Source organism: Oreochromis niloticus, linkage group LG13 (assembly GCF_001858045.2).
Source record: "Oreochromis niloticus isolate F11D_XX linkage group LG13, O_niloticus_UMD_NMBU, whole genome shotgun sequence".
Classification (NCBI taxonomy): domain Eukaryota; kingdom Metazoa; phylum Chordata; class Actinopteri; order Cichliformes; family Cichlidae; genus Oreochromis; species Oreochromis niloticus.
Window position 1 is genome coordinate 18,953,421 of NC_031978.2, and position 271,350 is coordinate 19,224,770.

At 40.7% G+C, this 271,350-nt stretch overlaps 14 protein-coding genes and 2 long non-coding RNA genes across 51 annotated transcripts; 5 read left to right on the plus strand and 11 right to left on the minus strand.

Moving 5' to 3' along the window:
* Positions 1-376: 376 nt before the first annotated feature.
* On the minus strand, positions 377-25,727 carry antxr1d (ANTXR cell adhesion molecule 1d). Of its 4 annotated transcripts, none has more exons than XM_005474144.4 (18): positions 25,593-25,727; positions 17,273-17,344; positions 17,111-17,182; positions 16,690-16,771; positions 16,186-16,216; positions 16,038-16,111; positions 15,494-15,562; positions 15,325-15,405; positions 15,121-15,181; positions 11,603-11,701; positions 10,469-10,538; positions 7,399-7,477; positions 7,024-7,119; positions 6,885-6,923; positions 6,601-6,699; positions 6,355-6,519; positions 5,566-5,646; positions 377-1,581 (listed from the first exon to the last, which is right to left on the minus strand). In XM_005474144.4, exons 1-18 carry the CDS (start codon positions 25,601-25,603, stop codon positions 1,270-1,272), a joined length of 1,593 nt encoding a protein of 530 aa, XP_005474201.1. In that variant the 5' UTR covers positions 25,604-25,727; the 3' UTR covers positions 377-1,269. The 4 variants fall into 4 exon arrangements, with proteins under 4 accessions (XP_005474201.1, XP_025753304.1, XP_005474202.1 ...); XM_025897519.1 differs by having other exon boundaries at positions 17,273-17,402; positions 25,593-25,726; XM_005474145.4 differs by having other exon boundaries at positions 25,531-25,667.
* Positions 22,895-26,361, plus strand: znf488 (zinc finger protein 488). Its single transcript, XM_013269090.3, has 4 exons — positions 22,895-23,165; positions 23,913-24,132; positions 24,506-24,734; positions 24,840-26,361. Exons 1-4 carry the CDS (start codon positions 23,155-23,157, stop codon positions 25,934-25,936), a joined length of 1,557 nt encoding a protein of 518 aa, XP_013124544.1. The 5' UTR covers positions 22,895-23,154; the 3' UTR covers positions 25,937-26,361.
* A 2,794-nt stretch (positions 26,362-29,155) lies between these two features.
* gdf10a (growth differentiation factor 10a) lies at positions 29,156-34,008 on the minus strand. Its single transcript, XM_005474143.4, has 3 exons — positions 33,050-34,008; positions 30,376-31,529; positions 29,156-30,236 (listed from the first exon to the last, which is right to left on the minus strand). Exons 1-3 carry the CDS (start codon positions 33,291-33,293, stop codon positions 30,045-30,047), a joined length of 1,590 nt encoding a protein of 529 aa, XP_005474200.1. The 5' UTR covers positions 33,294-34,008; the 3' UTR covers positions 29,156-30,044.
* A 28,870-nt stretch (positions 34,009-62,878) lies between these two features.
* On the minus strand, positions 62,879-89,220 carry ptpn20 (protein tyrosine phosphatase non-receptor type 20). Of its 8 annotated transcripts, XM_019366549.2 has the most exons (47): positions 89,083-89,220; positions 86,810-86,957; positions 86,434-86,597; positions 85,630-85,695; positions 85,359-85,538; positions 85,124-85,199; positions 84,647-84,727; positions 84,347-84,422; positions 83,957-84,110; positions 83,625-83,696; positions 83,263-83,437; positions 82,917-83,052; positions 82,663-82,801; positions 82,413-82,565; positions 81,965-82,150; positions 81,695-81,857; positions 81,069-81,336; positions 80,899-80,978; positions 80,383-80,460; positions 80,167-80,274; positions 79,911-80,027; positions 79,571-79,779; positions 78,908-79,009; positions 78,558-78,651; positions 77,905-77,990; positions 77,246-77,417; positions 76,624-76,835; positions 76,012-76,110; positions 75,442-75,923; positions 74,695-75,271; positions 73,528-73,698; positions 73,259-73,433; positions 72,960-73,170; positions 72,843-72,880; positions 72,502-72,588; positions 71,744-71,805; positions 71,283-71,444; positions 70,945-71,194; positions 69,124-69,230; positions 67,743-67,825; positions 67,197-67,333; positions 66,934-67,082; positions 66,635-66,725; positions 65,654-65,988; positions 65,349-65,564; positions 64,993-65,055; positions 62,879-64,906 (listed from the first exon to the last, which is right to left on the minus strand). In XM_019366549.2, exons 2-47 carry the CDS (start codon positions 86,931-86,933, stop codon positions 64,796-64,798), a joined length of 7,077 nt encoding a protein of 2,358 aa, XP_019222094.1. In that variant the 5' UTR covers positions 86,934-86,957; positions 89,083-89,220; the 3' UTR covers positions 62,879-64,795. The 8 variants fall into 8 exon arrangements, 6 of the variants coding, with proteins under 6 accessions (XP_019222094.1, XP_025753477.1, XP_013124595.2 ...); XM_019366551.2 differs by lacking the exons at positions 62,879-64,906; positions 64,993-65,055; positions 65,349-65,564; ... (1 more) ...; positions 66,635-66,725; positions 66,934-67,082 and having other exon boundaries at positions 67,260-67,443; XR_002064282.2 differs by lacking the exons at positions 62,879-64,906; positions 64,993-65,055; positions 65,349-65,564; ... (1 more) ...; positions 66,635-66,725; positions 66,934-67,082 and having other exon boundaries at positions 67,269-67,333; positions 69,132-69,230.
* A 245-nt stretch (positions 89,221-89,465) lies between these two features.
* On the plus strand, positions 89,466-99,937 carry mapk8a (mitogen-activated protein kinase 8a). 6 transcript variants are annotated; one of them, XM_003441067.5, is made up of 12 exons: positions 89,466-89,597; positions 93,206-93,372; positions 93,625-93,754; positions 93,906-93,964; positions 94,076-94,214; positions 94,878-95,043; positions 95,277-95,348; positions 96,141-96,323; positions 96,438-96,562; positions 96,694-96,757; positions 97,411-97,488; positions 98,064-99,937. In XM_003441067.5, the coding sequence occupies exons 1-12, from the start codon at positions 89,562-89,564 to the stop codon at positions 98,240-98,242; spliced, it is 1,398 nt and encodes a 465-aa protein (XP_003441115.2). In that variant the 5' UTR covers positions 89,466-89,561; the 3' UTR covers positions 98,243-99,937. The 6 variants fall into 6 exon arrangements, with proteins under 6 accessions (XP_003441115.2, XP_003441114.2, XP_013124508.1 ...); XM_003441066.5 differs by lacking the exon at positions 95,277-95,348 and adding an exon at positions 95,676-95,747; XM_013269054.3 differs by having other exon boundaries at positions 98,059-98,091.
* Positions 99,425-112,686, minus strand: arhgap22a (Rho GTPase activating protein 22a). 9 transcript variants are annotated; one of them, XM_025897697.1, is made up of 12 exons: positions 112,557-112,686; positions 112,212-112,313; positions 106,882-107,078; positions 106,120-106,207; positions 104,595-104,669; positions 102,977-103,105; positions 102,627-102,837; positions 102,396-102,528; positions 102,243-102,316; positions 101,781-101,902; positions 100,662-101,649; positions 99,425-100,538 (listed from the first exon to the last, which is right to left on the minus strand). In XM_025897697.1, exons 2-12 carry the CDS (start codon positions 112,309-112,311, stop codon positions 100,319-100,321), a joined length of 2,337 nt encoding a protein of 778 aa, XP_025753482.1. In that variant the 5' UTR covers positions 112,312-112,313; positions 112,557-112,686; the 3' UTR covers positions 99,425-100,318. The 9 variants fall into 9 exon arrangements, with proteins under 9 accessions (XP_025753482.1, XP_025753481.1, XP_025753483.1 ...); XM_025897696.1 differs by having other exon boundaries at positions 112,553-112,608; XM_025897698.1 differs by lacking the exon at positions 112,557-112,686 and adding an exon at positions 112,437-112,517.
* LOC102081932 (uncharacterized) lies at positions 110,612-113,055 on the plus strand. Its single transcript, XR_003213559.1, has 3 exons — positions 110,612-111,073; positions 112,490-112,665; positions 112,755-113,055. It is a non-coding gene; the product is annotated as an uncharacterized LOC102081932 (long non-coding RNA).
* Positions 113,056-113,059: 4 nt separating this feature from the next.
* Positions 113,060-122,891, minus strand: si:ch211-223a10.1 (putative ZDHHC-type palmitoyltransferase 6). 3 transcript variants are annotated; one of them, XM_005474128.3, is made up of 11 exons: positions 122,470-122,891; positions 120,701-120,869; positions 120,014-120,149; positions 119,817-119,927; positions 118,628-118,760; positions 117,861-118,039; positions 117,605-117,678; positions 117,266-117,428; positions 117,105-117,187; positions 115,606-115,796; positions 113,060-114,424 (listed from the first exon to the last, which is right to left on the minus strand). In XM_005474128.3, the coding sequence occupies exons 1-11, from the start codon at positions 122,488-122,490 to the stop codon at positions 113,936-113,938; spliced, it is 1,749 nt and encodes a 582-aa protein (XP_005474185.1). In that variant the 5' UTR covers positions 122,491-122,891; the 3' UTR covers positions 113,060-113,935. The 3 variants fall into 3 exon arrangements, with proteins under 3 accessions (XP_005474185.1, XP_005474186.1, XP_005474187.1); XM_005474129.4 differs by lacking the exon at positions 122,470-122,891 and adding an exon at positions 121,513-121,706; XM_005474130.3 differs by lacking the exon at positions 122,470-122,891 and adding an exon at positions 120,973-121,101.
* Positions 121,806-162,331, plus strand: wdfy4 (WDFY family member 4). 2 transcript variants are annotated; one of them, XM_025897691.1, is made up of 65 exons: positions 121,806-122,070; positions 123,169-123,262; positions 124,101-124,352; positions 127,204-127,315; positions 128,006-128,130; positions 128,229-128,357; positions 128,498-128,687; positions 129,237-129,426; positions 129,780-129,940; positions 131,084-131,316; positions 131,426-131,565; positions 131,796-131,926; positions 132,216-132,317; positions 132,441-132,631; positions 133,555-134,285; positions 134,447-134,540; positions 134,642-134,856; positions 134,950-135,053; positions 135,176-135,368; positions 135,610-135,686; positions 135,766-135,984; positions 136,109-136,293; positions 136,376-136,607; positions 136,950-137,101; positions 137,177-137,288; positions 137,379-137,569; positions 137,673-137,825; positions 137,916-137,989; positions 138,338-138,496; positions 138,619-138,707; positions 138,805-138,901; positions 139,007-139,209; positions 139,386-139,552; positions 139,637-139,756; positions 139,835-140,014; positions 140,100-140,258; positions 140,652-140,778; positions 140,863-141,014; positions 141,259-141,497; positions 141,585-141,700; positions 141,808-141,999; positions 142,073-142,179; positions 144,628-144,705; positions 144,829-145,020; positions 145,103-145,172; positions 145,261-145,475; positions 147,213-147,361; positions 147,447-147,561; positions 147,739-147,824; positions 147,909-147,971; positions 151,877-151,919; positions 152,086-152,205; positions 152,657-152,780; positions 152,866-152,972; positions 154,109-154,259; positions 155,624-155,715; positions 156,931-157,140; positions 157,226-157,346; positions 158,477-158,634; positions 159,454-159,612; positions 159,735-159,914; positions 160,166-160,348; positions 160,843-160,930; positions 161,632-161,761; positions 161,985-162,331. In XM_025897691.1, the coding sequence occupies exons 2-65, from the start codon at positions 123,242-123,244 to the stop codon at positions 162,046-162,048; spliced, it is 9,714 nt and encodes a 3,237-aa protein (XP_025753476.1). In that variant the 5' UTR covers positions 121,806-122,070; positions 123,169-123,241; the 3' UTR covers positions 162,049-162,331. The 2 variants fall into 2 exon arrangements, with proteins under 2 accessions (XP_025753476.1, XP_013124499.1); XM_013269045.3 differs by lacking the exon at positions 121,806-122,070 and having other exon boundaries at positions 123,092-123,262.
* Positions 148,012-151,845, minus strand: lrrc18a (leucine rich repeat containing 18a). 4 transcript variants are annotated; one of them, XM_025897705.1, is made up of 4 exons: positions 151,722-151,845; positions 150,798-150,893; positions 150,553-150,642; positions 148,012-149,056 (listed from the first exon to the last, which is right to left on the minus strand). In XM_025897705.1, exon 4 carries the CDS (start codon positions 149,050-149,052, stop codon positions 148,198-148,200), a length of 855 nt encoding a protein of 284 aa, XP_025753490.1. In that variant the 5' UTR covers positions 149,053-149,056; positions 150,553-150,642; positions 150,798-150,893; positions 151,722-151,845; the 3' UTR covers positions 148,012-148,197. The 4 variants fall into 4 exon arrangements, with proteins under 4 accessions (XP_025753490.1, XP_025753491.1, XP_025753489.1 ...); XM_025897706.1 differs by lacking the exon at positions 151,722-151,845 and adding an exon at positions 151,394-151,713; XM_025897704.1 differs by lacking the exon at positions 151,722-151,845 and adding an exon at positions 151,353-151,713.
* Positions 162,332-162,434: 103 nt separating the features above from the next.
* On the minus strand, positions 162,435-172,495 carry vstm4a (V-set and transmembrane domain containing 4a). Of its 2 annotated transcripts, XM_005474135.4 has the most exons (9): positions 171,693-172,495; positions 171,535-171,567; positions 169,889-170,341; positions 167,360-167,413; positions 167,163-167,270; positions 167,013-167,046; positions 166,773-166,921; positions 166,274-166,341; positions 162,435-165,515 (listed from the first exon to the last, which is right to left on the minus strand). In XM_005474135.4, exons 1-9 carry the CDS (start codon positions 171,982-171,984, stop codon positions 165,363-165,365), a joined length of 1,344 nt encoding a protein of 447 aa, XP_005474192.1. In that variant the 5' UTR covers positions 171,985-172,495; the 3' UTR covers positions 162,435-165,362. The 2 variants fall into 2 exon arrangements, with proteins under 2 accessions (XP_005474192.1, XP_005474193.1); XM_005474136.4 differs by having other exon boundaries at positions 171,535-171,802.
* A 365-nt stretch (positions 172,496-172,860) lies between these two features.
* lg13h10orf71 (linkage group 13 C10orf71 homolog) lies at positions 172,861-187,821 on the minus strand. 2 transcript variants are annotated; one of them, XM_019366548.2, is made up of 3 exons: positions 187,354-187,821; positions 174,766-185,269; positions 174,334-174,479 (listed from the first exon to the last, which is right to left on the minus strand). In XM_019366548.2, exons 2-3 carry the CDS (start codon positions 185,056-185,058, stop codon positions 174,459-174,461), a joined length of 10,314 nt encoding a protein of 3,437 aa, XP_019222093.2. In that variant the 5' UTR covers positions 185,059-185,269; positions 187,354-187,821; the 3' UTR covers positions 174,334-174,458. The 2 variants fall into 2 exon arrangements, with proteins under 2 accessions (XP_025753475.1, XP_019222093.2); XM_025897690.1 differs by having other exon boundaries at positions 172,861-185,269.
* A 2,411-nt stretch (positions 187,822-190,232) lies between these two features.
* Positions 190,233-196,564, minus strand: drgx (dorsal root ganglia homeobox). The gene is made up of 7 exons (XM_003441101.5): positions 196,230-196,564; positions 195,984-196,073; positions 195,081-195,181; positions 194,454-194,555; positions 192,599-192,771; positions 192,171-192,283; positions 190,233-192,060 (listed from the first exon to the last, which is right to left on the minus strand). Exons 2-7 carry the CDS (start codon positions 196,039-196,041, stop codon positions 191,681-191,683), a joined length of 927 nt encoding a protein of 308 aa, XP_003441149.1. The 5' UTR covers positions 196,042-196,073; positions 196,230-196,564; the 3' UTR covers positions 190,233-191,680.
* Positions 196,565-197,847: 1,283 nt separating this feature from the next.
* On the minus strand, positions 197,848-212,057 carry ercc6 (excision repair cross-complementation group 6). Of its 5 annotated transcripts, none has more exons than XM_005474121.3 (22): positions 211,954-212,057; positions 211,163-211,371; positions 210,845-211,073; positions 210,557-210,677; positions 210,325-210,439; positions 209,023-209,728; positions 207,585-207,716; positions 206,765-206,923; positions 205,749-205,884; positions 205,327-205,497; positions 205,058-205,234; positions 203,687-203,803; positions 203,146-203,241; positions 202,250-202,468; positions 201,703-201,813; positions 201,105-201,224; positions 200,753-200,847; positions 200,124-200,269; positions 199,449-200,024; positions 199,144-199,309; positions 198,930-199,008; positions 197,848-198,838 (listed from the first exon to the last, which is right to left on the minus strand). In XM_005474121.3, exons 2-22 carry the CDS (start codon positions 211,356-211,358, stop codon positions 198,392-198,394), a joined length of 4,314 nt encoding a protein of 1,437 aa, XP_005474178.1. In that variant the 5' UTR covers positions 211,359-211,371; positions 211,954-212,057; the 3' UTR covers positions 197,848-198,391. The 5 variants fall into 5 exon arrangements, with proteins under 5 accessions (XP_005474178.1, XP_005474179.1, XP_005474181.1 ...); XM_005474122.4 differs by having other exon boundaries at positions 211,163-211,368; positions 211,954-212,035; XM_005474124.4 differs by having other exon boundaries at positions 212,006-212,028.
* A 27,729-nt stretch (positions 212,058-239,786) lies between these two features.
* On the minus strand, positions 239,787-245,819 carry cxcl12a (chemokine (C-X-C motif) ligand 12a (stromal cell-derived factor 1)). Its single transcript, XM_003441120.5, has 4 exons — positions 245,662-245,819; positions 243,914-244,031; positions 242,904-242,987; positions 239,787-241,241 (listed from the first exon to the last, which is right to left on the minus strand). The coding sequence occupies exons 1-4, from the start codon at positions 245,726-245,728 to the stop codon at positions 241,214-241,216; spliced, it is 297 nt and encodes a 98-aa protein (XP_003441168.1). The 5' UTR covers positions 245,729-245,819; the 3' UTR covers positions 239,787-241,213.
* A 10,373-nt stretch (positions 245,820-256,192) lies between these two features.
* LOC112841958 (uncharacterized) lies at positions 256,193-260,637 on the plus strand. The gene is made up of 3 exons (XR_003213465.1): positions 256,193-256,382; positions 259,910-260,050; positions 260,456-260,637. It is a non-coding gene; the product is annotated as an uncharacterized LOC112841958 (long non-coding RNA).
* The last annotated feature ends 10,713 nt before the right edge of the window (positions 260,638-271,350 follow it).

Below are 271,350 nucleotides of genomic sequence, written 5' to 3' on the forward strand. Positions count from 1 at the left end.
AAATCTCAGGATTGTTTCCAGCACCTTGTTAAATATATGCCAAGAAGAATTAAGGCAGTTCTGAAGGCAAAAGGGGATCCAACTCAGTACTAGTAAAGCATATCTAAAAAAGTGGGCAGTGGGTGTATGTCACAGACAGCTTATTAATGTCTGGAGAGCAGCACAAGTGCAATTAGTTTAAGAGCTGCTTTAAGAGAAATGCATTACATCACCAAATGTTGCACCGGGCAATAGCCAATTAACTAATAACTGTGTCATAAGGTCCGTGTTGCACTGATCCCAGCGAGGCTGGAAGCTGATTTACAATACGAGTGCAGAAACATTCTTCAAATATACCATACTTTTAATTATTATGAAAGAATTTGCTGGCAGGAAGGAGATTTAAAAAAAACTCATTTTTATTAAAGACAGACATTCAAGTTGTTAATAATGAAATAATACAAATGATCATTTCAGTCCATAAATGCAGTATACAAGAGAACCCTGAAGATACAAATGTTCAGTGGTGTTGATAAGAAGACAAATACATCAGATGCCATGCCACAGTACTTCCTAAAAGCCACCCAGATGCCCCTTGCCCTTTAAAGAAAAAACCCATGAAAGTATCTGATACTAAAGAGAGAGCATATGCAGACAGGGCCTGTATTCTAATAAATAAAATGCGGTGTAACTGCCCTGCAGTTTCAATAAGATCACTGAACTTTAAACTTTAAGAAAGAGCTTCTTTGTTTGAAAAGTTAAATGATGAATCGGGGTGATTTTTGTAGACACCCAGAAAATAAAAAATACAAAATGCTAAATTTCAGACCACTTCCTCGCTCAGCATTCTTTCCCTTTGTATTTACCAGCACCAACTGTCATGAGCTAACTTTCAGCCACACACAAGAAACCCCTTTTTTATTGGATTGCACTTACTCTAAACCATTTAGTTCAACATTGCATCTAACACTGGACATACAGACTTAATCTTTAACTACATGCTTGTTTAGTGTTTTGTTTTTTTTCTAAAATGTTTACGCCCTTTTTTGTATAAAAAAAGAAACTTGAAAGTCAGTAGCTGATTTTAAAATCAGATAAATACATTTTGCTGTCCAGCAACAAAGCACAGAGCTTCAAGTTTGAGCTCCTGGCTTGTAAGATTTGAAGCCTTTCTGCTGCCTATGAGTCATCAGGGTGAAGAGAGGACATGTTTTTTTTTTATTGTTTTTTTATTTTTTTAATGGAATCGGCCGACCTATCAGCTTTTTATCGTGGGCTCTCTAATTATCATTAGAGCCTGGGTGGGGGTCGAGAAGGTGGGGGTCCTGGTGGACCCGGGGGTGTGCGAGTTGGGGGTGGACACGGAGGTGGTCGTACCATGGATGGGGGTGCCCTTGCAGGTGGTGTGGTGCTCGAGGGTGGTGTGGTACGGGGCCCTCTCGACGGGGGCTTCGTGCGGGGAACGGAGTAGGAAACCAGAGGTTGCTGTTCAAAAAGCGGAGGAGCGGGCGGAGCCGAGGGAGAGCAATGTGCACGAGGAGGGGCCTGGTTGTTTGGGGTGGACTCTCCATCTTTGACGCGCTGAAAGCGAATACAGCGGCCCTGCATGACAAACGGAGAGAGATGGTGGTTTAAAAAAAAACAACAACTGCTACACATTATCATTTAAAAGCAGAACGCAGATTAAAATACAGTGCATCTCTGTGCACTGGCACTAAGCTTTTAAGAGCCACCAGCCAAGATGGGTTGCGTGAGACTTCTCCCAGCTTTACTAACACAAGGATGTGTGTTTTAGGGCCTGGAGGGCACACAGAGCTGCTTGTGTCTGCTGTCCACACCTGCACTACAATAGCTGTGATTTTAGCAAAGACGCTGCGTTATCACACAGGCAAGTACACACACACAAACACACACACAGGACAGCTTTTTCTGTTTCCCCTCCTCTTCTCTTGCAGCTCAGCAGTGACTAGTCCTTTCTTGGCGTAGAACAGAAAGTGGTTTATGTCTCTTATGTGCTTGACTTGAAGGAATGTAAAGGAGGGATTTCAATATCACCACAATAGTTAACAGAAGCCATTTAGCATTTTAACATAATTTACAAGTCAGGGAGAATGGAACGCTTCTCTTATTGTCCTCTCTGTTCCCCTGCATAGCATCCCTCTGCAGACACACACATGCATGCTCACTTGTCCTGCTCAGTCAGTGTGTGAAGGATGGAGAGTAGGTCTCTGTGTCACAGACCCTTGGTGGTCTGATTATAACACCTTATTAAACAGAGAGGCCCTAAAGTCACACAGGGGCCATTAAGAGGGCCTCAGCAGCAGTAGCTTTGTAACTGCGGGGTCATTGTGTTGTATGTGTGTGTATGAAGGGTGTGTAATTGATTGGGGGCAGGCCGGGCGGGAGGGGGTGCTGACTGCTTTGGTGTTGTTGCCGGGCCGCTGTGAAAAGGCCAGTTTGTGAGCAGCAGAGCAGCAGCACAACACCAGAGAGAGCATATGGACACAATGAGAGCACAAGCTCATGAATATGAGTATGTTTATGTGTGTGTCTGTGTGCGAGAGAGAGAGACTGTAAACATGCATCCAGCAACATATGGCCTCGAATGGAGCCTCTGAATCTCATGAATAACAGAAAGAGAGGTGGAGAAACCTTCATTAAGGTGATATGGACATATAAGAGCTATGTGAGAGGTCAACAATGAGTCACTTGTGATGGTCACTCTCCCTGTTTGCCCCTGTGACTGTGTAATATCTGTCCCTACTTTATCACCCCTCTTGGCATTTGTTTACTTCTGAGCCTCAACTCCTTTTCAGGAGAAAAACAAAGCCCTGAAACACCTATAGCATCCCTGCTTGCACCACTCTTCTGACAGACACACACACAAAGCAGATTGTTTTGTACGCTCAAGGGGAACTCTCCCTCTCTCACACACGCACACACACACACACACACACACACACACACACACACACACCACCATTATAGTAAAGAAAACAGGAAAAAGAAGAGCGGAGACACATCTGACCTGACAGCTCTGCCTGTCACCTCGCATGACATTACAGCAATTCACTCACATAAGGAAAATGCTCCGTGCGAACTCACGAGAGTTAACGCACTTCATTGGGAGTTTAGGGTCGATACAACACAGCTCTGTAATGTCACATTTTGAAATCCCCCCCCACATAAATGATTATAAAAGGGCGATACTCAGTGCATTTAAATGATACCTACCAAACATTTTTGGTTACTGTGGATCAGTGTTTCCCAACAGCCCTATCATTTTATCTTAACTACCCTTCCCAGAAACAACTTACACTGGCACTAAGAAGTAGTTCCCATGAAAACAGCTGACAACCTTTTCTGTTGATTATTCATAATACCACTGAAACAGATGCTGCTGATTAAACTATTTATTTACATTTCAACTTCCAGTGTGCAAAATGAACTCTGTGATACTGAAACACTGTGTTTTCTGTTGTGGTGGAAGAAACTTAAGACATACACAGATGTGTGAGAAATTATTGAAGAACTTCAAACCCTAGAATTTACACTGAGGAGTTCGAGTGGCCCTATTATGCTTTGGGAGGGTATCTGTGCACTTTCCCTTTAGAGGAAAGAGTGACTGTAAAGTGTATCCTGAGTGGGAGTGTTCTCCTACTGGATTGTTTGATTTGGATGAAAATGGTGTGACCCATGAATCAGCCTAGTAGAATGCCTGTGGGAGATTTGCTGTGATGTGAAGAGACTTTATTTTTCATGTAACATATTTAAATTTGTGTAAACTAATACTTCCAATAAAGTGGTGGGAAGAAAAAGAGAAAGGGGAGGGGGTTAGAAGAGGAAGTGCTCATTTGTGCAGTCTGTTCATGAGAACAGAGAGTTGGTGACTGCCCTCTGGCCTGTACTGTGTGACAAGAGCCATCAGCGCCATCAGCTCCGGGGACAAAAGAAGGGAATCTCGTCTGTCACAATATGGCTCGTGGCCTTTCAACTCCCCATCTGTTTGCGTGATGCTTGCTTAGGAGAAGTGACATGCACGTTACAGTAGCGCGCGCACACAAATACACGGAAATGCACGCACACATGGCAGAAAAAGAGATAAAATGCAAACTTGGAGCGTGGCAGAAACTGGCAGGCCGCTGATGGCTGTTTGCAGAGGCAGCGAAGTAGGAGTAATGTGGGGAGAAAGCAGGACAAGACCTCTTGAGCTGCTGGTTAACAAGCTGGACTGGGAGGTGTGATAGTTAATGCTCTCTACTGCTGTACTTTTTGCCACCACACTGGGGCTTCTTAATAACCAGCTGTGCTGAGGTTTCTGGGTTTTTAAGAGCTGTTTGTTGTTTTTACTGTGTGGAAGATCCAAGCCTGAGTTTATCAGCGATGAGCAATCACTGTCGTCTTTCATGTCTGATATGGCTATCAGCACCCGTTCTAAACATTCTCTCTTCCTCTGTAGCAAAAGTGAATCCCCCCCACCCATTTTTTTCCATGTGAGAAGTAGCGTTTTTGATTTTTCTCAGTTAATGGCGTGTGAAAGGAGCTGGGTGGGGGTCATTGTTGAGTGTCTGTGAACCGCAGCCCCACAGAAAGTGTCTGACAAAGACTCGAGAAACATGACAGAGATGAACTGTTCTGCGCAGTGAAAAAAGAAAAGATGTGTAGGATGGAAAGACAAGATAAAACCAGCGGTGGCGACCACTTTTACAGACTTCAGATGGGAGCAGACACACACTCACACTGTTGCACAGTAAAGATGAATCATGTCATTGAAGAGCACAAATCGATAAATTTTACAGCGATGAGACCACAGCTATGAGAAGCGACAATGACACCATTTACAACGGAACAGATGTTTCACCATGACAACCAGTGTGATGATGAAAACATGTCTTTGGGGGGTTACGAGATGCCAGACGCGGGGGTCAAGGTTAGATAAGAGGGACCGCTCTGCTCTCCATCTCGTTCTGTCACACTCAGTTGCAGGAAACGTAGTGATGTCATGATTCAGGACTTTTCAGCAGTGGCAGTAATGTCCAGTAATAGCACATTCAATAGTTTCTTTTTTTTTCTCTAAAACATAAACAAAGTATGACACAATTTGTATATATTTGTTTACTATAATCATGACTTAACAGTAAACAGTGATGGTGAAACATGCTATTTGAAACCTCAACAGGAACCATGTCATTTTCTGCGAGTCAGAGGGAAAAGTACATAACAGCACAGTACGCCTTGTGTGTGAACAATTGCAGCTTTGACAAAGAGAGTCCGGTCTGTACCTCACTATTTCCCCTGTGAATGTTTTTCCACATGTGTGTGTGTGGGTGTGCGTGTTGAGAACTGGGGTGCTGTGTTAAAGATTTTCCTATGTCTTGATGGTGTCGTTATGCAGCGTGGCAGACAAAAGAAGGATGCAGATGCTCTACGGAAAGACAGAAAACCTGCTATTTAAAAGGCAAGCCCCCTAAATTACTCGTAATTAGCAAATTATAGCTTTGTGTCAGCCGTTGTGCATCTTTGTGGTTTCTTAAATTGCAGAAACGGATGAAAATGTAACTTGACTGTAGGCAGAAGCAGGCTCACCTCGTCTCCAGGCTGCGGTCTCATCAGAGATACCTGGTCATAGCCTCTCCTGAACAGAGCCCAGATAGCGTCTAGTTTCCCCTGGAGAGTCAGGAAAGTGAATTAAAAATGGAGGATTTATAATGAAACAAATATGATATATAAATAAGAACGATTTAAAACAAAAAAGTTAATCTAAATGAATTATTTTTAGTGTGGTCTGCCAAGGTCCACAGACAGAGAATGAGACTAATTATAATGTCAAATAATGTATGAGTTTTTGAAAAGGACCTTAATACCTTAATATCTAGTGTGTCATATTTAATACATGAGTTTTTGTGAGTTTTTGAGAACATCATCAGTGTGATTTTTTTCCTCCTGAAAACTTACATAAGTTGCAATAAATTGCAAAAGAAATGGATAATGTAGCAAATGTGATAAAGAAATTAAAACTACAAATTAATATTTAATTAAGCTTTAAAATGTGTCAGATGGTTCAATAAATACTCTATTTAAAAAAAAACTATTTTAATTTTCTGGCAATTATTTGCTTGTCCAGCTCTTAAAAGGGTTAATGTACCTGTTTATCTGTATATCATTTTTTTTTACTAGATCCTGAAATATACAATCAATTATCCATATGTTTTGATTTTTGTTTGTCATAAGATTTTTATTTAGGTTAGGTGCTGTATATTTTGTAGCTTTATATAAAGATAATTAGAGATGACTTCCTCTCCTGCATTGAGGTTGAATAAAGTAAGCTACAAACATAAACGGAACATTTAAAGAGTGTTCCTATGGTAAACTTACCTGAATGGGGGTGTACCACCTCCTCTGTTGTGGGGGTCGACGGGGAGGCTTTCGAGGCTTGGGCTCATAGGGTTCAAATTCCTGCTCTGGCATCTTCACAACAGCATTCTTAGGTTTGTCCAGCTTCGCACCTTCCTCTGTGGATCCTTTCTCCCCCCATCGCACCTTAAGTAGGCAAGAAAAATATAATATTTTTTTTCCGTTTGCCTTTTGCAAATTCTGAAAGTTGAGAGTGAGTGAGCGTACCTCCATCCGCTTGATGCCACCTACTCCTCTTCCTCCATAATATGAAGCATCCACTGTGGGCCACTTTTTCTTGGGCAAACCATCATCGTCATCTGACTCCTGTTAGCGAGGCCTCAATGAGGATACGGCTCATATGCTTAAACACTCTGTTATTACTATTACTTTACTATATTAACTGAAAAAATAAGAAACATTGCAATAGTCCTGAATTCTTATGCAAATCTCTGAATAGAATGAAAGAAAGGGAAAAGAATTGCGACAGGTTCATGTGACAGGTGACTTACAGGCTCTGGAGGAGGAGGTGGTGGAGGTTCTTTGATCACCTGAAGAAGAGAAAAATAAATTAATAATATAGTGTAAACAAAAAAACTTCAGTGTAGTCGCTTTCCTGAAAAAAGAGGTCATTTGGTCTGTCAAACTTACCACAGTGCAGCAGAGAGGCCAGAACCACCACATCAGCAGCAGAGCCAACAGCAGGAACACCACGAGCAAGGATATCAACACGATGGTGCCGTCAAACTGCGCAAATGCAGATAGATGGTTAAACAGGAATAAAACACAAGTGACGTGAAAACAAAGGGAAAGTGAAAAGCAAAAGTACTCACAGCCTCCTCTGATGACAGACACAACAGAGGAGAATTCAGAGGGAAAGGAGAGATGAAGATAAAAGAGCCAAAAGAGAAATAAGACAGCTGAAAGAAAGTTTTTTTCCAAAGAAAAAAAAAGGCAGCATGCCAGAGAGAAATATTACATCTAATGTTGTGAAGCTGTAGTGTAAGCTATACTGGATCTACTTACACATTCAGTAGTAGTGATGTGAACAGAGCTGGTGATATAGGAGAGGCCTTCATTCATGCTCACCTGCAGGTAGATCACCCTAAAGAAATACAAAAAACAACACAAGCCGGCTGCTGACAGAAGTGCTGACATATCACATCTGCTTGTATGAACACATTCACGGTGTAGCTTCAAGCTACTGTAAAAGTTTAACCAGGTGCCAAATACTTTCTTGCTTTGTCCATACTTGCTCCATTATAAGCAAAAACACAGAGCTAAAAGCATTCGAAGAGGTCAGCGAGGTCTCCACCCACGGGAGGAATCTCTTCTACGTGGACTGGACGCAGACCTCTGATGTGGAAACCACAGACAGCTAAAATGACTTCTAATTGTACAGCATTCAGCACTGATATGTGTAGCTGTTACTACTCAAGTACAGGAAGGTCGGACACAAGGGTGGGAAAAAGCAAATCATTTTAGATGGGAAGATGATAGGATAGAAATGTTGATGGAAATGAAACTGTAAATAAAATAAAACAAAGGCCAAGACATTTGAGCCACATATGCTGGCAGGGGGTTAAAGAGCAGGCTGCTGGAGTGTAGAAGAAGAATGGAGAAAGACTTCTTGCGCTTGTTCTAATGGTTTAGGGCGACAGAGACAAGGGGGGTATTGAGCTTTGGGTTAAGTTTGAGGAGGGGGCGGGAAGGCGGAGGTCATTGCAGGGTGGTGGGATGGCTGGGAAGACGAAACAGAGGCGGGGGATGGGAGAAGGAAAGCCTTTCCTCATCCACATCCCCTCAGCGCTCCACGCCACTGTAGCTCGTCTCATAACTCATGCTGACACTGACTTGGGAATAGGAAATTGGCGGTGCAGGTGCCACTAATCTTTTCTTCTGCGTCTTCCCTCCTTTTTCTGTCTCTCCTTCCCCATCCTGTGGTCAGCCCTCCTTTCAGGCAGGGGACAGGGGGCTATCAGCTCCACGCTGACAGAGAGATCTCAGCCCCTATCAATCATCAATCTGCCCACTATATATGTCTTTGCCCCACATATGTGTGTGTCTTTGTGTGTGCGCTCAGGAGGGGGAGCTGCATCCGGAAGGTTCCCAGTCAACACAGATTTGTGTGACAGGACCACCAGTGCCTTCATTCTAACCGACAGTGCGACTTGGGTGAGACAGGAGGAGAGTGAGGGTCTTTGGGTGAAGGGGTGATGCTGGAAGCCGGAGTCCCTAAGATCTCATGTAAAGCTGAAGACCTAAGAATTCCTCAACAGGAAGCTGTTCACATATCTAAAGTGTAATAACTTTAGATATGTGAACGAATAATTAATTTCATCACTGGTTTATAAAATTGCATAAAATGGTCTTTATAGTTTTAGTATAATCCATTAACATGAAAAAGTGTGCACCAATTAAGCTTTTTTTTTAAGCTTGTTGCATGTTATTATTTTATAATAACATGCTTATAACATAATAATCACATATCTACTGATGTTTAAGAAGCTGAATTTATTTTCCTTAATAAGTGATTTAAAAGAAATCCATCTATTCCAGGGTTGTGGGGGGGCTGGGGTAGCCTGGCTGGTAGACTATCCCAGCTACCATAGGGCAAGAGGCAGGGTACACCCCGGACAGGTTGCCAATCTGACACAGGACAAACACAGAGAGACAGACAGCCAGTCACACTCATTCACACCTATGGGCCATTTAGAATCACCCATTAACCTAACGTAACCTTTGGATGGTGGGAGGAAGCTGGAGTACCCGGAGAGAACACGGGGAGAACATGCAAACTCCTCACAGAAAGGCCTCGGCCAGGACTCAACTCAGGACCTTCTTGCTGAGGCAACAGTGCTAACAGTGCATCACCATGCTGCCCGATTTCAGTTCAATGTTTTTTTTTTCCCTTTTATTTTTTTTTTAAATGAAATGTTTGAAAAAATGTTCTGTGAAACTGAAAACTGAAAGCCTCACTCTACATTTCCACTTCTGTTGCACTGAACTCATCAGCCAGCTGTTGGCCTTCTCTCTGGACCCTTCAGCCACCCGCAGCTGACTTGCTCTTTAGTAGCACTCAGGGTTTTAGGCAGTATCGACTCGGCTCTAATGGGCCTCCGTTACATGGAAGGACGCCTCCTTCAGGCATCACTGCAGAGTGTAATGATGCTGCCTGTTTTGCTCTGCTCTCAGGAGGAGCAGCTCCACCTGCTACAACAGCACACCAGCAACAAAGAACAGACAATAAAGCAGAGATACGTACAGGGTATTTGCTGGACTTTACATTCTGTCATTATGTCAAACCCTAAACAGTTATATGCCAGTAATGCACTACTTTTGTTGTTCGGTGTAAAATATTGTTTGTTGTGTCAGTTTCTTGAGTTCTTTGGAGAAAAAATATTTCCTCCTTATCTCTGAGCAGTGGTTCCCCATCAAAGCAGTACTTTTCACTGGCGGATAAGAGAAGCTCAAATCATGCTAAAAAATCTGAGTGACAGAAACAAGACAGATGATGACTGGGAGGTGTCTGAGGCCACAGGCCTGAGTGTATAATTATGCACAAGACTGCAGGCAGAGGGGATGGAAGGGCTGCTGGGCCTTTATCCTCTCCAAACTCAACCCACAGCATCTCTCTGTCTGCCCCGCAAGGAAACTCTGCTCTGAATTACCAAAGGCAAAGCTGGAATCCCTCAGAGGAAACTTTACACTGCCCCGCTGACTCCACTCACACTTTCTCTCTGCCAAAGTGCCAGACAGAGATTAGGAGCATCACACACAAACACGCAGGAGTTGTGAGGTCCTCTCGAGCAGGCTCTCATTAAGTCATGTTCCTGGGCTCTACTCCTGTTGTCCCCTTGTGATTGGTGTCTGGCTTCGTTAGCTGTGACAAACATTGATTGATCACAGACACACAATGACTTTGGCCCTAATTTGTTCAAGGACGGCAGTCTTCTGTGTCCACACCAAACTTGAGAGCAGCTGGCAAATGTCCGCATTACAGCTGTACGGGGATAGTTCAGAGACTGGAGCCACAGCTGAGAAACAATCTGAGGTAAATAAGGGTGGAAAACAAGATGTGAGATGTGCTACTTACTTCCCCACTTCCTTTACCACAGGAGCAGGGCACAGCAGAAAGGTGTCCTCTATTCCAGCTGGTCTCTCATCTACATGGGGAAAAGCAAAAATCACACTTCGTAAAGAACTTTTTTTTTTTTTTTTTTGCTTCTGATACTTATAAGTTTTTCTTTCAATCATGCCAAAATCATGCCCAACATACAATATTTGGCATTTAAGCATTTTTTGCCCCATCCTTAAAATAGAACCACAAGAATGTTATAAAATGGCAATTCCACAGCTCACTGGATGGATTACAGCTGAAACTATTAGGGTGGAAAATTAGTTCTCAGTAGAACTTGATTTTTATCTTAGAAAGTGAAAAGCTTCTGGCAACAATCCTCAGAGAGGATTCTGGGTGGAACCATTATATCATGGATGGGTTCATCCGACTGCAGGGGTTCATGCCCTTTGTGTTTGGTTTGAGATAAAGTCCACTTAAAGGGTTTCTGGTTATCAGATAATTATCTGTAAAAATCTAAATAAATAAGTAAATAAATCACACCATATTTACCAGAAATTGCTACCTTTAGTTCTGACCGCTCGCTTTCACCATGGACCTTAACCTTACAGCCACCAAACCTCCATTTCTCTGTCCAACTGACCCAACTACCTTTGTGGTAATGACTGTTGACTGTTAACCCCACAGAGTCCAACTTTCTGTTAAAATGTCCTGAGAACTCTAAGGGAGGACGTTCAGTGGAAACAAACTTGACCTGCCATTGTGTGGCAGTGTGTGACAAACTGAAATGCAGGAATTTTTTTTTGAGAAGTGCAATCTTGAAATGCAAAATACCTACCCTTCTTTCCAGATATGTCTTCTTGTGACTTTTCCCCAGAAATAAAATTATGAAGAAATAACCATTGTGCAAGCATCGCCAGTGCACAAGTCCAAGCGGTGTAAATAGGGCTTTTTAGTGATAAAAAAATAGCAACAGCACTGGGAGCAGCTCAGAGTGATCCAAGAAGGAAGACAGAAGATGGGAGATCTGCCAAATCTGAACTATTCTAATATAAGATTCAATCTGGGAACAGGGTCCTGCTTAATGGCAAGCAGGAGAAAACGATGCATACTATTTATTATAGTGTTCTTGTGTACATCTGCAGAACTTACCCACAGTATGTGTATCATTTAATTTGAAGCTGCAGAGGACCTGGTTGATGTTTCTTGCATGGAGAAAGCCATTACCCCTAACAACCACCTGGAAACTCTCTGAGAGAAAAAATGGGTTCAGACATCAGGAACGATTAGTTATACAACCACTTATGAGAAACAATGGTAATGCATATATTTTTTAGCTGCACAAGAGTCATGAAAGATCAAATTATTGTTGATGGACTGCAGAAGAAGTATGCAGTCATTGTGGGCCAGACAGCCAGTCCCTTGCTCTGCTGGGCTCAACTTGAGCAGTGAGAACTTGTGCATGCCTCATTACTGCTTGTTTATATCTGTGTGCTTGTGCGTGTATGTGTGGAAAGGCCATAATATGCTCCAGTGGTGCTAATGCTAAAAGTGTTGCTATTCAGAAATATCTCAGACTGTGCAATAGCCAGGAGGTGTGTGCGTATGTGTGTGTGTGTGTCTTTTGACCTTTAATTTCCCCTAGGCACTGTTAAAGTGCACTGACAGAGGCTTGCCAGCATATGCTGGAGTGTCTATGTGGCTGCTTCCCAGCATATGTTAAAGAGCGGGAAAAAAAACACTTGCTTAAAAACATGCCTGCTGGGCTGACAACAGCACAGTACTGTCAAAGTAGGTCTGACCTTACCTATGGCACTACCACACGGCGTTAGCTCTTGTGTGTGCCTGTGTGCAGATGTGTGTGTGCGCTGTAATTCTGCTTCTCCGTGGAATGTGCAGGCATTTGCATGTGTTCAGTGTATGCATGAATGAAAGTGTGCACACATGTGAACTGAGGTTTCCTCTAGCATTATCCTGGCTAATCGAAGGGAACATTTGCCAGCAACATCTTTAACATTTAAAGCTCCAGCGTGAAGATCACTGGATAAAAACATCACAGGTTGCGGGGTGTATATGTGACAGTATTTCTTTAAAGGTCAGACAAGCTGCCATGAAAGCCATGAATACAGATACAAAGACAGAGAAAGAGCTGAGAAGACAATTGAAAAGCAAAGAAACACCAGTTTAGACAGATGTTTATGTGTTTACAGATGCTGCAAAAATGCTGAGTGCAGAATGAAGTCTGCAGACAATCCACGATTTACATCAGCAATGGAAATTAGAATTATACTCGCAAAATCATATTATAATGCCATGATTTAAAAACGCTACAAAAACTGCACCAAACTCCTTACTGTTCATTTTCATTCAGATAAAACTTTCAATGAATTTGATTTCTGCCAGTTTTACAAACAGCTGACCTCATACAGCTGTGTCTGTGCTTATTGACAGATTCAGTTTATCTTCACTTCGGTTTTATTTAAGAAACTTTATACAGTAAATCAATGACCCTGCGACATTACAGTAGGCAAAACCCAGTTCACTGACCAAAACCTGACCCAATCATATATAGGAAAGTAGTGGTGACAGTGGTGACATGATATAATATAATATAATATAATATAATATAATATAATATAATATAATATAAGTTGTGGTCTATGTGGTTTGCAGTCACAGCAAGCAAGCTACACCATGGCATAGCTCCCCCCCCCAAAAAAACAACATAGGAACAAATCAGGACCTCATTTATCCAAAAAAGTAAATATGAGAAGTCTATAATATTTCCTAACCTTATTTAAAAACAGATATTTTCAAATGTCATTGTCTGACTGATTGAAAACAGCAGTGTTTTCTCAACTAGAATTGTCTCAGTCACACAATCTATTATACACACACACCAGGCTTGATGTGTTAAAAGGTCACTCCTGTCAGACACATGGTGGATGAGGACTGGTGCTGCCCCACCATCACGTCCGACACATATGCTGCTGCCCTCTCCTGTCTGCTCTCTGCCTTTCCTGCATGGCAACGTGTCCATTTACATCCACACCTGAATGGCTGACAGGGATTTCGTTTTGTACGAATATGTGATTATACATACGAACACGCGTGAGCACTGTGCGTGTGGAGAAAAGGGGGTACAGCTTGTCCCAACAGTGGCTCTTCAATCACGTTAGTGCAAAAGGACAGTGAAGGACAGGGAGGGGCAAAGGAGGAAGGGACGGCGGGGAGAAAAGGGTCAGACGTTAATGAAAGCAGCAATCTCTCCTGTCATGTTAGATCTAAGGCCGTACTCTCACTGTCCGCAACGTGTGCTTGTGTGTGCGCGCTGGGAATCAGTGCTGTCATGTCTTATAGTGTGGCCCAACGTTCACTGTCCGGTCTGATGGCCTGTTTGCAGGCAGCTCGATCTGGTCACTTCACATCAATGTGAGGGACGTGTCTACACGCGTGCCAGGAGATGCGTGTGCGCTAGCAGACTAAAGACCATTTAAATGTGTGTGTTGGGGTAAAGCGTGTACGATATGCTATGTGACTACACGCGGGCCAAGAAAAATAACAATGAAAGAGACTGTCACAATATAAATGCGGGGTGTCAGTATGCATTCACGCTTCAATGCATGGCCTTGCTGTTCAAATTAAATTACATAGCTAAATGATAAAAACTGCTTTACTTTATAAGCTTTGAGTTTGGGGCAGGAGGGCTGGTGATTTCTCCACAATCTAAAGCCTTTTCTGGCATAATGTGAAAGCACTGGATGTCTGATTTCCATTGTATATGTGCACAAATCACAACAAAGGCAGACAAAGTGCACTATAAGCATGTGAGCATATTACAACTTAATTAATTAGGCCAGAGTAAGGCCTTGGTTAAAGCGGGTCCCTGCTTTCTTAGTTCACTGACCATTAGGCTGCTCATCAATCGAATAATAAATGAGGCTGCTGAAGGATATTTGGGCACACGTCGAGTGACACAAAGTCTCTTGCGCACTAACAGAAACTGTAATTATCATGTGAGAACAGCTTCTCCTTTTGTCCTTTTACGGCAACATTATGAATCTTCTCTCATCTCCTCTCTCCACATCCTCTCCCGTCCTTCATGTCTCATAATGGATGTTAATCTCCATCGGCTGTCCTGGTAGCAGGGCTGCAAATGCACTCCCTTAAGTGAGTCCTAATAAGGTCATGTCAAAGCTCATCCATCCTGCTGGCTACCCATAAAGGCTCTCTCTTAATGCCTCATGTCTTGCCTCCTACTTCCTTAAACTGCTGTCTAGGAGCAGAAGTGCTGGGCAGAGGAAGTGAGGGAGAGGACACGGTTTAAACCAACCCAAATGGCTATTTAGCATATACGATGTGGCAAACTAGGCCAGAGATGCAGCCATGCTTGAAGATTCACGGCTAATTCCTCTGACCAACACCCGCAGACCCCTCCTCCTCTTTTTTTTTTTGCACACATGCTGTGCTGAAGCGGCCATGCTAATTTCCCCCGGCCGTGAATGACAATACGCTCTCTGTCACTCTGCGGTCATAAGCATCCATGCGATTACTCAACCTCATGTTTCATTCCAGAGGCTTTGGATGACTGTCATCTGAAACAATCGCACACCGTGACTGCCCACTCTGTGAACTAGAAAGGGAAAACCCTGGCTCCTCACACCGCTTACCTCCTGCACACACGCTGGACGGCTCTGCAGCCAGAATCTCAATGCAGGACTTCTTAATTATCTGAGAGAGAGGGAATGGAAACAAAAAAAAAATAGTTACGTGATAACTCAGTAATTTAATATGATGTAATATGATTTTTATGGCTCTCTTTTGTATGTGTGTGACTGTTTATATGGTATACATGTGTTATGTGTGTGCCATACTGAGTCAATGATTCCTCTGAGGGCTTGGAAGCCTCCCCATACAGGAAACACATGTTCCACTGTGTCTGCAATAGTTGCAAGCTAGAAAAACATCCAGACATCCAGACAAAATAAGATATTTGCATTTTTATGTATTTGGAATATTTCTGATATCTGTCAGTGATCCTACCTGGGTCTGGTTGAATTCTTTGACTCCTACACAATAAACAATGGCTCCCATAGATCTGGCCCTCTGTGCCTGCAAATAAAAGAAAGAACAATTGCAAAGAGATTCTTGTGGTCTCGTGGAGCCACTAAAATCTCCCCAAAACCACTTTCTCAGATTTTCTCAGTTCACACAGCAAAGATTTAAAAACTGGTGTTGCACAACATGATGCATTCTCCAAAAAAGGGCATTAACTTTTACACATCAAGATTATTAATCATGTCTAAATAACTTTAGTGGTATTTATCATCTGTATTTGGGATAAATGTAACAATGACCATGGAGCACCCAAGAGAGCAGGTCTTTTGCATCCAAATGGCAGATGCACCAATCAAAGCTGGCGAAATATTAAAGTGGTTTAAAATATGAAAACCATAATAAGGGCCACCAAAGAAGAACAGCACTAATAACATAAAGTTAACAAACAGCTAACAGTAACAGTCCTCAGCCCTGCCGCAATATTTTCTCGACTTCCTCCAAAACGATTCTACTTTACAGCACATCTCACCTCTCTCTGTGCTGTGTCAAACTGCCACTCATTCAGCTCTCCGTCAGTTAAGGCGATGATGACGCTAGCAGTCCCTGCAGAACGCACAACTTTCACGTTCTCTGAAACTTTGCACTGCAATGTATGAAGCTTTCGGGTTGAAGCTTACCTTGTTTCTCTTTATAGATCTGTGCATTCGCCTACATTTAAAAAGAAAGGAATTCAACAGTAAGTTCAACAACAACCGAAACTCTCAGTTACAGATCATAGAAGACTTACAGCAGGTGATCATACAGTCTAACACCTTGATACTGAGGTAGAGTCAAGCCACAGATCTCACTTTGCACACTGTGGTCTGGCAAAGATGGGTGAATGTCTTTAAATGTTTTGCTTAAAAAACACATTCCTGTTTTCATAAAAGCAAAAAAAAAAAAATTAATAAAAGAGTAATTTCTTTTAGAATGCCTCTCTTAAATACTTAGCTCGGCACTTTCAGGAAGGAGCAAGTAATTCATGGTTTGAGACACACCTCATACTTATCTAATTGCTCTTGGTTCCAGCTGCCAGACACAATTAATGCTCAGTGGGTATTTTCTGGAAGGTTTATGAAGACTCAGATAGCGTAATTTAGACTGACTTCACCAGCGTACTGTGCTCTTAAACCCAGCCTTACCATCTCCAGGCCTAAGTTCATATACGTGTCTCCACCAGGGATAACCTTCCTCAGAGCCATTAAGCCTCCAGTGATGTCCTCCCTGAAGAATAAACAAACAGCCTTATAAAACATCCAGAAAGGAAGTCGCTTTTAAGAAAAGACATGGAGTAAATGGAATAAAAAGATTCAACTGAGTTGGAAAGTAACGTTTTGGCTCAAGTTTTACCCAAAGATAGTCCCACTTTTTGTATTCGTAAGGTTGCATGAAGCTGCATAAAATCTGTTAGCAATTATGCAATATCTTTTCTGATGATCTTGAAGGGTTACAAAACCAGTTTAACAGACAAAGATGAGTAAAGACAGCATTTGCGTACAGTACTTGTACGCAGATACAGACATAACATAAGGGATTAGTCAGTTACTGATGTGTAGAGTTTACCTGTTCTCGGTCAGTTTCATGATGATTTTTCCTTGTGTTGAGAAGACAATGAAGGACATTCTCAACATAGGGCTGGGAACACAAAGTGCTTTTGCGTTAATATGGACGAAAGGAGAAAACAAAATACTAAAAAACACATCAGTGACTAAATCCTGCTGGTACCTAATAAACTTTTCTGCCAGCTGCTCCACAAAGGAATAGATCTCTATCCAATGATGCTTCACGCTCCCAGACCTGGAAAATACCACAAACACAGACTTGTGTGATGTGATGCTGTAGCAGATTATTCCACCTAGATAGAAAAAAATGAAAAGAGAAAAGCTAAATTTGAGGTTAATAAACTGAGATTTATTTTCATGCAGTGATTTAGAGGTAGTGTGCATACGATTACTAAGGGTTTAATGATTTTTTAAAGAACAGCCGTTTATCTCTTACACAGAGAAGACCTTCTTCTGGTCACTTAATCACATTCCCTTGCTTTGGACTGTAACCTGTCGGCTGTGTGCTGCTGATTAGCCTGTTACATGCTGCTGCATACATGACAGTGTCCTTAATGAAATCGAGTCCCATGGGGCTGCTAATGGAGGCTAATTGCTGCTGGGCCAGAGGGTTGAGGTTAGACAGGGACAGATGTAGCAGTCTGCCTCTAGCAGGGACCACGAAGCAGGCAGCTGGCCTGTGTGTGTGTGTGTGTGTGTATAGTGGACATGCATGTGTATGTGGAAGAGTGCAAGTGTGGGTGTTTGACTGTGAGGGGGAACAGATGGTTCCACTGAGTGCAGCCAGCCCAACAACAGGTTGGGGATGCATGGAGTAAAAAGGCTGCGACATGAACAACAGAGGGACCCAGAAGTGACACTCAGCAGGGGGTAAAAGTGTGAGTGTGTGTGTGAAGGATGCAACATCAAACAGCTTGTAAACCAAAACTCTGCAAAGGTCAGGCCTCCGTGTGTACACACAACAGGGTCATGAGCAAAGTGAAAGTCTGAGCTGGTCAAATTTACGACAGCTATTTTACCCAGAACTGCCTCCTCCACTTTTCCCTTTCCCAAGAAGTGAAGGCATAAAAAAGTCCCCGATACAAAGGTTTACTAGTAAAAAAACCCCCATCTTAATCTTTTCTTAGAGCAGAGCTCCTATTTGGGAGCTATCTGGGTTTACTTGACCTTACCTGATTAAGTATAAAACCTAAACTTAATCTTTGAATAGGAAGTCATTATTTCATTATATTAAGAAAAAGTGTGTCCTCACATGGTACCAGTGGGTTTATTTTACAGGCTAAAGATATGAAGATATGCTTCATGAGGAAGCAGGGTGCTCTTTGTTACAAATACACAAAAGAGGTTTTAGTCCAGTGTGCAGAACAGGAGGTTATGTAACACACTGCCAAAAGTAAAAACTGTGTTTCATGTGTACTACTCATTAAACTGAGACTAAATCAAAGGCTTCTCTTGTTAGTTAACATTAACATTGCAAACTACAACCAATGAGAGGATGATTGGGCCTCATTTTTGTTACCAGTCCTTTTCCATATACAGAACTTCTGGTTTGTAAGTTGTCATTTTTTCTTTGTCATAATGAAAATATCTGCCAGGTCTCCCCAAATCCTTTTAGACCATTTAAATATAGTAGATTTTTAAAAAAGCAGTTTCTGACATTTTATTTGAAAACATATTGTTGATCCAACAATGTGCTTTTAAACTCCACAATTCCCCATCCACAGAAAAAGCACAACACATTCAAAGTCGTCTCCTGTGCTGAAAATTAAAGCAATCTTTCTACAATTTTAGCAATTACCCTTGAGTCTTCTACCTGCATTCCTAAGCCGTGAGATGCACAGTCTCCTTTTCCAAAACCAATCCAAAGCACTTGGATCGGTCAGCACAAAACTCTGTTCAGAGCCCAGCCATAAAACACAACACCTATTATTCCATTTGTGGGCAACCAGATAGTCAGAAAAAAATGCAGCCTGGTATTCGGTGCGGCTCAGACACGGAGTGCAGGAATGTAGGAAGCTGATGGTCGTTTTTCTAATGTTTATTTTGTGTATACTGAGATGCTACAGTGGAGCGTGCACACAGTCTCCCCTCAGCATGTCTCATAACCTACTGGAGAGTGTAGCAAAACCAAAACATGCAAACGTGATAAGCACTGATAAGTTGAAGTCCAGTTTAGAGATGATTTTGCCCTATTCTTTCTTAAATATTAGTCACTGTGTCGCATTTGATATCAGCCAAGAAATCAGTGCTATCTCAGGAGAAAGATCAACAGCTTCCTGAAGGCCTGCTGGAGCTTGCTAGACAGTCAAAAAAAGAAAAGGGGCGTATCAGAGGTTTGGCCATGCGTGACATGCCGTGCTCCCCAGGCTGCTCCTAAACTTTTTGAAGCAAAGGGTAAAGAGAGAAGAGAGGGGCTGACAGATGTTGCCGTGAACATTAAAAAGATCATCAAAAGTGTCGAGACCAAAGTAAAATGTCACTCAGCTCGTCCACCTCGCAGCTCATAGGTGGCGGTGGTGCACACGGGTCAGCCGAGGACATGCAGATTTTTTTTTTTTTAACCATTACCTCAGCATATTTTCAAATGTTATATACCACATTGTTTAGCTGCTTCACCACAAAATCACATCACTCCGTCTGTCGAGAACATAATTATTCCACTGAAATTATAACCTGCTAGTCTTTTACACAGCGAGGTCACAAATCCAACCATACCTTATGGCTTTGTTGTCATTCTCTCTCCTTATATCTGTCTACGTTGCATGTTTAGACTTGCTTACGGATCTGTGACCATGTGCATAAATCTCACCTTGCCGCTCACGCCAAAATAACAGAAACATGCCAATTACAATGTCTGAAATGACATGAGCTGGAGCGCAGGGTAAAATCATCAGGCCAGAACAGTGGCAGAAGCATCCACAGTGACCATGTGGCCTGAAAAAATGCTTTGAGTCACTAAGAGTCTGTAGAATTTCAGAAGATAAAGATATTTAAAGAGCGCCCTGATGTTCTTCTAACAGATAGTACTGATGTCAGTAATAGGGTAATGGATTAAATTCAGACTGGGGACCTTTGTTTGACATTCCCACTGTCTCAAACTTCATTTCCTGTCCACCCACCAGACAACTATGAGTTGAAAAAAAAAAGGAGGAAATACTTGGAAAGAGAAACAGGGACATTTTAGGATTTCTCTAAGACCTCTCTAAAGATGCAGGAGTACCACTTTACTTTAAACAGCAAAGTTTTTGCAGCAAACTTTCAAAGTGGAATTCTAACAAAACAGAGAAAAAAATGACTGAATTATCATCCTGGTGGATGATAAGAGCCAGGTAATGACAAAGAAGTTCAGCTGGAGGATGCGCCTTATGCAAGGTGTTTCATAACTTACACCAAAGCTGTGCATTTAACTAAAATGCATTAAGAAATCGTTTATCAAGCAGTAATATAACGATCAGCTGAGCCAACATCCAGTGTAAAAGGTGTATTAGAAACAATGTTTTTCTTGCGTTTGTTTTCAGTGCAAAACCCCACTCTTAGTCGTGACAGAAAGCCATTAGTTGATGCTTCTTCTCTTTATTGTGATGGAGCCAATGCTTAAAGTGATAACCGGCCCATATAGCACCGCTATGGGACAGCTGCAGCTGTGTCCGCAGGCGTCATCAGCCTGAAACTCTATCCATCCTGCTCGCCCTGCCCACATCCCCTCGGTAAAGCTTGGTCTTTTTGTCTCACCACTTTAAACCGAACTAAAAAGAAAAAGCATGCCCCGATGTCAAGAATATACTTCCAACTTAAATTTCAATCTGATTACTTGTATGTCCCGAAGAGACAAAACAGCGAGTTAAAATGATTTTAGGTATGTTTCTTTAAGTGAAGACATTGCGTTGCACAGATTTAAGATTCAATCTTGTGATTTGGTGCAAAAGCCAGTTTGATTAAAATGAAGACTCTAGGTATTTTTTCGACTTTACACGCTCACTCGCTTTTCTCAGACTCCGTTACATCAGGACGTCCGACTGATGCGCTCCGCGTTTCCAAACAACTACAAGGTTGCATGGCAATGCGCAGCGACCAGAAACTAACAAAGCAATAAATAATATCCGAGACTCACTTGTCCAGAACAAAATAGAGGTCGAAGGCGCCCTGGCAGGACCTCTCCTCCTCCTCCTGTTGCTCTCCCTGCAGCTCTCCTCTGACCGAGACATCGAGACAGAAAATTCCAACTACAGCCAAGACGAGGAACATGCGAGCCCGTGTTCTCGCCATCTTTCCCGGTTACTGTTGACTACTCCGGCACTACAACAACTAAAGAGCTTCACATCTCCCTATCATCCGTTTCCAGATGGACTCTGTGCACACACAGCCCCGTTTCCTGGTTACGTTTTCTTTCACGTTATTTTGAGTGCATTCAGTCTGGAAGAATCTTGTTAAGACCGAGCCGGCCTCTCCAAGTCTTCTCCTTCGATTGAGAGAGGAAGGGGGAAAAAAAGAGAAGCACAAAAGCTGGGCAGGATGAAGGAGAGGAGCGACACCCGAGGAGACACACAAAACTCCACTTTATTTTCCTCAAAAACTGTTACGGGGGCAGAGTGACCGTGTACATCCTCGTTTTGGGGATATTCTCTTTGGCTTTATCAGTTTGTCAAAAATAAAGTTTCTGAGGAGGGGAAAAAGTGTCATGTCCTACTAGTGTGGTTTGTTTTTTTGCGTTTCATAGTTGGAAACATCAGACGACCACAAATCAGATGTATTACACATAAATAATTAAATTTGTGTCCATGTCTTTTCTAACCAAAGGCCTAAAATCGAATATGGAGTCCTAGTCTATCAACACAGTCAGTGAATTGTATGGTGTTAATCAAAGAGTTCATAGCTTGTTTTAATTTGTGCCTTAAAGAAAATGAATCCAAAGAGCTGCTCAATACGTCATATCCACAGGACATGGTGCTGCTGAAAGGACGTCCAAGTGTTCCTGTGATTGTGATACGTTGCCACAAACGGAAGAAATTGGAATTCTAATCCAAAGTAAAACACTATTTTTAGTCTATAGTGTAAAAGTACTTTAACCAGACAGTTGGAGCGCGACCAAAGAGTCCCCCCTTCGAGGCTTCTGCGTCCCCACTTTCTCGTTACACAAAGTTGGCTCAGGAACTACCAGGACATTTACTCAAAAACCAAAGCTTTGATGCAGAATAATCATTAAATGCTCATTAGACAGAAACATTTAGTTTATGAATAATGCATTTGCCTGGTGGCAAACCCAGACCACCCTGCATCATGTCATGTAACAGCGGCCAATTTTACAATTTCCCACTGCCCACATTAGACAGTTTCCACCCATTTCTCGTAGCTAGACACAATGTCTCCAGAAACGTGACCAAGACCTCTCTGCTCAATCCCACATAGCGTGCATGTGCTGAAGTGCAGTCTCGAAGTATTACTCGCGTCTTTCGTTTAAAACCATGACATGACAGATTACCACAATGCACACATTATGATTTATATATGATTAATTGCATGCTGGCAAAAGAGCGGTCTGTCCCAGCGTGCTGCTTCCCCAGTTTGTGGTTTTAGTAACACTATCAAATTAACAAATAATCTGTAGAGACTTGATATGAAACATAAGAAAATTTGACTTTTGTCCATCAGCGGTGTATAGTGTTCACGTCAACTGTACAAGAGGGCATAAATGTGCGTTATTAACCAGCAATCACTGGTCTGTCCAAACAAACACCCACGTCTCCCCTTTCCCACTGAAGGGAACTGTAAACCAGACAAAGGAAAATTTACTAATAAAAGACTAATTTGAAGGCGCGTGTGAGTGAGCGTGTGCGCGAGCGCGCACGCGTTTGCATCAATGCGCCACGCTTCAGTGCGCTCTCTGAAGGGGATAAGTGGGAATGAGAGAGGGGAGAGACGACAGTGCGGAGGAAGATTCAGCCGGATAAGTAACTCGTCAGCAAGAAACGGGAAGGCTTCGTCACCGAGGTCCGCTGCACCTGCTGCAACTTCCTTGGCTCCCAAACGGCTTAAACATCCTCTTTCATGTCCGGCGGGTGAGTTCGCATGCCAACACAGGCATGTGCGTTTTTACTCTTAAATGTCAACATTAAAGGAAAAACCAAAAACCAAAAACTAAATCGGGGATTTTTAGATAGGTACCACATTCTGTCATGATGCTGCGCGGTTCAGCTGTCAACATTTTAAACCATAAAACCTAAAAGATCGCGTACTTTTAATTGCTCGGAGAGAGGGACAACAATAGTCACGCAATCTAAGAGCGTTTATGGTGTTTATAGGCTACATTATGGAAAACATACTGAACTTATCCTGCGCGTTGAGAAGGCAGCTGGACTCCACGGCAGATGTGGAGACAAAAGGAGTAACCGAGTGAAAAACTGAGACAAAGGACGTTGGAAATCATTTTGCCTCGACACCGGCTGCTCTTGCTACGCAGTGTTACCCTCGGTTTTACTAGCAAATAAAAAATAAAATACATTTGGGCTAATTTTTTTATTATTATTTTTTCATTACGATTTTGGAATTCTGTGTGGGCTTGGACCAGATCCAAACCGTCTAACTGCACATCGCACAAATCCAACCTTTTTTGTGTTTTATATAAAACACTTGTACTTTTTTGAGAAAAGATATAAATTATAATTACTATTTTAGGCCGATTTTAACAGGAAATATAATGAGATTGCTCTCCCCAGGTTATCTTGCCATTCTGTTAAACAACATGAATTTTTAACTATTTAGTAGTAACTTTTTCACCTTTACTAACAATAACTATTCCATTACAGTTTAACGATGGATCATACTTTCCTGCCTCGGTCCATCTGGACCGGCGACAGTAAATTCCTCCAGCATTCTTCGGATCTCTACACCAGCGTGGTCGTTACGCGCAGCATCCCTGCAGGCACGTGCTTCGGTCCGTGCGTGCTCCAGAACACTTTCTACGACTCTATCGCCTTCATAGCGCAGAAATCCTGTGACAAGGGAGCGAAATCCTGTGTATTCAGGGTGCGTATGACAAATTTGTGATAAACTGTCTTGCAGCTATACTTTGTAGCATCTTTACTGAGTTACTATATAACTCAACGGTGACATGATTCCAAAAGTAAAGGGTTTTTCAGATGTATATAGTTTTAAATGTTATACTTTACATCCAAGTTTTTGTGTTATTATTGGATTGTTTTTGACCAGCTGTATTTTGAGTGTTATTGTACTGACCAGTTAAAGAAAAGAAATGTGTATAAAATCCCCTCAGCATTAAAAGATGCAATCTGCCACCAATTAACTATTTAAATAAATTACAAGAAGGCTCTTAGAAAGACAGAATAAAAATCCTCTAAATCGGGAGACTGAGTAAAACATCAGGGGTTGCTATCAACAGGTCGATCCAGAGGCCATGCGTAATTCTGCCCTGGTGCTGTCTTGGTTGCGGCTCGTGCAAGCTGCGCGCAACGGCGAGGAGCAGAACACAGAGGCCTTTTTGAAAGGGGGTCAGCTGTACGTGCGGACTACCCGGGACATCCGGCAGGAAGAAGAGCTGCTGATCTGGTACGACCACGAGCTGTCTCATCTGCTGGGCTTCAGTGACATAGCAAAAGGGTCAAAAGAAGGTGAGACGGATGCCTGTGCACGATTAAATCAAATTTTATGTCACTCCAAAATTATTGAAATGATTAAAAACAGTCACATCATATTGTCTTTCGTTTCTCTTTCAGAATTAAAATGTGGGCGATGTAACCAGGTCTTCAAAAACGAGTATCCCTTCCTGGCTCACTGCCGATTCTTGTGTGCTCACGTAAAGACTGACACCTGGAGCCGCGAGCTTTATGAGCACAAACACGTGGACATTAAGAGGCAACGCCGAGTGACAGATTTCCACAACATTGCCAGAGATTTGGAACACAAAAGAACTGGAAACAACGACGACGCGGAGACTTCCCCGAAGAAGAGAAAGTATGAGGAAACTCTTTATCCAAAATGGAGAAAAACGGTTCTGTTAGAGAAGACTAATATTTCAAATGATGATAATATTACACCACCGACTAAGAGTTACGACCAGCCAGCAGGAGACAGCCCTTCAGCTGAGGGGAAACTGAAAGCTGACACCTTTAAACTGGATCTTTTGGAACGTAAAAGTGAGGAGCTTGTTCAAGGTGATGAATCCAAGGGGACTTTTACGCACGACAGAGAGCTGGACGCGCGGATGGAGACAGGAGGGGAGGGCTCTAGCATGCATTTAAGCAGCAACAGTGCATTTTCTCTGGTGATATCGAACAGCCAGGGCGAACAGAAAAGCGCATTTTGTAAACCGAGTAAAAGAAGTTCTCCTGTTGACCCCCAGGCTCACCCCAGCAGAGGTTCAACAGCCCCCTCTAGCCGCCTGGAGGAGATGACGAACACATTTACCTCTAGGACGTCTGTGGGATACAATAATCTGATGCCATCCAACATCCTGAGCAGTGACTTACAGACTGTACATTCTCCGGTAGCATTAAACACTGCTTTCCATTACGCGCCGGAGCACTGGTCTAGAAACATAGGCGCTCAGCTGCAAACCACATCTTCCCTCACGATCCTTCCTCCGACTTTTACCACATTCGGCGTGTCGGTGCAGAACTGGTGCGCCAAATGCAACCTGTCCTTCCGCATGACCTCTGACCTCGTTTTTCACATGCGCTCTCACCACAAAAAGGAGTTCGCCGCAGAGTCTCAGGTGCGGAGAAGAAGGGAGGAGAAACTTACCTGTCCAATCTGCCACGAATACTTCCGAGAGCGGCACCACCTGTCAAGACACATGACATCCCATAACTGAGACAAGAGAAGGGAAAGAAACTCTTTATTTATTACCTAAATGCTTCTCATATTTAACAAGCTTAGACTCCAACCCAAGGCAAGACTTTAGTGTATATCTTTGAATGTAGGTAGCTGTATAATAACAAAACCGATACACATGCCCATCACAGCTTGTCCACTAGATGACGATAGAGGTGCGTGTAAACTGATCTCAGTGCAGTTTGTCCACTAGTTCAGTATGTTAAGTTATTTTGTGCCTTATGGAACTCAGGAGGGACAGAGAGGTTTCAAGGACAGCTCATGATTGTCACAAATATCTCAAAGCAATCCTCTTATTTAGGCCATTTGCTTTTTCCTCGATCTAAATTGTACAGGAGGTATGGGTTGAGTGTGTATGCACATTCGTTTTAAAATCTAAAATTATATAAAGTGGAAATAAAAGTGTGTGGTGTATTTTGTTCCATCATCATATTGGTTAAAATCAGAGTGTCAGTTTTTCCAGTTCCAACAGGAGGCGACTGAGACCACCATTTGCCCCGTATTGATCATTCAGTGTGTTTAAATATATATTAGACACATTTGTTGTTTAATGTATGCACCCGTATAACATTCCTGTGGCATTTGAGATCTGTATCCAGCATTTTAGTGTGCTATTTGAACAAATGAGCTGAAAAATGCCATACTAAGCAGCTCATTTAAACCGGATGCCCGCTCAAAAAAAGAAAAAAAAATCAATTATTAGTTTTATAAACTTCTGAGTTATCATTCATCTACAGACTTGGATGTAATCCAGGTAGACTGCACCACTTTGAACTTGTGATTTTATGTTTATCCACCAATCCTGTGCCGCTTACTTTCCACTAGGGACAGGCTGTGGACAGATGGACATAAATAGTTCTCTGTTGCAGGTAAATGAGGCGAGAAGAAGGCATGAAGTTCATGGAAAAGTCAAGTGTAGACCTTGTCCTGTCAGTCTATAACAAAAGCAGGGATGTAGTTCCACATGCATTGTTTTCTACCTTATTTGATCAAGCCACTTTAACTCCCCAGGAAAAAGATTTCCTTCATTTTTTTTTTTACAATCAGTGGAAGAACATCGTCCACCTTTTATAACAGGGACTTAAACCTGTAGATGACACAAAAATTGCTCAATATCCTCTGACAATTTTATTTCTTTGAATATGTATTGAGTTTTAAACCAGCACTTACATTTAAGTAGCCCAAATACTTGTTTCCCTACTAAAATAATGGTTGATAAAAGGTCCCAAAACTTATTTCAATCTGGTAAAAAATGGAGGTTTTAGAGTTTCTAAAGGAAAATAAGATTTCACAATAAAAAGAAACCTAGTCTATATGATTAAATAGGCAATTAAGAGACACAGTATCACTCTATTAAAGCCATGTTCTAATAAACAGCACTATTGCTTCTCTGAACTCAGTAACCATGTGAGGAAAGAGCTATTTCAGCCCAGACACAGAAAATCCTCTGTTGTCTAATAATGGCCGTATTGGTCTCCTTTAATTGAACAGTCATCATATGGAAAAACAAATATTGTTCTTGGTCCCCTGCTTTCCTCGTTTCATTTAGGCTTTTAGGCATTTTGCGCTCTGAACGTGAGCCTAGACTACTGTGGTTTTCTTGGTTGGAATTGACCATTGTAAGTACTCTCCTGTGACCATGATTGCGGTTGACATGGGGTTCACTTTCTAATAGCAGACTGTAGGTCCAGACCGTAAATGGGATCAGTTAAGAAATTTGGTGGGGAGGAACAAAAAAAAAAAAAAGATTTGAATTTGTTCATTATATTTAAGCCAGCCTACATTAAAGCTACAACTTCTATTAATGTAAACATGATTTATATAAGCCCTAATTACAGTCATCATCCTAATTTAAAAGGAGGTTAGGCGCTGTAAATCGTAACATGGTTTTGCAGTTACTGAACATTTCCACTTGTGTGGAATGGAGAAAACTGAATCACGCTTTTGTACGTCAGGCATCTCTCCCTCCCCTCCTGTGTCACACGCCGCCATCTTCAAACGTGGATTTAAAGATCTCCTCTTTTCAAATTTCAGTAAAACAGAGCTACACTTTTTATTTTCAAGTTTCATTGTACCACTGACCTCCACCTTTTTTATTGGCTAAAAGGAAATGTTCAGCTGCTTCTACAGGGTGCTCTAAAAAGAGCGGACACAAACATAAAATGCATGTGACTAAAAATATTCACAATCTTTTATAAAAGACGCATCACTGTCTAGAGTATCTGTTGGTACAGATTTTAATAAGTCTGTCATATTTGGGAATATCTGGTTTTACTTTGACATTAAAGGATCTTCTCCTGCTGATCACTGTAAAAGCCACATGAACTTGTTCTGATTCATTGCTTTAAGACAATAAAACCTTCCCAAAATGGGTGAATACTCTTGGATGGAAAAGGGAAAAGCTTACAATGGAAAAAGCCATGCTGGAAGGAGGGGTGGCACACTTATTATAGCTCCACTTACATGCAGCACAAGGGTTCGGACTCGCGTCCCCTTTCCCCAAAATTTCTCTGCCTCTGAGACAAAATTGCTGTCCAGTTGCAGAAAACTTCAAAGCTGCTTGTGGTTGCGAGCAGATGTGGAAGCTGCCAACTTTTGAGACTCAAGGCAATGTAGCCTAACGAGTTAATAATTAAATGGTTCCCTCTGTCATTTCAGTGTCAGTTTGACACACTGTTTTGGCACCACATGGGTCAGCTTCCTCCTCCGGTGAATAAAAGCGACAAGCAATTTAACTGAAGTGGTTGAGATCATCTATCTGTGACCATCTGTTTAAAAAGAACAAAAATAAAGCTGCAGAAAAGAAAACCATTTACTTGGAAACATTCTGCTTCTGAACATGGATAGAAGAGAGGAAGTGCATCGGGTTTTGAATTTCAAGTGTCTGACGTCCTAATATGCGCTCGCCTGCTTCCTCCATCAACCATTAACCCGCGGCGGCCGCATCAGTCACATTATTTGAAGAACAACAGACGTATGAGCCTTTGGTGAGGTGTAATAATGGGTTCAAGGAGGCTCTCGGGGAATGCTGGCTATCTTTGAGTGGAACCTTCCTGCTTTTGTGCTCGGCTATTTTGAAACAGCGGTGCCCTTTTAGGATTGTTTTGACAGAAAAGTTCACCCTGACGAATCAAGCATTACGCACGGTAATGTCCAAGAATAACAAACTGTGTGGAACAATAATGTTCCAGCAAGAGCATTTGGATTAAATTATGTCTTTATTCTAACTTATAGAATGCTACCTTTTCATAATTTAAACAATACACATGTACAAAACACAGTCTCATCTAATCATACATATAATCTAACCATGACAAATTATCTTTTTTTTAAACCAAGTTTCACATTTAAAATAGAAAAATATTTCTGGTTTCATTATAACATTCTTGAAGTGTTATGAGGGGGCGGGTGGGTGTAAATGAATTCCAGATGCTCTCCACAGTTCATTGGATACTTCCTTTTTAAGATATAAAGAGCAATAAAGTACAATATCTTGCAATGTCGCATGTATGTACAATGTGGCGTGTGATTAGTTTAAAAGTAGGAACAGCTATACAGAGTATGTAAAAATGCATACATTTTTCATCATCTCTACTGTTTGTATGTTTTCGCATAAGCTGCCTGATGACACAGTAACAGTCTCTTACTTAAAGTCTTTGCATCCAAAGAAAACGTGAACACAAACTCACTGTGAGCTGTTTGAAAAATAAGTACATTCTGCCATTAAAAACAACAAAAAAAATCCCTTAAATAGTTCTGTCCATGAAACATCAATATTATTTCAAACAGAATGAAAACTACTGGGCTTTTCATGTATTTCTTTTCTGTTACACATGTGGAGCATCGACTTTACATGTGTGACTCTGTTCCTCTTGCTTGCGCAGATGCCAGACAATGTGTCTCTTTAACTCTGCTGCCCCGGGACAGAAGAGATGGAAGTAATTTCACTATAGCCTATGTTCCTCGAGGAATAACGACAGCCAAAGTGACTCTGTTTTTCAATATCAGGAAACCGCTTAACAGAGGTATGGTTGTGTCCATATTAGTCCAGTTTTTCTGTTTCTCTTCAATCTGTTTCCAGCTCTTTTCTATCTGCAGGAGCAGGACTGGACAGTCATGTTAGGATAAACCTTGAGCACTGGGTTCCTGGATTCATCCTGGTAGAGCACAGCCAGGGGACTCATATTTTCTGGTACGCAGCAGGGCTCAGGAATCCCAGGGATAATTCCAACAGCCCGGACTATGCTCTGAATGGTGGCGTGGTTAGTTGGCCTCACCACCTGGAAAAGTTTGAGTGAAGGGAAAACATGCAAATGAGAAAATAAATATGAGATTAGAAAGTGCACATTAAGGTTATCAGTGTAGCTCACGTGAACCAAAAGAACCTGCATAACACAGCTTGGATGATTGTGCTCCTACCTTGGGCATGGGAAAGCCACATGTGCCAGCACAATAGTAAGCATCAAAGGCTTTGGGTGCTATGACCCACTCATTCCAGCCAATATCTGCGAAATCCACTCTGAGGTTCCTCCTCGAACAGCCCTTGTGCTGGGTTTTACTCCACTGCCGCCTCCTGGCTTTGCGCATTGTTTGTTCATCAAATCTCAGAACAGGTGACTGTGTATTTGTGCTTCCCTTGTGCTTCTTTCCGTCCTTTCCCTCATTTCTTCTCTCATGCATTTGCCCATCACTGACAGTCAGTTTGTGGCTATCTTTGAGATTTTCCACAGTTGAATCATTGGTTTTGATGGCCTGTGATGTTCTTTCTCCATCTTTCAAAACCTGAGATTCATGCGCTTTTCTAACTTGCTCCACATCTTTTTCCTCCTGGCTCTTCCTCTTCTTTTCCTTCCTTCCTGGTTTAGTCTTGTGTTTGAGTGTCAGGTACCATGTGCTCTTCCAAAGGTCATCTTTCCTGTATGAATCAGGTCTGTAGTCAACCTCGGGCAGCTCATTGTTCTGGATGGGGTCAGAGAGCAGATTTGCTTCCCTTCTCACGCGTCCTTTCACCTCTGGTGAGGAGTTAGGTCTGTGCAGGAGCTGAGAGGAATATGAGGGCTCTCCTCCCTCGTTAAACGGGTCATATCTCTGTAGGCTTGCAGCCACGCTATTGGGCTCGTCTAAGGCTTGGTCATTTGCATACAGTAACAGGTAAGGCATACTGCCAGCAGAGAGGATCTCCTCTGGTTTCGTCCCGTACTGTTGCCTTAACTCCAGTTCAATTGACACCAACAGATGACCCCTGTCCCGCGCCTCCTTAATGACCTGGGTCACATCTTTCATCTGCCACACCCCTCTCCTGTGGGGGTGGAAGGTCACATTGCCTAGAAATGACCCCATTGACCCAGATCTGACCTCTGACCCAGAGGAGAAGGAATAAAGGAGCAAGCTGATAGACAGAGAAGGGTGCACGGCTGAGGAGCGGCAGGTTGGGCTCTTGAAGCGTTTACAGAACCAGGGTTTTTGATGCGAGTGTCTGTTCAGCAGGAAGTGGAATGTGGCAGAGAGGATGACCTCTGAGTCCTGGAGGGTTGTAAGGTTTAGTCGGTACATCATCCTGTGGTCAGCAGAACCTGCAAAAATAATCAATCAGCCAGTCAGTGTGAGGCAGGCAGGTGAACAGCACTCTGCAAACTTTTGTTTTATTCCATTTCACTGTCTTAAAATCCAGAAATGCTTTTTGCAGATTTACTCAGAAACAGTTTTGCAGTTTTATTTTTTTTAATCACTCTTCTGCTTTTGTGTGCTGTTTTTTGGAGTGGATAATTTAGCCTAAATTAGTCTGACTTTCTGGATGTTTGACTTTTGGGACAATACAGATACTGTGATTAGAAAATAGAAACATCTGCCAGCGCAGGCAATGGCAACAGGAACTGAACCTTATTTGAACTCAGGCATTTGAGCTTTCAGTGATAATCTAGATAAAGTTTGATTGACTCAGATGGAAACGAACATTAATGAATTCCCACATGAAAAGGAAAGGCATTTGGAAAATGGTTAACATATTACAGCAAAAGCACGTATCTGTGGTAAAATCTAAAAGAAACGTGGGACAATTAAACACCTCTCTTTAAACTGTTGTGTTACATGACTGAGCTCAGTGTCTGGTGCACAACTTCATTGCTTGGTAGGATTTCAGAAGGTGCCCTTAAGAGGAACCAGACTCCGCGGATCTGGCTGGCCGAGGTGGAGGGGTGGAGGGGGCGGCGGCGAACAGAGAGCTACATATTCATGATGAACATTTACTTCAACAGCAGAGTTATTGTTCATTGTGTAAGAGTTCAGCGGAAGTATAGACTGACTGAAAAGATATACATTACCCTGGAATCGCCTGCATATGGAAATGCTTACCTCAGTTTCTCTTAAAGCTTCCCCTTAAGCTTAATACAGCCTGCAGTGTCTACCCAGACATAATCAGCTGTTTTAACAGATATTACATTGTTGCAAAAAAAAAAAAAAAAAAAAAATCTCCTACATCTCTGCTTGGGTTACACCAAGCCTTTGCAGTAAAAATACATTAGTGTTATGATATGTTATCTGAGAACTATGTAGGATATAGTGCCTGTGAATTGTGTTGATAAAAACAGCAGACAGAGAGGGACGACTGTGCTTTAATCCTCTTGACTCCAGGACGTCACTCTTGTCCTGTATTAACCGCAGAGGCCGACTGTCCCTTAGGTTTCACTGTGATATGTTTTACCGGACACTCACAGGGAATCACGTGCATTCTTGCGCGTCTGTCTGGGGTAATTGATCAGACTGTGCGCACAAGGGGCACAGCTGCTACCACAAACACAGCGTGCCCGCAGTGTCCCAAAATCATTTAAATGCATTCTCAGACTGTTCCAAAACAATCGCACCTATTTAAAGCATCTGGACGAGACACGCAACCCCAGAGTGTTTGCACTTCTAATGGTGAGGAGCAGACACTTCTCCCAACACATTTATATGTTTGTGTTGGATTACAGTTCCAAGAATAACCCACACCTTTATTTTATTTTTTAAATTTTTGATTCCGTTATGAAATATAAATTAAAGCTTTTGGAGCTCTTCTGATTAAGGCTATAGATTGAACGCTGTTATTTTCACACACCTTGGCTAGCTCTGAAACTCCTAACGGTGTTTCCCTCTTTCAGGCGGTTTTCCTTGTTGTATTTCTCGTACAACCTGTACATGTGCTGAGAGACCACTTCCTCCCCCAGGTCATCCGAGAACTGATTCGACGAGGGCTGGAGGAAATTGCCATCTTCGGTTTCTGTCCTAAACGATGCTGCGCCCAGGAAACAGTTAAACATCACCAGGAACAGGTGCGAGGAACTCATGCCGAGAGCTGCCATTTCAGTGTTGAAATGAAGACAAAATTTAAAAAAAAAAAAAAGTCCAAGAGGCAAACTGCGCAGTCCAAAACTATCCAAAGTCGCGCCAAAGCAATCCAGACTAGAAAAGCAGTGCGCAAATGCTGCACCTCTCCTCTCACTTTCACCAGCGCGTCTCTCTCTTCTCTGTCAGCTGTGCAGGACCTGGATGCTGAATGTTTTAGTCCGTGGCAACAGTTAGAGCTGCTACTTTTACACTTGAGTCTGTGTGAGCGCCAGAGGCTTGAGGGGGTTATACCGGAGCGGTGAGAGGCGCTGACGTATACTCATGTCAGCCAACGAGTACTCGGCAGAGCGCGGAGCCAGAAGTGGAGGTCATGATGTTCACCCCCCCACACACCCACGCGCACACACGCACTCTCTCAGAGGCTGATGGTGTTGTTGTTGATGATGTCTTCCTTATGCTCTTTTGCATTAGTGGAACACAAACACAGATCAAGTTTCAGGAGAAAACTTGAACCCAGTTGTTTAGCAAACTCAACAAACTGTGCTTTTTCTATTTGTGGGCGAAGTAATTCCACCTCACAATTTCCAGCTCACCACATTATTTCCAGTAACTGCTTTTGACACGCTCTCAGTCACACATAATTAGCATAGAAATACCTACAATAATAGTCTGACCAACCACCCAAGGGCTATTGTTAGGACAGGGATCCACATTTTATGCTGTGTGCTGTTTTTCTCCATGTGCGAGAGAGAGAGAGAGAGAGTTGGTAGTGAAAGGCTGTGAGATGAGACTCTTTTGAAGGACTTACTGTGATTTTATTCATGGCAAACAGAACATGGCCTCTGCTGGGGTTGGTGGATCTAAACTCAGCAAAGTCCTCCTCTGCTGTGTATGTATTTTTTTTATTTTATGTGTGTGTGCATGTGTGCATACAAGCTATTTCCAGTGTGTGTCTCCGCTGTCTGGAGTTCTGTACCAACAATGCTTGTTTTGTGGAAGTGGTGGTCTCCAGCAGAGAGGCTGTAACTAGCTGGGCCTCTCGGGTTATTCTCCACACACACAAAAACACACACACACGCACACAAGCGTGCACGATAACACGTAGAGAGAGCTACTTAGTACCTTTCTGGCCCCCAAGGGCCCCACAGGATACTCTTTTTCAATATGTTACACAGGAGCAATAAGTCCTAAAGTTGGACCCTTCTCATGATTTTCTTGAAGTGTGTGTGTGTGCGTTCATACATATTAGTGTGATAGCAGAGGAGCATTCTGTTGGATGTGGCATGCTTTAGACTTTTGTCATAGCACACAGATACATGAATGCTTTGCCTCTCTTCATACCATGTTGAGTTAAAAAAACAAAACATGATAAATGGCTGTGGTCATTTATCTGATTGCATGCAATCCCATTTTAAAGTGTCATCTTTAAAAAAAAGAACTGTGAGAAATCCAGTGAGGATTTAAAAGAGACGTTTTATGAATGACCACTCTATAAATCAAAACTCATGGCTATGCAAACAAAGTGAACAATATGCTTTTGCTTCTTTGGAAGTTATATCATTAAAAAAAGTTGCCTAACTGTAAACTGTCTTTCCCTGTTATTAACAAGCCATTAAACACTTCTTTCATTATGACAAAATGGGAGTGTCTTGTTGCTATAATTTAAACCACCACATGGTTATAAACAAAGAGATCTTTTGCATTTAAGACAAAATGAGTGGCTTGAGACAAAATACAGTTATTCCTACTGAAACACCTTAACATCTTGAAAATAACACAGAGAGAGACGGAAAGTGATATGTGCAAAAAGGGCGTTAGGTTCAAAATAAATGATCCTGTGGAGAAAAAAAACAGCCCAATCCAAGTTTAAGCGTGAGGAAGACAACATGAAATGGCTGTGAACTCTAACGCTGAATATGTAGGGCAGTGTGAGATTAATGTTGGGCATTACATTAATGCTGCTCTCTCCATCATGACTATGAGGACAACAGCCTTGCTATGTGAGAAAAACCCCACAGAGAAACCCCCATAATGTAAAACTATAGTTACACATAATTTCCATATAACTTTAGTGTTTGAAGCACATCTGTGTAAAGTAATAGGTTATAAATCTTGCTTATGATACTGTTCAAAGCCACATACGCGAGTAGTCAGACTCACACCGAGATCAGAATTCACACATTCACACATTTTGATTTTAATCAATATAACCAACTTACATGCATAACAGCCTTTATCAGGATAAATGTGCTGCAGTGATATGCAGTGAAGTGACCTTAAAACCAGAAGTAGCGTTAAAAACACAAGTAAAACTGCAGAAACCATAACACACAGCATGCATCACTGCACTGTCATGGCAGAGTGAAGACATCCCTGCATCTCCTATTATTGATCATTTCATTGTATTTTATCAGAGGGATTCCAAACTCCAAAATATGCAAACATTATTAGAAATTGCCAAATACTTTATGTATAACCTGGATTTCTGTAAAAACTTAATTCGTAGATGCAGTGATTCAAAGCTACTAGACTAGACTAGTTTTATAACCCAGGTCTGGAGAGAAAGTTGTTACTGTCTACTGATCTCTGCAGCAGCACTGAACTGTGAAGCCCCGCTCAGGCTGTGTTACAGGGCCACGGTGTGTTATAGTTTGTTCAACATGGAGGTCCACTCGTAGGGCCGTCCAAACCAAACAGAACTTGTGCTCTACTCTCAGTGGGGGTATGGAAGAGTGTGAGGAATTAACATGCCTGTGTGTGTCTGAGTCTGTGTGTGGTGCAAGGACTGATGGTGTATCTGGAAGTGCTCCTAGTTTAGCACCTTTGCATGTTGGGTGAGAGTTTCTGGTTCCAGAGAATAGCACTGGGGGTCTAATGGATGTTTGTGCATCAGCATGGGGAATTTGTTAGGGATCAACTATATGCTAGTCATCCTCTAGTACTGATGTTATGGTTTCTCAAAAAAACCCACAAAGTGATGTTTATATATTTTCGATGGGCGGGTTAAATGTCATGTCTTCCACTAAAATTAATAAAGAATGGTTAGTTTATGGCTAATATTTCTGTGTTGCATGTTTTGAGGCTTGACATGGTATTGATATCCCCATCCGAATGCTTTAAAGAAAATATTTCAGAAAAATATTCAACAATTTTGTTTAAATCCTTCAGTATCTATCCATATAAGTAGCTTTTTTTTCTTTTAAATTTCGTGCCAGTGTTATTATATTTTTAGGTTGTATGTTAGTCCATATCTCCTATTCTAATGAACACAATATCCCATGAACCTCTGGTGAATTTCTTCACACTTGGACCAAATGTTCTCTTTGACTTGAGGATGAACTGATCATAATTCATTCTTTTGTCATATCTTGACATTAATTCATTAATGATTCAGTCTAAAGGGATTAAATGACAAGTTACTACAGCCACAAACTTCAATAAAGGAAACAAACTAGTCTTATTTTTTTTTCTTTAATTCAATCTGTTTTGACATATTAGTGTATGTCCTTCACTGACATTCTCAGTCACCTGAGGAGTTGCTCTGTTGTTGTGCCTTATACATTGCACTAATACAGAAGCCACTGACATCAAATCATCAAATGTGAAATGTCCACCATGCTAACCTTGTTATTCATCCGTCCATCTGTGACCAAAAAAGACCCATTGGAGCACAAAGTGATCACAACAAGTGTGGCTAAACACAACTCACTTACTGCCGTGGCCTGCCACCAAACAAACTAAAGTGCAACAAATAACAGCAAAGCAAAATAACAAAGAGCTTCGATGGAAGGGCAGCACAACAACCCAGCTAAAACGCACTAAAGAGAATTTGCTCAGTCACAGTGAATACTTTAACAAAAAAACAAAAGAAGAAAAACCAAAAACGAACCAAACCAAAAAAATCCTCTGATGTTTAGGCTTGACAAAAGAGTCCAAAATATCCCGGACGAGCCCCCATTTATGTTTCGGCCAGCTCAAAAGCCACAGTGTAAAGTGGAGACAAACACCAGACTTTCTAAAAACATTGGTTCTATTTTAAATTACTTAATGATCTCATCTAAAAGTGACAGCCAAGAGAGCATGGCAAGATCTGGTGAGAAGAGGCGCCTCCCCTCCAAGCTGATCTTTGGCCTTTATCCACCTCTCATCAGGTGCAATTAAGCCCAGGCAAAACCCCAAACTCTTAAACTGCCCCTGCAAGGAAAGCAAGGGTTGTAATGGGGCATATAACTATATTTAACATCTAGTTGTGTACTGAATTTAGACTAATCAGTGCCTACTTTTATACATTTGCAATTGCATAGCTTTTCTGTGCTACTGGAATGAATATATTTATGAATTTCAGTATCAGCTTTATTGGCCAGCCATATATCTGCATTAATACATACAGAAACATTTACAGATTATCCAGGGTGATCATTTCTGGAAATATACTGTATTGTGGTCACTGTAAACAAAACCTTCTTCCAATGATGTGAACGAAAGGCGAGTAATGTCATCTACTTTGCTTAGTACATGTAAATGAGAGTGAGAGTCAGCATGAGTGTGTAATGTATGTGTGTGACTATGGAGACTGTAGTTATGCTACAGGGTGTACCTCTGTGACCCATTCACATGGTTAATAAAACATTCATAGAAGCAGAGGAATGTTATGGTTTGTGCATGTGTGTCTGTGTGTGTCTGTGTGCATGTATGTGTAGGCAATCGTTTGTATGTCCTTGTGTCTGTGATGTTGGGCCTCCTGCAGTGACCCCACGGAGTGCACCATTCTGTCTACAAACAAAGAGCCGGCTGTTTCCCCCCGACTTCAACTGCGGACTGCCACAGCACTGCTGACCGTTTACCGCCGAGCTAACCAAATATTTCCCTTTCTGCTCTGAATTTGTCTCAATAAATAGATTTGCGCTTTGGGGTTTTCTTTCTCCTCTGGCTCTTTGCTTTTGATACAAGACTCTTGAACTCACAGGTGGCCACATACATACAGAGACCAAAGTGGGACATCTTGTTTTACCCGAGGATAAAAAGTGGAGGACAGGACTTCACTTCTCATAATTTCACCTCTTTTGAGATATTGACAGTGTATGGGGAAAATGAGCCTAGAGTACACCAGACCTCTGTGGGAATATTGATTCATGTTTAATTGACATGTTTCAGATTCACTTTGGTTCACTTCTGTCTTCACAGCCTGTGGCTTAGAAAGACGTATTGTGCTTAAGATCGCACTGACTGACTATTTTCTCAGAACCTGACTCTGACCACTTGACAGGAGGGCTGATCGGTGATTAAGGAAAATAAATGGAAATGTGTGTGGTGCGTTTTAAACACTTGCAGGATTAATGTTCTTTCCCAGGTCTGACATGCAGCCGTGGTTCTGTCTTTTTCCACCTCTGAATGGCCACATTATTCACTGTTAGAAAGATCTATGCCTACAGTGTATCTCAACTAATATCTAATAGCTTAGATATAATAATGATAATAATGTTGTTAGTGTGTGTTTGTAAGCAAATATCAATTACCCAGTCACCAGTAATTGCCTCCATTCTTTTTTTTCCCCCCTGAGGCTGTCATTGTGTATTCACACAGTCTAAACTCCAGTTATTTTCCACATAGTGCAAAGCAAACAGCTCTGCATTCAGACACCAAGAGTGCAAAATATTCTAGAAAGAGTGTGATTTAAGCTGCGACTGGTGGTGTTGTGTTTACTCTGACGCCCATGATATTCATTACAGGCTGCGCTGTGTGCTGCTACTTCCTGAACACGTCCCATAGGTCCATGACCTTGACCTATACAGGCTGCCTTGAAACCCCATTGGGCTGTAGCCAGGATGGAGGAAATTGCACTGTGAGATTGATTAGCTAAATCCTTTAACTATTCGGATTTCACAATGGGGCCCGAGTGACTGCACCTTTGGTAGGTGACTGCATCAAACAAAGAAGGGAATGTCCGGCACCCACTGTGTTTTTGTTGCTTTATTCCAAAGTTCAAGTGATATTTAGGGTTTAATTCGATGTGTGTGAGTTGTAGCATACTTCTTAATGTTACAGCGATCTTAAACTTATGTGTAAAGCAAATCAAAAAGCACTTAGTTTTTTATGTAGTTCTTGGATTGTATTTTAAGTTTGTTCAGTCATGATCTATAAGTGCAAAAAAGAAAAGGTTAAGTACCTCCGGTTTATCCTGATTTTGTATCAAGATAAAAAAGGACCTTCCATCATAAAGACTGTTCAAATGTTTAGTGTTTCAAATGTAACAGAAATGGGATCTGCACTTAGATCTAATTGATCTGAATCCAATGAAAGTCAGTAGAAGCAAGACAGAACACATCTGTGTAAAGGACAAGGAGGCAGGTGGTGATGAAGGTGAAGGTGCAAGGAGTAGGTGTAGTGAAGGTGGATAAGTTTAAATATCTGGGGTCAACAGGGTAGAGGGTGGGCAGCAGCAAGAAGGTTTACAAGAGAATATTGAGACCTGCTATTATGTATGATTTGGAGACGGTGGCACTAACAAAAAGACAGGAGGCCAAGCTGGAGGTGGAAGCTCATGGGAGTGACCTGGTAGGACAGGGATAGAAATGAGCTTATCTAAATTGCCCCTTGGGGATAAATAAAGTTTTTTTTTAACTTTTGACTTTGACTTTGATCAGAGGGACACCTCAGGGTGAGATGGTTTGGACATATAGAGCAGAGAGATAATGGACACGGGATGCTGAAGCTGCCAGGCAGGGAGAAAAGAGGAAGACCACTGAGTATTATGGAGGTAGTGAAGGAGGACATGCAGAGGGCTGGTGTGACAGAAGAGGATGCGAGAGACAGGATGACATGGAGGGACCATTGTGGTGAGCCCTATTGTAAGGAACCTGTGGCTCTTTCATCCTTTGATGGTCTCCAACTGAACAGTTATGAGAAGGTTTGGATCATTTCCATCAAAACAGTAAATGAAGGAATATCTCTCGGAAGAATCTTCCATCTCCCCATAGACTTGAACAATTAATCTCAAGTTGCATGGATGCTATTCTGGTAGCATATAGTGGTCAAAAACCCTACTAAGACACTTTCTGTTGGAAAGTACATTTAATTTCTCTCCAGTATACAATGCTTTCCTTTACTTCTGCAACAAGAAGAATGTATTTCTTCAGAACGATGAGATGGAGCTGTACACGGAATGTGATATTTCTTGTAAATCTAAGTAGGACGTTATAATGAATGCATGCTCTTGGGATGCCTTCTGCACGGAGTTCCTAAAAAAGCATGTTTTCCTAAAGCTCCGTCCCACTAAAGGAAGCAGATACATAATATATGCTGGAAATACGATGGCAGGGCCTTTCTGTGGCTTGATGGATCTGTCAGATTGATCCATGCTCTAATTTGCTTCTGTCTCCATCATTTAGCAAGACGACGTGTGACACGTCCCAATAAAATTCTTGTAGAGCAATTACTGCGGTATCTATTTTCCATTAGCAGGGTTTAGGCCTCCTGTTGTGCTTCAGGCTCTTACTGCACATGACCGTTGCTCTGGTGATGTCAGGTCGGTGGGTTTAAAAAGTGAAAAAGCTCCTAGTGGCAAGTGACTGACTGGAGAAAGTGAATAGAGTTGAGATTTTAAAGAAATATGTTTTTCTATTTCTGAGTCATGTTGAATCAGTTTGAGATTTCATGATTCTGGCGTTCGCTGACATGAGACCAAACATTTCATCCACTGGGATCTTTTGTCTCCAGTGGTGCTACAGGTAGGGAGGCCAACAGACTAAACATACGCTGTGAGAAAGCAAGTCTCATGCACACTGACACTCGCTGAAAGCCTGCTGTAAAGTCAAGGCCAGAGCAGTGGTGGCCAGTCTCAAAGAAGAGAGAAGACCTTTTGTTGTACTTCGAGATTTTAAACAACCTTCAAGTTTCACCATATTATTGCTTACATTCAGGCATCAGATTACGGGGAAACATTTTAATTGAAACGTATAACTACCAGCACAGTGTGTAAGATGTTTTAGGAAGAGTGCTGCACAGATGCTGTTAAATAAACCGAACATCCCTTTTGCAAAGCGTTGTGTGACGTGACACTTTTACTGTCCTGTTTAAAGCCTAAAAGTCACTTTCCTGATTCTTTTCTTCAGAATATTATTATTGTGAAATCCTTTGTAGTTGTACTGAGTTATTCAAACATCATATCATAAAATCATCCAAAGGAAACAGGATATCTATGTATTATTCAGCTATGAGCAAATTATTAATAATACTTCCCCTTCACTTCTTTTCCTTCCATACTCTCTGTATATTTTTATTTTATTTTTTTTGCTCCAATTTTCTGTGTTTTTCTCTGTTTATACACAGTTTTTTAAAGAAAAAAAATATTACATCCCACTTAGAAAAACGAATCCCACAGTAATTGCCCCCATTTTGACTTTACTATGTGCCTCTGTGTGAGTTTTGTTTGGATGTGTGTGTGTGTGTGTTCATATACAACATAAATCTTAGTGATAGATTGTTTCTGGATGAAGCTCAAATGTGGCTTCTGAACAGGAAATGCTAAAATGGTGGTGGTAACTGATATGTCTGCTAGTTATGTGATTGCATCTGAGTGGTAGAGAGCCAAAAGATGAAATGCTTCACGTTGTTTTGGATGAAACACTGGCAGCTTCAGTTCCAGATGTTTAAAACCTGCATGCTTAAAATTTTACATTTCATGTCACCTTACGTTTATGGTTTGGTGCAGCCTACATCTCTTCATGATTAATGGTACACATCCATCTTATCTTAGACTTAAATATTATTATATAAATATTATTTATGAATGGTTTCGGATGTGGTGGACATAAGCCGTTAACAGCGAGTCTGCCTGTAAACTGAAACCTCAGTCTTGGTTCAGTCTTTCTGATTCACACGGCATTTTTCTGAAATGAATAGACTTCCCCTACTGACATGGTGGGAGCAGCAGGGTAGCGGTGTCAGATGTTACACTGCATGTGTGTATTCTGATTGTGTGCATGTACTCATGTGAGTGTGTGTGTGTGTTTATGTGTATTTACATTGCACTCGTTACTGCTTTCAATCCCTTGGCATTAGACCATGAGGTCTTCACATTATGTCTCTTGCTTAACCTCTCATATCATCACAGACTGGCTCCACAACCCTGCCATTCAGACTGAAAGCATCCAAACCATGGGATTTTAAAGGAAAACCTCCTATCAGGCCTCATGAGCCTCAGAAAAATAAAGATTTCACAGGACTCTCTGAAGTCATGGGGAAAAAAACTAAGTGCACCCTTCCTGCTTCCATAGGAATAAGGAGGGTAGGTAGCATCCAGGTGCTGATAATAATATGAATTTGATTAATAGATCATTAGTAGAAAGCAGACGTTTTGTCAGTTTGCTGATCTGAAGCATTCAGGTGTGTGTTAACACAATGTCAAGGTAGACAGACACCAGCAAAGATCTCACAGAAGCAGTTGTTGCTGCCCACCAGTCTCAGAATGATTATAAGGTCATTTCCAAACAATATGATATAAATCCAGCATTTCACACTGAGAAAGATTATTCACAAGCAGAAAACATTCACAGCAGTTGTCACTGTGTCCTGGAAAATTCACCCCAAGACCATCAGATTGTGCAATGCTCAGAGAAACTGCAGAAAACGAAGAGCTACATGGTATGTTAAATATTAATATTCATGACAACACAATTAGGAAAGACTGAATAGGTGTGGCTTATTTGGAAGGGTTGCTAGGTGGATGCTTCTTCTCTATAAAAAAAAAAAAAGGATACATTTGCAAAATTGCACCTGAAAAAAAACGACAAGACTTCTGGAACAATGTCGTTTGAAGACAACATGTCTGGCCATAAGGGGTGCAGCAGTGATGGGCTTGTTTTGCAGCCACAGGACCATTAATTTGACCATAAACTCCTCGGTATGTCAAAGCATTCTAGATTTAATTGTGAGGAAATTTGTCCCACAGCTAAAGCTCGCTCTAAACTAGGTTATGCAACAGGACAATGATCTCAAGCACAGCAGCAAATCTGCAACAGAATGACTAAAAAGAGTAAAGTTTGTTGCAATGCCCCAATCAAAGCACAGACCTTAATCTGATTGAAATGCTGGGGTGGGCTCTTAAGAGAACTGTGCATAAACAAATGCACTGCAATGAACTGAAGCGCTGTTGTAAAGAAAAGTGGGCCAAAATTGCTTTAGAATGATGTGAGAGTCAGATAAAGTTATGCAGGAATTAATTACTTCGAGTTATTACTGCTGAAGACGGTTCTACAAGCTACTGCGTCATAGGATGCACTTAATTTACATAGTGTTGCATAGAGCTTTCCTTTTTTAACACGACTGTAAATGCCCACTCCTCCTCCTGTACTCTCCTCTACCTCTTGTACCTCAGACATGAAGCAAAGACATGAGAGATTTGAACAGGAGATGTCTGATGTCATGGTTGGCAGCAAATAAACTTCGAGCAGGAACAACATTCTGTCAGTACAGTGATCCTAATGGAATGGGAAATAAGCTAATTTTTCTGGAAGTGGAAACACTGTGGATCTGTATGTTTTACCTTCTGGATGCATTGCGTATAAATGCATGGCCTCACTATTCGCAAGAGTTTTGTCCTGGAAAACTCATAAAATATCAATTAAATCATAGTTAAGTGGCCATGTGTAAGTGTCAGCAGTAGCTATGATCTCACCAGCACATCCATTTTACAAGCATAATAGAGGTGTGGGGCCAGATTTGGGAGATAAAGCTGTAAGGAGAGTGCAGATTGGTTCATGACAGTGTCAGTGGTGAGACATGTGGCACGCACCAGAGTACGTCTCCTAACACCCAGACGTCTGCTGTACCACATAGAGCCGATTGTTCTGCAGCCATGGGCTCTTCCATTCAGCGCTTCTCCAGTCCGTCCCAGGCCCAGAGAGGACTCCCCTATCCAGGGGTGACTAATGCTGAATGACAGGCAGACAGTGTTCAAAGCTGCTCCTGGAAGCCCTCCTGTCACAGTTCAGAGGGGGCAGAGAGGAGACGATAAGTGAAGAGACAGGAGCAGTATGCCCGATCTGGAGCTGGGCCAAGAATCAAGGATCAGACAGCATGGTTGGACTTTATTAGCTTCATCAGAGACAATACACTCTCCACAGTGGACCTCCACCATGGCCAGATTATCTCATCTCTTTTTATAGCTCAGTGGCTCGGAGCCACACCACACTGGAGTCCTGTAGCCATGAGGTGAAGAGATGCCTGGTTAATAGATGTAGAGTCTGGTCTTTGCACTTTTGTCTGCTATCATCTTCTTACACTGTTAGTAATACAGAAAGTCACACCAGGGGTAGAGTCAAAATAAGATTTCAGTTTAATTCATTGTTCTATATACATTGTAAAGTGTATAAAACAACAAGGTCTTCAGGGGAGAAGCAAATAACTATGTTCTCCTACATTTGTGTCAATATATGTCTATGCACTGCAGTCCCCAAAACACCCCCCCTGCATGTATTTTAATGTTAAAACTAACCACTGAGCAATGGATGAAGTAGACTCTGTCTTCCATCTCCCTTAAAAATGTTTATATTTTTATTATAAAGTACATGTCATGGTATATCCTGGGTCCTTTCATCCATGGTACCCGTTCTGACTGGAGCCAACAAAAACACTTTGCTTGGCTCTGACCTGCTCTTTACTGTTTCCCTGTTAGTACACTTGGTGAAAAGCTGGGGTATAAAGTCTTGTTTTCCAGACAGGAAGCACAATGCCAGCCTTTCGTTAATCTGTTTTGCAAAATGTTTGCTCAAAAACCTTTGTGTCTGCTTAAAAGAATAAAAACAGGATTTGTCACAAACCCAGAACATTGTTTTTGGGTGAACTTCTTCCCACCTCTGCTGACGACACTAGAAATTCTCTGTTGTATGAAGGAAATTAAAGCTATTGTGCAATCATGGCCTGAACGATATATTCCATCAGGAGAAAACTGCTCAAGGAGTTTCTCAAGTTTCATATTGCTTTGACACCACCTGATGGCTGTTGTTTCCACTACAAGGGTATGGTTAAGATTTAGGAAGTGCTTCGTGACCTCTATGGTCTGTGCCTCAAGGCAGCTTTTACACTGAGCAGCACCCAGTGCTATAGCTCAGTGGCATTAATTGCTTGTAGGAGCTCTGCGTTCAGAAAGCCCTTGATGTGATGGATGAATGAAGGGAGCAGAGAAGCACTCTGGGGCCGATTGTGTTTCTCTTCAGTCACCACATTGCCAATACAAACCTGGACAAGCAAAGACAAACAGGAGAAAAGCCAATAACACTCTCCAACCGTCAAAAGAAGGAACTGTCGGTACTAGAAATTGCATGTAGCTTGTTAGACCTTGGAGGGAGACAAATTACATTCAATAAACTACTAATAAAATTATTTAAAGTTGTCACTGGCAAAGCAGATCCACTTGGCACATCCTTTGTGTGCATGTGTGAAGTTGTGATTGACCTTCTTGCTTGCCGCTTTGTGCGCCGAAGGTAAAAGAATATCATTCTGTTTTGCGTCTCTCATCATATCTCAGTATGTCATTAGGATTGTTTATGTTTATGTAATTATTTCCTTTTTGTGGAGCCAGAGGGATAGTTCAGTGTTTTAATATTGCATTTGATCTGGGGATCTTCAAACATGTTCCCATAAATCCTGAAATGCAAATCATAGACCCGGAGGATTGCTGTGGTGCCTTGAGGTCTGAGTGCAGTTTTGATGGGGTGAAATTCAAAAGAATAATCATGGTTTTGGGGAATGAAAACTGAAACTGTAGCCAAGCAGGATCCTCTCTGAAGTGCTTCCGTATGCCTCCTGAGTCAAAAGGCCTATTTCATTGTTGAGCCACTCACGTTCTGAGTTCATATCATTCCTATTATTATCCATCCAAATCCACCTCATTAACTCAGCCTCTCCTTGTTTCGCTGAAATTGTTTCAGTGAAGCTCAAAAGTGGCTTGTTTAATTTAAAGCTCCATCCACAACAATAAAACACTGTTGCTGTGGCCTCCAGGGCTGCTTCTAAAATAGTACTCTAAGTGTCTGCTTTAATAGCAGAGATCAGCGGAAGAGTCTTTGAAAATAGATCTATCTCTGCTGTTTGGCCGACCACAACAACCAGCTTGAACAGAATGTGGTGGCTGATCCAAATGGAACCAAAATGTGTTTTAGAACATTTACCCTGCTGATGTCTGGTTATGATGTACAAAGATAGGGGACATTTTCTCTGTTTTTGCTCATTTTCTTCCAATTTTAGACAGTTTGGCCACCTAAATCACAATACAGAAAAAAAACATGAGAAACAACAAGGTTCCCACTTAATCTATTTGTAATCTAGGTGCGCTAATAGTTTGCCCATTTTTAAAAGAGATCTATTCTTTGAATTGTCCGGAGTAAGGAACTGGCTCTGGCGGATTTTGTACCCTTAAATCTAATTTCTTTATTGCCTTGTGCACTGCAACATACTGGTTATGAAAGTGGCCACAAACTACAGACTATGCAAACCCCAAAATATCTGTTTGGAAAATGTGGTTAGACTCTTTATTAGTCAAAACAATGAAGAAGCAATATTATCCTCACCCAAGAATGGTGATGATATAGTTCTGTGGCTCTTACTTCCCAGAATGAAAAAAGAAAAAATCATTTAAACTCACCCAATGTCACCCTTGAGGTCACCTTTCTGTGCCCCTCTGAACATTGATATTTCTACAGTGTCTACTTTATCCCAGGATCCAAAACTCATGGGAAGAGAATTCAGCACCTTCTGTGGTTCACTTTCTTGCTGATGAGTCTCTCACTACTACCTAAAGACCAAAATGGCCATTTTTCAGTGGAATATCCCAAAGTGTCCAAGCCTGAAGGCAATAAAGCTCATGAGGAGCATGACCAGGAGCCATATCCAAATCTGAAGGAAAACATTTTGCCAGCGCATAGTGTATATAAAGTAGAGCAGTGAGTCTGTGGTCACACCAATACAATTTTAGCTTATCACCTGGCTTTCTTATCAGATATGGCTCTGTGTGACTCCACCAAACCTCCTTTTTGAAGGGTGGCTGTTTTGACACAGTGGCTCCAGTCCAGTACAAATGGTCAAAAGTGGACTTTCAGGAAACATCTAAAAATGACAGCTGGAAGCAAAGACAGGAAAACAACTTTAAATGGTAGTTATGCCCCATTTAACTCGTATATTGTGTAATCAGTGGCATCTGGGTGGTTTTCTGACTCCACACAGATTATCAGAGGAGTTATAAAGGTGTGTGGTGAGATGCCAGTTTTGTCATGCAGGACGTTTGCAGCTTGGTTAAGGAATATTGGTCCTAAAGCACAACACACAAGTCTAGAATAAATAAAAGACCAGACACTTGGCATATACAATCTTAAATTAGTTGTAAAATTGTTTCATGGGATTTCTGAAATCTGTGGATGACACCATCGTAGCTATGTCCATTTTTATACCGTCTGTTGTCATTGTTTGGTCAGCTTTTACCTTTGTGTGTAAGCAAGCAAAGACATAGAAATGAACGAAAACAGCTTTTCATATTTTAGACTTTTAAAAATAAAAAGCATTTAAATTCTTCTGAGAGACTGCAAAAGCTGTAGTTTAGTCGTGCTGGTCAGTAGTGTGTGCGATCATTATGGTTAATGCAATATGTGGAGAAGCAGGAATAACATGTGTAACATGTGTACCTTATATACTGTAGGGTTTGATTGCTGGATGGCCATTGGGTATGCATGTAGATTTCAGTTCAGGAGACAACTGGAAGGCCAAGGCCATACTTGCAATAAACACAAGGAACAAAGGACCTTGCTATAACAGAGTGGTGTACCAAATGGCACTATAGGATCAAAGTTAAGTAGCAATACTCTTATCTAACTAGCAACACGGTATAACGCTAGTTTCAGGGTGTTATTTGTGCAAACTTGATAAAAAACAAAATAAATATTTGACAGAAAGCAAAGTATTTAGACACCAGGCAGCTATCAGTGTAGGCTGTTTAGCAGCAGAGTTGGTGAAAGGTCAGAGGAGTTTATTAACTCATATGGCACATGACCAGTGGTTTTTGACAGCTGTGACAAGAGTCAGTTGATCGTTTTTTGGACACTGTCGCTCCAAAATATTTGTCTCTTGCTGTCACTCTGGCCAAAGCCACATCTCAAGCAGCTCTCAGCAGCATTGCAGTACTATTATAAATAATCAGAGGGGTGTATGATGAGCACCAAAATGTCTTTCTTCTAAAACCTGGCTGCTGCACGATGCCCGGGAGGAAGGAAGTAGATTTTAAGGGAGATGACAGCTGACAGATGCATCGCTCTTGGTGGCCACTAGTGCTTTTTGGGGACTTGGATTGGATCAGTGGTTGATACTGAGCAACCACTTGTCAATGTCTCCTTCACGAAATACAGCTGAACAAGGTCCAGAGGGTGTGTAGTGCCCAGCCATGTGGCCTGAAGAAGATGAGAAACTTTGTCCTTCGTTTTCAAACTCCCACGTCCTTTATCTTAATTCTGCTCTTCTGCTTGAGAACTTGCAACTTTCTGTAAAGGCTTTCATGGTGGGTGGGTCATCGGGATCATATGCGTTCCCATGAGAATGGCTGATCGGCCCATTGCTCCAGAAAGGTGATGTAGTTCAGCCGTTTTGTTTTCTTGCTTTACTGCAGCAAGCCTCTCACATGACATGACCCACAGTTAATTTGGATTCCTGAAACCCCAAAGCCAGCACTTTATTCTTTCTTTGTGTTTTATGTCCTTTTTTTTCTTCTGTGAAGCTGCTTCGGATTGGAGGAGCTTTATCAGCCTTACTTGCCTGCTGGGATGATAAAACCCCGTGGTGCCGAGTCTAATGAGTCCAGCTTGTTGATTTATTCCTGCATTTAGACCTGCATGTCTCTCTCCAAATCAGTGTTTTCATTCTTTTCCTCTTTGGTTAGGTCAGCGACACAGGGAGGAGTGGATAAAGTTGTTTTTCTTTTACAGACATTCTGTGTTTCACTCAAAACACTCATACAACCTTAGTTTGCCCACTCTCACCAGCTGGCAGGCTCAGACTGTGGAAGAAGAGGGCTTTGTGATTGAGGGCGGCCTGCTGAGCATGCTCTAAACACACCCACGGTGCTTCAGGGGAGAGGAGCTGGGAAAGGAGAGGCCTAAGAGAACACAGAGGCCTCAAAGCAGCAACTAGTGACCCGGCCTGCTGCTAACACTTTACATTAGTGGCCCAAAACCATTACAACAGACTTGTAGAAACTACTGTAAAAAAAAAAAGTTATAAGTACTAAAGTACGTGGTGAACTGGCTGCCTCCAAGTCAGCTGAAGAAGCAGAGACAGAAAGAAAGCAGAAGGTTGAGGCTCAGCAGACTTCTATAATGTGCAGGGCACCTCTGCGTTTAAAAGCATAGCCAAATAAACTGAGTGCCAGAGCCAAACGTATAACTGGACCTCAAAAAGTCTGCATGCATAATTCAAAGATAAAAGCGCACCAAACATGTGAGAGGAGAAAGAATAATAAACTCCTGGCAGGAGGAGGCCCGAGCTGAGCTGAGAAAGGCCTGTCAATCGCTTTGTGTATGTGTTGGTGTGCGTATTTGTTCAGAGACAGAATAAGATTGATGAGGCTGTCGTCTTTGGTGGTATCATGGCATCATGGTAGCATGGTAACAGTGTAATAGCGTAATGGGGTGGAGATTTGAACTGGGGCGTAATGGCTCTCAGATGTGTGTGTGTGTGTGGCAGCACTCAACAGGTGTGCCCTGGCTTGTCATCACATCATAGTCTTTCTTTTCACATTCATTAGTGCTCTATTTAAAACTATTAGAAACCATATTGACCATGTAATGTGGGAACTGAGAAATTGATTCTGATTTGAAACCCAGAATTCTGTCTGCGAGTGAACATTATTAGATTTCTGTGAAACGTTGATGTGCAGCTGCCTCGGATGAAGTCAGTACAAACACATCTCATCAGCTGTACTCATCAGTTGACAGAGAGCGGGGGTTTCATGTTTCATGGCCAGGCAATATAGTGAGATTTTCATACACAGAAAACATCTGCCATTTATAGCTGGAATCGAGTTTAATGACAGCAGTGAAAGTGAGCAAAAACAATGAAGAAACAATGAGAAAGAAAGATGCAAAAATATAAAACTGAAGGGAGTTCCATTTTGAGTTTGGTGGTGGCCTCGTTCTAAAAGTCATCCAATACAAAGGTGATAAAAATCTTGCCTTTTAACCATGACATCAGCTGCCAAATGATCCGTGATATTCCATGACACAGTTCATTCTGCCAGTCTGCATCAGCCAGTCTGCATGTGTGACAGTATGGAAAGAATTAGTGTTGAGATGTTCGGCTTCAGCTTTAATATATTCCAGTCCAAAACTTTGTCCTTCATGAGAAGCTAGTGCCATTTTTTGTTTATCTAAAACCGAATGCTAGGAGTCACCAAATCAATGAAAATGTCATCCTTTTTCATTTGTCACCCTCCCACAACTTCACCAGTGCTAATGTATCTATTAGTTTCCATGCACTTTTTAAAGCTGTATTTCTGCCTTGATATGCATTCACACTGAAATGGTCCCTCTTCCCCACTTCTCTTGTTAAACGTTATGTTTCCAGCCTGTGTTCTCTCCTCAGGCTTTACCTGGTAAACAGCAGAAACACCTAAAATCATTGGAAAATGTGCGTCATGGAGTTGGGGAGCACCCCTTCCCTTTGCCCAGCCATTTTGCTAAACACTACAGCCAGATGGAAACCATAAACCAAATAAAACAATTCAAATAAAGTCAAATAAAGTAAAATATGGATCTAATGAGAAGCAAGAAGGAATATTAATAGTACGAACTTTTCATCACACCCTGGGCTGTCAACAAAACTCTAAAAACTGTAGGAGGTCCTCAAATACACTTCTGGGATTGTATGTGTCTGTTTTTGTTTATTGTAAATTATTGTATTTTGAAATTTAATGAATAAATTCAAAGGTAAGGAGGATTTACTTTTCTTGCTTCCACCCGGACATATCTGGCCAATAAGTGGACTGAGCATTGTCATGTGGTTTGTAGTGACCAGTTGTGGTCCAATGAGAGTTTTCTCTGTGCAAATTAAAATCAAACCACAGGAAAAAGCTACAAATTTATAAACTCATCACCTGATTCAGACCAGAGTAAAGAAACTATGGGTGTGAAACAGCCCCTGAGCTCTTTGAGTGGTCGGGAAAACGAGCACTTGACTTAGAGACTTGAGAGGGTTCAAAAGTATTATGGAGTTTATATTATTTCTACTGTAATCAGTAAGTTACTAATTCTGTGTACTTACAAGCCCAATACAAAATACTCATTAAAGTGATACTCATAAATGAGGTATATTCATAGATGGTACTATAGGCCACCCCCTGTGTTATTTTAGCCTCAGTTTAATATGCAAATAAGGACCCGGATTTATGAGTATTTAACATGCTTGCAATGCACTCTGAAAAGCTGTAGGTGTCTGGTGCTGCAGTCACTTGACGTTCTCAGACAATAAAGAAGAATGAATTAGAGTTGCATTGAAGTTCAGTGCTGCTGCACTTCTATGCTCCAGCTATTTGATGTCTTAATAGCATCAGTGAATGCAAACAACCTGCCGACTTCCTGCACGGTTTTATCTTTGTCCAAGAGAAGCAGAAATTAGCATAACTCACTCTCTCTGCATGTATGCATGTCACTGTCTATTAGTGCGTATGAGTGTTGGTGACTGCACGGGTGGAGGAAAAAGCTGTCGGGGAAAGCCCTGGTGAGGTGTCCCCCTCTAACTGTGGCAAGCTAGTTAGAATTTCCAGGCACTTATAAGAAACACTGTTATTTTAACACGCACATGCACACACGCACACACACGTGACCTTTTTTGTTGAAAACAAGGCATCAATGTTCTCAATTTTGTCTTGGCCTGTCATAGGTCTGTGACTCAATATAGATCACAAGACTGTCTACGTAGATGAGAGGGTTGAATAGTTTTTTTTCTCTAAAGGAGTGCGATAGGTGATTCCCGAGAAACTGAAAGAAGTGAATAAAAGCCTCTTTATGTGTTTTACAGCCCCTGTTATAAGGTCACAGGCTCAGAGTAGTCACAGCTCAGTAACAGTTAGACACGGTTGATTTCAGGGGTCTGATTGATGCTCTGCAGTAATGATCCCCATATCCCACACTGTGAGGTGCGAGCTTCACTAATTATTAAACAGAATGAAATATGGGTTTGTACTTTAGCAGTAGCATTAGAGGCTTTTGACCTGGGCCCACATGTTTGTTGTTTTATTAAATTTTCTGCTTTTGCAGAGGCTCCGCCTCATTGCATAAAGGTGTAAAAATGGGATTTTTATTGGTGTTACTCCCTTCTCACATAATAATGTATTTCACAAATATAGGAAGCATTTTTATTAGGGGATGCTCCCCTTACTTACTCGTCAGCAAACATAATGCTTTGCCTTAACTGGGTGTAGAAGAAATTTGATTGATCGTGTGTGTGGGTGGAAAGAGGAAGATAATGAATTCATCAAAGCATTTTTGGCTGTCAGCTCCGAGCTTTCTTGACATCTGTGAGAAAATGTCATGAAGTCTGGGTAAGGTCACGCACACGCTCACTCACACACAGAACACACTTACGAATAAAATAACATAAAATACACACTTTTGTATAAAAGTTTTTTACTTAAGCTACATGATTGATGACCGTTCATGCATTGTTTTCTTAATTGTGACAAATGCTTCTTTAAATGGGAATTAATGAGCTCCACCTTTCTTGCATACATGAACCTAAATGGCAATTTGCACCCATAATGCCTTGTTTGAAAATGAAGATATTTAATGGCAGCTGTCAAAAAATCCCAGAAGAAGCATGTGTCTGCCCCTGCTTGTGGTTTCCCTTTGCAGCATTAGAAATAAACAGTAAAATGCAATGTTTTTATCATTCTATGAATTAGCAGCACTGTTCCATTTTAGATGCGAAGAAAGTCCAAATGAAACACACCCAGCAGATACAGATATACACATCTCTATCTTCTCCTGTCTCTGGCATGGTCGTGCTTGCCTTTGCTTTGTGCTCTAAACATCTTCCCATCCTCAAAGAAAGCCTCTGATGGGCCTCTTTGACATGCATTGTTTGTCCAAGAAAATTTAGACCCCTAGCTCCTGGCCTTGGCCCTCATCTGCGATCCAGTCATAGGCGGGGCCGCCACTGTGACTAATGCCTAATAGATCAGCCTCTTTGAGTGTGTGCGTGCATACATGTTCGTGTGTGTGCCAGAGAAAGAGAAAAAGTGTGACTAATGTCTACAGAATGGTATTTATACATTAGGGGGCCATTAGTGGCTTAGACTCCTGGGTGGAACAGCAAGGGGTGAGACAGGCATTGTCGTGGCCCCCGTCACCCCTATCACACCCACTGCTATCCTTGCAGCACACACAGCCATTTTTAGGATGTTGGAGAAACAAACAACAGCTGCCTAAGCACTGGCACATACTAAATGAACATCCAGATAAGCACTTAGATGTTTAATCCGATTTTAGGTCAGAGTCTTCAACTGAAGACTCTTTTACATGGATTACATGTTCCAATACTACGCTTACGTCACACTTTTATTCATGTCAAGCTCTTTTTTTCTCAGAAACATCCATAGAAGATGAAAACTTCATTCATTCATTGCAAAGAGTCTTCTTTCCCTTCAATTCTGGGGGAAAATAACACTATCAAAAAGACCAAAATAGAAATATTACTAAAACAAATAACACAAGTTAAACAAACATTTTAAATCATATCAAGCGAGCAACATAACATTTCAAATGTGAGCAACCAAACCTGTGTTTTCAGGTCTTTTTGAGGCTACAAAACCAACCCCATGATATAGCGCGAGTAACACCACAGAAAGTAGCTAAAGTAGCTAAAGTTAGCTAGATAGCTAGGGCTAGCAAGCTGACCCTGTAGTTGCTGCTGTAAAAATAACATGCAGAGACGAGAAGATTAGTTTGTGCACTTAAATAACTTTTTTCTATGACTAAAGTAAACACCCGTCTGAGTTTTATGATGTTGATTTTATAAAGTATAGTCCCCATTAAGCCCAAAAAGGAGGACAATGCAGGGTATGCTTTATAGTTAGCCAACCCTAGCTTGTGGCAGCTAATTCGAAAATGCCAAGATGGCAAAAGGGACGATGCTCAGCTTGATGCTTCAAGGTTCTGCAGCAGGCACACAGCATGCTGCCTTAGTTTTTTATGTTTATTTTGTGCCTTCATTTAATGCTTTTGGTCACAATTACAGATAGAAAGAGTTAGAAAGAGGTCACTGGACTGGGTAGCTCTGCATGTTTTTGATTTGACAGTTTTACACTGGATGTCCTTCCTGACACAAACCTAATGGGGATTTGTGTCTCCAGCTAGAATCAAACCAGCAAACTTTTCCTTGCAAAGCAAATGTCTTACACAAATTCACGCAATTGGAAACATGTTACAGAACTATTTTTTTTAACTTCCTGTAAAAGAGAGTAAATTGCAATAACTAAGACTGTCTACTTTTCAGTAACACACAAAGCTGCATGCTAATATAAGAGTGCTTCAAGTTACACGTCTTCACAAGTCCTCTATATAGCATTCATGCATTAAAAAGATCTTAGTTTCTTACTGTATGACCTGAGAAGAAAAAGTTTTATGTATTGTTGTCTCTTTTCATGGTGTTTTTGCAGTCCATACTAGTTGTCACAAAAAAATATTATCATTCAGAGGAAGGAAAGGCCAGCAGTTCAAAATACTCTTCCAATGGATGCATCCAGATAAGGAGTCAGTAATTCCCCAGTGGAGCTTGGTTATGGTGGTGAAAAGCTGTGTACACTGATAACAGAAAAGAACACATAAATGTTGAATAACAGTATGAATGAAAAAACACAGGGAGGCAAAGAAACACAATATAAAAAAAAATAATTTGTGCATAAAATGAACATAGTTTCTTGTTTTAATTCTAAAATAAATAAGCTAATAGTTGCTGGCCTGACTCACAATAGACATCAGTTTGATCAGTTAACAGAACTCTGTTCTCAAATCTCAGTATTATATTTGATTGTTTGCTGCCATAGACTGGCTGCTGGACTGGTGATGGATCATGAGGTTGTTGCTCAAAAAAGTAATGTATTACAGATTACATGGTATTTTTTTCAAACTTTAAAAGCCGCTAAAAGACACCTCAAAGTGATTCTATTGTAGAAATATATATATAGGTATAAATGGAGGCTACACGCTAGTTACAACCATGAATGCTCAAAACTGCCTTTGTTACCTGCTGACAATCCAACGGTTGCTGCTTGGAGCCAGCATATACTCACTCTGACTTTTTCACTGGCTTTGTGGCAGTATCTTGGAAACATCTGCACAGACAGCATGATGTGTTGATGTTGTGCTAACATGATAAAGCAGTTGCTTCTGCTCTGAATGTTAGTAAATTTCATATCTCTGGTCCTCTGAAGTTATAAACCCTCCACCATGTTCCTTCCCCCTGCATACAAACTGAAATCAGCTGATTGTTGTCCAAGTGTACGAAAAGAAAAATCAGTTTGATGTTTTTTTTTCTTTCTATCTACTCATCATGCAGCTTATTGAAGAACTTTTGTAGCTCAAATAAATACATATATAACTTTAACATTATTGCTTTACCGAGTCATGTGATTACTATGAGTCACTCTGTAGCATTATGCCTGGTAATAATGGTGAAATGTGGTCTTTTTTATGGTGCCTTTCATCCAAGGGAGGGTCTGGACTGAATTGAGTGAGTGTGGCTTGTCCTTATCCTATCAGCATTAATGGCAGCGTTTACACATATATACTGGATGAGTTGAATTTAAAGTTGACCATCCAAATGTAGAGTAGACTCATAAGATTTCTAAATTAGGACTTTTGTTTACCTTAAAAAGCTCGTTGTGGTGCTGGACCCTGTCATTGGTCTTTATGTTTGATTGCAAAGACATGTGAGGATGTCTTAGAGTAGTATTATGCATTATGCACAGTGAGTTGAACTGGGTGGGCAGTGTTGGAAAACCCAAGTGTGTGTGTAAGAGTGAGGCAGTAATGAAAGGTGTAAAAATACCATGCCACTCCAAGATAAACCCTCTCTCCCACGGGCTGACATTTACAGAGCTCTGGATGGAGCGTGGGAGTACGTGAGGGGTTTGCCCTATGAGGGTGTGCCTGTGCTTGCTGTGCGTATACGTGTGTGTATGAGGTTTCCCTCCATCAGAGAGAAAAGGACCATTGATGCTGCTGATCCTATGTCAAGTGCAGCCCAAGGTCAGATGGAAACTCTGGAATTTTCCACCGGCATATAGCTGTTTGTGTTTGCGTGTTTTCAGTGTTTGCATAGAAATGTATGACGTTTTAGAGTGTGTTTCATTCATAACTGAGAAGGGAAATCTGTTTTCATACTGCAGAGTTTTAGAAGAGGGGATGACGCTGCCTGTTAGAGGAATGTGTCACAGCGATGCATACATAGTGAGATGTACTGTATAACCCCTCTTACACAGATCTTAATGAATTTTAGAAAAATGCATTGCAGCTTCTCACTGGTGTTTTGATGAAACCTCCACCAGTGTCTTTCTTAGGGAGTCAGAAAATGGGGTTTTCTAATGACAGGAATTCCTGTGTAAAGACAGGAAAGTTGCAGCCAGCTGTTTAAGTAAACAGTGAAATGTGGACTTTGATTGTAATCACCTTCACATCTGCTCATGTGATAAAAGTGTCTATAACAAGCAAATATGCATATGTGTACATATTATATATTTGAATTGCTTCTTGGAAGTCTCTTTCCAGCCACTTGCACTTGACCACTATGGACCTCGAAATTCTGTAAGTACCAAGAATCACTAAATGAGTTAAATGGACCCAACCTTCATGTAGTGGTTCATTTAGGGCCCCCTGTTACATCCCAGAGACCAAACAGCAGTCCACAATTTCAGAGCTAATGACAGAACATCAGCTGTTTGCTAAGCATGCCTGTCCATTTTTTTTTTTAATTCCCTGGGATTTTGTACTGTGAATTCATCCCAAATTTTTATTGCAATTTGGGGAAACAACCCTAGCTGTGGATGTGCCACTGCCCACAGCAAATTGAAAAGGCTGGAATTTTCCCTCTTGCACTGTTGTTTCCCGCCGAAAGTGAAATTCAAGTTAAAGGGCTGCCTATTCTGCAAAGTGTCAGGAATCCAGTGCACATCGTGTATGCTAAAGTGCAAGTAGTCAGTGCAAAAATAGCAGTGATCCCAACGGCTTAGGTGCAAAAGGAGATGGACCAACATTAAATAAGTTGAGGCTTTCTCTTTGTATGGGAGGAGTAGTAGAACATTGTTTAAAAATAATAGCTCATATATGTTCAGTAGTTCACCTTATAATGATTGTCAACAAAAAATACCTCTGGCCCCATGTCAGATTTTTTTTTCTTTGAAATGCATTCATTTTTAAGAAACACTCTAATGTAATGTCTTGTTGGTTTCCTTCTCTCAAACGGCCATGTTTGACATTTTCATGTCAAGCACAAACAGCCTTTAACCATCAACCTTTACTCCAACACTGCAACCCACACAGAAGACCCACAAACGCAAACTCACCAGAGACCTGTCAGGTCACTAAAATATGACCTTTGGCATGATACATCTGATAAAGTTCCCTGCTTTACATGCTGACAGCCTTTGCTGAAGTAATTTACCGGGCTTCAATAAAGGAGCACTCAGCTCTTTTGCCTCCTCTGGCTCAGTGGTTTGTGACAGGCGGGCAAGTGGAGGAGCAGCCCATTCAGTGACCCGCCATGGTTGATGTTCATCACAGTGACACTGACCTACTTAACTGCCATCTCCTCTTGAATGTCAAAGAAATCACTGCTTGACATTTGGAGGAAAGCTTGGTCAGTATTAGCCAGGAAGGACAAATAATAACCTGCGCACCCTCTGATAACGACTACTGGCAGAAAGGAGAAAAGAATGACTTTTTAGTGGGTAGCTGCATTGTCTGTGCGTGATTGGTGTTATATTTCAGAAGCTAGGTTAATTTGCCTGGAAAGTGCGCTCAGAGCATAAACACAGGCTTAGGCAGAGGCCATCACCGCTAACGTCTCAACTCGAATCAGACACAGATTGATGGTGGTGAGGCAAAAAAGGCACCTCTGCTGCGTATTTAGCAAGCGGCGAATGTGGGAAGCAGTGACCCGAAGCAGAGGTCTCATCAGTGCCTGTCCCTGTCTGAGCCCCCTCTGCCTGTCAAAGTCACATTTTAATCGCAAACATAATTTGAATTTACACTAATGAATACAAATGACTCCCAGGACTCCACAAGCTGAAAGTAATAAATTATTATCGATGCTAACAATCGCATTTCTGAAGCCCTTTTTCAATTAGCCGCCCCTGTGGAGACGATCGTGGAGGGCCCACTCAAATGAAGATAAACGATGCCCCTCGAATCGCCGTGCGCCTGCTCCCCTGATTTAATAGCTTTCTAATTCAGTAACATCTTCGACGTGACGAGGCATGAGGCTCTTTTCCCAACCAAAGCTTGATGAGAAAGTCACTTAATTGAAAGCAGGTGTTAATCAACCTTGCTCTGATGTGGCGTGTGATTTAGGAGGGAGTTTGACAAAGAGAACATCGTCCTTGCCACTCAGTGACACAGACCATCCAGTTCACAAAGGGCCCTTTTTGCTAGACTTAACAGCTTTTGGAGTATATCCTGCACCATTTAACCAAATATCCCATTATCACTGACTAAGACGTTTAAATGTGACCATTCAAATATTTTCAAACTTTATTTAGTAGATTATAAATTCATTTATTTTTGGCTACACAAGTAGCCCCCTAAAATTGCACTAAATTGTAATGTAATTTTAATTTCTTGTGGCACATATGTACCGTTGTTCCTTCTGGTAAAGCTCATCAACAAAACCAAAGTTTATGTCCACTGACAGGTGCTCGTTTACTCTGGCTGCTTGGAGAGGGCGCATGATAATTACGGCAAATTATGGTTGTGGAAAAAGGTCTTTGCCGAGCTCTGTTGATGGACTCGGGACTTGCTGCTCCAGAGCATACAAACCAACATCAAGAATGCAAAATTATTCACCTCCTTTAGCCTATAAGGACTGCTATGGCTATGTTGTGGTTTGCTTCTCATGTAGCTGTGTGGCTAAAAAAAGACACTGGCAGGCGTTCATGCTTTATTTTAGACAAAATACTCCACAATGCTCTTTGCCCATTTCCTAAAATTCAAATCACCTGGACCTTATTCCAGAATTATCCAGCAATTTTACATATGAATCAGTGGCCCTTGTGATATTGGAGACTAACTTTCCTTTCTTCACTACATAAAAGAACTGTACATTGTACAATAAGTCTTATAACAGCATCTTACAACTTCAGGCCTTTTATAACTACGCTTTTGTGTTGTCTTCTTGACTAGATGTGTCATTTTTCTCAAAAGAAATACATTCTGTAAAGCTGTTAGGACATTCCCTGCTCATTTTATTAGCTGGGCACATGAACCACAAGAAACGGAGACCAAGCTGTATTTGTACTTAGTTTGTCTTTTGTTGTATGTTTGTTGTTTTCACATTTAACAGGCACAATAGAACGGAGCAGGAAATGAAACAAATTTACTGGATTCCTCAGTGAATTAGATCATTTGCACAAAGCACCATAGGGTGTAATTATAGACCCCACTTGCATGTCAAAACAGAAAACCTAATGGCGAGCCCAGCTTACCCATTACCTAACCAACTTAAAAGGGGTCCCTTAATCATAATCATCTTCCTTTGACAAGTCTGTGGTTTTTGAAAATCTTGAAAGCCACAAAAGTGACAATCCGCTCCGAGAGCGGATGAATGGCTCTGTGTCTCTGTCACTGGGCCGTCATCACAGTGGAGCCTACGGGGTCGACTCGCAGAGGTCATGGTCAACAACAAATCAGAAAATCACATTTGTGCTCATTTATTTAGCCTGAAAATCAATTAAATGCCAGGTTTTGAAATCCAGAAAGACTCAGATTTCTTCTGTGATTGTAGCGTATGACAACTGATATCTGTTATGTGGGAAAGCACATTAGGTTGTTTCACTGCATTGATGACAATGCATCTGCTGTAGCACACACATGGATAAACATGAGTTTTCTTTTCAATGCTCTCACTCAGCATGTGGCTATTCAACAGAAACAAGTAAAAGTGACAGTCAGAGAGGAAGTGTCAGGGATGGCTGCAGATGTAACCTGAATTTTTTATATCATTATAGTAACGACTGCCCGGTCCTTTATGCTCCGCAACTCTTTTTGGCATCTTTTTGATGACAAGTGCCGGTGTTAGGTCACTTATCACTTGCATAGCATTCTTCTCGGGTACAAAGGGCAGCTGTTTTCAACCAGTTAGATCCAGTATGCTTTCATTATTCAGCGCAGAGGCAGTACAATGAAATTTGCTGCATCAATCAGGGCAGCACAGCACAACAACTAGCATTCAGAAGACAGAAGGCTAACTACACTACAGTACAATACCATACAACATGAACAATTTAAAGATAATGTGTCAAATAAGTTTATTATTCGTCTGTTATCATCATTGATAAATTGGTGGTGCATGTCAGTCATCATGTTACTCCATAACATCAAAGAGAATACAATATTTTTTTCCTCTCATTTTCGCTCAGTGCTTGTTGTTTATCAGTGCAGTTATTCTTCCTTCCAGCATACACAAGGATGTCATTAAGTCTTCCAGAACCACATTCAACCGTTGCGTCTTGACTATAGCTACTCAGGAAAAGAGATAAGGTGAATATGCAAAACCATGCCAAATATTTTTTTTCCATATCTTGCAAAAATATCCATCCAGTGTTCTTGAATTTCAGGACAGAATACGGTGAGTGTTATTCCTGTTTTAGGCACAGGGTGAAAGCTGAAACTTTCATATCATTTGTTCTGGTCTAGCAGTCAGGCATAGTTACACTCTGATGATTTTCTTCTGTGATACTGTAACACACCTCATTTCTTTCTCATTGGTGTTTACAACAAGTTCCCTGATTTGCAGCTGCTCAGGTGGTGGAGTGGGCAGAGGGTCAGTGGACTGATCCCCTGGCTCCTTCCATCCTTGTGTCAAAGTATCCCTGGTCAAGATAAGAACCCCAGTTATTTCCCTGACACAGCTATCAGAGTGTGATAAATTAGGAAAATGCACGTGGGCAGAGATAAAAGCACTGTAGGAATGACACCTGCATGAGAGGTGCTTTGAGTGTTCAACTTGAGTCGGAAGGTGCTGTATAAGTAATACTGCATTTTCCAAGTAAGATTTTTTGTTTTTGTAAAAATGCATTAATTCTTTCAAGGGACCACATGTGGTGTATTTAAATGCTTCTGTGCAAAACAGTTTGAATTCTTTGTGAGCTGAGCTCTGAATCTAAACTCTTAAAATATCCAGTGGATATCCTACATTATTTACAGTAAAAGTTATGACTTTACACTTCTACTTAATCTATGTTTGTGTGTAAAATGTTTACTAGATTTTAAAAAATCGTATTACTTAATGTGATGCATCATCCATTAAATGCCTTGATTTAAAGTTTTCACCCCATGTAATGTGTGAAGAGATACACAGAGGTGAAATATGAGGGGACAGCAAAGCTTTAAAGGAGGATGGGACTAACATGCCATGGTTAAGTGTGTCTGTGTGTGTATGTGCTGCAGTACATAACTTGAGTCCATTTTTTTTTTAAATCGCTACACAGATGGAAAGTGAACCGGCTTGTGTCCGTGTTACACTGTGAGAACACAAGATTTACTCATTTCTTCACATTTTTTATGACTTTCAAACACATTTTCTGACTCATTGCCTCTGTTAAGAATTTACTATCATTTTTGTTCCCAGTTTGAAATGTCTGTATTGTCAAACTCTTAAGAAGTGTTCCATAAAAGATATTCCACTTTGATCCTTGGCCCTTTTTCTTGCACTCATCTGTTTTCAGAATGACAATAGGACCCAGCAGCTTTATTTTAATGGCAGTGTTGAGTCCTTGAGCCTGTCAGTAATTCCTGCCTTGTGTTGTGGTTTGAATTTGAAACGCTGACTATTTAATAAAATGACATACACTGAATTGAGTTGCTGGTGGTTTTGCTATAACTCATAGCAATAAGAAGGTCTGAGCTGGGGAGTGAAAAGAAATAGGAGGAATGGGGGTGGGTAACTGGGGGATTGTATGTGTGTGTGAGTGGATCTGGTATAGATATAGTACACAAGAGCAGTGGCTGAGAAAGTGGAGAGAGGGCGAGCGAGTAAATCTGCTCTGTGGCTTCCCCAGCATCAGGTTTAAATGTGCGCAGAGTGTGCAACGTTTTCCGAGGGATTTCCATGCTGTCACAAAAGACCCCTGTGAGACCAGCTTATTTACCCTGCAGTAAAACCCGAGAGGGAGTAAACCGTGCAGTAAAAGTAGAAAAAGGGACACAGTGGAATTAGATTTAGGGTCGCCTCCGGCTCGCTGTTCTGTGTGTGCCATCAGGGAAAACCCAATCTGCTGCTCTCGTTCCGTTATTCGAGTTGAATTATGTTGTGTTCGGAGTCAAGGGGTAAAATGTGTTGTATAACACACAAACAAGTTTCAGAATAGCTTTTAATTAAAGAGAGAGGTATTACATTGTTCTCAGTTATTGGTTACATAGTGGCTGGTACAGTGACAAGATATTAATTTGGCATAAATAAGCAGTTGTGCAATTAGAGGTTATTATATTTCACAATGCTACGCATAAGCACTTGCTTGACTGTACAAGATGCATTTTCACAGATGAATGCAAAATGTGCTTTTCTTTTGTTCTTTGAAGAATAACTGTTTTCAAACATATCAGAGTTTCAAGTAGAACACGAACTTGCACATAACAGAGGGTTAGCTATCGTTGGAAACCAACCAACCAATCAACTAACCAACCAACCAACCAACCAACCAACCAGCGCGGAGTGAAAAGATGTTTCATACACAGTACAGAGGCTGATGGCTCTGCATGGCCATCCACATGGCAAAAGTACAGTACTGCATATGTCTAACCAACATGCTCCAAACAGTTTGGAAAATTGGGTAAGAGATTCAGACATTCAGTTTCCCTCCTCCTCAGGAGTATTGCTTTGTTACATTCAACATTTTGATCATGTTCAAGTCATTTTGTCAAACTCCAGGCTGTACTGTAAGAGTCTGCATGCAATAAGAGAGCTGGTGTGTGTTTGTTAGCAGCTACAGGAACAAAGCTCACAAGCAGTGACATCCAAAGGTTGAGGTTCAAACCAGCAGCTAGAAATCATTTTAGATTTGACTTTGACCGTTGCTTTGTACAATATCTAAAGTGGCAAAATGGAAAGTTTGTAAACCTCTGAATATTTTTTGCATTTTTGGCTGAGTTTGTATTAAAATAGCTACAGAATACAGAGAAAGGATGCTATCACGTAACAAATTACATGTAATAGCCCAGCAACTAATAATTTAAATTACATCTAAATCATTTTTGTACATTTTACAAAAAAAAGGGAATATTTAGTGTCCAAATTTTAGCAAAATAGTGAATTGAAAATTTATGAATTTTCAAAAATTTGTTATGTGGGGTCATTCTTTATCTGTATTTGGGATCACCAAGTTATGATAATGTTTAATAAAATGTTGTCTTTGTGATAGATATTGTATAAAATGAGCACACAAATTAAAAAAAAAAAAGACCGGAAGGCAGTGTGTGAACACCACACTGTTTCAGAAGTACAACTTAACGAAAAGGTGAGATGTGATGTTCCTCTGGTTTGAATTAACCAAAGTCCACCTTACAAACAGACCAAAAGCTGCTCGTTCACTCCAACCACTATCAGGTGCTCTCAAATCTGTTTCTTGTCCTCCGTCCCTGACCGCTTCAGACAAGTGGGCTGGGGTCAGTATGGAGCAAGTGATGTGTATCTTTCCAAGGCACTTGATGCTTTTCATTCCCTTAGATGATTAATTAAAGAAAATCAACATTGTTCTTTTACTAATACCCTTTTTTGCAGGGTACAAATGCACTTAAATGAAATCATAACACAATCTTGAATCAAATGCTACTCATCGAGGTTTGAAACAGACATTAACTTTGGTATGATGATCTTACACTTGTGCACTTTGATGACATTACTGCCAAGATGTAAATATTACCAGATTTAAAATAACATGCAACGTAAAAATGTAAAGAACATGGAGAAAAATATTATATTAAAAAAAACCCACAATGTTTGAGACAGAAGGCAAATCACTAAACCTGAAAAGGCAAAACAACCTCAGTGATCTAAAATAACGTGAGATAATCACAGCACCAAGAACACATACACAGACAAAGTCAGTTGAAATCATTGTAGCAAAGCTGAGAAGTACAGATTGCATATTATAGCCGGCTAAACTAAAGGAAGCCAAAGTAAAACTGTATCATCGACGTATCGCTCTGCTGGGCGCGACTGCACGTGGTCGAACATTCACAGCTTGTTTCTTACAGGTACGGTGGAAACATTCTCAAACTACTTTGTGGTTTCTTGGGTCTTCTGGTTGCCACTGGCTGCTGTGAAGCTCTAAAATCCCCTGTAAAACCTCCAACCAGACTTTGTAGCAGAAGAGGTACTGCTCCTGAAATGAGGGGGACAAAGGACACGTCTAATTTTGGTTACCATCTATTCCAACGCTTGAATTTTAACCCTTCTGCTGGCACTGACCTTGGTTTGAATCATCCCGTGTCGCTGAAGTCTCATCTCTTTCACAATGTTGCTTACATTAATCTAAAGGTAAAAAAAGAAAGCTGTTAAGCACAGATGAAAATGCATGCATGTTTTATTTCAAATAACAGTGATTAATGAAGCTGCTGGGTCGCACTTTGGCACAGCGGTGGTTTAAGAATAGCCAGTGATAATAGGATCTGCCCCTGCTGACCTATGTGAAAAATTTCACATCTGATAATTGTTTTTTATTTTTCCGGAATGTGATAGATAAGTGCCATCTTTAGAACTGTGCCAGTCGCATAACTAAAACCACTAAATGCCAATGAAAACCCATCAAAGTGGATTCCACTCACAGGCAAATCATTCTCGATGAGGCTAAGGATGATGTCAGTACAAATAAGAACTCCTGTGCGTCCGATGCCAGCGCTGCAGTGCACAGTGACGGGCCCTTTATGGTGCACCGCCCTTAGGTAGCGGATGAAGCGAACCAGCTGCTCGGAGGAGTGCGGCACACCGTGGTCAGGCCAGTGTGTGAACTTCAGGTGTCGAACAAAATGTGTTTCGCCAGTCTGGAATGGCAATTCATCAAATTTTTGCACAAAACTTGTATTTATTCATTTTTTTCAGGAAGTCAGAAAAGAAAGTGCCTATTTCTCACCTCACTCTCCACCATACGGATGATCTTGATGTGGAAGTATTCCAGGTACTGTTGGTTCTCGAGGTGAAGCTGGTACCTGCCTACATCCAAAGGCACACCCAGCTTCTCTGGCCAGTATTTGTGACATTTAATCCTTCCCCGCTCTACTTCCTGGGTCATCATGGAAACGACGTCAGATTTATTTTCCCAGATCATCTGCCAGAAGGTTTGCACAGTGGAAGGTAAAGGGCCCTGACAGGAGATGTAGAAGAACTCTTCATCGCCAACTTGCATGCGGATGTAGCTGGCATTGATATAGTCCTGGTTCTCTCCAACCACAACACGAGTTTTGTCATCTAAAGGAAGAAAGAGCAAAAACAACACAAAAAAATAGTCTCTGTGTGTTTTTGAGTTTGAGCCACAGACTTTACATGTCACTCAGTGGTTAATGAAGCCTTGATTTGAGCATTTTTATCACCAGCATCTCGATGTTTTGAAACCAGACGTGATGAGCGAGCGGTGCATCTGACTAAGAAGTCAAGGACGCTGCGAGTTTATGAGGTAGTGATTAATTCTATTGTTTATTTAACCACAAATCAGACAGCAAACCTCTGGAATTCGTGGTGATAACACAGCTTGTAATATTATTTGTTCCTGATGCTCCTTCGTTTATTAAAAATATAAATCCTAGATAATTACAACATCACATACTTGGCAGACTCAGAGACAATTATAAGTGTGGTACCAGTGAGTTATTGAGAAATAATTTGTTCTGTGTAAATTAAATTGCTTAATTGCTGTAAACAAACATCTTCACCCCCTTCTTTGTTAGAGTCAGCTTAAAGTGAGGCAATGAAACAATGAAATGCCAAGTCCCTGAGAATTCGTTTTTACGAGCTTTAAACCACCAATGAGAAAGACGGAACCCCCAAAAACGGGAACATAAAATGAATTGCAAGGTTTGAATAAATAAAAAAAATTAAACGTTTACACTCGACTTACAGGGTAGGATGTCTCTGTAGCGGTTCTTGTCTCTGTTCTCAGGAGCTTTTCCCACTAGACAGTTGTCAGAAGGCTTCAGATGCTCCAGAGCCTTTAGTATAAACATGGACATAATAACCATAATAACTTAAGATAATGCACCATTTTAATAAATGCTGATTTTCTACAGCATGGATGTTTGTCTGCAGCTCCACAGTGGAACCCATATTGTAGTAAGTTACATAATAACTTCCTTTTTATAAATCCAGTGTCATTGTGGAAGACGTAATTGGCACATTTTACAAGTAGTGCATACAAACCATGAACTCTTTGACCAGTTCATACTGGTCCAGTTGATGCTGGAGAATCTGGATGAGAGCTTTGACTCTGGAGCCTGAGTACTGGCTGGTCTTTGCAGGGGTAATAAGAGCTAGACTGGCCAGTTCCTCCTCTGATACTATGGGTGGGCCTGAGAAAAATATAGATTGAAAGAAGTGGAGACAAGGGTCACTTTAACCCTTTAATGCAAACATCTATGTATTTTAACTCAGACTTGTCATTACAGTACTAGAGAAACAAGCACCTGTTTGGGATGAGGCCATTTCCTGACCTTTGGTGCTGAATACATCGTCATCATCATCTTCACTGCTCCAGCCGTCTGACTGGGGTTTCCGGATGTCTTTGCAGGAGTGGTCCAAAAGTTTGCTCATAATTTGTTTCCTGGGGGAGTCAGGGGGCAGGGCAGGGGTGAGACCAGACCATTTTTAGTCTTCGGTAGGAAGGGATGAAATCATGCAAGGCTGAGCTTCCTTTCCCTGCGACTTTTCCACCTAAAATACAGTATAAACAAAAGGCTAAAATATATTTTTACTACTGCTGTACCTTTCTTTTTTTAAGCCTGCATGGAATAGTACTATACACTTCCTAGCTGTTACACTAACTGACATTTTCTTCTAATGGGGATCACAGTTCACAAGCATCAACGTTTATCCCACAGTCATCTTTTATGTATTGCTCTTTGCTGCCTCCTTATGGATAATGCTGGTACTCCAGCATACAAAGATGCAGGAGGAGGGGGGTTGAAGAAGAGGACACGAAATATGTAGACAATACAAGAGAGTAGTACTACCTGTCAGAAGCTCCATGCAACATGTCAGTGACACTGAGGGATGGGCAGCAAGCTTGATGAGAAGGGGTGCTGTTACAGCTCTCCTGTTCCACAGACAAAAAGCCAGAGGAGGCAACAGAGGGGAGGAGCAAGATGTTAGCAGCAGATGTTAGTAAAGATGTAAAGAAGGGTACGATTTAATTTTAACAGTTAATAATGTTGCAGTTAGTTTATATACAGTACTGTACAAAAGTCTTGGGCTGTCTTTTCTTTTTATTTTACTAGGAAAATGAGAAATAGGTGCAGTCAGGTATTGAAACATGAGCAACCACACATGGAAAATGCTGCATACAAGACAAAAACAGAGTTTGTACAATTGTAATGAGCTTGAAAGTCAATATTTGGTATCACCACTTTTATTCTTTAACACAGCCTGAACTGTCTTAGGCAAGCTTCTTGTATCTTTGGGAATAGTTCTCCAAGCTTCTTGAAGGACATTCGATGCTCTTCTTTGGATGTTGGCTGCTTTTGTTCTGTTCCCTACACTGCTTCAATACTGTTGAGGGTCTGGGCTCATCTGGGCCCATCTATGAATGACAGTGTTTCAATGTATGTTTTTTCTATCCAGGTATGTTTTTTCTGCACTGCTAGTGTTTTGGGGATGATGGTCATGCTGAAAAAGAAAGCCTTTCCCAATCAGATGCTTTCCAGGTAGTATTAAATGGTAATGAATTGTACTTTTCTGGAATTATAAGTCCATCAATTTTGAGAAGACCCCCCCCCAACACCCCCAAAGCTGAAATGCAGCCACAATGACAGGAGCTTTACCACGTTTTACAGTTGGCTGTAAACCTCTGCTGTGCTTCTTTCCTGACCTCCTTTGTACACACTGATAAAACTTTGAATCAAAACTTTCAAATTTGCGCTCATCATGTCATAAGACCAGTTGGCACTGATTTTCAGTCCACTTCTTGTGTAATTTTCCATAGCTCTGGCTCTTCTCCCTGTTCCCTTTCCTCAAGAATGGGTAAGTGACACTTATTCTTCCTTGGAGACGATTTCTAGGCAAGTTTCAGCAAACAGTAGACAGATCAACTGAGATGTATCTCTCATGTTAACCTTGATTAGGCACCTTTTTAAGGTTCACAGGTCAGGGTTAAATGACTTAACATGCAAAAAACATCCCGCTGAACATGATCAGGTACAGGGACTGGAGCGAAAATGAGTAAAAAAACAGCCAATGTCCAAAGAAATCTCTGATAGACCTTCAGAAAGCTGGAGAACGATTGCTCAAGACCACTTTAAAAATTACAAGAAAGTCTGGCTACTTTGAAGTTTAAAGAAATGAGAAGTTGCTCAAGACTTTTGCACACTTCTGTATGCTTGTTAGTGTCCACATTACCTGTTTACCTGTAGTCTCATCTGTTACAACTGTCAGTAGGTGAGGTGAGGGAGGGGGCGATGTTAGAACAACATCTGCTTCATTAACCACAGGGTCTGACGTTGCCTCTAAAACAGCAAACGTAGACAAAATGTCAACAAATAACAAGATTCTACACTGTAAAAAAAATTGTAATATAAAAGTATTGTACTGTGTATTTTACAGTTCTGTACTGTTTTTCTAGAATATCATTAAATTTACATAAATAGACTGTGATTTCACATTTCAAATGTAAAATAACATAAAATCACTGTAAATGTAATAAAACATAATTTTCTTGTTTTTTAAATATATTTGTCTGAACATATGCATATTTAGATTGTTAAAATACATTCACAAATGTATCATAATTTTATAAATATTTGTCCATTATTTGAAAGATTGAACTGTTAAATTCAAATGTAATACTATAGAAAAATATATAAAATGATTCTTATGAACTTTTTTTTACATCAAATATTTAGGGCGATGGTGGCTCAAGAGTTGGCAGTTCGTCTTGTAATCAGAAGGTTGCCGGTTTGAGCCCCGGCTCGGACACTCTCGGTCGTTGTGTCCTTGGGCAAGACGCTTCACCTACTGGTGATGGCCAGAGGGGCCGATGGCGCGATATGGCAGCCTCGCTTCTGTCAGTCTGCCCCAGCTGTGGCTACAACTGTAGCTTGCCTCCACCAGTGAGTGAATGAATAGTGGAATTGTAATGTAAAGCGCTTTGAGGGTCTCGAAAAGCTCTATATAAATGCAATCCATTATTATTATTTAAACCAACTGTTAACTGTATATTTCTGTACATTTAAGTATTATTATTCATATTGCCACATTCATTGACCTTGTTTATAGGTAATTTCATTGTTTAATCACATTAAAATGTTCCTAATTTAACGTTTAGAAGCACTTGAAAAAGGCAAAATCCCATGTAAAATTAGGGCAACAAACTGTATTGTCATTACTGAAAATAACCGTATTTTTATGAGAAAGTTATTTTCTGGTATTATTTTGGCGCCCCAGCTGCCAGAATATTACTGTTTTTTTAGGATTTTTTTTTAAACAGCGTACAGCTTGTTTTAAACATCTGCTTTCTACAAATCCTTAATAATAAGAAGGGGCCACACTTTATTTTAGAGTACCCTAATAAGACATAAGAAGCTGTATTTGTATCAAATTACACAGAGCTAGAAATAATGTTTTTATTAGGCAAATTTTACAAGCCATACCTTCATTAGGCATTATTCAAGACTTTGCATGAGCTTATTTGACACTACTGTTGTGCTGTAATGTGTTGCAAATTACCCTCTAAGAAAGTGTGAGCCTCTAATAATAGGAGATAAAGAGGGATTTGACTTTATGTCTCAATAAAGAGTTGTAATGACAGTAAATAAAGAGCCTAGTAGGTATCATAGCCTGATATTAGGGGATTGGAAAGTGAAATAATATTTTTAAAAACGTGTGAGAGTAGACTGTCAACAAATTACCACCTACACATTGTAAAAGTCTGGACACCATCGAGATTTTAAGGCATGATTGAACATGTGATCCACTATGCTTTAGATTTCTTCTAATGACCAACAAATGATCCAGTAGTAAGGTGAAAGTCAGAGACAATTTATAAGTATATCTTACGGCACTAAATCTGGTTTTCAAAGCGATCTTAACTTATGTGTAAGGCACTATAAACATACTATTTCTAATTGTAGTTATGCCTAATTAGACACAAAATATGGATTTTTACATCTTTTACCATAAAATTTAGCGCAGCTTAGGAAATGTATTTGTCAGAGAGCATACCAGGGGGGCGGTCCACTGGCCTGTTCAGCATGAGGTCAGGTGAAGAGCAATTATCAGGGTTGGACACAAGAGCAGGCTGCTCAGCTAAAATAGCTTCAGTTTGAGCTGACATGTTGGGCGGTGTAGGTGACTCGGAGTAGGTCAGGGGCAGGACGTCTCTGCAGATGGTGAGCTGCACAGTCCCTTCAGCTTTGCGTAGGATTTCCACCACCTTACTGTGGCTCAGTCCAGACACAATCACACCATTCACCTAGCATGGGCACAAAGAAAATCAAAGCCTCCCCCCCGACTACGGCGGTAAAAAAAAATTAATTCCATTACATACGTTGTGTTGTTACCTCTAACAGAATATCTCCCACTCTCAGTCGACCGTCCTGCTCAGCTACTCCACCTGAGCAAATTTCTCTCACCCTGAGCATGCTGCCATTTGTTCCCCCAACCAATGCAAAGCCGAGACCTCCTCCTTCTGGTTTAGTGAACTCCACTTGCATGATGCAATTCTAAGAAGACAAGAATTGAGAAATAAGGAAACAGATTCTCTTATCAGTTTTATAGCTGTGTATTTACAAGATTTACCAGATTGTATTCTACATAAAAAATTGCCACTGTGTCGTGTACATAAATGAAGAGTAAAGAATGCTTGTCAAACACACAGATAGTGAATACATTAGCAGATTGACACTAAGCAGACTCATGTTACAGTGTCCCCTTAGACGGACACTTGTTTAAGCAAAGCAGAAGGTGTACAGGAGAAAAGACTAGGCTATTGGACAGAACATACATTTGTTAATAAACTTACATCCTGTTCTTGGCCGAGAGAGAGACATCTGAATTGTCCAGCAGTCTGATACACAGCTTCAGCTGAAAAAAAGCCCATTCAGACAAAAAAAAGTGTTAACACGTACATTATTATGCTTTTAGAAAACATCAAGCAAGTTTAACAAAGGGAACTTCTGGAGTTTGGCTCTAAACCAGCAGTGGAACTTTCCTTCTCTACCGATTTGCATCCATGCGACCTTCTGCATCAAAATAAATTTCAAAACCAGACACATGGAGAAAAAACAGCAACACACACCAACCTCCCACCTCTTCGGACATTTTGAAAGAGAAGTGTTGAGCGGTGTATTTCTTCTATGACAGCAAAACAAAGCTGATCTTTTCAGACTGACCCTCTCCGCTTCATACACCGTCACCAGGCAACTGAGATACCTGTCCTATAGACCACTGGCTGTATGGTTCTGACTCTGTGTACGTGTGTGTGTGTGCGGCGCCTTTGGCCTTGCAGTCCAATACGCCAGTGGAGGGCCAGAGGCTCGCTAATTATTAATCCTGCTGTGAGAGCCCAGGATCTGTCTGTCAGCATTCAGATCACACACATGTAAACGCACACACTCAGCTGCAAAGAGAGCTATCTGTCAGCACCAAGCTCATGCTTCACCCTGACAATGGGACAACCATCAAAGAGATGAATGGTAACTAGTTACTGTGCTGATGATGAAAAGAATTTGGAGGAAGCAAAAAGAGAAATAAATGAATGCGAGAAAGAAAAAAACTCACCATCTTCAGTAGGAGAGTCTTTCTCTGGGGAGACTGGCTCTTCAAAACGAGCAAAGGACTTCCTGTCCTTTTTCCAGTCAAACAGACCTGTCGAAGAGAACAAAGAGATCAAGCATTAAAAAATACCTTTGCATTACACGCAAGTAATTGTTTTGCTTCCCAGAATTTTAAGGTTTTCTGGTAATGATTGAACCTAAATTATCATTGTTGAGCACAAACATATTTGGTTTCTAAGCAATGCATCATTGCATATACTGCATAGAAACCAAACTATCCTGTTTAGCTGTCCTTGGAGTCCCGATCAAGTGAAGCCATGCCATAAATTCTTTGGAAGCACTTACCGTTCCACTTACCCCTGGGGGTCACTGGCTGCTCTTCTCTGTAACAGACACAAGAACAGACTCATTCAAAGAAAGAAAGGCAAACACTAAAAACATTATCTCTCTAACCATTAATACCTGATGACTTTTAGTTTCACTTTACGTGGAGCGATCTCACAAGCTTTGACTGCATCCTCTAGTGTCATTCCCAGCGTGCACCTTCCACAGATGTACAGGATCTTGTCATTGGGTTGGACACTACCCTCCTCGCTGGCGGGGGAACCTGGCACCACCTCCAGACAGTAGATGCCCTGCCATTTACTACCAATGCCACCTGTCAGCTTTATTCCTGGAAAGGGCACGCACACAGATTAATTCAAATAATATATGATTGATGTGCTTCTATGCAGTAAGTCAAAGTTTATATAAAGTCCCACCCAGCTGTCCTGAAGGTGTCTTGTGTAGAACAATATCAGGCAGGCTGTCACAAGAGGGTGGAGCCACCAGGTTGCTCACTGCTCTTCCTATTGTCATACTCAGTCTCCTTGGAGATGACCTGAGAATAGTCATGGCAACGTCATCTGCCACACTGGTAACATCGTGGCCATTTACCTGGTAAAAGATGACAGACAATGAACAGTTGTCATATCAACAGGACACGCTTAATGATTACTTTAAATGTGCAGGCACAAGTTTTGGTGCATACTGTGACGAGCCTGTCTCCTGCCCTGAGTCGTCCATCTGCCTTGGCTGGATTGTCCAATATTTCCTGTATGTAGTAGCAGTTGTCTAGTTTGCTTCGAGTGATGGTGAACCCAAAGCTTCCACTTCTGGACTTAGTCAGAACCACTGACAGCTCAAATTCTTTAACCAATCCCTGTGAGAATAGAAATTAGAAGGTCATGATTTTAAGAAAAAAACAAGAAAACTTTAATTTTGAAAGTTGGTGTGGGGGATATAAAAAGCTTCAAAAGTCAGTGGTCCTAAAAAGAAACACCTGGATGAACATTTGACACTAATTAGGTTCATTAGCACCAGGTCAGTAACATGACTAAGTTAATAAAGATCATCTTAGAGATGCAGAGGTTCAGAGAATCTGTGGCGACGCCTTTTATATTTTCATGTTTTTTGGAGATTTTTATCACCATTTCTTCCAATAATGAGTAGGTGGCACTCACAGGGATCTTTTTCTTTGGAAGAAGAATCATATGATCCATGAAACATGCCTTTTAGGTTGGTCAGATGCTGCCAACACCACCCCTTTGATTTTAACATAGAGGGGAAACCCTGGGTTAAGTTAGCCAGTTGATAAACAGCGTGATATAACTGCTTATCCTGATTGCCAATGTTAGTGAATCCAGAATGGAAAGATACCCAGGGTATATCAAACTGTCTTCATAGTATAGGGCAGAGTAGCACTGCATTAAAAACAGGGCTGACTGTCATTCCTGTTTTTAATGCAGCCTGCTCCATGGGCTCAGGAATTCTTCCAGATATCATCCTCTGTGAATCCAGACTGAGTTCAAAAGCCTGCATCTCTGTTGGTTTGGGGTTACATTAGTGCCTATGGAACTGGCACCTTGCATATCTGGAAAGGCACCATCAATGCTGAAAGGTATATACAAGATTTTAGAGCAACATATGAACCCATCCAGAACACCTCTTTATTAGGGAAGACCCTGCATATTTCAGCAAGACAATGCTAAACACCATAAGCTACTATAACAGTGGAAGAATTGAGGTGTTGAACCAGCCTGACCTTTCACCAGTTGAAAAAATTAACACATCATGAAATGAAAAATACAACATAATAGCAGGCAAACTAAAATTGTTGAAAACACAGCAAAATAAAACTAGAACGTCATCGACTTGCCTTTCTTCGACTCTCTTCCTCTTCCTCATCATATTCGTCATCATCGTAATCTTTGTATTCCTTTTCTTTCTTTTCTGGTTCTTCTCTAAATTGGATCGGAGCAGCCGGGGGCAGCAGTGTGGGGGGCAGCACTGGGGCAGGTGGACTAGGACAGGGAGCCACAGAGATAATCTGAGCTGTGATAGGGGTCAGTGGTGGAGGTTGAGGTGGGGGCACCAGGGGGCGGCTGATCTTGGACATGGCTTTGTAGTGACTTGGAAGAAGTCCCTGCTGGATCGGGTGGTGCTTGGTTTTTGGAGGCTGTGTTGTGAGTGGCTGGGATGGGTGTACCAGGGAACAAGTGGTGGGGGTGTCAGATAAGAGGTTGAGGGCCAAGGTGGTGGGGTTGGGGTGTTGATACTGCAAGCTACTTGAGGTTTGAGAGCTAAAGTTGGCTGTTTGAGTGCTAGCGGTGGGAAGCATGTGAGGAGGCTCCAGTGTGGAGCTGATGGTCAGGTACTCTTCATCTGCCATGATAGTGAGTCCATTTCCCATGAGGCAATAGGTGACACTTCCATCTGCCTCCTCTCTGACTCCACTGCCGATTAAAAAAAAAATCTTATTTTGTGGTCTGCTTAAAATTAAGCCAAATGTTCATGTTCATCCTAACAATAAAACTCTGTCCCGATAAAAGACATCTGCACGAGTTTTAAAAATAACCACACAACATGCACATCAACACATGACAGCTGGCATCTGAAACATTACCTGGTATACACAGAGTTGGAGCCAGTCTTAGGACAGACATCAATAAGCATCACCGTAGAGCTTGATGTTGTTGCATCCTCCTCCTCCACATCTTTGCTCTTCTTTTCTGCTTCTGCTTCCTTTTGTTGCTCGAGCTTCCCAGCAGCTAGTTGTGCCTCTGTTGGGGCAGGTGGAGACCCAGAGCCAGGCGAGGTAGGTGAGGCAGGTGATGCTGGCGAGACTGGTGAAGGAGGAGATGTAGGTGATGTTGGTGAAGGAGGTGAGCGAGGGGGAGATGGTGGAGTCTGTTGTGTCTGCACTTCTGCCTTGAGATCCTCCTGGCTCTCTGGGAGTTGTGGAGCTGCAGGAAGTTCTGAGTTTTTCTCTGTTTTTCTGGTCGGCTCCTCCTCCTGGTTGGAGGGCTTTTTGAGGAGCTCGCTGTAGTCCTCCCCCAACCTGATGTCCAGAGACCGGGATCGAGCATCACGGAGGGGCGTAAGACGCTACAGTCAGACAGAAAGTACAATAGTTTGTCTAATAATGTCTACCTTGGGACTGAATTTACAGGGATTCATGAGTATATTAGCTCACCAGCGAGTTATTATCTCCATCATTCAGTGCTCCTGGTCCAGGTCGGCAGATCAGCAGATGAACCTCAGATGGAGCTCCACGTAGCAGAAGCAAAACCCTCTGAGACAAACAGAAAAGGCTGATGGGCTAAGAAACTTTGAATTGGTTAAAACATGAGACAGACTTAAAATGTGCACAGCTATCTGACCAACATATGTTTAAAAGCAACCCTGCTATTACCATTGTAACTTCTTGGCAGTACAGAGAAGATTAAATGACACAAGCACAATGACACAAACTGTTTTCTATTTCAAGTGGTACAAGATTAAAGGATTAGTGAAACAATGAAGTGAATGAGACTTGAGAGAGAACAAGGTCACTTGTGTTACTTATACACTCGGCAGTCCATTCATGATTATCCATTGTGCTTCCACAGGTTTACACAGTTTTAAGGCTACATTGGCTATCTTGCAAACAGGTTTATTTTGCTTTTTAGCTTCTTATGGTCCAATTGTGCACCCACATTCTTGTCCTCTTATAAATATAAGAAATTAAAAAAAAAAACTAAACAAAAATTACAGCTCTTTATATATATAACAAATACACTATCTGATATAAACATATAAATTCTACCTGATAAGGAAGATTCTTGAGAGGCTCTTTGTTGACCGACAGAATGATGTCTCCTTCCCGCAGCAGGCCACTTTCCTGCGCTGGCTGACCTGGGAACAGACGTTTGATGCGGACCACGCTGCCGCGGTCTGGTCCTGAGTGCAGCTGGGAGATATAAAAGCTGAAGCCGAGGCCAGACAAGCTCTTCCTCAGCACCACCTCATGTGTGTTTTCTAGGAAAGAGATGAAAGGAAATACTTGAGCATTAACATGTGAATTGTGATCTTTAGCAATGTGCTAAGAACATTTTTTAATTCAGTGTCACAAATGCATGTTTATTTCTTTTTTGTTATTATTATTTGGTAATGCATTTTTCCCCTTTTATTTTACTTTTTTTCCTACTATTACCAGTAAAGAAGGGAAGGCTATGTGCCAGTGAACAGGAAGCTTTAAGGTTTCAGTGGATGCAATCCCAAGGGACTGAGGCGGCATCAGCCCTAGATGACTCTGACAGCAACCACAATGTAGCTGTCAGATAACTCACAGTCACCTCTGGGCCATGTGTGCACGAGTGTGTGTCCCTGACACTGTCTATCTTTTCTTTTTATTACGAGGGTAAATGCCCCTTCGTCTCCCCTCTCACCATCGGTTACAAAGCTGTAGTCCTTGGCTCGACCACTCAAGGTCGTTTCCATGGAGACTTCAGTCCTGAGGGGCTGTGTGTGTGATGCACTGTGGACCAAGGCAGGGCAGGGCGAGTCAGGTCTAGGCTCCAGAATTACTGTGGGCTCCCTCTCGAGCAGCAGGCTCACCACCTATAGGGAGCAGATGACGCACATACTCCCCCTTAATATGTTTGATAAATTTAATGGAACAAATAGCGTCACAGCGGGCACAGAGAATAATGTGTAGCAACACTGGTTCCTGTCATTTTTTCACTGGATGCATATTGTCAACAGTGAATAACACTTCCTTAAAAAAAGTTAAGGTGGAAAGGTCTAAAGGGTCAGGACAAGTCCTTGTAATTGTAAATTCAAGAGTTTGGACTTTAGTGCTTTTGTCATTATGTTAAGTTTTATGCTTTTATAGTTAAGCTAATTTAACTAATACAGACTCATTAGGGAAGGATTATCATCATGGATCACGAAAAGATGGATTTAAAGAGATGAAGAAAAACGTAACCTCTGCGGAGGATAGTCACTTAGTACTGATATTAATGTAATCATATCAGCAAACGAGAACATTTGTGTGTGTGACTGTGTTTCATTGCATGAGCAAGTGTTCATGCCCATGTATGTATACCTCCCCAGTCCTCTTCAGGAACTCGACAGCTTGATGGTGAGTCACGCCCCTCAGGTTGGACCCGTCAACCTCCAGCAGTCTGTCACCTGTCATACGCACAAACACAAACCTCATCATCATTAGCAGCATCAGAACCTAAACTGTTTGTGATGTGTGTGTGTGTGTATGTGTGTGTGTGTGTGTGTGCGGTTGATGACATGTCAACAAACTTTAAGGTCTCTCCTGCTCACTGAGGCACAAAACACGACACAGCACAGAGGTTTACAAAATTTAAATAACAGCAACAGCAAATGTTTTATAATATAATTTCTCAAATACATTTTTATGCTCTTTGGGGTTGAGACATTTTTTATCTTACTGTTCAATACACGATCACTTATGTAATATGCTGCATATGGAAGCTTAGGAACCTTTGTGTCAGATTCATACTTTACAATGCTGTGATGATGATGATGTTAGGGTGACTGTTATTAAGGATATACTTACAATGTAACAACAACTGATAAACTGGAAATAATCATTGATAACTGTGCGAATTTATCCAGGTTTAGAAGTTTAATACGGATCCTGCACATTTTCACTATTTATTTTTTATAACCCTTTACCTTTTTCGACACCTGATCATATCTTCTAGTGCCAAATAAAAAGATTACCAATTTGAATGCGACCATCCTGCTCAGCAGCACCACCAGGCACCAGACTCTTGATGTAAATGCCTCCATCATGCACATTAGTGTTAATTCCTCCCTTTGGCAAGACAGAAAAAAAAAGGAAATTCATTTGGCTGACAGTAAAGCAGTGATCTTATAAAGTTTTTATATGATTTAAATCAATTCAAATTAAATTAGTCAAGATAAAGTATTTGGCATTACATAAAGAACATGCTGTATTTTTATAGCTTCCCTATCCAAAATGATTCAGTAAAGAAACCAAAGTCTACTTTCTTTTACAACTAGAGAACAGGAGGAAAACACTCTTCATTAAAAGGGAACATTTCACTCACAGCAACACTGATGCCGAGGCTTCCACTGCTTTTCCTCAGCTCCACTACAAACCGCTCGCCTGTTTTAAGGCTCAAGATAGAGGGCGACCGAGAGCAAATGTCCTGAAAAAGACGCAGAACGGAGGATTGATGTTCGATTACAAGAAATGATTTCATGAAAAATTACATACAGTAGCATGAAAATGTATTGTAATGTTTAGAGGTTATTTCTGCAAGTAAAACATGTGAAATTTAAACATTTTTTGATTTAGAGTGTTCGTACTTGTTACTTGATAGTTTTGCAAAATGTGGCAGTTATTCAAAACAATTCTGTAAATGTATGCAAGTTTTAAAATAAGTGTCTGTAGCCCTTAATATTATAGGTAACAGTGTAAATGTTGAAGATATAATGACTTTCAAATAAATTAACATCTGTACTGAACTGAAAATAAATAGATAGTTAAAGTATTCCTAAAAAAGAAAGGAATGAATGAGTGCATCTCCTTGGGACACTTCCGAATCCTGTGAATGACGACATCTCTTAGTTTTATCCAATTAATGTGAGCACTTAATCTGTTTATCGGTTACCATTGGACTCTTTTATCAGCTTTGACAGCACTGCTTCTTTTAAAAACAGTAAAGTCAATCATCTCTAACCGCTGTCTTCTGAGCACTGGTTCTAACCTGGGCATCGTGTATTCGCACCACAGGAATGTGAAGCTTCCTGTTGTGTTTTGGAGTTGCCATGCTGGACAATGTGATGACCTCCTCGAGTTCCTCCACTCCAGGACGGTACTCTGTGCCACTCAGGGTAGTCTGTGACCCGAAGTTCCTCTCCAACGCTAATCCAAGAGTACTCTGACTCAAAGAACTTTGTCTGTCCTTCAGCGACTCTGAGAGGAAAACAACCAGGTGGCATTAAAGACCTAAAACCATAAAATAACTACTACTCTGCACAGTATGATCTGATAATAATTTATAAATATTTGAAGGATGGACGGAGAAAGCAGTGGGCTGATCTTACGCTTAGGCTGGGACACAATGAGCTCCACCTCATCGGGGCTGTTCTGTAAGATGGCAGCAGCATCACTGAATGTCACTCCTTCCAAACTAGTCTTATTTAGTGAGATGAGACGTCCACCTGGAATAATCAGCAAATCACCTTCAAGTCCTTCTGACACATCATGTCCAGTCTAATTGTGTATCTTTCTCTAGAGATTTTATGATACATTTTCATCCCGTATCTATATTTTTTAATCTGCATCGTTTGAGCTTTGCACCTGGTTTGATTCGTCCATCTTTCTCTGCAGGGCCATCAGGCACAATGGAAGCAATGAAGATCCCAAGGTCAAGTTTGCCTGTATTGTCCTCTCCCACTATCACAAAGCCTGAAACAGGAGCAGAGAATATGAAGACTTTTACTAAAGAATCACTTGGCATTAATGTTATGCCAGGAATTTTATCTCTCTCAGCTAAATCTGCGGTAATAAACTCACCAAAGCCCAGTTTGGGATCTTTCTTCAGGGTCACGCAGACTATCTCTCTCTCTGGTGGGGTCCGGGTTGGTGTATCAACTGCAAAACACATGTTTTTTAATATGACATAAATGGGCAGCAGTAAACTATTTATGTTTGCCTCGTTATTGTGCACTGGGTCACAGGGGCAGGTCAAAAGTATGGTGTGGGTTTAGGTCATATAAACAGACCAAAACATTAAGACTTGTACGCACTTTAGAAATGTTCAAATCAACAAATCTGGAATTAGATCTAAACACATGAAGAAAACATGTGGACTCCACATAGAAGAGCCCCTACTGAAAAGAAGAATAACTATTGTTGTGAGGGGACAGTGACAGCCAGACAACCAGACTGTCACTCTAATTCAACTCTGTGACCATCAAATTTCAAAACCTAATATGACTTAGAAGCTACCAAACAGGTGTCAGGTGCTCCATGCTGATTTAGTGTGTTACTCAAAGACTTGTTGCATTTCTATTTTATTTGTCAGCTCACCTCGAATGGAGGATGAGGCATCAGAGTCCTGCTTCTGTAGTGACATACTGGACATCATCCTGGGAAGAAGCTCTGGCGTACTACAACATATGTTCACGGTAACATTTAGCTAAATCCACCTATATTGTTGTGATAATAACATGAAACTTGTAATCATTATTAAGGGCTACCTCCAACACTGTCGCTCTTTTACATCCCTGAGGTCTCCCATTTCGGGCAGATCCTTGTTCAGCTCTCTACTCATCTCTCTCCTCATCTCTCTCTGTTGGCGGAGCCGAGCCTCCAATTTGGCAGTCAGGTCGTCACAGGACTTGGAGAGGGAGTCTGGTTGACCGGGCGCCAATCCTACATGGTTCAACATGCCCTCTGAGCAGGATATCCGCCTTAAGTTCAGGTTACGACCCCTGTAGGCGGATATGTACTTTTCCATGTTTTCATCTGGAGAAACAAAGTAGAATCAGGTGCTGTTTACTCTTTGTTGTGCTTGGTTAAAACCTTCTTTTAATATTAGCACTGCTAAACCCTGAAACAATATTTTTTGCTCACAGTACTCATTTCTTTTTCCATTTACGAATAAATATGATCAGTTTTTCCTACCAATCCCATCTCCAGGAGAAATGAGAAAAAAATAATAAATCAATCTAAGACATTTTATCCTATCCAGTGAGAGAAGAAAAAAATGTTGTTTTTTTTCTTCTCTCACTTAATTGGGATCAGGCTGGACAAAGAAGAGCTCTTATTCTGATTTCTCTTTTATTTGTGCAGTTTAATCTTTAAGCAGTCAAAATATTCCCACCTGGGATTAAGGTGTGGTTTAGCTGTCGTGACGTCATCTCGCTGTGAAACTTGTGCTGTGCTGAGCAGAGGTTTAGGAGGTATTGTGCTATTTTTGAGCTTTCCGTTACAAAACCATGCTTTTTCCCACTGGGGCCACCACACTCTATAATCAGTTTACGTCGCTGAAAGACATAAATCATTATTTAGTTCCTTTGAGCTTCATAGCAATACTACAAGTAATGTCTTACACAGCTTAGAAAAGTCTGACTGAAAGGTCATATGTTTTTACCCCAGTGGATATGGAGTCAGTTTCCCTCCAGAGGAAGCGTCTGGTGACAGTCCGGACGTGATTCTTCATCTCGTACACGATGATTCCTTTGGCACAGACTCCCAAGACCAACTCTCCAACCACCGGCCTTTTCTCTCGCCCCACACGGTGGAACATAACTCCATACTCTGGTAGCTGTTGTGCAATCTGATGTGCACATGGTTTTCAGATTTTGTGGGACTCAAAATCTGGGAGTTTAGCTGTTGATCCTAACTCTCATATATACATGTATTTATAAACTAAGCAGAACAGTAAAACTGTCAAATTAAAAAAAATAGTAGTTGTAATAAAAAAGTTCACCCAGACTTATGACTATAGCATACATGCAGTAACTAAAGGACAATATAAGCTACTTTTTAAACGAGTCTGTGTACTTGTGTGGGAATAAATGCATTATTAGCGTGGTTACCTTTAGGTACTCCATTTCTGCCTCTTCTGGCAGCATCTGTGCATGACTTGTATGTAGTCTTGGCAACTCTTCCTTGACGCTGGGCAGGGCAAGCTTCTCAAGCATCCTCTTGGACACATAGTGCTCTGGTTGGTAATAGTTCTTGCCATATAACTAAAAACAGAGACACAAAAAGGATAAGGATACACACTGACAGATAATGCTGCGACTTAAAGACATGCTGCAAACATGATCGTTATGCCCTCTGTACCTCTGACATGTAATCACCAAACTCAGCCTGCAGCGCAAGAGCAGCCAAGAATAAGCCTGTCTCCTCATTACAGTAAAGCCTGTCCTCCAAGATATCCTTACGCAGCTGTAAGTAGTACTGGTGACGAGTCAGTTTGTGCCTAGGAAGGAGGAACAAAAAGAAGAAGAAAAAGGCAACAGTGGGTTTAACTAAATACATTTCTGAAAATGAGCTTCCTGCATATGAGTTAATTGTGAGACCGCTGCAGCACTTACAGAATGAAGGAGATATCATCAACAAAAAATTTGACTCGAAGAAACACCAAAAAGGATGATATCTGCCCTTTTTTCCAACTGTCAGGGGCAACTTTGGAGATTTTTGTTTCATGATCCAAAAAGAAATATTCATCATCTGCAGAATGCCAAAGAAAAGCTTCTTTAGCCACATTTGTCTGAAGTGACTAAAACATCCAATCGTGGAAAGACAGATTCAAAGTCATTTCAGTTTTTCTCTGGAAAGGTATTCAGATAAATTACATATTCAATTTTTTTTTACTGTCAATCCTTTCTCACAACCAGTGCACTCAAGATAGATCAGGTCCCATTTATTATGTGCTCTTACCATCTAGGAAGGCAAGACCAAAGTAAAAGTGTTCCACCAAGTTTGCGTGCGCGACCACCATGTCAAACACATCTCTTGCTCTGGACTTAATGTCACAGCGAACCACCACGTACTGTCCATTAGGCATCACAACAGTCACTTCTCTCTGAGACGAACATGAACGGCCCTTTCTGGACTGTGGCGTATACACACAAACACACAGACACACACGTACATGTACATACATATACAAATACTATACATGCAATTATGCAAATAGACACAGTTCAGCATGCGAGAAAGGACAAGCTAAAACAACATGAGCAAACAGAAATGTAAACCGAAATTGCTTATGGGCAAGTGAGCCGAGATTATTCATTTACCACAATAGATCCTGGAAGCTCAAGAACAATTTGTTGCTCATCTGGCATTCTGACGAACTCGGGACCCAATGCCTGGAAAATAAAATTAATTAAACAAATATATATATATATATAATCAGCAGAAACACATCTGACAGGTTGTCATTCCTCACTAAATGATCAACTGTCTACAGAGATTTTAGTTCACCTGCACTGACTACTCTACAGTTCACTGTCATTCTAATACAGCTACATGCACACAGATCCACAGCATGCACTTTTACTTCGTGCCCTGCAAAAACATTTCACTTGACTTATGTCACTGATACATACCAGTTAGTTTCTGAGCTTACCTTAGATTTTCTCTGGCTCAGGCTGAGCGAGGAGTCGCTGAATGTGATGGAAGGACTGTGAGATCTGCCTGATGTCTTCGGAGAGATGTCGTGATGGGGACTCCTACCGAGCCAACTGCAGTTGCTGTCCCTGTGACGAACCCCACGAGGGATTCTGAGGGGAGAGAGGTGGGTGGGGAAGGACAGATTGTGTAATAGCTGTGCAGGCGAGTTGGAAAAGTCGAACAACGAGAAAATGTCAGGTCCCCTCAAAGTCAGTACAGACAATAAGGACGGGGGAAATGAGGAGCGGAAAGATTTATCTGTGCTGACATGAATGCACAGATAGCATCCTTCTACACTCTTGGTGATTTAGTGATGGTGTGCATGTATGCATGCATATATACATGCCTTTCTAAAGAAGATTGGTACAACGATGTGGGAGAGCTTCTCGGTCTTTGTCTCCATGGTCTTTGAGGTAAACTCCCTATAAAACATATTAAAAATGGTTTTTTTTAAAAATAGCACACATATATAAGTTCTGACTGTAAAACGCATTAAACAAAAATACATACAAAACATAAAAGCATGCATAATTCAGGGATTACATCCAGACACTAAAGTGATGCATTTTGACATGAAACAAACTTCTTTGAAAGACATCCTGTGACTTCTGTTCAGGATTTGGTTTCAGCCAAACTTAACGCATACCTGACTTTGAGTCAGAGTCCGTTGAGTATCTTCTACCTTCAGCACTTCCTTCGCTGAAGTCTGAAAATGGCCCTCTCTTTCCTGTCATCCAGGTAAGAAATGAAAGATGGCAGCAATGTTTAATCTGTTTTTTCCTCTCTGCTGCCCTGAGACACTAAGATGTTTGAACAGACCTGCAGGAGGTTTTAGCTTGGAGCATCTCGCTCAGTATCTGATTACTGGCTCTCGCAGGATCCTAATCCTGGGCTTGCTTTAGGTTAAGATTTTAATCCTGTTGTCCAGTGTACAGTCTTGAGTCAAACCAACAGTGACTGCAGCTACTTCCAGGAAATATGTAGATGACACTTCTTAAAGGTCAAATTTATGTAGGATGCATTAGGATTATTTAGAAATTAAATGAAATGACTCAGCTTTTTATGTGTGTGTTGTATGGACCTAATTTAAATCAAACATTTATCTCAACTGTATCATGCTCACCATGAAGTCTTTCTCTGATCATCAGACTTCTGCCGCTCAGAGGGACATTGCTGTCTGGCAGAGACGTCTGGTCCATCTGGAGGAAAAAGAACCCCTGCTATTCACAGACACTTTCATTTTTTTTTCATTAGTGCGCAGTATGGCATTCATTTCACACACAGAATAGGCTGATGAGGACATAAAATACCATCAGACATGACCTTAGTGTAGAAAGTCTTTTTTTTCCCCGACTCACTGATTCATGAAAAACCTCCTCCACCAGCTGCCTGATGACTTTGGCGGGGGGCAGCAGGATGGAGGCTTTGACCTGGGATTCGCAGGCTTCCAGGATGGAGTTGAGGTTTACCCGGCGGTGAGACAGGTCCTCACACATGCTGAGGAGGAGGCTGTTTAGATGGTCACTCAACTGAACCGGCTGAAAATGAGAATTTAAATAATAATTACAACAGCTGAGCTGTGATGGTTAATGAGAAAGTAACTGATGATTTTATATAAGGGGCTATTACCTGATTTTGAGGTAGGTGAAAATCAACTGACCAGTAGAGAGTCATACCCAGTGAATACACCAGCATCTACGCAACAGATGAAACCAGGTTTACTTTTGCATTCCTTCATAATGTGTTATAATAGTGACAATAATTATATATGAATGAGAGTGAAGTTTTTCCAGTAAGAAGCAAATAAGAGTAAGAACAAGATAGATACAGTAGATCGAAGTGAGCTGGTTTGCACAGAGAATCTTTAAAACAATAAAAAGAAATATATTTCAAGTATGATTGATTAAATCGGGGGTATGCCGTATAGTGGATGAATAAAGCAGAAATGCATATTACTGAAGCAAAAGGCAGCAGAGGTTTTGAATTGTGCATTGTGCTTTCTTTTTTGTAGTTTTAAGGCATATTTCTTGAACATGAATTCTATATAGTGGTTTTCCAAATACGAAATATTGTTATATAAATGTATGATCATTTTCACATTATAATTTTTTTTTAATAGTTACTTTTTTGGACAATGTTAGTACACACGTAGGGCTCTCAACTGCAGATGTCAGGCCATGATTTTCTTTCTTCAGCCACTAGATGGCGCACTTACACCTTATTCGACCTTCAGCTCCAGACATCCTGAGATTTTCCACTCAATAGAAGATACACATCAGTTTATGACTGGATTGATTTTAACGTCGCGAAGTCACTGCAGAGTTTAAAGTCGTTAATAAGCTGTAATGCTACAGGCTCTAGTACTCTGCACTGTTTGAGAAATCTGCCTTCCACTTTCACGTGAGATACGGGTACGAAAACACGCGCACTGACCCTCTCTGTGGCAGGTTTGGTTGAGCTGGCACGGCCCTGCAGCATCTCTGGAGCGGCGAATGTGGAAACCTCATCTGATAGGCCACAGTTCTTAAATGCTAAGGTACCAGTGGCTGACAGCAGCAAGGAGGTGGGGCTTATGATACTGCACATATTGTTGTGACCTGAAAAAAAGGAAACATTTATGTACTATCGGCTTTACTGTAGTTTTACACTAAAGTCCCACTGAGGGAAGCAAGAATGCACGATATGTTTAAATGGTTTCATAGATTTTCCACTGGCGCAACATGATAGTATGGTCATGGCGTTATAAGGCATGATGTATGTGAGGCTAAAATAACAGGGAGTGAGGTGGGGAGGGTCCTAAATGCTTTACCCTTATAAGAGACATCCACTAAAGACTCTGCAGTGCCCAGCAGCAAGGACCAGACCTCCTCCTCCAGCAGAGGTCCCCCTCGTGCCTCCAGTACTTCAGCTAATGTTACAAACGTGCTGCTCATTCTGCACACACTCCACGTATGCACCTGAGGGGGAATGCACATGGAGAACATATGCATAATACACACCGTTACATATGCAAATTGCGACTCATTAAAGGCATTTTTGATAGTAATATTCTAAAGAGAGGGTTAATTTCCCTTGCTTTACATGCAAATCAGGTATGTATAAGAGGCTGTATGTAAAGTGAAAAATGCACACATGATACTTAGTTATTATTCTTTATGCCAAACTTGTTATATATTACCCTCAATATTTTTGGCTTTAGAGAGAGAGCTGTAAGAAATTCTGGGACATTTCATAAACACAAAAATCCTTTTCACTGGATTCAGATTACTTTAGTGCTTTGGTCTTACTGCCTCTCACTTTCTTTGCCACTCCCATCTTCTAATTGGCTTTTCTCTGACCTGGGGGCAGTCCTGAGGAAGCTTTCATTCTTGCACCAAAGCAAGTGTGTCATTATCCCAAGTTAGTTTGTTACATACTATGCAGTTACCACATCTACATACAGCACTTTGAGTGCTGCATATAGATGTATTTTTCTTACTTTGAGCATTATGGTGGTTGCTGAGCAGTTCACTATTTTATATAGATGAACATCCAGTTGGACTGGACCTAAAAATGCGATTGTTTGGGACGATTATGGTAAAAACAAGCAATGACGCTTATGGGTGGTCTCAAATGAATAAACAGTCTTACACGCTTTCTATGAAAACATGAGGAATAACACTGTGAGTAAAACAGGCATGTTGATTTCCCCAAAGCTAAAGGTTAAACTGAGTTTTCTCAGTGGCCAATGACAGAATCTGGTTGTTATTGGTGAATAATTAAGTCCAGTATAACCTGATCACCCTGCCTCTTATTCTATCAGATCGATTGGTTTTATTGTGACTCTAAGTTAGTCTAAATCTTTCAAAGCAGTAATATAATAGGCTTGTTTCTACAGATACAAACCAACCTAATTACTTTAGACCTGATTAAATCTCCCTCTTAAACTGAACTTATCCTTGGCTTACAAGATTAAATGCGTAGCAAAAAAACAAATACGCTAATCAAATTGTAAGGCTATGAGGTTTAAAATCTAAGATGATACAACTGTAAAATTATATTGACAAGAAAATCATAAAATCATCCTCCCATAGACTACATAATGATGCTTTGAATGAAGCTAAAAAGTATGAAATTTGTCTGTTCCCCCACCGATCTAGTCTTCAGTAAAAGTTCAGCAACTGTGCTTCTGTAGAGCTATTGGAGTAACTTTTGTAAAGAGGCACACTGCTACTGGAGCCTGAAGAAAAACCTGGTTATTGGATGGTAGTTATAGCAACAATAGTTTTATGTGTTACTAAATTTGTGAGGAAACTGTAAGGGAATCATGCTGTACATACAACAACATGGATCTGCTGATGGTCTAGGTCAAGTATGTTAACTCACCATCAACATCAAACTTTCAGTTTCTATTAGAACATCTATATTCCCATGCAGACAATGATAATTACATTATAATTGGAGAACATATAGACATTCATTTAAATTCATTATAATTGCAGCGTGCAAACACAGTGTTTTCTCCTTCATACATTATGTTTGGACTAAGATACGGAACATACTGTGATTTAATGAACCACTAGATGACTAGCCTTCCTACACTGTTAGTAAAACCTTCTTACTTAATCATGAAGCAGACAGACACTTGATATAGATTCACATCCAGATGCTGTGATATATTCTGGGGAATTTAGGACATCACGCTTCTTCAAGGATCTAGGTCTCATGCAACCTTCTTTCTGGCTACAAGGTGAGAATAAACCCTACCTTCCAGTACTGTGAATTGAAAGTATGATACAGTGGGCGTAAAGCTATCATGGTGAGTGTTTATATTGTTTGTTGTGATTACAGCATAAGCAGTCTATAACATACAACCATTTTCACCCAGACCATTTTTGTCCTTACAGGCCTCAACATCACAGCTACACATTTTATAGTTCGTTCTCTTTACAGTCTTGTGGCTGTATCTCTGGGGTTTGTACCTAAAGCAGATTAGTTATCTTCTCAAATCTGCAATCAATAAAATGCAATTAAAATATGAAGACACCAGTATCACACATGTGACAAACAGTAGTGTAAAATGAAGGTGATAAAGAGTGTTACCTGGTACCATATGTAGCCTGTGTCAGCGGTCTGATCCTTAGTATTATCTTCAGTACTCCCAGGGATCCAAAGTAATCCTCGTGATCATCGCATTGCTGTTTTGATGTCCTCGCTTTGAAGGCTGCTCGGTTCTGGCAGGCAATTCATCAATGACATTAACTATACATGGTGCATTCAATTGCACTATTACCACACTCACCACGCTGAAGATCTGAAACTTTTTACTGTAATTGGCGCTATTCTTGGCGTCTCGTCTTTAAACACTTGATTGGATTAGCCCCGCGGTTTGACAACGACGGGTCAGAGCCACCAATAGCCGGTGGGGTGAGATCAGCTACACCGATTTAACTAATCCGTCTGACGCCCAAAGGTGCGGTGGATCCCCGGGGTTGGTGCGCTACAGAGAAGCCCGGGTAGAACGGACGATCTCGGCCACGCCAGTGGGCAGGAGCTTGCGGCTGTGGGGCTGCTCCTCAACAATGATCATAACACTGCGGGCTCTCTTCGAACAGGGGGTAAGAAACCGTAGTAGCCTCGTCTTGCTGCGGGAGTCTGTACTGGGACGTTTATCCATCGCTGTCCAGGTCTTTTTTTTGCGCGCAGCTTGTCTCTGCAGGGCCTGTACCTACGCAGGGACAAAGATGAATAACGACCGTCCAGGGTTGTGAGGTGGGTGCTGGGAGAATTTAAACTACTCAGCGCTAAGTTAACATAATTTTATCTCATGTCCTTACTCAGTCACATGCCTTCGCAGGCTCCGTGCAGCGTACGCTGGTGTAGTGTACGCCGGTCTGGGTGAAGGAACTGATGGATGGACTGTAGATGGTACCCTTTTTCATAATATGCTGTGGATTTCTGCAGAGCCTTCATCCTCTACAAATTACCCAACAGCTTACAGGGGATAATAAATATTACCTTCAATTCAATATTATTTTTTCTGTTCCGCTACATCAGTGACTATTCCGGGAAAAGACGTGTCCAACTTTGAAATAATTTTATTGAAACCACTGTAATAAAGCTTATATATGAGAAATACTCACAGTTTAACTAAGGTAAAATAGAAATTTAAACTAGCATCATTGATGTGAGAAACCCAATATTTACTACGTTGAAAAATGATAGATAGATAGATAGATAGATAGATAGATAGATAGATAGATAGATAGATAGATAGATAGATAGATAGATAAAATTAAAGGAAATATCTTCAGTTCTAGACTATTCAAAATAAAATAATAACCTAACAGATTTGACAAAGGAGGGAAAAACAGTATAAAAAACTCTATGAATTCCCTTTGCTTGGAGCTGTTCCAGAGCTTCACTTCATACCTTCACGTCATACCCCTGTGAAGGATTTTGCAACAAGGTCAGTTTTAGGAAGAGGTTGGGATCGGTGTCAACGTTTTTTGTTTTACTTACAGGAAAACAAAAAACGTGACACCTATTCTGTCTGACCTGTGTGCTTTATGATTCACACAGCCTGGAACTTCCACTGTCTTTATGGCTGTGTGGGTAAATTGTATGACATTCACTTTGATTATTCACTTTTCATTACAAACTGAAAGATAGAAATCACATTTCTGCATTGCTGAGCTTTGTTGACTAGAAGTATGATCATTATTTTTACGGGGGCTCTGATTAATTTCCCTTAACAATAGAATATTTATCCATTTTCGGAACTGCCAGCCCTCTACAACAAGTTTACTGTGGGCATAACGAGTATAAAGTATGCAGAATAAATATATTTTTCAAACGGAAGTTGGCCAAAACTGTTTTCAAATAGCTGGATACATAAGCGGAAGCAAGGATGGATGGAGGAGGAGGTGGGTGTGTCTCTGTGCACGAGTGACGTCGTGTTGGTGGGACGCATGCCCCGTGCGCACTGCGAGTCCCGGCCTGTCAGTGGCAGTCAGATGGAAACGTAGGCAATAAATTTGGTGAGGTCATGTATTTTTAAGCCGCGCAGCCGAATAAATGATCATTCAGCGGCGGCATAAACAAATAGCCCGCAGCCCCGGAACGTTTCACCGCTGAACGAGCAGCCGGGGGATCGATAGTTTGATGATTTGATGACAGAGGTAAGAGGAGGATTCGCACCTCCGCTCCTCAGACGTGCTTATTGTTTGGTCGTGGGGGGAGGGTCGTAAGTGGCTACGTTCACGCCGCTTCACCGAGCGGCTGTTGTGTTACATTGTAGCCTCACTGATTAACAGAATCCCTCTTGTTTGTTTTAAATGTCGTCAAAGTCTAATAGTCCGTGTACGGTTCACTCACGGATTCAGGGAGAAGCCGGCCGGTGTCATCACCGACTGTGTCAAAATCAGGGCCTGACTGTCATATCGTCAGTTAATATGTTATTATCACCGCCAGCTATCTCTGCCATCGACAGGACAAGACGAGGGGTCGTGTGTCCAAGGTTAACACTCTGACATGGGTTGAAGATGAATAATAGCGGTCCTTCACTCGGTCTCTGTTATTAATGTGTAACGCTGAGGCTCAGCGCGGTCGTTTTCTTGTTGTAGTCTTTTCCCGTACATTCTCTGCGCGTGTGCGCTGGAAAGCAGGTTGTCTAAACTTTTGATTGAGCATATTTTAAGGTTGCTATATGACAGAAAGTATCCACGAGGCAAACTCTAATAAACATGTACATGGCTGACACATCCCTTGTGTCTGTTGATGAGTGATGCATGTAAGCTGGGACAGTGGGAGATTGTATCCTGCTGTGGTAAATTGCAAATGCTGGTTTTCCTGTGTTAATGTTTATATGTATCGCTAGGAGCTGACTGAATGAAGCATAGACTTTGGAAGCTATTTGTTAAATCAATAGAGTGAAGCAACTTTTTCTATTTATAGAAAATAAATGGTGAATCATTAGAAGGCAGTGAACTCTGTGAATGACCCTGCTGTATTTGTGCTTTTGCAGAAAGCCTGGAGCTGCTCGATGATTCGCAGCACTCTGCATGCCTTTAAATCCATCCAAACTCCCAGCCTCTTGAGTGCTGCATGAGACTACTAATGTGGCTGCTGCAATCCTTGTAAATACTGCAGCTGACACATAACTGCAATCTAGCAGTAAGGCAATTGATTTTAGAGGAATTTGCTGCTGCCACGTGCAGTTCTAGGCATCAATACCGGTTATTTCACATTAGGGACATTGATATTAACACAGTGTGTGACCAAGTATGAATATAGGGCACAAGAAGATAGCAAGTGCAATTTCCTCACTGTAATCATCTGGCCCGAATTATCATCACAGATAGCCATTACTGCAAAAAATAATGGCTTAGATCATCCGTCGTATGAGCAGCTAATAACTATTCATATCACGGCCATCGCTACATACCAACAGCGGTGCCGTTTAAGCCGTCATAACTTGGATGAGCACAATTGTCTTCCGGTCTGGAATATAAAAAGAAGCAGCATGTCTATTTTCATGTTGTGAGGGAGGTGGATGTTATGGACGTCTTTGTGACGTTGGAGGAACAGAAGGAGAGCTGACTCACTTCATTCTGGCAATTATATCCCTCATATGGACTGTGTGTGTCGGAAGAGTGGAAGAATGAGAATGGGGAGGGTGATTATGTCGCTTATGTAAGAACTGAAGAAAGTGAAAGGAAGCTGCTTAGTTTTTCTCCTTTTTTAGGTTTTAGGCGTTTCAGTTTGATGAACATCGTGCGCACCAGTCGGCGTCCGTGTGTTGTGTATTATCTGGGCTCGCAGTCTCATGGTGGAACCTGACCCAGTTAACATGTGCCCGTGGAGGACCTGCTTGTAGAACTGAGCTGGATTCCTGGGCTGGGGTCCAAACTCAGCGGAATTATCACCGGGCTTGATTTTCCATGTGATGGAGTCACTCTGCGAGTTGTGTTTCATATGATGAAGTAGACCTCCCCGGGGCCTGCTGTTCTGCCACCACGGCTGACGATATCAAATCTGCCGTCTTGGTGCGTTTCGAAGTTTGCTGAGATGAGGAATTGCAGCGCATGCTCTTAGTGTGAAATTCAGCGCTCTCTTTTCTCCTTTACTCCTAATCTGCTTTCTCTGGAGCAGGGAAGGGCAAGTGTGATATCTATTGTTTAGTTCTGGCTCTGCAAAATATTTAAACGCATCTCCGTCTCCACAGAGGACATTTTTGGATGCACAGAAGGCAGTAATCAAAGATTTCACCATGAATAAAAACAAGAGAGAAAAGGAGTTCTACAGCGTCGATGTGGGGGACTCAACATTCACCGTGCTGAAGCGATACCAGAATTTAAGACCCATTGGATCAGGAGCACAGGGTATCGTCTGGTGAGTGGTTCAGCCTCATTCGTATTCAGTCAACAGCTGCTTGGAGAAATAGCGGTCACTCTTTCCATTAGTCCACGACAATCTAATTTAATGACACCTTCTGTTACTGATGAAACTAAAATTCAATCCCACATCAGTTGTAAATTGTGCCGCTTTATGTTACAAGCTCAGACATCGAAGGTGTTGAACTTGAGTATCGTTATTTTTTTATCATGTCTTACACCCATTTATGCTGATTTATGTGCTCTTCAGCTCTGCTTATGACCAAAACCTTGAAAGAAATGTTGCCATCAAGAAGCTGAGCCGGCCGTTTCAAAATCAGACCCATGCCAAGAGGGCGTACAGAGAGCTAGTCCTAATGAAATGTGTCAATCACAAAAATGTAAGTGTGCAAAGTACTCAGATACTTTTCGCCAGTAGGAGACATTGTAATGGTTTCAGTGTGTTCGAGTGTGCATGCGACCCAAGTTGTATTTTATTTTGAAATGCCACAAAAATATGATTTTGATTGTAATGCAACTTTATGCCCGCAGATCATTGGTCTGTTAAATGTATTTACACCACAAAAATCATTAGAAGAATTCCAAGATGTGTAAGTATCAAGTAATACAGGCAGTATGCAATCTAAATATAATGAATCTTGTCATGTGTTTGCTTGAAATGCCTCTTTAGCTTAAACTGTAAACGGTTTCCGCTCCGTCAGATACTTGGTGATGGAGCTGATGGATGCCAACCTGTGCCAGGTCATACAGATGGAGCTAGACCACGAGAGGCTCTCCTATCTGCTCTATCAGATGTTGTGCGGTATAAAACACCTCCATGCTGCGGGCATCATTCACAGGGTAAGCATCAGCTGGCCATGAATACACACACTAATGCCAGGGAGTGTTCTGACCTGTTAAACCTGCTGTGATACTTGACACTGAGGTGTTAGGGCAAACGGTCATCCGGCACACCTTTAGGTGGTGAATGCAGTCTTTCAATACAGTTTTAATGACTAAACCCCAACAGAAATCTGATTACTTTATAAATATATTGTTATTATAGAGCATATGTTGTTATAGCTACTAAACGACAGAACAAACATTCCTAATAAAACATCTTTGAACAAAATCCTGATTTTCTATCAGCTCGTGTGAGCTGATACAGACTTCTCACCTCCTCTGACGATGGAAGGTGAATCATTTTCCCATATGGATCAGTGAGAAGCAGGTGTGAAATGAATGGATGCACTGTGATTTACAAGAGCATCAGTATTGCAAGAAACATGCAGCCAAGTGTGCTTGAAATTGTGGCACCGATACCAGATAATTGCCGCTTACTGAAACGAGTATTGATCAAACATTGTTCAAGAAAGAAGCATTATTTTCTCCTTAGCATGAAACATCAGCCTGTTGCCATTAGATTTATATGAAAGTGAGGAAAACATCTCAGTAAACACATCTTCCTTTCGTTGAAACGGAGAAGGAGGTTCTAAGCCATTTTGCTTGTTTGCTCCTCTGTAGGACCTCAAGCCCAGTAATATTGTCGTCAAGTCAGATTGCACACTAAAGATTTTAGACTTCGGCTTGGCTCGGACAGCTGCGACTGGCCTCCTGATGACACCATATGTAGTTACACGGTACTACAGAGCACCAGAGGTTATCCTGGGCATGGGCTACCAAGCCAATGGTGGGTGATTTCCTTTGTGCTGTATCTTATTAGTCTACACCGTGTGCTATTTTAGATTTTCAGTGTAAAAAAATGAACTTCCGTTGCACCATAGTATGAGGCTTTAATTGATATTCAGAGATAAATCTTGCTTGCTTTAAGCTGCATGAAGGGAAATTGCTTGCTAACTCACCTCTTATATATAACTAACCTGTTGCTGTGCATTCTCCTTACCTCTTATTGGCTTTGTTCAGTGGACATATGGTCTGTGGGCTGCATACTAGCGGAAATGGTTCGGCATAAAATCCTTTTCCCAGGAAGGGACTGTATCCTTGTGTCTTTTAAATTCTTCCTCACCGTTATTTTTAACAGTCTTTTTTAAAGTTTCTGTCAGATTTTTCTCCGGTCAATTTTCCTATCCGTTTCATCATCACGTCATTAACTGTCTGTTCAACAATGCTTTCTCCCACTCGAGCACACCCACATCCGGCTGTCGCGGCTTCACTTCTGTTCTAATCGTCGCACCTCTTCTGTTCCGTTTTACATTCTTCTCACTTTGTTTTATTTTTGTTCATTTGTGTCCTTTTTTTCCCTTCTCTTCACCGTTTTTGTTTGCATGTCCACCTCCCTGCCATCTAAATGTCCACCTCCAGTGGATGTATGGTCAGTGGGATGCATTGTGGCTGAGATGATCAGGGGAAGTGTGTTGTTCCCTGGCACTGATCGTATCCTTCCCCATCATTGATTTATCACTGTGTCATCACTTCATCTAGTGTGAAGAGATCCACCATCATCCCGAGAGTTTTTCACTCCGCCATTCCACCAACATTACCTCTGTCATTCCTTTGCTGCTTCCACATATCGAGATAAAATGCAGGCAAATCTAGATAATAAATGGTGGTAGCCGCCGAGAGAGTACACACTATAGTTATGTATTGGCTGAATAGGAAAAGAGTGAATAGCCATGTCACCATAGATCAAGTAGTCTAGAGTTGGTGTGCAGATATGTGAGTAGAGCTGTTAGTGTGTGCACCTCAAAGAAAGCTAAATGTCATGTTGCCCTTATGGTCTTTTGGAGCGTATGTATGTGGCCTTTTCCCTTAACATTTACACTTCAGACATCGACCAGTGGAACAAGGTAATTGAGCAGCTAGGCACGCCATCTCAGGACTTTCTAATGAAGCTGAACCACTCAGTAAGAACGTACGTAGAAAACAGGCCCCGCTATGCTGGATACAGCTTTGAGAAACTCTTCCCAGATGTTCTCTTCCCTGCCGACTCTGATCACAACAAACTGAAAGGTGGTGTTTCTTGTCATGACTTAAACAACCAATAAATGATTCATCAAATGACATCCTTGTGATCAATAGCATGGGATCTTAATTGCTATCATTTTTTTTGTTAACCCCCCACAGCAAGCCAAGCTAGAGATCTCTTATCCAAGATGTTAGTAATCGACGCCTCCAAGCGTATTTCGGTAGACGAGGCCCTGCAGCACCCCTATATTAACGTTTGGTATGATCCAGCTGAAGTGGAAGCGGTAAGTGGATCGCTGATACTGCGTGATTCTCGAATGTGTTACATGAGATTTTAATCACTTCACTTTCAGTGGAAACTTGGCATCACTCTTGTTCCACCAACGTGCCATTTAAACCATTTTCTCTTTCTCAGCCCCCACCAAAAATCCCAGACAAACAGCTGGATGAAAGGGAGCACACCGTGGAAGAGTGGAAAGGTTAGACAGCCTCCTGTCACTGTAAATGTTTGACTCTTAGTTTATTATTTACCTGCCACACAGACGCCACACAGAAATGAACCAGAAAGCTGTGATGATTGAAAGTGATACTTAGTATGATGACGCTGTGGCAAATTACCAGGTGGTCAGAGTTTGTGATAAGGATGTTATGAATGGTGATGAAGCGACCTAATCAATTTCTATTAAAATAAAGCACAAAAAAACATGTCCAAAGAGATCCAATAGAGCAGGATTGACTGTATAAATGCAAAGAAACATCAGATGAAGCTCTGCATCTTTGCCATGGCTGCCAGATGGTGTATGGAGTGACTTTAGACACCTTTTTAAAGCCTCTCAGTTAGTGTTTTCCACTGTGGGGAACCTGACTCTATTGGGCATGAGAGGACTTAAGATTGTGAGTAAATATCACTTTCAGTTATGCAGCAGGATGAGCTCATCCTTATCCCTGCCAGGTGATAATGACCCCTCAATCATTTTTAGAAGGGTCACACCAGCACAGCCAGTCCAAATTAGTAACATGTTGCTATTTGGACCGTACAGTATGCAGTACACTCCAGCTATACGGGAAAGCATATGATGATTCCTCTCTCCCTCCCACCAGCTTGAATGAAAAAATTTTCCTTTTTTTGCAGAGCTGATTTATAAGGAAGTGAGTGAATGGGAGGAATGGACAAGGAACGGAGTAATAAGAGGCCAGCCGTCTCCTTTAGGTGAGTGATCTTGAGAACTTAGGGAGATAAGAAGGTGGAAAGGATTCATCTGCAATATTTTTTTTCACATAATGTTTGTTTATCAGATAACAAGACAAGTTGTAGTTTCATAAGATTCAGACACCCACTCTCTGAGCATGACTGAGTAATGCACAAATGGTTTATTAGTAAAGCAAGGGAGACATCAAGATGGACTGCACTGATATATCTTGGCTTTCTAGTCTTACTGACCTCTCAGAGGGCTATACAGTACGAGATGAAGAGAGTGGGATGGAGTGGGATGACCCACTTAATCTCCCGAGCCAAAGTAAATGATGCACATCCTGCTTGCCCAGTCCCATCATAATATAAATCATTTGTGGCAGAAAGTAGCTTATTTTCTTGTAATTACATTGCTCGATTCTATAAGAACATATTTTTCTTGTATGTAAGTATCGAGACTTTGCACAAGTACGTTGTTTAGCTGTGTCTAAAATACCCTATTGACGTATGAATTCTGAAAACACCAGAAAATGTCACTAACCTGTGTATTTTTGACGAAACCTAGGCGTTGATGTGTGTTTTTCGCAGCACAGGTGCAGCAGTGATCGACAGCCCTCCTCAGCCCACATCTTCCTCTTCCTCTTCGGCCAATGACGTCTCGTCCATGTCCACAGAGCCCACTGACCCAAGCAGTGACCCCACCATGACCTCGGAAACAGACAGCAGCTTAGACGGTCACACCTCTTTGGGTGCGCTGGCCTGCTGCAGATAACGTTACACACGCAGTGCACATACATGCAAACAACGCGGAAATGTCCTTTCTCATCAGCGTGTGTGATGGGAGAGGGTTTCATGTTAGTTTGTAGAGCCGTGCTTTTTAATGTACAGATTGTCCCCCCCCCCCAATATAAAGCTGTAAATGACTGTGGTTTGCAATTGTATCATTATTACTGTATTTTTGCTGCAGAGAGTTTTGATGTGAAACTGTGATGTATGTTATGAAAGAGACGGATCTGATTTTTTTTCTTTTTTTAGCTAGTACTACAAATTCAGATGCCATACCGTTAGCACTACAATTATGTTGAGTATATTTTTGTATAGTTTTTTGTTTTTGGGTGGGGGTGGGTTGGGAGGGGCATTTGAATGAACACTAATTCTGTCTAACAGTAAACTATAGCACACTTCATCTTGGATCTTAATGCAAACCGATGATTTTATTTTGATATTGTTCCTCATCTTGTAGAAAGGGCCCCTTGGTGCATCAAAGTTACCATATTTATAGCAAACAGTCTAACGGTCAATGCCCTGACACTGTTTAATTTTTTTTTTTGTTACTATAGCGTACTGTAAACTGATTGTATTCTGACTAGTTCTTTTACTTAGATGTAATTTGTAGTTGACGGTCTGTTGGATGAGCAAGAGCTGGATGAAAAGAGAGCGAGTAGAAATGTAGAATGAGTCGATGATTACTGTGAGCGCTGTAACAACCCTACTGGCTAGAATGAGTGCTGTTTTGGGGACATCACCAGACACCAAGTCTAAATTAGTCACTTTATCCTACTGTCTGATATTATCTACAGCTCTCTGATATTTAAGATATTTAATTTAAGTGCCCTTACTCAATCCCATGATTTTTAGTTCTCTTCCATCGCAGATGCTCCTCTCTTCTGTGGTGCATCTTTCTGAGTTCTACCTCACACATGCACTCATTCAAACATGTTTGTGAAGAAACAGTATCTTGGCACACATCATTTTGAAAGAAATGCAAAAAAATATATATTTTTTTCTGTATTGTTTTCTGTATTTATTTATTTATTTGTTTATTTCAAGCTAGGATGCATTGTATGTAATGTACATTTAATCCAGAAGCACTATTTATATGCATTTTGTTTTCTGTGCAGTATAGTTCATGGATTAGTAAAGTTAGTGACAGATCTGTACATTTTACTGTAGATTGCACTGTATTTATGCTTTCAGAGAGTCGGGAAACAGACATTTGCTTTTGCCAGGATAACTTTTTGTGAGGCTCAAATTCCCAAAATGTCCTTTTTGCCTTTTTTTTTTCATGGTAGGGCACTCCAGGCAGTAACCTCTAGCATCAGCTCCCAAAATGCACTTTGGGGAATGTGACGCTGTCCTGACCCTTTCTTGGCCACAATTCAATTTTTTTATTTTTTTTTTGCTCCTCCTTCATTGTCCTTACAAATGAAACCAATAGAAGAGACTAAGCAGGATTTTGCCTCTGAGTAAATCTGATATTAGTGCAGGTACATGTGGGGAAAAAAGAGCCATTCAGCACCACTGGTACGACGCATTCTTCTGATTGGCCAAACACTGTCAGCAACGAGTTAACCTTTCATGGTGTCTTTTGGGAAGGTCACTTGCCTCACTAACAGACCAAATATATACATCAGAAAATGGAAAGTGTCAACCTTCAACTCCTGCAAATAAAAGAGTTGAATTTTAACGTCTCACATTATTCTTTCTTTTACTGAAAGCTTACATTTCTTTCTAGAATATCAGCATCAACAATAACATATCTATGTAAGCACTACCTCATAATTTTTAGTAAGGCCTTTTCTGGTTTCTTACAAGGAAATTTCAATTGCTAATTAAATGACCTATGGTGTATAACAGCAAGGAATGACAAATAAGAGGTGCTTGGTCCAGAGGAGTTCTTGTTTGGCACCGGCACTGGTCAGTGTAGGCACAAGAGAGCTGTACTAAAAGATGGCAATTAGTACTGCGCTAGAGGTATTTGGTCTTCAAAGCTTTGGGGCTGGTTGGGCGTCCCAGTAACTGAGCTCCTCCTCCACTGATGGACCAGATGAAGGCAGGCTGGTCTGGTCTATTTGGTCCGTGTTGCTCCTGTAGTCAGATCTCCGAGGGTTTTGAAGAATTCCTCCATCTCTTGCTGAAGGAGAATGTTGCGATTTTCTGCATCTTGATGTGCCCGCTCTGAGTTCCTGAGTCGGATCTCCAGCATGTGAAACTTCTTCTTCTCCTGGTCTAGCTCCTCCTCGAGGCGGTTTATCTGGGACTGGTAGTTGGAACAGGACTCCTCCAACCTCAAATGAAATAAATATAATTAATAATAACTTTTACATGTATTAATAATAATGAATAAATAAATAATACATTTTGATTTTGAATGGCTATTCTAAACAGAATGACAAATGACTAATTCTTACTTGCGGATATGGGCTTCATAGCTCGTCCTCTGTTTCTTCAGTTCCTGCTTGAGCTGGGCCACCTTGCTTGTGGCATCTTCATTTGTTTCTGCAAGATCATCATCTTCATTGCAGCTTGGACTGTGATCCAAAGTATTTGCACAGTCCTTCAACTGTGTGGGCCTCTCTTGACTCGGTTCTAATTTTGTTGCTTTATCGCTCCCTTCTGGTTCAGACAATGAAATTTCATAAGACGTCCAGATGGACGAAGTGTCAGCAGGTAGACTTAGACTGGAGGGGGCCACGTTGTCATAAGCAGACAGTCTGTGGGATTGGTGGAGAGCTCTGTGAGACAAGGATGTTCGAGAAGAGTCTTCATCAGAGTCTCTGTGAGAGTCTTTAAGAGTAGTTTCTTTAAGGGAGAGGGTTGAATCCTTTAGCGATAGAGTTGAGTCTTTTAGTCTCTCCCCAGATGAGGTGGTACGTCTGTGGGCTCGGAGGGATGACAGGCCATTCATTAACCAGTTGCTCCCCCCGGCAGCTGACACGTCCCCTGCAGATCCCCCTATTTTCCCTCTTGGCCCACCTGAGGTTGCACTGCCCTTGAAGGTGGACCTCCAGGAAGGCAAGGCTTTAGCCTGTTTGCTAGGGCTAACAGCTGCCTCGCTTCCAACTTTTCCTTCAGTCTTGATGTCTTCCTCTGTCTTGCTTTTGCTCTTCCCTTCAGTCTGACCTTCCTCACCCTTGTCCAGTGTAACAGGGCTCACTGCTGTTAGCTTAATGTCTGTAGAAGAAGTGGAAGATTGGGCTTTTTCGTTAGGCGTTTTGGAGCTTGTCCCTGAGGGATGTGGGTGGTCAGGGTCTTCTTGTGAAAGCCATTCCACCTTGCACTTTTGGCTCTCCTGGCGCTGTATGGGAACCTTAATCTCTGTTTCTGGCTCCTCACGTTGGTAAAGTCGGGAGTGTTCACTAATCAGCACAGTCATTAGGTGCTGCACCTGCGTACTTCCTGTTTAGAATGCCAAACAAAAATACAACAAATTTCTCAAGTTATCTTGAAACTTTGTACACACCGATTGAAAGGCAAGCTTTTGTTCACAAATTTGCATTAAATTAGCAAAGATCGATATGCTCTCTAACCCTCCATCATGGTGACTGGATCCTCCACTCTGGGTCGAAGGATATTAGGTCCAAACACAGTGGCCAGGTTCTGAACACTCATCTTATTCTCATTGGAGTGAGACTGCACCTCATCCAGAAACCTGAACAGACACAACCAAAAGCAAAACTTATTTTCATATAATCATCAGTGCTAAGCTTTGCTAAAGCTGGCTTTAAAAAAATAATCAGGTCAGATGATTGAGAGGTCTCATTGTGACTGGTGCGTGGGATTTTTTTCCATAATGTAAGGAGTTAGAGAAGATATGCAATTATGCACAGTGATGTCACTTCCCCTGATGAAGACAATGTGGGTGTAATGAATGTCTCTGGTTTGATAGGCTGACAAATCATCAGTTGTGAAGCCGTGAAGACAGAATAATAAGTCCCATCACAATGACATCAGCACTGATATATATAGGCGACAAGATACAGTTTACGTACTTGCAGATGTACTCAAGGAGGTTGTAGTTGACCTGAGGAAGTGATTTCACCTGTTTGCCGAGCTCTGTAATACCCTTGGAAAAAAGTAGATGTTCATTGCCAAGAACAGATTTTGAAATGTACCAGTAAAGTCTTAAGTAGACAATTCAATACCATTTCTTTATCTTTGGTAAGAAGCTGAGCGCAAGAGAGAAACTGTGTGTATTTGGAGAATGGGATTATAGGCTCTGGCAGCTCTCGTATGTACAGCTTTAACAGTGATGCCACTGTGTGGACGTCTGTGGAACTGAAAGAGAAAAGGAATGCACAATATAGAGTACTATTCCATACAGATAATGGCTTAGCATACTGTTGTGGATAAAATTCCCCGTCCCACTGCCTCACCTGTCAAACACTGGCTTCTCACCGCGGTCAAAGGCATCCTGCAGTTCTCTAACATGATTGGTCTGTCCGGGGGCCCTGAAAAGGCCCTCCTCCTTGAGTCCATTTTCACGGATGAAGCATACACACTGCTCAACCAGCACAGGGACTAGTCTCTGAGGGCCACATTGGGATTCATACAACATTGTCTCCTCTAGGTGCTGCCCAAAGACACCTTCAGTCACAAAATCAAGAAATTCATGTGACTAATAGCTCAAAATATTTCTTATACAAACCCCGTATCCATTTTTTAAGGCATGCAGACCCTTCTGTGTTCATGTGTGTCTATACAAGGACATTTTAAAGACTCAAACCTCCACCGAGTGGAGCCCATATAGCTCTACGTATGGCTCTGACCCATTCTTCCATGTCGCTCTGGGAGCTGGCCATCAGCAGGAATGATTCATGGCTTATACCAGTTCGATCCTTTTCTCCAGCCCCTGCTGAAAAGAAAGCCATGCTTCAATTTTGTCTTGGTCACTATGGAATAATGACAAGCACATTTCAAACCCACTATTAAACATATGGAATCAAACACAAGTGACTTTGCAGAATTACTTTGTTTACAGATCTCATTTGCAAACAATCTCCACCAACTGCTAATATCAATATCAGTATTCTCAATAACCTCATTAGCTCAAGCGCCCCTGTAAAGTACAAAGACACAATCATGCAGCTCTGCTTTTCTTCCTCTGGGTGAACACAGCTTGATGCCACCCGGGATGACATTTCAGTTTGACATTTAGTTCATTTCAGCACAGCTTTGATTACCCTATGTGGAATTCTCTCCCTTTGCCTTTGAAGAGGTGGAAATACTCAGCAGAGATAAAAGCATAAAACTTAACTCACATGTTTTAGAAAAAGCAATACAAAACACAGGATTGGAAAAGTGGATTTAGCAAGGATTGCACATGGCTCATTGGGCAGAATACATATCAGTACCTGCATTCATTGCTAAGTCCTGCACTGTGCTGCATAGTGTGTTGTGTGTGAGAGACAAACAACCCAGAAAGAGAAGGCTTCCCATGGGACACCAGCAACTGCACCATGCTTTTCACTCTTTTCTCTCTCTGTCCTGGACCTTTCCTCACGTGTGTTTTCACACTGTTTTTTCAACAAGACAGTCTTTGCCTACAAGATCACATGAGACTGAGGGCAGTGTATTTGCATATAATAAACCATTTATTACAAACTCTACATATTTATTGCCAGCCGTTTTCCTAAAACAAATGTGTTTTATATATTTCTGGAACCGCTTCCTAAATTTAATGTATGAGGAAAAAAAATCCACTTATATTGCAATGACAATTTGATATTCATGCTTCTGTAAAAAGAACTGAAACAACTGATTTTATGTAAGGTGGTAAATAAATAAAAGTACAGTACTGTCTAAAAAAATTAAAGGAATTTTGGATATTAATATTCAAATCCATCGAACAGCAGGAAGGTGGTCATGGTAAAAAGAAAGAGCAATCCCTTTTAAATTGAGATTTTATGTATCCACATATGATAAAAATAATCTGCAGGTCTTAAAATTATGTAAATACAACCTCAGATGAACTACAAAACTGTGTTGTTATTTATTTAACACATGCTAAGCCATAATGCAGAAGCAGTGTGTCAAAAGCTAAGTGCACCCTTACTACTTTGATAGGAATTAAGGAGGTAAGTAAGAGCCAGGTCCTGCTGATCAAATGTATTTAATTTACTGATCACCAGACAGTGATCATCTAGAAAGTAGATGTTTGGCAGTTTGCTTCTCTGGAGGATTCAGATATTAACCAACACAATGCCTAGGAGGAAATATGTCACTAATGATCTTGGAGATGCAATTTTTGCTGTCTATCAATGTGGGAAGTTGATTTCCAAACAATTTGAAATCTATCATTTTACTGTGAGAAAGATCATTCCAAAGGGGAAAACGTTTAAGACCTTTGCCAGCCTTCCCCAGAAGTCGAAGTCCCAGTAAATTCACCCAATGGTCGGACCATGAAATACTCAGAGAAACTGAAAACAAACAAACAAAAAACTTAAGAGATAAGACTCTACAGGCCTCAGTTAGCATGTTAAAAGTTAAAGTTCATGACAGTAGAATAATCTGTCTGAAACAGTTGCCAATAGAAAGCGTCTTAATTCCAAAAAGAACATTGCAGCTTGGCTTAGGAGGGTTAAAAACCTTCTTTGGACAGACAAAATCAAACATAGCATTTTAGCACAAACTGTCAAGCCCAGTGGTGGATTGTGATTTGGGCTTGTTTTGCAGCCAAAGGACCTGAGGTCGAATGTGAGGTCATCAGTCTGAAAGATAAAGCTAAGCTGAAACTGGGCAATTCAAGTGGGCAACGATCAAAACCGCGCCAGCAAATCTACAACAAAATGGTTGAAAATGAAAAGAATCAAGGTGTGAAATGTCCCAGTCAAGGTCGAGACCTCAACCATGAAATACTGTGGAGGGATCTTAAGCATGCTGTGGATAAATGAATGCCCACAAACCTCCATGAACACGAAGTTGTAAAGAAGAGTGGGACACAATTCCTCGACAATAATCTGAGACACTGATAAAATCATACGAGAAATAATAACGTGAAGTTATCATCGCTAAAAGTGGTTTTACAAGAGCATTTGAATGTGAATCACATAGTTTTTTATACACTGCTTTTGCATTTTGGATTAATTTTTGTTAAATAAAAATTTGTGTAATATGTAAGTGTTGTTGTTGTTCATTTCAGGTTGTATTTAAATAATTTTAGACCTTGTTAAGGATCAAATGATTTTTTTTTTTTATCACATCCTGATATATGAAGCCTTAGAATTGTCAAAGTAAAAACTGTAATATCTACACAGAGTACAGTGGCTCAAACATACACCTAGTGAATGCATTTAGCAATATATCACTATCAGTATCAAAAGTAAAAGTGCTCACTGTGTATGAAAATGGCCCCAGTCTGGGCTACATTATATTCTAATTACATTAATTATTAAGCATGCATTACTGGAGGATTTTCCTTTTACGTTTAGTTGCAGTGGGGCACATTTATTTACAGCTGAGTACTTTTATCTGTTAGAATTCATTGCACTTTAAGCTCACTGTAAGCATGATTTATGTATATCTATATATAGTGACATTTTGAACAATGACATCAGGGAGGCATCTTAATATCCTAAAATCGTTCTTCACTGTGACCATCTAAAACTACCAGATGGTACAAGAGAGACCAGCACAGGTTAAACAGAGGATATGCTTTGCTGCATGTATAGTCTGATCACAATTTTAAGCAACACAGAGAAAAGTACTGCTAGGTAAAACATAAAGTTTGACCTAAAAATCTAAAGGGAGCCAAGTGCGTGGTTTTCTATTTGGCACTCGGTGCTAAACGGATTGTTCAGCATCTCTTGAACAAGGCTTATTTACTTACTTGTTTCCTTATATAACAGAACTGTCACTGTGCCAACTCACCTGGAACAATTTCAAAAAGGTGGCGACCAGACTCGTCCTGATTGGCAGGCACCTCATTGACCTGACTACCCTGAAGAGGAATACAACCCTGCCGGAGAAAGGCGAGGAAGGTGTGAGATATCAGAGGTTCTAGACAAGGGCATGTAGTGAATGTTAAATATTATGGAGCGCTGAGTACACAAGACTCTGGGCAATTGTCCAACAGAGGGAGGCAATGATGATGGAGGGAGGAATGACTCAGGGAAACATCTCTTCATCTACTTATCCTACTGGTGCTTCCTGATGTACTAGCATTTTTGATCCTTTCAGCACAGATAGGGTCAAAGGTCAAGAACTAAGTGCTTCAGACACAACCACAGGGTAGGTAGTTACCACATAATCAGTGTATGTGTCAGGGCAGTAACAACACACTATGGCTTTAATGGAGACTGTGGGGAGGTCTTAATGGAGTTGATTTTCTGTGTGAAAGATAATGATATTTACCCAGCCATAGCTCGACACCAAGTATTTCATTTAGCAAGCAGTTAAAAAAAAACATGGTCACTTTTATTTCACTTGGCTATTTAAGAGAATGGAAAACACATCTGGTTTTATTTTAGTTGAAAAACACAGTTGAGTGATCAGCTTTGGGTTCTAAATACTAATCGGATCAGTTCAAGAAGTTGGCTCAGACGTTTCAGGGGGAATACGATGGAATATAACAGAGCAGCATTGCAACAGGTGACATCATGTCAATGCCTCGTATGTGCTATTTTGCAATACCTGTGCTTTGCTTTCATCCTGATCCTTGTAGAAATACAGAGCTTCACTCCTCAGGACAAACCAGCGCAGCTGCCAGTTTTTCATGATACTCCGCTGTCTCTTGAGCCAGCCCGCCTTCAGCGCTTTCTCATGATCCAGAGGAGAACAGGGCCTGGAAACCCTTGTCAACTCTCCGAGAACCATGCTTTTGGACCGCGCTGCATGGGTACACACATTGAGATCAGAAAAAGAGTGACAGAGACAATATTCCATAAAGACACAGGATAAGTAATTTTCTAAATCTTTCTTTGTAGTCTCCCTCGGGTACCGCTAAGCCCACAGCATGGGCCATGCATCAAGATTTCATCTGAATTCAGCCTACAAAGGGAATGCCTCCATTTCACTGCAAAGCCATCTTGTTTTCAGAAACCTATCTATTTCTGTTCATTTTTTTTATTTGTTTCAGATGTTAACAAGGGCATTCATTATTTCCAGTCTCATTGCTATACATAGACGGGTTTTGCTTTGGATCAGACTGTGCTTTGACTGACTTAAAATATGGATTATATATTAGCATCTGTATGCCAAAGGAATGGAGCAAAAACTGTGACAGTGGAGCGATCCCTGGGGAGTCAACCAGCGAGAGAAAAGAGAGAGATAAACACAAGGCACAGGCAGAGGGGAGAAGAGAGAAATCAATGGCATCTTTTTTCCTTGTTAATTGCATTTTGCTTTCTGCTGAGGACAGCAGGGAAGGTATCTTTAAGGGCCTGGACAGAGATCTCTCTTTCCTTTCCCTCTCCTGTTTCTTCTCTTCATCTCTCTCTTCCTCTCCCTCCCTCTCTCTTTCTCTCTCTCTGTTATCAGCTCTCTGTCTGGACTCCTCATTTCTATTTCTCCCCTTGCTGGACATCCTTCCTTTGCAGAGTCATGATTGCTGAGAAGGAAGAAGAATAACTGCGTGAAGCAGTCATTTCCAAAACGACAGCTGAAGCAGGCTGATCAAGGTTTATAAATACAGCAGATATAATGTCTCATACTTCTATATAAAAGCAAAACAAAACGTCAAGAAGGAACTGATTTTTATTATTCTGTCAACTATTACTTCTCACCTAACCTTTAACATTATCACTTAGGAGCTATTTTTATAAGCTCAGTGGTAATAACCAGTGATGGAAGAAGTTTTCAGGTCTGTTAGTTAACATAGCAACACCTGAATATTTTGAGATTAATGATTAACACAGTAAAAGTAGAAAGTAAAGCTAAAAAAATTGTAATACTGAAGTAAAATACAGCGTCTTACCCAACTCAGTATTTGAGTGAATGTAAGCCATGAACAGAACTATAGTCATACGCTCTGCTGCAAACATGTCAGCTACAGCCGCCCACTGTAGTATCAAAAGTAAAAGGGCTCATGCTGGTTAAGATTATTAATGATGCATTACTGTAGCGTTTTGCTGTTTGGTTTCATGTTTGGTTGCAGTGAAGCTGATTTAAACTATTTTATTCACCGCTGAGTAGTTTACAATTTAAGCCGATTGTAAGTGTTGTAAATGTATATATAAAGAGTTTAATCTAAAATAATAAGGACTCACTGTGGTGGTAGAAACCGTAGTAGTATTTGAATATATGTTATGAGGTTTCACCTTGTGGATAGCTGCTCCAACTTTTAAATGATTGAAATGTAAATTATTTATTTATTATTGAAATAATTCAGTCATTAGTATAAAATGTATTATATGTCATTACCATTTGAATGAGATAAGGGTGCAATAATACATTTATTAGTGATTATGATAAACACAGCTCAGGTCAGAATGGTCTTCCTCATAATTTTGAATCTATGGTATCTCAAAAGATACCATAGATTCAAAAGATTTACTAAAGCCCTTATGTTATCCACTCAAATGTTTCGGTAATTACCCAACTATACCGATAATAGAGGAGCTTCATCCACATCATTCACAGTTTTGTAAATGTCTTCCAGCATAACAGAGTAAGATCCAGACCCAGCTCTGTGATGCTGTTTGAATTTGCCCTAAAAGATGCTGCATAAAAGGGTCAGTGGAGAGCAGAGCTGGGAATCTAATCAAAGGAGGATACCATTACAGCAAATGAGAGATGGCAAGCGCACAAGACATGGCAAGCAACTACAGCTACTGCACTCTCTGACTGTATTCGTGAAGGAGAAAGAGGAGGCACTTCTCCACCCCATCATCTTTTATGATCCGATTTTTACGGCTGGTCTAGAACAAGTGATCAGCTGCCAGGGGAGAAACGAAGGAACATCTTCGCCTAAAGCCACAGAAATATGAGGCTTCACGAAGAAGATGTATCGGAACACCAATTACAATAATAATCATTTTTCCCTCAAATTAGGGTGGCAGCTGTCACAACTGCCCATGGCACCTGCAACAGTGTGCCAAACTGTGTGTTATCTAGCAACCACTTGCTATGAAGAGCACAGGAAGTATTTATGATAATCTCGGTGGCAGGAGCTGTTCCTCTGATTTACAGCTTCCATATTAATCTTCACAATATCATGTGAGAGGCACATATATTTGGTGTCCCAACTTCTGTAGTCACAAATGGATTTTACCCAGCATTAGAGGAACTATGTTTGAGAGTCAGCTGTTGTGATTTACAGGGGCAGAGAGTCACGCATTCCTCCCAATTGGATCTCTGTCACCTGCCAAAAACTGACAGCCAAATAGCTGGGGAAACCTTGAACAGAGATACAGTCATGCGTTCAGGTGCACACGTCAGAATACAGGTGATTTTGAGACGGATAATTATCTTCCCACCACTGCTGCTTACTACAACGTGCCTCATCTCTATCAGAATTTAATTTTCTAGGAATAAAGGTAGTGTAATCACCTGAGGAAGACATGTCGGATTACATCACCCTATAGTAGAGCCTGTTAACACTCAGTAAGCTCTCGACAGAACAGCTGAAGCCACTACACTCAGGATCATGCAAGAAAATGAATCAAATAGCTAGTAAAAATGTTCACTAGGATGCAAGGACACACTGCTCTGCATGTCATTATCAGTGAAAGCACTAACAATATTGATGATACACAATGAAAAAGACAGCAGACTAAGCTCTGCAGCAGCAGCAAGTTAAATAAAAAAGGAAAAGAAAAAAGAAGCAGAAAGCAGCAAGAAAGGAAGGCAAGACAGAAAAATGAAGCCTGGATGAAGGATGGAGGAAAGGGAGGAGGGACTGTGCTTACCCCGGCGTGCCTGTTTTATCTTGGGGCTCAGCATGGTTACCGTTGCTATACTGCTCCTTCTCACAGAGACATGACCGCATCCCTCTGTTCACACACTATTCCTCACATACACGCTCTACCGGCTCCTCTCGCTGTTGCCTCGCCCTGTTACTCCTCATCCTCTTCGAGCATCTCTCTCCCTGGCTCACAGTCTTGCACTCTGTCTGATTTTACACTCACACACACATACACACACACACACACACTTAACCTCACACTCTCCTCTGGCTCCCCTCTTCCCTTTACGTCTGACACCCCCTCTCTGTCCCACTGGCCCAGTACGCTGTTGTTCTCACATACCTAGAGCCCTGCCTACTCTCTCCCTCTCTTTCTCTTCGGTCTTTCTCTTTATCAGTCACTCTGCCTTCTGCTGCACACTCTCAGTATCAATTTCTCACCATCTATAAATACGTCTGGCTTGGTGTCCTCTGTCTTGTCATCCTTTTCTGTGTTTTTAGCTTTTCTATTGCTCCACAGTCTTCACAATCCCCACAACTGGTTGTGGAGATTTGATTATGGGCTCATGTGAACCCTGATGTACAACCTCAGATCAATATATTTGATTCCACTGACATCAGTCTCACCACTAAGTGTTATGATGCAGTGAAAGTAGATGTGACACTGCGATGTCGACGTATAGCTGTAAATCTCGGAAATTTTGCTGATATCTTTACGTGGAATTAAATAAATTCAACCCCTGTGACAAGCAGGCATTTAGAAATATAACATTTCTTTAGCTGTTTTATGACTTTAGAATAGACATTAAAAAAACAGCAATGTATGTGCAAATGTCTTGATATCCTTCTAGTTATAAATTCATCAACATCAACTTTTTTTCCTAAGGACATCTTCAGAACTTCACGATTTTTCTATTTCTTCAGACCTGAAGTAGCACCTAGCGCCGACTCCCCTGAGATCCTGAGTCAGCTGAGCACCTGGTGAGGATCTAAAAATGAAGCTTATTGACGCACGACAATCAGAGACAAGTTATAAAAAGGTTTCAATTTCCTCTGTCTGAAAATGTCATTAAAAATGTCACTTAGAGGAAGTCAAGACAAGAACTAGAAATCCATTAATAACCTTTAGATAAAACTGTCTGCTTGAGAGAGGAGATGGTGCATCATTCACAGCCACAAGTCAGTGTATGAAGTTTGCAAGGCAACATCTTGATCTGACAGCTATTAACAGATAAAGTAAAATTAAGTCACAATCACTCAGACTTTGGAGAAAAGTCCATTAGACTTTTCTAAAGCATTAGAGCAGTAGATCCACATAAAGCGGAAAACACTGAAATCCACTTAGAAAGCTTTTCCCCTGTCAGGAGATTAAACTGAGGCCAATCTTGCTGGGAGGCAACATCCCTAACCACTGGACCGCCCTAACATTAACATTTTAAAAGAATGTCTTTTTAAATCTCTGTGTTTTTTTTGTGTGTGTGTGTTTTTTTTTTAAGTATGTAAGCTTTGGCCGTATAATCCATCGCAGACATTTGGCAGAACAGATTTTGGGTGGACATATGTTCAAATCAAACAAAACTGTATTGTAAACACTCATGTTAAGCATCCTGTCTCCCTCAGGGTGAGATTTACAGTCGGACAGAAAATGCCAAACTACCTCAATCACTCAGTAATTTGTGTGGTAAAAACCAAACGTCTCGAGGGTGTGATGTTCTTGTTCCTGTTCAGCTTGTTCTAAGGTTGTAGTCTGTTAAAAAGCACCCAAATCATGAAATCAAGAGGGTGGATGAGATCAATATGGAGTACAGAGACACTGTAAGAAGAAAGAGCTGACTGAGATTTCTGTAACAGTCTGTTATTTAGAAATGACACTAAACATTAAGACTTTATGAAGGAGAAGCATTTGCAATAACATAACTTTGGCCATAGAAACAGCTTATACTCGCACAGACAGTACAAGGATCACACAGATGGATACAGAAACACTGATGAAAAAGACAAAACAAAATTACTGCTTTACTTCATTTGAGAGCTCAGATGAAGTTAAGCTTAAAATAAATAATCAGCTTGTAGTATATAATGACATTCAACACAAAACAAGTTAAAAACTAAGATTTACCTGCTAGTTCCTTTGCTTTGTCACTGATGTGTGGAGTCCTGTTAGGATTCATGGCACTGAACTTGTGTGCACCGCAGGTATCCTTCTCCACCGGGGCCATCTCTAGAGCCATAACACAAGCAAGCAAGCGCATTCAGGCTCTAAACAATGACCATACTGAAATCTCAGTCCTCTGCTTAATAACCAATCTCCAAGAAACAAATCAAATGACATTCACATGCTCACAGAAAAGGGACCACTATAGTTGCTATCAGTAACACCTCTGACTTGTCTCTCAGGAATGCTGATGTGAACAGACGGTGATAGAGGGAAGGAAATAGAGACTGTCATGCGAGCATTACTTGCCATGTCGTCTTGGATGGATAGATCGGACGACTCTCTCTCTCTGGAGCCAGACTGTCCGTGCAGCAAAAAAAAAAAGAAAAGAGTCACACTGTCTGAGGCATCTGCAGTGGTAGGTACGGCTTTATAGGGAAATAACACACAGCTGTGGGGTTCTCCCACTGTCCTTGTCCTCATTTTTAGTCTGTCTCTCTCTCTCAGGAAGTGAGCTGGCCCGATGAAGAAGTGAAAACTGCTGACTTGTGTACAAAAATAATATTAGTTTCTCCTTTAAATGGCATCACTGTACTGCTCATATCACTTACAACACAGCAAAATAAAGTGCTTTAAATGCTTTTCCAATATGTAAACCAAGGGGGTGATGTCAGGTCAGAAAATTATCTGAAACATATTTTCTTACAGCATAAAAACATCACATAGCAAAATAACTATGTCAGTATAAATAAAATAAATCGGGATATCAAGTGGCAACCAGCTGGAGATGAAATCAAGACAGGAGAAATACAGAAGTTTAAAAAGCCTTTATGTGATCAACTTGATCACTCCATATGTACAAGCAGCAGTATAGCAGACACTGAATTATGTCACACAACATGGCCACTCACACAGACCAGACACACCAGCCTCTGGGGTGTGTGGAATATCATCTATAATCTAGAAATACAGTCCTGAGGGACACATAGGAAATGAGTGTGTGTAATTGAAGGCATGAAAAAAGCATATCCCATTAACGAGAGCAGAGGAAGTGTCATGGCACAAATGACTCGGAGCAGGTTAGAGAGGTAACGACATTAGGTTGGGAACAAAGTCTTTTGGGTCGTCTGTTGTTAACCATTACCTCCAGCTAATCACTGGACTTGCTAATTTTATGAAAACACAGTAAACTTTGATCAGTTGTATGTTTTACAGTACACCGTAACAAACGTTTATTTAGAGCAACAATAAAGAATGACTTTTAAAAATGATTACTGGGATACAAAAACGAGTATAAACACAGATGCTCGCTGCTAAAACACAGTATTAGAAATATTGAGTACTTTACACAAACGATACAAAACAACGAGAAAATAAAAACACTGTTTCTTAAAGTATGAGTGCTCAGTGAGGTCTCTAAAAACTAGGCGAATGTCTACATTTGTGGTAGATACCCTGCAAGTCACTTTGTGAACTATTGTCCTGGCAAATCTACTCAATAGCCTATTTAATATCAAAATATATTAGATATACTAAAATCAAGTAGAAGATATGGCATTAAAGTTACTGAATCTAAAAAGGACATTATTACAAACAACCTTACACAGAGGAACTAAGAGTGAGTATTTGTACTTGAGCAATACTGGAAATGTTTTCAAATAAGCTGCACAAAGGTCAGAGTGACAGTTTTAAATGTCTATGGCAGTTTTGTCCTCTCTGGCTTGTCTGCTGCCCACCCGTCTCCGACCCTCCATCAGAAATGACAGCACTATCACCCAGCGCTGTGCTAGTGACCGCTGTCGTGCTGCGCTTTCGCATTGTTTAAAGTAGGTGGTCGTTCCAGTGGCGACGGCATCAAACTGCTCAGTCAGAAGCCACACCTCCCAGAGGAGTGTCAGTCCATTCATGATCATCATGACAACAACCCAGAAATCCTCTCCTAACAATGTGAGCCACAATGAGAAACTGTGGCTGCCTCCAGGCATCTTGCTGTACAGGTAACTTATTCCTGTGGCAACAAGAAGAAGGTGGGCAGCCACCATGGAGAGGATGAAGACCAGGAACAGGCGGTGGTTACCTCGGCCAATGCACCGGTTGAGGAAAAGGCAGTGATGGTCGTAGTCTTTGATGCACACTTCGCACAGCTTGCAGTGTTTAGTGTAGTCAGGCTGAAAGAGCTGTGATGAAGACAGGAGAAGGTCATCAAAATATCAGAAAGAAGTAATGCAGCTTTATGTATAGACTTTACCAAAAAAAGTTGTCAGGGCTTTAAACCTGTATTCTTTCTAATGACCCACATAAGGCCACTCAAAAATAATTGTCTGCTAGGTAATGTTCAACTAATTTACATTTTTCATATGTGTGACACAAGCTGTACGGAAGAAGGATGAGAAAGAAGATGACAGATTAATTTCCAAGTAAGAACTTTGATTCAGTGAGTTACATTTTATAATCTGGAAATTTAATTCTTGCATATAAAGTCCTATTTCATTTTACAGTTTTTAATCAGATATTGGCTCTATACGTGATGTGTTACTGAGTGGCTCAATAGAGCTGCGGTTACAGATTTGCCTAACAAGCAAAACATCAGCGGCTTGATCCCGGGAGGAGACACAAAGCCATTTTTGATTCCATCAGGAAGAGCATCTGGCATAGAAATCAAACATGTGGATCTACCTGCTGTGGTGATATTTGTTAATAAGGGAGCAGACAAAAATAGGCAACAAAACTGACGTATACTAATACGACTACTAGTCAGTTTAGTCTTTCTAAACTAGATAGCTTCAGTACTGTGGTGAAGTTTACATCAATTTATGGTGTTGTAAGGAGACATCCAGAGTAGATGGTGATGAAGTTTGATTAGATTCGCTTACTGAATTCTACCTTTTATACTAGCTTTAGGCTGTCTGAATCTGGAATCTATGTGCTAATATATCTTGTTCAATTTTTTCTTTTTGCTAAATCCACAGGAAACAGTGAATACTCGAGATTCAGTACATGTCACAGCCTGTAGACAAAGAAAAATGTATCAGATCTCACAAATCAAGTCATTATGTGACTTATTACCAAGTGATTCTTTTCCTCTCACCTCACTGCAACACCAGGTCTTAGGGTTCCCCCACCTACCAAATCCCTCTTTAATCCCTGCATATATTACCTGGCAGTTCTGATATCTGTGGTCTTAAACACACGTGTGTGAAGACCTTTTTGTAATGTGAGGGGAGTTACAATTAGCAGAAAGGCTATGTATAAATTTCTAGATCTAAACAGAAAGAGTGATAATTAGAAAAATAACTACATACAATATTAGGTGTGGCATGTAACACAAGTTACCAACATGCCCATACGAATGTCTCACCTCACAGTATGGACAGAACCTTTGTGGGCTCTGGTTCTTCTCAACCAGATCAGCGATACAAGAGAACCGAGGATCTGATTCTGTTCTGTCTAGTGTCCCAGGGTCTTGAGTCAGAACCTTACAGAATAACCCAAGGAGTATGGAAAAGTGGACCATCGACACCTGGGTTAAAGTACTGGTTGGCCACACACATTCACAACATTAAGGATAAACATTTTAATAGCACATTTTACATACATTTAAACCGACTCGGTAGAATACCAAATAAACTAGTTGCAGTTTACATCAATATTTGCTGGATTTCATATAAAATTGTAAAATGTATATATATGAAAATGTGAAAAATGTAACAGTCAGTAACCAAAGATTAGTGTAACCAATTCAAAATGGTAAATATGGTTAAATTCTCATCTTTTCCCTTTACTGAGTTACACCATTTTTTTTTAAGTGATTATAATGTTGCAGTGAAGTTGAGTTTTGACTTCTTCGCCACACCTGCCTCCATCTCACCATATCCCTATCCTCTTTTCCTTCAACCCTCTGCATGTCCTTCTTCATTACATCTGTGAATCTCTCCCATGGTCTCCCTCGCTGTCCATATTTAGCATCCTTCACCCAGTGTATCCACTATCCCTCCATCTCAGCCTTGTATCTCTAACTTTGTCTCCAAACTGCTCATACTCATTTCTAATCCTGTCCCTCCTGATCACTCCCACCAAACTCTTAGCATCTTCATCTCCCCCACTTGTATTTTTGTCAGCGCCACCATCCACAGATAATACATCACAGCAGGTCTCACTACCATCTTGTAAAGCTTCCTTATGACTCCATCTGTCACAAATAACCCTGTTCACTTTGATTACACCCAACGCTTTGGATGGTTGACCCCCAGGTATTTAAACTTTCACTACCTCTACTCCTCGCAGTTTCACTGTTACACTTGCCTCCCTCTCATTCACACATGTATTCTAGTCTTGCTTCTAATGACTTCCAGAGCACATCCACAGCTCTTCAAACTCCAGACTCACAATCACAATATCGTCTGCAAACATCATCGTCCACGGAGACTGCTGCCTGACCTTATCTGTCAACCTGTTCATCACCAGTGCAAAGGAGAAGGGGCTCAAAGCTGATCCCTGATGTAATCCCACCCCCATCTTCAACCCATCTGTCACTCCTACCACACACCTCAACGATGCCTTGCTCACTCTTGTCCTCACTCTCTCCAAGATTAGGTTAAACAAAGGTCCCCTCTATCCTACACATCTCCATATGTGACTATTTGAATATAAAATGTAGTCACTTCATCATACAGTGGCATTCTATTTTGTCATAAATAGTGTATGATTCTGATGTGTTAATCTATGCATCCAGTTGAACAATTGTGCTGAACTCCTCCAAGACTCACAGCTCAGCTAACGTAGGTGTGTGAAAAGCTGAATTATCAAGAATATGTATGAGCAAAAGACCTAATATATGCTAGCTTTTTTAAAGGATATTAGGCATCATTTTTCCATAGAAGCAGAGCAGAGAATGGATCAAACCAGCAATGAGGGTTCCCAAGTAGATCGGGTTAGGTAACCTAGAAAGAAGACATATGCTATGTGATATAATAGCAGTAAAGGATGATTATTTACATGCACTACAATTTTTGCCAAACCTTTGGTATGTGGTCATGCGGTGGTACTGCGTGAAAATGCTTCTGGCAAGCCATGGGAAGAGCAAACCACAGATTAAACCCCCATAGCCTCCCAACATGGCTGCAATCAGCAGGATGGCAGCTCCACTCAGCGATGGAAAAAACAGTGTCCAGTAGTATAAAACTGTTAAGAAAGAAAAACACAAAACACCCTTTTACCTGTTTATATGATCACATTCAGCATAAAACATCTAAAAATGCCCCATTTCAGAGCTGTAACATGAACTGGTTTGCAATTATTATCTTTGTGTTTTTATTGTAAAATGAATGAATAGAGTTCATATACAGAGCCATATGTACCATGAGACTCTCTGGGCCTGTGGTGTATTGGCTCATTAATGTACCGACTCAGTAGTTTGGTGAGTTGCTGATGTCTAGAGAAAAAATACAGCAGAGTAATAATCAGCATCATAATCCCAAGAGAAAGATTGAATCAGGAAAAGCAAACATACTGGATATTTCATAGGTACCAAAGGATGCTAGAATCAAATGCAGCGTCCTTCTAGTTTTATGGGGGGGCGGGGGTGTCACATATTTCTGGAAGCAGCAGATTCACCTAAATGTTTTGCCCTGTTTGCTGAGATCCAGTGGTGTGAGGCCGCTATGATTCTTCTGATGGAGCATCCCGCACCCTGTTCTCTGCAGCAGTATCCAGCACACTTCCACTCCACCCCTCTCTGCTGCGACGTGAAGCGCTGTCGCACCCTGCTGGTCAACTGCATCCACAGCACACCTCTGAAACATATTTGCAAATCCCAGAAAATTGACATAATTTAAGCCTTAATTTACATTTTAAACAGTTTAAAAGTGGATAAGTAAAAAACAACAACAACAACAACAACAAAAAGATAAAAACATCATCAGAATGCCTATTATTTTCAGATGCATTAAAACAGGTACAGGCATTGGTGGAAATCACTGCTCAGGCTCAGGAAAACAGTCAGTGACTAAACTTCAATGCTCCATCCCCAAAATGCAAGTTGAAACCATGCATTCACCATGCAAATATATACTCTGTGTGTTACATGCAACACACAGAGTGAGAGACAACCGGTCACACTCATATTTACACTATGAATAATCCATACTCTAAATGTTTGGGTTAAAGTAGCACAAAGATCAAAAGGTGACTAAAGCGTAAAGTCACAGTACATTTTTGTATCATAATTTTCATCATCCCGGCAGCTTTTAAATAATATATATTTGACTCAACATTTTTATTAAAACTTTTAGATTGGGCATTATCTTGTGTATTACTGTGTAATAATACCGTTGCACAACTAAAGAGGGTGAAAGAGGCAGACGGTGAAAACTGTATCATACCTGGTCCTTGAGCAAATACCGAATAACTTCTGTGTTTCCTGTGGATGCAGCCAGGTGAAGGGGAGTCACCTGGTACATGTCTGTGTCTGTGAACCTAAACATTCCTGTCTCCCACAAATAGTGCACTGCAATGCTGGGAAAAACAACTAACAGTTAGTGCATGCATAATACAGTACTTTGCAAAAGTCACCCCACATTTCTTTATACTTTCCTTCCAAGAAGCCAGACTTTATCATTTTTATAAATGTCTTGAGCAATAGTTCTCCAGGCTTTCTGGAGGTTTTTTGTAGTTTTCATTGAATTTTGGCTGCTTTTTCACTCATTTTCTGTCCAGGACATACAGGAATGTTCTGTCTGTTAATCCCCTTAATGCTGACCTGGACTAAAAATCAGTCCAACAGGTTTTTTTTTGGAGTGATCAATGCAAATTTGGAAATTTGGGTTCTATCTATTTATGTTTAAATCAGTATACATACAGTGAGTGTCTATAGCCATCTGTAAAACATGGCAGAGGCTCTTTCATGGTTTGGGGCTGCATTTCAGCCAGTGGTGCTGGGAATCTTGTAAAAAACATGAATGCAGATAGGTATGGTAGGATTTTGATCCACCATGCAATACCATCTGGACAGTAACTGACTGTCAACAGCTTCTTTTTTCATTATGACAATGATCCCAAACACACTGCCAGTGTATTAAAAGCATACCTGGATAGAAACACATATAGTAAAAGACTATCAGTGGATTGGGTTCACCAAAGCCCGGACCTTCTTATTAAAGCGGTGTGGAATTATTTTGACAGAAAATAGGAGTAAAGGCAGACAAGATCTAAGGAAGAGCTTTGAATGTCCTTCAAGAAGCCTGAAGAACAATTCCTGAAGGATTCTTAAAGAAATCACAAGAAAGCTTGTCTAAGAGAGTTCAGGCTGTGTTGAAGAATAAAGGAGATCTTACTGACTTTGAAACTTTTTAGAACTGTACATCCTCTATGTCAAGCTTATATACTGTATTGCTATTTCTATTTATGTTTATACACGTTTCAATAGATCACTGCACCTATTTCCCATTCTTATAGCAAAATATAAAGAAATGAGAGGTGGTTCAGGGCTTTTGCACAGCACTGTATATATAACTGCGTAGTAGCACATGGCAAAAATGACTAAGTTTGTGGTACGATGTTTCATCCACTTACATGCTCCCCCCAGTGACCGCATGGTGCAGTGATGTTTTTCCCTGTAGGTCTATGAGACGTAAATCGGCCCCGTACTGCATCATTTGATGTATGATGTAGATGTTCCCTTGCCTGATAGTTGTACAAAGTGCACAAGCTCAAATCACGCTCTCACCTTGAAAATCCAGGCTTTAACTAAATATGCAGCTGCTGCTCACCTGCAGGCAAAATGAAAAGCTGTCTGTCCTGCATCACATGTCAGGTTAGGATCAGCTCCTGCACTAAGGAAAAGGTCGACCAAGGCTCGGTTACCATGCAGAGCAGCACAGTGGAGTGGGGTAAAGCCACCCCAACCTGAATGATGACAAACACAGTTAAGCTTGATGACACTGACCTTCAACCCTGACTCTTTGACTAACAATATGAGACTGGCACAGATGCATGGACTGTCAGCCTGTTGACGCTGAAAGCCCTCTCAAGTTTGGGGGTTGGAGTCCCTCAGCACAATGTGACTTTGTGCTGTGTTGTCACAGGATCTGTCCATCTCTCCATCTCAGGATCTGTGCCAGACCATCTCACAGAGGAGCTGCAGCAGAGTTAGGTTTCTTTTTGGCATTGTGGCAAAATCAAACCAAGAGAGACCAGAGAATGATCAAATATACAATAACATCCGGTAAAACTATAGTTAGTTCCCGGTGGCACATTTGCACATTATTCCAAAGTTCTAAAGCCAGGGATGACAAAGAGTATAAAGTGGGTATAAGCGTTCTCTTTCTAAACAATGTTTTCAGCAGTTTTCTCGCAATAAAATGAGGAAATCAAGAAATCCCGTCGCGATAAGGTTGAATAATGACCTTTACAAAAAGCCAGATCTTAAGTTTGCACTGTATTGCTTCCTAGCTTACCTTTTTGCTTGAGTATGGATCGGTTACTCTGAACGAAGTGTATACACTCTTCAATATTTCCTCTCTGTATACAATCAAATATGTCTCCACCGCTGACGGAAGACACGGGCATCGGATGCATTATGATGGGTACACGGAGGCCACCTTCTACTGTTACCACCGACAGAAACTGCAAAGGAAGCAAAATCAACTCCTGGGAAGCGGCGCTACAACATCATAAGGTAAAGTGAGAAGGGATCTCATGTATCGCTACAAAGCAACCGAGATCTTACATTGTGTCAAACTGATTGAGGCAATCCACGCCCTGGACACCGCATTGGTTGCAAGGTGTCACGTGGACGCGCTTTGCCCAAAGCACGTGGTCGCTATAAATACCGTAACGCCTCCAAAGTAAGCAGTAGTGCTGCTGTGCTGCGATACCAAGTAAATACAGGGCTAGTATTACTGATACCAGTACCAATACTTTAAAACCATAATGACAGCTTATGTGGGGGAAAGCAGAATGTCGTGATTTTGAAAATAAATCACCAGATTTCCTATTTCACGATTAAGTAGCCATTCATTTTTCCTGACTCTTTTAATACGTCCCTTCCTAATTATCTCCCTTCACCTATTTTCTTGTGTTAATTTAGTCTTCCTCCATCTCTTCCTCACTTCTCCACAGATGGTGCATCAGAATCAGCCTCCTGTGACTGTGAGGCCTGGTTGTTGCTGGTACTACTGTTCATGGTGCAGCAGCCCTGATAGTTAACATGTTGGTTAATACGACACATTGTGCTGCATTTATTTTTCTTTTCATTGTTTTATCTCACCTTTCCAGCTCCACCTTTTACCCACTTCTTCCACACTGAACTTTTTCTACAAGCTGCATGAGTGCGCAGTAAAGGTAGAGGAGGGAATGGGCTCCTGTAAGTGCTTGTATCCACTGCACGGTGGCCCTTCAGGCCGGCCAATCGGCCCAAAAGTGCAGCGGCCTATTGGGAAAATGCCCTGTATGCCAGATTACCTGACTTAGAGGATAGAAACAACATATTGATCCAATGCCAGTATTGGTATCGATATTATCCTTATTTGGATGGCCCCGCCCACTTCTAGTAAACTGAAAGTGGCTCGGGGAACTTAACAGAATAGTGTAAAAGAAACACCACATTTAATGGAAGTGTAAGGCATATATGCATATACTGAAGGAAAAGAGAGCATGCCTTTTTTATTATTTGCCCTTTGCATTTAGTCGTGTAAGACTATGTAAGAATAGCATGGTTTACCCTGCTATAGGAGGTGAGCATGTTGGAGTCGGAGGCTAAAATAAGAGTCCAGCTTTTTAACCTCGGAAGCTCGTCGTCAGTTGCACATGCCGTCAGCTTACAAAGGTTGGTTAACACTTCTCGTTTTGATAGTGGTCACTATATGACGGCTTGACCCTACAAAAGAGAGGCTTTGATTGGGGAGCTGACTCATATGTGTGAAAACGGCAAGTGCATGTAATTTCCATCGCCACACTGTTATCTTTACGCTTTCATTTGCATTCTCTAATTCTGGAACCCCCTTTAAGTGCTGGCATTTTCACTTGTAATACTTAATCTCAGTACTAATACTAAGCGATGCGGAAGGACATTGCTAAGCCATTTTCTTTGCTACATCAGCGTCTCTGCTCTCTTTACTGAAAAACATCGGTTCACTAACTTATCAAGCTTGAAAGTCTGTGTAATTATGAGCCTTTTTTTTACTCCCAACAGCTGTTGACACGTTTCTGTATCGTCAATACTCACAAGATGGCGCCGTTTAGTCATTTAGCTAAACACTTCACAAATGCCGCACACTTCTGTTTGTAGAGTTTCTGCTGTGTTTATTGGCTTTAATTCACATTCACGAATTGTGGTGTGTTCAGCAAAGTTGCTAAAGGCTAGTTTCTGTATTTGAAATACTACGTAAGCATATAAATACATCAACTATCAACTTGCATGGGTTGCTCTTCTCATAGGTTGGTTTTGAAAAGTCCTTCCTTAGTTGACCTAAACACAAGCAGTCCAGCCATTCTACTTATTACCAGCAAACAAACAAACAAGCACTTTGTTTCCAATTGTTTCACCAGCAAGTCAATTCCTTCACGCCAATTCGTGACTAAAAGCCAGGTTTGTGGCTTTTTTTTGGTGAGTCATGGGCCATGCCAATGTGATTAAATATCACAACAACCTTACAAGACTGGTCTATAAAAAGAAAAGGGACGTTTCTTCGAGCTGTAGTGGGAGGGCCTCCTCTAACCAGCTAAACAACTGTTATTTCACTTCTGCTTCTCTAAGGAAGTAGGAAAGCACATGATTCGCACCAGCTGATTTGAGTTGCTCAAAGTTCAGTCTACTTGGTGGAGATTAGTAAGGGGCGGGTAGTTTCACAAAGGGGGCTGCAGAGTGTGCACCAGTCATGTCTTAGCAGGTTTCTTCTTGTTCATTCCTCCTGACATGGAACAGAAACAGACCACTCAAGTAGTTGGAATAACACAGCACAGATGACAACATCACCATAGTGCCAGGAAAACCCCAGATGGCTCTTACACAAACTCAGGTAAAAAATGATCTGTTGCATCTAAGTGTTAATGAATTTTGTAGGAAATATGAGCTGCCTTTTACTTTACTTACAGCTGTAACTAAATTTGTTGGCTATCAGTTAAGCCCTCTGATTCTTACACCATTGTTCGTTATGAGTACATGATTCAAAATGGAAAAAGGTCGAAATAGAGCGACTATAATATGGAAACAGAACTCTGGCTACGATTGCCATGCAGTACAATGGCATGAATGTTTAGCAGTAAAACTCCTCACCTCCTGATATCCTGTTAAGCAGAAGTGAAACACATTGCCTCGCAGTATTTAAATAAAGGGCTTGTTCAGAGTCACTTACTCCCAACAATGTTGTTCTGTTAATAGGATAACATGCTTTTGATTTTGGAAGTGCAGTTGTCTTGAATTGACCTTACGAGTGCTTATTGTGTCGTTTTCACACGAGCAATAACTGCTGCTGGTCATTCAACACTGCACTACCGGCCTATTCTTAGCAAAAGATCAGTCTTATTTTTTTGACAAAGCAATGGTGCGTGTGAAACGTGTCACACAGTAGCTCTCAAAGTACTGAAAGTTGGACATCCTTTGTAAAATGCAGACCCTTCATAAGGATGGTTATCAGTAAATGAGAATGGCACATGACTGCCAGTGGTTTGTCCTTCTGCCTATTTCTCAATTGAGACAGTGTGACCAGGGGAGGAGGGCAGAAGGTTTAGCTTGGGACAAATTAAATTTGGTGACACAAGTGAAGAAAATGTGATTAGATAATATTGTGAAGATTATATAACCTTGCGGTATCTAAAGATGGAACAGTCATATTTTTTTTTCCTTACCCCCTCCAGGAGCAAACCTTTAGAGGGGAGAGGATCAATAAGGAAACTGGAGAGCTGAGTGCTTCAGGAGAGTTAACAGTCTCTGTGGAGTTGAAGTCAGAGAAAGTGGAGGGCTCTTGTAGCAACCCTCAACTCACACAAGTGCTCAAAGAACATCTGCAGGAGCTGGGAATTCAAACAGCCTGTAGCCCTGACCACAGAGCTGTTACTCTGGAGCAAAGAAAGGACCATCTGCGGAAAGTCCTGCCTCTATACATACAGGTATAGACCACTATAAGCAAATAAGTGCATACTTACCACCACGCATTGTTCTTCTGTTTATTGTTTTCAGAATTATGTCTTGCACCTCAGTAGTCTACCAAGCATGTTATGTATTTCTGAATATTGTATAACACAGAACAAATTTTCTTCTTGAAAGCCTTTATTAGATTATGTCATTTCAGTTTGCAGTGGGGCCTAAGTTCAAATTTATAATCAACTTTGAAATGGGTAAGTAGATTGCTGGAGACAGTGTGGCATCTGGAAATGCTTCAAACCACAGGAATGAAGACTTAAAGCAACATTAGATGACAGTCAGATGTTTCAACCTTAGGTGATCTTATCACTGAGTGGTTCCCGAACTATTGTGTATGTTGTTTCTGTATCTTTAGACAGTAAAAAAAACCAAAAACTACTTTAAATTGGTGGCTTTATGCCTTACTTTGATTAACTGGTGAAAGAGGTTTTTCTTCTTTTCTCTCTCGATGCATCCCAGTTATGAGGAACCCTTACTTTTTTTAACTCGTGCATGCGCTATGTTTCACTATTGTGTTCTTATAAATGCAGGCATAATTAGTCTCCATGCAACCACACGCAACCTGATGGCTGTGTGTGGTTGTATGTGAAAACCCCATAACCTCATAAGTCCATCTTTAGCAAAGTGAATAAAATCTGATATACAGTGGCTTGCAAAAGTATTTGGCCCCCTTGAACTTTTCCACATTTTGTCACATTACAGCCACAAACATGAATCAATTTTATTGGAATTCCACGTGAAAGACCAATACAAAGTGGTGTACACGTGAGAAGTGGAACGAAAATCATACATGATTCCAAACATTTTTTACAGATAAATAACTGCAAAGTGGGGTGTGCATAATTATTCAGCCCCCTGAGTCAATACTTTGTAGAACCACCTTTTGCTGCAATTACAGCTGCCAGTCTTTTAGGGTATGTCTCTACCAGCTTTGCACATCTAGAGACTGAAATCCTTGCCCATTCTTCTTTGCAAAACAGCTCCAGCTCAGTCAGATTAGATGGACAGCGTTTGTGAACAGCAGTTTTCAGATCTTACCACAGATTCTCGATTGGATTTAGATCTGGACTTTGACTGGGCCATTCTAACACATGGATATGTTTTGTTTTAAACCATTCCATTGTTGCCCTGGCTTTGTGTTTAGGGTCGTTGTCCTGCTGGAAGGTGGACCTCCGCCCCAGTCTCAAGTCTTTTGCAGACTCCAAGAGGTTTTCTTCCAAGATTGCCCTGTATTTGGCTCCATCCATCTTCCCATCAACTCTGACCAGCTTCCCTGTCCCTGCTGAAGAGAAGCACCCCCAGAGCATGATGCTGCCACCACCATATTTGACAGTGGGGATGGTGTGTTCAGAGTGATGTGCAGTGTTAGTTTTCCGCCACACATAGCGTTTTGCATTTTGGCCAAAAAGTTCCATTTTGGCCTCATCTGACCAGAGCACCTTCTTCCACATGTTTGCTGTGTCCCCCACATGGCTTGTGGCAAAATGCAAACGGGACTTCTTATGGTTTTCTGTTAACAATGGCTTTCTTCTTGCCACTCTTCCATAAAGGCCAACTTTGTGCAGTGCACGACTAATAGTTGTCCTATGGACAGATTCCCCCACCTGAGCTGTAGATCTCTGCAGCTCGTCCAGAGTCACCATGGGCCTCTTGGCTGCATTTCTGATCAGCGCTCTCCTTGTTCGGCCTGTGAGTTTAGGTGGACGGCTTTGTCTTGGTAGGTTTACAGTTGTGCCATACTCCTTCCATTTCTGAATGATCGCTTGAATAGTGCTCCGTGGGATGCTCAAGGCTTGGGAAATCTTTTTGTAGCCTAAGCCTGCTTTAAATTTCTCAATAACTTTATCCCTGACCTGTCTGGTGTCTAAATCCAATCGAGAATCTGTGGCAAGATCTGAAAACTGCTGTTCACAAACGCTGTCCATGTAATCTGACTGAGCTGGAGCTGTTTTGCAAAGAAGAATGGGCAAGAATTTCAGTCTCTAGATGTGCAAAGCTGGTAGAGACATACCCTAAAAGACTGGCAGCTGTAATTGCAGCAAAAGGTGGTTCTACAAAGTATTGACTCAGGGGGCTGAATAATTATGCACACCCCACTTTGCAGTTATTTATTTGTAAAAAATGTTTGGAATCATGTATGATTTTCGTTCCACTTCTCACGTGTACACCACTTTGTATTGGTCTTTCATGTGGAATTCCAGTAAAATTGATTCATGTTTGTGGCTGTAATGTGACAAAATGTGGAACAGTTCAAGGGGGCCGAATACTTTTGCAAGCCACTGTATTCTCATGGAACTGAAGACTGTATAGTGTGCATTACCTTTCATTATTTATAGTATAAAACAGAGATCTAAATGTAATATTTTACTTAACTTAATCTCAAGTACTTTGCTGTCGAGATTTGCTACTGAGAGGCAAAAATCAGTTGCATTTTAACTTACTCTTACACTCAGTTTCAAAGTTATTTGGAGAGAGAACTCTTACTAATTAAATTGGTTACATCAAACATGTTGACAGTACATCAAATCCAAATCAATATTTCTGTTCTCAGTTTTTATTTAAAGGTTTTTGTAGAGGTATTGGGACTGTATTTTGTTGTATAGAGATGGGGAAATGGAGTGAACAACATGTAACTTAGTACATGGCTACATTTATAAAAATCAGGATCTGCATCTTCTTCTTTTTTTTTATTAGTCCTTTATTTATCCGGGTAAAAAAATCTCACTGAGATTAAAAATCTAATTTCCAAGAGAGACCTGGCATCATGGCAACAAAAGTCAAAATACATGTGATGGTTTCTATCCTCTTCGATTCCAGGCCTGTGAAGATGGTGGCCGATTTGAAGGTTTGGACCTCAAGGGGCTTGCAGCTCTCACCGCTGACACTGTCGTCAGCATTGTCCACAAGAGACTGGCCGATAGACCTGCAGGTACTGCTTATTACAGTAAATATAGCACAGTAAATTAAGACTTTGGGACTTTCCTCCACCTACTTCTGCTATTTCTGGGTGTTGCTATTTTTTCAGTCAGTTATTTTGGCCACTTGGTAAATGGAATGGATATTAAAAATCAAAAGCATGCAATACAGTGTAATGCAGACTGTTCTAAACAAATTATGAAAACACAGAAAGAGGCTACCACTTCTCTGGTTTTATATTGCTGTTTCTCTGTCTCTCTCCTGTCTTACTCCCTGTTCCAACTGTTGCCTGTTGTTTATGAAACTGTATATTTCTTTAGATAAGAAAGAGAAAGTTATTTGAGGAAGTAAATACTTCTTCTTTTTGACACGTGATTTAATTTAGAAAAAGGCCAGCATGGTCCCTGTATTAGCTTATTAGTGATTTACAGCTTCTCAAGTTTAACCTTCATTTCATTTTAAATTGATTTACTAGAAACTGTTGTGTATTAAATAAATTCTATTTAGTTATACTTTACTGAAACACTTCTAACTTTAACAAACAGATATTTTTTTTTAATTTGGATTTATGATTATGCCAACTTAGCACATGGTAAAGAACTAAATTGAGCAAAACCGCCGTATTTAACTGTTTTTGAGTTGCATTATTGCCTTCAGATTGTCACAATAAATCTTTTTAATTTGTTTGTTTTAAATCTCTCAGAGGAGGCCCGTGAAGAGGTGGTGCAGTTCTTCAAGAGGCCAGATAATGACACAAATCATGAAATGGAAGAAAGTTTAGGATGGCTGCTGTTAAAGTCTCTCTTGCTGCTTACAGCTGACAGCTCAGTGAGTCGTTAACAGTTTTAAAGCATAGTTAAGTTTCAGTCGGGTTACTACTCCATATTTTAGTTGAACAGGTGAATTAATTATGTGTTTGTTTTCAGGATATACTGTCATGTATAAATCAAGAACTCCCTGCTGCTTTGATGAAATGTCTGTACCTTCTAGTGTGCCTTCCATCTAAAAAGGAGAACATCAAAATAGAAGAAACCTTTCAGGAAACATTAACACAGGTTAGTAACAACTGACTTCTCCCTTTAGGGCAATGGGTTATTTTTATTTCTGTGAGTTTTGGTTTTTTGTTGTGAAAACTCAAATTTTCTTCTTTCCCCAGTTTTTGACTAACCATACTTCTCTCTTCTTTCTCTTTTAGGTTATTCTTCAGCTGTGTAGGCTGCCAGTCAATGTGGAGATACTGGTAGAGACTCAGGAACTGCAGTGTCTTATTATTGGTCTCACATCATTATGGGATCAGACCAGTGCCACCTGGAGGTATCAAGCCTCCCGCATCCTCAAAGCAGTCTCTGCCGTAGCAACAAGCAACACTGTCCCCAGCTTACTAGGTAAGATACAACAAAAATATTTGCAGTAATTAGTATTTTTGTAGCGAGTTTAGTCATTTAATTGATTTGCTTCTTACTTGTAATAGGCCTCATTACACTCTTAAATATTGTGTCAAAACAGGATGCATAGGAGCATGAGTGGGAAGTGATTTGTGCACTAATGAATTAATTATAGCAAGAAACATGATCAAACATCTCAACAGAGTTGTACTGAAAGTCACATGAAGCCTTAATAAGCACAAATAATTCATTCGAATGTTCCAGTGCACATGGGTTTACTCAGATTTATTTTGGATACCAAGATGCTATCAACACTTTTCCATGTGGTATTTTGCTCAATTGACTCTGCACCGCTTTGCTGTGGAATTAACATTCTACTGCAGTTTGTGGAACTTTGCTGAACTTTGCAATAAGAAAAAGATTTTATTAAGTCATTATTCTGCTATAAAGACGTGTGGTTAGAAAACTGTTTGTTTGAACTGTAAATTTTTATGGAAATGGATGTTGTTGTCAATTCGCTAACCAAGAACAATGTACTTTTCTCATTAGGCAAGAACTGTGTTCGCATCTGCATCCAGAACCTCTTGCACATCACTGGTGATGTCTCAGGATCACTGCTAGCTGAGGTGGCTGTGGCTGTGTTTAGCTTCATTAGAGACACCTATCACCTCAGTCCAGCCCTCTTCATCGAGTTTGACACAAACAATGGTTACAAGGCCCTCGAGAATATCCTGAAACGGTGAGAAAAAGGTCGCTGACACAAAAAACAATGAAACAGAAGCTGAAGTTAATGATACCCAATTAAAAACATATAAAGCAGACATACTTATCTAAAGACAATAAAATATGTTAAAAGAATTGTATTGTTGTTCTGTTGGTCTTTTTAAGCAAGGAGATGCACATTAGTTAAAGTTAAGTGGAATTTATTAGGATACAACCACTTCAAGTAATGAAATGTTTCATATAAAATCAATTTGATTGGCCAGCACAGAGGAAGCTTTATTTATCTTTAGTAAAGAGCTTATCTTTAAATATTTATTTCTACTTATCATTTCTTGTCTTTGTTGTCTCCTCTTGTTATAAAATCATTAGCTGTGAGGAGGGCGTGTCCTTAGAGCAGTTTCAGCCTGTGGAGGAGTTACTGGCTCTCATTGGGTCTTTCACTCTTCTTGGAAAAACTGAGCTGAAAGTGGCTCTTTGTGTCACCAACCCCCAACCTTCAGGCTTTAAATTTGACCCTCCACTCACTAAAGGTAGGCCAAGCCTTCATAATAAGCTCTCTGTTGTTATTCTCAGGACACCTGTCCCTAATTATCACTTAAGAGCTGATTGTACCTTGAGGATAAACTCTGTATTTGGAAGAGATGCTTCATATTCCAAACCATCTAATTAATATCAGTTGCATGGCTCAGCAAAGACAGAATCAGATTTCCCTCCCAGAAGAACCACACAGGTCATCCCTCCTTTGCACTTTTGCCTTTATATAACCCACCCAAACTACACTACCCACTTCCTATGATTTCCCACACATCCTGACTCCCCATACAGCTACCCCCACTGCAGCGCACAACGCCCCTCGGGTTAACAGGAAGCTGAGGTGATTATGTCTGGGATGATGAAGTGGAGGCTTCCCCTCTAACTCTGTTAGGATGCCCCACATCCATTCACCACTGGCCTAAAGCAACCAGTCATCTATCATGGATGCACACACACCTCTATCAACACTCATAAATAGAGTGTCCATAACAAACACGTACATATCATCCCAGCATACACACAGACACACACTCAACACCCATCTATCACATCAAGGAGTAGATCTGTTTCCAGCAGAGGGACCAGGGACTGTTTTATGCTGACCTTATTTGGTTTTGATGCAATTTTGTTTAATCGAGAAAATGAATCCTATTACTAACCAGCCTTTTATTTATTCATGATAAACATAAGTGTGTTTTGGCACCTAAATCTAAAGCCTCCTCTTAATATTTTGACAGTACAGTAAACAAACTCTATCAAGGTAGATCATGCTACTTTTCTTTTGCACCTATGCATGTGACACTATCAAATCTTTGCTTGTATAACTCAATAGGTTTGTGAGATTGAACATGTACTCTGTTGTTTATGTCTTTGTTTTCCTTTGACATTCACATTGTGACCATGCCAGAACAAAATTGGATAATTCAAGTTTTAAATTCAAAACATCTTTTAGCTAAATTGACCTCAAGCTGATATTGTTTTACATTACTCTGTGTCATAAAGTAGTACAAGAGTGCATTCCCTACCCATTCATATAGAACATATTTTCTCAAGTCTGATCAGATCTGAAAGCAAAAATCTTATTTTTAAAGGTGTTCTAGTCTTTGGACACATTTTAGTTTCCATACTCGTGTCTCCAGGTTTAGCGGTGAAGAACCTTCGTGCCTTCCACTTGCTGCAGGCCTCCTTGATGCATTCTCAGGATTCTCTGCTGGCCTGCCAGCTTCTTCGAACCTTACAGACAATATGGGAGAGAGACCCAGCCAATTTCTTCCTTTTGGAGTGGACTGTTCAGTCAGTGGCCCAGCTGGCTACTTGTGTGTGGCGTAAACCAGCTCCCGTCCAGAAACTATTCTTTTCCCTTGTAGAGATGGTATGATTTCTGATATTGACAGTAAAATACACATGCATCCTTTGTCATCAATGCAACAAGCGTACAGGGCCTGATTAACTATCTTTTATTTATTTTTTATTTTAAACAGGTGATATTTAAGTTGAACTACATCCCCCATGAGACCTTGCGTGCACTGTTGAATGTGTTGAAGCAGAGCTGGGCTGGGACTCTGGCCGGTGCGGTGGCAGGGATAGAATTTGGAGTGGTGGCTCTTAAGAGTTTTCACAAGTAAGCAGTGCAAGTTGTTAAAATATTTATCTTTTCAGTATGTTCCTGCTTGCTAAGTTATTTTTGGTCTTATTAGGGAAATTACTTTCAAAAAGAATGCAGCCAAAAAACAATTGTCTTTAAACCAAAATAGTCGGGTTATTCAGATCATTTAAATGTCTGTCTTTAAATGTCTTAAAATGATGTGCACTGCTATTTTAATTTCTTTAAATAAAATCTCTGTTTTGAAGGATGACTATGCACAGTGCAATGCTATCCGAGGCGCTAACTGACTTGGGTCTGCTGGAGCTGCTGCTTGGAGAACTCCGCAGGAGAGCTAAAATCCTGAGGAAGGCTGGAGTGGTCTCTTGCCCTAAAACGGGTATAAATAATTGTTTCAGTTTTCTCAACTTGTAATTAGTTGTACAAGTACTAAGTGCAGACAAAGGGTGCTTGTGTGACATAACGCCTGCCGTTACAGAAAACTTGGGAATGAACAGAACACTTGGCCATGAAAGAGTACTTACGAATACAAAGTGTGTCATTGTGAAATGAAACTCGTATGCTTCTTTGTATTTGGGCATGTCTCTTCGGTCTAGCAGGCGAATGTAACCTGAAAAGTGCATCTTTCATCCTGACTTTGTGCCCTGCGGTTTACACCTTCTCTTTAGATTCTCAGCAGCTGCCATGTGTCGAGGACGGCGAGAAACTGCTCACTACTTGCATGCTTCAAGTTGTGTCAGCCCTTACTTTGCGTTCAATCAAAAACACAGGTACATGCAGTCATTCTTTCCATATCCAGTCACTTGTGTACCAGCCATAATACTTATTTATTTTTTTCATTTGTCTTGAAGCTGCACACTGTTTTTACTAAATTTTTTGCACATGTATTCCAGTTTCAGTGCGAGACCTTGGTATGATTCCCTATATTAAGATCTTCTTGGATGTGGATCAGTATCGAGAGTCCACTTTGAGCATTTTGGAGCAGCTAGCTGAGATTAACCCAGAGGAATTCATGAGTATAGCCATCGGAGCTCTCTGCTCCTCCACACAGCAGGAACTTGGATTAAAGCAAGACCTTTTGCAGGTACTTTACATGGACCCTCCATCAGAGACACCCTCACACACACGCATCCAGTGATCTAAGTTGAACTGTGCATGTAGCCTCTATATTACATCATAACAAATAGTAATACACTTAAAACATAATAAGCTTGTGAATTTATTTTCTTAGCATGTGGGACTCTGATTCCATTATGGACAAATGCAGATTGATTTGCTAAAATGCGTTTAGCTGTTAACTCTAGACCGATTTGATTAGACCTGCAGCCTTGTGCTGTGGCACTCAGAAGATTACCACCTCTATCAGATCAGTGAATGGGACAGATCTGATTAGGCTTAACCAAGTTACACACCTACTGTATGTGTCCATTTTTATAGATGGCAGCAAGAAGACCACTTACTTGCTGATATTATGTGTACTCTGTGTGTGAGCGCGTGCACATGTGCTTGTTTGTGCACACATGCACGATTTTCTCTGGATGTGTGGGTATGTGTGTATGTGTGTGTCTGTTCTTTGTGCTAACATGGTTATAGCAGGTGGCAATCAGATTGGGTGCGACCTGGGCTGGCAAGTGTTGAGAGCCATTGTGATTACTCCAGTTTCAGTTAATCACATTTCCCCCTGCGTTCTGTCTCACACATTACCTACCTGATGGATTAGTTCTCTAAATTTGATAAAGGCTAATGTGATTTTGTTCACTTCCAAAAACTAGTTACCAGAAATGATTTATGATTTATCTATATGTTTCATCTATTTTTCATGACACTGTTTTAATTGAATGGGGAGATCTTTTAAAAGCCAAGATTTTAGGCTTAGTGTCTATTACATTGCTTTATCTGTCAATGCTCTATCAGAATCCACTGTGTAAATCTATTATTAAGCTAAAATGTGTTTTAGTGTACATGCAGACTGTCCAAATGGTCTCAGTTCTGTCTTTGGTATTTCAGTCTGTGTTGAAGGTCTTGGAAAGCCCCAACAGTTGGGATGCCTTCAGGAGGGCAGGAGGCTTCACTGGACTGTTGTCTCTGGTGACGGACATGGAAGGAGCCCTATCTGACCCTCCGCAGGGAGAAGTGTGGAAGTCACTGGGGCGTCAACCACTAGTTGACCACCTCCTCCTCACATTGCACATTTTGTCTGTGGTTGTGCATCTTCACACTGTAAATGCACATCATTTTGAGACTGGTGGCTTTTATGAAAAACTGGCAGAGGCTCTACTTCAGCTGGGCTGCTTCCATGCTGAAGGCTCTGGGAGAGAGAAGTGGGTTGGTGAAAAGTGCTCCTGTCCCCGGACTGCAGAAGAAAACCAGGCTCCTGGAAAGAGCTTCTACCAGTTTATTGATTTGGCAGAATCCCCTGTAGCTTCTGCCTCTCCCTCCATCACACCACAGCCCAATCTGCCTCTCACTCTTCGGACATGTATAAGGCTGCTCTCCTTTCTCGACCAGTTTGCCACAGGGACATACTCTCCTCAGAAGTTAAATTTGGGACCAGAGCGAGAGGATGGATGTGATGACGATAAAAGGAAATCAAATGGAACAGCAGCACATGAAGGAGTTTATTCAGGATCTCCTCTTGCCCACTTGGGATCAGGCTCACAGTCCATGGAGGACAAACAAGGAAGTTCCAGAAACACAGTACACAGGAGTCCCTCAGTTTGCACGGAGTCTCAGTACAGGTGGATATTTCATTTTGGAGGGTTTTTCTTAATATAAATTTATGCCTTCACATCTAAATTGTACACATAAATGTACTAATTGTCTGTGATGTCAAGTATTGACCTTTTTTTTTCTTTTTTTTTTAATCTCTTTTTTTATTTTTATGTTGCCTGGTTTATAGTAGGTACAGTTGTGATCCTGTTATTCTTCACCCAGGAGCAATCAGAGTTATTATGACTCTCCTTCCATCAGTTTTTACTCACGAGGACCCACAGGTACCTTTCTATACCTGACATTTTACAGTCTCTAATGTGCCATACTTTTTAATCCTCAAAGAGGCACCGGCATTAGAGAAATTTATTTTCCTCTTTCACAGCTCTCAATGGAAGTCCAACTCTCACTGGCACACCACATCCAGGCAATGGTCAAATCTGAGCGAAACCGTCAGATTATGTGCGAGGGTGGGCTGGTCTCCATCCTCCTGGCCCACTGTCAGAGCATGTTGCTCACTCCTGACCACCCACTACATCTACCTGTTACACGCATTTTGGAGAAGCTCACTTCCCAGTCCATCACTCCTTCAGACTTCAGGTCAGTTATGCACATTAACCGGAGTTTATATTCGAAGTATTTCTTTTTTGTACTGAACTTACAATATTGTCTATTTAACCTTTCCCTCCTCAGAAAATTCCTGTGTTTGGGGGACCCTCTCATGTGCTTGGGAGACAAAACAGCCAAGCAAATACAGTCAGAATGTAACCCAGAAACCAACGGACCTGTATCAAATGGTACACATGTGTCAGTTTTGTTTTTTTTAAATCAATAAATATTTCATTTAATCCTCTTGAGATTTAACTTTGGTTTTTAATACATGTAGCACATTAGATTTTGCTTGTGTTGTCTAAACCAGGTCACAATACAGGGGTAAAGACATTGAAGCGCAGCTTCAGTTTGTTGCAGTCTACAAACTCCATTGGTTCAGCAATCCCTGTCCACCAGATCCTCAGTCTTGTGTCCATGACTTCACCACGGACCTTTAAACCACACAGACTCTCTTGCTCACCTGCTTTTGTAGAGTTTGACATGAGTGAGAGTGGATATGGGTGAGTTCTTGCTTCACTGAGCTTCTGACTACTCTTGCAATATTAAATAGAGTAGATGATTAGATGTTTTTTTTTTTTTGTTTGTTTGTTTGTTTGTTTTTTTTAGTGAAAAGAGATAAGAATTTAAAATCATTACCTTAATAAAATATTGCAGTATAATTGTTGTACATAAAATTACCTTATAATTAAAATAAATAAATCAGCCATTTGCTAAATACTTATGTAACATTTTGCTTTGTAGCTGTCTTTTCCTTCCCTCACTGGCCACAGTGAAAGGCGTGACTGCTGATTCAGTCTCAACAGGTGGAATTGGTGGAGGCAAGTCCCCATATTTTATTATTGCAGATTTGTGCATGATTCTGAATAACTCTTTAATCAGTTCCCTCTCTTATTTTAGACTGCAGAAGTTTTCCACCTACAGCTGGTCTCTCATTTACCTGCTGGTTCCAGATCAACAGGTTCAGTTCAGCCTGCGATTCCCACCCAATCCGCTTACTGTCTGTGGTTCGCCACATGTCCCGCACTGAACAACAGTACATCTGTTTGTCCATCTCCTTCTCAGCCTATGACGGCTGTCTGGTAATCTCTACAGAGGAGGAAGCATTAACATATCTAGGTGAGAGTACTGTTTGGTCTTGGTATGAACTTGAATTTGAATTTATTTTTAGTTAAAAACATCAGTGTTTTTGCAGTGAGGTGTTTAAACTACAGAGACCATTATCCTCCATGTTTTTCAACAGATATGATGGAGCCGGAAGTTGAAGTTACCAGTCCCACATCTTTGCCTACGTCGCTGAGGTTCCGTTGCTCCAACATGCTGGTCCCAGGTCAGTGGCACCATCTGGCTGTGGTCATGGCCAAAGACGTGAAGAAGAGCTGTGTGACCTCGGCCTACTTCAATGGCAAAGCAGTGGGGACAGGAAAGGTATGCTGCTGAGAGGAGCTGAACTGATTCAAAGTCTTACTGTAGCATTCATGTGTTCATTCATGTGTCCATTTCCTGTCAGATGAAGTATATTCAGCCATTTCCTGGACAATATGTCTCCATGGACCCCTCAGCTGTGATTGATGTATATGGAGTAATGGGGACACCACCTCTCTGGAAGGAGTATGCTGCTGTAGTGTGGCGAGTGGGTCCTTCTTACCTTTTTGAAGAGGCTTTGAGCTCTGAGGCAGTGGGTGTTATATACACACAAGGCACCGCATACCTTGGCAACTTTCTGGCTTTGCGAAACACAAGTGAGTCAGCGTTGCACTAATTTCACACATCTCTTCTTTGTTCACTTTTAGTGAGGCATCCTAAATAGGCACTTTAGGTGTAGTCTGATTTTGTATTTTGTCATGAGTTTTCATCATGTGAGCCTACAGTTAAATACAAGTTTAATAGTGTCATAACAGTGCTCATTCAAAAAAAACATCATGGTAGATTATTTTAAATGATTACATCAGTTGCATGTAATTGCACAAGTAGTTTTTCTTAATATACAGAATTTGACAGTTTATTGTGATACATTTTGTGAATCCATTGTGCATTGTGATATACTTCACCTCACTGTATTTCACCTCTCTGCTTGTGTCCAGGCCTTGATCGAGATCATGACTCTGTCCCTCTCAGGCTTGTTCCTGAGGAGAGGATCTCATTTGGCATTAACCCAGCAGTTTCCACATTAACAACTGTTGTTCAGATCAGAGAGGATTACAACGAGGTGGATTGCAGGCTGATTGCTAAAGAGGTAAGGTGAGCCTTTTGTTGAAACTAATTGTTTGTTGTTTTAATGGATTGTAGTAATCCTTGTGTCTAATTGCAGATGGGGATAACATGTCGCGATCAGTCCACCCCTGTGTTCCTTGCTCAAAACATCAGCCAACACCTGAGTGGTACAGCTCGTACCATAGGAGCAGCACTGGTTGGACATTTTGGTAATTCAAATATTGTTCTGAAACTATTGTTCCCATTACCGACACATCATTTGTTTATTTATTGTTTTATGTTCGACTACTTCCTTCTAGGTGTGCGTACGTTCACCCCTAGTTCTGCATCTAATGGTTTTCTGTACGTCGGTGGACCTGCTGTTGTTCTCAGTCTGGTTGCAATGGCACCAGATGATAGCTCTTTGTATGCAGCAGTTAAAGTCCTTCATTCTGTTTTGGAGACCAACTCTGCCATGCAGCAGGAAATGAACCGCATAAACGGATACAAGGTCTGTCAGATCTTCGTATGCTGGAGTAACACAGTTGATTTATAAAAACACATAAATATCTGGTGTTTACAGTTGTTATCTCTTTTTATGTATGTCCTTGTAGCTGCTAGCTTTCCTGCTGAAGATGAAGAGCAGTCTGGTCAGCCACCGAACCTTTCAGTTGGTTCTGCATCTCACAAATTCGTTTGAGCCGGGCTATGGATCTGGTTGCCTACAGAAAACACCTGCTTTCCAAGCTCTACTGTGTGACCTAGATGTGGGTATCCAAATTTTACCCTGTTATTTTTTTTTTTCTTCATTTTTTTTTTAAGGCTACCGGGAAGCTTAATGTCTCTCTGTTTTTCAGGTGTGGCAGAATACTCCAGACAGTCTGCACCTTTCAGTTCTGAACTACTTTGCTGAAATCCTGAATTCCTCAAGGTAATTTCCACTGTTATCAGCGTGTAACCCGACCACAGTGTCTACATATGTAGTAGCTGATTTATTATTAACTTACGTGATCGACAAGGTACGGGGCACAAAAGAGGCTTTTGTTTAGAATTGATGACAGACTTTATCGGCTGTTCTGTCAACATTTATAACAGCTTGCCATCGATATCCTGGAACTGTATGACAGAAAGTCAAGGGAATGTTCAACAGAATCAGCGACAGAGGCTGAAGACAAGAGTGAATGTTTGAGTGGATTGCTGTATTAGATTTTCTGTCTGTGGGAACAGATTGTGATTGATATTAATACTGTTTGCCTTTCCTTCACGGTATCCTCAACAGTGACAGCGGGAATGCAGCTGTCATCCACAGCGTGGACATGTTACCAAAGCTGCTATTTGAGTTGTGTGACCCTGCTGTGACCATTCAGAAGGTTGTGGTTATTTCTCGTGTCATCACATCTCTCCTTAAGGTTTACTTAACCGCCACTGACATAAGCAGGTATAGACAGGGAACGCACTGTCAACAACAACTGTCCTTTTGTGACATTTTTAAAAAAGTATGTTATGTCATTATGGTTTGTAAGGGCTCATACTTTCTCTGGATTCCTTTTATTTGATTAGACTTGGGCTTTTCCTGGTCTACACTCTTCCTCCTTCCAGTAATGCACCTGAAAGCGGTGAAATATCTGATGCTTCACAAGATGTGCCAGGTACAGCACAAAAAAAATAAACCGTATCTCATAGTGTCTCATGTTTAACTCGAGTTGTTACTAGTACTGAGCCAGGCCTGTGTCCCCTATGCTGCAGCTCAGAGTACCGGCCCAGCCAGCCTCCTCTGGATCCGCAACCAGATGCTACTTTTGCTTTGCGAAATCCTCGAGTCAGACAACCTTTTAAACAAAGAGTGAGTCTGTTACCTTTTAGCTATCCAAAATCTGAGCATAAAGAATTTCTCCATTTTCTTGCTTAACCTTGAAATTTATTTATTTATTTTTTTTCCCCCTGCTAGTCAACAGAAGGTCGTATTTGATGCCTTGGGCAGTGATTGGTTCCTGTTCTTCCTTCAGCCACACCTTCATCCTTCCACATTTAAACTGGGTCTCGTTCTCCTCACACACTTTCTGTCAAGTCCAAGCCAGCAGAGAAGCTTCAGAGAGGGAGTTCTTCCAGGAACACTCATTGGGGGCATGGAAGAACCCTTTGCTGTCATGGGTACATAAAGTTTAACATTATATATACTTGTTTAATTATAAATTTAATTGCTTTTAAGTACTAATACAACCACACTAAACAGCAGTTTTTATAGAGAACGTTACTTATTAATTTTACATATATAAGTATTTCACCTAAAACCAACTAATATCAGTAATTTTTTGCCATGCTGCCAGACAATCTTCAAGCCAATTCTTGGTCTCGCGAGTGCCTCAGTACCACGTGTTCTGGTTTTGATGTACTGCGGGAGTTGCTGATCAAACAGTCTCATCTACCTCATGTGTATGAAGCTCTGGCTGCTCTGCTCCAGGGGAAGAAGGCCAGTCACACTGCAAAGGGAAATGTGGGTAATTTGTTGTTTATTTATTTTTAAATGTAGTAATCTGTCTTCTTAATCGCCTTGGTCATAATTTATGATATACTGTAGGTTCCTCTGGATGATATCCTGCAGCCACTTATTGACAACCAAGTGGACACTCCTGCCCAGCCCCTCTGTGTTGAAGCTGGTTTGATAATGGTGGAATTGGTCAAAGCTGTTGTCACTCAGGTAATATAAATAAGCATAGCGCTTCAGTTTTTCACCAGAAATGGATCATGTTTAATAACTTTGCTTTTGTTTTTACAGCCCTTTTCGCCATCGAAGTGCAAGTCAGTCACTGATGCATCATGGGAGTCACAGCTTCCAGCAAGTGTGATGCAGTTTCTTTGTCTCATTCATAACCTCCGGCCAAGAGACCCACTGTGGGCATCACCCACATTCCTGCACGCGCTCGCTGGCGTTGTGTTCCCTCTGGATATTTCAGAGGTCTGTGTGGTGTTCTAGTTCCTCAAAACTCTTTAACAGTTCTCATCTCTCTGGTCTTATTCACTCATTTTCTCACGTCTTTCAGGGGGCCAGTAAGTGCAGCATAATGAGTGAAGGTGAGGATACAGTCAAGAGTCATCAAACCCAGAAACCAGTCCTTGATTTCATCCGTATTCTTCTTATGGACAGTCTACTCAATGTGTCTGCCAACACCAACGCTCATCCTTTTGTTCTGCTACTGGAGGTGAATTTACATGAGCACAAATGATTGTGTAATGTTTCGGCATAAAATATATAAAACATAGACAACATGTCCTTATCACAAACAAAAATATATTTCCATTGAAAAGGCCTCTTCATTTTACAATAATACTGTAAAACTCTCATTTGTCCAGAAGGTGCCACTCTATACTCAGTTACTCAAACAAGCATAGTCAAGGTATTCTCAATTAAATTATTCACCACTAGGAGGGCAAAACGCAAAGAGGGCAAGCAGTGCAGATTTCTACACGTTTTCAGCTAGACACTGCAAGTGCAGATGTTGATGGCGACAAACATCGAATTAAAAGAGAAAACCTTTACCTATCAACATGTTGTCTCATTAATTTCTAACCACTTAACTACTTAAATGTTGCAGTTTTCCCCTGATGGTGCGTCATTTGAACAGAGGCAGAGTTTTCAGAGTGAGTTGCTGGAGCTGGTCATAAACATCATCTACATGCTCAGCGATGAGGAAGACAACAACACTCATCTGAGTTCACAAGGTAGAATTACAATGCATGCTTTTTACAAATACTTGAATTCTGTACACAAAAGGTGTGTTTAATTTTTTAATTTTAATTTCCCAGACTCCAGTAGCGAGAGGCCTGAAGGACAGATGGTTACACTGATGGAGAATGTGGTGCTTTTCAGTCAGACTTTGCTACTGAAACTTTACATCGGAACTTATTTGGCAGACTCTGAGAGTTTGCTCAACTTCCTCGCAGATCAGATTGTGGTGGTGAGACAAATGCACATACACAAACATGCATGTAATGGTATGTGAATGTTTCCTCTAAAAAGTGTACATATTAAATTAACAAAACTTGCAAAGCTGCTCTATAAATTGTTAATTTAGAGACAATTTTATAATCAGTGGGAGCTTTAAATTATGATGGTGCAACATCTGCCCACAGTGCACAAATGACTCATTTTCTTTCGTTTTTATTTTAACTGATGATAAATGCACTGCTGTATTCTTCTAGGCTCTGGAGAAAGGCCAAACTCAGAAAGAGAAGATTGTGTCTGACCTCTATTCATGCACCAATAAAGTCCTCCTTTACTTCTTGTCTCAACCGCGACATTCCCAAGAAGAAAAGGAAGTGGTCATCAAGGCATTGCAGACCTTAATGGAACGCTGGGATGTTGTAATGGCAACTTACAATGGAAATGCCAACTTTGTTACTTGCCTTCTCCACTGTTTGTTACTGATCCGTTCTGGCAGGTAACAGAGAAAAACAAAGCCCACACATAAGCGCATGCACAGTGAAACCTGATTCACTGGTAATTCACACTCTCACACTTTTTGTAGCTATCCTGAAGGTTTTGGGTGTGTGGCACAAAAACGGAGCAGAAGTTCATCCAGCCTGTCTCTTACCAAAACTAAGCAATCCAGATCCCTCAGCAATGGAGGAGATGGTTTGACGGGTATATGAATTTTCCTTTACTTTTATCACTTTTGTCTGACATTTTGTCAATTTTAAGTCCACCAGGTCACTAGATGGTTCAGAATTTTTGGCGCTTTTGTGTTCCAGATGAGAGCCAGCTAGTGTCCTTAGTAGAGGCCTGCTGGTCAAAGGTCATATTGGAGAGGCAACACATGCTTGAAGAAACCTATAAGATAGAGATCTCAGCGAGCCACAAAGTGCAGACAGAGCCTGTCAGCATGACTGACATTAGTCCTCTTTGGGAGGAGATGGCACGCAAAGCCTGGCTTCTACACACAGGTTAGTTCCTGCTATGGGAGGTAATGCCTGACCATTAGTGCCATGATACTGACGTCTAAATCCTGACTTTCAGAGTATCAGAATAAGAAGGTGGCCAGCAGCTCTCAGAAGAAGTTTGACATCAGCAGTGCTCTTCGCTCGGCGTTGGGAAAATCAGTTCCAGAGTCAGTAACTGTAGAGGTAATTATGCACTTACGTTGTCTCAGTGTTTGGTTCTTCTGCACAGAGCAGGCCCCAGCTCTGTGACTGTTGTCCCCTGTGAGGATTGTGGGGTTGTTACCTTTCCCAGGTGTCTCTGCATCCTAGAGCTCTGTGCCAAACACTCATCCCAAAGTCACCACTATCCTTGTGCTGTGGGCCATCCAGCCCTGTGGGGGTGTTTGATTATTTCTTTAAATAGATTTGGATTATCACAGCTGATTGCCCCTGAGTGGGCATTGTAATTGATATCTGTTAGGCCAATCCATGGGAACACTCACTACAACACACTGTTTGCAGCTGAAGGTTAAAGACGCGTTTATTGTTGTTTTTCCCCCCGAAAAACACGTGGCCCACATCATTAGTTCCCCCACAACGCTTAAGACGTCGAGCCATCTGGAGCAGGGAGCAGGGACATATTACTCAGGCACACAGGCATGAAATTACCGCGTCTGTGTGTCTGTCTCACACCCTTAAAGTGTGTGTGTTCTTGCGCACGTCTCTTGCCCACAGAAATCGGGTTGGCAATTATAGTGGTACCAATCTGATGAAAACATTATTCATTTGATGTTATTCTTTATCATATCAGTCTTTGACAGGCTATCAGAGAGGGTGATGAATTGTTTTTCCATCTGAGATGCAGGAAAGAAGAGGGAGGAGAATTTTTTTTTTTTTCCCTCTCTGCAGTGAGTTGCACCACTTTGCTCAAAATAGGTTGCAGCATGCAGTGAGTGCTCAGAAAAAAAAAATTGAATCATCAGCTATGGTCAGCCAGTCAGCTCTTTTTTTTTTTTTTTTTTTTTTTTTTTTCATCCATCCTCATGAAGAAACAAGTGAGTCATTAATTAATTTCTGGATCATCAACTTATGACCTTTGTTTGGCATGTGACGAGCTTATGGGGAGTCTCTTTTCAGACACAGGATCCATGGTTGCATAGAGCGCTGAGCATAGTTTCTTGGGCTCAGAAATGTACATTTATTGAACAAAAAAAGAGTTTTAAAGCCCACTGTAGGTAATGAATGAGAATATAGAGACTGATAGGCAGACTGTGTCCTCAGTCAAGCTTCAGTGCAATCCTTCCAGAGATTTATTTCATCACCGAATGCAGTTTCCATAATCATATCTGTGTCCTCATATTAGAAAGATAATTAACAGCACTAATGATCACGTTAAGTTCATTACACATTCACTGCCAGCCCAGAATGAAGTTGACATTATGTTGCCTTATCATCAAAGGTGGCGTATTGTTGGGAAGTCATTAAAATGGAAATGAGTGTGATGTTCTGATGTTAATTGCAGAGGGAAGAGATGAGTTATGTATTTAATGCAGCATTTAAAAAGCCAATGAGGTTCCTATCTGCTAAATGGGGTAATTAATGCTATATATTACTTATGTTTGTCCAAATGAAGGAATGAAATTAGGAGATGATGACGCCGACTTGCTGTTTATCTGTCACAACATGGCTCTAGCTTGCAAACTTCATTATTACACTCTTTTCTGTCTGTAATATTTCTATAATCTCTCCTCAGATTACCCCTTTATTTCTTTTTCCCTACAACTTCTCATTTGAATAGGCAGTCAGTCATTTAGAGAAACACTTTTCATTCTCTGGCGAGCTTGTCAAAGTTTGTCAACTTTTACACTTGGGTTTTATTTTTATTTTTTTTTCCCCCCCTGAATTTTTTTTTCCTTTTTCCTGCATCTCTTGTATTGCAGGACTAGTTGTTTTTCCTTGTATTCTACTTGAAATCAATTATTCTGTTTGTGGGTTTATAGTGCACAAAATAGAATTAGTATCTGTAAATAAGACTCGATATAAAGACTTACCGCATTTTCATTCAGTCAATTAAACGGCTTTCCTGGGTCAGCTGTGAGGATGGACACATGTTGTTTCACTAGTCTCTCAGCGAGCACTGCTGTGATGATGGGCTTAATGAAGCAGTTAACAGTCAGAATATGATCCCAGTGTGTCTGCTGAACATGAGCATCCTGCAGTGTCAACACGGCTTTGTTTTATTTTTTTTCCCTCATTTTTCATTTCTATCCTCTTTTAATCGACACATAAACTCTGACTCGCACAATATAAAAGCATAGACACACACTTACCTTGCCCTTTACGGTGGTGTGGCTCAGCGATATTAATGTTTATGTTAATTAGATAACACCAACAAATGATTACATTTCCAGACAGGGTTATTGTAAGACTGTAGCCACTAGCTTATTTTGCCCAGTGAATGCAATTTAGAGCAGATGTAATTGTATGAATGCATTGTAATTGCATGAGGAAACAACAATACTATTATGCATATACAATTTATGTGAACATGATGTGTGCTGTGTGTGTTTGTACGATATGAGCTGGGGGAAGAGTGATTGTGCTGCCCCTCTTTTCATTTGCACCCATCAGGTTACTCTTGTTGCTTTGCAGGAGTTTTTGTCCAACATGGAATCACATCGACAGAGAGGCTACAACATGTTGGAAAAAATGAGGGCAAACCACTTACAGGTTTGATGGAAATTTTTAACATGAATACGCTGCAATGTATTTTATTACAAATTTAAAAGTGGGTCTTTAATGCTGTTTACCTCTGTGGCACTCTACCCCCCACTATTCTGCTTCGTTTCGCAGGTACGTGCCTCTGAGTGGGAGCATTTGAGCTTCTCGTGGCTGAAACTGGAGGCCGAGCTGCTGAGGGAAAGAGCCGTTTTCGGACCTGGCCCAGGAGTGCTGTTGAGCCAAGATTGGGTGCAAGACGCTGCTGAAGGACGCCATCGAACGAGATCACGTATCCGCAGAAAGACTCTGAGACAGTCCAAACGGGTATAACACTTTTGTGTGAAACACATTTGATGTTCAGATAGTGCACAGTCTAACCTGTTACAATGTCATGTTTTTACAACAGGTGCTAGGAATGCTGGGTATAAGGCCTGACATGTCCGAAGTTGGTAAAAACAGATCAGAAAGTGACGCAGGTAAAGATGATACCTGATTGTTTGTTTAATTTATTTTTTTGTATTTACTCATGATGCTCAGTGGGAAAATGTATTTTTATCCTAACAGAGCCTAAGCTCTTGTGTGAAGTTGCTGCTGAGGTTAAAGACGAGGAAGAGGATGGAGGACTTTTATGTGATCGACTGACTTTTTTCCCTGCACTGAAAGACACACCTGTTATCACCGAGGATCTACCCGACCCTTTAGCTCTTGTGCCCTGCTCCCTCACGCAAGACTGCCCGGACATACGTGTTATCCTGCAGGAGCTGCTCTCAGGAGAGGAGGTACTTTGAGTTGGAGTGTGTGTTGGTATGCTGGGCTGCAAACATGGGCCTAAAAACAAGCACAACTGCTTCCCACCCTACTAATATTCACAATCATAATTATCTGATGTAGACTAAGGGATTCCAATTGCCCAGTGCTGCTATCAGAATTTCATCTTTCCTCATTAGTATAATGTTTTAATGTTGAGGCCCAGCACAGCTCTTCTCATTCTTACAGTGAGTTAGAAACCAGTGCACATGTTGACAGGGACTCTCATCGCTCCGGCAACCAGCCGCGGCTTTTAATGTTTCTGACAGAAGTATTAATAAAAACAGTAGGAGGTGATGCAAGCTGTCTTACATCCGCTTAGTAAGTGTGTGATGTGTGCAAGTGTGTCCTGTTGTCTTGCAGTGGTTGAGTGCATGAGTCCTGCTGAGCTTCCTGTCAAATGAACACAGTCATTAGCTCTGAAAAATGCACACACATGCACAGACTTAACACACACACATGCAGTAACACACAAAGGGAGACCCACTCATAATTAGCTTGCCAGCGCCAATAGTGTGATTATGACAATAATGTGTGTGGGGAGAAATCAATGGTCTGACATTAGGCTCTTAGTCAATAAAAGTCCTCCTTTTCTCTCCTTCTTCCCATCATCAGCTAAATCACTCTCAGACTGATAATGCGTATCTGTCCAGCGCACAGTAAGGAGATAAGGAAACAAGTTTATTGTTATGTATTTAATCTTTGATAACAATAAATTTAACTATTTTTTTTCTGAAATATAGTAATTGTTGGAGACAGTAGGCTGGGTGCCAGTTTGCTTTCACTGTTGGAAACTGCTGCACAATCTGAACATGATATAACTCAGTGAAAGATTTCTCTACCATGTCACTAAGACTCACTCACCTTGACTCTTCTTAAACACTTAAGTGATATTATTCATCATAGCGTATCCCTGCGTGCGCATTCAGACAAGAGGTTCTGATCACTTATCAGGTTTTCTATTGTGTGTGTGGCAGTGATTAATTCTCCTAATAATGGCCAGGCAGGGCCTTCTCCTCCACCAAGGAAGTGTGAGTGTGTGTGTGTGTGTGAGTGTGTGTGTGTGAGAGAGAGAGAGTGAGTGACTCTGTGTCTGGGGGTAAGGAGTCTGATTTGATTAGTATAAATTGTGAGGAGCCTGCGGGTATGTAAGGGCCCCATATGGTTTTTGGGCGCTATGTCTCAGAGGGCCTGCAGAGGGGCCAACACATGGAGACAGCCAGGTGCATGCACTCGTGGTGAAATGAGGGGAGACAATAGAATTATCCACGCATTATCACAATGCAGTTAGCATTAGCTACAACCAGTACTGAAAGCAGCATGTGGGTTCACTTTGGCACTGGATGGAACACGCACTGCTGGAAAAAAGGGGGCCGGGCCTGTTAAACCCCATCAATCAGCTCAGATAATGAAGTGTTCAACTGTGTCTTTTTAATAATGATTAAAATATATGATTAAAATGATCAATCAAATAAGGCCTGAAGTGCCTGTGTTGCTGCCATGTCATGTCCTTAGAGATTGAGCGAGAGAGGCGCTGATGTGGATTGTGCTCCTCACATGGGGTTTAATGTACATCTCCTACTCTATGCTCAGTTCAGTTCAGTTTGAAAGGGTTTTACTGTCATGAAAGAACTAATTAATTGTAAAGTACTTTACCCAACAACAGTAATATGAACATTAATGCAACAACTCTTTCTCTCTTGCTGTAGGTGAGCTCTAAGATGTGTGTCGTGATGGTGAGTGGCCTCAGAATCACAGAGGGTTTGCTGCTGTTTGGGAAGGAGAGCCTGCTCTTGTGTGAGGGATTCACCCTCAGCCCTGCTGGAGACGTTTGTTGCAGAAAGCATCACCCCAGCAGGTATAACTGTGCATGTTTACAGTTCTGCACACCATGGATCCTCACTTGTCAGTCATTCATCATCCTGTGTGTCTCTTTCTGTCAGTGTGAGGGATTCCTTTATTTCTACCATGCTAAATAAAGACCTGCCAGCAGCCAGTTGCAGATGCTGGCTGTATGAGGATATCAAGGAGGCACGCTTCATGCGTTTCCTTTTAGAGGTCAGACACCCATACACTCCTACAGATATCAACCACATTTGATGTTAAACTTCCTCTTTTGACACACATTTTATTTGCTCTTGTATCTTTGTGGAAAAGCGAATTGGTTAGAATTTCTGTTTTAAAGTGGGGAAAAATATGTACTTTAAAAAAGTCCCTCTTCTCTGTAACTGTAAGGATGCTGCTATTGAGATCTTCATGAAAAACGGTCACTCAGCCTTCCTGGTATTCCTGAATAAAGACCATGTTTCTGCTTATAAAAGGTAACATATTTATATATACTGGATAATAAGAAAGTTTCATTTTCAGCATTCTGATCTTTGTCTTTGGTCTTTTTCTCCCTACAGGTTGAGCAGAGTAGTGCCAGCCTTAAAGGGCAGAGGAGTTGCAGAGGTCATTGCTAATGCCAAGTAAGAGTCATGCGTTTCTTAGAATCACCCATAGGCAATATTTCAATAAATTTCTTTTTAATCATCAGTAGAAACATTAAGCTTACAAAAAAATAGTCACATGACTTGCTTTAGCTACACAGTTTGATATAATGCACACGCCTATGAAATGCTGTGTGACTGACCTATCATTCCATCCTTTCCTGCTGTTTTGTTTTTAAAAAGTTTACATCAGGAGACCTGCTGGTCATTTGACTTGCACACATTCAAGCTTTTCTCGTAGTCTCCACAAATCCTGATTAACTGTAGCCACTGAGTTTGGTGCCACCAGGCCAGGAAATGCCCTTTTCTTTTTCTTTTCAGACACGCCACAATCTACTCCTCCTCCTTCTGCTTCTCTTCTCCTTCCTCTTCTCCCTTCCCCACCTCCTTTCATAAGCTTTTCCCTCTCTGCTTGACACCTTTTAAGGCAGGTCCTACACAAGCTGCTCTCGTGGACCAGATACACATCCTCCTTATGCTCTGACTTTTCCTTCAGTAATGTCTCACCTTTCCTTTGATGGTATGATAGAGGATTTCGTTTCACATTCACCTTCGTGAGGTTGCGTAGGCCTTGCAGAAATTGTGGTAACTTTTTAAAGAGATTATCAAACAGGCCCAATTCCTGAAGATTTTCTAAGGCCGCCAAAGTGGGAGGCAGGTCATCAAGCTGATTCATTCCTAGATTGAGACTCTTCAGGTTAGTCAGGGAGCCCAGGGTGGAGGGTAAACCTGAAAAAGTTAAGCAGTTGTTGGAGAGGTTTAGGTTTGTAAGTCCCCTAAGGTCGCCGATGGACTCGGGCACAGACACTAGCTTGTTACTGTGTAGATCCAGCCATCTGAGTGATGACAAGTTCCCAAAGTTTTCTGGGAGTTTCTCTATGAGGTTGCGGCTCAAGTCCAACTCATCCACAAAGGTTAGCTTGAAGAGGCACTTTGGGAATATGGTTATTCCCATGTTGCTAAGAACGAGTCTACGCCGTCCATCTGGGGTCATGCGTATAGCCGCCTTTGCAGTTTTGAGGGTCACCTTTGTCCCTTTTGCTTCCTTTCTCTTGGGCATGGTACTGCAATGCACAGAGAATTACTGAACAAGTCAGTTAAAAATTTCAACTTGGCCTCCGTTTTGAGATTATTTCACCAAGAGACCAATTTACAATAATTTATCTAATCTACACCACCACACAGTACTCTAGCAAACAAAAGGGTTGTGAGTTTATGCGTAAAGATGTGAGCGTGTGTGTGCGTTGTGTGAGGCTGATGTGATTTATTCAAATACACGGGCTTATGTATGGCCTCGGGCGGTGGGGAAAGCATGCTCTCTGAGGAATGAGAGCTCGAACAGCGTGTGTGTCTCCATGAGTGTGCATGTATCGCAGTGTTGTGACTGCACTAGTGCGTGCTCACCCAGTGTTGCCCATGGGGGTATTTAAGAGCATGACTCTCTAATTAAGGCTAATGCTGGGGAACAATAGGAGAGAGGCGACACTGGGTAATACAGCAAAAACAAATGAGTGCTGATGCTCCCTCACCATTCAGTGGATTGCGTTGCTTGGCTCTTCTCAGGCAAGAAAAGTGTGTGCGTGTGACATATTGCCATGCAGGTGTGTTGACAGACATGGATGCACTGTACTACTGTCTGTGTGTGTGTGTGTGTGTGTGTGTGTGTGTGTGTGTGTGCAAAGAATCAAATCAGGACTTTGATAAATGATAGTTGGTGAGTGTTGGGAGTGTAATGAGGGCTTCGCTCTTCTCCCCTCCCTGTCTAAAAGAGCAAGGTGTGTGTCTGTTTGTGTCTGTGTTACACCCCAAGGCCCTCTCTCGCCTCATTCATCATCCTCAGGATGAGAGAGGTTATCCACCGGTGCTTGTTCCCATTATAACTCCTATAGAAAACTATTGCATGAAATTATTGCCTGCAATTAGATAACACATACTGAGCCAAATGCAATGATTGATTTAGTGCAGTTTTACAAAATATTTGGTCAGGAGTTATTGGCGTTGGAAATGGACACACTTTAAGAGGCTCTTGATCATTTGAACTCATTTCCCATGTGCATCCTTATTTCATCTTTGAGTTGCTGTCTGTACTGTACTTTTAAGACTTTCATCCGCAGTTTATGTTTTAGGTGCAATATGCCTTTAATTGCCAAGCCAAATGAAAGGACGGACAACAAGAAGCAACTAATCCTTACAATACTTACAATTTAACAACAAAAAAAGCATGGCAGTACATCATATTGATCATAGGTTTCACTTGTAAATTACATTTACATACCATGCTAATGCTAACATATAATTCTAGTTATCTGACTTTTATTGAAATGTTTTAAGCATAACAACTTTAACTAAAATACTGTTTTCTGTGTTAGTCTAAGTTTGTTGTTGTTGTTTTGCTTCATGATCATCACTTGTTTCTGACCTGTGTGGCTGTATATGATTTGTTCTCTTTTTAAGTTCTAAATTTAGACAACAGTAGGTTATTTATAAGGATAGCTCTAGAGCTTGGATTTGTACCTGATCTTACTACTTTTTATCAAAATGGATGAAGGCAGGTACTTACCATATTTTTCTCTTTTGATTGTTGTTAATCAAGTGAAGAGCATTCCTTAAGCTTCTGTGAACTGGTTGCTCATGTCACAGTCTCTCACTTCTGTGCAAAAAAACAAAACAAAACACTTTTACTTTATCGAGATGCAACACCTTCAAAGTACATTTACAATGATCAGTACAATTTGGTTGGCATGTAAACGTTTTTGTGATTAATGAAAAGGAAAGACCATTCCTCTATATCAGAATTTTCCTTGCCTTCCTGATCCGAACAGGGATAGTCGAGGTTCTTCTTGTTTTATGACGTTACTTAGCAACTGTGCTGCTTGGCGCCTGGACTTTATTGCCCTGTTACTAGTCCACAGAGGAAGAGAGGAGATTTCAGGAGCAGTTGATCACTTTCCTTATTTAGATTAAGCACATTTAGGCAGGAGTATAATACTGAATAAAATGTTTAGCCACACTGTTATTTAGTATCTATTTTCTCAAGCCAGTCACACACTTTCTTGTAATTAGAGATAAGCAAACTGGTTTAGTTTTTTAAAAAGCAACTTTTATTCTAGTGCCTGAAGAAATGGGGCAAATTCAGCATATCTGTTCAAACATCAGTATCACCTGATATGGATCTGTCTGGAAATAAGCTGACATTTAGCAGTGAACAGCTAAAAGGCTTTAAACAGTTGTTACTTTTTGTGACTTTTCTGTTTCCTTCTCACAAAGAGTCGAATCAGAACCTAAACAGGACAACTTGACCTGTCTGCATTGATATTTCCCAGTCAGTTATCAAAAAATAACGATACAACAATACAATACCTAAATAAAGTAAAACAGCTGACACCAAGTTAGATATTAACCATTGTTTCTCATTGCTGAGAAACAGGAATTTCACAAGATGATGGTGCCCCTGTTGTCCAAGTAATCATCAACTTCCGTTAGGGGGAAAAATGGTGCCACATGTCAAAACATGCCCTTCAAGTCATCAAATCTTCTTTCAAACATTCCAGTTTGCTGAAGTAGCTCCAAGTCAAAGAACCTAGTCTTAATCAACTCGTTTCCTCGTCATGTGCTATATCCTTCACATGTCTGCTCACTATTTATGCTACATACTGCAGCTCACATCAGCCCCTTAACTGCTCCTGCAGCTGTGTACACAGACTCTGTTTTCCGAGTTCGCTCACTCACCTCAGCTACGCTGCTGTTGCTGAACTCTGCTGTGCATACATTTAAACTGTGGTTGCTAGGCAACAAAGCAAGCAGGAAAACTTTGTGCTGATAGGCACTGCTCAGTGATCAGCTTCTGTTGCTAATTCAAAGTATTTTCTCTTGTTGTGCTTTAGAAAGACTCCTGTGGTTGAAAAGACGGCCCTTGTTAAATGGCAGGTAATGCATGTTACAGTTTTCCATAAGTTGTTTGTACTCACAGATACATCCATTGCCAATGTTAAAGGAGCAGCCAACAAAGTGGAATAAATGGCATTGATGTAATCCACTTTATTCTGAATTGACTTGTTTCTAAGTTGTATTTTTTTCCTTGTCTGTGCTTTAGAAGGGGGAGATAAGTAACTTTGAGTACTTAATGCATTTGAATACGATCGCTGGGAGGACATACAATGACTTGATGCAGTATCCGGTTTTCCCCTGGATCATTGCTGACTACAAGTCAGAGGTAAAATCTCACACATGACCTCTTTGTCTTAAATATTGTCTCAAACTGTGGTTTTTCAAGGGTCCACAACCAAAAGCTAACGGGTCTGCAAAATGATTTGCTCTAAATTGTAACAATTTACTCTATCAATCAAATGTGCATCAATACAGATGGGGATTGTTAATTCTAATTAAAAAAAAAAAAAGCATTTTGTGTCCATTTTTATCCTTCCCTGCTGCGACTGCAACATGTCACGTCAGGTGTCACTCATTTCTCTCAGGGTAAAACAAAGCCTTCCTGCTGCTCTGTAGCTTGGCTTAGCTAGCTATCCGGTGAGCCTGGAGAAATATTTCAGTCGGCCCAAGTAATACTAAGTCCAGCTAAATTGGTGCAATAAATGTAAAGAGATCCTTGGAGGGAGGTGGGGACAAAGACATGTGTCAAATATATGATTTATCTGTGTCCTTCACAGATTCTTGATTTGTCAAATCCTGCAACGTTCCGGGATTTGTCCAAGCCGATGGGAGCTCAAACGGAGAAAAGGAAACAGATGTTTATCCAGAGATACGAAGAAGTTGAGGGCAAAGAGAGTGAAGGTATCCATTTGGCTAAATTTTATTTACTTGTACTTCTTTATTCATGTCACTGTTAGTATTTTTAAAGTGATTTTCTCTGTAACAGACCTGACAGCACAATGCCACTACTGTACCCACTACTCCTCGGCCATCATTGTGGCATCCTTCCTTGTCAGGATGGAGCCATTTTCCCACACCTTCCAGGCGCTACAGGTGAGTCCAATAACAGGAATTTAACAAAATACTATTTGGATGTAGGAAAAAGTAGACCTTGTTACTAACATGTGTGTAACAGTGGTTTAGATTAAAGCTGATGACAGACAAAGAATAAAATTCAAAAGACTTTTCATTTGACAGTCACATCTTTGCCACTTAGGCAGCATAACTTCACATTATTATGAAAGTCCAGAATTGGACCAATTGGAGTAACTCTAGAAACAAAAAAAACAAAAACAAAAAAATTAACCATTTTGCAGAGGTTCATGTCATTGCTATGGAGTTTTGGATTGAATTCAAGGCTCATATTAAGACTGAAAACATGCAAAATTTGTTGTGGTTGATAAGGTTACAGCATACATGAGATCATTAAAGAAGTTTTGTCTTAATTTGTCAGATGAAATGATGGGGAAAGTTGTGTTCAGTATGTTTTAGTAACCCACAGGGCTTTCTGCAAACCCTGTGCTTTCGATGCCCACTGGCATTCATCACATTGTCATTTTTATTTATTTTTTAAAATGTAATCTTGCTATTAATATGAAACTAATGTGAGCTATTTTCAGCTTTCCAGATCCCATTTTAATGCTGTTTTTGGTACAAAAACAGATTATAAGGACATTTTAATATATATGCAAATAATTACACATAGCGTCCAAAAGAAGCCAATGGAAATAGCCACAGATGTTACCAATTTACAACACAGCATCCAGTTGATTATAATGAAAAGGCATGCATATTTGATAGTCAGAATAAAACAATAAAGATGGTGAATTAGGAAGCCTTTTTGTCTTCTGAAGCACATAATGGGTGTGTAGTAATATCCATAACTGGATTTACATCTCTAACCCAGTTTACCAGTATATATGCTATTTTCATTCATTGAGGTAATTGTTTTACTCTAAATTACATTCACTCTCATGAGATTCGCATCATAGATGATGGAATTTTACAGAAAGATGAAAAGCTTTCTTCTAATGGTAGCAAATATTCTGTGCTTACATAATACAATAAAGAACATAAAATATGATTCTCTGCACTGTATCAGGCAGACTGCTTTATTAATATGCCCACAGAAAAGTTTATCTCAGTGATGTTCTGCGGGTCTGACAGTGTTTTGTCTGCTCTCCTCACAGGGAGGGTTTGATATCCCAGAGCGGATGTTTTACAGTATAAAGAAAGAGTGGGAGTCTGCCTCAAGAGACAACATGGGGGACGTCAGAGAGCTGATCCCGGAGTTCTTCTACCTGCCAGACTTCCTGATCAACTCCAACCAAATCCAGCTAGGTCAGCTTTTTGAATCCTCTGTGTACCTAATGTTCTTAAATGCAAACAAAAGAATGTAAAAAGTGATTATTTCAGACTTCCCTACCCTGTCTCTTGTGTTTTTTTGTTTTGTTTCTGGGAGGTCAGAATGTATACTGTATTTTTATGTCCTCAGTCATTTATGCTACATACAATCAGCATTCACTTTATCAGGTATACCTTGCTAGTACAGGGATGGACCTCGTTTGCCTTCTGTGCTACCTTCTTTATGGCATACATTCAACAAGGTGCTGAAAACACCAAATATTGACATGAAGTTGCTGCACAGTTGTTGGCTGCGCATCCTGTTCTGGTGACATTTGACTACAGTCTGTGTGCCCACATACACCAAATCCTATCATGTCATTGGCTTTTTGGATATTTGCATTAATAAGCAGTTGAACAGGTATATCTAATGAAATGGCCAGTGTATTTTCATCATGTTGGTGATTAAGCAATGATTCAAATGATTCAAATTAAAACTTTTTATTTTTATGAGAGGAACTCCATGTGGAGTAGATGTCCTGATTGGATTCTGAAGCACTCTGCGTTAATTTGCATATGAGTGATCAACGATATTGCAGAATTTGCTATAACTATTCTTCTAAGCTTCTGGATAATAAGCTGCATAAGTGATAACAGATATGAAGCATCCAAAGAAATGGTGTGAAATTTAATCAAATCATTTCTTTATAATTCTTTTGTTGCTTAACTGATGAACTAATTGGCTTAATTTGAATGAAAGACGATACAGTAGAAACTGCACATGTATCCCACAGATTAACTGATTAGGTTTTGCATACATTTGTTCATGGTAATGAGGGAGCATATAACAGATCACACCACAGTGGTTTGCTGGAGTGTTTGTTGGCCACCAATGAAGGTGTGGCACAGAATAATAAGCTATATTAATCTCTGGCCCGTTCCTATTACAGTCATGTCGTTGGTCTTTCTTTATTTGGCAATAAAAATATATAGTATGCCACATGAGGATACCACTTTTTTCCCTTTCTTTTTTTTAATCAGAAAGGCCTTAAAAATTTTGAGTTAATTTCTTTCCGCAAAACATTTGCAAAGCCAATTTGATTGTATATTATGTTTCTTGGCACATTTTCACCAGTTGGTGTCAGTCAGTGTAATTGCATGAAGCCGTTGGCAATATTGTGGATGGCATTATTCAAGTGTTAATGCATGTATATGTGTGTCTCTGCACATGAATGACACGCAAACAAAAACAGTATTCACTAATTAAAAACACTGCTTCACCCATGTCACCAGTGGCTCCTCTGGATTTCTTTTTCCTACACAGTTCACGTAGTAAATAATTCATATGTGTGTCTTTTTAGGCTGTATGGAAGATGGCACAGCTCTGGGAGATGTCGAGCTACCTCCATGGGCAAAAGGTGACCCCCAGGAGTTCATTAGAATCCATCGAGAGGTCAGTGACACCTAGACTTTCCCCTCCAAACCGCTAGCCTGGCCTGTTGTGTACTCTGACTTATTTACCCACAACACCTAATAATGATTGTCGGTACCGGCTGATGTATACAGAAGATTCACTGTATTAAGTATCTCCACAAATATATTCACTACATGTGTGGCACTGTAATAGTGTAGGTTGCAGTTTTTTTTTCATATCACAGATGTTGGTCAGTTCAGTAAATTCTCAGAAGGCAGTTTTGTCTTGCTGAGTTTGGTTCAGTTATGTTCTTGTGGTACCAACTGTTAGTCAAGTATAATGACCAGTTGTTTTCCTATACAGAAGATGCATAAAAAGGCATTTATCTGAAGCTTAGATGACAGACAATACAGGACAACAAGCCTATTTAACAGGATTCGGGGAACACATAAGACTCTCTCTTTTTCATAATGTCATTATTTCTGCCAGTTGTTGATTGGTTGAATATTCTCACTATCTTCCTTCTTCTTCTTCTCCTTTTTTTCCGAGCTTACCCTCATCTATCCCTCTGTGGGGTTATTGTACCCGTCTGTTCATTTTCTTTCTGTTTCTACATGATGACCCTCCCTTTTTCCATTCCTGGGGCATATGTGATGGTTATCACTCTGTAATCTACTGAACTACTCTTATTGCCTACCATTCTCATAAAATTAGTGACTTTAGAAGATTGTTTTTTTTTTTCTTCCACAGACAAATTAACTCAGGACAATATATCCTTGTTATGATACTTTTTTCTTTTTTTCCCACCTTTCTGTTCATCCAGGACGGGTTTATTAAAATGTGGCGCTAGGATATAGCTGGTCATAATGCCCACTTTTCCTCATTAACTCTTCAAAACCAATCTCTAGCTAATTCAACCCAAATCATTCTTTAATTGTAACATGAAGATATGCTCATAACATAGCTGTTCGGTCTCTTGCTGTCCTGGACTTCTAAATTGACTTTTGGAAGGAATTGTAGGGTACCTTAATAATTTGATTGGCTGTACAGTCTTAGAAGTTTTGTGCATTGGTGTCATATTAGCAGTTTGACTGATGGTTTGGGGACCACAATAATAACGAGTGCTAAACACTGCTGTTTTTTTTTTTTGTTTTTTTTTTAAAGACTGTTGTATGCATGTTTTAATAGCTTTATAATATTATTTGACTAGATGGTTTTAGTTTGTGCAACAATCTCCTGCTCTGTTTGCTTTAGGCACTGGAAAGTGACTATGTGAGCTCCAACCTGCACCTGTGGATCGATCTGATTTTTGGATATCGCCAACGAGGTCAAGCTGCAATAGAAAGCGTGAACATGTTCCACCCTTACTTCTACCCCCAGAAACGCTGGCAGGACACTAAAGACCCTGTCATCAAGAGCACAATCTTGGGATATGTCAGCAACTTTGGACAAGTTCCCAAACAGGTTTTAAAAAAAATGATGATAATAATAATGTGACAATGAATTAGTGTAATTGGAGTATATTTACTGTATTATGTATTTCCCATAGCTCTTCATCAAGCCCCATCCACCTCGCAGTGGCTCTAAGAAAGAAGGGTCATCAACACATCAGCCAACTCCATTTTATTTCAAACTGGATAAGCTTAAGACCCCTGCACAGCCATTCAGAGGTATAACTAAACACGAAGACGTTCCGAGAATATGCAACATATCTTAGAGGATTTTCTGGCTTCCTGCCCCTCAAAAGCTTTTTTTCCCCCTTCTTTGCTTTTCCTTTCTTTTCTTTCTTCCTTTGTAAAAAGTGAGGGTGGCTATTTCAACCTGTTTCAATCTTTATTGTAAGCTGCTTTGTTGCTACAGGCCTTGGTTTCATATTTGATGTAATTGCAGCAAAACTGTCAAACTATTCTAGTCTTCAAACTATGGTATAAGATAAACAAATCTTAATACAGCCTCATAAATGACACACATTAAACACTTTAAGTATTGCTATTTCATGCTGAGTAAACTAAATTGAATCAATTATAGTGATCTTTGCTGTTTTGCATTGTTCCACCTTTATTTTATTCCCTACTATTTGATGTTGGTTATTATACACCGGATGTGCCCAAATCTCAAGGGAATCATTGAAATGGAGTGAGAATGCCCATAGATTAATTTACACTACAGAAGGATAGAAGCTATCTGTTAGAGCTACAATATGGAGATGACTCTGCTGCTGAGCCCTACTTAATAATCGGAATATCCCTATAGGCCCACTGAGGGATAGGAGATGAATCTGCGAATGCTCAGGGAGAGATTCCTGCATATTACATTTCATATTAAATCTTAGAGTGTCTGATCTGATCAATAAGCAGATAGAGATGAATAGGACGAGGAACACTAAGAACTAATGCAGACAGAACTTCTTTCTGGGGATTATAGAAGCAGAACTGGCAATCGGATGTAATGATTTTGCCTCTTCCTGCATGAATAGGTCAGTTACAAGCGCAATCACTGCCTTACCCCCGGATGCAGGTTCCCTCCTAGGACCAAGCCTCAGCTCGTAACCTGAGGATGGCTGTTTTAATTGCCCAGTTTTTCTGTTCTCACTTTAATGAAACGCTTTACAAGTTTACTGAGATACGAAACTCCTTAATATGATGTTTTTGAAGAGCTGTTATCTTTATTACAGGTACACGTAATATAGAAAAAGGTCATCTTCTTTGCTTTCTTTTTTCTTTTCTTTTTTTTTTTAAGACTATAACATTTTTGTGTTGGGTTTGACAAGTTATATATACTGTTCTAAATATTACCGTAGAGCTGCCAAGAGGCCCGGTAGGTCAGATACTGTGTTTGGAAAAAGAGGTCTTGGTTCTGGAGAAAAACCGGCTCCTCCTGTCACCGCTACTGTGCTGCTTCTTCAGCTGGGGATTTCCTGACAACAGTTGTGCCTTTGGAAACCATGCCACAGAAAAGGTATTATGTACTGTCAATGCATTTTACACATTTCCATAACTACCTAACTTTTGAGCTTCTTGTAGTTGCATCAAATTGGAAGGAAGTGAGTGCAAATTAGGCAGGGACCTGTTATGCTAAGTAATTAACAATGTCATTAATTTACCCTAAGTTTCTTTTTTTTTTTTTAAACCTGCTGAGCACACACACTACTGTATTATGCGAGTCTGCTGGTTTCTTCACAACTTTATAAATTGTTTTGATTTGTCATACCTGCCAATTCCATCCCCTTGACTTGTGCCAGGGGTCTCCAACTCTAGTCCTTCAGAGCTACTGCCCTGCACCTTTAGATACATCCCTACTCCAACACAGCTGAATCAGATGGTTGAATTACCTCTTCAGCACCCCATCAAGTTTACTACTACTTTTATGTATTATGATTGTCATGGTTTTTATATTTAATACGTGCCTTTCTTTTTCCCTATCCCATCTCCTTTTTTCCTATGCTATTTTGTCAAGCACCTTGGTATACCCTTGGTTTTTCAGTGTGCTTTATAAATAAAGTTTATTATTATTATTATTATTATTATTATTATTATTATTATTATTATTATTATTATTGTTATTATGTTTTATTATTAAGTTTGGTAAAGGCCCATTTGATTTTGGTGTGTTGGAGCATGGATACACCTTAAAGCTGCAGGACTACAACTGTATTCTTTTGAGCAAGTTAAAGTGTGTTAATGTTCATTATTTTTCAGTTGATGCTCATTAAACTTGAGTTCAGATTTTATCATAACATAGTGTAATTCTGAACACTTTATGCATGTCGACTTCTAGACGTTTGCAGTGTGTGAGAGTCTATGTGACTGGGGGCAGATTTTGTGCGCCGCCTGTCCCAATGTGACCACCGTCATCACTGCAGGAACCAGCACTGTCGTTTGTGTGTGGGATGTGGCAGTCACCAAGGATAAACTCACTCACATGAAACTCAGACAGGTTGGTCTGTCCAAATGTTTGTATGCTCTTGAAATTTAACAATATTGTTGACAACGTATTTGTGCGCACAAACACACACACACACACACACGCACTAATACTGACCCCACTGTCCTTCACAGCCATTATATGGTCATACAGATGCAGTGGTGTGTCTCGCTGTGTCTGAGGTCCACAGCATAATAGTGAGTGGCTCTCGTGACCTCACCTGTATCCTGTGGGACTTGGAAGAGCTAAGTTATATCACTCAGTTAGCAGGACACACAACCAGCGTCTCTGCACTGGCTATCAATGATCTAACTGTAAGTCCACCTTCTGGGTTCCCTTCTTTCCACTGCTCTGTCTCTCCTTCTCTTTTCCTCCTGTCCTTTGACTTTTTTGGCTCACTGTCGTCATGTTGTTCCTCTTCACTCAGCTCGCAGCATGAGGAAGGGAGGGTTCTCACTGTTAACAGCATGAATATCCTGTTTGTGTGTGTTCTCCGGCTTTTGTTCCCCCTTTCTGTCTGTATGTCTGCACACCTGAACGTCAACACTATGTTAATATGTCCAAGGGAGAGATTGTGTCATGTGCTGGACCGCAACTCTACCTGTGGACCATGAAGGGCCAGCTGTTGACCTGCACTGACACTTCCTGTGGGCCTCAGTCAAACATCCTGTGCGTCAGCTTTACACAGCGACACGAGTGGGATTCCAGGAATGTCATCATCACAGGCTGTGAGGATGGCATTATACGGGTGAGTTTTGTTTTTGTTTCTTCATGCAGGTAAATAACATAATGGTTGTGTATATGATGGAGAATGCTTTTGTTTTTTGTTAATGCTATCACAATTCTCTATAGCTCCTAATAGATCAGTGGGAGTGTTTCTGTACAGTATTCAACTGTGGCAGTCATTACTTTGGTATTAGCCTCGCTGGTACCAGCTTGGGTGTCCATCAAAGTATTAATAACAGTATATGAGTTGTGTGCAGTGTGTGACTGTTTTTCGCTTAAGATTAATATAAGCATATGTTGCCTTTCTGCAATCAAAGCTGCAAACAGTAAATTGTGCTTCACTTTGGAGTGGGTGCCCTTGCCACGTGCACACTACGCACACATAAACAGTATCATTACTTTATTATTACGTTGAGTGTGTGTGCGTGCGTGCATGTTGGTGCATATATGAGTGTGTTTGTTATTATCTTGAATTATATTTATGATTTTGTTACTCGTTATGTGTCTCTCATACAGATATGGAGGGCAGAGTACACCAGAACACAATTACCTGGCCCTCCAGAAGAGCCTGTGTCCCCAGGGCAAGACCAAACGGAGAGAGACGGTAATGTTACTGGCAGAACGATGGGATATACATGCAGGTGTTGTGTTCATAATAAAATGAATAAGAGTGGTCGACAATAACAAAACTGAAACCAACTGAAAGGCAACTGCACAGAAAGACCACCATTATTTATAGTGTTTTAAAAAAAAAGAAAAAAAAAAAAAAGAAAAGAACCATTGCTATCTAATTAGATAAATTCTTAAGTGAGATGATTATTTTTAACCGCTCATCTCAGAGCTAGACAGTGTGGTTTCCAGATGAGAGCTTGTAATGTTCATCCTATCCCTCACTAGCATTAGGGCTAGCAGGAATTATGTTGTTATAAAGTTATTAAACATAGAGGCAGTAAACACTGATGAGTAATTTTGCTGACGTGTGTGAGCGTGTATAATTTAGAAAGCAATAATACCCAGATCCAATTTGGCATACGTTGGTTACAGCCTCGCGTCACCTCATAGGAGTATTATGCTTTCCAATTACATTGAGACAAGTTTTTACGTAACACTGAAGCATTTATATTTGAGGCCTTTTTCTCCTTTTTGCAGCCTGCTGACTGCAGATGGACACACTCTTAATACACACTGAATTTTTTTTTGGTTTTGGGGTGGGGGGACCACTGAGGTTCTGATTTCAGGCGGGGTGGACAACTGCCCTGTAATTCACTATTAAGTAGATGCTAATGTATTCTCATGAATCCACAGTGAGCAACTCAAGCCAGGCTAAAGGCTGGGAGAGACATCTGGTGTTACATCAAGAGCTGAACAGAAGTCAAACTGTGTCACAGCGGCGCTACAAAAATAATCCAGCCATCACAGCGCTGGCTATGTCCAGGTACAGTAAATAAAAAGCACCCACTCATAGGACTGCCAGCTTGGGTTTAGTTTCGGTTTATTACTGTACTTTAAACTTTATTCATTTCTGTGTTCAAAGCAAAAATAGTGTGAGTTTATATTTAATTCTATGCAGTATTTTAAAGCTTCTAATTCTCTTTGTTTGTATATCACTGCATGCTTTACAGCACAACACTGCATTTCCCTTGCTGTTTTCTTTGCAGGACTCATGCTACTCTGTTGGCAGGCGATGCCTGGGGCCAAGTTTTCACCTGGACGTGTGAGTGAAAACACAATTTCTGCACGCCCTTTATCCTCCCAGAAAGACTGTGATGGGAAATTCATTAGTATCTCAGGTCTGACTGCAACTGAGCAGCAGAAGTGCTGTATGTCGAGTGAGTGAATGTGTGTGTGTGTTTGTGTTTGTTTGTATTCTAAGAAAACAGTGTTACAATATTTGATGCATTTAGATGAAACACGACTTTTACCTTCTACACAAATATTTAATTTTGTATTTTTCTGTGTGTAAATACAGAATTTCAGTAAATTTGAATAAAATTATTGATAGACACTTGCCAAAACCTTTTTCTGCTGGTCTCCTTGATTTTTGACTGAATTCTGTGTTGGATTTTATTTTATTTTATTCGAGTTAAACCAGAAGGACACTGGCTAAATTTTTCCAGAGTTGGTGGAAGGATTCGTATGAGAGAAACACTCATACAGTCATTTAAATGGACCCTTACTGCTTAAGCAGAGCTTTCTAGGGCCCACAGCAGAAGCCTGTGGTCGAAATGGGCACTGTTAAACTGAACATGAGAAGGAGTGTGTGAATGTTGACCAGGAGTATGCGTGCTTCATAAACTGTTCCTGAGAAATGCAGCTTTTTCACTTAAACATTTCTGAGAGAAACTGCAAGTCAAGCAAACACTGTTGTGAAGAGACAAATAAGTCAGCATTTAATCATGTGAGCGTTGTAATATTTTGGTCTGGTAAATGTTTGTGGCAAGAAAATTTCAGGCTGTAAAGTTTGATGTGAATAGTTTGGGAAACTCAAAATAGTAAAGCCAGCAATGTGCTTTCATTTTGCTTTGTAATACGGTATTTATGAGGGTTTTTTGGACAGCCCTTTTTGTACCACTTACCCGCCTCAAATTTTCTGTGATCATATTAAGTATGTCTGTAATGGGCGATTTTAAATGTGTGTGGGTTTTATTAACACAGCTTTGTCTGTGTGTGTTTTTATCTTTATCCCCAAAGATATTCCCTTTTAGACACCAAAAAAACAGAGTATCTGACAAATTTCACAAGATGTGGTATGAAACTCGTCCCAACTTGCAGATGAAAAGTCTAATAGCAACACTTACATTATCACACTTGCACTCCAGTGAATAAGTGGGCATGTTAGGCTGTTGATTGTGGAGGTTTGTTTGCTTTCTGTCTTCTACTTGCTCTCTCATGCACATGCGCCACTCCTCTCTATCATAAAGGAAGAGGTCTCTCTCTTTAACCTTTGTGTGTGTGGCTAATTGTGCTAAGTGGAGTAGCTTAATAGAGTGGAAAATGGTCCTCATAATTTTCCCAGAGAGCTAGCAGTGACCTTCTCTAAAGACAACGGCTATCTCCATTCTCTCTACATCGCTGGTTTTATGATATGAAATGTCAAACCATTGGGTTCCTCAGAATAATTAAATCAAATAAATTATTGCACCTAGGCAGAACCATCTTGTAGCCTAACCCAATTATAATGCACTGTAAAGCTAATTATTAACCATGATTACAATTAGTCTAATTTGAATAAATGTAGTCATTAGTGGGTTCATTCTAGTCAGTGAGTATGAACTGTGGGGGATGATGGTCTCTCTCAATCTCTCCCACTCACCAAGGGAAAGGTGTGGATTTGCATCATTCTCTTCCTCCATCTTCATCCCATTTTTCTCACAGTGACCTTCACAAAATGGCCTGCACCCTTCACCTTTCCCCGAGCTTTATGTCTGCTGCTTCTAAGATTTATATTTGCTATTTATGCTTGTGCCACAGTGAGTACACTTTGAAATTAGAGGCACTTTGTGCTCTTTCTATTCTTTCTACTATTTTATTAGGAATCATGCATGTTTATTGTTGATAGATGAGAAGATTGATACATTTGTTAGCTTAGCATAAATACTAGAAACTGTTGGTCTGCCTTTTGTCTGAAGGTGGCAAAGTATTGGATCTATTACACCAGTTTATTAAATGTTTCATCTTATACATGCTATCGTGTTAATATAGACCAAAATCTCCTCAGACATGATAGCGTCACGCAGTCAGCTGCACATCCACGACCAGAATCTCCGGTTTCACCACATGCCCAAAGTACACTGTTGGGTTGAACTCTGGTGACTGTGGAGGTCATTTGAGTACAGTCGACTCATTGTCATTTTCAAGAAACCAGTTTGAGATGATTTGATCTTTGTACCATGTTGGAAGCAGCTGTCGGAAGATGGGTACACTGTGATCATAAAGGCATTGGCATGCTCAGCAACAACACAAGAAAATATCCTCCTCATTACACCAGCAGCATCATACTCGAATCATTGATCCAAGACAGGATGAAGCCATGCTTTAGTCTTTTTTGCACCAAATTCTGACTCTTCTATCTAAATGTTGCAGGACAAATTGAGACTCATGAGGCCAGGCAACTTTCTTCAAGTCTTCTATTGTGCAATTTTGGTTAGCTCCTATGAATTGCAGCCTCAGTTTCCTGTTCATAGCCAACAGGAGTGGCACCCGGTGTGGTCTCTGCTTCAGCATGTTGCACATACAGAAATGCTTTTCTGCACACCTTAGTGTGAAGCAGTCTGTCTGTTCTCCAACCACAATAAGACATTTTGACCACAAAAAGCGCTGTTCAACTTTTTTTTTTCTCTTAGCCATTCTCTGTAAACCCTAGAGACAGTTGAATGGTTTCAATATTGTGTAACTTTCATCATTAGATGCAGAGAGGAAATTTCCCAACTTTGAAAGATTATCAAACATTCCTGTTATGTTTGTCAGACTGTGCTGTATTGTTTTTATTCTCTGAAAACACACTTTGTATATGTGTCTAAAATTTCCAGATTCGTAAGCAAAGTGGAATCCACCCCTTCTTTAGAGAAAAGCTGCATTTAAAAACTGTATTTACAGAAATCAAACACTGTACTCTTTAGCATCTCTTAATATGATGTATTAGTACTGTAATCATAAATGCATTTAAAAACTGACTTTTACAGTGCCTTATTACACTGCAGTAAGAGAGCCTGGACAACAGTTTCTTCCCACACAGTCTCCTGAGTTTATAAAGAATAGTTAACGGTAAGAGCATTCTATAAACATCTGGCTCACAGGCCAGTGATGCCAACAAACAAAGAAACAAAGTTATGAGACCTGAAAGCTGCTGTGCTGGAACTGGAACTGAACACAGCAAGCACAAGCCTCCCATTTACCCACACATGTGGCATACTTGCATCCAAAAAAGAAAACAAATGCTAAATGTCATACTAACAGTTCATAAATATAGTCCTTCTGCTGCCACACTGTTCCGATCGGAGAGCTGGATCTCTGCAGGAGGTACCAAGCTTACATGTTTACAGGTATTTCTCCTGGAAGAGGATCTGAGCATAGACTGTGTCGGGGCTGGAGGGTGTGGGGTCGGGGGTGGAAGGGACCGGGGGCTCCTGTCTCGGTCGGACAAGCTCCAGCTCTGCATATGTCAGGCTCTCTTCCTGTGATATTCGAGGCTAGAGGAGAGAGGAATTGGGTAAAAGTAAGTTCACCTACAAAAAAAAAAATGTTTTAGTATATATGTGCAACAATTTCAGTTTTTACAACTGGAAAAACGGTCACAGACAACTGTAAGTTGTCAGCATTTCATCTTGTCAGCAAATTGTAGTTTTTGTCAACTTCCATGGTAAACATCTTTTCTGTTTCCCAGCAGCAGAATCTGTTTACGCTGTTTTCAGGACCTCTTGGAACATTTAGTTTACCCGGAAAACATTTGGTACAACAGGAGCCCTCTCCAAAATCCTCAGATCCTCCTGGCTGCACTAATCTAATCAGCATGTTCGTGCTAAAGAAAAGCTCACGTCTCCAGTGCTTCGTTTCAGTACAAAATTACAAGAACGCCATTAGACGAAATACTGATGATGCTTAGTTTGAGTAGTTTTCTTCTGTATACACTTGTTTGACACTTTTATTGAAGATATAAAACCAATGAAGCACTCTAAATAAATAATTGTGTTTCAGAAGCAATAAAGCTAAATAGAATTATCAAGCTCATAACTGAATGAAGACATGGCAATAAACTGCTGTAGACAATCATGCAGTCGTGAGACAAATTCCCTCTTGCATGCATCTCAATAACAACTGTGCTCACGGAAAAAAAAATCTTTTCGAAACATTAATAAATACATTCTAAAGGTATTAAGTACCTATGTTTCATAATTGATCTTCATAGTTTTAGTTCACATAGGTTGTGTGCTTGCAGGAGGAGACTTACAGTGGCAGATCTCCTTGGCTGAGTCTTCAACCTTCTGGGCTTTCGAGGTCTCTTTGCAGCAACGGGCACTGAAAACGGAGACAACCTTAATTGACTCAAAATAGCAGCCAGGAGGAATGAACTGGCAAATATTAAATTGTGGTTGAAGTCAAAATTGTCCTTCACAAACACTTTGTGTTAAACCTAATCACAGTGTTGTTTAAAAACGGATGTAAATGCTTTATTCTGCCGTTTTCAGTGACAGTGTTCATTTAATTCGTAACACACTCGGCAGGAATTTCACATTCTCTGACTGTTTTTGTGCTAGCTTAATTCCTGCTTTTCTCCTTGCTGAGAATTTACTGTAATTTACTGTTCTTTGCCAAATTCCTGCTCTTGGGGCTAGGGCCTCTCACGCCACTCTGTGACTCTGGTACCTTTAGTATGTTTCGTCTTAGGTTTAAAATCTGAAACCTTACTTTACGTTTTACTTTGTGAAGGACTCTGAAGGACATTTTACCTTTGGCTGGTATGTGCAGTGGAGGCTCTTCAGGTAGCTTAGGTGGCGCTACTGCTTGTGTTCGGTCAGTTTTCTGTCTCATGTCTTTCCTTTGTGCGCTTGGGGAGGAACTGGAGCAACTACTAGAGCTTGTTACAGTCTCTCCTGAGCTGTAAGGAGCAGATAAAGTTGATCTTAATACTGTATTTGGCTCCCCCCCTCTGTAGCTTTCTGATTTCTAAATAAAGAACATACTAGTACCTGCTTTCTGGACACTTGACCAGAGGGTAACTGGCTGTAGAGAAAGAAGCAATAAAGACAAACATTTTGATGTGACGGTTTGTTTTAAATACAAAGGTGGAAAACAAAGCCATAAATCTACAGTTGCTTTGGGAAAACAAGTGGTTTTACATTTGAGCCTGTGTCTTCTGTAGAAGTACTGGCAGATTAGGACGAGAGTGAATAGGAAGATGGACAGCAGGCCCAGTGAACAGATCAGCACAGCGCACAGATACACATCTAAAAACAGAGACATCAGAATAGAATAAGCTTTATTTAAGAAAGATGTGCAAATGAGACAGAATTAGGAATAGAGCTGAGAACGGTACCTGCAAACAAAAGCCACAATCCTTCACTGCTACCATCCTCGGGTGTAAAGTGCACTGCAGAAAGAGACATTTTAAAATGTCATCAGAAACTGTACATAAAAGATGGAAACTGTGCCCAGAGTATCTTTATATTTGCTGATGTCTGAGGGCTGCGGCCCTGTACAACAAACCCCAGTGGTTCTTGGAAATATCCAAACCACTGTCATAAAGAGAGAGTCTCCTTCACCATCAGCCAAACCCAACAGTAACACACACACACACACACATATATTAGCTGTGTTGCTGTTCTTGGACCATGTTTGGGGGTTCCCCATTGTTCCGCACATCAGCTATCAACAGTGTTCTCTTTGTCTTTATTAACTAAGGAAAAAAACAACAAGGGAGTTGTCACTGATTTTGTACAGGTCAGGGGTATTTAGGGAGAGGTTGAGGAGAGTGAAGACAGTGTCTCTGCTCTCCATAATGAGATTTTAATATGACTTTTCCACAAAGGTTGATGCATATTGTAAGATATTAACTCTAATTGACTTTTAGCCTGTTTCCAGACCACTGAACTACATGCAAAATTGTCAATGTGTCTTCACTGTTCTGTTTCAGTACCATCTTTCTAGGATGAAAAAATTAAGGGGAAAAAAAAGGAATAAAAAGTAAATAATCATGATTTTGTTCTTCTTTTGTCTTGAAATGGAAGAATTTTTTTTCACAAATATTTGTCCAATTCATCAAATATAACAGGTTGTTTTTAAAAATGCTCTTACCATATGCTATATTTGCCATAAATATAAGTTTCTTTTAAGACTAATAAAGGTGTGATGGGCCAGGCTATCATGTTTTTGCACTGTTAAGCTAAGATAAAGACTTGTAAAGCAGGCAAACTTTACCAGTCTTGTTCACCAGACAAGGCGACAGCTACAATTGGCTGGAATCTGGGCTGAGGTTAACCACCAGTTAAACCGCACATCTGATGAGAGCAAACACACTGAGGTCACCAGCTTCTCTGTAAGGAAGCTATTAAATGTACACGCTCACTACAAATGTTTCTACATCATACCAGTAGTGCTATGTTTATGTGAAATGTAAATACCCTATACCCCTGTACACCATCAGGTCCAGATTTAGGCTTATCTGTTGTCTTTCAGCTGTGAAGGTAAATGTGGAAAACATATCACCAACCACTGAAACTGGCAGCTCAGTAAACTTGAACACAGTGTCTAGAAAGTTTACCAGTTTAGAAAATCAGCACAAAGCAATCAAACTTTCTTATTAAAGGTCTGAAGCTGGGAACTAGATATAAAGAAGAGGTTGGAGTTTTGTGAATGAAAGTAGTTCATTGACCTCTTTAGGGTGTAGTCTTTGCTCTATGCCCTGCAGACTGAGATCTGCAGACTAAGGGGTTCCCTCAATATAAGTTTTTTTCCTTTGTTTACCCTCATAATGTCAGGTCTTCTGTTTCTGGTTCTGTGGTCAATGCATGGCGGAGATGCCTGAGGTTGTGTGGCTTCCTTAGTGGGACATTGCCCTGAATATAGGGCAGGGCGTTGTCAGGCTCTGTCTGACTCGAACCTCTGCGCTTTTTTTGCGTAAAACTATTGAAAGGTAAACTGAGTCACACACGGCCTCCTCAAAGTGTGGCAAAGCATCATAAATCTCTAGTGAACCCCTTCACCCAGTGCATCTCACCGATGATCGGTCCAGTGTATTGCACAGATAAAAATAAATATTGAAGAAATATTTATTACTTCATGTGATTTAAATGAGTTCTTAACCCGTTTCTCTTAGTTTTGTTTGTTGATTTCTGCGGGACCATTGGCACACACTGAATAAGCTGCAACTAAACTCTCCAGTATTTTTTTTAATTTTTTTTCCTGAGGCTTGCATAAAAGTAAACCCAAAATGCTGACATCAGAGTTTTTGAACCCTGCCAGCTCAACAACACCCTACCTTTTACTCCTTACACGCACACAGGCAGGGATATTGTTAAGTGTGGTCTGGCTGTGTGAGCTCATTGTTTTGGTATGGAAATGCCAGAGGACTGGGGTCGCACTCAAACATATAGGCATGACCGTCTGCAAATATTGTAAGTTAAAGTTAGAGGACGCATCCAACACATTTCTACATGATCTTTGTTTCTTAGTAGAGGAAAATCGTGGCCCTTCCTTAATTTGGTTGTTTTTATTTCCAGATGACTTGGTCGGCATATCTACTAAAACAAATGTGGGCTAAGGGAGTTCTTTGAAAAATAGCATTTAGTCTGAAAATATTATTTTTAATTATCTCCTTTCAGTTTGGCTCAAAAGTTGAAACAGTGTTACAGTTTTAATATGCAAATAAAACAAACGGATCATCAGCTTAAATAAAGGTAATCATATACATATGATTACATATGTATATGAGTATAGAGCAACAGCTAGGAACATTGACAAGTCTCAAGTCCTCAGTTCTCAGCATCCACCTCATAAGTCAGATGAGTCTGTGGGTCTGTATTTTAAGAAATATGGCACAGAGATGTGAGGGAATATATCTTTTTACCTGTCAGCTGTGTGGTGCTGGTACCATTGGAAGTGATTCTCCATATGTCTCTGTGTTTGCGGATCTCCTGAACTTTACAGCTGTAAAAACCCTGGTCCGACCCAGTCACGCTGAGAATCCGCAACTGGTACACCTCTCCCTCCGTTTTCTCATGCAGATGAAACTTTGGTTGTGGGAAACGGTAGGTGTAGTTCCCATACAGATTCCTTTTCCTTATGCCCATCTTTACAATCAGAAACTGCGGGTGGTCGAGTACGGGAGGAGAGTTGGGTGGAAGGGAAGCAGGAGGGACAGGAGTAGGAGCGGTTAGGGGAGAGAAGAACCAGCGAAGAATCAGGACACTGGTGGTCCTCTTCCTTTGAGACACCAGACAGGACAGTGTCAGGTTGTCGTTCTCTGTTACCAAGACGACAGGCCCAGGGGTCACTGTCACATTAAGAGCATGGCATACCTCTGTTGACAAAAAAAAAAACACACAAACGCCTTGCGTTATATATGTTCAAATGTATCCAGCTGTCATTTTAATTAGATTTTTTAAATATATCGTTTAGCTTCAAACTACTCAGTATGTTCCTTTTCCAAAAATGTTTGCTTCTGTTACTGTGTAATACTTTCCGAGTAAGATATCTAGATAAATGTGTGTCAGAATAAAATTAAATCAAACCAGAAGCCTCACAGAATGCTTATATGACTCAATCCTTCTTTATAAATTAGTAATAAACTAGAGTTTAAAGTGTGTTTGTATGCTGTCACAGCTTAAAACAATCACTGGTTCTATTTGTGCATCTTCCCATGATTGCGTGTGTATTCACTCTCTTTTAGCAAGGAAGCGTAAAAGCAGTGCGAAAGAAACAGCTAAAGTATGACTTTACTTTCCTGGATGTGCTCTTGTTTTAGTCTGCTGTGAGCCAGGGCAGAGAGAAAGGGGTCTGGACACAATATGTGTGACCAGACAGGCAAAGCGTAGCTACAGGTGGGAAACATTCATCCTCGGTATGGAACAACCCAGAACAGGCAAGGAGAAACATGGAAGGATAACAGGGACCATCTGGTCTTCCATGCTGCTTTTGCTTAATTTTTTCTTTTTTTCTTTTCTTTTTCTTTTTTTTTTTTCTTTTGGTGTTGTTTGTTGGGAAATCTCCCTTAGGCTCTCTGGGGCTTGTCTAACACTATTTAATGTGGCAACAAAAGCAGCTGAAGTACTTCAAACAACATTATGCACAGCTGAAAAACAATATAGGACATAAAACACGAATTGTAAGTCTACTTCACAGCAGTTTTTAGGACACAAATTATATGTAAAAACTATACTGAGGTTTTCTCTGATCACATACAACAAACCACCCTAACGCCACAACTGTTTGTTTTCTTGCTCTTTTTTTGTAAACAACTTTTCTGCACCACACTATTAACACAATAACAAAGGCACTTGCAAATTGTGATTATTGCAGATATGATGACCTCTAGATGATAACTGTAGTTGTATGCTTTCTATTATTTTCTTACCAAAGGTCCATAATGCACTGAAACTTTGACGGTGGTGTGTGATGACAGCTCAAGTTACAACTCAAACACATATGGCCTCTTTTATGCCTGCTTGCTCACTTTCTCATTGCTGTATGTTGCGGTAAAGAAGGCACACTTACCTGTGACCAGAGCCTTAGTCAGGACAAGGATCACTACAGAGAAGTACATTTTCCACAGTCAGTGAATCCATAAACCCAGACAACTGCACAGCAACTTACACAAGCAGCTACATTCAAAACAGAGCCTGACTGCACAACCCACCAGAGCCCTTACCCACCATTAACTCTTCTCCTCTTTCTCCTCTTTTCTGTGTAATATGAAACAGTAAAGGCTCTGTTCCCACTTAGAAACTCCCACTCTCTTCCAGTACTCTCTGCCTCCCTCTCCCTGTGGCTGTCTCTCTCACTCTCTTTCTCTTGTGTGTCCTGCAAAACGTAGGAAATGTCATTTCCTGTGTTCCGAGTGTGTCCTGGACCGTGGCCCAAAACCCCCAGAACTCCAAAGTGATGGTCAAGTCTCGTGGTTTGTGTGTGTGTGTGTGTCACATTGTGTGCAGTTCTAAGAAGCATACACAGTAAACTGCTGAAAATGCATTTCCATCACCTCAGTCACCAGGAATAATGCTCATCTTGCATCTTGGAGTAAAGGCCAAATGCTGATGTTTATTTTTGTGAGCTTCATATTTTTGTGTATGTATGCATGTGTTTGTGAATTTGTGTCGAGGCACATTTGTCCCCGTGTGTGTGTGTGTGTGTGTCTGTGCCTGTGCTGGGACCTCTCCCAGCTGCTGGACAGAGTGGCATGGGTTTGTCTCTGGCTGTGGTTGTCAGACTGTCCCAGTGGTATGAAGCCTGCTGCTTTATTGGGCAGGCTAAACTGCTGAGGCAGGGCTTCTGCTGGCGCTTTGAGCTCTGCCAAAGCCAAATGGAATTACACAACAGATTTAACCCTTAAAGTCGTATGTAGGATTCTCTTAAAAGGAACTGAGTCTGTGGGAATCTACTGGCTTGGGTCATATGCTGGTTTAATTTTGAATAAATCTTTTGGCATCATTTTCTTTCTTTCTTTTTTTTTTTTTTTTTGAAAAGACAGACAGCTGTAATATACGATTAAGCCACAGTACAAGTTTTATAAATTGAGGATCATGTGTCAAATGTGTTAAAATGATACTTCTGGTTTTGACTTCTTAACAACATCTTGTGTTCAGGGTCTCCCTCAGGTTTTTCTCTACCCAGGTCTTAAGTTCAGGTCTTTGCTCCAGCAGAGGAAGCACTCTGCTCTGCCCCACAGTGGTCAAAGCAGGTTACTGCTTCTCAGGGGATCAGCAGTATGGTTACGTTAAACTGGAGAGTATAGGCATGCATTCTCACCACAGCGGCGTACATTTAATTGGAGTTTGTGGATCAAGGGAAATAAAAGAAAGCACATTTTCACACTCTCGTGGGTATAATATTAAAAGATTTAAACATTTGGATCGCTTCATACAGTAAAAAGGACACAAAATAAATGCCATCAACAAAATGTTATTTTCCTTTATCTCTCAGGACATATTACTGCACATTACAATAGCACATTGTAATTGTCTTATGCAATCATAAAAAGACTCTTCATTTTGAATCACTCAGGCCCAGGGTACATTTCAAAAGTCAGAGCAGGATGTCATTATATTACATTATATTATGGCTGTAAAATAAAATCAGCCTCTTGCATGAACCTTTTTATCTTTTCTTTTTGGTTTATTTCTAACTTTTACAATGAGGTTTAAAATACAGCCACCGTGATGAGAAATGATTAATTGATTATCATCTGATTCAGCCCATGTCACGCTACTGTTTCACAGCAACCCAGAAACAATTTTTTTTACAAACATTCAGCTTAAAAAATAGACTACTGTATGATATTAATTCTTAAAAACAGCAACAGCCACATCACCATTTTTTCACTTCATACATGGCTGAATTAAAAAACTATGAGTCTCAAAATCTCCAATTTGTGCTTAAAGGTCAAGCAGGCTTGTCAGTAGCAAAAGTTTTTCCAAGCAACTTCTGATATACTGTATGATATATAATAAAAGTCAATTAGGTTGAACAGGCAGTGCTAATGATACTGTTTACACAAGAAGCATAGCTTAGCTTCTCACATTCAAAGTCAAATGGAATGGTGAACTCTGTAAAACAATAAATAAATCAACAGCAAATCTCCAAAAGCACAAACAATATAACAGTTTGCTATAGAGACTTATTAAAACTACAAACCAAAAACATTCTGAGACTATTTTCACTTGAAAAAGTCATTTGCAACCACTTAAAATCATGTATATTATGATCCATTCACTCTTTACTTTATTAAATATCTAATATCAGTCTTTACTCTCACCAATCAGACACCTCCATAAAGTCATCCAGTTCACTCATAGCTATTATATCACGAGGATGATGTTGAGAGTGGGCTGAGTTATCATTTTCACAAACTGAGCTTCCTGCAAGCTGGCTGTTTGTGTCACACTCTGGGAACGACTCATATGAGCCATGTGTGCTGTAAATTGTGTTATATGTTTTGTCTTTGTCATTAACCGTGTCCATGTACGGAGTCTTCTCTGGACTGTAGCGATGCCCTTCAGAGTTTTGTCCCAGTTCAAAAGCCTGACATCCAGGCTGCTGGTTCTGGTGGAGAGTTGCAGGAATCTGCGACTTGTTGGGATGCAGGGAGTTGATACTTGGAGGCTGGTAGTGTTGGTGATACCCTTGATAAAGCACAAAGGGTTTGCCAGCAGGAAAAGTCTGGGAGAAGGGCTGTTGCTGGGACTTGATCTGCATCTGAGGCTGTGGGCATGTTTGCTGGGGTTGAGGTTGCGAGATGCTCTTGCCAGACTCGCGCACATTCAGTTGAATATACTTTCCTGTCTGTGGGTCAAAGAAAGTCTTCTTTTTCACTTGAACAGGCAGGTCCACTACAAAATACTGACCAGAACCGGGGTCTTGCAGCACCTTGCGCTGGGTCAGAGGGTAGGCCTGGGGATAGCTTGACTCTACATGATACTGTGTCACTGGAGCTGGGTGGTTGGCTTGGTGGAAAGTGGGAGAAGAGGGAACATGAGCAACAGTCTTAGGAACAGCAGTATGGGAAGCAGGGCCAGTAGCATAATGAGACACACCAGGGAGGGAAACAGCGGCAGTATGAGGGATAGAAATAGGACCAGTGGCATGAGGGGAAGCGTGGAAAGAGTGGTGAGAAGACTGGTGTTCTGTATGGGTGGAAGGCAAGCTGGACCCCGACACAGGAGCATTAGCAAGGGAGACAGGTGAGGAAAAATGAGGGGAAGCCATAGCATGGCGATTAGAGGATCGTACCTCAGTAGCTGAAGAGGAACGAATAGTGGAGACATCTTTCTCAACTGCAGAAAGGCTGTCTGCGCCAACTTTGGACAACTCTTTCTTCATTCTCCGGGTAGTTAGCCTTTGAGCCCTCCGTAGGGCTTTCTCGCTCTTTGGGGGAACAGCTGGAGGCTTGCCCAAAGAACGGGACACATCACTGCTGAAGCTACATGCTGATTCTGGTCTTTCGTTGTCATAAAGACCTCGTATGTCTGCCAGGTCTGCTGCACTGGTGGCAAAACTTTCCACATCTTCAGACATATTGCTGATAAGAGAGCGTGAGTCATCTTCCTCCATAGCAATGCTTCTCCTGGAAAAGGGCCTATAATGAGGGATAGGGGCTGAGTGATCCTGTGGTGAAGATGCTGACTGGAAAGTTGAAGATTCACTGATAGCAGTGAGTCTATTTAAACTTGTGTGATGCTGGACAGGAGTTCCAGCACTGTGTCTTATTTTCTCCTGTTCTTCCTCTCTTTTCTCTAATCCCCTGTCACTGGGTGAACCCACCCGGAAATCTTCTCCAAAGCTCTTATAGAATCGTGGCTTAACCGATTTGGTGGAAGTGGAACCTCTGAAAGTGTTGTCCTTTACTCTGAACATTAAGGGCTTGACTCCTAGAGCAGGTGAGGAAGTGTTGGATCGGGGCAGAGATGGAGCTGGAGATGCAGGGGCATGGGGTCTATAAGATCTCGTGTGGGACCCATGGGACTCAGTTGACTCATTTTCTGATAGATTGTTTCTTTGTTGGGAGGGTGAAGGGGAGCATAGTTGCCTTTCTCTTTGTTTTGTCTCTGATTCTGTTGAAGTGATGGCATAGTACTGGAGAGCATCCACCTGTGCTGCTCTTTTTTGCTCTCTCCGAGTATCTCTCACCTTCTCACTGTCAGCTGTTAACTTTTCTTCTTCTCTCTTGTTAGCCTTGATGTTATTCTCTCTTTGAGCTAGCATGCCTTCTTTTTCCATTCTCATCTCATTTTTCAGTGCTTCTTGGCTGTTTTCATGAAGTTTAGGCCTCTCGTTGGCTTGCTTTTCTTCCTTTATGATGTTTACTCTTTCTACAGCTCTCATTTCTGCCTCCCTTTTTTGAGTTCTGATCCATTCTTCCTTTTTCTGCCTTAGTCTCTTTTGCTCTTCTATTTGTATCTGTTCGATCATTTCCTCTTCTGAAATATGCATAACTTTATCTCCTTCTCTTGGTTTTCTTTTCTTGTCTGCCTCGGTATTGGCAAGTATCTTCTCCTCAATCTGTCGTTGTTCCTCAATCAAAGCTGCTCTCCTCCTCTGTTGAATCTCTTGAACTGCTCTCCTTTGTTGCTCTCTTTGAGCGACTTTCATCTGTAGCTCTTCTTCTGCAGCTCTCTGTAGCTTTTCTTGTGTAGTTTTCCTCTGTTGTTCTTCTTGTGCAGCTCTTCTTTTCAGTTCTTCAGCAGCCCTCTGTTTTTCTTGTGCTATTCTCAGTTGCTCTTCATGCACAGCTCTTCTTTGTTGCTCTTCTTGTGCAGCTCTCCTTTGTTGTTCTTCTTGTGCAGCTCTTCTTTGTTGCTCTTCTTGTACAGCTCTTCTCTGCTGCTCTTCTTGTGCAGCTTTCCTTTGTTGCTCTTCTTGTGCAGCTCTCCTTTGTTGTTCTTCTACAATCCTCTGTTTTTCTTCTTGTGCTATTCTTAGTTGCTCTTCATGCACAGATCTTCTCTTTAGCTCTTCTTGCGCAGCTCTCCTTTGTTGTTCTTCTTGTGAAGCTCTCCTTTGTTGCTCTTCTTGTGCAGCTCTGCTCTGTTGTTCTTCTTGTGCAGCTCTCCTTTGTTGCTCTTCTTGTGCAGCTCTTCTCTGTTGCTCTTCTTGTGCAGCTCTCCTTTGTTGCTCTTCTTGTGCAGCTCTTCTCTGCTGCTCTTCTTGTGCAGCTCTCCTTTGTTGCTCTTCTTGTGCAGCTCTTCTTTTCAGTTCTTCTGCAACCCTCTGTTTTTCTTCTTCTGCTATTCTTTGTTGCTCTTCATGCGCAGCTCTTCTTTGTTGCTCTTCTTGTGCAGCTTTTCTTTGTTGCTCTTCATGCGCAGCTCTTCTTTGTTGCTCTTCATGCGCAGCTCTTCTTTGTTGCTCTTCTTGTGCAGCTTTTCTTTGTTGCTCTTCATGCGCAGCTCTTCTTTGTTGCTCTTCATGCGCAGCTCTTCTTTGTTGCTCTTCTTGTGCAGCTTTTCTTTGTTGTTCTTCTTGTGCAGCTCTTTTTTGCTGCTTTTCTTGTGCAGCTTTCCTCTGTTGCTCTTCTTGTGCAGCTGTCTGTTGCTCCTCTATTCTTCTGTACTTCTTTTCCTCAATTTCTTTCATTCTCACTTTTTCTTCTCTTTGTTCTGCTCTAATATCCTCTTCTTTCTGTTTGACTTTTCTTTCTTCATCTGATCTTCTCTCTGCTTCCCTCTGCTTATCTCGCCTCTCCTTGATGTTAATAGCTACGGCCTCACGCTCTTTTGCTCTCCTCTCCTCTTCCCTCTGAGTGGCTCTCCTCTCTTCTTCAGCCAGAGAAGCTCTACTCTCATCCAATATGTGCTTTATTTTCATGTCTTCTTCTCTTTTTATCTCTTCAGACATGAATGCTTGCTGTTCTTCTAATTGTTTTTTCGTACGCTGCTGCTTTGCTATGATTATTCCATGCTGAGTTTCAAGACTTTCTTCTTTTAGTTTTTCTGTCCTCTCATCGTCAGTCTTAGGCCCCAGGTCTTTATCTTGATGTTTTTCAAATCTCCCATCTTGCATTTGTTGGGTCAAATTTTCTTTCCTGTTGTGCATTTGCTCCATGGTTGGATGTAGAGAGTCGTTAACTACAAAAGATGATGTTGCTGGTTGCAAAGAATGACTGTTTGGCTGACAAACAGTTTGATCTTCTTGGCATCCCTTTTGGGAGCCAGCTTCAGATATTTGTATTGTCTGAGTTTTTGGTGAATGGTTCCTTTCTTTGTGTTGGGTGTATTTTGCTGCATTGTCTTCCGGGCTTTCCTTCACTTTAGTATCTTGTCTTTCTTTTTCTCCCAGTTTGAACATCCCTGTTCTTTGATGCTCTTTGTCTGTGATGGGAAATACTAGTACTTTGGGTACTTTATTCGCCTTAGCACCCATTTCTGTCTTATCTGGCAAACATTTCTCTTTTGCAGAGTTCTCTTGTGGGTCAGTAGTAAACACAGGACGTCTGCTATGACGGGTCTGTATTAGTGGAAAGAATCCTTCCTTTTTGTTGGGTGGGTATTCCTGAAAAGTATTTGCTTCTCTGTCCTCTGAAACAATTACTTTTAACCTTGCATAGTCTGCAATTGCTGATATCTCAGGTGTTGTGGATAGCTTTCCTTTTTGTTTTGTTTTAACTTCAGGTTTTTCTTGAAATGTGCTCTCCCTTGCTGGGAATGAATTTCTTGAACTTTGTCTTTCAGTTGCCGATACAGTGGAGTGGTTCTCAATTTGTTTTCTAATCTGATTAGCTTGTTCTGCCTCAGCATTTTCATTATTATTCCATCTCTTCCTAGAGCCGTCTGTCTGTTTTGATTCTAGCTTATCTTCTGCTTCCCAATGTTTCTTTTTAGCGTCTTCATCTTGAACTGTACTTGAATCGGTTGTTTTTCTTTTACTTTGATCCACAGTGAACACAAAGGCTTCAATCTTTCCTTCATTGTGTGTTTCATTGCTGGCAGCTGTTCTGTTTGGTGGTAACCCTGGAAGTCCCCTTCCCTCTGATGCATCTCTATCAGTTATGCTATTGTACTGTGGCTCATTATTGGTTTCTGTTATCCCTTGTACTTGAAAGTAGTCTCCATCTGCTTGTTGTTCATTTGATTCACCCACCAGTTCCTCACATTTCTTTGCTTTTTCAAGCTCTTCATTCTCAGATTGAGTATTCTCGCATGTTGCATTGTTGCTATTCTGTTGATTGCTAAATTTCAGCGAATCAGACAGTTTTCTAACACTGGACAGCACATGTTTGTCATCAGAACTAGATCTCTCAGTGCTTGCTTGTTCTTCTGTGCTTAAAGTGATAACTTTTTCTTGGCAACTAGATGATGTAACTTCTTTCTCTTTATTAGCTTGCACTCCATCAAATGGCAAAGTTGCACCATCTTCTTTTCCAACTATCGTCATGTTATCCGTCTCAGTTACTGGTAGTACAACTCTGATGGCAATGCTGTCAATGTGCACGTTATCGTCCTCTTTTTTATTATCCCTGATTTGGCTGTCATTATATTGAAGTTTGTGTGATCCATGCGTGTTTTCATTTTTTAATAACTTGTTGGAAGGACTGGTGTTTAACATTTTTGGAACTATAGAGTCATGTTTGTTTTCCTCAAGTAATGGTGCTGTTTTGCCATCTACATTGCTGATGTTGGCCTGATTGTCCACATTTGTCACATCTTCTTTCAGAGCCTGCTTGGCGACCTGTTTTATCAGCATTTCAGCATCATTCATGTTGTTGATTCCAGTGTTCACTGTTGTGACAGTAAAATTCTCATTGCTATGAGCTGTTTGCACTTTTTGTGGATTTTTCTCTTCATCTGTCCTCTCTCTTAGCGTTTTATCTGTGTTGTGATCCTTTCCTTGTCTTGCTTTTATGTCCTCTTTGTGGTGAAGGGGTTGAGTTTCACCTGGCACTTTATTTTTAGCGGGTACAGTGATGGTACCTTTTTCGGTCAAGGTTTCTGGCTGTGTTTCCCCCTGAGGTTTTATATTCATAGTAGAACCATCCTGCTGAGGATGTGTCCTTTCCTGACACATCTTCATATTGTTCTTTACTGCTTCTGAGAGTGGTGTTTCTTGCACATTTTCAGGATGACTTTCTCTAACAAATTTAGCCTGATCTTCTGTTTCCTGTGTGTTATTTTTCTTTATGACCTCATTTGATGATTTATTTCTTTCAGTTAATTCTAGACATGAGTTGGGAGAACACTTATCCAGGTCTGAACTGTTGTTCTCTTCATTCATATGATTTTGAGCATTGTTATTCCCTTGACCAGTGTTCACAGTTGGCTTTCTTTCATGTACAGTTACCATTATTCCCATAATCTGCAAGCTATGATCAGCTGCAGGTTCTTTTTTCTGACCAAAGACAATGTTTAGTGAAGGTGCTAAATCTACATAAGCTTCTTCTTTACTTTCAGCCTTTTCTGTCATCACAGGTTTGGAGCTTGCAGCTTTGACACAGGTGGCGTCTGCAGGATCTTCTTCCTTTTTGTTGGGAATGTCAGTTTTTATATTTGAAGAGTCTTTAAGTCCATCTTTTGGTTTTCCAGATATTTCTGCATGATCTGCTTTCTGTTCTCCTTGGTTGAGTGTGAGTGGCTGCTCTTTATTTTGCATTGGTTTGGACTCCAGCTTTTGATTTTGTAGCAAGCATTCAGTTGTGCTCATGATATTATGAGTGGTGGTTGCTGCAGATTTAACTGGTATAGTAGCAGAGCTTGAAGGTGAAACAGACTTGACACGGTCCATCTGTACTCCTAAAGATCCCATCTGAGGTTTCAGTGTTGCATTACTGGGCATTGTACTTTCATGCTTTTTAGACACCTCCTGTGATGGCGGCCTCTGTCGTATCTTAACTGTCTGACTACCGGCTAATTGCTTGGAAGAATTTTTGGATATGAATCCATCTCGTATAGCACAGCCCTTTTCTTTAATTGCTGAAATTTCCTTTTCAGCATGAGCTTTTATCTTGGAAGTCAGAATCTCTTGCTTGGTCAAAGCTCTTTCTTTATGAGACAGGGATTTGGGAGGCATAAAATGTTGATCTTTACTTGCGCCTACATTGTGCTCAGCTGACTTAGGTTTCCTTTCATGGGGTAGCGGTTTGGCCCAATCAGAATCTCTTTGCTGTGAAACCTCAGTGTCCTTCACAGGGGTGTATTTTTCTGATTTTTCAACACTGTTGTCCTTCGTGTTATCGCTAACAGTGTCACAATTTGCTCTTTTATTTACATTAGTTAGAGAATAATTGGCATTGGGTAATTTGGATTCTTTGGCTGACTCATTGTAAACAGGCTGACTTTCAGAGACTTCACTGGATTTAAAGCCACCTACTTCCTCTATACTTTTTTGGTTAGCTGTGATAAATCTGCTTGTAGGACTGTGTTCTTCTGTTGATTTCTCCTTATTTACTTTCTCAACTTTATTAGGAGATAAAACTTGCTTTTCACAAGGATCATTTAATAAGACATTCCCTGCCACTGATGAATTGTTTTTGTTTGTTGAAATTCTGTTAGTACAGCCATATTTCTCTCTCAGATGTTCATAATCATCACTGCCTCTGCTGGATTGACCACTGCCTTTTCTGATAACTGTTTCTTCCTGTTGATGCTTTTGAACTTCCTTATCTTGCTTTGGGTAATTCTCTTTTTCAGTTATATTTAACTTTAAAGGAACATCGTTCTTTGCAGTGCCATCCTCTTTTATGATGATGGCATGTCTGCCTTTCTCTTTTTGCTCACCTCTCATTTTCTCTTTTATTTTGGCTAACTCTGCTTTAGCTTTAGCCAGCTCGGTCTTGACTTGCTTGACTTTATCTGGCTCACTTTTGACCAGTTGTGTAGCCGTTAGTTTAGCTGTGAGTTTAGCTGACATTTCCTGCATGGTTTCTGCTTTTATTAGCTCTGCTTTAGCTCGCTCCTGCTTTGCCCATTCTGCTTTTCCCTCTTCAGGTTTGGCATCTTGCGTTGTGCTTGTTTCTGTTATAGACTGCTCTGTATTCACATGAACTGAAGCTTTTACTTCCTTTGCTTTTCGGAAACTCCCAGCTTTAATGTGGTCTGTTTGGATCTTCTCCACTTCAGCGACATTTGTCTTCACTTCTTTTCCTTCAGTTTGCTGCTCTTTTACATGCTCTGTTTTTGTTTTTTCTGCCCCAGCCATTTTTACATTAACCTTTTCTGTGCCAGATTGTTCTGTTTCTGTCTGCTCTTTCTTAACTTGTTCAGTGGTTACCTCCACTTCCTGGGCTACATTGATCCATTTTTCTGTGGCCTGTTCAGTTTTAGCTTCCTCTATTCTCGTCTGCCAAGCCTGCTCGGCTTTTGCCAGTTCGGTTTTTATGTGCTCTTCTTTTAGCTTCTCTGTTTCAGCTCGTTCCGCTTTGACCTGCTTACCCTGCTCCTTTTTAATGTGCTCAGCTCTTGCTTCCTCTGTAATATTTCTTGGCTCATCTCTTACCTCGTGTACTCTGGTTTGTTCAGCCTTTGTCTGCTCCTCTCTGGCAAGCTCTGGTTGTTTTTCTCTGAACTGTCTTGTTTGTTCTCCTTTTATCTTCTCCTCTTTAATTTCTTTAATATGTTCTGCTTGGGCTTGTTTCACTCTCTCCTCCTTTATCAGTCCTGATTTGACCCGCTCTGCTGCGTCTTTCTCCGAATCATTCTGCCCTGCTAAAATTAACCTAGAGGGTTCTGCTTTAGGCTGCTCCACTTGAGCCCCCTGCTGAACTTTTGCCACCTCTGCCTGGGTGTGGTGGGATTTTATATGTTCTGCCATGACCTGTTTAGCCTTGACCTCAACAAACTGTCTCTCCGTCATCTGCTCTGCTATTTGGGGGGCAGATGTTTTGTCTGGGTTAAATGAATTTATGTGTATATTATGTTCAGACTGTGGTTTCACTTCTGAAGGCTGAAGACTCTGGACCTCGTGTCCCCTTGGAATTTGCATATATTGTTTTCTTTGACTTGTTTCACTCATGCCTATATGTTTGTCTTTAGCAGAAGAAAACATCTGATGGCTTATACATTCATTGTCATTATATTTGTTATAATCCTGTTTAAAATAATGATCTTTCAAATCAGTTTTCTCATTACATCCAGAATATGTTTGAAGCACTCTTTTGTCCTGGTGACTTTCTTGCCTTGTCTTTTCCATTAAAGCAGCTGTTTCTTGTTTCCATGGAGAGATAGTTGCATTCATGCTGAGCTTTTCTGTATCTTGGCTGTTTGTCTGCCTCCACTTATCCTGTAAGGAGACATTACTGTAATCATGTTTGTTGTGTTTGAGCTGCTCACATTTCTCCACCTTTGTGAATAGCCTTCCCACTGTTTCATTAAAAGGTTGTTCAATGTTTGGCTTGCTTATTAAATATTCTCCACTTTGATTGTTGTCAGCATTTAGCCTTGGTGTTTCTGTAGCTGAATAAGGTGGTTTATGTGTGTATAAAGCCCCTCCTAAAGTTCCTACATCAGCCACAGTATCCTGCCTATAGGGAGCAAATGATGCTAAATCTTCATGGAGATTCTGTCCATTAGCCAGCTTATTGCCGGTGTAGTTTTCAGGTAAAAATCCGGTAAACCCAGAGTGATGAACCATCTGGGCTTGCATCTGAGCTCTCTGGTAATCGCTTAAAGAGTATTCTGCATATTGGCCTGTAGTTGCCATTACAGGTTGAGAATTTGACATTGTAAGTGACAGTTCTGGGCTGCGATACTGGTTCATAGCAGCACTTGTCCTGCTGGATTCTTGTAGCTGTGAAAATTGAATTTCTGAATCTGGAAATTCAGGGATATCTATCACAGTATCTCTAGGCTCGTGTGTTGGTGGCTGTTTGTTTTTCTCAGGTGTCTCCGCTGCTTTAAATTTGGTAGGACTGTAGGTGCTTTTTACTCGTTTTCTGTTGTCTTTGAGATTGAAGAGCAGACTCGTGGCTCTGGATTTGTAGGTGGACATCCTAATGTCGGGAGTCGCACCCCTGCTTTCAGCTCGTACTGGAGGATGCTCTACAGGTTGAGGAGAAGTTGCATAATGTTGGAGATCAGAAGAAACAGCTTCTTGATGTGCATGAACCAGAGGTGTCAGCAGCTGGCTGATGTTAAATGGCGTGGCGCTTGTGTTACTGCCAATAGTGTTAGGTGCCACCGTTACTGCATTATTGCCAAGACTTACATTTTCATTTCTGTAAAGTACTGTTTGTTGGTTTTCTGTCACTTCAGTAGTAATATTTTGCTCTGTCATCATTTTGATTTTCTGCTGGAGGGCTTTGACAGAGCTGATGGTGTCCCTCACACGTCGAGACATCTCGATTGTGGGTGATGCAGTCGATGGGCGATGGGACGGAAGCCTGTTGGTTCCCACACTCTGGCTTCTTTTTCTGTGAGGGTAATGACCTGCCAACTCTGACTCACAGCGTTTCTCCACAGCTGAAGCGTTCTGTAGCACTGTAGATGTCGAGGTGGAACGTGGAAGAGCTGGTGAAATCATGGGTGCCAAGTTACTCCTTGGCTGTCTGATACCTGTATAATGACCCTGTGGTTGACCCATCTGTGAAGGCTCCTTGTACATAGGTGTCTCATACCATTTAGCAAACTCAGAACAGTGCATAAAGCCTGAGATTTGTCCTTGCTGGAAGGGAAACCTGTTATGGTCCCTCCACACCTTGAAGGGACTAAACTCACTGTGTATAAAGACATTAGAGTTGCAGCTGACCTGTGTGAACATGCTCTGTTTATTGTGTGAAGATCTCATAAAAGAAGATGCAGAACTGTGAGACACTGCTGCTACATCAGATCCAAAGGAGTGGAGGTTGGTGTCTCCATATGAGAATGGACCAGAAGAGGGGAAATGACCACTGTGAAAATTTTGCTGGTATGATGAGAATTCAGAAAGTTCCCTCTGGATACTCATTAGAGCTGATTTGTCCCAGCTCGTGTCATCTTTCCACTCTCTGATTTTGTCATCCATCCCTACTCCATCCCTGTGTCGCTCAGAATTAAATGCTCTGATGAGAGAGGAAACTCTGGAGTTGCTTTTGCGTTGCTGTGAACTCGACTCTGTGGCTCCATTGCTGAGAAAGTTGAGCCGTTCCTCTTTTAAAGACTTTTCCTTTTGAGAGGTTTCCACAACGGAGTGCTGGAATGTGGCAGAAATCCTCCCCTGTGTCCTTTCTCCATAAACCTCCCATTGTGGATCTCTGTGAATCTCACCTCCATACATTCTTCCATGGCTCCAGTCCTGTCCATACTGCTGCACCTTGAGGCTGAAGTTCTCACATGCAGCTCTTTTAAGTTCTTCCCTTTCTCCGTCCTCTCTGTCCTGTCCGCTCTGGCTAAAGGCCAGCTGTCTGTCTCTCTGAGTGCAGGGTGAAGACAGACTTAGGTCTGAGTCATTATAAACAGCTTCATCGCCGATACAGAGACTCCTGAATGCCCTGTCTGTCAGACTGCAGACCTCACGGTCATTCTCATCCAGGAAGGACCCACCGCTGGAGGAGCCTCCATCGCTGTGCCTTCGATGCCCGCCACTCTTTCGGCAAGAGCGGCGCTTCTCAACAGAGGTCATGATGCAGAATTGCAAACAAAAATGTCTGCGTTCAGTTGTTCAAACATTCATGCAAACATAGACCTCAAAATTACACACTCTGCCTGCTGCTGGAGCTGCTGCACCCAGAATTTAGGGCCCTGGGTCAGGATTTTGTAAAGCCAGTAGCTCCTACGGCATCATGCCATTTAGCTGGCCTCTCTCCAAAACAATCCCAGAGTTTGTTGTTTTCCTAGAAGAGAAGAGAAATGAGAAATAGGCCAGGATGAGTGCTATAATCCTTCACTTTATAAAACATAGTTTCATAACACTATATTTGCTCAATTTATTGCAAACTTTATCCAAAGACTAAAATATATACAATATTCCCTCCTATGTCATTTGTTGTGGTGCTTAAGTTTTTGGTTGCTGGTCTTGATAGGTTTAAATTTTCTTTTGCATTAATCCACAATGTACTGTATGTGGTTCTGAAAACAGCGCTGTAAATCCTTCCACTCAATCACTATGACCTTCAGAGACATGTTGTGAATAAAACTACACTGTTGCTAGGCGCGGCGAAGACAGCCTCACGTGAGTTATTTGGGGTAATCAAGATGCATCTGTACAAATTTAGATGGGCACGCATGCACCACAAATTGACTTCGCAGTGCAAGAGAGAAACTGAGTAATCAGAGCTTGAAATGAACACATAATGTCACATTTTCAAGTCACTAATGCTGCTGATCTTCAATCAGCCTGTTTCCTGTTTAGTCAAAGAGGGAAAACATCTTATAAGGACCTTTCAAGTGTGACACTGAAACTTTTTTTTCTTTACAGAGGGGGTGGAAATTAGATTATAATATCCTTAAGCACAGCTCCTACTATTCTGGGATTTTACATGTAAAAATTACCTAATCTACTGCCAGTAAAGTATATAATCTGTTATCTATTTTTTTTTCAAACAAACTATATTTCATTTAGACTCCTTTAAATTATTATTAATTACAAAGAATGTTCTTCTTTCATAAATAAGCCTGCAAAGCCTTATCTAAATGTAACTCAAAACATCCAAGGCCACATGTAAGGTCTAAGTAGTAGAACAGATGACACAGAAGCTTTTCTTTTCCTATTATTCACACTCATGAACTTCTTGTGGTGGGCTTCAAAATTCACAAAACTGAATTAGAAAATATATCCACAATTATGCAAATCATAAACCCTGGGTTAAATATTAAAATATAGTTTAAAATATCCGCAATAATGTAGTTTGTTTCTTCCCAGCTGGAGGACATAGGTGACGTATCACATTCTTCTTCTGTTGTACTGTAAATGGGTAATATCATGGGTATATTTTGGTTAAATACTATGCAGCTGCCAAGCAGCCATCACCTTACTCAGAGTACCCAGTGGTTCATTAATATCTTTTGACCTGAAGGCTATCCATCTGATACACATCTATAACACAGTTACTCACCACACTGCTGTACTGACCGATTACATCAGCATCTAATAAGAGCGACGCAGAAATAAAAGGAAGTTTAAAACTATAATGCAACACTTTTCTCTATTAAGCAAAAAACCGCAGTAGCTTGAACAAGGCCACATGTTCCATGTCTTTTATTGTACCAGTACACTCACAACAAGCATCTTCTTTCAGTGTATTAAAAGAAATATTGAGAAAACAATCAAAGCAATAAAAACATTTTAGATTTTTAGTTTCATCCCAGCCTGTCTTGACTCGAACAAAATATTTGGTATATAGAGAGAAACTTCTTTTTAAAAAAGCATTAAAGACGTGCACAATTATGATAGCCATGCCTCATTTGGCTGCTTTTTTTTTTTTTTTTTTTTTTTTTTTTCAATCGTGTCTTGTAAAACTGCCAGCTTGATTTCAGCTCATTCTTGCATGTGACAGGTTTATTTTTGTGCAGTGACGGGTCTCTAGCTAAAACCTGACACCAAAGATGACTCGTTTTCAGATTGGACTCCAATCCAGTCCAGAAGACTGAACAGGAATGTGTCTGTACCTTCTCAAAGGATAACAGTAAATGTTTACTGATGTCAGCAACTTTCAGTGGAACAAAACCAAATTCTATAAGTGCAGCTAAACACTGCACAGTACCTTCAGTAAGTGAATGTGTATTACCTTTTTACAAATGGAATCAGAGATTTTCTTTCTCTCTCTTTTTTTTTTATCTGTGTGAAAATCATTGAAATTGCAAGCTTAAGAGTAATGTTATGTGCATCTGTTATGGTCATGTTTTGGGGGCATTTTTCATGTATTTAAGTCTCTCTTTCAAATATGAACAACAATGCAGACTGAGCTTCTTGTCTTACCTTTGAGTTTTATATTCCATAATTTGCGCCTTGTTGTAAACTCCTCAAAAGTGTTTCATCTCTCTAAAAAAGCCTTTGACACTGATCTGATCTGTCCCCTCTCACAGCTTCAGCTCTCAGAAATCCAAAAAATCCCTCTATGTAGTCCACTGTGAGCAGCAGGCAGCAGGGAGGACTCGGGGCTGGAGACTAGACAGAAATAGAGGAGTTGTCCCAGGGAGAGTGTCCACCATGGGGGACCAGAATGAGGGCTCGGGCTAGCATGCGGGTCTGTGAAATCCTTTGGTGTCGAGTGTCAGATGGATGAAACAAACAGCCTCTCAACTATTTATAAATCTGGACAGCTACTATTGGCCATTAGCAGCCAGAACTAACTGTCAGTAAACTGGAAACATATTGCAAGTTTGTGAGGAGGTTGCGAGATCTAAACCAGGAGAAAACACTAATCTCCTGAGGATGTGCTATGGTGCTGGGTGTTTGGGAGGGTGTATGGAGGGGCTGTAGCTTGGGTGCCCTTCTGGGAGACAGAAATAACTTGATTGCGTTACACTCAAGTGCCACCTTCTTTGTTGAACAGAACTGACAAGCACTATATTGAGTGTCAACAAGTGGCCTCCAGCCACTTTGCTTGAATGAAGCTTCATGTTGGAGACCAAAATGAGGGAAACGTTTTTCTAGCATTGTTGGGCTTTTTTTTTTCATCCATTTGCTTTTATTTTTTATTTGACACATCATGTCTGAGAGGTTAATTTTAACCTGAATTTTCTCTTTATTACAGTACTCAAACCATGGCCCGTCTAATCTCCCTGACTACAGCCTCACTCAACCCCCAGCAGAAAAGGCCATAAGGCAAAGGAAGGGGAGGAACTGTACCTCCCCCTTTCACCCCCATAGCTCCTTCCCCTCCTACAGCCTGCTGCTATAATAGGAGATTGCTGCAGCAGATAGTTTCCTGGGATTCTTGGCGGGTGCAGGGCTGGCCTGACAGGATGATAGACACACACACATGGGCCTTAATGGAGACGCACTCCTCCACACATGCCCACACACACACACACATACACAGATGGTTTTACGTAGAGCTCACTAAACTTTAAGAAAGGCTGATGTAATCCCTTTTTAACTAATCTCTTTCCGCCCTTCTAAACAGACTCCACCCACACGCCCTTCTCATGCTCTATTTTCCTCTCCACCCTGGAACCAAGTCAGTCGCTGACAATCAGCTGTATGTTCCACTCATATCAATAACAGATGCAAGTTGCTGTCATAAAATCTTGTTTTGCTATTTACTTTTGGGCCTTTAATCTCGAGTACTTTCTTTTAAAAAATTGTTTTGATTGATAAAATGTCATTTGTAACATCCCTCAGCAACAATAATGTGTATGTCATGAACCAAAAGGCTCAATTTCCCCACTTAGGTTAGACATGATGCCACTCACATCAGTTTCCTGCTCACTAAGTCCCTCTAGTGGGCAAATTTAGATTACAAAACACCCAGTTTTTACATTTCTGTGCAGAAATGTGGACTTTTGATACAAACCTCTCAAGTTTTTGTACAATGCAGCTCTCCAGCTTTGCTTCAGAATAGCTTTATTGAGAAGCTGCCGGGGACTGTGAGCATTGATCACAAACGCTGAGGATGCTCTTCCTTCTGCTGAGTAAGGGGGAGCAGAGCTGTGGTTATGTGGCAAACAGCAGACAGGCACATTACTTGCTGCATTAAGATATGCTTTGTTTGTATAATCTCCATCCAGAAATGAGCCTAATTGATTCTAATTGATTGGGTTATTGGTCAGCTCCGCTGCAGGAATTAAAAGCAGAGACGATACTTTAGCAGGTTGTTTTGGCCCTTCACTGGACATAGGCCTGAAATTACTTTATATCTGACTTTGCGAGCTAGGTATGTAAATACTAAAAATTTAGTGTTGCACCTAATGTCAAGCAAAAGGAGCTGCATGTATGGATGACTCTTTCTTGAGTGTACAGCCTCTTTCTGTCTTACATTGTCTGCGTGCGTCTGTGGATGGGTGCATGTGCGCAGCGTCTCCCTGTTTCAGGACATTTCTTCCCCACATCCCTGCAAAAATATTTCATTACTGCAACAAAAGAAGCCCATTAACTGCACTGTAAGAACAGAGTTCAACTGCTGTCCCCCGTATTCACCATGTTTGTCTGCTTTTCTGGCCACTCTCCAGCTAATTTGATATAACAATGCTCCACAAAACCGCCTCAGGACTTTTTTTAGGTGACAGAAAATTATCAATGATGCCACATGCACAGCTGAATGTCAACACCAACTTGACTTGTTTATGAAATATTAAAGCAGTGAATTATGGGCACCATGCAGAACTTAATGATGATCGGAGTCATTATAACTTCAGCATCCTTTGTTTTGGCTAATGATTAAATTCCACAACTGCTGTATTCAATTTTGGAGAGACTGAATGTGTTTTTCCGTGTCTTTTGTATGAGTTGGCCGGATTACGTCGTCCATACTGGTACATTTTGGAGAAGAAGCTGGTTTGTATAAGGATATTGTGTTATCATTAGCTGCCATGTCACTGGGCTCAACATCTTTGCTCTGGAGCTCTCTCATGCACTTAAAGATAAAGCATTATATGAAGGCGCAATGTTTTTGGTAATAATATTTGGGCCATTTTTAGATCTAGGAGAGCAGTTGCTACATAATGCAAGATTTCTATACCTGCAGTGTTTTATGATATCAAATATGTAAATGTAAAAAATGGCCTCCAAGTTGAAACTTTTGCCTAAATTTTGGCATTTTCTCTGAAAATGTAACACGAATGTTGTGTGGGTTCATAGAAATTAAAAATCCTACCAAAAAGTCTTAAAGTCACAATCAGTAAAAGATTCACTTTATTGGTATAGTTTTCAGATATTTACAACATGCACACATAATGGTGTAAAAAAAAAAGAAGAAGAAAAAGATGATCTGTGTACAACCTGGCACGACTTCTGACATTATCTCCCTCTCCTGTGTCACCAGGGTGTCGCCTCATCAATTATTGAATCACTACTTCATGGTAATACATAATTTCTTATCAATTATTCATGATAATGTGTGTGTAGTTTACTTAATTGTGTTATTGACTATCAAAAGTAATTTCCTGAAAATCCTCAAGGACGCAAATTGAATCAGCAACTACTGGTTGTGTGCACTGCGGTTAAGTATTCTCAGTCTGATCAGTCGATCCTATATTCAAGAGTCATTCTAGTGAGGGGAGATATTTAAGAATAATGAATCAACAAATATATTGCCCGTGATAAACTATGTTGTGAAGAGCCCTGAGGTGATGACAGATGATATTTTTTCAAATGTAAATCCAACATTAACAAATAGCATATATCATCTTTAATGGGGTTTATTAAAAATAAAAATTTAAAAAAAGGCTCACAGAGAGGAAGGGTGAGCACAAGCGTTCCTAAAAGTAAATAAATAATAAGAGTCACGAATGCTCTCCTCTCCCAGCTTTAAAGGAAGCTGATAAATAATGTATTAGAACAGATGGCTGGAGCGAGAGGCAACAGGAGAGGAACATGAGCGAGTACATCTTTAATTGTTTTAAAGAACATGTCACAACAGGACTGGTGTGTTCCCTGTCTGCTGGCACTACAGATGTGCTAACAGAGTGGAAGGGACAACTGCCGCTCTCTCGCTGAGTCTGCTTTAGCCTGCCTGGGGTTCACACATGAGCATACGGTAGTCTGGCACATGTACACATTTACACTTAAAATGCCTGATTAATATTAAAGTGCACTTTCACTTTTAAACTCAAAAGAATGAGAGGCGATTGCTTGACCTGATGCCATAAACAATATATTGCCCAAAATCCTGCAAAACTCCTCGCTGTCCTGCCAGCCACTTGCACACTAACAGTTTACATGCATTAATGTTTACAACGTAACCACCAGTCCTCCTAATGAAAATGAGAGGAACAACATCAGGATTATTTAAATTCACATTATCAAATATGTCTTTGTCGCACACATATTGTATCTATGTAAGTCCATCGAAAGAGTCCAAGAGTGCATGAAGACAGATAATAGATCCAAAAACCACAGTTGTGCTTTTATGAAGGGAACGAGGCCCCAGTTACTGAGCATTTCTCACAATCATAACTTACTGTCAAATAAATAGTTAAATGTTTGCATCCATACAGTGTGATATGAGAAAAGTCTGTCCCAGGCTGTTTCTGGAGTCAGTCATTTGTGCTTAGTTTCTCATACAGCCAGGGTCGAGTAGTTACAGCAGGCACAGTCACACAGATTTAGAGTATCGGTACATCCACGTTTGTGTCCAACGCCTTCACTTTTTCTCCAGTGGTTCCTTAGGGCAGTGAGGGTGCTTGTCAGGACTGCTGCCCAGGACTGGGACCTTGGAAGCCAAGGTGGGACTGGAGCTATCTCCCCCTCTTCCGACAGCACCTGACACCTCAATGGGAGGACCCACCGAGGGTCTTACCACCCCGGCTGCGCTCACGCCGACTCCTGACAGGACTCCCACACTGGCACCTGGTCCGGTTGCTGCACCAAGCAGGTTAGCAGACTGCAGCACAGCCTCAGAGTGCTCACGGGCCTTCATGCGCAGGGCGGCCACACTGGCTGTGCGGTTACCCTGACAACCATAGGGTGGCAGGAAGGACAAGCCCATGGGGTCCGAAACGCAGCACGAGCACAAGCCATTACCTGAAAAATGAGAATCAGTGGAATTTGTGATAAGCCAACTTAAAAAAAAAAAAGATCCTCATCATCTTTATTACCATCTTTATTCATCAGTTAACAAAAATCATATTTACCTTTCAGAGTGGCGACCTGCGAGAGAGCCTGGGCATAGGTGGCAGAGTTAAGGAGGGTGCCTGGTAAGCAGGATGGAAAGAAGGGACCACCAGGACCCACTGTCCTGTTGATACTGGAGAGAGAAGAAATACTTAATTAAGTATTAGGAATTACTTAATACTTAAATATCCACGTATAACTTTAAACACACAAATTATTCTAGTAATATATATCTAGAAATATCTTGAGCTATTTCCTAAATACACTAATGAATTAGAATTACTGACTAATGATATGGAGCTTTCTCCAGAAGTTAATGTTGGCTTTTCTAATTTCTAGTTGAATCCAACAGCAGACTGGCCGACAGTGCTTCACAAATTTCCCTTTTAACAGGACGCTGTTTCACTAAGATAACTGTGACGACGGTCGTCTGTCTGTCTCTTCTCACCTTGGCTGCATCTCCAGTGGTTCTTTATGTTTTCTGCCCTGGTCCACTGGGGACTGAGAGTTGATGCTGCGAGATGGAGGAGTTCCCTCACTCATCTGCTCTTTCCCTCCTTCAGGGTCCGAGCTCCCTCGCTCAGTCTTCCTCCACTTTGCTCTGCGGTTCTGAAACCAAACCTGCATTTGACAAAAAAATAATATTAATTAAAAATGTGAAAAAAACAAAAAAGTACAACAAATTAATTAAACCATAAATTAAAACTGGAATTCTAAAATAGGCCCAATGACACACCAGCAGATTTAATAATTTCAGTTTAATTCCTTGGATTTAGGCTTGTAATCTATCTTGCATAATATTGAGAGAAATTGAAACTACATTAAATATATATTCACATTTTTTTAATCTTGTTAACAGCAAAGTTAAACGAAATGTTCTTTCTTTCCTTTGTTCTGTGACCCCTCTTATCAAGAGGCATTTGAACCTGTCAAAGCAATGCTCTGATTTCCCACAGTCCCTGACTTAGCCCCAAAACCTTCAGCATCCACAAAGCTGAGAGCACATATAGCCAAGTTCTGGTATCTTAATCGAATGAAGGTCAGTGCCTATAACAACATTTAATTGAGCAATTTTTCATTATCATATTTTAATGACTTCCCACTGACAGTTGTGCTGCCCAAGAGAGAGGCGGCAATGATGAAGTCGTTTATTTCCCTATTTAGTGATTGTTTGACAACATCAGATTCGATTAGGACTTGGTTCTAGCAGGCATTAATCATGATGTGTGAATGGAGGTTAGAGTCGGTGTGCATGTGCTCTGCATCCCTGCTATTGTACCGGGGGTATAAATGATGTCAACAGCCAAACAAAACACATGCATTCATTCGGCATAAAGAAAGGACAACATTTTGGTGGCAGGACAACAATACAGCCGATGGACTTATCTCACCCCTGCACCTTCCAGCTAGAAGTCGCGCCCCCCCACACACACCCATCTCTGAATGGGCTATAATTGCTCCATTAATCTCAATTTGCGGCGTGCTCTTAATGCGGGGGAGGCCCATTGACACTTTACAAAAAAAAAAAAGGGGGGGGGGCAACAACACTACAACAGAAAGGAAATTTATTTTCTAATAATAATGTAAGTTTAATATCCCTGCATACTGCGGTGGATTCATGTTCAGATTTAATAATAGGAATGTGGTAATCGGATTAGGAGGGGAATAATTTGTTTACAATCCCTAATTTACAGCGCTGGATTCCATTATCAACCCAGCCATTGGGTTTAAGCGATAGTAAGATGACCCTGGGGAACAAAAGGCAAACTATTATATTTCCCACAATTAGATCTGCGCGCACAACAAAACCCAAAAGCAAATCTGGAATGCAGGAAATTACATACAGGACACATAACTTAATTACATCTGGCCAAGTTTATAACCGCGCATATGTGCAGGGCAGGAGCGGAATATAAATTGGCACATTTAAGGTGCATGCTTGCCCATTTTTTCTTTTATGTGCGCGCGCGTGTGTGTGATAGAATCAGGGAGATAGGAAAAGGGAGTTGTGGAGGCTACGGACTTTGCCCTCTTTTAAAACACATGTTTTTTCTCTCTTTTCTGGCTGTGTCACGAGAACGAGATCTGCGCGGATGATGTATTCCTACCTCAGAGACGCGGACGAATTAGTGAAGAACATTATCGCTGGTTAATTATGAATGACCGATTAATCAAGCTAATCTAATATTCACCATTATGTTGATGTTATTAAAGTGCATAGCCGGAATGACAGAGTGCCTTAATTTACCCTCTCTTGCATGGTCAAACGTGCCCAGGACACACTACCACTGCTGCAGCCATACCTGCACCCTGGCCTCGGTCAGGTTGATCTTCATCGCCAGCTCCTCCCGCGTGAACACGTCCGGGTAGTGGGTCTGGGCGAAAACAGCCTCCAAAGCCTCCAACTGCACATTGGCAAAAAAACAGAGGGCAGACTTTTAATTATTAAAATGATTTGCCAGTTGATTTGAATATAAGCAGATTATTCTTTTTGTTTCTTTCTTTTTGTACAGAGACATCGTGAATAACGCTAAATAAAGATGTTAAAGATTAGACTGTAATTGTAAGTACTTACAGTTAAATACACGCGTGACAATCCACAATTATAATAAAATAATCAACAGATCTTTCGTCGTCTTCTATTTTCATATGATTTTATGGCATCATTGCCTCTGGGCTTTTGGAAATAAATTTGCGATAAAGGTTTTATTTTTATTTTATTTTTTATGTCTGTGGTGAATATCAGGAAAAAGCCCCCTGCCTTAAAATAGAAAACTTGTCCAACTTTGTATTTATTTCCTACTCCTGATGAAAGCTAGAGCGCCCTACACCTGCTTTGCTTTAAGAGAAGTTTCAGCTAGGCCCATTTCTTCTTCTCTGATTTGCATTTATATATGTGTATTTTTATATTTGTTCTGGTAAATAATTACCTGTTGCAAAGTAAATGTTGTTCTGTTTCTGCGCTGTTTCCTACGTAGAAATCCATCGTCAAAATCAGTTGGGGCGTGGTTGCCAAATCCGCCTGAATTCACTGAAAAGAGAGAGGGAGAGGGAGAAATTGGAAACAATTCAAACACTTAGAAAAAAAATATAATACTGCTTTAATAAGGAGTTAATAACTTCATGTTGTATTTAGGTAAGTTCAGTGATAAAAGTGATAAAAGAAAGGCTATAAAAATACAAATATTGGCCAAAGCACGCGCATTTTGTGTTTCCATTAGTTGCATGAAACACTGACGTTAGGTGTCTAAGGGGAACCATGACGGACTAAAAGCCATGACACCCAACATCTGTGCCCGGGACAAAACGCCCCTCCTGCCCCGGGGCCAAACCACCAGCTCTTCTCTCCAAAAGAGAGCAGAGGGAAAATCAGACTTAACCCTTTACATCCATCGCTGAATTTGTGGGGGGAAATATACCGGCTGCTGTTTTGGAGTTATATAAATATTAGCAGAGATCCAATGAGCAACAAACACTTTCAAGTTAAAATTTGAAGACTGTTTTACATGCGATATTCAGATTCACAACCGAAACCGTTTCACTTATTTAGTTTTTAGTTACATATTACCACGACATGAAAAATACATTTTATAAGTCGGTGTTGTTTTAATTAACAATTAATAACAACACATTGTGTTAAATTATTATATTATAATAATTTAGAGAAAGTAAAGATAAATTCGGGCCCATTCTCAAGTCTCCGACAGCACACACACTTTACGCGCAGAATCACCCCGCGCTGTCTAAACGTCACAAAAGTTTACGGAGAACAACTTTAAGAGTAACGTTAGAAATAATCCGTAGCTGGAAAAACAGCAAGACAGCGAACTTACGCGTGTTGGAGCGACAGCACTCTCCGTCCAGCTGAGGCGGACAGTGGAAGTAGAACATCTTTGCGCGCTTAAGAGACTCCGAAACGGAACCTGGAACAAAGACAAAAGTTTCAGCTTAAACCCACACACCTAGAGTAATGGGGATCTGTGACGGTAGCAACAAAAACACTCTTAAACCGTCAGCAGAAGATACAGAATCGTGCGGGATTTGGCGAGATTCAAAGTTGATGTGTGAGAGCATCCTACCTGCGGTGAGGATGCTGATGTGAGTGAGTTAGCGCTTCGGAGAGAAGTGGCTGCTGCACTTCCACCGACTCTCTGACTCTCTGCCTGGGAGTGTCCAGATCTCTCTGTCTCCTGCTCCCCCCACACTCTTTCTCTCGCTCCTGCAAACACACACACTCACACGCACACGCACACACACACTATACACTTCTCTCTCTCTGTCTGTCTCTCTATTTCTCTCTGGGAGTGTCCAGATGTCTCTATAACTGTATAACTGTCTACAGAGTGTTAAGGCTTTCAGCTAGTGTCGCTGAATCTCACGCCTAATTGGTCCTAATCGGATTATCACGGCTTTGTCTTTCTCACCCCCAACCCCTGGTGTGTGTGTGTGTGTGTGTGTGTGTGTGTGTGTGTCAGAGAAAGACAGAAAGAAGGAGAGGAGAGACATACCCGGGGTGGCAAACGGCAGCTCTGCTCTGGTGCCAAAAAAATTCATCACAAGTGATTGTTATTCCAGAGTCAAGCATATTCCCTAACCATAAACATGCACACATACCCACTGCACTTTTTATTTGGTTCTTTCATATATTAAAAAAAGCAGGATGACTGCTTTTGGGTTTTAGATTGACTGTCGGGTGGTTTAATTGCTCGTCAGGGTGTGTTAGGGGGTCCACTTTACAAGGGTTTGCGCATGTAGAACACTCACAAGGCCAAATTTTTGATTTTGTTCACAGCAAGGGGTCCAGCGATTTATTTCGCTTCCTCAGATAAATGATCTGCTGCGGGACCCTTTCAATTAGTTTTAAAGCGCATCTGGGACGGCAGAGCGCAGACGCCATGCGTCTCTGAGGTGGAGGCAAAATGAGGCTTCGAGAAGCAGCTGAAATTTAGAAGAGGAGTGCGGGATTGGACTAAACCACATAAAGTGCAGAAAATCCCTTCTAATGGCGCGTAATTGGTTCTGTAATATCATTACAGGCGGATAATGGCCAGTTACAGGGCCCCGCGCTATTAAGGGTTTCCCTGGCGTGCAGCGTTTATGTTATTAAAGGGGGAATATAATGATATTTTAGTTATTAAATGCGCGTAATTAATTTATGCACCACTGAAAATAAAGTTGTTATTATGACCTCGGTGAGGTGCGTGGAGAAAATTGAAATCAAATAACGGTTGATAACTTTATCCCAATATTTGGTCTAGACAACTCTTGACAAGAGTGCAGGCCTTAAGAGTGTGTGTGTGTGTGTCTGCGTGTGTGCTTCCTGTCAGCGCCTTTCCTCTCCATCCTCTGATGATTGCTTAAAAGACTAAATGAAATTACTCATCTCATCTCCGTAGGTAGAGACACATTTACAAATAAACTTTAACTAGTTCAGGTTTTGCAGATTTTGCATAGGCCTGCAGAATTTTTGGCCGTCGACCATTTCAGGACCCTGGTCAGCACCACAGTTAAATAAAAGCTTTTCCGTCCAATTTTGAGTTATCGTGTTATTTTAATATCCGCACATTTATCTGTGTTCTTGATTCAAAACTGTCCCACGTCTTTTGTAACATGCAAATAGTTTGACATATATCCATAATCATAAATCTTCCTTCACATCTGTGTATTTTTGAAATAACAAAGCCAGAAAAGCAGCCATCAGATTTATTGCATACAGTACATGCAATATATAGGATTGCATTTATTTTTTTAATATAAAAGACAGTTTTTAAAATGCCTGCAAATAACAGAGAGGCAATATTAATTTGTTTTGAAGTGACCAAAACACTCTACAGTGTACAAGAAAGTTTATTATAAAATATACAAAAACCTTTAGTGAGGTATAAAATGGCACCCTACGCTTAAACTTAATAGAAAGTTGGTATAATCTGACATCTCTGAGGTTTTTGAAGAACAAAGTTTGAGAGTAAACACATATCTGAATATGGTATTACACCGTTTTAGTCAAATTAAAATAAATGAATTCAAGTATCACCAGGTACAAGCAACAATGAAAAAAAGAACAGAACAACCGCCAAACTCAATCACAGAAACTACCTTCAAGACTTGCTTAACTAATTATGACTTCATTAGGTAACCCAAGACTGTACAGCAAAATGTCTTTCCTGGATGCAAGCAACAACAAGAAGGTTGCAAGACAACTGTAAGCTTGAGCTTGACAGAGTGTTTAAATGTTCTTCCCTCAGCGAAAGCTCTCTTTGAGTCTCCAGATGCCCTCCTGACCAGAGGTCCTATGAAAGTCACAGATACTCCTGAGTAGCTCTCTGAAGACAGGAGCCTGTTCCTGGGTCAGTCTCGGTTTGAAATACTCGAGCACTTCCTGGGTGGTGGCCTGTCCGTCCACACTCGCCTGGAAGGCTACAAAGTTGCGCAGATCCACCAACAGCTCATCGTGCTCAGTGGGCGGAGCAGCAGGAAGACTCCCTGCAGCTCCCGAGGCATCCTCCTCCTCCTCTTCTGGTTCTTCTCCCCTGGAGGGCATGCTGAGGTGATTACGGGCCTTCATCCGGGCCAGCAGAGAGGAGGATGACAGCGGGGTGGAATTCGAGTCACTTTCTGCGCCCTCCCCGCTGAAATGAGCTCCTGAACCTGGTTTCTTTGACACAGACTTCTTTATAATAGCAGCATCCTAAACAAAAGAAATCAATGAATACACCCAAAATGGCATCCGAAATGAAAAACCACAGAGTGACGTCTTTTAATGAGAACCTGGCCATTACCTTGCATTTGGTTGAAGTGGGAACAGACTGAACAGAAGGTGTAGCTAAGAGAGAATTCTTCTTTTGTCCAAAGCGTTTCCTGAGAAGGCAAACAAGAGAATGACTTAAATACATTTGAGAGAATGATATGTTTGTTTTAAATTAAATTAGTGAAGCTCTAAAAAAAACAAAAACAGAAAAAACCCCCCCACAGTATCAGTGTGAGACTACATACTTTGCAGGGGGAGGAGTTCTGTTGAAGCGCAGTCTGCACTGCTGCCGGGAAATTTTAAGAGCTTTAAGAGCATCTTGAGCCACCCTGTTGGCTTCTGCTTCCACAAGAACATAGTCAGGATTGGAAGACTCTATGATGGTGTCATGTTGCATCACACTATGAATACCTGAGAAACACCATGGAAGAAAAGCAACAGAATAAGAAAAGGAAGCTTGCCGCTTCGCAAATCTTGTATATAAAAATGTCTGATACTGCAGACGGTGCCAGTGCACAAAACAAACAAACCAAAAAAAAAAAAAACCTACCAGATTTCTTGAACAGCTTTGCCAAGACATAATCGTCTGATTTCTTCTGGTCCTCTGTTGCGTTGTCTTCGCTCTCGGATTTCTTATATGTTCTTTTCTTCACCAAATGAGAGATGCGGTGGCCTTCGAATCGAGCATCCCGGGAGCGCTTGTGTTTCTTATGTTTGCGTTTGTCCAAGTCGTCCGAGTCACAGTGTTTCCTCTTCTCCCTGTGTTTCTGTGGGCTGGTCCGGGCAGAGTTTTTGCCTCTGTGCTGGTGAAAACTGGCTGAGTTTGAGGTATTTGTGTCTGGTTTGGCTGCATCACAGTCACTGTTATTATTTTGTCCCGCAGGCGCTATATCTACAGCAACCTGGTTGGTGCTTGGACTGTCTATCGGGACATTTTGTTTACCCTGAGAGTTTTTACTGCATGGAGAGGTGCTTCCGGCCCTTAATGCAGGAGTGTGCGTGCTGTCTGTAACTGTATTAATGCAGGTTGCTGAGGAGTGTTTAGGTGCGTGGCTGCTGTGATTTTCTTTGTCTGATGGCTTTGGCTTTTCGGGTTTCTTGGGTGCTTTGACGTCAGAGCCTGTGCCTGTTTTAGGGTGAAATAAACCTTGTCAAATTAAATCCCTCAAGCTTATTTTTAGCAACCCAATGAAATGAACTGGACAATGACATTTGTTTTACAGACCTGCAAAAATAGCACTTGTCTCTGTTCCCTGACCTCCATCTGGATCAGCTAGAGTAAACAGCTCATAGATGTCATTTGACTTGAAGAACCGTCGCTGTTTGGGATCCTTCAGTACTCGATTGGTTAGGAACTGTTTGAAGATTTGCCTGAATTACAGCAGATAAAATACAGAATTACATACTTGAATGCAAGCTGCCATTTTAGCTCAGCAGGCAGTCCTGATCCCCTGTCACCACAGAGTAGTTTGGCTGATGGATGAGCACATTAGTTAACCTCACCACTGTAGGTATCAAAACACAATGCCTGCAGTTTTTCCAACTTGCTTTCTGAAAGCACTTTACAGACAAAAAAACAAACAGAGCAACAGTTTAGAAGTCCTCAATTGGCCATTTAATAATGCAGGAATGCTTTTCAATTACCTAGAACCGGGACAGTGCAAGTACTAATATAGCAGTGATGTAAGCAATTAGTCACGTCATTGCCAATACTCATGAATGTGTGAAATCAACAGAAAGAAAACTAAAACAAAAAGGCTGGGTGAGAGAAAACACAATGCCCAACGGAGGATTTTGGTTTTGCAATTGAATATTATCCTTATAAAGTGCTTAGAAAAGTAAACTGCTGTCTACCTGTGGTAGATTTTCTCTTCAATGGTCCCAGCAGTCAGCAGTCTATAGATTGTTACTTGCTGCTTTTGACCGATCCTCCAAGCCCGTTCGCGAGCCTGCGAGCAGCATAACACATTCAGAGGAAATGATTAAGCCGAACATTCAGAGAGAAAGGAGGAAAAGCGTGTTACAGAGCAGCAGGTGAACCAGGCAACAAGAAATTGGAAACGCATGAAAAGCTGGCATCCAACAAGAAAAAAAAAAAGTAGGCAATTTAATGTGACAAATCACAACTCTAAGGAACATTAAGACTCACATGAGAAATAATTCACTGAGTCAATGTTTTTAATTATTTTACGTGTGGCTGTCTAACCTGTGTGTCAGTACTGGGGTTCCAGTCTGGGTCATAAATGATGACTCTATTGGCTCCAGTCAGATTGACTCCCAGACCTCCGACTTTAGTGGTCAACAAGAAGATAAAAATGGATTTGTCCTGAAAAAAAAGAGAGAAGCAGAGAAAATACTGGTGATTAATGAACCCAGTCTGCAATTTTATACTCTCTTTGATAATCACTTTCGGCTATAATCCTGTAAAAAAAAAATTTCATTAGTAAATTGTTAAAATTTAATGCAAGTAAGATAACAATCTCCTGCTCTCAAATTATTCTCAAATTAAACCCTATTTAAAGACGATATAACAGCTTTATCTAAATGCAGTGTATGTTGACCAGATTTGGTATTAGATACAACACATTTTTAAAAAGTTTTAGTTTTAAAGAGCGCTTTAATGCTAAGTGATATTTCAACATCTTCCACACACGGAAAACTGAGCACACCCACTTTGAACAACAGATTTTCATCAATTAGCGTCCCCACCTCGGGGTGAGAAGGATTCCACTGAAGCATTTGGTCCCTCAGGGCAGGATTTTCATTGGAAACACATACAGCCATTAGAGATGACTAATCCTTACCTCATTGTAGCGAGCGATGAGAGGCTGTCGGGAAGATATTGTAGTCGTGCCGTCCATTTTCAGGTACGAGTAGTTATTCTCCCTTACAAACACCTCCAAGATGTCCAGCATCTGGAAGGAGTGGGATGATAAAGACAGCAGAAAGAGGAGATAAAGACGGGGAAAGAAGGGCTGAGGTTTGGATTATCTCTAAAAGGATTAGAGCAGATTAATATTACATGGACAGAGATACCGACAGGGAGGGTCTCAGGTTCCCTCTGAGGTATAATCTCATTGGTATTGACTGCAACAGCTGGGGCCTCCATCACATATACACACTCTCTCACTTCCTCACTTTTTCCTTCTGTCTTGCACGCTCACAGACACACTAAATTTAACAGGCTTATAGGTAGTTGGCAACACATACAAATATATATACATGACACCACAATTTAAGATGTAAAGGAGGGAAGAATTGTCTTGGCTTTACAAAAATGTTTTGTATTTATACAAACTATTGTTAATGCGTCTTTAATACTGGTGCTTATTTCAGGAAAGTGTTCCTCACCTGTCTGGACTGAGTGAAGAGCAGGACTCTGTGGCTCTGTCTGAACCAGAGACGTAGCAGTGACTCCACAACAATCAGCTTGCCCGAGCGCTTCCAAAAGCCAAAGTGTTCCTCTTCAGTTAGCTGGTCCTCAGGGATTCCTCTCAGTATCCGGGGTCCGCCTGAGAAAAGGTCCGGGTGGTTACAGATCTTACGCAGAGCTATCAAACCTGAGAACACCTACGTGAGACAAAAAGAAAAAGGAGATTCCTTCATGAACGCTGTCAGCAGAACTGGTGTCAACTTTGATAAATTTACAGATTTTTAATGTGTTGCACCTTAAAAAAATGTTAGTCTACAGGAATGAATTACATAATTTATTTAAAGACAATTTAGCCAGTTTTCCTGATGAAGGCCCAGTGGTCACTGCATTAGTAATGGTGGTTAATGGACTGAGAGTGACCACTGAATACGTCTGTAAGAGCACGCATGTGTGCGTATATGCACAATCTGTGGTCACCTCTAGCTCTCCAACCACGTCCATTTGGTCAGTGGTGATAAATGGTAGTTTCTCTCTCAAGGGTCTCACTAATGTGAGAAACACAACTGTACAACCTTCTCGAATTGAACCTCTTAAACAATACCAAAGTCAAGCTATTAGGTGTTTAACATAATTTACATGGCAAAATAATTTCAATTCCACAGATTCCACTTAAAGGTGGGGATCTTTAATTGTACGAGAGTTCATAAAAATCCACACAATGGCTCTGTGAGAGGGAGGTAAACGGAAATGCCTCGGTTAGGTGGTTAAATAATGAATGTCTTGTTCCAGGAAGTCTTCTACTTTGGCTTTTCTTATCCTCGTAAAGTGTGTGTCAACCAAACACAAAAGCAAAACACAAACTATGAAGGCTCACCTGCATGTCCCCATTTAGTATTTGGTAGACCTCTTTGGAATCTAAGAAGCTCTGATACACTTGACGCTGCTCTTCTGTCAATCTGCAAAACAGAACCTACACACAGACACAAACACACACAATAGAGGGCAGTGTAGGAGTTTATAATGAGCAGTGAACATCCACTTTAAAGCCCCTTGATGAAGTGAAGTGTTTGAGAAGAGAAATTAGAAGGAAGCGACGGCTTTTTTTGAAGCCACCACTGTCCTGAGGGACTGACTTAATGAGCAGAAGTGGACTGAGAAGTCCACCAGCGTCAGCCACAAGGACAGACCAGAGACCAGCCGCCTTAATGAATACCTGCTTCTTTTACTTTACTGGGACTTTATTAGCTGGTTTCACCTGACAGGGGCCATGCACATTCATCAAATACTCCTTAGATGTGGCACATAATAGTCACATCCAATCAGATAAACATCTCCCCTGTTAAGAGATGCAGGCGTTAGAGGCTGTTCAATACTTAGACAGAGCAGGGTCAAGAGTCTTAGAGTATGATGAATACCTGTTCATTTTTGTCAGGTAAGGAGAGGTTAGCCTTGACGTCTGCCTTCATTCTTCTGAGCAGGTAAGGATTTATGGTGTCCCTCAGCACACATGCGCATTTAAATGCTGTCTGGACCTTAAAAATAAATAAATAAATAAAAATCACACCTTTAAGGATAAACAAACTACTTTAAAACAAAAGGAACCTTCAGGTCAGCATGCCAAGCAAACACATACACACTCACTCCTGTCAGCGCTCATGTTTCCTAAGGCATGGTTGTTGTTTGGCCACTCATCTGCTATCTCTCATCACCTCATGTTGCTGTCCCTCTAAGCGGTACAAGCCATTCAACATTGATCTGAGTGCTGCTGGTCTCGAGGGACACAGCCTTCTTTCATCAGTGCTGCTGGCCAGTTCCAGTGGAAACAGAGGGGGAGATCGAGACACACTTGGTCCACACTAGAAGCCCCACTGCAAATGGCCTGCTAAACTGTATGTAGGGTCAGTGCTAAAAGCCAGTTAGTCTTTTAAACATTAACTCACTGGGGATGCACAGGGGGGATCAAAGACACCCTTGGCAAGGCTGGAGGGGACAATAACATGGTGGGATCTTGAGCTCAATGGGGTAAAGTGGAGAGGAAAGAAAAAACAAAAACAAGGAAGGCAGCAGATGATCCAGTGATCTCGGCAGAAGGTGCTGAGTGGATTCACATGGGGCTGCAAATGCATGCCTCAGTAATAGAGCCCATATCCACATGCTCATAAAGCCCCACCTCAAACACATATGTTTTTTTTTTTTTAACATACATCTAGTTGAACATACATGCACTTTATGTATCATCTGAGGGCCTGTTTTGCTGCTCTGAGAATTTCGAGAAGATGATAAGGCAGCAGAGCTTTGCCCTCTCTGACCATTTAATAACATTAATAATTAGTAAAGGTTTTTATTATCGACAGCGGAAGAAGCATCAATAGCCATCTTAAATAATTAAATCTATTCAGTCAGTGAGTTATTAACGATTGGACACTAATGACAAAGGGCTACAATTTAGCTCCCCGCCTTTCTACTTTAGCCTCTCCCTCTCTCACACACTGGGGATGCACAGAAGTTTCCTTGCATGGGCCTACATTATCCTGCACTGCACCTAATGGCTTCCATCAAGCTTTCCAAAACTGTGCATACGTGAATAGAAGGTATTTTCAAATTAGCATAGCCCATTTATGCTCCACCCTTATGATACAGTTACAGAAATAGTAGAGTTGCTGGATTAACTGGCTCCTGTCTGGAATTATATTTCCATTACAATAACATTACTCCACTTCAAAAGAGGAAAAGGACACAGAACCAGAACTGAAATAAATTATTATTTCACAATTTTGTGTGTGTACCTGTACAGGAGATGCATTACTATATCCACCCATAGTAATTGGCACAGAGAACTGCTCCATAAAAACAGGCAATGTCCCCAGTTTGCCAGGGAACACAAAGTCAAACAGAGACCACAGCTCCTTCAAATTGTTCTGCATTGGTGAGCCTGACAGGATGAACCTGTGAGGAGTGCGAAACTAGAGAAGAGAAAATAAAATTAATTTATTGATTAATTACAACCGCATGAACTTTGTTTATATTCATGCATGTGTCCATGCTTATATAATACCTGTTTGCAAGCAACAGTAACTCCAGCATTTGGATTCCTGATCTTATGGCCCTCATCCAATATAATGTAGTGCCAGTCGTAGAGCTGTAGGGTTTCCTGCATATTCCTCACAGCTGAATATGAAGTGATAAGGATACCATGACATGCTGCTATTTCTGGAATGAGCTTTTCCTGCAAAATCGGGGGGAAAAAACAAAGACACAAACCTTAATATTTTTAAAAAATAAAACAAAATAAACCAGTGCAGTTATTAACCATGTTTAGTATCATATACTTCAAAGAATGTAGTAGGGCATCATTATCAATGTGGCTTTAAAAAGAGGGAAAGAGTGGGAGGTAAGGTCAGGAGATAATACTGTAAAAAGACCTCTAGTGCCCCCCAGAGGGAAAAAAAAGATTGTATAAAACACATGAACACCTACCTTGTTGCTAGTGAAGGACCCAGTTTCATGTAGGACTGCCACTCGGAAAAGAGGCCACCAGGTATGAAACTCCTTCACCCACTGGTGCATGACTGTAGCTGGGCACACAATGACTGTTGGACCCAGACCAGCATACCTACAGTGAAACAAACACCACAGACATGTGTTTAATCCCAAACCAGAGATTAAGATGGGCAAACAATGGAACTTTTATTAAACTTTGGATAACCTGAGCAGGCTTCAGTAGCACATCAGAGCCATCATTTTTACAGTGTAAAATAAAAGGTCTTTTCCCTAATAAGTAAAATAAAGTACATATGCTTAGATTGCAATGGCAATATATGATGCATTCAAGGATGGGGAACAGCGCACAGCAGAATGACGCAACTACAAAGCCTTGTACTTATAATAAATCAAAGAAAGTGTGTGAACATATCCTCAGCTCCTCTGTGAAAATCTACAAGAACTTTGCCAAACACACACACAGGCACACACAAAAGATACACTAATGGGCTGGTATGAACCTCTGCCTAGTGGAAGCTATTGATACTGGACCATAATTGAGTTTGCAAGCAATCAATTTGTGGGCGTCTATAGTAGACAGAGTATTGACCATCAGGGAAGCTCCACCCAATAAATGTATGAGTGTTGTTCGAGGAAGTAAAACCAGATTATCAGCAGAGCTCCGTCATGTTTTTGGCGGTTGATTTGTTGTCACCCACCTGCTCTACCCCCACCTCATGAGCCTGAAATTCATTTTAAGGGTTCATGCAGACACTCACTCTAACGCGATCTCGCTTTCAAGCACACCCACGCACACACACAGAGTGTCAGTGTTTTCTCTGATGTCCGCAGTAAAAAAAAAGAAAAAAAAGTGAAGAGTCTGATAATTGAAACATGTTTAATAATTCAGATGAACACTCTCAAGTAGAAATCCCCCTAATCAAATATTCATACCATACAGACACACAGTCTCTGGACACAGTTTGTGTGTACGCATGTGTGTGTGCGCACACCTGTAGTTGGACCCTCTGGTTCTCAGTTTGCTGTAGCTCAGTCCAGCCAGAAAGCTGATGACCTGGATGGTTTTACCCAATCCCATCTCATCCCCCAAGATGCCCCCTGCCTGCTGACAGTGGAGTTCCCACATCCACCGCACACCCGTCTGCTGGTACCTGAAAAGGTCATTGATATGAATGCAAACACTTGAAACACATGGTTGTAAAAGAAACCATGGACAATCCACATAAACACACAAAGGATTGCCGGTAATCTCACAGATCAGCTATGCTCATCAGTGACCAGTCCACGTTGCTCAAGTGTCGTTAAATTACATAATCCTAGGAGCTGAAGGGGCAATGAATGATGTGAAGAGTAATGACTGCACTTGCAATCTCTAAGTCAATTTTATCACAGTGAGTATTACACTATTATTAAATCCATGCAAAAGTGCATAGTAGGTGTGACAAACATTGCAAAGGTAAATGGAGTTAAAATCACAATGAGAGTTGGGCTGGCAATCTTATCAATCACATAAAACTCAAACTGATGTTTTTCTCATAACCGTTTCATAGTAGCCCACAGATTTTTTTTAACAGTAACTACCAGCAACCTTCAGAAGCAGTGACCAAATAAATCGCATAGCTTGCTGATGAAATAATTATTTTTTCAGAGCAGTGACTGTGATGCAGAACAAAGTACACATATAATCTTTATGCGAAAAATGTTTTATTAGTCCTTGTTATCACTTTCTCACTTGATAAAAGTGGCTCTATCTACATGCATGGATATTTAAGATAACTCATTCCCATAATCAATGTTTCAGACTGAACTTACTTGTAAAGCTTTTTCCAGAGGAAACCAGGAACTTTGAAGCCTTCGTCAAATTCTGCATCGCTGTCATCGGTTAGCTCCTCACCCCTTTCTCTCTTCTCCTCCCTTTCTCGAAGACGCTGACGCTTCCATCTCCTGTTGAGAAAATTAATATACACTGATGAAGTGCTTGCACACCGATGTGATAAAATGAATTTCTTTATTTTAGTTAGAAGCTCACAACCGCAAGGGGTAAGCTCAGTGAGCCTGGGTGCTGAGAACAAACACCTGCTTCATCTTTTAAAAAGACTAATACACTACCTGAACAACAGTGAAGAACTCAACCTGTTTCAACTTTCAGTGATGTATATTGTTACAGATGCAAAATGAAAACAACTAAGTGATCCAAACTAAATCAGACACTTCAAGTGAATATAGTGCAAACCTAAACAGGATAAGTGGAGACTGGATAGAAAGGTGTTCTATTTGCACCTCTCGCACTCCATGCTTTATTTGAGGGTTTGTCTACACAGGTGTAAGGATAGTGAATGTTTTGAGTTGAGGGTATTTCCCTTGAGCGGTGGAACATCTACAGCAAAAAGGGAAATGTAAAAGGAAAACAGTTTTAATAGTGCAGGAGAGAGGGCAGTTAGAGGCACAGTCGTCGCACAGCAAATGAAGATTGATACAGACAATTAGTAGTGCGAGTTCCCCAGAAAGGTGTGAGGTACAGAGGATAAGAATCCATCTTCATTTGGGCCTGGTCCTGTCACCCTGCCACGAAACTGGTCCTTAAGCTAGGCCTGGGAGACCACACTCTCTAATTAAGTCAAGACTAAGCATTGGTTCAGTTAATTACACTTTTCTGCCCCCACTCCACCTCCCACCCAACTACAAATACCGCCCGCTCTAACAATATCATTCCACGTATAAGCTAGTCTCACCATCCATGCCGTGTCTATGCTGTGGAATTGACATTCAGTCACTATAGTGTAGAAAAAGGACACATGCCAACACAATTTATTTGGCAGCTATAAATATGAAATCTCATTAGGGCTGCTCTTCCATTAATTTGAGCATTAGAGTGAGTGAGTGTATAAAACCATGTGCAGGAGGATAATTAGGCCAGTGTGAGAGCAGAGAGAGAAGAAGAGCAGGGAGTGAATTTGCTTAGTCAAGAAACAGCTGCCAATCTCATCTGGGATTAACTCTCTTTCTGCACTATGGAGCCAGCAGAAAAAGAGACAACTGCTTCCTCCTTAAGTAAAAGGAATAACAATAGCACACAGCACTGCCATTACAAATGTGATGCAAAGTAAAAGGAACAATCTGGTGGGTTTTTGAGCATGGCATATGCAGGCATAAGTTGCTGCTTTCGTTTTATAAAAACTCTGCACACCTTTGCACCCAACCACAGATCCAAACACGAGTTTAGAGCAATGTTAGTAGTGCATGATCATACCTTATTCGCTGCCTATAATACTCCACATCTCCATCATCTTTGTATTTTTTCGGTTTTCCCTTGTCATCATCCTCTTCATCTGTACTTTCAGGGTGGTATTCTTCCTCACTGTCACTTTTCTTTACTTTTTTCCTCCCTTTCCCTTCGGTTTTTCTCTTGTATGGTTTCAACTCATACTCCTCATCATCATCGTATCCAAAGCCCTCCTCCATGGCTTCTCTCTCCTCTTGGTCAGGATCTATTCCTTCGTCACTGGGGAGGTACTCTGACCCCTCGCTGTCTGTCTCCTCTCCTTCAGTGTGACGTTTTCTCCGTTGCTTTTGGAGCTGTGGCTCAGCCTTGGGCCGGGCCTTAGGATGAGCCTTTAAAGCAGTTATCTGGAGCTTTCGCATACGCTTACGCAGTTTTTTATCCTTGGAAGATGAAACCGTTCTTTTGGTTTTGTCTCTTGAATCTCCAACCCCAGAGCTTTTCTTCTTCTTAAGGAGAGGGACTCTCTTCCTCTCAGTAGCCAACTTGGCCTGGTCTGCCAGGTACTGGTCAAAAGCAGAGTTCTCCGCAAGCATCAGTTTTCGAGGCTCCTTCTTGACCTCCTTCTGTTGGATTCGGGTTCCAAAAGGAGTCATGTGACCTTTCCGGATAAGCTCTTCCCATTCGGTCTCCTGAGATGGCATGAGCATGCTGCCCAACGTGGATGGTCCCGCTTCTGGTATAACACACACAAATACAGACTCAGAGATTTTCTTCACTGCCAGAATCAACATGAATGCCTACAGGAAAACTCTTAAGGATTCAGAAGGGTCTATTTATGTTTTAGAGAAAGAAATACCTCGGCTAGTGTGCAGGAATTATGTGACTGCACGTTAAATATTCACAGAATAAGTCACGGAGCAGTCATGGAATATACTGAAAGTATAACCTTTATTACAGCTGAGGACAAGTGTAGTTATACTAGCTTGAATTGTAGGTGTGAAATACATATTATGTGTATTGTTATGTGTATTGCACAATATTATGTGTGAGAACAGACTTGTGTAGCAACAAACAATACAAGAGGAGAGTTGTCACACCTATTTAAGCCTGTGTCAGAAGTGAAATCTGCTGAAGGCAGAAAACAAACGGACACCCTGCTATTCTAAACAGCCATTATTGCACAGTAAATTTCCTTCATCCACCTAATATGGACCTTAATCAGTGAATGCTACAAATTAGGCATCTTGGTCGCCACAAAAATTGAGTTGCTTCCATCCACTGATCAGTGGTTAATGTTTCCAGTCAGTACATAAAAAAACAACACGTTACCTTCCTCTCCATCATCTTCTGCCAAAAACTCAAATTCCACCCTTTGAGTGTCCTCTCCTCCCAGAATGGCTTGAAGTCGCTTCTGTTTGGCTCTGACTTTCTTCAACTGTTTCTCCTGTATGACAAGTTTTTTCATCACCACAATCACACCATTATTATTATTATGTTATTACACCATCATCATATAAACCAGATTATTTTATTTTAAAACGTTACACATGTAGTATTTTACCTTATTTTCTTTCTGTCTTTTGACAGACTCAATCTTCCTACTGATGTCTTTACTGGAGGCTGCGTAAGGAGAAAGCTGCTCAATAATCTTGTTGATATGTTTTAAAGATGCTGTAACAGACCTGCAACACACATGATTAAAAGCAGAAGACTTATTAGTCCCTTGACGTTTTGCTACTTGTTCATAAAAAAAGTTTTAGTTTATAGCATCTCAACACAGTAATATGATTACTTCAACACAACACACACACACCATTTGCGTTTTTTTTTTTTTTTTAAATTCCTGTACCTGACATCATCCAACACAGACTGGTACTCCTTCTCGGCTTCAGCTTTAACAGCAGCCTGACTGGCCTCCTGGATCGCCTCGTCCACTTGCTGCAAAACACCTTGTTCAAGTATGTGCTGGTCATACACAGCCACACCAAGACCTTGGAGCTCATCAGCTCCCGAACTGGCAGAAGCTGCTTGGATGCGCTGTCGGTCAATCTGCAGCAAGGCTCCAGACCTTTTCCCAGCTAAATGCACCAAAAATAACACATGAAATGATTTTGTAAGGATATAATAACATTCTCCATCTCCTCTCTCAACATGCTGCACAGCTCACCGCTGTTGCCCTCCCCAGGTCCAGTGTTGGCAGGATAGGCTGCAGCAGCCTCCGGGGCCTGACTGTTTTCAGGGAAAGTACAGAGTGCTGAGCCGCCTGTAGCTCCATCCTCCTCCGTCCCTCCCGGGGTGAGGGCCGCACTAGCCGGGCTAGAGAGAGAGGAGGGCACCTGGTCCTCTGTACCGTCTACAGGCATAGTGAAGCAGCTGCTAGAAGTGTCAAACAGATGTCAAACAAGTCATTTAAGCCATTGTCTCGTCTAAGCTGTTAAAGAACTGCTTTAAATAGAGAAATAAAACTAAACGGTTATTGCTTGTCGTCTTTTTCTTGGGTCCAAAGAGGCTACGTTAACGCTGAACGTTATTATGTAACGATCGGAATCAAAACCTAGCTTATATCCATGATTACTAACGATTAACGGAAGGGTCTTTTAAACTAATTATCATGTGAATGTGGAGGCTCGTAATGGGAAGAAATGAATGTAAATAATACCCGTTTAAATTAAAGAATGTACCACATTAGCGGGTAGACGCTGAGTTATAGGACAGGCATAAAACTGAAAGAAACGTTCAAGTCTCTCACAACCTATTGTTTACGTGGCTAGGCTAACGTGCTAAGCTAACAGTGAGCCGAACATCATCAGCTGTTCAGCTTCAACAAACAGAGGACGTTCAAAGGACCAAACATGTTCAGATATGTTCCTACTACAGCACCCACTGCTTCTCGCTGTTTGAGTGAAATTTGGTCCATTAAGCCCAGCATCAAAGCGACAGTGACAATGAGATACTTACAAAACGTGCAGTTATACAACATCACTGGCTCGCTTTATGTCATATTGCTCACCAGCCTCTTCCTGGTTTCCGGTGGTAGTGAAGGCATCCGTTCAATGATTAACTTGCTGAACAGCGTCCTCTGCTGGTTGACAGCGGCAGAGAACATTGCACTCTAGATGGCGCCACAAAACCACTTATTTTTGCCATAACATGGGAGAAACTGTAAACCACATTTTCAAAAACAACTCTTCGCATTTTTTAGGAGCCACTTAGACTCTTCAGTCATTATTAATATGCAGGAATGTGACAAATTAAAGGAAAAGGCCGATAAGATTGAAGATCTGGTGGGTCTGCTACCTGCTTTGCAGGTATTTATTGTTTTGTCTCCTTAGAGGGAAGGATCACTGCAGATCAGCACAGAAGTTATGATCTTTATCTTCTGATAAAATAGTTTTTTGCACTAATGGCAGAGGATGACAATGATCCCATTTACAGGCACAAAGGATCACTGAGTGATGAGTATGTTATGAAATAATGGGAATCATACACTATGACCCTCACAGTCATCAGACCTTGGCTTAACTGAACAGTGCTTGTTGATTTTGGATAAACATGTTAGGCAGAACTCTTTATCACTAAAATTAAAACACCAAATTAGGGCATTTCCTTTGGAGAATAGATTTCTTGGGATTTGTAGACTCACACAGAAACTTTTCTGGTGGCACGTGGGGCTCCAACATGTTACTAAGACACTATATATTATTTTTTTCCTCTAATTTGCCAAGTGTCTGTGATTTTTTTCTGAGTCTTGGAAAGCCTGCACTTCATGGATGAGGAGCTCCAAGTATTTGCCTCTGGGAGGAAGTTTATTTCCACTTTCATGCAAAAATAAATGAAGGGCTTAATTAAAATTTCCTCTCCGTCTTGCACTGTAGCGCATGAGCAGCAGTCAGTAATCTTTACAAACAGTGTTATCTGTGTAAGCAAACATATCTATATAGGGATGAATATTGCTGTCACCCTTGGCTTGTGAATGTAGGAAAATGGAGACATTTGCCTGTTTTATTTGCTTAACCAGTAAATGTGGGTCACCTTCAGTGGAACCTCTCCAGAGATACTGGTGGGGATTTGAACTAAAATAAAAGTGTGCCGCAGCAAAACCTTGTAGTTTAATTAGTAGAAGACCTGCAGAGTGTAGAGCTGTGATCAGGTAGCTCACAGCCACAGTGTTTTCCTTGTTTTTTTTTTCTTTTTTCTCAGGGTAGTGTATATAAGGGCCCCGCATACAGGAGTCAAAAAGGGTTAAATAAACTATCGAGCTGCTTATAAATCATCATAGGTGGCAAATAAACTGATGCATTCACACGATGAGCTGCAAGGAGGAATGCAAACCTCTATCTTCTCCTTCCATCGCTCACGTATTTCACCAGTACTTGCCAGCCTTTATCAAGAGAAGGGGGATAATATTTAGTATACAGCTGTGCTTTTATGTGCATTATAATGTAGGAAAGTTCAACTGGTTAAATTTAACTGATAGACCATGTCAAGCTTGCAGGTAGCAGATCTGTTTATCTTAAATGCATGCAGTTGTGATAAATCCCACTCTTTGTATGCACAGAGTAGACTGTAGATTTATAAGGCATATGAGGGTTGGGTGCAAATCTCCTAGGGTGCTGCGGAGCGCTATTAACACTGCTGCTCTGAGCTACTTTGCATCCTGACAGTAGAATAACACGGGGGGCAAGATTTACAGGCAGTGTTATAGGTTTGAATTTATATATGTGAAAATCGGGGTGGTCCTTACTTTTTATGGATTTTGTGTCAAAATACTGTAAAAATGCTGATACATGCTCCAGTATGAAGTTGTGTTTCATCTGCTGTCGCTGGCGCACTGTCCTCGCTTTCAGTAACGGTAACCTTTATCGTCTCTGGGACCAGATGAATTTCTTGAGAATGACATCATTTTAAGAGAATTTGGTGCGGCAGCTGGAGAGACAATCAAGGGAGTTCCTTGTGTTCATTATCTTTGTTTATACAGTATTCTTCTCATGAATCCAACAGTTCTCATAGGTGTGCAGAAGATGTTTTACTCGTCATTTAATTTATAGGTTGCCTTCTGAAACACTGGATCCACGTCCAAAACATACTTCCAACTGATAGCAAAGATTTATCTTGCTCTTAATCTATGTTGATATTGTGAGGTGGCTGTGGCTCAGGAGGTAGAACAGGAATAACCTGCTAATCTGAAGACCGGTGGTTTGAACCCTAGTTGCTCCAGTCTATATGCCAAAGTATCCTTGGATACCAGGATAATGAACTCAGAGTTGCTTCCAATGTGTTCATCAGAGTGTGAACACCAGATAGAAAACAGTCAGACATGGAAAAAAGTGCTTGTATGAATGGATGAATGGCACATATTGTAAAAAGCGTTTTAAGTGCTTGAGAAGAGTAGCGCTTGAATACAGTCTCTATAAGAACTGGTCCATTAGCTGTGTTGATGAACCAGATCCTTTCTTCAGCCTCGTACTAAGGGATTTTAATTTTTAAGACTTTCTTTACTGAAATGCTGTGTGTGTGTGTACCTGTTTAGACATCTTTGTGGGGACCAAAAATTGGAATGTTACTATACTTGTGGGGACCAACTGTCACTTGTGAGGACAAAAGTACCTGTCCTCACGAGTTTGGAGGCATTTTTCAGACTCAAAATTTTTAGTGTCAGGGTTACAATTAGGTTATGGTTAGGTTTAGGATAAGAGTTAGAGTTAGGCATTCATTTTTGATGGTTATGGTAAGCAGCTAGGGAAAGTGTTATGTCAATTAGACGTCCTCACTAAGATATCAAAACGAGAATGTCTCTCTCTCTCTGTCTCTCTCTCTCTCTGTGTGTGTGTGTGTGTGTGTGTATTTAAAAACACACACAAATAAAAAAGCAAAACTGAAATATGATCATTTCATCTGGTCCTTTTCTCCCCACAAACCTAATGTATAATTTCATTCTTCTCAGAATGGTCATGATGGTGGAGATCTGTTTCTCAGAGTAATTCCATGGCTCTGGGACATTTTGTTTCCCTCACACTTCATTCTTCAAGTGAATATACTGGAGATCTGTTATTGTGACAGACCCTAGTTTCTTCTCAAGACACACATTTACACAAGGAGAACAAATCAATGAATAAATGAATGATTTCATGCAAATCTGATTTACAAAATATATGACAACTAAATGCATTGACAAATTATTTTATTTGATAATTGCATTTGATAATGTTTTAATTCAAAACATTTGCCTCTTTCACCTTTATAAATATATGATCATATGTGGATCTTTTCATCCTGTTTTGACATTTTATGCACTAAAACATTAATTGACTGAGGAAGGAAATAATTGGCAGAGTAAATGACAGTGAAAATAATGAGTTGTAGTCCAATAATAAATGTTTTCTTACATATATACACTCCAATTTCCGTGTCTCAGTTGACACCTAATAAATTTGTGGGTATATAAACATACACATGCAGGCCACAGGGATAGAGTTACTCTATGTCACACTTCCATTTGTCACAGTGCACACATATAAGCATATAAAAGCATGACTTCAGAGGACATTACATTGAGTTACATTCATTTTCTGGAGAGTCATTATAACCACAACTACTATTTGACTAACCTTAACCTAAAACTGAACCTTAAAGTATGTCTTCGCCTTACAGTTCAATCATTTATGTAATGATGGCTTATTTTTTGTCGCTATAAGGAAGACATATCCTCATGATATGACTTCATAGAAAGAATTTTGGTTCCTAAAAGAAATATATAAATACCCGCCTCACCAAAAAATGTTAGTTATCATAGATACCTATAAAATACCTATAAATAACTAAAAAATGTGTGTGTGTTGTGTGTTTCTTGATTTGCAGTCTTTGTGAAATTTATTAACACGATGAGCCATTTTGGTCTATTTTTTTGGTCCATTTTTTTTATTTTTAATTTGATTTTTTTTCTTTTAAATTCTGGGAAGTCTACTTGACTGTGAGTCAGCAGCCTTCAGAACATTCACTTCTATTTGTATTGTGAAATTCTTGTCCCTGAAAAATCCCCCTATAATTTAGATAAAGCAAAATAAAAGCAAAACTGAAGCTAACAAACCCACTGTGGAATTAAAACTGAACTTAAAAAGGACGTTTCACCTACACGTTTTCTCTATTATTACAACATTAACTAAGTGTACTAACCTTTAGATTAAACCCGACGGCAACTCTAAAAGAAACTCTTAAATAGCTCTTTGAAATGGTGCAGGGAACCGTAAGTAAGCACCAAACAAGCTTACTTGTCCTAAAGCCAATAGTAAAAATGCACTGCAGCCCTGAATGCTTCTATTCATCACCCCACACCGGGCATATGAGAACGCAAACATCTGACGAGGTTGGTTTAGACATTAAATGGTCTTTAGCCTTACAGCTCCCTGGAGCAAAGTTAGTGTGATGTCTGGTTGTCACGATTTGCATCGATGTGAGAACACTGCAGGTTGTCTTCTGGGGTATGTTCAGCCAGTGAGTGGTCATCACATGGTCTGCCTCCTGCACATCCCACCCAGGCAGACAAACTCTCCAAAACCAGCACACAAGTTAATGTGTACAGATGGCTAAAGATAACTAAAAAAGCACACACGCACATAATAAAGTCCCCTAATTTCAGCTGCTGATGTGTGCAGCATTAATTTGAACCCCTGCTTTGTGCTTCTTAGTTGAGTGCCTGCTTCATGGCCCAGCCGGGCAGACATACGGCCTATGATGTTCTCTTAAGCCTCAAAGTGGTTAATAAATCAACATGAGTAAAGCATCGTCATGTCTATATTAATGTATATTCCAGCCACAGCATGCTTTACACATGTGTGTCAGTGTTGGCAGTGCTAATGTCTCCCATGTGCTCTCCTGTCCCAGCTAATACATGTCTGTTTGTGTGTCTGACAATAATTACAGGGGTGGGCTAGGCTCTCATCCGGGTGCATCAGACCACTGCCATGCTGCTGTAAATGTCTAATTCATCTGGATGTGATTCCACTCAGCAGCAGGTGTGCATTTACACATAACCACATGACAGATGTACGCTGCTGCGCTCTTTTAAATATCTTGAGAAAAAATTTGTTTCGGAGGTGAACAATTCAGAAACGTTGGGCCCGGGGAAAACGGTTTTAATCGTCAAATAAAAGGTTTTAAAGTGATTCCTAGAGAGCACAGGAAATCACCTGCATGCAAGCTCCAGCTAAGTCTGAGCACATTTTAACACACACTGTATGCCTACCTCTTCCAGGTCAGCTTGTGTCAACACATTAGTGTGAGTTCACACAGAAGTGTGTATTTAGTAGTCCTCAAACACAGCTGGAACAAACCACACCAGAGAGAATCAGGATGAGGTCTGTGTGGTTCGGTGACACATCACATGAAACCACCAGAACCGCAATGTGGGCAAAACGTATCGTATGAGTACTTGCGTGTTTATGTGTGTGTGCCTTTGTGTTTCACTGTGTGAGAGCTGGCTTAGCTCTGCATCACTCTCCATTGATAACTAGACTCTTCTCTTTGCTGCGGCTTGGAGGACTCCAACCAGTGATAGCTGCAGACCACAACACAGAAATCAGGACTTCTATGATGATATACAGTGGCAGCAGTGCCTCAGAAGACCATGACCTGAAACACAAGCAGAGGGAATACAGTAGAACGGATGTAATAGATAGCTTGAGCAGAAACTAGACAATTCCAGACAAGGGCATATTTTACTTTGCCAGAGGTCTGATTTCCAGCATTCGGTTCACAAGTTGCTAAAACATACATTTGCAGTTGTCAAACTGATGATAGATGTACTGTGGACAGTTGCCTCTGGTAAAAAAAACAGCAGTTTATCTGTCAACTCATGTGCATAGGGAGCACCTGGGAAGGCTGATAATGTAAACTTCCTACAACAGGAAACCTTAAAACTACTAAGATTTGTTAACCTCCCAAATGTTTAAACTGAGTTATGGCTCATGCTCGACAAGCTACAAACAGTAAAATTAATTGTGAATTCAAATCTAACTCAACTCTTTTTTCATACAGTTAATTTTCAGCAGCTTATCTTTTGTCTTTAATACCTTCTTATTGACTGGCATGAAAAAAAAAAAATACTTCCAAACTGTCAAATGCCTCTCACTTTTCTTTGACTCGTTTGCCTTTGAGCTGTGATTTTCCACGCCTTTCAGCACTAACTGTCAGATTCCTCACATTTCTCTGTGCCGCTACCCTGCGGTGCGAGATAGGTTTGATGCTATTGTACCCACATGGGATGCATCTATAGAGAAGTTTTGAACAGCCCTATTGTTTGTTGTGTGCTTGTTCTCTCAGTCTAATAAGAAACATGTGTACCGTCATCGGAAATGTGTGCTGAACACACAGAACTTTGACTGTTGGACCTCTGCGCAGAGACCTCACCCAGTGGGAAATTATATTGCAGATTGGCAGTAAACTGAAGTGATACAGCACAACATCATGAGTCAAAGGTGGTGGAATGCTGAACCAAGACGTACAAAGGATCATAAGGGTAGATGATAAAAAAAGGTGGACTTTCTTTTTAAAAAGTGGATTATCAGATGTTATTTGGGGAAAAAGATGAAAATATTGGGATTTCCCAAAGTTGGGACAAATAAGGGCACAACCAATAAAAGCAATGAGTGAGAGTAAGCTTGGTGACAAAGGTCAGCTCAAGCTTCGAGTTCAAAACTCTCTCTTCCTGCCACTGCATACTCCAGTTTGCTGGGAACAGGAAACAACTCAACACTTCTTCATAACTCTAGACTTACATTATCTACAGTAAAAGTTCAACCTCGGGAGTGTTTATGTGCTGAACAGACTTGGATAAAAAACCCATTACATTTTGAGATAAATAATTTATTTATTATCTCAAAGGATTTTGCTACTTTGGTGCAGATATATATTGAGAAACTAAGTATAAAAGCATCTGTCTTGCATTATGGCTAGGGAGTTCATATGAAAAGTGAGTTTATCATTGCTGTTGGGTCACATTTAAGGTTGTGCAAAAGAACACGTGACCTTGGCAAGTTTTTCATGAGCCCAGAGGTCACAATATGCTTGCAATCTAAGAAAGAACATGAAATCCTTTAACTGGGCAAGTAAAAGCAATTTATTATATGTCATTCATTTGGCAAATGCAATTTGGGGTTTGGTGTCTCTCGAGGAGCTGGTGAATAAATCACAGACTGTCTTTTATTAAATATACTTCAAAACAGAGAGAGAAAAATTATAGATTGAAGGACTTTTATTAGGCATCAAGAAAATCAAATTTGATTCATGTTTATTATTGTTTATTTTTCGTACATTTTCCAGTTGTAAGATGGTCTGTGGTTGTAAGATTGCGCAACTAAAACTATGCATTAAAAAGAGACAGAAACCTTCGGTCCTTATGGAGTTTTTGCCTCAAGGGAATCTTTTGTCCATACTCCCTGTGTCTGCCTGTCCATCTCTGTGATCCCCAACTGATTTACAACAGGAGTGTGGGGCGTTGTGAGGGGACGATATGCTGCTAGGGGCAGCCCTCAGTATGTCAGCATTTAGAGTGGTTGATTTATTCAAGGGAAGGCCCATGGACCATGGAGTTAAGGCTGCTCATAGCCGACAAAGCTAGGAACAGGCCCCGGCCTACCCTGGGAATCATAAATTACCCGAAAGCTTTGTTAGCAGCTTTGTCTTCTGCTCCTGCCCTTCTGCCACACTTACCCTTTATCCCCACTGATTTGGCCCCTGTCCTCACTCAGCATGATTAGAAGCCTGCCCCATGCCATCCAGCCGGGAGCAAACAGAGCCGCGGGGTATGTAGCAGTGGCTCTACTTTGGCCGATAACAGAAAGGCCTAAGTGACTTTGTTGCTGTCCCCAGTGGAGTGAAAAGCGGAGAAACTACATCACTCTTCACACTGGTAGCATGCTGCTAGCACGTGTAGAGATTTACAGATTTGCAGTCTTTCTTTCTTTTTTTTAAACTCTCTTTTATAATCTGATACATGTTGGAATGATATGATGAGAAAAAAACTGACCAGTAAAACTAAATGCATGCATAAGATTAGCTAATCTTTTTAGTGGACCAAATCAAACATGCTGCTGCCCTCTGAGACCAATTTTAATCGCAGATGCAGAATTATTTCCAGCTGCACAAAGCTATCAACTGTGGGAGGCAATGACCAATGTAGTAAAAAAGCCAGTGCATTGCAGTAATTTATGAAGTGCTGCACCAAATCCCTTTTACAAAACACCATATCAAAGGTCAGCAGTGACTTATTTTAGATGATAGTAAGTACTCTCTGTCACTTTCTCATGAAATATTTTCTCTGCCAGTATGTTCTGGTTTCTACACTTTCAACAGACACTTGGCAAACCAGAGCTTCAGGCTCCCATTGCAAATGTATCATGTATCCCATCAGAGTATAAAGAGTACATTAAATTAGCCCGGTAAGCATAAAGTCTATTCTGTGTTAAGACTGAGTGGCACTGGCCATAATGTGACCCTTTATTGTAGGGTTTGAGGTAACTCCATATCTCTTCAAAAGTATACAAGACTGAAGAACAGCAGATTTATGTATAAGCACTAAAGACACTTCCAGATAAATGAGGAGTACTGCTGGGAAAGTGAAAGGCTGACTCAGGAATAGATAAAATGCCAAGAGCCTTGAGTCTTGAGAGCCTGTTAACTGCTATGTAACCCAAATCTGATATCAGCTCTGGGCCGAAGAATCAGCAAAGGAGACATGCCGGTGAGTAAAAATAAAACCTTTGTGTGTGTTACAGGTCAGCAGGGAAGCATAAAGTGAATGCTTTCATTCGCATTCTTATTGTGTCTTTGTGCATCCTCTGTCCTCTACCACATCCTCTGTCCTGACAGTTCACAGTCACCTAACACAAGGTGGGCAGTCATGGAAAATACACTTAGTTCTCTGCTGCTGCCAGCCGAGTCGACTTCCTTTTCTAACTCACAACTGCCCTTCCTTCCTGGTTCTCTTCCCTCAGCTCCCTTGTTAGTGATTGTTAATTGACAAAGAGGGGAGCACACCCACCTAAAAATGGAGTAATGGTAGCACAAATGTACAATGTTTTTCAGTTTTAAAGTTTTACATATCGGGGTAATAAAAAAGAAAATTTGTAGGTTCTTAGCAGGTCTTACATTTAAAAAAAAAATACAGCCTCAAAGGAACAACAGCACATGACATATAAAACTGCATCGTTAATTATTTGACAAAACCAAAACCAAAATACGGAAGCGGTGTGTAAAACGACTAAGTATGCTCTTACTCCTTCCATAGGTATTAAGGAAGAACTACAACATCCAAGCCTCAGTTAGCATGTTTTAAGTTAAAGTTCATGACAGCTGGAAAAAGACTGAATGGCTTGTTTAGAAGCGTTGCCACAATAAAGCCTCTTCTCTCTAAAAAGAACATGGCGGCACAGTTTAAGTTTGCAAAGTTGCATCTGAATAAAGCACAAGACTTGTCCTTTTTACGGACAAGACCAAAATGGAAATGTCTGTCTTGTCTGGTCATAATGAACACTGCCATGTCTGACAAAAATCAAACACAGCATATCAACACAAACACCTTAAATCCACTGTCGTGTACAGTGGTGCAGGGCTAATGACTGGATTTATTTTGTAGCTCCAGGACCTGATCACCTTGCAGTCACTGAGATGACCATGAACTTCTCTGTTTTCCAGAGGCAAAAGTGAAGTCATCTGTCTGACAGCTAAATCTTGAGGTCATATAACAGGACAATGAACTGAAGCACACCATCAAATCTGCAGCAGAATGAATGAAAAAGAAAACAATCAGTGTTGCAATGGCCACAAGTCCAGATCTGAATCAAATGTGGTAGTAGGACCTTAAGGGTCTCAGTGAACTGAAACAACATCTAAAATTCCTCCCAAATGATCTGAAAGAAAAATATCATACAGAAGTTCTCCTTCAAGCTCGTAAAGGTCATTCTACAATGTCTGACTTAGCTTTTTATTAATGGCATGGTGTTATATGTCACATGTTCTTCAGAGGTTATAACCGGATTTGAAAACATATATATTTCCTGGCATGTAAAACCTTACAAGGTATACTTTCTTTTTACCAAGCCTGTAAATGCATGCAGTGGAGAGGAGGTGGGGCAGGGTCTAGGAATCACTTCCACTGGGATCATTTCAGATCACAGTTTACTTTTTAAGTAAACAATAAGATGTTTGTTTCTAATTCTGGTTGGCTTTGGTCTCCAGATAGCAATAGGTTAGCCACAATAAGCTTTCAACAAGATAATCATTTGGCTAAGCTAACAAATGCTGCAGACACCAGTAAGGGGAGCAAATTGCTGATCTGATTTGACACTGACTGACTGATTCATTAAAAACAATTAAGACTGAAGATGTGGTTGCTTAATAAGCACCTCTGGTAAGCAGTCAGATTTTGACAGACAGAACAAAGTTAGTGTTCAGTATTTATTCATGTGTTGTGACAAATACTCCAACATTTGTAGCTTAATTGTATTATTGATGAGAGCACATCTCTGAATCTCTCTGGAGACATGGATATCGATCGGTACACCAGAGGCTATCAGCTGAACTGTCTCATCATTAATCCACACACAGTGAAATGTAAACCTGTCAATTAGTTCAACATGAGTTCAACAGCTGGGCCCACCAAGAATGCACTAACATCTAGGTACTTAATGTCCAAACATAAGAATGAATCTTGTCACGTAACTCTTTATAATACAAAAAATAAGCAGGCGGGTGGACTTTAATAGGTTACACATTACTGTTGACAAGAGCCTCATTGTTCCATGAAAGATGTTTCCTGTTTCACAGTGAAAATTTCCTAGGTCCCTTGTTGTGTATAAAATTATTATTTGCCCTTTGTTGAGATTAATGATGCTTTTTTAACTGTTTTTTGTTGTCTCGGTCATTTTTAATCTCAATTTTGCAAGCACCAAAATTTCTCACGTCAGACCTCGTGACACCGCTATCCATTTATATTCGCCTGTAGTCTGTGTTTGGGGGCAAATGCTTAAGGTCGTGCCATTTTTATTGTCAGTATTCAGCACAAGCTATTGTGTTTCCTGCATCGGGGCATATTTTATATTCCAGAACTAGTTTTCCCTCGCTCTGCAACATCCTGAGGAGCCATGAACCGGGATAATGGGGTCGTCATCTTGCCACATGTTTATGGTGACCCGGAGTCTGTCCAGAGTGGACAAGCAGGGAAACTCCTAGCTGAAGACAGTGATGCATAGTTTCAAGCCAAAACAGGAAAATTGGGAGCAACAGAAGAATCCAACACATCTTTATTCAGTGTAAACAAAGCAATTCTTGGAAAAGGCTGGCCACAACTCTGCTGCATGTAAACATGCAGGCTATATTAGTAGGCCATATTTCTATTCAGTTTACAGTTTTCAGACACTGAACTAATGACAAAGGATTTTTTTTCACATGTCTACATTGTTTTGGGAGCTTTTTATTAAAAATGTGATTAATATTTAAGCATTTTTTTCTCGTATCTATCGTATATAGTTAGCTATCTTTATAGTTTTCTGTAGAGGCTGCAGTTAATGTGCTGTGACACTGAGAAAAGGAAATGTCCTAGGCAAGTTCATTCACCAAGGTCAGCATATTTCATCACAGAGAACTGGTCTAGCATCGCTTAAATGCTTCCTTAGCATTACAGTACGATCAGGTGGTCTAAAATGAGCACAGATGTGTAATTTCCACAAAGAGAAAGAGATAAACAAGTTTATCAAGTCTGGGGTGAGAGTGAAGCCAAGAAGGAAATAGTGTAAGAGCTTGAACATAGTTATTGATTACAGAATAATTACTGGCTATAAAAGAAGAGTAAAAAGTAGGATGCCTACTGGCTTTTCCCATGAGCCAGAAAAGAAAGTAGGAATTTATCTACATTTTAAACCATCAATATTCACTTTTTAATGATCTCACTATCTCAGTGATTTTTAGTTTCTGTTTAAGATAATGTCTACAGAAGAAAAAAAACACATAACAGCAAGCTGGCTGGGGAATCCTTCATCAAATGTGCAGTTATTAAAAAAATACATGCACTCCTTGGCTGTAAAGACGTGAATTAAAAGAGAGTTTTGACTTGTTACAGTCCCTCTTGCCAACAAAAATAGGAGGGAAAGCTGTGTAGAACAAAGCTCTGTTGGTTTGCAGAAAAATAATAATTTTCATAATTCTTTTTTTCCTTCTGAGCCGATGAAATCCGCATTCAGGAAATCTTTCATCTTCGAGATCGTTTTGCATGACTTTATTTGTAGAGGTTGCGCGCCAGTTTATGCCACAGTTTTCAAACTGAGAAGCTAATCAAATACGCCTTTCTTTAACAAACCACACACACAAAGAAGAGGTTTTTCACAAAGTTGGTGCTTTGAAAAGAAAGAAAACTTTTCATTTACTTTTCATTTATTATTACAACTCAGTCTTTTCTGTGCACAGTGCCGTAGCTGCATCAACACAACTGTGTGAGGTCTCACCTGCCCATCAGCTCTGATGCTGTCTTTTGTGCTTCACAGTTAGCAGTAAAAAGCTGCTGATTTAACATTCCTGGCATCTGTTGTCAAAACTGACAGATGTTTATTTGTATTTTATTTTTTTATCCTTAGCCTGCTTTTGCATGCATGATCTAATGCATCTGTTGAAGTAGTTTTACTATGACTGCTGGCACATACATGTTCTCATTGCTTCAGAGAACTGGCACACAGTCCATATGACGTCTTCCAGTTCTCAGCAAGCTTTTGTTAATCAACTCCCTCCCTCAAGGGAAGCACTGCTGTTCTGACTGCTTGATGCCCATTGAGAAACCACTCCCAGAAACTTTCTGTGAAGAAAGTCATTCATTGCTGATTCAGTAACAAGTTAAACATGCTGGACATGAGCCCCTAGGGCTGAGCTCCAATTACGTAGGACTGAGATAAACTGTACAATTATCATTTTCCTCTGGAGTGCTCTGCCATTTTTCAGTAAAAAAAAACTTGAAGGAATCAGATCTTTTTAAAGGATATGGTTTAAAAATTTTAGAAAATGTGCTTCTTTTTGCATCTTGTGTTGAAAATGGTACCAAATGTAATAAATTTAAGGTCATACTTGGCTTAATTTGTACAACTGGAGGGTAAACATGATAACTCAGTGCCTTCCAGAGGTTTTATTTTTATGAGATTCAGCTACATTACTCCTCCCACACTAGAAATAGCAAGCTGTAGGTTTATTTTGTTAACAGTAGACAAAGCCAGGCTAGTGGCTTCCCACTGTTTACAGTCTTTGTGCTATGCAAAACTATCTGGCTCTACCCTTCAGACAGATGGCATTAATCTTCTGATCTAATTTTCTGCCAGCAGATATTATTTAACATTGTGAATTATCCTAACCATTACATTGTTTAAATGTATAGTTTCAAATATGATTAAAGCACAAATTCTATTAATTCCTGACTTACCCTTAAATCTTAAAGACATCTATCATATATAAATAGATAAATGGTACTTTGGTTTGTGGTATTATGTGAACCAAGCCCTTTAATTTTAAGAAGTTAAAATCAGCAACATCAGGAATTTTATCAGTCATCTAAAATCTTCTGAGAGGAAAAGGCATCACGAACATCATTGTTTTATTTACACTGTAAAATCAAATGCAGGAAACTAATATGTTATGTATAAAACTGAATTCGTGACAGTTGCATCACCACACTGTCATGCTCATTTCATTTTTAATGGCTATAAAACCCCAAACTATTTACCATTCTCTGTAAGAATGATTTTTCACACTTGTGAGGAGAAACAGCCTCCTATAGCTTTCCTCCCTTCTAGGTAAATTCCAGTTTCTCGTGGCTTGTTGTTTACTCAGCTGGGGTCAGTCAAGTGCTGCTGGTAGACAGAACCTCTCATTTGTCCTGCTGTTATCCACCAACAGCTCCTGAAACCTCTTAAGCCCGTCTTTATTATCCTTAACACTTACTGAAGGGCCACACTCAACCTTCCTGTGCAGATCTCTCTTCCCCTCTGCTGCCCTCTCCCTCCTGCTGTCTCCGCTTGCCATCGTCCCTTCCCCTCTTTATACATTTATATGTATCTTTTTGTTAAAATTCATGAGTGCTTTCTATGTTTTCAGAGCCCCTCTGAGAGGTTAGAGGTCAGTGGAGTTTTATGGTCCCACATTGCCAATTCTCCCAGAAGGGTTTGGGGGCTCCTGAGACTAAACATCTCAACATCCTCTCTAATGCGTTCAGTTTGTATCAGCCTCAAGATCCAAGTGGTGTGTTTGTATTCCTTTTTAACAAGCCTCCTCGGGTAAAATGTTGCAACTGTTGCGGTGCGGGATCACGTTGCAACACAATTTTACTGTTGTGGGGATTTATTAACAGCTAGTGTGCTTGATTCCCTGATTTATCAAGCTCAAAAAAGTCTTCTGAGGAGAAAAAAAAATTTAATTAAATGAGACAGGCTATGTGGGAGTGGGACTCAAATGTAGTTTCTCACACTATCATCACACACATCCTCTGCAATGGAATTTATTTTCAGAGCATTTTAAATTTAGTTTCTTTAAATTGAAGCAGTCAGTCACTCTGCCTGCATGAGCTTTCAACACATCAAATGCAATTTAGTCTAAGTAGGGCATTTAGTGCTGAATGATCTAAGAAGGATGATGTCTCGCTGCAAAGCCAGTATCACATGCGTCACACATATCTCTTATTGGAACCAATCAAATGAATTGAGTAACCAATTTAAATAAAACTAACTGAAAAAAACATTAAATAAAATTTACCTTCATATTGGTCAAGCCTGGGCTCCCATGATTCCCAGAGTCACATTTAATGGCTGCTAGTGATCGCCGGACATGGTTGTTTGCTTGGTTGGCTTAATTGCACCATAGTTTGCATGTACATCAGCCCGTGGCACTCACCAGCATCTGTAGGTGATGTTTTATTGGATTATCAGTGGTGATTCCTTATGATAGATAACAGCCTCTGTCAATGAGAAAGACAAATAAACATCCACACCAGCACCCCCATGGTTACATCTGAAAACAGATCCTCTCTGCCTCCTGGGGCTAAAATAACAAACTCAATATCTGCTTTAACAGATACCATGCCTCCCCAGAGAGGTCATACTTCTGCAGCTACATTTGAGCGCAAATAATGTGGACTACATGAAGAGTTAGCACAATACAGCACATATGGACATGTGGCTTTGTAATGTGCCTTTAATAGGCGACAGCATGCTCCACTTTGAAGTGATGCAGGTCATTTCCAGAGCAGTAACATGTATGCTTTAGCAATCTGTCAGCGTTAATTTTGGCACCTGATTTTGATTTGGTTTGTGTCACAGTGTCAGGGTTTAGCTGAGGATGAGTGACTAAACTGTCATACAAAATTAATGTGATTGCTTTTTTTTCCCAGTAAATTTTTGTGGTGATTTTACACCATTCATCTTTAAACTTTAAGGTTTTTTTATTACTACTTAGTAATATGTTAAGATTTGCCTACTGTTTCTTTGAATAAATGCTAGCGTGCAGGCCTGCATATGTTCATAATTTGTTGCTCTTTCCTTTCCAATGACCAGTGCAAGTAGCTTAATTTAGTCAATAATTAAACTAGTTTGCAATCTTAGCTACCACAATGTACCGTAATGTTGCTTAAATGCAAGATTGACAAAAAAGATTTAGACAAAAAAGATAAGGTATACTGGCGATGGAAGCTCAAATGAGCAAAAAAAAGTAAAAGTAATCATAAAGATCAATTTATTTCCACAGTGGAAATATTAGTTTTGATTTTAGTAGCCGATGCAAATGAAAGAAATATAAGAACTTTTATCTTATGTCTAGTTTATTCTCTATTTTTAGCTTTGGGAACATTTGCATTTGACTGTGGCCACATTATTTGTTAATAAAGTTAACCCCCCTTTTTTTTCAGAGCTTTCAACCACATTGTGTAGTCTTATTGTTAGCGTAAGGAGCGTCATGAGTTACAAAAGATACAGATCACCACCAAAACCAACTGATTGCTCCTTGAATCTCATTTCAGTGAACATAATAACACATTTTCTTCACTAAAAAGTGTAAAAAGAATAATTCAGTTACTGCAAAGTTATTTAAATTGTAAATTAGTTGGCTGGTTATTGAGATGTTCTGCAGATTTGTCCAAGAAGACAAAACAAAGTGGAATGAAAACATTGTTCAGTACATGAGAATCCTAAACAAGAGGTTCCCATGCTTTGGAGGTCGGATTCTGCAGTGCATTTCTTCAAAGACTGACCTCTACTGTTTTTTTTTGTTTTGTTTTGTTAATGACAGCTGAGTTGCTTCATCCAGTGAAAATAAAATGCTTTCTTTCTCCTACGTTTGGCCTAAACTTGAATGCCTGTGGAGGCAGGTTTGGTAAGGGTTGGTGCCTCATTGTGAAGCATCAGTGCAAGAATGAAACGGGGAACTCGTTCCAGCTATGGGGGTCTGTAGAGAGAAGAAGCTCACCATGGTGCATGTGGGTGAATAGATCAAAAAAGTGAAACAAGGAAATTGAAAAGTCTGCCAAAGACTACATTTCCCTTAAACTGTCATTCCGAAACTGGATTTGTAGCCGTTATTGTTGAAGGCAGAGGTCAAAGTGAAACTGTTTTGAAATTTAGTCATTTTATGAAAAAGACCAAACACAGACTTACTGGAATTTAGCTTGAGGATCCTCACCCATTAAAATAAAGACAAGAAGAAAAAAAAGCCAGAACAGCGATTAAAGCGTGTGAGTTTCTGTAAACATTTACTTAACCTGAACAGTAGTACTTCATGATGAAAGTATTTGAAAGATGAACGATAAAGTACTTTGAGTCATTTCCTTTGCTTATGCACACATGTTGAATTTGCTTGATGGAATCCTAATATTTAAACCTGAAAAATGAAATGGCTGTGTGTTTTCAGCTATGAGCCTGTGGTGAGTCAGTCTAGTTCACTTCTTTGGTGTATGACTAACACATGTCAATACTGGATTGTTTGCCAAGAAATTTCATTCCCCATTATAATATTATTCTTAGATAATGGCTTTGGTGATCCTCAATTCTTTTCTCAAATTTGTACAAATTTCACATGTACGGTTTTAATTAAAGTTGAAATTAAAATGACTTCAAAGCTATTGGATGGACTGTGATTAAATCTATCTGGTGAAAACATTCATGTCCACATCAAAATGAGCACGAGAACTTTGGTGAGCAAACTAAGAGGATTAACCAGGAAAACGTGAATGTGACATGACCTGTTTGACATTCGGTCTCCCAGAACCACCTACAGACACTTGGCTTTCTCCTAATTGTTCAAGCCTCAACATGCCAATCATCATTCATTTTTATCACTCGATCAGAAGCAGGCACTTTGAAAATGCAGTGGGGAAATCTGATGACTTCTCTTTAAGCTATGGGGGAATGCCATGCTTTACTGGACAGAACGTGTTGGGAAACTGTCTGAGTTGGATTGAGAATGACGCTGGCTTTCACATGAGTGTTTTGTTTTTCAGCTTTTTGAGAACTGAAAAGATTTATTGGCAGAAAGTATCCAGACAAAGCCTGTAAGGGAGGAATCAGACATAACCCCATGTCGCTCGTGAAAAATCTGGATTTAGGTAAACTGCTCTAGGTTTTCTTTGTTGTCTGTCTCTGCTTGTGCAGCACAATTTGGACTCAATTTCACATTCATAAATGCTCTATATAAGGACAGTATATATAAACAGAGAGCCCGAGTAATGAGTTTGTAAGAAATAGCATTGAGAGCAATTTTCAGGTCCGTCCCAGGGGCTGGAGGGGCTGGGTAACATGGATGTAACCTTAAGCATTTTCTGGACTGCAGAGTAATTACTGAATGGGACCGCAATAACAGCTTCACTCTCTGGAGTGAAATTAACAGGCTTGAGAAGGTGCGAGATGATCTTTCACCCCAGAGGAAATCACACACAAAGCAGCCACTCATGTCTCTCACACACACACACACACACACACAAACACGCATTTAATTCCACTGTATTTTTTCATAAACTGTCCAATAAAATGCCAAATTATTCCTCTATATCTTTTCCCTTTTATCTGTCATTCTACTCTTTTTTCTCTCCATCTTCTGATTCTTTGATTCATGCAAAGTCTTTTACTCATTGTAGCTGGAAAGCAGAACTACTTTCTCCTTGACCTCCTTCTTATGTCAGTCTGCCCTACATCTTTAAATTATTACCCTGATTCCTCTTTTTTTTTGTTACTGATGCTGTAATCATGTCTAGTAGGTACTTTCATCCAAGAATTCGCTCTCCTATTATATCCAATAAAATCTGTCGGAGATGAGGTAAATAGGGCAGGCATGTAAATCAATGAGCTACCCTGTTCAATGCTGTCAGCAAACCCATCTTTTCTGAACAGCCATGTCCACAGATGTTCATTTGACAAGAATGGAAGGAGGACAAAGATATGCTAATACTCCCTACAGTTAGGAAAACACATAAAAGTCCTTTTTGTCATTTGTGATTCTTCTGTTGTGAGTTTTATTTTGACATATATCAACCATGGCTATCACGTTTGTGCCACTTTTATTGTGTTTGAAATTTCATTCCTGACATGTTGACAACATTCATTTTCATATTAACTCTTGATGGTTGGTTGCAAGCAATAAAAACCCAGCAGGGGGTCGGCGGCTGAAATAAGCTCTGCGCTGAGCTAACCATCCAAAGCGAGAGCAGGAATGGATACTGCAGCGGTGCTTTTCACAGGGCTGAATTAAACCCCCACAGCTAAGCAAGAACAGAGAAATTTGTCCACAACTGTGAAAATAACAGCCTCTTTTTGAAAGTGGGAGGGGCACTGTTAGCGTGCTTGTGGGTGTATATTTATGTCAGGAAAGGTGGTTGTCGATGCTGACATGATTGTTTATGTAAGTGGCCTTGAAAAGCTGGCAGTGAATTTGTGGAAGACGGATATGGCCGGCGCTTGGTGGTACTTTGATAGAGACACAACCCACTTTGCGAGAGTATTTCTTTATCGTGACACGTAAAAGCCAGAGGCTGCACAGTTTGTTGAAAGCTTTAGATTTGAATGTGTTAAAGGAATACCTCAAATGACAGCAGCATGCTCTGTCTGAGTGTCATTAAATGTTGCTGAGGAGGCTTGTCCGCTACCACCCAAGAACAGCTTTCCTTTCACTATCCCGTTCTCGCTACTGAGTCTCCAAATTAGGCCAGCGCTGCAGGCTCTCGTCACTTGAAAACATTCACTTGACACTGTGGCTTCTCCAGCTGTGCTCTGTAAAGAGAAGTACACTAAAAAGAAGACAACAAGACTCAGTTTAAATGCATGTGACAGTTTGAGAAGGAACAGCTCACAGTTCAGCCTCTTCTTGCAGGTGGAGAGACGTATTCAGTTACTCTAACAAAGTGGAAGATTCACATGTTGGCTGCTTTGCCAGCTTTGTTGAAGTTTCCACTTCGAGGAAAGCAGAAAGCACTCTGCTAGTGTTTATGTTGCCTGTGTGGGAGGAGGATGTTGGAGCATAGCAGTTACAGTAAGGTAACAAAATCTACAAGGGTGATGTGGTGCCAGCGTTAAAATAACTTTTTTCCAATAATTTTATCCAGTCCAAGTATCATTTCTTTTTTTGTCCGTGATTTGGGTTTACTTAATATTTAGGATGAGCCAAACTTCTTGAGAAGGTTCTTTTGTTGTTTCCACTTCAAATTGACTCAGTTCATATCTGTTTTATTAACATGTTGCAATTTGTCAGAAGTAAACCCAAATGGCTGAACAGTTTTTTAAGCATATCCATGCATGAGAAAGTTTGTTTTTCGGAGCACTGAAATTAATCTCAACCATGTGAGAGTACGAAAGTAACTTCATGGCTAATAACTGTAGCTTTTGCAAATATAGTGTAGATCTTGTGATTATCAAAATTCATCTGGGTTTGGTTATAAATTTCTTAGTAAGCCTCTTAGCTGATTACTAATCTCACAGAGCAGCTGTTGTGTCTGTATCTTATTGGCGCTGAAGTCACCAATGGGATTTTATCTTTTATCACTTGAGTCATTATTCTTTTGAATAACTACATCTATGGTTTTGTGCAGCTTCTGCCTCAGTGTACACAGGCCTTATGCATGCACATGTATGTTTTTTTTCTGGTGCAGGTTTTCAGAGTACACTTTATGGCCAGTCCTGCAAAAACCATGCAACTGTGCATCCTGATTTGTAAGCTTTCATGAAGAGGCCAAAGGAAGGGAAACAAGCCCCTGCAGTCTCTTTAAGCCATGCCAGATCAGTCTCGGTTATGCTGTAATTCTGAAGTTCAACGTTCATGTTTTCAGCACAGCTTTTATGATCTCTGCATCCTGGACTGGTGAGAACACTCGGGTAAAGTACAAGTGCTGCAATTATTTATTTTGGTGATTGGAATACACTATTAGATTTTATTCCATAAATAACAGCTAGTAGCTAAACTCTCTCCCTCTTTACTGGAGTCACTAATAAACAGACAGCTTACAAGATCGCCTTTACACTATGTATCATACAATTCATACCAGATTGATAGAATTCCTTTCAGTCTGGCTATTAGAAAACCTTTGTTCTAGCTTCTTTTGATGTGTTTTATTTAAAGTGCAACAGACAACTGGTTTGTCTGTGAGGTTGTGTTCGTTTATAACAATAGATGTGAGTCCAGGAAAATGTCTCTGAGTCAGCCAGATGAATAGAGACAAATGCACCAAGCAAACTATAAGGTGGATAGACTTTACTGTTCCTTTGTGCACATGGCAGAAGGCTCTAAGCTTTACTTGACTTACTTGGTGTGCCTCCAGTGGTTTCCTGTGAATTTGGACCTCAAGGGCCGGTTGCGAAAGAGGAGAGGAGAGCTGGATGCCTGCGTGGTGTGAGATCATCCTGCTCTGATTATTGCTCTGATCCAGTTGTGCTGTGAAGACTGATTTAAAGCTAACATCTGAGCAAAGATAGTCAAATGTTATTTTTATCGCATCTGGAAAATAATATTCATTAGTCATTGTAAGTTTAGATTTACAGAAACAGTCACTATTAGGGATGTAAAAACAAGAAAAGTGTGGAATGTTGGGGGAATTTGGGAACTTGTAGTGATACAAGACAAAGTGAGGGTCAGCAGCACCAAGTGGAAAGGTACCAATTCAACTCTGACACAAAAAATCGAAGCAACTACTACTGGATACAAAGACTACGGTTAATTGACAAATGAAGGGGTAGGAGATTTATCAGGTGGTTACCTAGACAACCAGAACCTATAGACTGTCTGCTAGTGACTTTAGTGCTAGAGGCTAATTAGTTAGCAGCATGCGTACATTGACAATGTGGACATGCTGCATATGTGTATGGACACAAGTACTGGAGTTTAAGTTCAGTTATGTTCAAGTGTGGTGCTGAAATAAGATGCCACCTTTGCAACAAGTAAGTTTGTGAAATTTCTTCCTTCCTTCTGCGATCAGCTGTAAGTGGCGTCATTGCAAACTGTTAAAGAGCATTAAAGAGCATCTCAGCACCTCAGACGGCATCTCAGCCACAAAGTGCCAAACACCGTACAGCTAAGCTGCTGTTTGCTGAGGTGCATATTGTGTAAGATGTCAACCCTCTGCTGCCTCAATAACTGCAAAGTTCTGAACTTCCTCTGGCAATAACATAAGCATAAAAACTATGCAGGTTCATAGCATGGGTCTTCATGGCATGTAGGTTTTATGTATAGGTGGTCCTTTACTTCTGTCCATATAATTCTTATGGTGTTTCTCATTACCTTAATCTTAATCAAATTCAAATGTTACCCCTTTAAAACAAAATACACACCTCTGCCCACACACACACACCCACCCACACCCACCCACACACACACACACACACACACACACACACACACACACACACACACAAAAAAAAAAAACCCCTAATGTACATATTTACCATTCCACCCACTTTCAACGCAGAGTTGCAGAGGGGACAGGGGTCTATCACAGCTGTCACGGGGTGGGAGGTGGGTAGATCTTGGACAGGTTGCCACTCTACCACAGGAATAACAGATGCAGACAGCCATTCTCACATTGAGGCCTACAACCAATTTAGAATCACTATTTAATTTCTCAAGCACTTCTCTGGATTGCAGAATAAAGCAGTTGTACCGAAGAGAAGCCATGCAAGTATGTCTACAGCCATGTGGCAAGTTTGAAGCAGGAACCCTCTTTCTTTCTGATCTGACACAGCCACATAGTGCCACCTACACACAAATTTAACACAGGTTACATGTTTCCACCACTCAGTCATGTCTTTTGACAAGTGTATTGACTTAAACAGTCCTTGTCAAATTTGAAACTAGACCAGAGAAACGCAAATAGCTATACCTAATGAAATAAAGACCATCCCAAATATTTGTGAGGTATCAGTTGCATCAAAATGCCGTTCAGATGTATCATAGGTAAAACTGATGTTTCTTCATTTTGTTTCTGGGAAACTGAATTGTTTGTGGATGAATAATGTTGGTGGATAGTATTAGAGATCAGACCTCCCGTATGTTTCATATAGGCAGCATGCTCAGCCACTGAGTCATACTGTAGGCCAACAGAAGCATCTCTATATAGAAGCACTGGAGATGTGGCAAGTACAGTATATCAGCTACATTTCCAGATAATAGAGTAACTGTTTCTTTTTTTTTTATGGTGTGTCACATCCTTCATGGGCTTTTGCCCACTCTCTTTGTATATCACATGCTGCCCAAAGCTACATATGGAGGGACATTCAGCACGCCATTCATGCAGGCATCATGGAGAGATCAACCAATTAGGATGTGGGTGATAATCCTGAAAGGAATGGAGATGAAGGCAAGCAGAATGAGATATATGGGTGAGGTTTAAAGTTGGTAGTGTTTCAGCTTCTCTGGGCCCCACAGACAGAGGCCTCCTACTGTCCCCTGAGTGTGTGACTCCTTTGTGTCTCATCCATACCTAACATCAAGCGATTGCTGTGTTTCTTCTGGGCTTGAAAACATATTCACACTGAAGGAATTTGGTTCCATAGCTGGTGTTATTGTGTGGAGGGAAGGCCCCACATCTCTGAGAACAGCTGTGTGGAGATGGATGGAGTTGGGACCCATAACCTTGGAAATATTAGCACATGAAAGGTAGAGAGACTTCAGGAGGGCTATTTTAGCCGCTCACAGGGGCCCCTCTATTTGCCTCCCCTTCGTTCACAAACAGAAACGCATATGACAGTGTTGTTACACGCTGCATGTTGGTCACTCAACATCCGCCGCAGAGCCCAACTCCTCTAAGACTCTTAGCTGAGTAATTTTGTCATAATTATGATTAATGCTCTGGCGGGTCACTGGCAGTGTTAAGGAAATTAACAGCACTCGGTGCCCCCCTTCACGCAATCAACAAGTCATTTACAAATCATTGCTTGATTCGTGGAAATGTGCAACAGGCCATCTGATATATGAACAGCTTTGACTGTGCCTGTGTTTCCCTTGGGGAGCGTGAGCTCGGTGCACACAGTGCCTCAGGACAGTGGCCTGGTCTGGGGCAGGTTATAAGGAACAACAAAAAGGAGGAAGCAGGAGGGACACTTTGGTTGAGAGAGAACAGAAACCTCTCAGAGTGCTTCCAAAAATTTTCTGTGGAGCTGTCATGGCCAAAGAGGTTTATAGCTGTTCTAGTATTTGTGGTCTTGATTTGTGTTTGTTGAATTTTTGAACTCCTGTTTTGATTTCTTTATTATTCTAATAGATTGTGAGTCTTGTTTCATGTGATATTACTGAGGCTTTTGCTGTTTTTATTTCACAGTTATTGCAGTGATTAGTTTCAATCTTGCAGTAAGGCGTTTCAGTTCATGTCTTGATCTTTGTTCTCGGAATAGTTGCTATTTCCTCTTTGTTTCCTTGTCTGCTCTTGTATGGGTCTCGTCCCTGTTTAGTAGCTTGTTTGTTTTACTTTCCGCCTTACTTTGAAGGTTGGATTTCTGTTGCGTCTTGTTCTGCTTTTACTTTCTGTTTTCCCTCCTTTGTAATTGTCATCCTCATCCTAACTGTCTTCACCTGTCTTCAATATGTTCAGCTGTGCCTCCTCACCATTTCTCCTCTTGACTAATCAGCTCTCTCTGTGTATATATAGTTCTTTCTTTCCTCTTTCCTTTGTTTTACTTTCCCTGGTTTGTGCTATTTTCCTTGTTTCCTCATGCTTGTTTGGGGTTTTTTTGTTTGAGTTGCTTTTTTTTTTTTTAAAAAATGCTTTATTTTTTTATGAGCTGTGAAATCTTGCTTTTGTTTAGGTCATTCAGCCTTCAGCTGCCTCCATTTGGCTCCTAACCTTTTTGCTCAACACTCTCTCACAGACTGAATACAGTTGGTATATTGTATTTGCTTCAGTAAAGGAAGATGGACAACATCTGGACGTCTACTTTGATTAGAAAAGGGAAAGAATCAGTACTTAAGGGCATCCACTCAGAGAGATGATAAAGATTAGAGACAGCTCTTCATGCAAGATATGCAAATACATGCGCCGTGATACATCTGCTCAGGGTGAAAGCTCACCTCAGTGAGATTGCCTCTGAAGAGTTTCTGTGATATTCTACCAACAGTGTCCTTGTCATTCATAACCACTAGATAAGTGGAGTCAGACACTCTCAAATGCAATATAATGTTTCAGAAACATGAGAATGGTATTAACTGAGCGCGTTATCGCACTCATTGAGGCTCCAAAGTCAGCTTTTCCAAAGAAAGCCACAGCTTTAATAATACAATGAGATTTATTAGCTAAATGCAGTCTTGCCAACTTTCATACGCCCAAGAGCGTGTAATTACTATGATATTTTTTATTTGCCTCTTTGGTATGCTGCTTGCCATAATAAATAAGCAGTTGCATGAACATGTATCTTTAACCTTATAGCACTTCAGGGTGCCAAAGGATTTAAAGAGACAACCTATCAACTGCAAAAAAACAAAGATCAATCCCATATGACGGCCAAGTATCTGCCTTGCAGTAGCTGACCCCATGCTCTGAGCTAATTATGGAGTGGGTGAAACAGAAAAAGTCAAGTTCCCCTTTGGGAGAACAGAAGTGAATGCCGTCTTATGAATATGGATACCAAGAACAACAAGCAAAGAAAAATAAAGGCCACGAGTTCAGCAGTCAATATTGTTTTATAAATAGATTTTTCTTCCTCTGTGAATTTTGCGGGTAACTTCTGGAATCCTTCAAAAGATTCGCAATTCAGAGAGCTTTTCCATGTACTGTAGAATAAGCAGATGTAAACACTTTCAGTGGAACAAAGTATGCGAGAGCACCAGATCTGTGTGCACTCGCATCCTCGCCCTGCCAATTCAAACAGTTCGTAAGTCTGATATTTCATTTCGCTCCAGGAGATTATTGTTGTGCAGCACAACTTTTCTCTTTCTTCTTCAGACCGCAGTGACGAGGGAGTGTCTGCATTTTTGACCACCTAAAACGCTCCGCGGGGCAATTTCCACCATCCCTTGACATTTCGAGCGGTGACAAACTGCAAAGCATTTTTAAACTGTTATGTGTAACTGCCAGCGTGGCTGAAGGTACGGATCTGAAGCAAAGTCAATGTCTTGAAGTAAAGCTAGGAAGTGACACACCCATGCACACGCAAATATTAATAATTGACCTGGATTAACTTTCCCACCTTGCAGCTTTTATTAAAAACTAGTTTGACCCAGGAGGGCAGTGTTCAGTGCGACCTTCTTGAAGTGGCTTTCTGTGACCCCCTTTGCCCTCTCATGCACACATTTACACTCACGCACGACAATATTTTATATTTTCATGCTCAGCTTTTCATGATGAATAACCACTAAGTGGAGTTTCATTGGCTCCACATCTGGGAACCTTTACAGCTAAGGATGGCGGGAACTTGCACTGCAAGTTAAATGAGCGCACACACTCAGCTCGTCCCTTGTTTCTGTGTCATTCCTTCCATTTCATGTAACAAATCTTTATTCATGTGTCAAGGTGTCGGTTTTTTGTCTGACATTGTGGTTGAAGTCAAAACCCCAATGGAGTTTTTGAAGGCCACGCTGAATATGACTTTCATATGTCTTCTCCTGTCTTGTACATTCCTCAACCTCTGAGCAAACGAGAGCAGCGCTGGCCGTACGAGTCATACCAAGGTGCCGAGCAGCCTTCTGATTTCTCCTAAATTTGTATTCCTTTTGAAAATTGTGCAATTTTGTGAAACTCAGTTTTGCAACACTGGCTTTATTTCATGGTCACATGTCTTTTTTTAATCACTTAATTTTTTTCTTTTCTCTTTTTTCACCTTTTTTCTTATGTGAACATTGCTGCGTAGGGACTTTTTATGTGCAAGATTGCAGTGAGTCATAGCTGATTATATCTGTGCCTTTCTCTAAGATACAGTATTGAAGATGTTAGACACTCTGGCACTGAAGGCCTCTGTGTGTGTTTATTTAGGCTGGGTGCCCAGCTGGCCTCAAGTACTCACATGGCACTAAGGAAGATCATTCATGTAAATCTTATAATTATTCCGATAATCATGCTGTTCTGTTCCACTTCGTCAAACTTTATGTGAGGATGTATTAGTGCTTTAACACAACTCATTTATTTCCCACAGGCTTTTGTTTAATGACTATTTGCAGTAACCTCTTCAGATGCTTGTATTAACCATTCTGTTTATTAGAAACAACGCGTTTTATATGAATCACCTGGCTTTACTAGATTTATGCGATACCCTCACACAATTTTTTCCACCTACATTTTCCATTTCTGATTAAATAAAATCTAAAGTTAAACCATTCCCTGTTTGCAATACTCCCTACCCCCATGGTTCCAGTCACAACACCTGCTTAGTTAAACCGGTGGGTGTTGGCAGCGGTCTTGTAGACACAATGAGTTATTAAGTATTACAAACAACTGCTTTTCATTAAGGATAATTTCTCAGTGTATCAGATTCCTGTGCAGCCTACGTAGATAAGTTAGTGATAATGTAGGCAGACAAGATGAGCAGGTAGTAAAATAATAATGACAGAAGGCAAATAATGTATGAGCTACTCGTCTTAGATTGTGGAACTGGCAGAGCCTTAGCAAATATGTTTAAATGATCCACTTTGTAATACAGCGTCTTACACAAAGACTCTAGGATGGAAATCTCCGCTGTATGACTAAAAACTTAAACACTAGATAAGCTCCCTTATCTTCAAAGTACTGCGAAGTTTCCACCTGCAGATCCCTGCAGTGAAACCAGTTAAGATAGCGATTATATCTGATTTATTTATATTCCAAACTGTAAGTAGAAATAAAGCTACTGCTGACTCATATTTTCTCACATTTAAACTGGATTTGAAAGGAAATCAGTAAACACAGTGAAATGGGTTGTTACCTGCATCTTGCATCCCTTTCTCTCTCCCTGTTTCTATTAGCACAACACTCACATTAGATATACTACCTCGCTCAGCCTTAAAGAAGGCCCCATGTGGGAAGTTAAAAGTTCACCCTTTTTAGCACTAATGCTTTCCTAATAGTCGCTTGTTGAGTTAATAGTTAAATAGCTGGCAGGATCATTGTCCTTGCCTTTCATTTACCCTCGCGAGTAAAGCCAAACACATGTTCTCTCATCAAAGCCTTACATTTAGCCTCTGACCTGCTGGTACTGTAGGACTGCAGCAGCTGTGTGTCGGCCCTGGCAGAGCTTGCTTTACATTCAATTTAATGATTATAAGAGTCACTCGAATGGAAAGTGTGTATGTGTGCATCAGTGGCAATGAGGCTTGTGACGTACAGGAATCAAACACCCATAGTATTTTAAAGATTTCCTTTTTACTGACCAGATGTATACATGTTTGATAATAAAAAAAAATTAAAAAAAAACAACACTGGATGGCTCAGTTGCGAGAGTACAGTTCCTTCATTTAAATGTTTGGATTTAATATAAATGCATAAAAGAGTACAAAAATAAAACATTTGTATGAGATAAATTTTACATAGGAAGAGGAGATTTAAATGAGTAAAAGGGTGGAAAAAAATCAAACCAGTTAAATTCAGTTACACATTCAATGATCACAAAAGAGTAGAAACATGATGATAAACCATTAAAAAAAACAAAAATACAGAATGTAGTGTTTAAAGTTAGTAATAATACATTTTTTTGCTAAAACATGAATACATCAGGTATAAAGTGCATTTCTATCTGCATGACAGTTGTAGGTAATCACATCTATATACATAAATTAATTGCCAGTAATGGTAGTATTTGTTCTACTGCAGCCGTCTGTGTTACCAATTGTTTTTATTACTATTTTAATTACATTTTTTGCGCACCCATGTTTGGAAGTGGCATTCACATTGAAAGGCTATTTTGATCAGTGTCACAATTTCTTGGTAACTGACACAATTTTATGATTCTGGTAAATCTCGTCTTATTGGCTGCTCATTAAAACACTGTTTGGAAACCAGATGTTTAGCTTTTACAAAGAACAACATAAAAAAAAGAAATAAGACGCGGCCGCATAATCAGCCACAGAACAGCTGTAGGAAATGCTGCAGCTCTTTCTGCATTAATTTCCATCACAAAACAATTGTAATTGCTATTTTTATAGGGGTTTTCAGTCGGGGGGCAGCTGGCATTCACTTAAATTCCTTGGTGCCAATTAACTTAAACTGATTATTTATTTTAGAGGAGAACCTATACATCAATTTGTGTAATCTGAAATCTGACATGATCAGAATAAACTGATCCACAGACCACAAAACTGTGCTCCTCACAAATGGGATGCTCAGTAAAGTTTGATATGGAGGAAACCTTCTAGCTAAACCACGTCATCCCTCTTTAAGCCCCTTCCTGCCGGGTGGGGTCTTTGCTTTTTTCCTAAATAACGGAGAAGCCAATGGAAAAATCTCCAAAAATAGCTCTTTACTTTTAAAGTCCATTAACAAAATAGTATTTACACTATGGTTAGGAAAGTATGCACTCACAGATATAATGGCACTTTGCACTAATATTTCGTTATATCTATAAGTGGTGAAATGAAGTGGTGAAGGATGCAGCAGTGCTAGGAACATGGTGTTCATGGTGAAGACTTTGAAGTTGATCCATGCAAAAGGCTGCAGCGTGTCAGCTAGAGTAAGTGCTCTACAACTTAACACATGATCTGGTATCATGTTACATATCTGCGATGATGTCGTCCAAATCCTCAGCGGTGGCTCGGGAGGATTTCTGCAGGCTTTTTAGTTGCCCTGTTTGGTTTTCTTGATCCTGGAAAGGAAAAGCACATTTGTCATGAGAACAAAGTAGACACGGGAACTACAACGTCAGAATCATACGGCTTTTTGGTGCTGACTGTTCACATGGTCTATATATTTGACACTCTATATAATAGAGTGTCAAAACACAACAATAGATGAATGCACGGTAACTTGTGAGTAGTAAACACCAAAAGTGGAAATTAATGAGCATTTAGTCCAGTGGCACAACTCACGGCTGATTTCAGTTCCAGGTTATCAAGTAAAAACAGCTGCTGCGTGTTTAGAAAGCCGAAATGTTTTTGACTTGTAATCATGAGCTAACCATCTTAGCAATAATAAATGTAATTTGATTTCTGCATTCACTTTCAGTTGGCCGGTCAATTAGTGGGCCATTCTGAAAATGTTATGTCTGAAGATGTAATTTTGCAGAGCACTGACGTGAAGCAGTCTCAGGGCGATGATGCCAAAGGATAAGCAGGATATTAACAGTATAAACACTTGGAACTCGAGTGGGTTCTTTAATTATATCTGCCACACTCGTCAGATACAAAAAGGCAATCATCATTTAGTTTACAAAAATAACGCATGGCTTATAATCGTGTGCATTTCTACACATTACAAGCAGGTTTATGCCTCCTCCTCTATGACTGCATGTGTAAGTGGAAACACATTAGATCTGACTGATTGTAAACAAGCAACATGCACTCTACATGCGCTATTTTGTTATGCAGAGGGCTGTTCACGCCTCATCAACCCGAGGGCTCCACAGTCATCCTTGAGACAGGCCGTCTGACTGCTAGACTGTGGGCGGATCTGTCAGTGTGTATTGAGTGTGTATGTCACAAGCTGGATTAAATACCGAAGTGCGTTTAGTTTTCTTTACATGAAAAGACGGGAATCCACATGTGACATTCCAAAAACTCTTTTATCCGCCTCCATCGCACAGTGCAGGGTTTGTTTCGTTCTTTAAATAACAGACATGGCAACTCGATCCCTTCTATAAACTTCGTTGTACCAACATCTTTCAGAAAAGCGTCTGCTTCCTCAGGGCAGGAAGGAGACAGTGACTTTTAACGCCACCAGTCTCGGTATGAATTTAACTTGATTGTGCAATTCAGAGTTGCATAAGGTGACCATAAATCCCATCATATTACATTATTTTTTTTACAAATTTAGAACGTTATCTTTATCTTTACTCTCCGATGTAACTTTTAATGCACTAAATGTCCTAAACTCTAAACAATATGCAAGTGTGCCGTGCATAGTGTAAATATATTAAACTGCATTTGCTAGACTGTGTTCCAGTATGAACCGTGATGACCAGGAACAAACCTGTAATAGCACTTAAGAACAGATTAAGTGCACCCACACTTTGTATGTGAAAGTGGAAACAGTCTCTACTCCCACTTGGTCATGTACCAGCATGTTTTGACTTTGGGTTTCAATATAAATTGGGCAATTGAGAGCTTTTACTCCCACAATAGCCTATTGGTAAACATCCAAATGCGCATTTGCGCCTTTGGATTTGTAGATTCTTTGCTTTAAATTTCTATAGAGTGTAAGTGAGTATATCCCACTTGTGCCAACAGATTTGTTAAAGCCAGACGGGATTGTGTATTGCAGAAAAAACATGACCCCATGATTAAAATCTGCTGGATTTGCTGATACTTACTTGTTGAGAGCGTTCTTCAGGTACTGCTGCAGCCACCGGATCTCTGGGTTCATGCACACCTCCTTGTTTGACTTCAGCTTGGCACTGATTAGAGAAAGGATAAGATGAGGATGAAAGCTTGAATTATGCATAATCATTAACAGTGGGTATCTTAACACACTGTTATCAACTGACTGAATTAACACTGACTTGCTAGTTTGATACCGCTTAACAGTAGTGGCTTAATTTGTAAGTGATACTGCTACAGAAATTAATATGCATTAATATTGATAAGATAGTGACCCTTAAGGTACTTTAGTGTTAGGTCAAATTAGAATATGTTGCATTGTGCAGGCTACTTTCTAAAGCCATGATAGTCCTGTGGTTATTTAAAGAATGGGCTACAACCATATCATATGTCTCCATGTGGGGGACCATGCCTCATTTGGCAACAGATCTTGTTTTAAGGAGCTTCAAATATGTTTTTATGTCTCTTTATGTAAACTTGTAAGATAATTTTATTTTTCCATACTTCTGAAGTTCTAATGCAACTGACCCTTTTTCGTCCATGTTGCCACACACACTTTCATGTATAAATTTGCACTGCACAAGCTGTGGCGACAAATGCGATCTGAACTAAAGGTTGCATGAACAGTATGAAGAGAAAACACTGCGTGACAAGCAAATGAGAAGCAAAGCCAGTTACAAAACCCACAATTATTGCTTCCCGGTTAAAAAACCAAACTGCGTCCAATTTCCACCACCTTTTCACATTCGCTCATACTCAAACGGACCACTTCCTGTGGATGCGTCAGTGGGCCAGTTGCAAAAAAACGACTTGTTGTCTGTGAATGAGTGAGCGAGTGACTGAGGGGCGTGTATGTACACATTCATGCATGATTCCTTTCTCTGGCTTGTCACCCTGCAGAGATTGATGGTGAGAAATGTCCGAACAAGGAGGAAACCTGTCGAACGTTTATATGGTCCAGACAGAAAACGTGCTGCCTGGAGAAGTCAAAAACAATACTCACATCACTTGGAAGGGGCAGTTGGGTGTGTGGATGAACCTAAGTTCTCGGATGTAGCTTCGTGGGACGGTGTTGACTGTTGAACGGCAGTAGCATCTCTCCACCAGGCTGATGGGCTTTGCTGAGAAAGCAAAAGAGAAGTTGAGTATAGAAAACTATTTTAAAGTAAAGCAAAATTTAAACAAAGCAATAATTCAGATTAGATTAAATTAAATATCTTTCCTGTATGAAATGACATACACATAATACAATATCACAAATTCCACCAGCAAATAAGATAAAAATGATACAGCAAGCAAATATATAAATATATAGTCTTTAGACTATCAAAGCACAAAGTAAGCATGCACAAGCCCTCTTCTGATTATGAACAAATAAATAAAATGCCCCCTGCACTGAACTATACAGAGTCTTTTGGATTTAAAGCTTTTGATTTTTATCCCTCCATTCTACTTGTTTATCTCTTTCCTTGACAAGAAGCCTACAGTCAACACTGCCAAATGGGACTAACAAATGACACTGACAGATGAAAATTCCATATTTAAGCTTTACAAAATCCAGTTTCTGCTCATCCCACACAGCAAACACAGAGACTGAGTACATTATTAGCGGGGGTTTTACACCCACAAACACTAAGCTCTTTCAAACATCAGCGTGTACTGTGTGGTCCCTGCGTGATGGATGTGCGCAGTTTCCATTGGAGCCTCAGCTTTCAGGTTCCTACACCGAGATGGTCACAGTTGATTAATGTGGAAAAATAAAGAGAATTTTTTTTCCCCCCTTTTCGTTACGTCTAAAAGCGGCGTTGGAAATAGATAAAACAGTCACGCCGATAGAAGTTAGTTTTAGCGCAAATACCGTTTATACACAGTTGTTTTACTTGTCAGTAAATTGTTTTAAAGCGACACTGGCCGACTGTAAGTCACAGATGGTGAAACCTGCCCCAATGGATTAAACTACGCTAATTATTTTTACACCTGATTACCATGACAAAAGAGCGCAACACCTTCAAGTTGGGTGATTGATGTCGCCACGTAGGCTAGCTGAGGTTTGGCTTCATTTGTGGCTAATTAAAAGAAAACAAAGGGAAGGACAAACACACACTGATCACTGATCCAGCGGGGAAATTCCTATACGGCAAGAGCCACATGTGCAGCCTGCCGTGCTTTACGCACGGCGAAAAATGCACTCTCCCTTCTTCAAGGAAAAAAATGCATGAGAGATTTATGCAATTTTAAAAAAATTTAAATAAAAATTTAAATTCTCAGGTCCAATTTACGTTTTTCCCGACTTTCTTTCCACAGTATTTGCACTCCGAGTGCACGCAATTGGAATTTCTCATCTGATTTCGTGCTCAGATTTTTGGCAACTAATTTATTATACATACACATTGATTTACAGTAACTGTATTTAATGTAAAATAATTAGTAACAAAAAAAGTATTTAATAAGAACTGCGGACGTAGTGGACCCCGACAGAGTTACAGAACTCTATCGGGATGATTATTTATAGAAATACTATAGACATCCAGGGTCGCAGCTCGACTGGAGCCTGTCCCTGGTGTCTGGATAAGCGGAAGAAATGATGGATGAATGGATGAATGAATGCACTACAGACAAGACAAGTCAACAGGTGGACAGCGTATAAGCAAATATGTTGCTGATACTTCCCTCCAATACGCATCACAGCTGCAATAGTCTAAACAAAATCTGAAGCAACATAAAACAGCAACACCGAAAATAAATCCATACCTTGCGCTGGAGGTGCATACATCATCACCATGAGTACAGCCACGACCGCCAGTATTTTCACATCCATTTTGCGTTACTGCCAAAGAGTTCCGAAACCGCTCAGAGTAAAGTCCAGAGGAGTTCTGACAGACGAGGCACCGGCGGAGTGTTAAATTAGGCACCACTGCGTCAAGCTACCATTAAAAAAATGGTGTTTCCGGTCATCAAGTAAAAGTAGATGCTTTACTTTAACGGATATTTATGAAGTAATAAGGCATCAAATTGTAACAAAAATCACTTTCAGAAAAAACACGTCATAGATAAGCCGTCATTTTTAATAGATCTGTGTTAATGATATAATAATAATAATAATATAATAACAATTTTTCATGCTTTTATTTTGTAGGACCGTTTTATTATTTCCTGTCTTTAGTAGGATTTTCGGATACAGCCTATTAACGCACGGTAGACCCCCAGGCGCGCAAGTGTGCACATGCCTCTGACGAAAGTGTTTAATGAAAGTGTTCTTTTTTGTGTGTGGGTTTTTTGTTTTTTTTTTACATGAAAGAAGACTTGGCAGTAAGCTGATTGGTAGCTGTTTATTTATTTCCTAAAAAATACGGCAAGGATCCAGTGTACCTTCAAGCAATTGGCACGATTTCTTCTGCACTATCCTTGAAGCTGCTGCTGAAAAGAAAGAGAAACATTTTTTTGTGCATGCATTTTTCATGCTTCTTGGTTTTTCATGTTATAACTGGCCATCGCAGGGACTTTACTGACCCTACTTAAGTAAAAGTGGGAAGAATTTGCGTGAGTACACACTAATGTTTCCAAAAAGTAAAAAATGTGGTGTAGAAAGAGCAAACAACACTTTTGGCCTTTTGGAGAGTGTGTGGGTGTATATGCCTAGATCTGAGAAATTTATTCCTATTCACATGTTCATCAAATGATACCTTATACTAATGCGTTAACACCATAATTACCTTTTTAGGTTGTTTAAGTTAAATACACACAACTGAACTCAATGCAATTCCACTAAGTAAATAGAAACTGCAGACAACCAAAGCTTATATTTACACAGACTGAGGTTGTGTTTTGAGACATTTTTTTCAGAATCTCAGAGCAACATGAATAATGTGACTAAGTGGTTGGTTTTGTATTTTCTATTCTTTCTTTTTTCAGTTATTGCAGACATATCCTCTCATCACACCAACTGTGGGAAAGCAAACCACCTGCTGACAGCACACTTTATCATGAAAATGAGCGAGGAATAGAAGACGGTTGTTCAAGGAGAATAACATTGTTTTGCGCTTGTTTTAACTCTCTACCCGGTATCGTAAGTAAAAAGGACAATTCCTCTGTTGTGTGGGCAAGATCTGCTTTATGACCAAAGTGTTTGTGACAATAAAGTCCTGACATAACCAATACTTACCCTTTTTGTAAACCTGTTTGTTCATAATTTTGCGTCTGTCTGAGACATTTTTGTTAGATTTGTTGCAGGCTGTCTGTGTTTTGGATCTCGTGATGAATAAAGCCATGGATACCAGACGCACGGGAGGAGACGCTCGGAGGGTAAAATTAGCTGACAGCTGAAAGGACATATTGACTTCTCTCACAGGCCACAAAGGCTAACTCCAAGCGTGCGTGTTAGAAAGACAGAGTAGGCAAAAAGTAAAGAGCGCAGCACGAACGCCCTGATATTTCAGTAAGTGTCCTCTCAGCTTGGAGTGAAGAGTTACATCAAAGTGCTCACCTCATCAACCTTGCTTGTTCTCACACAGGATGCCTGACATGTCGCTACAATCTACAGGTTATGCTCACTTCACTGCACTTTCCTGTGAGCCTGCACAAACAGCAAACGTGTGCAGCGGGGTTTGCGCAAGCATGCAAATGGAAGTCATTTGTCTCAAACACAAGTACACACACATGCTCTCACATCTACTCGGTTTATCCGCATAGTTCAGGCTGTCAGTGGGGGGCAACCTGTGACATGTCACGGGAGAGAAGTCAAAGCACATTCAAGTATTGCGACATGCAACAGTAAGCAAGATTTACTTTCTTGGCCAGAGGTGAATGGACTATAATAGTGTGGTTACATAAGCAGATTTGGCAGAACATCTGCCCAATTGTTTCGGGGGTTTTTTTTACATTAACAAGTTGTCTGGCTGTGTTTTCCCGAAATGAAACGTTTCTTTTTTTCTCAGCATATGCAAATGTTTATAGAAACCCTTATTAGGGTACGTTTTCTAAAAATGAAACTTGTCTAAAATTCACACGCTTACACTCACAGGATGATCAGGATGTTGCCCAAGGATACTTCGATTTGCTCCAGTCTGTCCTGACCTTCCAATTGGTAAACGTCGCGCTCTACCTCTGATGGCTATAATGGTCGATAGTGGTTTGTATATATTGCACACACATGTCTACCTGCTATGCGTTATTCACACCTGTCCAGCATCCAGTAACTTTGAGTTGCAGCATAGTCTTCTGTAGCCCATCTGTCTGGTTTGGGAGGTCTCACTCTAGGGGTCCATCTGCTCTCTTCGTGAGTCGTATCTTACTGTACTGTCAAAGAATAAGGTAAGATGGAAGAGTTAAGGTTTTTCTCTAAAGTCGTGAAGGGATAGCAGGTGTCCTCCAGAGTTTTTTTGTTTTTTTTGAATCCTTGAGAATGTCACGTCTCATAAATGTCTAAATACAGTTTACATATTTATCCCTACTTCACATACATACACACTGTTTATTCCTCGCCTACTGTGCCAAATCTCCTGATCCGTTCAGATTGCACAATGTCTAAATTTCTCTAGTCTCATCAGTATAGCACTTACCGAACAAATGTTTACACATACTCATTTAAAAAGGGTCTGTATGCTGTTGATGATAAGTAGGAAAAATGCAAGTCTGTCACATGCCACTAGATTGTTAAACATTCCTCTACCATTATTCACCTTTAAAAAGAGACCATGTGGTGCAGGGGGGCTGAAGTATGGATGGCTGAACGTATTATGGTGGGGTTGCCAGTTTCCATAGATCAGACTGGTTTGAGAACGTACAGGCAGCTAGCCCCAGTAGGGAATCTGCCAGTGCCCCCATTGAGGCTGTGTGAGGCTGAGGGCCTGCTGGCTCAGCCTTTTGTCTGGTTTTCTCTACGTCCTCCAGAAAGTCACGAGCCCGGTGCCTCCTTACCACCATATGGACCACCTCAATGGGCTGTCGACAAAGTCTTTAGCAATAGATGTTGAATCAATGGGGAGACAATGGTCTGGACAATGGCTTTATTACCACTGGTAAGATCTTCTAAAAGCGCAAAAAGAGAAGTTTTCTGCTTCATTTTATCCAAACTAATAAAAGATCCACTCAAATAAAATTGCACAATTTCACTATTTTTTTCTAAGCATAATCCTCATGTTTGTTCCTTCCACTTCTCCACGTTGTAAAGAGTTTCCTCCCTGCCTCTGCTAATTAATTCTCTCTGTTTTCTTGCTTCAAATCGTAAACAATCAGTGTCGATATTTATCATTTATATCATCATCCAAAATAGTTTGGGAACCGCACAAAATTCTATGTGCGTCACAATGCTGTCATGAACAAAACTACTTACATTTTTCTTTTTCGCAACAAACAAAACATGATTCAAGATACTGTTTCTTGCAGTGCAAAAAAAAAAAAAAAAAAAAAAATGTAACTGTCGCCAAGACACCAGACATGACTTTCCTATTATTAAGTAACAATAGAATGGGTTTTGCATTGCTGAGATAGAGTAGATATGTTTTTTTCCACTAGAATAACAAAAGAAATGCTCACTTGACATTAAATGGTTGAAGTAAATGTCAGTTGTGCTAGTTTTTATAGTTTCAGCTGTGAATTTATGCCAGAACAGGGCACATGAGCCACAGCTGGTGTGGAGCAACTTGGTGGTGGATCCATAGAGTTTGACACCTGGTGGTGTCCGGCCGCGAGAACAAAAATCCCTCAGCTGCTTGTGTGATGTTCCCCAGGAGGAGCGGAGAAACGGCTCAGGGACCCATTAGCGTTCAGGGTAACGCTGCCGGTTCTGCTTTTTTGAAGTCGAGAGTGATGATATATGGTTTCATGAGGTCACAGTTTTGTAAATTGAAGAAATGTGGCTTAATTCTTTTTCTCTTTAAGCAGGTTTTTTTTGATGGGTCAAAGAGATTTGTGACTCACTCTCACAAAATGTGATAAAGATAAGTCACCAAAGTTTTAGCTTTTGTCTGACCTGTTAAAGAGATCAGTGTGTATTTTGTTCCTTTTATTGTAGTTTCTCAACTCTGCGTATGTTGGAGTCATTGAACTACAAACTTGTATATAGACTCATTTGTCCAGCTAACTGTTACTGTGTTGCAACTGTACATAGACACACATTAAATACCAGGGCAGATACACATAACCAGATACACTTTTTCTCACAATCGAAAGCTCCTGCAGTTTATTTTGTCACCAAAACTGAAAACCACAACACAAACAATATGCCCCGTGCTTCAGCCCCGGCCACATGTTTAATCCTTGACAAAGACACTGACACATGATCCCTTTCTACATTTAGCCCCCTTGTTTGTTTTTTCCCCCCCCTTTATTTCTTTTTAGCCCCTTTGGCTCCTACATTAGTCAGTGTATCCTCACAAAGTTGATGTTTTTGGCTTGTCCTTAAACTTGATCCATTTCTGTGATAAAAATGGCTTAAAGGACACATGGAGTCAGTTAATATTTCATTATTCATTCATTCCTGTGTGTTATACAGCACAAGTGTTACCGACTACACTGATTCTGTCTGTCATCAAGCAGCCATGAGTCTCGGTACTCTAAGGTTTCTGAGAGATGCTGAAAGAGGTGAATAAGTGTCAGAAAGAGCAAAAAGTCAGTCTGGCCTGATCTGTAAAGTAGTCTAGCGTAGGCTGAAACAGAGTGAACACAAAGGTTGCTGCTTAATTACAATAAAAAGACCAAAACATTAATCTAAAAATATGTGTGCTACATTGTCTTAAAGTAACACAAGATGCAGTTGTACTTGTTTGAGTTTTTGCAGCTTATGCACAGTTGTGTATGTCAATCTATAAGTTTACAAATCACTGCTTTTCCCTTTATTACTGTTCATTCTGCAAAAAAGTAATCATGTTTATCCTAAATTTGCAACAGCGCTACAATACTAATCCTTAAACTGTCCAGGGCTGAAAAAGCATTCAGCTCCCTAAAGTTAGCAGATTTTTCATTTTACTCTGACAGTATGATCTAAAACTATCCACTTCCCCACAGCTCCCAGAGAGATGCATTTACATGTTTGGACTTCATATCAGAAATTCATCAGGAGCTAATGAGAAGACTGAGAAACATGATATTGGCTGAACAAAGAAAACACAATTTTGTCCACCGGCCAAGCAAACCTGCACATCGTCCAGGCTGAAAATAATTACCTGTGGAACAACCTGCAGCCTCCAGTGTCCCGTGCATGAATTTAATTTGCTAAGTGTACTGGACATATCACATTTCCTACACTACAATTATCGAGGAATCGTGGCATAGTTTTAAAGAAAGTACTTTCCCCCCCTTTCCTTTCGCCACTTCTTCTTGGACAACCCCCAAGGTACTTCTATTGTCAGTCCTCCGCTGAGCTGTAACACCGCAGCTGCTGTCTCTTTACTGCTTTTGCATGCACAGGTCACTACATAAAACACTTAAGCAGCATTTAAAGGGAGAGTTAAGGCTACAGCTGTCAGTCAAAATGACAGAGCAGCTTAACATAACCGTCACTTTTATGCGTTCTCTGTGTAACTTAGGAGGCTATAATAGTGAGCAGCCATGGAGCTCTGTGTTCTCGGGCTCGGGGCTGTAGCTGCAATCAAAAACCTATTAATCAGACTGAGGAAATGGAACCAGCAGAGAAGCGAAGACAGAGTATCTTGTCCTATTTCACATGGACAAATACGAGATATTGTTACATGTTATTCATCCTGCTTGGCGGCTTTGAAGTAATCCCCCAGCAGGGAAATGGAAGGTGATTTTTCATGAAGGCATAAATGAACATGAAGGGGATTATGTGTCCGCTTGCATGTGCATGGACATACAATCATATGGGTATGAATAAAAAGGCACAAAACCACACACGAATGTATATAACATTATTAAAAATAGATTGTGTGCAATGTTAGGATGTAGACAGAGCCGTGAAGCTCTAAACGTTCCTGGATAATTGTGATTATGTGTGCGACGTGTTTGACATGCTGGTTGTTTGGCCTGGAGGTATTTGCCTCTGCTTCTCTGGTATTCTTAATAAGCCGTGTGCCTCCTGTGGGCTCACTAACAGCAGTGTGCATACGTCACAAATGTTCTCAGAGTAGGTGGCAGATGAATACGGGTTGCAAATGATAAGAATGGTAGAAAAGGTAACCGAGAAGCACGGTCAACAACAGGTAACAAGAGAGAGGCGCAAAGGAGGGGAACAGATGATGCAGAGGAAAGATAAAGTAAAAAGAGGTGCAGGAGAAAAATGAGCAGCCAGCTGAAGCCCCGTTTTCCAGAGCTGGGTTTGATTAGTGAATGTTACCATGCTCTGTTCCTCATTAACTCACCACAGTGTGGAGGTGCAGCAGAGGAAGAGTGGACTCTTTCCTGGAGGTTAGGCAATGCAGACTGAGTCTAAATCCATCCTCGGGACATCTCTCCACAAAACTAAGATTACCATAATTCAAAAACAGCTTCTGATCTGATTGGTATTTCCTCACTGGGATTCACACCCGTTACTTGTGTAAAATATGTTTGTGTTAGACTAAAGCGATCTTCTCTCTTGAGGGGGGGGCAAAAGGCCCTGCCTGCTATGAAATGTGTTGCTATCTTAATCGGTGAGGCAAAGCTGCCTGTTGTCATCTGTAAGTGCTGTACAGAAGTTGAGCCATATCATTTTTAGGAATTTCAACCTTTTCAGCAACTATAGATGCACACGTTAATGCTGTATTTTATCTGTTATCATTTCTCTTTGCAGCTGAACTCTTGGCCACGGCTGCCTGTGAGTGCTTGGAGTATAACACAATGCTTAGACAAAATTATACAATAGACCTGCGTTTATTAGGCCTGCATTTTACAGTACAGTTCTGATGTAATGTTTTGAAAATTACGCTCTAAGAAAGTCTAACGAGGTTCTAATGATGGAAAATCAGCGTCCTGGCTGCTTTCCTGGCCCATTATTAGGCTAACATTACCCCACTGGGGTTGAATTGTGACAGGTCTTAACCTGTATGGGAGTACAAGCATCAAGGAAGTATCGCCTACACGCTCCACAGCACTCTGAACAAAATCCACTTTGCAGAGGGTATGCACAATATTTTCTTATGTGCTTTGACTTAAGTTTTCTATCTAATAAGCAACAAATGTCTAAGAAAATGAAAAATATGCAGGCTTCTTGTTATCTGAGCTCAGTGTTTTACCAAATTACATTGGATTTAGGGCTAAATCCAAAGTAATTTGGTATAATACTGGTTAAGTGTGGTTATTTGGGCTATGAAGGAATTATACATGGCTTTGAATTAGACCATTATTAAGGTGCAAGGTGTCTAATTAGGGTATTGTGTTTGTTTACAGTCTAATAAATAATGTTATTTCTTGATGCAAAGTATGGCTTTTTATGTTGTATTAGTGCACCACGAAGTAAATACAAATTTCTGTATGTTTAAACAGGAATTTTAATGGGAACAGCAAATATCCCGGCTTATGTTTCTCTCTCTTATACCTGCCATGCAATTGTCGTGAGAATCCCTGCTGTGAAAGCTTGTAGTGCCATGGGACTGCAAGAAGACTACAAGTGGAAACCACAAATATTTAGATTCCAAAAATCTTGTCTATAAACTACAAATTCTGCATATTTATGAAGCTACATCATTTCAATCTCAAAATCTCCCACTTTCATTTTATGAGCATGAAAAGCTCCAGATGTTTTGGAACCAAATAGATTATGTCATTATTTTATTTTTTCCGCAAGATATTCCAGTAAATGGAAGCAAAATGAAAGTGATTAATTTTTGTTTATTGTAGTCCAACATGCTATTGTCATGAAGTGGAAGGAGATCCAAAATCCTGCAAGCAGAAGACGTCAAAGGGATGTCTTTAATAGGATTTATACATATATATTTAGAGTATGATCACCTTTTTTTAAATACATTTCCTAATGGACTTTTGAGAGTAGGTCAAAAATTTAGGTCAGGATTACTCAGCGTCATTTGTGTGAAAGTGTGGTAGCATATTCAGTTTTTTCTTCTTAATAATAAAAAATCATGACTATGATTTATCTAATGTAAGTGTTTTATCAGATAACATATTTCATATCTTCTAAAAAAGTTAAAAAAAAACAACAACCATAAAAACACAATTGGATAAGGAGGGCTGTCTTACATAGCTGCCAAAGCATCACATACATGTAATCTGATTATGGGTGGTCTTTTAAGTAGGCCCATCAGCTGTTACAAGTGCTCTTTTCGGGTTTCTCAACATGTGGTCTGAGCACCTCTGCAAGCCTGACTGTTGTTTTTTCATGCTTTTAAAAGTCATAAAGTGCTCGCCTGTTACACACATGCATTAAAGAATCGGTGCTCAGGCAGGTGTTGCTAAACACTGCGTATAACAGAAGCCATCAAACTTTCATTGGGAGTTAATTTGTTTCTGCAGCAGGAACAGCAACAGGATTACACACTCTGAAGATCCCTCACCACTCCTGAATGAAAACAGAAAAGGCTATAGAGTGTCAGTGAAATAAGATGCCAGCACCATACAAAGGAACAAATGACAGATGAAAAATATAGTCCAATTTAAGCTTGTGACTTGCCAAACCCGCAGCGGGACGTCCCAAAAAGCTCTAACGTCTCTGTTGTTCCTCTCTGGGCTATTTTTTCACGGTGAGGGAAAAAAGACCAATATTGTGTGGTTTACATGGCTTAGCAGCTTGTTCACAAATATACCTCTTCTCTTCTCCCCTTTTCCTCTCTTTTCCTCATCCATCTTCTCCAAATTGTTCTCCAGCGACAATGACTTCACACTCCTGTAAAAGCCTTTTGACTGCACAGAACCGAGCGATGGTTTTTCTCATTGCACAAATAGTCCATCTGTGGAAAGGTCCACGCATTTGAGGACTATGTGAGCGTATGAAGTGGTACCAGGAGAGGCTTTTTTTTAATTCTAATCGAATTCACAACAATTAAGCGAGTCTGGAATTAGAATTAGCTTGCAACTGAGATAGACTTTCGTTTTTTTCTGCCCTCTTTGTTGAAGTTATTTCTATTAGCGTGTTTTCCAGGTTTTGCTGTATGACAACTGCATAAACACAGAACGGTTCAATCATGTAGCACTGCCAAAGCTATTGTTAGCTGCACAAACTGATGGAAAAAAAAGAGAACAGAGCCGTTCCCACACAGATTTTAAGTATCTATTGTAGGGTATCTGTTTATGTCACAACATCCACTCTGTTTGTTTAAAAAACAATGAGAAAAGCTTTCGACGGAAACAAAAAAAATGTTTTGTCATTATGAGTTTTTATTTATTTAATATAAACTGATTTATATTTGTGTGCGAAAAGGCACAGAGGTTCCCAGTGGCTTTGTTTCTGTACCCTAACAAGTCTCTGTTAACCCCAGACTCTTCAGACAAAAGCAGCTTTGTGTCTGAGCGCTGTATGTGCAGTGAAAAGGTTTTCGGGAGGTGAATGTGAAATAAGGTTCTCCCCTTTCTTCTTTTTCAACTTGGTCTTTCACTTCCTTACTTTACAAATGTATGGGTGCCATTACCAGGGAATCAAGGCCATTCAGGAGGTGCATAGCGGTCTAAAAGCAGTGATAATCCACTGTTCAGATGTTGGCTGGCCGTTGAAATGCGAGCCGACTTTGACTGAAACTGTATGTCTTTCTTTCTGTGTGCTGGTGTGGCAGCTATTCAGCAGTTGTGGCTTTCCCTCGAATCCAATTAAAGAGGACACGGAGAATAAAAATACAGAGACCAATCAGAAGAGAAAAAACCTCTGCTTAGCCTCCGTCTCACACCACTTTAGAGAGCTTGTGCTCTTTGTTTTTTTGGTCATAACACTCAGTAATGATCATATAGGCATGAGCCACTTTTGCCTTTATTATGTGGCAATGACAGAGAGCAACATGGTTTACATGACTTACAAACACACTCAGGTACAAAAGCTGAGACTTGGAGCTATATGGCTCTAATTCTGGGGGTTTTCTGCAAATCTTAACTGTGCTTTAAAAGCGTGGGCCAGCAAACATGTGAAGGGTTTACTACAAGGCACCCTGCTGTGAACATACATGCATTAAAATGTCTGCTTTCCAGACCTCCCTAGCAATCACAGCAGGCCTCAACATTTAAATAATAATTAGGAATGGGAGCAGCATTTGGTTTGTTTCAATGGACGAGCCAAACTTGCATCATTAACACGTGGCAATTTAAAAAAATTGCAGGTTAGAATTTAGTACCTAAATACAACCCTCTGTGTTAAACTGTCTCCTTGATGCATGACTTCCTTTCTATATTTCACTGTGATCCTTTCAACCTGCTGCTTTTCCTCTCCTGATGCTAAATCACTCTTATCAGAGGCTAGTTAGCAAGTCTGTGTCGTGCTGTGATTTTGATAAGAGATGTCTTCTTCCCAGGCCTGCAATAGACCACCACAAAGTGAGCCTTTATTGACTACCTGCTGTCTGTTGGCCTGGCCAGACCTGGGGACCCGCAGGGGGCTTCTGGTTAGTACGAAGCTATCTCAAACCTTATAAAAATCTGATAACATGAGAGGAAATTAAGGCTAGAGGAAGAGGGGGTAGCACCAACTTTTTTTCTGTCGCATTCTAACACATATAGTAGTTGTAAAAGGGTTAAACAGATAACAGAAGCTTTTGAACTGTGGGGCAGGCCTGTGACTCTATATGTGACCAAATGAAATAATACAGAGCTACATGGGTGAATGGTTAATTATCTGCTGTGTTTCTTAGCAAGAAGAGACTGGTTGTTAGAAGGGATCTCTGGTGTTTGCAACACTGTAATGATTGAGTGTGTTAATTAAACCTGAAATTATAATGTGAACATTTGTGTTTGGGTAATCTCCTTGTGCTCATTATTGCTAAGAGTCAAATGAGACCGATACCACCTGCTATCCGCCAACTATGATTCTGCAGCCAGCAGCAAGTTGGCTTGACTAAAAGACTGGAAGCAGCAGAAAAGAGCAGCTCTGACTCTGTCCAAAAGTAACATAGTTCACCTTTCTACACCTCGGTAGCTGCCTAAATTTTATGTTTGTTTAATCATCTTCTTCCTTTTCTTCTTTTGGCTTCTCCATTTAGAAATTGCCGAAGCAGATCATCTGTCTCCGTCTCACCCTATCGCTTGCATCTTCTTCTGTCACATCAATCCTCTGCATGTCCTCCTTCAGTACATCCATGAATTATCCATGTGGTCTTTCTCTTTTCCTCCTGCCTGACAGCTACAGATTCAACACCCTTTGTTCAATATATACACGATCCCTCCTCTGCGTATATCCAAACCGCCCCAGCCGTTCCTCTCTGATTTTGGCTCCAACCTGAGCAACCTGAGCTGTTCCTCAGCCACATCTCCTTTTTGTTTGTGTCACAACCACCAAAGCATACATCATAGCAGGGCTCACTACCACCTTGTAAACCTTTCCTTTCATTCACTTGCTGCTATCCTTCTGCCACTCATCTCCCCCCACTCCACCCTGTCTGCACTCTTTTCTTCACCTCGCTTGTGCAATGCCCGTCGTTTTGGATGGTTGATCCCAGGTATTTACGTCAGGTATCTACTCCTTGCACCTCTCATTTACACACAGGCTTCTGCTGACTTTCACTCGTTTTTTTCCAAAACATACCGCCGCCTCTCCAGACTCTCTTTTACTGGATCCCTTTTCACACTGCAGGTCACAATGTTGTCTGTTTAAATCAGATAAAAAATTAAAAACATTTTTCTGGGGGCCATGAATCAGCATATTCCTAGTTGACTGTTTTCACTTATTACAAAAAGCTAACTTCTGGCTGTAGCTTTATATTTTTACAGATAAATTTTCATTTGGCTCTTGATGTGGAGCTGTTACTTTATATCGTTTGATACTACCGTCAAAAATACTGTTATTGTCCATCGTCAACATACAATAGAGAATGGAGTCATAGTTCCATTCATAATCTTAACATGATTACCAAATCCCTCTTTCATCAGAAAAGGCATAAAAATCATTTTGATAAAGGCATGACGGCTCCTTCTGTAAGAAATTAGGAAACTTCCTTTATTCTGGTTCCATGTTTGCGGTCGAGACTCTACTTGGCAATTTCTGCTGTTCTGAAATATTAAGTGTCCCATCCATGCATTTCATTTCTAAGGTTTAAACTCTATCTCGATTGGCATGTCTGTCTGGCGTCTGCCACAGGGCTCTAGTATGATATGTTAGTTATACTCCCTGAGGGTAAATAGCTCATATTTGCGCAGCTGGACCAGGCTGCTTTGAAAGACATAGAAGACAACTAAACAATGTTAATTTAAAACCTATTAACGTTCTACTTCAGTTCACGTTGAGGGAGATAGTTTGGACGCCTAACAAAACCAGAGGGAAGCATTTGTTTCTTATTGAGGTGATCTTTCCTCCATGAAATCACAATCTCCACGCTGGACTCCACCACACATTTTTTTAGGATGAAAAAAATAACAATGCTCGAACTTCAGTTTGTTCTTTCACGCTCAAATATTTGCCCACATGTCAAGCTGTGAGTGGTTAAGCATCTGAGGCAGGACTGTTTTTGTCTGCATGTGTTATGTTATTGTGGAAGAGGTAGTTATTTTTCCCTTTAATTGAATCTGTCTGTGGCTTAATGGAGTGATCCTGTTGGATTAGACTGGTTTCCTGTCCCACCTTGTTCTCTCAATTACATGCACTCCACTCAAGTGGTTATGGCTTATACTGTAAACAGAGCTCTTTAAGACAAATGCCATCAAAATGTAGCCTTCGCACAGATAATGATTGAGGCTGGAATCAGACACATGAACCTAGCTCACTGCTTAGTGATGCTGGTTAAATGGGCTCTGCAGGAGACCAAAACTTTGGTTTCTGTACATAAGTAACTATGTTCTTCTAGTGGTAGTTTAAACCAAACACTTGTGTCACCTAGATAGATGTGTGTGTATGCATGTGTGTCTGTGTGGGTCTCAGGAACAAATGCTTGCTGTGAATTTATCTGTCTGGCTTTCGTTTAGGCTGTGGTCATGGATTCCTAAGGGAAGCATCCCAAACACAGGGTCAATTTGTGGAACAAATCTTCTGTTTTTCACCTAAAACAGAATTGTTTGTTTCTCTTTGCATGTGGCCTCGGCCAAGCGTGGGCGATGATCTACATCAAGAGTTCCAACTTAAAAAGGCAAAAAGTGTGGAAACAGTTGCTCATCACATGAATAAACTAGGACACCATTTAAAAAAAAAGGTCCCTCTATCTGATTGCCTGTTTCCCACTTATCAGTGAAAAGTTGCTTTCTAGAAACAACAGCTGCAATTTGTACTGTGACGTATATTCAAAAGAAAATAAACATTTAGTCAAACACTAATTGCAATTATTATACTCAACATAAAATGGGAACGCTCACAGGCTCATTAATAAAGTATGCCGCAGTTTATGATGTGAAACTGTGTGCTTGGCCAATCATTTCTAATCAAGCTCGCTCTGTTTGTGTTACGATGCTGATAAACTGCTTTTTGTCCTGAATAAAAAAAGCCAAGAAAAATTGACTGCATAAAAACCACTTTGCAATCATTTCTCGCTGTGTTTTTATTCTGCATGTGACGAATCAGTTAACACATGTGTTTTTATAAGACAATCCATGACCTGTGCGTTAGTAAGCGCACGTCTGGCACATGTTGGAGTGTGTGTAAGGAAAGGAGGGGCTGTCTGCAAGCATCCATGCTGTAACTGTTAAAAAATAATATCTGCATGTATGTTACTAAAGAAAATGAGTGAAACCTTTCATTTATTTTGCTCTGTTTGCTTTCTTTTCCTCTTGTGCTTAAGTGATTTTTTAAATGTGTAATGTTTGCTTTGCCATTTTAACTGCGTCAGCTATGGTGTATTATATTTTATTCTAACTTAAAGTAAGGAAGAAAGTAAACCTCTTTTATGGCAGCGTTCAGTCAAGATGCCAAAGCTCAAAACTGCTGATGACAAACCTTCAGCTGTAATCCCACATCATGTTTGGATCAATCATTCATCTTTTTCTTTTTCAGCTGCCAGAGGCCAAAGTGTTAGAGGTGAGGACTGCAAGCATATATCGTTATCCGACCTTCATCAACCAAAGCGACCGTGAAATTTGGACAAGGTGCAGCTCCGAGATAACTTGGCAGCTGCAAATTTTTTCCCAAACTGTGGTATGTGATATCGAATTAAACCTTCCATTTTCATTTAGGTCATGGGAATCATCATTATTCTATTTTTATTATAAAAGTCTCCTATAAATCTCATGTTTATTCTAGAAAAAAAGCTTTAACTGTTTTAAATAAGTTCATTTATAAAGCTAACAATTATTACATATAAAAGTTGCTATGAGAACATTGTTGTCATGGTCCTTCAGTCCTCCCTGGCTGTCTGCTCCAGGTTTGCTTTCTTCGCCTGTCTCCTTTAGTTTTCTCTCTCTCCTCTCTTGTCTATCTGTGCTCGTTTATTTATGTCTGTGTTCATAGGCAGGTGGTTCCCACCTATAGCCGAACGCAACTGGGACAATCAACCACCTGCTCCAGATGAGCTCATTCTGACTGTGTATTTCCTCTGCATAGATCCCTGGATTTCCCTCCGTGGTGTGTGGTGAACCAAAACCCCGAGTTTGAGAGAGAGAAAGAGAGTTTTACCTGTAAATATAGGATGAGTGGATTCCCTTCCTCCCCGGACCCCTTGGAGCACTATTCCCTTTTTGCATTGTGTCTGTAAATATATTTATTCACTGTAAATAAACAGTGAATCTTCCCATTAACCTTGAGAACTGTCAGGTTAGTGTATCATTACACAAATAGTAATATGTAACTAAATAACACAATCCATAAGTACTTAGCTTATTTGTCTGGTTAACTGTGGCTAATTGTCAATGTTTTCTGAAATGTCAACTTCAATTCTTTTACTGAGAGAAAGTTTTGCACACCTGTAACAAATGCTGAAAAAGGTCAATACGATTTAATCAGTGATCTTCTAGATGCAGCTGTAATAGGGCACATCAGGAGGATTTAAGAGTACATGTGTTAAAGTTGACAAATTAAAGGAAAACCACTAAGTGCCTGCCAAAGCAGTTCCAGCACGCCTCTGTGCTTACACTACATGCCTTTTGAGCTCGACTTAAGGGATGGAATACCATAAAAAACAAATCTTATCTCTTATGTTTTACAGATACTGGAATCAATTGCACTGTCTGGCACATCGGCCCAACATCACTCTTTCATACAGGCTGCAAAAGCCACATCGTCTAATTTGCATCCTTTCCCTAAACCTTTGGGTTACCCTTGAATGAAAGGGGTGATTGTCATGCTGGTAAAGGATATTTCTATTATGATAGAAATATTTAATCACAGAAAAGGGGGATTGTTTAGAACACTTTGATGTGCAGTAAACCTTTTTTCTGAGGGGACAAGTGTACCCAAAACATACCAGCAAAATCCCTCCCCAAAGCAAAACAAAGCCAGGGGATCATTTCTCTGCAGAGGTTGTGTGTAAGTGTTGTTTAGGTTGTCAAATTTGCTAATCCTCTGTACCTGTTGGCTTTTAAGTTTTTGTTTATTGCTCTTACATTTTAAACCTCAGGGCGTCAAGCTGGCTTTGCTGAATCACACATCATCTGCCAACCGTAACCCGATGAAGAGCAGAGGAAATACTAAAAGACATCAGATGTTTATGTCATTTGGAAAACTCACTTTTGAAAACAAGGAGATTTCTTTAAGGCAGGTGAAATTCAGAGGTGGTTAAACTGTTTTGTCAGCTTTACAGATAAGCTCTGGGTGAAAGCCTTAAATTGTATTTTCCTTTTAACTGAAACTACTCTTACTTAAAATATTTCTCCTATAAAGATGCCGTTTGACAACCTCCCCTGTACCCTTAAAGCCATGCTTCAGTGACCATTAGAATGGGTTCTGGGTTTCACTAACTCTCACTAACTTCTGATGTGCAGCTGGTTATTTTGTTTTGGATGCAGGCCTGAAATATAACAGAAATCCTGCAGTTCAGAAAAGAGAAACAAGGGTTACCCCTGGTAGGCATCCAAGCCGAAAAGAATTAATGTAATGCCATCCGCCCCTTGGAATTTACACCTTCCACTCTGGGATAACCAATTACAGAAAAAATCACAGCCATTACTACTGAAGTTATTACAACAGAAACATGTTTCCTCATATTTATTTACATTTAGGGGATGCCAGGCTCTTGTGTTCAGTTGCTGTGTGTGGTTAAGTATAAACACAGACATCATGCATGACTTATTGCTTTGCTGAGTTTTTTCCATTTGGACAAATGAGCCCTGCCTGAAAGGGACCCCGGGGATCTCTCACCTCATGCTCACCACTTCCAGTAACCCTGGAAATGAGAGCTTTACATTTTCACGCCTTGCAGGCACTCATCATGAAATCCCTCTGACCTCACACTTAACCTTTCACCACTCACACTGATCATTTCAGCTTCTACCCTAACCTTCCACTCAGACCCCCACAAGCATCCAACATTTTACCAATATGTTTAAGACACTGGCCCTTTCTATTAAGTAATGTTGCTATAGCAACTGGCCTGAGCAAAGATGACCCCCTGACGATGTCAGGGTCGCAAGGTGGTTTCCTTGCATTTACACGCATGTCTCACCTCACAGTGAGGGTTGAAATGCAGCCTTGACCCTGCTGACGAAGTGCTTCTGTGTGGTCGGACCGGGTCACAGGTTCAGCTCGGAGCCGTGAAAGGTTGGACACGAATGGCGTCGGTGTCAGTGTTTTGCATGTTGGCACTGGAGCATACAGACACTGGTAACTCCTCTATCATCATTAAATTCTGTTTTCAACATCAATTTTAGCTTCTAAGAGTTTTTTGCTGTTTATTGATTTAAAAACTAAATATTAAGTTCGCCTTGTTTTCTGTTATTTAATTCAAAGTCCATCTGTTCTCACTCGGAGCTCGTTAGTGCATCCCGTTATGGAATCAGACTAGCTGCAGTACATTCTTCCTGTGTGTCCTCACACATGAGTCTGCTGTGATTTATGTACATGACAGCTGCTTAACAAATATACACACACTCAGGACGAGCTGTAGCCATCATTCCCATAAAGTCAAAGTCATAGTCATAAACCTTTGCTCCCCTTTCATTTGGCCAACAATTTTTGTGGACGCCAGAATAAACGAGTTCTACATTTCTGTCATCAAATATGCCTATTCTCATAACACCAAAGAGAGTTACTTTTCCTATGCAATCATTTCAGTTCATGTTTTGGGAATTAAAAGTCTGGCCAACATCCACAGCACGCTGAGAGAATTCAGTTGAACTGCACCCCACTGGCCACATTGTGTTTGACTATAGTTTTTTTGATATACTGATAAAGTTAAGAAATCTTTCTCATTATGATGCTTGACTCCAGACTTGCTACCTCACAAAACGTCATGTTTCTCTAGCGTGCACACATATGTGTAAAAGCATAAGCATGCAAACTTTGGAGCAGCTGGCGCAATCTTCTTGGGCTGTCCTTGATTGGGGCCTCCTCTCATTGGTACCATTGGGCAACCAGCTGCGGTTAGCAAAATGCAGCAGCATGGAAGCACTTAAAGCTGAAGGATGGCCCTCACCCTGACCATCCCACGCACTTATGAAACACAGCCATATGTAAGACTGGCAAGGTGATGACTTTTCTTTTGATATTCAGTATGAGGGCAGTAGGCATGACTAATAACATGGTGGTTATAGTGTGTAGTATATAATTATATAATAAACATGACTCTGCTCTCTTAACCTGGATCTTGAACTTAATCTTCCAATTTATTAGCTGTCTTTAGACTGAGCTCACAACTGTAAAAGCAAACCACAGGATTGCACATGGAGCACAGGTTGTCTCTTTTTACTGCCTTCAGGACAAGAACACACCATTCAGTTTCTTCCAAAGTCATTTTATCTTCTGAAATCTCAAACTTTGGCGCACAGGCATCCATCCAAATCCTTGACGATAAGTCAAACAGAAGCTGAACTTTCTCTTGGTTGGATTCCAGTTGCCCTTAAATGCAGAAATATGAAACTAATTCCCATCTGTGTCTGTTAAAGTCAGTTAGTGGTCTTGACCCACACACAAGGGATAGACAAACTTGCATAAATAGTGTGCTTCAGTATGAAGTAGTCATCTGTGTGGTGGATGCTAATTGGATGGATTTGTACTCACTGTATGTGTCCATTGTATAACTGTTTGCCTAAAAGACCTTTTTTAATGTTTAATTTTATTTTTGGTTTTGTTTTATTTTGATGTTATACCTTGGAAAGGCTACAACCTGACAGGAACCACATGCAGATGTTTTAGTGTGAATACATTTCTAACAGTAAATGTCCATCTGAGTGTTACGGCTTATAAACTTCTTAAACAGACTGAAACCCAGGAAACCACACAATGTCCAATGAGCAATTTTAATGAAAGTAATTGTGAAACTAAAATTTGCTCATTGTTGGAGTAGATAGGTAGTTGGAGAGTTAAAACATGGGGAAAAATACAAAGAGAGGAAGTACAAATATCAAAAATACAGGAAACAAATAATCAAAACTAAAATTCTTAATGAAACAAGGCATAGCATTGAAGCTGGTATATTTTTTAGATATATCATACAGTATCTTTAAGAACCCTCACCCCCATCCTTTCCCTTAATCCTTCACATATGTGCATATAAACATATATTTATGTTTAAACCTAAACGCACATATTTTGGAAGGGGAAAGGAAGTTCTTCAATAACATTCATGCCTGTTTTCCCGGGATGTCAAACTCATTTTATGTCAAGGACCACATACAGTCCCCTTTGGTCTCAAGTGGGCCAAACAAGTGAAACTCCCCATTCTGTCACTGTAAAGATGTTTAACGACACATAATTCACATTAATAATAACAGTTTATTAATTTAAAAAAATTATTTTTTTCTCTTGTTGGAGTCATTTGGATTGAAAAAAATAGAAATTTACACTAGATAGTGACAAAACAGGATTACTTTGGTGTAGTATGAATGAAAATGAGGGAGGTCAAACCTGTGAATGGCATGAAAGTAAAAAGTCTGAAATCGGTTCCCTCCATCACATTTTCCAGAGCTGTCTTGTAGACTTGGCTGCCTTCTTTGCCACGATGAATCAGGCAGCTGTATTCTGCATATATGTTACACAAACAGTTAAAAAGCTAAGCTGTCATTGGGGCATTAATAATGCTGAAACATTAGTTCAGTTATATCTCCAACACTGGTCTGGCTACAAATGATGACGGTGTACACAGCATGATGTACATTCATTTATGCATTTGATATTCAATACACTTTTCGAGGAGTCTCTGTGTAACCATTACCTGCATATTTATCTTATTTAGTGACACAAGCTTTCGTGAAGCATGACCACAGTTTACACTTCCCAACCGGACCATACAGTAAGATGATTTTCAACTTGGATTTCAAGCCAACCTTCACTGTTTTCTTTGATGTGAACACAAAAATGCAGGTTAGCTCTCGTGTTGCGCTATGATATAAAGCAGGATGAAAAATACTCCCATATTCACTGTCAGACTGTACAGTCTATTACTCTCACGAGTGTCTTTGAGGTCGCTGACTTGAGCGTCTCTTCTCCGCATTGCTTCGTTCTCCTTTGATAACCGGGTTGTGATTTTTTTAGGTTTCCGTCTCCAAGGACCTCCTCGGATAATTTTTACAGCCAGGCCAGATTGCCGTGAAAGCTTTTCTTCTACTCCTGATTTGAAACAAGGAATAAATAAAGAGCAGATTTTTATGACTAAGTTTTGGATGTCAACAAAGAAACAGCAGACTATGTCATGAGATTCTTTTTTTCTGTTTTCAATGAAACACTGCACCATCTCAGATTTTATCGTGGTGGAGAGGATACTATATTGCTATAATGTATGTTTTGAAGGGAGAATATTGTGGGTTTCAAAGAAACTTTTATTCATATATTTAAATCATTTTAGATCTATTGCTTTCTCTTGGATTTGGATTGCTGAAGAAGACATGTCTAGCAAAGCCAGCAGGAGATGACCGGGGCATGTGAGAGGCTGCCATCAGTTTGAAGGGACCAGTGGGCCTGTGTTCTTGCTGCAACCTTTTGGTTACAGTGCAAATACTTCATCTTTAAAGACTTTATGCTGAAACCGCAGAATAACTGCTCATGGGACAGAAATGCTGATTCAAAAAACAAAAATTAAAGAAGCAATATCAGAGCTCCTCAGTACCAAAGCCAAAGTCTGGATTGCTAACAGTTCTCATCTCTGGTTATTATCAGTGTGTTAATCTAATGCTGTGCATATATGTGTATGTGTGTGTACTGCATTCCAACCTCTACTACAAGATGTGTTAGGACACTGACTCCCTGTAACAGCTCAAGATGATGGCTTGGAGGGGGGGGGGCTTTGCCATTCTATCATTGGCTGAAAGGAAATTCTTCACCTATCTTGACATCTGATGTCACCTGTCAGGAAAAAAAAGTTACCTTGTTTCAGTTAATTAGGCCTTTCTGTGGGATGAAAAACAGGCAGACTAAATGGCTTTACACAAAGAAAGAGACAAGTTATGAGCAGGATAATGGCCAAATGAGAAAGCACTGTTTTGGCTCACTGTGATATGTTGTAAAGTGAGGACAGATAGTCATCAATAAACACAAATCACCAGAACAAGAGCTGCTAATCTCTAAAAGTCATATGCTCATACAAACCCATTTCCAAAAAAGCCATCTAAAGACACTATCTAAAGAGGAGAGGCACCACCCAGCTGGTTATCAGTGCTCAGTTCAGTCAGTCTGAATCACTGATGGTATAAGACTACATTAGTGCCTATGGAATAGGCAGCTTGCACATCTGGAAAGGTATAAACATGATGATACTAAACCCACACACGGCATCTATTACAGCAAGAAATGGCATGGCTTCATAGAACAAGAGTCTGGGTGCTGAACTGGCATGCCTGCACTCCTGACCTTACACCAAATGAAAACATTTAAAACATCATGAAACAAAAAATATGAGAAAGAAGACAGAGAACTGTTGAGCTGCTAGAATCTCATATCAAACAAGCATGTGACAACATTCGTCTCTAAAGTCCAGCAACTGGACGCCTCAGTTCCCAGATGTTTACAAACTGTTGCTACAAACACACAGTGGTCCTCATGGCCCTGTCCCACCTTTTGTTTTTGGGATGTGTTGCTGCTATCAATTTCAAAATGAGCTCATATTTGTCCTCCAATGGTACGCTTTCTCGAGTCAAACATCTGATGTGTGTTCTGTCTTTGATTGCGAATAAAATACAGGTTTATGAGATTTGCATATCATTGAAGCTTTTTCAGAATTGGGGTTGTACTTCAGAAGAAGGGAAGCAGATCTGTTTAAATTAAAACCTTAACACATTAGCTTTACATTAGCTTTGAAGGAGAAAGATTAGGGTTAAGAATTTATGTAACAGCGCATTCATCCAGCTGTGCTCAGACTGAGAAGCCAACGATGACCTCTCACTGCAGTAAATACACAAATTCAGTGGTATGTGAGAATTTGTACTACAAAGCAAGTTCAACATACCAACGATGTTTTTTTCAGTTTTGTGGCTTTGCTAAGCCTAATATCAGCAGCAACCCTAATCAGTCACACAAACGTGGTTATGAACTCCATAAGTCAGCGCAGGTTTTGTGAATCTATCTGAGCGTGATAACATGAAAGGGACAGGATGGCACCAGAGGACCAAACATGGACAAGTTTAGAGTCACTTACAATATTTCTCAAAAGAGAGCATCTATGAAAGAAATATGAGGAATTTGAAAATATATGAGGGGCTGAAAGCAATACTGCTGCTGCAGCCAAGGCTAAGAAGAAAAGTTGGCAAAAGAAATGTTAAATGTGTAAGTTAATGGGCTTATCAATCAGTGACTCACGAAGGTAGATCTGAATTACAAACATTACAAACATACATTACCTTAATTCTTAGATTACATGTACCATTATCCTGTGGTGTGTAAGACTAAATGCTGTGCAAACGAAGCACAAATAAGAAAAATATTTTAACCAGTAATCAGGCTTACCTGCAAACATGTGTCAGGTCAGTAAGACATTGGAGCTTTACTGCTGCTAGAAAAATGCTGATAAAATGATTAAATGTTTTTGCCAGCAGGGGAAACAAATGAATAAAGCTCACGTCGCTGAGAATCTTTATCTCAATGATACTCATCAGGGAAAGCTAGACTTTCTCCAAAAACTAGAGACTCCCTCATGATACACCTATACAGAGCGGCACTGAGTTCCACATGTGGCTCATGAGAGAGTTTCATGATCTTCTAGACAAGGGGACACTATTTTCCAGATAACTGGTTGGTCTATAGGCTGTGTTTTTACACACGCTAATAACCAATGTTAAAACTCAACCTATCCCAGAGCCGGTTAGGGCTGTAGCACGAATTACAACTGTAATATATCCCACTAAGAAGTGAGTCTTCGTAACACTGAAGCCTCAGCCCATATCTCACAATACAGGCCACTAGCATGATGTGACTTGGGTAAGAAATGCTTTTGCTGTCAGTTGTTTTCAATTAAATTCTGTAGGAGAGAGACCAAAAAAGAGTTAAGATGACAATCAATATTGGACTCAAGCTCGTCGTGTGCACGCAAAAATTAATTTCATCCATCAGGATGTAGAATTTAGCTTTTTTGTGGGCAGCACTGTACAGCACACAAGCGCTACAGTGCCTTCTTTAAAAAGTGGTTCATCTGACCAAATCAAAATGCAAACACCCTTTTAGGGTTCCCGAAACTTTTCCATATTTTTTTTTTTATTGTTTCACAACCACATATTTTTCCTAATGTTTCTCATGTCTGTATTTCATCTTTCTGGATAATGCTATTGACCTTTTGGTATAATTAGAAAGATCATTTTAAGAAGAGCTTAAAAATGACTTTTTCCTGCTCAGTGTCAGTATGTAAATGTCTCCCTCAGTTCATGGATCTGCTGGACAATGACCATACAGGTCATTCAGGGCTGCAGTGTACCAGTACCTCTCAACCACTAGGGGACTCTGTGCATTTGTAAATGTAATCATTAAGATCCATGAAAGCAGAGATTAATCCTTCTGTGTGTAAAAATTCATATTCTATCATGTATCACAGGGGAATTAATTCAGTCAATCCTCACAGCTTAACCTTTGGATAAAATAGTGTGTCATAGATAAAAGGATAATGGAGATATTGTCTGAGCAAAGCATTAGAACAGGCCAATAAAGTTGCTGGTTTAATTAGGATTAGAGCTGTTTTCACTGGTTCAGAAAGGCACCAGACATCCATTCCAGACTGAGAGTAGCTAGATGGGGGAATGTGGTTGAAAAAAGGTACAATTAATCTCAAGTCTCACGGCCATAGGCTGAAGAGAATGGTGTGAAGCAGAAATGATGAGAATGGTGAGGATGCATAAAGAGGAGATGATTACAGAGTGGGAGAACGTGAGAACGTGCAAGTATGAACAGAAGCTCAACTGGTCAAACTGAGCCATGTTAAAATCGGACATGTGTCCATATAGCTGCACTGGCCAAATGAAATCATGAGACTGTATTTATACTGTAACACTAGATTTACAATCTCAGATGGCGATCACTCAATTCTTTAAACTGTTCCACCCTCTGGCATATCCTGATGATTGCAATATAACTCATGATGTACAGTAAATGTCTGCAGGGATCCCCAAACACTACACAGTGACTGATTACCATAAATTATGTAGTTATAAGGCTGTTTATATGTCATCATAAGAGTCAAATAAACATACACACACTGCCCACTGTGGCCATGATGGCACTTAACAGCACACATTCCTCCTCGCTCAAGTGTGTGTAGTTCATGTGCAAAAATGCACTGCAGTCTAAACATGCATGTTGTTTAACCAAGATTTTCTCTACCCTCCTTTTTCTTTCATCAACACAATTGCATTAAATGTGTGGTTAAACTGTTGTGTTTGTTTAATGTCATTGTTCGTGCCGATGCGAGTGACACAAAAGACACTTTGAAATCCGATTTGAGAGGTCATAGTGTTTGGCTACAGTCGTACAATAGCACAGACTATGGACAAAATTGGTTACTGTGATCCAAAAGTATTAGAGACCCCAAAGGAGAAGCATCCAGACCACAGACGATTTAGAGTTACGTAAAGTATGGCCGTTCTAAAAAGCAAAGTCACTGCTGAAATGCTTTCACCTGCTTTTGGTCTGATGACCAGCAGGGGGCATCTCCTCTGGTTTCGAAATGAAATCGCAAAGAAAAGAAGCCAATAAGAAAATGACCCACTCATTCTTGTGATTTATTGCCTCAATAAACACTTTCCCAGTCGGCTTAAAGTCTCAGTCATTCTTTACAAGTCTTATTTAACAACGCACAATCGCACAATATTGTGAAATATGGTCTCATTTAGAGCAAAATAAATGAAAAAGCTAGAAAGCTGCTACTGTGTGAGTTTGTAGTGTCCACAGTTTCCCACTCTTCATTTCCAGTTTAGAAAAACTAAGATGGTGACAGTCAAATCATTTCGCCCATGGTTTCAAAGCAGAAACAGACAAACCAGTGGGTGACATCATGGTGATGACATATCTGAGGGTTATGGTCAGTGAAAACTTCAAATAATCAAATGCATTTTGGATCCTTTCATGCAGAATTTCTAAAACCAATCTGCATACAATGTGAATATACAAAAAAACTGTCTGTCTTTAGCCATAGAGACTCTATGCAGTGCTTTGAACATCATTTACTTGCTGATGTGTTCATAGCAACAATGTGGACATGCTAATGTTGCGTAGGTAACCTATGATATTTGCTATTTCCTATGTTTTCCATCTTAGTTTAGCCTGTTAGCATCCTTATATTATAGTACCACACAAAAATGCATCATTATGCGTCTGCACTGTTTGGTCACAATCCAAGTTTGTGGCAAAGGGAAACTTGCCCGAGGATCTTGCTGTACTTCCTTCAGACAGGGGACATGACTGTGTGTCCTAAATGCGTACATCAAAAAGTTACAATGACCTATAAACAAATGTCAATGAAATTTTTGTTCTTGGCACACATGAAAAAATCACTGGATCATATCCAGTGTTTATAAAAACTATCACAGACATTTCAGTCACACAAGACATGAACAATCTGAACAATGTTGCCTTCCCTTCAAAAATTGGCACCAAACGTACGGTTGGATTTGTTGTTACACATTTAGTATCTGTTGTTTTTGTTCATTCACACTCACTAACACTCAATACCATAAATGCCACAAATATCCGGAAACAAGCTGAACTGGTACAAAAACACAAAAGTGTCTTTGTTGTAGATTAAGAAGATTTATGTAGCTTACTTTGGCCCTGACAGGAGTCAGTGTGGGTATGCCTGTGTGAACTCTGACAAATCTGACTTGCTTGTTCCAGTAGGCCTCTGCTGTGTCTGAACAAGCTTACACCTTATTGAA

What these genes read in the sequence shown, in the direction of transcription:
- lrrc18a (XM_025897705.1), bottom strand. Translation starts at nt 149,052, where the DNA reads ATGCCCAAGAGAAAGGAAGCAAAAGGGACAAAGGTGACCCTCAAAACT.
- cxcl12a (XM_003441120.5), bottom strand. Translation starts at nt 245,728, where the DNA reads ATGGATGTGAAAATACTGGCGGTCGTGGCTGTACTCATGGTGATGATG. An exon ending in GTATGCACCTCCAGCGCAAG is followed by an intron (nt 244,032 to 245,661) that starts GTATGGATTTAT and finishes TTGCTTTCTCAG; the next exon opens with CAAAGCCCATCAGCCTGGTG. An exon ending in AACTGCCCCTTCCAAGTGAT is followed by an intron (nt 242,988 to 243,913) that starts GTGAGTATTGTT and finishes TTCTCTAATCAG; the next exon opens with TGCCAAGCTGAAGTCAAACA.
- lg13h10orf71 (XM_025897690.1), bottom strand. Translation starts at nt 185,058, where the DNA reads ATGACCTCTGTTGAGAAGCGCCGCTCTTGCCGAAAGAGTGGCGGGCAT.
- znf488 (XM_013269090.3), top strand. An exon ending in CGAAATCCTGTGTATTCAGG is followed by an intron (nt 24,133 to 24,505) that starts GTGCGTATGACA and finishes TGCTATCAACAG; the next exon opens with GTCGATCCAGAGGCCATGCG. An exon ending in AGCAAAAGGGTCAAAAGAAG is followed by an intron (nt 24,735 to 24,839) that starts GTGAGACGGATG and finishes TTTCTCTTTCAG; the next exon opens with AATTAAAATGTGGGCGATGT.
- ptpn20 (XM_019366549.2), bottom strand. Translation starts at nt 86,933, where the DNA reads ATGAGCAGCACGTTTGTAACATTAGCTGAAGTACTGGAGGCACGAGGG. An exon ending in CCAAACCTGCCACAGAGAGG is followed by an intron (nt 85,696 to 86,433) that starts GTCAGTGCGCGT and finishes TCTGTTGCGTAG; the next exon opens with ATGCTGGTGTATTCACTGGG. An exon ending in AAACCACACCTTAATCCCAG is followed by an intron (nt 81,337 to 81,694) that starts GTGGGAATATTT and finishes TTGTTTCTCCAG; the next exon opens with ATGAAAACATGGAAAAGTAC.
- drgx (XM_003441101.5), bottom strand. Translation starts at nt 196,041, where the DNA reads ATGTTCTACTTCCACTGTCCGCCTCAGCTGGACGGAGAGTGCTGTCGC. An exon ending in CAACATTTACTTTGCAACAG is followed by an intron (nt 194,556 to 195,080) that starts GTAATTATTTAC and finishes GCCAATGTGCAG; the next exon opens with TTGGAGGCTTTGGAGGCTGT. An exon ending in TGACCGAGGCCAGGGTGCAG is followed by an intron (nt 192,772 to 194,453) that starts GTATGGCTGCAG and finishes TGTCAAATGCAG; the next exon opens with GTTTGGTTTCAGAACCGCAG.
- vstm4a (XM_005474135.4), bottom strand. Translation starts at nt 171,984, where the DNA reads ATGCTTCTTAGAACTGCACACAATGTGACACACACACACACACAAACC. An exon ending in CAGAAGACACAGGCTCAAAT is followed by an intron (nt 167,047 to 167,162) that starts GTAAAACCACTT and finishes CTTTCTCTACAG; the next exon opens with CCAGTTACCCTCTGGTCAAG. An exon ending in GTCAAGTGTCCAGAAAGCAG is followed by an intron (nt 166,922 to 167,012) that starts GTACTAGTATGT and finishes TGCTCCTTACAG; the next exon opens with CTCAGGAGAGACTGTAACAA.
- arhgap22a (XM_025897694.1), bottom strand. Translation starts at nt 112,344, where the DNA reads ATGCGCTTGCTTGCTTGTGTTATGGCTCTAGAGATGGCCCCGGTGGAG. An exon ending in ATGGGCTCCACTCGGTGGAG is followed by an intron (nt 102,838 to 102,976) that starts GTTTGAGTCTTT and finishes TTGTGACTGAAG; the next exon opens with GTGTCTTTGGGCAGCACCTA. An exon ending in TATGAAGCCCATATCCGCAA is followed by an intron (nt 100,539 to 100,661) that starts GTAAGAATTAGT and finishes ATTTCATTTGAG; the next exon opens with GTTGGAGGAGTCCTGTTCCA.
- mapk8a (XM_003441067.5), top strand. Translation starts at nt 89,562, where the DNA reads ATGATCATAACACTGCGGGCTCTCTTCGAACAGGGG. An exon ending in ATCCAGCTGAAGTGGAAGCG is followed by an intron (nt 96,563 to 96,693) that starts GTAAGTGGATCG and finishes TCTCTTTCTCAG; the next exon opens with CCCCCACCAAAAATCCCAGA. An exon ending in AGGCCAGCCGTCTCCTTTAG is followed by an intron (nt 97,489 to 98,063) that starts GTGAGTGATCTT and finishes TTCGCAGCACAG; the next exon opens with GTGCAGCAGTGATCGACAGC.
- ercc6 (XM_005474121.3), bottom strand. Translation starts at nt 211,358, where the DNA reads ATGCCTGTAGACGGTACAGAGGACCAGGTGCCCTCCTCTCTCTCTAGC. An exon ending in ACCAGAGGGTCCAACTACAG is followed by an intron (nt 205,885 to 206,764) that starts GTGTGCGCACAC and finishes GTTTCACTGTAG; the next exon opens with GTATGCTGGTCTGGGTCCAA. An exon ending in TCATCGCTCGCTACAATGAG is followed by an intron (nt 201,225 to 201,702) that starts GTAAGGATTAGT and finishes CTTTTTTTTCAG; the next exon opens with GACAAATCCATTTTTATCTT.
- wdfy4 (XM_025897691.1), top strand. Translation starts at nt 123,242, where the DNA reads ATGGCTCTTACACAAACTCAG. An exon ending in CGGCCCTTGTTAAATGGCAG is followed by an intron (nt 151,920 to 152,085) that starts GTAATGCATGTT and finishes TCTGTGCTTTAG; the next exon opens with AAGGGGGAGATAAGTAACTT. An exon ending in TGGCTATCAATGATCTAACT is followed by an intron (nt 159,915 to 160,165) that starts GTAAGTCCACCT and finishes AATATGTCCAAG; the next exon opens with GGAGAGATTGTGTCATGTGC.
- antxr1d (XM_003441093.5), bottom strand. Translation starts at nt 21,375, where the DNA reads ATGGCGAGAACACGGGCTCGCATGTTCCTCGTCTTGGCTGTAGTTGGA. An exon ending in CTGGCAGAAAAGTTTATTAG is followed by an intron (nt 17,183 to 17,272) that starts GTACCAGCAGGA and finishes TTGTGTTCCCAG; the next exon opens with CCCTATGTTGAGAATGTCCT. An exon ending in TGAACTTAGGCCTGGAGATG is followed by an intron (nt 16,217 to 16,689) that starts GTAAGGCTGGGT and finishes TTTTAAATGTAG; the next exon opens with GCGAATGCACAGATCTATAA.
- gdf10a (XM_005474143.4), bottom strand. Translation starts at nt 33,293, where the DNA reads ATGGCAGCTCTCGGCATGAGTTCCTCGCACCTGTTCCTGGTGATGTTT. An exon ending in GAGTTTCAGAGCTAGCCAAG is followed by an intron (nt 31,530 to 33,049) that starts GTGTGTGAAAAT and finishes TTATTTTTGCAG; the next exon opens with GTTCTGCTGACCACAGGATG. An exon ending in GTGGCTTTCCCATGCCCAAG is followed by an intron (nt 30,237 to 30,375) that starts GTAGGAGCACAA and finishes AAACTTTTCCAG; the next exon opens with GTGGTGAGGCCAACTAACCA.
- si:ch211-223a10.1 (XM_005474128.3), bottom strand. Translation starts at nt 122,490, where the DNA reads ATGACTAAACGGCGCCATCTT. An exon ending in GCGGTCACTGGGGGGAGCAT is followed by an intron (nt 118,761 to 119,816) that starts GTAAGTGGATGA and finishes TGTTTTTCCCAG; the next exon opens with CATTGCAGTGCACTATTTGT. An exon ending in CAGGCCCAGAGAGTCTCATG is followed by an intron (nt 117,429 to 117,604) that starts GTACATATGGCT and finishes CTTTCTTAACAG; the next exon opens with TTTTATACTACTGGACACTG.